Below are 288358 nucleotides of genomic sequence, written 5' to 3'. Positions count from 1 at the left end.
ATAAATCATTACAAGCCTTGGTTAGCTGCTGATATGGACTGTGGCCTTACGACTCACTCCAGGAGCTGAATAGATAATCTAAGCTAACCATTTAATGTGGTACTACAAAATTGCAAGGCCTTAGCAGTTTTAGCTGGGGGAGAAAAGAATAAATTATGACAATTGCTTCAGCCGGTATTAAATCTGATGGCGACAGATAAGACATAAGACAATGACGAGAGAGAAATAAGGCTAGAGTATACAAAAATCTGTAGGATCAAAGATAATAGCTTTTCCATGGTCCAGGTGGATATTAAAAATTCTCCATCACAATTTTGAGGGCTGTTATTAACACTAATGCAAGCTTCGGTAATTTATGAAATTACCATTAGTTGAATCCAGGCAGAATGACTGCTAGCATAACAAATTGCAATTCAACAACACAAGTGTATGAAGCACTTTATTGCAGGAGGATGCAAAAACAGCCTGAGATCAATCAACACCTCAAATTAGCATTATCACTAAATTTATATCAAGATTAACAAGATTACCCAGTTCTAATTTTCAGCCCAAATATCTAATTTTGGTACAGTCACAATGGGTTGAATGGTTATGTCATTGAAGGTAGCCATTCTAAACTAAAGTGGCAAACTGCTGAAAATTACATGGAAGTCTGCAAGTCAGGAACTTTATTCTGCTGCAGCACTCGTATACAAACATATAACTTCTAAATAAAAAACAATGCAACTTGTATTTAAACATGATCATTTGATGGAATAATGACATAATTGCATTTGCTTTCTATCCATTCTCCCTCACCTTCGCTCTTGATGGCATTAACTCCATTCTACAAAATGCTCACCATTTCACCTATTAGTCCCTCTTCACAGGTGACAAATTAAGCCTTTTGTCAAGAGTTTCAGCAGTAGTTCGCATATAAAAAAATACAATTCTGTGGAGTCACCTCTGGTCATCAAGTAACATAGTACTTCCTTTAAAAGGGATGCAGAGTTCACAGAAGGAGCAGGTTTGATTGAAAATGTTCTCTCACAGTTTATCTTCTAGATTTCACATGCTTTCATACGTATCAAAGGTATATACAACTTACCCGGTTTTACAATATTTTCATAATCGGTTTCTCCTTTAACTCTATGTTCAACATTCCGATAATGATCGTTCTGTAGCTGTAACAAAATCAGAGCTTTTTTTTAAAAAGAAAGACTTATTGAATTTGGTGCTGTGTTTTCAAATATGTAGCACCAATGGAAAAAATATTCACTTCTTTCTGTTGGGTATGGATTTTTCAAATAAGTCAGAGAGAGGACCAGATTCAGTTTCCCTATTTCTCTCTCCACTGATGTTGGAAAAACTCAGCAGGTCTGACAACAATTTCTGTTTTTATTTCAGATTTCCAGCATCTACAGTATTTTACTTTTATTTTAATTGTGGCTAGCTGTTTTTTGCAAGATGGAGGAAATTTACATTACAGTCCAAAAGTAGTAAAGGAAACGATTAGGTTTTAAATTAATGATCTGAAGCAATGTCAGAGATGGAGGAAGAAGTAGACAGTATGTAATTAGAAGCATATTTCAGGGTAAAACAAGACTCAGGATTGCAAATGGTCTGGTTCAACCTCAAAGTGACCAGTGATAGCAATGCAGCAAGTAGTTGGTAACATGATTTGTAGTAGGGAGCAAAGGTGACAGCTTCCCTCTTATAATTTGAGTTGGTGAAAGTTTCTGCTTTTACAACTCTATCACATATTCATTCATGTTCCTGGCAAGATAAGTATTTATGATCCAGCCTAATTTCTCTTAAGATAGCCGTGGTGAACTAATGCCTTAAGCCACTTTTTTTTTGTGGTGAAGATGCTACATCAGAGTCATTGTCTTTGTTGCACTTGGTGCCTTCAGCCATTTCTTGAAACCATGAGAAGTAAATTAAATTGATTTGATCAAAAAGACACAACCACCAAAATCTCCAGTCTCTCAATTTAAAGAGGGCCTTATTGCAGATGAAGAGGCACTGCAACTGCAGCCCTCAAAATTGATTACAAAATCCTTCACCCTCCCTATTCTAAACATCAAATATTCAAAACAGCCTACAAAATACAATATATTGACAACATAACAGAAAACAGGTTAGCAAGTTGATGTCTAACCCTCTAAATATTTCTAAAGGAGAGCTCCTGTGCTGCTGAATGCTTATCCAGGAAACAGACCCTTCAGTCCAACTCATCTATTGCTGACCAGACATCCTAAACTAATCTAGTCACATTTACCAGCATTTGGCCCATATTCCTTGAAACCCTTCCTGTTCATAAACTCATCCAGATGCCTTTTAAATGTTGTAAGGTTTTAACACTTCCTCTGGCACCTGAAACTTATGCCCTCGGGTTTTGGACTCGCCTACCGCAGGGAAAAGACCTCAACTACTCACCCTATCCATGCCTCTCATGATTTTATAAACCTCTATAAAAGCTACTCCTCAGCCTCTGACAGCTCAGGGAAAATAGCTCCAGGGAAAGTAGCCTCTCCCTACAGCTCAAACCATCCAACCCGAGCAGCATCCTTGTAAATCTTTTCTGAATCCTTTTAGGTTTCACAACATCCTTCCTATAGCAGGGAGACCAGATCGGCACGCAGTATTCCAAAAGTGGCCGAACAAACCCTTATGCTCTATGCACTGACCAATAAAGACAAACATACCAAACGTCTTTATCACTATCCTGTCTACTTGTGACTCCACTTTCAAGGAGCTATGAACCTGTATTTCAAGGTCTCTTTGTTCAACAACATTCCCCAGGATCTTACCATTAAGTGTAAAAGTCCTGCCCTTATTTGCCTTTCCAAATTGCAGCACCTCACACTTATCCAAATTAAATTCAATCTGCCACTCCTTGGCCCATATGATCAAGGTCCCATTGTCCCCAACACCTCCAATTTTGGTTTCATCTGCAAACTTACAAGCCATATCTCTAATGTTCACATCCAAATCATTTATATAAATGACAAAAGGTAGTGGACCCAGTACCAATCCTGTGGAGCACTGCTGGTCACAGGCCTCCAGTCTGAAAAGCAACCCTCCACCAACAACCCTCTGTCTTCTACCTACAAGCCGGTTCTGTGTCCAAATGACTAGCTAATCCCAACACACTCTGGAGTTATTCTGCTACTTGCCTTGACTCCACATTTTCTGGATGCAGTCATGGTCAGCCATGCAGGACTTTATCAAAGGCTTTTGGAAATTCAGTACAGGGTGACCCCGTATCCACGGGTCCAGTTTCCACGGTTGTAGTTACTAGCAATTTACTGCGGCCAGAACATATTGGAGGGAACATTCCAGAACTAGGCACCAGGAGGCTACTGGGAAGGTACGTTTCCCATTCAAATGAATGGGTTTGCACATATCCACAGTTTTGGACTTCCATGGTAGGTCTTGGAACGTATCCCCCGCAGGTATGGGGCGACTAGTGTACACAACTATCGACCATATATTGTTACACATGTATATCTTTTCTGCTACAAAGAAACCAACAATGGTTAAATCTATACTTTGATTTTGGAATGCGACTTACTATTCTTATATGTATTTTCAGTTTCTACAGTTTTTAATGACCGATCTTGAGTCAAATTCCATTTTGTTTTGGATTATTTAGGTACATAATTTGCTGGGATTGTTCTAGCTTAGGAATTGCTTTAATATAATATTTAATTTTTATTATTTAGCTGTATATTTACCTCACCACTTGGAACATCAGTTTCATCTTGATCTCCAACAGGAATTTCTTGAGATGGTTCCTTTTTCAATGCAAACCATTCTCTAGACAGAACAAGAAGATCCACTTGAATTTCTATGGCCAAGCAAATTATCAAACAGTGTGTGTAAAACTCATATTTCACTTTTTTTTTGAAAAACAAATGTTGTCATTTTGTTACAAATGATCAACAAACCATGCATGTTACAAAATAAAACAAGTGGTAGCCTTCCTAATCTACTTCCCAGCTCATGTTTTTATGTTACTAAACAGTGATTAAAAGAGAACATTGGAAAAATGTGTGATAGGGCCTGTATGAATTTTCATACATTCTGTAAATGGGATTCTTGCTTTCTTTAATTTATATAACAAGCAAAAGAATTCATCTAAGCTGTTTATTCTAACGTTTGTGGAAATCTCCCCCCGATCCATACTTTCCTCCTTGTGCATACTGGCCAAAGCAACAGTCACAAGAAAATAACAGCAATATGGCACAAGTTCAAAGGTCTTGGTGCTAAGTTCTTTGCCTAGCATCCATCCTGTATATTTTACAGAAAATGTCAATGACCAGTGATCAAAACATGAGTTCTGACCAATTATTTCCTTCCTACCCGAGGACATGCTAAGGTTGTCTATATTCATGGATTGACAATTGCTAATTCAGTAGTAAACTTGGGACCTTCTATTCAATCAGCATGTAAGTTCACAACCAACAATGAAATTAACTTTTTTTTAATATTCATTAGTGGGACCTGGACATCACTGGGTGGCCAGCATAGATAGCTCATCCCTATTTGCCCTTGAGAAGGTGGTGGTGAGCTGCCTTCTTGAATCACTGCAGTCCACATGCTGAGTTGATCCACAATGCCAGTAGGGAGGGAATTCCAGGAGTTTGACCTAATGACTGTGAAGGACTGGCAGTATATTTCCAAGTCAGGGTGGTGGGTGGCTTGGAGGGAAACTTGCAGGTGGTGGTGTCCTTCCAGATGGAATTGAATTGAACTGAATTGAATTTATCGTCACGTGTACCAAAGCACAGTGAAAACTTTGTCTTGCGAGCAAGACAGGCAGATCAGAGAGTTAAGTAGCAGAAATAGTAAATAATAGGTAAACAGCAACAAAAACAAAAACACAGGTACAGGAGAATGCTAAGCGTTTGAGTGTCCATTCGATATTCCAACAGTAGGGTAGAAACTGTTGCAAAACTAGCTGGTGCATGTATTTAGGCTTCTGTACTTTCTCCCCAATGGTAGAGGTTGTAGAAAAACATTTGCCAGGGTGGGATGGATCTTTAAGAATGCTGGCGGCCTTTCCTTGACAGCGGGCCTTGTAGATGGATTCTATAGATGGGAAGTTGGCATTTGTGATTGTCCAAGATTGTCTCCAATCTTGAATGATACAATTGCTATACCAAATACTGATACATCAAGCCAGAATGCTCTCGATGGCGCACCTATAAAGGTTGGCAAGGGTATTCACCGTCATGCCAAATTTCCTCAGCTACCTGAGGAACAGGAGACGTTGTTGGGCTTTTGTAACTAGTGCATCCACATGAAGAGTCCAAGAAAGCTTGCTGAGGATGACCACTCCTAGGAGCTTGACACTTTCCACCCATTCCACCTCTGTGCTGTTAATGTGAAGAGGGGCATAAGTACCATCCCACCAAAAGTCCACAAGTTCCTTGGTTTTGTTGGTATTGAGAGCTACTTTGTTCTCAGTGCACCATTTTTCCAGGGCTTCTACCTCCCATCTGTAGTCTGTTTCATCGCCATTTGAAATTCGACCGACTATGGTGTCATCAGCGAACTTCTAAATGGCATTAGTCTGATACTTGGCCATGCAGTCATGGGTATACAGTGAGTATAGTAGGGAGCTGAGTACGTACCCCAGTGGGGCTCCAGTGTTGAGTGTTAGTGACAATGAGGAGGCTGGAGTTGATTAATGCCAATGATCAGTCTTTCAAAGCACTTCATGATCACCAAAGTTAAGGCCACTGGGTGGTAGTCATTGAGACATGCTGCATGAGCCTTCTTAGGCACAGGGACAATGTTGGCCCTCTTGAAACAGGCAGGGACAGTGGTCTGCTGAGGGAGAGGATGAAGATCTCTGCCAGTTGATCTGCGCATGCTGGTAGTGTGGATGAGCAGAGGGATCTTGGTGTCCATGTACACAGATCTCTGAAAGTTGCCACCCAGGTAAATAGTGCTGTGAGGAAGGCATATGGTGTACTGGGCTTTATTGGCAGAGGAATTGAGTTCCGGAGTCCTGAGGTCATGTTGCAGTTGTATAAGACTCTGGTGAGGCCTCATCTGGAGTATTGTGTGCAGTTTTGGTCGCCATACTATAGGAAGGATGTGGAAGCTTTAGAACGAGTGCAGAGGAGGTTTACCAGGATGTTGCCTGGAATGGTAGGAAAATCTTATGAGGAAAGGCTGAGGCACTTGGGGCTGTTCTCATTGGAGAAGAGAAGGTTTAGGGGCGATCTGATAGAAGTGTATAAGATGATTAGGGGTTTAGATAGGGTAGATACTAAGAACCTTTTACCGCTAATGGAGTCAGGTGTTACTAGGGGACATAGCTTTAAATTAAGGGGTGGTAGGTATAGGACAGATGTTAGGGGTAGATTCTTCACACAGCGGGTTGAGAGTTCATGGAATGCCCTGCCCGTATCAGTGGTGAACTCTCCTTCTTTATGGTCATTTAAGCGGGCATTGGATAGGCATTTGGAAGTTATTGGGCTAGTATAGGTTAGGTAGGATTCGGTCGGCGCAACATCGAGGGCCGAAGGGCCTGTACTGCGCTGTATCCTTCTATGTTCTATGCTCTAAGTGCACAGCCTGGTACTCCGTCCGGTCCCATTGCTTTCCTTGGATTCACACGAAGGAAAACTGATCTGACCTCTGATGCAGTGACTGTTGGGATAGGTTCATCAGGGCTTGTCAGAATAGGTGTTACCTCTTCGCCAAAATTCTGCTCAAAGCGAACATAGAAGACATTGAGACAAGCTGTGAGGAATATGTCATCGTCTGTTATCTTGCATTGTCTCTTTTTAGAACCTGTGATGTCATTCAGTCCTTGCCATAGTTGCTAGGCGTCTGTCTAAGCCTCTAGTTTGGATCGGTATTGATCCTTGGCTGTCTTAATAGCCCTGCAAAGGTCATACTTGGATTCCTTATATTTGAGTAGATCTTCTGATCTGAAAGCCTCATACCTGGTTTTTAGCTGGTTCTGTATGTCCTGTTTCATCCAGGATTTCCTGTTGGGGAACACTCGGATCGACTTCCTCGATATGCAGCCCTCCACACACTTGCTAATAAATCTGTGACAGTGGTGGCATACTCGTCCAAGATACCTGCGAATTGTTTGAACATAGCCCAATTAGCCGATTCCAGACAGTACCAGAGTTGATCCTTTACCTCCTCTGACCAGCACTGGACCTGTATTTGCGAGGGGGTCTGCCGCTTGAGTTTTTGCTTGTAAGCTGGGAAAAGAAGCACAGCATTGTGGTTGGTGTTCCTGAAATGAAAGCAGGGGATGGAGCAGTAAGGCATCCTTCACAGTGGTGTCGCAGTGGTCTAAAATGTTCGGGCCCCTGGTGGGGCAGGTAATGTTCTGGTGGTACTTGGGCGACACCTTCCTCAGATTGAAGTTGCCAGTCACAATAAACAGGGCCTTGGGGTGTTCCGTCTCCAGGGTATTAGTGGTGGAGTACAGCACATCCAGAGCTTCCTCAGTTTTGCTTGTGGAGGTACATACTCAGAAGTTAGTATAGCAGCAGTAAATTCTCAAGGTAGATAGAAGGGGCAGCATTTGATGGTGAGGAGTTCAAGGTTTGGGGAGCAATGACTGCCCAGGGTTGCAAAGTCCACACATCACAAGTTGTTGATTAAAAAGCAAACCCCTCCACCCTTTGTCTTACTTGAGGATGATGTGCGGTCCATACGATGGATAGAATAACCATCAGCCTGAAGTGCGCAGTCGGAAATGGATGGGTTGAGCCAGGCCTTTGTGAAGCAGAACACACAGTAGTCCCGCTTTCATACCGGAAGCTGAGCCGTGATCTGAGTTCGTCCATCTTATTCTCCAGAGATTGTACATTTGCTAGGAGTAAGCTAGGAAGGGGGTTCTTGAAACCACGCAGTCTCAGTCTTACTAGCAGGCCGGCACACTTACCCTGCTTCCTCATAGGTTTCTTACATTTGAATGGTCCAGTGGTTGGGTGGAGTTGATTTTGACTGCTTCCAGTTAAGTGATCCACTCTAGGACCCTGTGGGGCAGGTAGGTTGCAGTTTGGTGTATTTTTGCAGAGGGTCTGCTTAGGAGCCAGTGTAGCAGGTAGCTTACTGAGTTTTGTTTTAAACCAGAGGGAGTATGCTTAGGACCCAGTAGAGAAAGTAAGTTCTCGCAGATCGTAGGTTGTAGTCATAGGTTTGGAAGTTGTGTCTAAGGATCTTTGGTGAATTTCTGCAGTGCATCTTGTGGATAGTACGCCCTATTGCTACTGAGTGCCGGTGGTGGAGGGATTGAATGTCTGTATATGTGGTGCCAATCAAATGGGTTGTTTGCACTGGATGGTGTCAAGCTTCTTGAGTATTGTTGGAGCTGCACCCATTCAGGCAAATGGGGAGTATTCCATCACACTCCTGACTTCTGGGTGTTAAATCCTACAGTATCTCCAATTTTTAGAAAAAATTTGTCAAAGAGAGCAGATTTACAAATTGGGGAAGGTAGACAAGAATTAAAACAGAAACTTTCTGCTACAAGTAGTAGTGCCCTAACACACTTTTCTCCTGTGGTGTGTGACCCATAATATTTTTAGTTTTCCCAGTTAAAAATCACACAATACCAGGTTATAGTCCAACAGGTTTAATTGGAAGCACGCTAGCCGTCACTCCGAAAGCTAGTGTGCTTCCAATTAAACCTGTTGGACTATAACCTGGTGTTGTGTGATTTTTAACTTTGTACACCCCAGTCCACCACCGGCATCTCCAAATCATTCAGTTTATCCTGTAGCAACATCTCTACATCAATCACTATTTATATATTATATTTTGTTAATGTTTTGTCCAGTTTGAATACCCTCGAATTGTGTTTTCTTCAGTCAAAGTCATACATACAGCACAGATACAGATCCTTCGGTCCAACTCGTTCATGCCAACCAGGTTTCCTAAACTGAACTTGTCCCACTTGCCTGCATTTGGCCCAAATCCCTCTATTGTCTAGATCCACCTCAAATATGTTAAAAAAAACTCCAACAGAATGTAATAAGTGAATTTGCCCAAGTATCCCTCAATATCAAAGCAGTCAAATCGCTACAAAAACAAGCTGGAACCAATGCAAAACAGTCCCAACTTTATTAGGAAACAAATTCAATAGCTTTTACTACAAAACGATACAATCTCTTATCCTATTCAGTCCCTTAAGCTCACAATGCTTCCTGAGGCTCTTGCAGGTTTACGCAGCTGCTCTCGCTGCGGGACTGCAAAGCTGCTTTCTCTCCGGATGGTCAGGAGATCTCCTCACCAAGTCCAAGAGATTCCTAAAGAGAGATCAGTCTGCAGATGAACCCTGCTTTTATACCTTTTTGGATGGTTTTCTGAAACTTTCTGTAGCTCTGGCCAATCACAGAAACATACTTAATTGTTTTAAACATGGTCAACCATTTGAATGACTTGCAACTGTTGGTTTCTTTGTGGAGCAGGACCTGGTGCCTTTCTTTCTGGGCATTCCTTTGTTTGGTAGACAAGTTGTTGGAACAGGTCTATCCAGAATAACTGTTGCCTTTTACGTTATGCTAATACCATTAGCACCTGGGTACGGTGTTTACACTGTGTCTGATGTCCAGGTTTTGTGACTTCGGTTTTACTTGGCCAATATGCCAGGCACCAATCGCTATCTGGCCAAGTTAGCAATCTGTGGTTTAGCAGTAGGCTGCTACACCTCTAAACCCTTCCTATCCATATACTGTGCAAATGTCTTTTAAACCTTACAACTGTACTTATCTCTATCACTTCCTCTTGCCCAATGGACAAATGATTTTCCAGTAGGGTATTTGATTGATATTAGTCAAAGTGAGGTCTTAACTGAATTGTAGAATAAAGCACTTTAGCACTGAATATTTTTGATGGCTTAAAAGATTTCATCAGGACTTCAATGATTTACCATGGTACCAAAATGACTAACATATAGTAGGTTTAACATTGTTTTGACCTTGGGACATGTCCTCCTGAGATCTGGCAAATTCTCTGGTTCAGCCTGAGGCTGCCAGAATAGAGAGGTTAAAAATCACACAACACCAGGTTATAGGACTATAACCTGGTGTTGTGTGATTTTTAACTTTGTACACCCCAGTCCGACACAGGCATCTCCAAATCAAGAATAAGGAGGTACATGCTTCAGGAGGAAAAAAAAACACATAGGAAGATACTTCAGGAGAAACATCTTTAATCATCCAATAGCAGCTATTTGGGCACAATATATTGAAGATTTTATTTTTCAGAGAGATGAAAAGTCATTCATGGACCTAGACTTTTAGGTCCTCCTAGGGAGGGAATGGAAGCAGACAGGTGATGAAAATAATGGCATCAGTCAACATAAATTTCTTGTTTCTGTTCCCACTACTGGCAAGCTTCATCATGGTGGGTTATGAACATGAACCAAGAGCCCACCAATGAGTTCATAATTCCAACTAGAATTGTTGAAAAGCTCATAGTTGGACAGGTTGAGATTCTGGTGGATGCCCCTGACAGCGCAAAAAGAATTGGCAGGTATTGTTAATGGGAGCATTTCTCCTGGATTTCTGGCCCAGTTGTGCTGAACAGCAAAATGCTCTGCAGAAAAGCTAGAGCTCTAAGCATCAAGGATCAGACAAAAGGCAGATAAACAGAGGATATGCCTCAGCATGGACTGTAATGTCAAAGATGGAGCTTTCTGGGGAACAAGTGCCACAGAGACTAAGTTTCCAGACTGGTGATTGCAAGAGATTTGAGTCCTCATTGTGGAGAACCTCATATCTCGTAGTACTGGTTATTGATCAGCGTCAAAAGTTGAAAGCTGCGGTGAACCTTATTTACTGCTGCTTCCCAGGATCAGCTGAAAATGTTGGTGTCATTTCATAAACAATTACACATCATCTCATCTTGCTATTTTACATAACTAAGACACTATATCCAATTTAAGACAGATGGGATTTCATAGACAATGGGATTTGTTTCTGTTGCTGTAAGATACAAAGTATTCACAGTTGTACCCATGTAGCTATTAAGGCATCAAAACAGCATCTAATGAGATTAATCAACACAAAGATTTCCATGCCCCTGATGTTTAATAGATCTGCAATTAAAGTGGGGGCTTCGAGCATGCCCACCTGCCTTCCTGACATCTGTCAAGGCTTTTCTACACTATCAGCCTGTGGGCTTCTGAAGATGCACATTATGAAGAAAGTTGACAACGTATTGCCATGATTTGGCAACTTGAATTCTAATGTAGAGGTAACAGGTTTTGGTTTTCAATGCTGTGAAGTTCTGAATTATTTTTAAAGAAAGGGTCAGAACATCATTTGGAACAATGAACTTGTTGTAATTGCACTTCAACAAGCTAAAGAGAGCTTTTCCAAGAACACGTAGAACTTAAACTGAATAACTCAACAAGCTACCTGGTGAGAAGACTGCTACTTATTAATGATGGACAATTTGTGATCCAGAGAGACAACAAAAGGGGTCACCAACAAAGTTGAACTCAGAAGAAAAGATCCATCCTGGCAGAAGGACACTTCAGTTGTGGATGTCTCCAGATCATCACAACTGGAAAGAAACTGGAAGCTGTTTTAGCAGTCTCAAAGTGGTGAGTCCATCTGTGTATCTCATTCAGAAACATGAAAAATTAAAAAAACAGGGTTACTGTGCAGAGATCTGCCACAAGGGAATGATCGTGATCTCATTAGTTCAGTAAGAAATTATAAAGTAAAGATAGCAGCAAAATTTCGCTGGGTTTGAGTGTTCATCAGACCTCAATAATGAAATGTCACAACAGCTAATGTTAACTGACTGGATCTGTAGTCTCTTGGCTTCTCCCTCCGTTCTGTAATAAATAATGGAAAGATATTTATAGTTTTCCAATTCAAAAGATACAACTCCCAAAACTAGATAGCTTTGGAAGATTATGATGAATGGATTTAAATTTCACCATCTTTTTCTTTTAATACCCTAAGGTGGAATCTGTCAGGTCCTAGATATTTGATTTAATTGCCATTATTTTCTTCATGCTTTGGACTGTAAATACTAATATTAAATCCACTCAGCTTGCAAAAGGTTCTGCTGTATCAGTATATTTTGTATTTTTCATCTTCTTGTTATCCATTATTGCCTCATTTGCATTTTAACAGGCTCAGATTCCCTTCACAATTCTTACCTGCATAAGGGGAAAATAATTCATCTGAAGTGCTTGCATAGGTACCACTTTTAGATTAGACTTACAGTGTGGAAACAGGCCCTTCGGCCCAACAAGTCCACACCGACCCGCCGAAGCGAAACCCACCCATACCCCTACATTTACCCCTTACCTAACACTACGGGCAATTTAGCATGGCCAATTCACCTGACCCGCACATCTTTGGACTGTGGGAGGAAACCGGAGCACCCGGAGGAAACCCACGCAGACACGGGGAGAACGTGCAAACTCCACACAGTCAGTCACCTGAGTCGGGAATTGAACCCGGGTCTCAGGTGCTGTGAGGCAGCAGTGCTAACCACTGTGCCACCGTGCCGCCCACTTGTACTGACTCAGTTCTTAAGTCTGAAGCTGTACTGAGTTGGTGGACCTCAACTAAGATAGTAATATGCATAAATGTTCTAAATATAGTCTTATTGCTATTTAGTAAATCCTGTAACATGGTTGGAATCTGGGTTGAGATCTATTAGGTTTAATTTTGCTATTTTAAAATTCCTGATATCTAACATGATACATGAAAAGTGACTGTCAGAGAGCAAAAGGTGTCCTTATAACTGAATAAATGTCTTCTGAAGAAAACAGAAAGTAATTAGTACAGAGAATACATAAAAGAAAAAGGCTAAATTCAGTCAAAGGTGCTTATATTTTGAAGAACTAGCCAAACACCATTTTAAAAACATTTTTGGTAGTAAGTTCTTACCTATAATTTGAAGTTTTCTGATATTGAGACATTGGTTGTTGATCACCCAACTGAAATAGGAAAAAAAGAAACAAAAAAATTGTTCTGGCAACCAACTAAAACAAATGCAAAGAGCTAACATTTATCAGTTTTTCTTTAAAATTAATACTGCAGCTTTATCCGTACTTTAATGTGACTCATACCCAAGAATTAGAGATGTTCAATTTGAATTCCACTTGGAGATGACTTCTGTCCTCACTTTAGCAATGGTGAAAACATGGACAGAAAAGCTGAATTCCAGTGGTGACGTGATACTGATTGCCACTGACATTAAAGCAGCATGGTATAAAAGAACTTTAGTAAAAGTGAATCACACCCAGCACAAAGGAAGCTGGATATCGCTTTGGAGACCAATCACGGATTCCAATGGCCATTAATACATGATTTCATCTGGACAATGAAGCATCTTTATCAATGACCTTTCCTCTCAAGTAAGAAGTGCAGTGTTCAATGCCATTTACAACTATATGATTACTTAAGCATTCCCTACCAACATGCAACCAGATCTGGCCAAATTCAGACTTGTATACCATATTGCAAATAACACTAGCATCACTTATTATGAGGCAATGGCCATCTAATCATCCGCCTATGATATGGAAAAGCATTAACATTGTTGAAATCCCTACTATCATTAACATGGGAATTATCATTGAATGGAATTTTAACTGGACTAAAACCAAAAATACTGTGGTTACAAGATCAGTTTTGATGCTGTTAATTCTGTGTCAAGTACTTCATCTCATTTCCCATGCCTGAACACCATCAACAAGGCACAGATTAGCAACATGATAGAATACTCCCCAGTAGCTTGGATGATTACAGCTCCAAAACCAGTTGGAAAGCATATCACCACTAGCAACAAAACAGCCAATTTAACTGCCATTAGATCAGTCACCTCAAACATTGGTATGGGTGGCACAGCAGTTAGCACTGCTGTCTCATAGCGCCTGAGACCCGGGTTCAATTCCTGACTCAGGCGGCTGACTGTGTGGAGTTTGAATGTTCTCCCCGTGTCTGCGTGGGTTTCCTCCGGGTGCTCCAGTTTCCTCCCACAGTCCAAAGATGTGCGGGTCAGGTGAATTGGCCATGCTGAATTGCCCGTAGTGTTAGGTAAGGGGTAAATGTAGGGTATGGGTGGGTTGCGCTTCGGCGGGTCGGTGTGGACTTGTTGGGCCGAAGGGCCTGTTTCCACACTAAGTAATCTAATCTAATCTAATCCATTAGAATACTTCAAATTCACATTCAGTGATTACCAATGGAACTGTGTTTGCACTGTGCCCATAACACTGCAACTACCTGACTTGGCTACTTCAAATCTACTTTATTTCTCAAATCCACAACCTCACCGCCAAGATGAACAAGGGTAGCAGACAAATAGACACACCAGCAGGAAGGTTACATGTGAGTTACATAGCATCTTGCATCAGAAGTGATCTATGGTTGCATCTAAATTTCATAGACTATAACAGTTCAGCAAGACAGCTCATTGTCAATTCTCAAGGTCAATTAAGAATGGAAAGTAAGTGTTGATCTTGCCAGTAATACCCATAGTACACAATACTGTACATACTCATTATAGATCGATCTCATGAATAAGTAGATCTCTTGTTTTGGCCAAAAAATCTGGTATTTTTCACATACCTTGCGTATAAGTCGACCATAGTTTTTCAGTGGTCTCTTTTGTTGTTTATTACTTTATATAGAGATCTGACTTTTGTTCGTCCATTTTTTGACTCATGCCAAGCATGAATTTCATCTCCTCAAGAACAATACCTCATGTATAAGTCGATACCTTAATTTCAGCTTTAAAAAAGTCTTCAAAACTTGACCTATACACAAGTATACCCAGTAACAACATTGCTTTAAGCCAGCATGCAGCATAGTTGAAATTGATGAAGTTCTGATAAAAAATAACTGAGCGTACATTTGGTGATCGTGAAGTATGGGCCTTCCAGTATGCACTCCACATCTATGAACTGAAATGGAATACAATCCTAAAGGAATGTGTATATCAAGCAAAGAGAATTTCCATATATGCACATTGATCAGGAGAATTTTAAAGATGGTTATACTTTTCAGTCATTACAGTGATCAGGCTAATCTAAAAGGAAAGTTATTTAGAGAATATGGACATGATCCTAGCTAATATCAAATATACAAGTAATTATTCAAGCATACCATAGCAGGAACAAATGGAGAATACGACAGTCCTTGTAGTTCAACAGACAATGAAGGGAGATTGTCCAAAGTCATTCCTTCCAGCACTTTCTGCATTGTACTCTGATAGTTTACTTTAAGCTCCTGTAAAGCAGATGATATAGCTATGCCATACTCAGTGCCAACTTCCAAACATGACAACCTATTCAAGAGAAAGAAATATTAATACTCAACAGGACAGTTGGACACAAATGGATCAAACAAAAAAAATGTAAATATAACAATGTCATGTTTTAATATTATTTAAGATTATTTTGGACAAGACTATTCACCAAATTGTCTCTGATGAAGGATCTCATCAATAAGTAATGACAGAGAACATCTGAGCAATTAGTGGTACACCCTGCTGAAGACCAACATTTTCGAATGAAAATTTTGCACTTAACTTCTGATTTAATACTACAGCCAAAACAATGTGTGTTTAACTATTAGGCTTGAAAAATAGGGTTCCAAAAGGGTTCCAAGAAACAATATATCAAAACATTTCAAAAGCCCATGCAATTATAATAATGCCAACATGATTTAATATGAATGATAAACTGTTGATGATATAATTAAAGGAATAATATGACAGATGTGATACCAGGTGAACATACTGAAAATGTGGAGTCTGAACGGTAGCTTACAGAATTGGAGGAGAATTCCTCTGCATGCATAAAAGAACAAGAGAAATGGAAGTAAAACATTTAGTCCCTTGTGCGTGCTAGTCAATAAAATTACATCTTGTCATAATCTATGATTGTTATGGCATGTCTGCTTAATCTGTTGGGTTACTTTGTGGAGAGTGAAGATTGCAGAAACTATAATGTTGCTACACACAGTGAATTCCAAATAAGGTCTTCATCCAGGAAATTGGCAGTTAGGAAACTTACATTTCAATAATAGGTGCTAGAATTATAATAGGTACTAAAATTATAACAGGCATAATTTGAGGAAAAAGTATGTTTATTTTTCAAACAATATTGAGGCAATCTGGCACAACATTTGTATTTTCAATTTTTGGAAAACAGTTCCACAAGACCAGATCTTTGTCAAAAATTGTATTTTTACTTCAGACATTTTTACACACCTAACTGTAATTTTACATGGGACAGGTGATGCCTATGGTGACTCACTCATCTTTATCCCAACAAGCCAATTATTCATCCATGCAAGGACCGCTTCCTGCCTTGCTTCATTTCAAGGCTGGTGAGAGGAGTTGAATGATGGGGCAAGACTGGAATCCACACTGCTCAGGTCTTAAACAAGAAGGGCTACATGAGAGAAGTGGGAGAACTGCCTTTAAGGCCAACACAAAGCTCAGATCCCATAAATGTTTCCTTCCCCCAGCCATTACAGCAAGTTTATCATGATCATCCTCTCCTTCTAATATCCCAATCCTCACCTCTAATCCACATAGTCAGATCCTCTGCATGCATCTGTTCCTGGACTCTGAGGATTGCTGATGTCCAGTCCTTCTTTTCATTGCTGCTACTGGCACTGAAAGGACTGCACAGCTCCCAACTATCAGATTATGAGGGACAAAAATCCAGTTTTTGGCAAATTGGCACCCCTCAATACGGGTGAGCTTTAATCAGCAGAGGGACTATAATGATTGGCATAGGCATGGCATGAAACCCCAATATTAGTGTCACGATCCACTCGGGAAGGTGCACTGCTTCTCAACGTACAGTACACCCACAGTCACTACAAAATCTTATGAGCTAATCAAAGTTTGCAAAGATTTGTGTCTGTTGGAATCAAGTCAACAGAAAACACTGACAAGGTTCCTGCACTTAAGAACCAAATATTCTTTCAAAATAAGTAGCTACGAATTATTAACACAGATCTCTACGAGTTAAAACTCTAACCCAGTTTTAAAACCCCTACATACATACACTGATAGACTGATAGATAAAACACTGGTGTTTGTGGTTTAGGCAAAATAAAACTGGAACCACCATTCAATTGCATTAGTCCATTGGGTTCACTGAGTTGACCTTTTTACTTTTCAATTTTCTTTCTCCAGATTGTTTTGACTATTCTGCAGAAAACACATGGTGATTGGTATCCAAAGTCTTTTTGTTATTTGGTAAAGGCATAGTTCACAGCACCTGATGAGAAAAAAGATTAATTCCTTCAGGCTGTTTAATGAGCGAGGGAGCAGACAGTGAGTGAGTGAGTGAGAGAGAAATTGCACAAGAGAGAGGTAGAGCAACATAGAGATCACACATGCAATCTTCTCCACTGCCAAGGAGCCATCCTCAACTGTCTCAATTAGAGTCATAGAGATATACAGTTTGGAAATAGACCTGCTGGTCCAGTCCGACAATGCTGACCTGGACCAAAGGGTCTGTTCCCATGCTGTACATCTCTATGATACTATAACTCTAAATGAGACCAGTTGAGGATGGTTCCTCAGCAGTGGAGCAGCTTGCATGTGTGATCTCTATTTCTCTCTACCTCTCTCGTGCGATCTCTCTCTCTCTCTCTCTCAATCACTGTTGGCTCCCTCGCTCGTTAACCAGCCTGAAGGGATTACCAATCTTGTTGCCAGCCAAGTCTCTGTACATATTTTCTGCTGTGTACAATCTAAAAACAGGTTCTCTCAATGCCTGAACAAAGCAGAAATCTAAACATCACATACAAGTTTCAGTAACTTGTTTATAAAACTGTAACATTTTTAAAATGGTCCTTTGTCGCCCCCATCCTCTGTAAGCAACAATCAAAACTTCAGAAAACAACATTATACAACTTTTACATCTGAAAATCCCAGACCCTACATGCTTCAAAAGGATTACTGTTCATTCTTCTAAACCTTAAGGCAACTAGGCTGAATCTACTAAATCAATGAATTAGGTAAATCTTTATTGCGCTCCTTATAGTTCAAGAGTATCCTTCCTTTAGGAAGGAGATCAAAACTGTATGCAATCCTCTAGGTGTCCTCTCATTAATGTTATGTACAATGATGGTAAAATGTCTTCACCATTATATGCCAACAACTTTATAATAAAGGTTAACTTGTGATTTGTTTTGTTAATTGATTTCTAATTGTACCTTTATGATAATGTTGTGGTACAAGGATATCTGAACCCTCCAAGTACCACCATTTCTCAATGTCACCATTTAAAATATTTTCCACTTTTCTATTTTTCCTGCCTGAGTAGATTGCTTCAAATCTTCCTATGTAGCATTCTATTTCCAACAGGCATGTTTACTCATTTAGCCTGCATAAATCCCTTTGCATTTTCTCTCTCTATCTTCCTCTCAGCTTACATCTTCACTTAACTTTGCAATATTAGTAAACTGGTATATTCTTTTCTCATGCTTGTATATCCTCTTCAACACAGAAAACAAAGGAAATGCACAATACTCCAACTGTGGTGTCAGCAATGCTCTATAAAATTGTAGCAAAATATTCCCACTTCTACATTCCACTCCCCTTGCAACAAACATCACTTCATTTGTCTACTTAATCATTTGCGCTATCTGCTTATTAACTTTTGATTCATGTCCAAGGACACCCAGATCCTTCTGCATGTCAAAGATATGCAATCTGTTTAAATAATATGCTGCTTTCTATTCTTCCTGCCAAAGTGGACAAGGTCATACTTTAGGTTATATTTGAACTGACACACTTTGTCCATTTGTATAACCTATTGTTAACTCTGTTGATTTATGTCCTCTTCTCAACATATTTTTCTACCGAACATCTGGTCTACCACTAATTTTTGCAGCAATGTACACATTTTCTTTCAATTTAATAGTATTCTTAACTTCCTTAGTTGACCACAAATATTGACCATCTCAATATACCAAATATCTCATTAAATGTCTGCTCTTGCATCTTACCTTTTAAGATATTTTCCCAAAATACTGTAGCCAACTGTTTTCACAATTTTGTAATTTTCTTTATTCGAAGACCTGATTTCAAACTTAGGTTCTTCACCCTAAAACTGAATGTGATGGTAGGATCACTCTTTGCCCGTAGGAACTTTTGCTTGTACAGTCTTTATTGCATGACTCACCAAGACACTGGTACCAGCAAAATTCAATTTTTAAAATGATTACTCATGGGGTGTGGATAACGTTGGCTAGATTAACATTTTATTACTACTTCCTAATTGCCCAGACAGCAGTTAAGGGTCAACCACATTACTGAGACTGTGTCTCAACTGAGTCATGAGTGGGCAAGATAAGGATAGTAGACTCTCTTAAAGGACACCTTAAAGGGAAATCAGGAGGGCAAAATGGAGACATGAGATAGCTTTGGTAAATAAGGTTGAGGAGAATCCAGAGATTCTATAACTACATTAGGGGCAAAAAGAGCAAATGGGAGAGAATAGGGACTCTTAAAGATTAACAAGGCCATTTAAGTGTGGAACTACAGCAGATGGGTGAGATACTAAATGAAAATTTCAGTTCAGTATTTATTGTGAAATACATGGAAGCTGGGGAAACTGAAAATAGCAATGTCTTGACAATAGGTCATACAACGCATATAGGTCATACGTTCCTAGAAACTGATCAAGTGGAGCCCAGAACTTTGTGGGAAGCTAGGGAAGAGACTGCAGGGCCTCTTTCAGAGGTAATTGTATCATCGACAACCACAAGTGAGGTTCCAGAACATTGGAGCATTGTTTAAGAAAGTTTGCAAGGAATCATTGGAGAGTCTGACATCAATGGTGGGTAAGTTGTTGAAGGGGATTCTGAGAGTTAGGATTTGCATGTATTTGGAAAGACAAGGACCAATTAAGGATAGCCAGCATAGCTTTGTGAGTGGGAAATTATGTCTCATGAATTTCATTGAGTTTTTTTTTTAAAAGAGATCACCAAGAAGATAGATTAAGGCAGAGCAACATATGTTGTCTATATGGATTTTAACAAGGCCTTCAACAGGTTCCACGTGGTAGAGTATTTAGTAAGATTAGATCACACAGGATCCAGGAAGAGCTATCCAATTGGATACAAAATTGTCTTGAAGAGACAGATGCTAGCAGTAGAGAATTGCTATTTGGACTGGAGGCCTGTGACTGGCAGTATGCAGTAAGGATTGATGTTGTGTCCACTGTTGTTCATCATTTATATTAACGATATGGATGAGAATATAGGATGTTTCGTTAGTAAATTTGCAGATGACACCAAAATTGGTAATATAGTGTAGAGTGAATAAGGTTATCCCAAAAAACACAATAATATCTTGATCAGGTCAGCCAATGGGTCAAGAAGTGGCAGAATAAGTTTAATTTAGATAAGAGGGCAGCACGGTGGCACAGTGGTTAGCACTTCTGCCTCACAGCGCCTGAGACCCGGGTTCAATTCCTGACTCAGGCGACTGACTGTGTGGAGTTTGCACGTTCTCCCCGTGTCTGCGTGGGTTTCCTCCGGGTGCTCCGGTTTCCTCCCACAGTCCAAAGATGTGCGGGTCAGGTGAATTGGCCATGCTAAATTGCCCGTAGTGTTAGGTAAGGGGTAAATGTTGGGGTATGGGTGGGTTGCGCTTCGGAGGGTTGGTGTGGACTCGTTGGGCCGAAGGGCCTGTTTCCACACTGTAAGTAATCTAAAGTGTGAAGTGTTGCATTTTGGTAAGGCAAACCAGAGCAGGACATACACAACTAATGGTAGGGCCCTGGGTAGTGTTGCTGAAGGACGTATGGATGCAGGTTCATAGTTCCTTGAAAGCGATGTTGCAGGTAGACAGGGTGATGGAAAAGGTGTTAGGCACACTTGCCTTCATTGATCAGAGTACTGAATATAGGGTTGGGACATCATGTTGCAGCTGTACAAGACATCGGTGAGGCCGCTTTTCGAATAGTGTATACAATTCTGGTCGCCCTGCTATATGAAGGGAGTTGTTCGACTAGAAAGGATACAGAGAAAAAAATTACAAGGAAAATACTGGAACTGGAGGGTTTGTGTTATAAGGAGGGGTTGGATAAGCTGGCACCAATTTTCCCCAAAGTATCACAGGTTGAGGGATGATTTTATAGAGGTTTATGTTGAAGAGTTAAATCTTTGTTAATTGATGCTATAAAAAGTGAGAACCAGTTCAGTCTTGTTTTATACTTAGCAGTGATTGTCATTAAAAAATTTTTCTTGTTATTCTTCCACGTTTTTGTTTAAACTTTGTCCAGAGTGGTGGTGACATCAGTGGAGGGCCATAGCAGAACCGGCTAGAGGCCTGAGTGGAATGGAGATGGCCAGCATTCCCTGAGCAGAGTGGGGACGTCTAGCACACTGGTGGCCCAAGCCGAATGGAGATGGCCAGCGGACTGGATGCCTGAGCAGAGTAGGGATGACCAGCGGAATGGAGCAGGGATGATTGTTGGACTGGGGACCAGAGCGAGCAGTCAGCAGCTTGCAAGTCCAGTCAGACCATGTGTGGAAGCACCCTGCACTGATCTGGGCCCTTTATGAAAGGACTGTAATGATAACTTTTTTAAAATTTAAGTTATTTTTTTCTTAACTTATACTATGAATAACCAAGGTAATGTAACCTTGCTTTTGGGGCAGCACGGTGGCTCAGTGGTTAGCATTGCTGCCTCACAGTCACAGGGACCCATGTTTGATTCCAGTTTCGGGTGACCGTCTGTGTGGAGTTTGCACATTCTCCCCGTGTCTGCGTGGGTTTCCTCCAGGTGCTCCGGTTTCTTCCCACAGTCCAAAGATGTGCAGGTTAGGTGAATTTGCCACCCTAAATTGCCCATAGCATTAGGTGCATTAGTCAGAATGAAATGGGTCTGGACGGGTTACTCTTCGGAGGGTCGGTGTCAATTTTTGGGGCCAAAGGGAATTGGCCCCAAATCTTTAATCTTTCTTTATCTCTCTATTTTATATCTAAGATTTGAACCTAGGTACTTTGTTTCGAAGGTACTGCCATGTGGGGCGATACTGTAAACTTTTCACTGTATTCCACTACACACAATAATAAACCTAACTCTGATTCTAAAATCATGAGGAGCACGGACAGGATGAACAACCAAGATCTTTTTTCAAGGGGAGGGAAGTTTAAAACTGGAGGGCATGGGTTGAAGATGAGAGGGGAAAGATTTAAAACGGTCCGGAAGGGCAGCTTTTTTTAAGCAGAGGGCGTTGCATGTATGGAATGAGCTGTTACGTGGCAGAAGTGGGTACAATTACAACACTAAAAAGACTTTCAGATAAGTACATGAATAGGAAAGGTTTAGAGGGATATGGGCCAAATAGAGGCAAAAGGGACTAGTTCAGTCAAAGGTACCTGGTTGGCATGTATGAATTGGACCAAAGGATCGGATGTTGTGCTGTACAACTCTTATCACAGTAAACCACGAGGATTTTATGACAATCAACAGTGGTTATATGGTTGCCAGTAGATTAGATATTTATTCCAGACTTTTACTGAATTCTGGTTTCATCATCACCACAATGGGAATTGCACAAAAACTAGGAGTAGGAGTTGACCAATTGCCCCTTTGAGCACATTCCACCATTCAATAAGATCATGATTGATCTTACAGTGACCTCAACTCCACTTACCTGTCCTCTCACTATAACCCTTAATCCCTTTACTGGTCCAAAAATAATCTTAGCTTTAAAAACTTATTGAAGAAGTCTCAACTACTTCACAGGACAGGAAATTCCATAGATTCACAACCCTCTGGGTGAAGAAGTTCCTTCTCAATTCAATCCTAAATCTGCTTCCCCTAATTTTGAGGCTATGCCCTCTGATCCTAGTTTGACCTGCCAGTGGAAATATCCTCTCTACTTCTATTCTATCTATTCCCTCCATAATTTTATATATTTCTATAAGATTCCCCTTCAATCTTCTAAATTCCAATGAATATAATCCCAATCTATACAGACTCTCTCTCATAAGCCAACCCCCTCAACTCTGCAATTAACCTAGTGAACCTCCTCTGCATCCCTTCTAGTGCCAGCACATCCTATCTCCAGTAAGGAGACCACAACTGCATGCAGTACTCAAGTCGTGGCCTCACCAACACCCTATACAACTGCAGCGTAACCTCTCTGTTTTTAAACTGAACGTCTTCAGCAATGGAGAACAAAATTTAATTTGCCTTCAATTCAACTACCTGTTGCACCTACAGACCAAACTTCTGTGATTCATGCCAGGTTCCTCTACACAGCAGCATGCTGCAATTTTTTACCATTCAACTAATAGTCCTTTCTACGGTTATTCCTACCAAAATGGATGACTTTACATTTATTAACATTGTACTCCCTCTGCCAGACCTTTGCCCACTCACTTAAACTATCGATGACTCTTTGCAAAGTTTCATAGTCCTCTGCACACTTTGCTATTCCACTCATCTCAGTGTCATGTGCAAACTATGACACACTACACATGGTCTCCCTCTCCAAATCATCCATGTTAATTGTGGATAATTGCACTCCCAGCACTGATCCCTGAGGCACGTCACTAGTTACTGATTGCAAACCAGAAAACCACTCTTTTATCCCCACTCTTTGCTTCCTGTGAGTTAACCAATCTTCTATCCATGCTAATACATTGCCTTTAACTGCTTGCTTCTTTATCTGATGCAGCAGCCTTTTGTGCGGTACTTTGTCGAACACCTTTTGAAAATCTAGACACACTACATCCACTGGGTCCCTACTGTCCAACGTACTTGAAATGTCTTCACAGAATCCCAGTAGATTAGTTAAGCATGACCCACCCTTCATGAACCCATGCTGCAGGACAATTTCTAACTAGATGACTTCCTATTTCTTCCTTGATAATTGACTCAAGCATTTTCTCTATTACAGAAGTTAAGCTAACCAGTCTATAATTCTCCATCTTTTGTCTACATTTTTTAAAGCATGGAATCATATTTGCTGTTTTCCAATCTGCTGGAACTGCCCCAAAGTCCAGTGAATTTTGGAAATTTACCACAGGTACATTTGCTATTTCTCCCAAAATTTCTTTTAGTACCCTGGGATGCATTCCATCCATTTGAACCCATTTCTTCAGAATATTAGGCTGGGACTCTGGATTACTGGTCCAGTGATATTACACCATGCTACTGCTGCCTCCAGTGAAGTGATCACAATAACAGAATTCCCAAAACACGTGCGTGTGGTTCTCAAATTGAAAGTTACTTCACCTACATCAATCTTGGAGCCACATATCTGTCTGTTCTCAGGCACCTTATGCAAATGTTCTATCATTTAGGTATTCATATCGAAATTACCACCTTTATTATTATCTTGCTTTTTAATTCAGGTTTTCACCACCTGCTCATATCCCCACAGAAAAAAACATCTTTCTTAGCCCTTTTGTTATCAGCAGCAACATGGACAATGACAACTGGTCCTTCATTAACTCCTCACCGCCCAAACAAACCCTCAACACCAGATACCAAACAAACAGTCAACAAAGCCTTTGTAATTTCTGGTCATGGCCATAGAGAACACTATCTATCTTCCTGACTAGACTATATTATACTGCTACCGTACTCTTTTTCACTTCCTCCTTGAATGGCTTCCCATACCAAGGCACCAAAGACAATTTATCCATCTAACTTGTAGGCTGTTCCTCATCTACTCAGGTAGCAAAAATCAAAGACTTCTTCCAGCACTGCACTTAGGATCTACTTACTTGCCTAAGTCATAGCCACATCCTCCAGTTCTTGAAAATTAACTTGATCTATATCACAATCTAGCCTAAGGGAGAATACGCATCCTAATTCAAAATCTCCGGGTAACTCCTTCCTCCCTGATGCTCTACAATTTTTGTATGTCAGACCCCACTTCAACAAGAGAGTTGAAGCTCTTCCTAATGGAGAAATATTTAATCTGCTCCTTAACTTAATGCCTTTAAGAGAGCTTTGTTTTCTCGTTTTGACTATTTCCTCAATTTTACACATTTCTTTAGATGACACAGTTCAAAGTTATATAATCAAATTTGAATAAAGCTGGGTAAAGGATGAAAAAGCAGAAAAGGTAAATAAAATTTAAGCAACATATTAAAGATCATACTCAGGGACTTCAAGAATTTCTGCTTGAAAAATAAAATGTGTCAAGGATGCCAAGTCGCTTTCCACAGATGAAGAGATGATCATACTCAAAAACAAATGGGTCACGAGGTGGCGTGGTGAAGAGCTGCTGGTGTGCATGCAAAGATGCCCCAATAGAAGATGTTGCTCTTGGGAGGTAAAGGTTCTTTTGACTGTTCTCTTAAATCAAATAATTCTGAGTATACCATCATCTTAATCTTTCACCTAAAGTTCCCATGGTGCCTTTGGAACACCTTGCATATTGATGCAGCTAGTTTCCAGCATAATTACAGAAACTGAAATTTGTAATGGAAAAAAGTGTGAAATAACAAAGTAGTCAGCAATAAATTTTTGAATGGATAATGTTATTTCAAGAGTTCAATGTTCAGTCCTGTGAACCTACATGAACAGTTAGTTTTTTTTAAACTGGTATGAACATGATGGGCTTTTCCATGCTGTAGGTTTCTGACTTTATGCAGAACTCATCATATGCTGCACTCAGAAGTTTAAACTTTTTAGTTTTCTTTCGTGGACACTTTGAAGCAACAATTCAAATTAAATTGGTTTGCTTCTACCCATTTCCCATACTACAAATTTAGAAGATGTATTCAGACCTGTTAAGATCAAGGAAATAGTAGGAGTGAGATTTATGATCAAAAAGCTGCAAATCTATGGCAAGTCATTAACTTTGGAAATCATTAGATAGCACTTTTCAAATAAACTGCCTGAGACTGCACCAATGCAATACATACTTAAAATAGAGCATAGACAATTTCACATAATCAGCATAGTACACTTACCCCAGGTCTATAAAGCCTCTTTCCTCGACAGCCATGTTGTAAACTCTCCAACAATGCTGTTGACACATCCAATATTGCATTTTCAAAAGCTGTAACTCTGCCTTTATAGCTCTCTGCTTCATACTGCTGCAACAATCTGATGAATGATTTCCATCTTCAGTGACAGACAGGTAAAGAGAATTCTGCTGTTGCAGTTCTGTACTTTAAATAAATTGTAAAAGAAAATGTTTAGGAGCAAATGTGAAATGTGCTCCTAGAGACACCAATGGCTTTATAGTCAATTGATATACTTTTCATGTGTACAGTATTTACTGTCATTGCATAAACCTAGAGGGCAGAATTTTCCTTATGAAGTCTACTGAGGACTCTTGTAAATATAAACTTGAAATTACAGATGCATGCGCAAGGAGAACAAAAAGCTTGTGTGGCAGGTAAAATTCAGTTCTCAATTCGGCTACTGCTACTATACAGGGTCATTGGCCCAGCTATCATATTTAATGGGGTAGCTGGACAGCCATTCATTTATTGCATGCCAAGAGGTTCAGTCAGCCCATGCTGGTTGTGCCACTACCTCCACCCAGAGATGTCACAAACTAGCAAGAGGCTCCATCGTTCAGTGATGCCTTGCTGCATGTTCTCCTATAGGTTGCCCATGAAAAATCCTCTGCCCCGAGTTCCAGTAATGGTAAAAATAGGCTCTTGCATTTGATTTGATTTATTTATTGTCACATGTACTTTGTTCCAAAATACAGTGAAGAGAGTGAATAGTTGCCATTTCTGGCCCCATTTCAAAGCACAGAAAAATAAACCAAAACATAGAAAATAAAGGCAGAAAAGTGAAGAAATAAAGTATTTTGTTCAACTTTACAATCCTTCTAGTTAAGTGTTTTATCATAGGCCATGGGCCTTTGCTGCACCATTGAACAAAGGTCGTCACTCTTTTAAACCACCTTGCCTCCACAGACACACTCACCTCTATGAGTACTCTATGGACCTTGCCAATAGAACATAGAAGGATACAGCGCAGTACAGGCCCTTCGGCCCTCGATGTTGCGCCGACCGAGTCCTACCTAACCTATACTAGCCCAATAACTTCCAAATGCCTATCCAATGCCCGCTTAAATGAACATAAAGAAGGAGAGTTCACCACTGATACGGGCAGGGCATTCCATGAACTCACAACCCGCTGTGTGAAGAATCTACCCCTAACATCTGTCCTATACCTACCACCCCTTAATTTAAAGCTATGTCCCCTAGTAACACCTGACTCCATTAGCGGTAAAAGGTTCTTAGTATCTACCCTATCTAAACCCCTAATCATCTTATACACTTCTATCAGATCTCCCCTAAACCTTCTCTTCTCCAATGAGAACAGCCCCAAGTGCCTCAGCCTTTCCTCATAAGATTTTCCTACCATTCCAGGCAACATCCTGGTAAACCTCCTCTGCACTCGTTCTAAAGCTTCCACATCCTTCCTATAGTATGGCGACCAAAACTGCACACAATACTCCAGATGAGGCCGCACCAGAGTCTTATACAACTGCAACATGACCTCAGGACTCCGGAACTCAATTCCTCTGCCAATAAAGCCCAGTACACCATATGCCTTCCTCACAGCACTATTTACCTGGGTGGCAACTTTCAGAGATCTGTGTACATAGACACCAAGATCCCTCTGCTCATCCACACTACCAAGTAGCCTACCATTAGCCCAGTAATCCATCATCTTGTTATTCCTACCAAAGTGAACGACTTCGCACTTAGCTACATTGAATTCCATTTGCCACATTTCCGCCCAGCTCTGCAACTTATCTATATCCCGCTGTAACCTACCACTTCCTTCCTCACTATCCACAACTCCACCGACTTTTGTGTCATCCGCAAACTTGCTTACCCAGCTTTCAAGTCCTTCCTCTAGATCATTAATAAAGATAACAAAAAGCAATGGTCCCAAAACAGATCCTTGTGGTACACCGCTAGTAACTGCGCTCCAAGATGAACATAATCCATCAACTACTACCCTCTGTCTCCTTCCAGCCAGCCAATTCCTAATCCAAACTTCTAATGTATCCTCAATGCCATACCTCCGAAGTTTTAGCATTAGCCTACCATGGGGAACCTTATCGAACGCCTTACTAAAATCCATATACACAACATCTACTGCTTTACCCTCATCCACTTCCATAGTCACCTTCTCAAAGAACTCAATAAGGTTTGTGAGGCACGACCTGCCCTTCACAAAACCATGCTGGCTATCCCTGATCATGTTATTCCTACCCAGATGTTCATAAATCTTATCCCTTACCATTCTCTCTAAGACTTTGCCCACCACTGAAGTCAGACTCACTGGCCTATAGTTACTAGGGCTATCCCTACTCCCTTTCTTGAACAATGGGACCACATTCGCTATCCTCCAGTCCTCTGGTACTATTCCCGTTGACAATGACGACATAAAAATCCAGGCCAATGGCTCTGCTATCTCCTCCCTAGCTTCCCATAGGATCCTGGGGTAAATGCCATCAGGCCCAGGAGACTTATCTATATTCATCCTTTCCAATATTCCCAAAACCTCTTCCCTGCATATTTCCAGGGCATCCATTCTAATTATTTGTGATTCCATATTCACATCAGCAACAGTGTCCTGTTCCTGAGTGAATACTGATGAAAAGTACTGATTTAATGTCTCTCCAATCTCCTCCGCCTCCACACACAACTTCCCACTACTATCCTTGACTGGACCGATACCTACCCTAGTCATCCTTTTATTCTTGACATACCTATAGAAAGCCTTTGGGTTTTCCCTAATCCTACCAGCTAAAGACTTTTCATGTCCCCTTCTCGCTTTTCTTAGCTCCCTCTTTAGCTCCTTCCTGGCTACCTTATAACTCTCAATCTCAATGCAGACACTACCGATACTGCTGGGTACTGCACCGGCCCAAACTCAACTCTGCTGCCGCCTCTGGCCTACTTTGGGCTCATCTTGCCAATGTAACTGTTGCTGATTCTACTGGGTCTTGTACTGGGCCTAAATTCACCACTGCTGCCACCACCACAAATATGCATTAGTATCACCTCTAATATCAGATCTAGGTACCTGAAGTTAATAACCAAGGGGCCCTTGGGTAAAAGGATGAATGATTTCCTGAGCTCCAGAAGGGTAGTTGACAGCATATAGTCACTCAAAAGTGGCTATATGGCTTAAGAAAGGGACCTTAAAGAGCAGTGAGACAAGAGAAAAGGTTGAGGCTGGTATAGTATTTAAAGGCAGCAAGTTAAATAGACAAAACAGGCAAAAGCATGGCAGAGAATGAGGGAAGACTGATGAATTAAACAGCATTTATTTCAATGCATAAAGTTTTAAAGGTAAGGCAGATGAACTTAGGGCATGGATGGGAACATGGTTCTACGATCAAGTGAATGCCTTGAGAAGTAAAGGGGTGCAGTAGGGAAGTGGTGGAGGATAGGCACACGAATAGGAAAATTTTAGAGGGATCGAATCCCAAGGTAGGCAAATGGGACTACTTCAGGTAAGGAAATCTAGTTGGCGTGGACGAGTGGGCTGAAGGATTTGTTTCTGTGCTGTACGACTCTATAACGGTCTTAGGGGAAATCACAAAATCTTACTGTGCCTCTGCATATACATACTGGAATAGTAGATTGTGTGCAAGTCTGAGCATCAGATGGACCATAGCACTGAATGTGCAGTAGCCACTTCATGCCATCAATGTTGCATAAGTTGCAGAATAATGCCATTCTAATTACTTAATAAAGGGGTCTCAGGAACTGGTATTAGCATGCATGCTCAGGAAATGCTCATGTACCCAATGTACTGAACTGAACTGAATTACTGTTATTTTCATGTGTCCTCACATGAAAACAGTGAAAAGATTACAAGTCGCCATTTATCATACCATCTTAAATGCGAAGGTACCTAGTTACAGAATCTTAGTACACTCAGAATGTCACAGAATCGGAGGCTATCAGTCTCTTTGTCAGTGTGCAAGAAAATAGCATCCATAATGGAAGGGAGCTGATGCAGGCCAATGAATATTTGGACCTTCACTGAGGAGGTACTGCAGGGCTCATGGCGAGGACAATGATCAAGCCGATGCACAGGGAGAGACTGGTTTGCACAAAACGCCAATGAGGACTTTGCTGTCGTCAAACTTGCCAAGAGACTGAAACATTGTTTAGGTAAGGGTTTGCACATAACCATCGGCTGATTCTATTCATCATTCCAGGTAATCTTAATCTTGTCTGCTCTAAGGAGAATACACTCAATTTCTCTCTTCCCAATCATACCTCATATATGAAATTCTTCAATCTGGTATCATTTTAGTAAACCTTCATTGAACTCTTTGCTCCTGTACTCTCCTTAAAGTTGTACCATTGAATCTGCATTGTTCCACTGGGTTTTTTCTATCAAAATGCAATACCTCACATTTCTCTGCATTGAAATCAGCTGCCTGGTGTCTGCCTAATTGTCCAATTTGTCAATGTCCCTCTGAAGTCACTCAGCATTATCCTCACAATTCACTTTTCGCCGGAGCTCAACATCATCTGCAAATAGAGATTGTGCCCTCAACACCCATCTCTAAATTGTTTTTATAAATCGGAAAAAGTGACGGTCCCAACATCAATCCCTGGAGAACGTCATTTTCAACTTGTCTCCAGTCTGAGAAATGTCCATCTACTTCTTCCCTCTTTTTCCCATCTTTTAGCCAACTTCTAATCCTTGCTTCTGGATAAGCGGGGCTGGAAGAGCACAGCAGTTCAGGCAATCCATGCTGCCAAGAACTCATCAATCCAAAATATTCGATTCTACTGCTCCTCGGATGCTGCCTGAACTGCTGTGCTCTTCCAGCACCACTAATCCTAGAATATAGAACATTACAGTGCAAAACAGGCCATTCAGCTCTTGATTTTGTGCCGATCTGTGGAACCAATCTGAAACTTATCTATCCTACACTATTCCATTTTCATCCATATGTTTATCCAATCACCATTAAAATGCCCTTAAAGTTGGCAAGTCTACGACTGTTGCATGCAGTACATTCCATGCTCCTGAGTAAATAAATTACCTCTGACATCTGTCCTATGTCTGTCACCCCTCAATTTAATGCTATGTCCCCTCGTACTGGCCATCTCCATCAGCGGAAAAAGGCTCTCACTGTCCACCCGATTTAACCTTCTGATTATCTTATATGTCTCAATTAAGTCACCTCTCAACCTTCTTCTCTAATGAAAACAGCCTCAAGTTCCTCAGCCTTTCTTCTTCAGACCTTCCCTCCACACCAGGTTAAAACTACCTCTGCACCCTTCTCAAAGCTTCCACGCCCTTCCTATAATGCAGTGACCAGAACTGTATGTAATACTCCAAGTGCGGCTGCATCAGAGTAAGGCTCTATAATGACCAGGGCTGTCTCTACTCCCCTTATTAAACAAGGGGACAACATTTGCTATCCTCCAGTCTTCTGTCACTATTCCTGTAGAGAAGATAACATAAAATCAAAGCCAAAGGCTCTGCAATCTCCTCCCTGGCTTCCCAGAGAATCCTACAATAAGTCCCATCTGGCCCAGGGGACTTACCTATTTTCACATTTTCCAGAATTGTTAACACCTCCTCCTCGTGAACCTCAATCCCATCTAGTCTAGTAGCCTGTATCTCAGTAATCTCTCCAACAACATTGCCTTTTTCCTGTGTGAATACTGATGAAAAATATTCATTTAGTGCTTCCCCTATCTCCTTGGACTCCATGCACAACTTCCCATTACTAACCTTGATTGGCACTAATTTTTATTGTCATTCTTTTATTCCTGATATACCTATAGAAGGCTTTAGGGCTTTCCTTGATCCTACCTGCCAACGACTATTCATGACCCCTCCTGGCTCTTCTTAGCTCTGTCTTCATGTCTTTCCTGGTTGACTTGTAACTCTCAAACACCCTAACTGAGCCTTCACATCTCATCGTAACATAATTTGGAGATGCCGGTATTAGACTGGGGTGTACAAAGTTAAAAATCACACAACACTAGGTTATAGTCCAACAGGTTTAATTGGAAGCACACTAGCTTTCGGAGCGCCGTCTAACATAAGCCTTCTTTTTCCTCATGACAAGAAATTTAACTTCTTTAGTAAACTATGGCTCCCTCACTTAACCATTCCCTCCCTACCTGACAGCTACATACTTATCAAGGACACAGTGTAGCTGTTCCTTGGATAAGCTCCATATTTCAATTGTGCCCCTCCCCTGCAGTTTCCTTCCCCATCCTATGAATCCTAAATCCGGCCTAATCACATCATAATTGCCTTTCCCCCAGCAATAACTCTTGCACTGCAGTATGTACCTATCCCTTTCCATCGCTAAAGTAAACATAATTGAACTGTGGTCACTATCAGCAAACTGCTTACCCACCTCCAAATCTAACATCCGGCCAGGTTCATTATCCAGTACCAAATCATCTCGTTGGCATATCTGCATATTATGTCAGGAAACCACCCTGCACACATTGGACAAATATTGACAAGTATTTCCCAATATTTGGAAAATTAAAGTCCCCCATAACAAATACCCTGTTATTCTCACTCCTATCCAAAATTATCTTTGCTCGCCTTACTTCTAAATCTCTGGAACTATTTGGAAGCCTATAGAAAAGACCCACATCGGGTGACCTCTCCTCTCCTGTTTCTCACCTCAGCCCATACGAACTCAGTAGATGAGTCCTCAGAAACGTCCTTTCTGCCACTGTAATATTGTCCTTGACTAACAATGCTATACCTCCCCCTTTTTTATCATCTGATCTGTTCTTACTGATACATGTATATCCCGGAACCTGCAACAACCATTCCTGTCCCTATTCTATCCATGGCTCTGAAATGGTCACAACATCGAAGTCCCAGGTACTAACCCATGCTGCAAGTTCACCCACCTTACTCTGGATGCCTCTGGCATTGAAGTAGACACATTTCCTGCTTGCTGGTGAACTCTTGCGACCTTAACCTCATTTCTGACCTCTCTACTCTCAACCTCCTGAACACTGGAACTACAATTTAGGTTCCCATCCCCCTGCTCAATTATTTTAAACCCTCCTGAAGAACATTTAGTAAATATCCACCCCCAGGATATTGGTACCCCTCTGTTTCAGGTGTAGACCATCCTGTTTGTTGAGGTCCCACCTACCCCAGAATGAGTGCCAATTATCCAGGTATCCGAAACCCTCCCTCTTGCACCATCCCTGTAAACCATGTGTTCAACCCCTCTCTCTCCCTATTCCTCGTCTCGCTAGCACGTGGGACGGGCAACAAACCAGAGATAATATTCCGTTTGTTCTACCATTAAGCTTCCACCCTAGACCTGAAGGTCTGCGTTAAATCCCCATCCTTTTTCCTACCTATATCATTAGTATCTATGTGGACCATGATTTGGGGCAGCTCCCCCTCCACTCAAGGATGCCGAAAACATGATCCGAGACATCATGATCCCTGGCACCTGGGAGGCAACATACCTATATGAATCTTTCGCGTTCTCGCAGAACCTCTTCATTTGTTCCCCCTAATTATGGAGTCCCAATGACTAATGCTCTATTCATCGCCCCCCCTCCCCTTCCAAGCAACAAAGACAGACTCTGTGCCAGAGACCTGTACCCCATGGCTTACTCCTGATAAGTCATCCCAACATTATCCAAAACGGTATTCTTCTTATTGAGGAGAGCGGCCACAGGGAATTCCTGCACTGTCTGCCTGTTCCCTTTCCGTCTCTTGACAGTAATCCATCTGCCTCTTTCTTGCACCTGAGGTATGACTACTTGTTCTTCGACCAACAAAGACAAGTATGCTATACGCCGCCTTCACCACTCTAGTGGCCCTGCAAGCAAATTTCAGGGAGCTATTGACTTGAACCCCAAGACCTTGAGGTGATAAGAGTGCACCCATGTTGCAGTAAGATAGTACTTGTGCTTGTCTGATTAGGCCCATAACTATTATTCCATCCAGGATCTTGAGAGCAAGGGACGACAGAGTTGTGCTGGTATGTAGTGTGCAATAGGAACAAAGGCTAGGCCTTTGCAAACTGATTTGAGCATGCCAGGGATCATACTTTGAGCAGAGCCAATGTAAAACAGTGTGCTTTCTTTGAGGGAGTAAAAACTAATGTAAATGAACTCAATGATGTTCGTTCCAAATAGAAAATGGTGGCCATTCCAGCCAGCAATATTTTAAAATTTTATAAAATTCAAATATAATTAGATCAGCCTGGAAACTATAGAGTTGCCAAAGTTTTGTCTGACTCTTTTCACTATTGCTTTGAGTTCTTCCTATCCACATACAATAGCCTGCAATTTCAAATCTCCCACCACTCCAATCAGCACCACTGCCTGTTTTCACTGAAGGGGACATCTCAGTCTTTCATCAATTCCTTTGCGAGGACTTTTTACATCCCTCCAGCCTTTTGAATTAAGTTTGTGGAAAACATAACCTGCCACGATGATACAGGACACTTTATGGGAAATATTCAAATGCTCTGCATCAGCAGTCCAAACACCTGAATTTAATGTTCAGCAAGCCCATTGTGTGTTCAGTGGTAGCCTTACAGAGGCATATATGGCTTTCCTTACTGATATTGTCAGCCAAGTCTTCTGGAAATCTCACAGCCTCGGGAACAACACAGTATAAAGATGTCTATGTACCCTGATTTCTCCACCATTATTGTTCATGATTCTGCTGTTAATATTTTGTACAATCTTCAAACCCAGCATTACTTTTAAGATAATTATGCACTTCTAGCCCCCTGCCCAATATGAGACTATCTTTTAACTTCCTCAATTAGCAATGGATGCTAAGACGATAAGACATGGGAACAGAATGAGATCATTCAGCCTACTGAGTAGTAAGTGAGATATTGCTGATCAGGAAGTCCCCAACTCCACTTTCCTGTCTTTATTCCCTTGCTGAATAAAAATCTGCCATTGTAGCCTTAATATTCTAAAAGGACACAGCTTCAATAGTTCTGTGCAGTGAATATTTCCACATATTTAATGTACTCTAGAAGAAGAAATTTCTCTTCTCAGTCTTAAATGAATGATCCCTTACTTAGAGATTTGCTTTTTACTCCTAAATTCTCTTGAGATTCAAGGAAAACAGCCTATCAATATTTCCTCTGTGAAGCCCCCTATGTGTCAAATATTTCAATAAGGTTGCCAGATTCTTCTAGACTCCAAGGTGTAGAGGTCAAACTACTCATTTCCTAAGAAAATCTCTCCATATTGGGGTCAACCTACTGAGTCGTCTCTGGACTGCCAGTATATCTTTCCTTAGATAAAGGAACCAAAATATTTCCAGTATGCTAGATGTAGTCTGATTAGTGCCTTGTCTAGTTTTAACAAAACCACTTTTCGCTTTGAAATAAAGCCCATCATTCCATAAACCTTCCACATTCCCTAGAAAATTTGTAGTTTTGTGATTCATGCACAAGAACCTCCAAATCCCTCTGTATTGCAGCTAGTTTAGTCTCAGAGGACAAATGGGTGCTTTCTCATGAGAGAGACAACTGGTGATCATTTAACAGGAGGGTCATTGGGGAGGGGAGCAGGTTAAGGTAATCTTTATGGTAACCTCAGCCAGTGCAGGAATTGAAAGAAACCAAACTGTTGGCATTACTCTATCATAATCCTGCTGTTCAACTGTCTGCAGGTCTTTCAGCATTTAAACAAAAGTGAGTAGCTCGATTCTTCCTGGCAAATTGCATAAGCTCACATTTTTCCACATTATAATCTATTGCCAGGTTTCTGCCCACTCACCAAACTTGTCAAGACTTTCTATTCAACAGCCTCCTTTCTCCATTTTCTTTTCACTTCTTGAGGCACAAGGTCTTCAGTACACTAACTACAAAGTCATTTAGTTACTGATTAAAGACCACAGCTTAAAGCAATTGGTGGGAGACCCTGACTTTCTTCAGGCTTCAGATATTTTTACTGCAGAGGGTGGGGGGCCATACCACATGCCCTTCTAGCAGTCTGAAGACTTCTCATTCTATCATTCTTAAAGCTGTTCAGCTGCCTAGGAACCAAACAGTTGTCATGAGGCTGATGATCTTTAGAATCCACATCTGGTCACAACTGCACAGCCTACTTTCCCATTGGCTTGATAACTTGCTGCTCCAACAAAATGCCCTGAAAACACTTTGAACTCATCTTCTTGGCTACCTTTGCCAATTTTACACATCGAGTTTGTCTGTAGGTTACAATCACTCATGATTTTTGCAGCAGTTTTCTTACAGCACCCATTACTTCTTCCTATATTTGCCACCCTGTAGTGCGGTTACTGTCAGATAGCATATTACCTACTATCAAAAAGGAGTCCTTACTTTCACTATTTCTTACTTTTACCTGAACTGATTATACATTTTGATCTTCAGAACTAAGCCCCTGAATGTTCCAGCCTCTCTCATCTTGTAGCCATGTTACACTACAACTATCAAATCATACATATTTGAGTTTTCAAGTCATCCGTTTTGTTACGAATGCTAGAGATTCAGAAGCAGAGATTTAAGCTCTGTCTTTTTACTATTTTCACAACCTCTAACCTTATTTGTTGGCACACTAAGGTTTCAATGTTCTGCCTCTGTCACACTCTGACTGTTGTGTCCCGTATTGCTATCTTGCTTTCTTGTCTCTCTTGAACTGTTCAAATTTTCCTTCACTTGATTCCACATCTACATTATTTAGTTTAAAACCATCTCAACCACCCAATTTGTACAACTCTTCAAGACACTGGTACCAGCATGGTGCAGGTGAAAACTATCCCAAAAGTGCAGGTGACACTTCTCACAATATTGGTGTCAGTGCCCCATGAATTGAAATCAATTTCTCCTACATCAATAATTAGGCCACACATTTGACTCTTTAACCTTATTTACCCTTCATAAATCTGCATGTTACATTTGCCTTTAAAATAAGAAAAAGTTAGGGTCCAGGCTACCTTCTTAAAACGTCAGTATCCACACTATTTTTTTTGGAATTAAAAGGAGACATCACATGAAACTAGAATAATACTAAGGTTTGATTAAGAGGATATTTGCAAAGATTTGTAATTAAATGGGATTAAATCTCAAAACGGTAGCTGCTCAATTTGCGCTAAATGGTTCAAATAATTCACCAACAAAGAAATTTTGCAAAATCCAAGGCGCTGATGCCACTGAATACTGGGCTGGTAGGGATGAAGTATTATCGGGGTGAGCTTGATTAGTGAATGAGCTCTTCCTAATTTTTGAAAATGTTGTCCCTGTTGTTGAGTAGATGGAGGGAGAATACAAGCAAAGAATAAGGCCACTGTCTAGTCTTCTCACTTGAAATGATTTTTCTCCCCCACTCAAGCTAACAATGTTGCTAACATCTGTTTCTTTGTATTCAGCATACCACTAGACACTCCCAAGTTATATAAACAATCAAATTCTTTTCTATACACACAGCAAAGTACTTAAGTCTAAAATTACAAGCCTAGAAATACATTTCTATTTATGCCATCATGCACAAACCAACAGCTTAATGCCATATCTTGTGGAAAACTCAATTAAAAAAAAACAATCTTTTCTAAATTCATTTTTGGGCATAGGATGCTGTCTGGCCAGTATTTTATTGCTAGGCCCTAGTTGCCCTTGAGAATGTGGGACTGAGCTGCCTCCTCGAGGACTTTCCAAGTCAGGATGGCAAGCAGCTTGAAGCGATGGAGCTCCCCTGTATAGTGTTTACTTTGCATTTCCCTGCCCTCGTCTTTCTTGACACGACTGGCTGCAGAATTGGAAGGTGCTGATAAGGATCTTTCGTTGATATATGCAGAGTATTTTATAGATAAAACACACTGCAGCTACTGAGTATTGGTGGTAGAGGGAATGGATGTTTGTGAATGTGGTACCAATCAAGTGAACTGCTTTGTCCTAGGTGTCAAGCTTCTTGTTGTTAGGGCTACACTCATTAGGCAAGTGGAGAGTATTTCATCACACTCCTGACTTGTACTTTGCAGATATGTACCACCAGACTTCAGGGAGTCAGGTGGTGAGTTACTTGCTGCAGTGGAGTTAGATTGCTGCACTTCATGCAATCTAGACTACTGCATTCGCTGCTGATAATGTGGTCTCCTCTACATTGTTTCCTCAATGATCTGGAGGTTCTGATGTTGGACTGGGATGGATAAAGTTAAAATCACACAACACCAGGTTATAGTCCAAAAGGTTTATTTGGAAGCACTAGCTTTCGTGGTACTGCCTCTTCATCAGGTGTTTGTGTGATTTTTAACTTTGAGGAAAGAAAGCATAGACTGGGTGACCACTTCACAGAACACCTACATTCGGTCGGCAAAAAAAAGACTCTAGCTTCCAGATGCCTACCATTTTAACAAAGCACCCTGTTCCTTGGCCAATGTCTATCTCAGGAGAAAGCGAGGACTGCAGGTGCTAGGGATCAGAGTTGAGCGTGGTGCTGGAAAAGCACAGCAAGTCAGACAGCATCCGAGGAGCAGGAGAATCAATGTTTCCTGATGAAGGGCTTATGCCCGAAACGCCCATTCACGATTTGCCTCTAAAAGTGTCCATTAATAGCTATTCACACAGCCCACTATTTGCCACTAACAGTCTCCATTAATAGTCATCCACTTTTTTGTCTGCCTAATTGTTCTTCACTCTCTTTAGGCTCTATCCCACTTATGATTTACCCACACTCTACCTTCTGCATATAAATTGACATTTTCCGAGCTACCATCAATTCTGAGTAAGGGTCACTTGACCCAAAACGTTAACTAATGTCTCTCCACTAATGCTGCCAGACCTGCTAAATTTTTCCGTCAACTTTTACTTTTGTTTCAAGTTAGATTGTTATTGGAGAAAATCACTGCCTGGCATTTTTGTGGCATGAATGTTACTTGCCTACTTTAGCCCAGGTCTTGTTGCATTTGAACATGGACTGCTTCAGTATCTTCTGATCTTATGACAAAGGAAAGGTCAATTTATCAAATACTTCTCAGTTATATTTTTTATAGCCACAGCTGAAGGTATTTCACCTCATTAACTTTTGATTTCATTTATTTATTGTCACGTATGTTTGTTACATAATACAGTAAAAAGTATTGTATAGTGTTGCATTTAAAATATGAATTCATTTATAGACTTCTAATTACAGTTAGCAATACCTTTTACACTTTTTCTTCAGCTCTTCAAGTTCATCAAGAACTTTCCTCAATTTGGTTTTGCACTGGCTGGGACCCAATTCCTGCATGTAGCAAAAAAGCATAGTAAATCACTTTTTTTTAGGTACAGTGAGAATTCCTCATAGCAACTGGCAGGTATTGCTTAACACAGATAAATCTATACAGGGACCTTAAGAAAGGGCATTAAGCAATGGAAGCATAAACTGAATGATGAAATACTAACATTCACACAAGGGACAAATTGTCTTTGACAAAACTGTGAAGAATTCTGAAATCAGAAGTCTCATCCCTGAATCTAACATCCACCGTTTTTTGCCAGGATAGGTTGTACTTTACACACTCATGGTTCACAAAGGCTGCTGCACATATAAAACTGCATTTGCCTTCAAACAGATACAACTTTCATTTGCGAAACACCCAAAACACAACTTCTGAGCTTTGGACACTTGAGCCAAAGGTCAAAATTTGCAGGAGTTATTTGGAGAGATGTGTAACTCTTTTGGAGAGATCCAGGTGTCCCTTTCAGATAGGCAGCAGGCCTCCTGGGAGAAGCTTGATGTTGTTTAAAATTATTAAAAGTGGACATGAATGCGTACTAGAGAATGGGGTTTTGCCAACACTGGCTGATTGGGTAGTTTGCATACTGCTTGCTGTGAACTCTGAAGGGATCATTTGATATGCTCCGCTTGTTTTTGGAGTGAATGGTCTACAGGGTAGTCACTACCTTGCAGATTCTTTTTCCGCATCAAGCTTACATATTAGAAAATGTCTTGGGTCTTAATTATAAAATTGTTGACTAGGTCAATCTTATAACATGCAGAACAGTAGGAATCCTAATGTATACCAAGAAAGGTGGGCACACAGCAGATATAGAGGATTCTTGGCTGATTTGGGTACTAAGATGCCAAACAAAGGATCTCATTTAACTGCTTCATTTCAAAGGTGTATTTGAATGCAGGATGAATTCATTGAGGCATACAAAGAAATATACATGAAGTTGTGGGTTAAATTCTAGCAAATCTATCATCCACATCTTGGAAAATGCAAAGGGTAGGAGTTAAGGTGCTATTCCGTTGAAGACAAGTGGAATCCAACAAAGATGTTTTTAACAGCTGAACATACAGGGAATTCCATGGCAGCATTATCCATGGCACATATGGTGTCAATATAACGAAAATCAATTTGCATAACGATAGCAGGTTTAATTGCTATGGCATTGTGCTGCAGACAAAATGTCAATAGCTTCCTGGAAAGGGACATTGATGAATAGGTTAAGCAATGTCAAGTATGGACAAAGGGATGCTACTGCCATCAATTAGCAAACATGGCATGGTCTTCCCAAATGTGAAGGGATCTTTCACTGTCTATATGGAAAATTAGATGGATGCCCTTGTCTTATCAAAACATCTATGTTAACAAGTGCAGGCCACCCAAAAGGGTGGATGGAGACTTGATTTAATGTCTCATCCAGAAGTCAGTGCCAGCAGTGCAAGTTCTCCAAAATACTTCACCAAAAGGTTCCCAATTTTGGATAAGACATTAAAACAGACTCAAATACTAAACTCTTTTTGCAATCAATAACCTTGTTATTGATTTTAGTCATTTGAAGTTGATTACTACTGGTTCTTCAATTCTGTTTATGGACAAAATAAATTAAGCTTAAATTTGAAAGCTGCAAATTCAGATCAGATGGTAGTGCATAATACTCTTTGTAAAAACATGATGCAAAGTACATGGCTTCACATCAATATTACAGCTACAGCATTATAAGATCAGACCTTAAATAAGTTCAACCTAATTTTAGACTGAAACAGGAAGCAGCATGCATAAGGTTTAGCTCCATTTGAATCAAGCTTGAATGCCAGCTTCACATAAAATTGAGAGATTAGTTAACACCAACAGTAAATTTGATGTATAACTGGATCCGAGGAAACACAAGATGTCACAACACTGATGACAGTGTTCCTTACTGGTTGTAGAGTGCTTTGAAATTGACTAAGGTTGCTAAAGATATTGTAAAAACGTAAACTTGTTGATTCTTTCTTACATGCTTTTCTTGGTGAAAATTCTGAAATGGGATATATGTTTCAATTTCAAGAGCAGCATCTTAACCTGTGCAGTGCAAACCAAAAGCAAATATCCAATTGATAAAAATAAGAATCGTACCTTTGCAGCTGAATTAAAATCTGTTGTCTGTAAGACTGTATTGATGGATTTCTCCTCTGTGGGTATCTTAGCTGTCTGTGTGCTTTGTTGTTTCACAGTAGATTCAACAACAGTCCACTTTGAATTACATACAATATTTCCATACTTTCTACTTTGTCCCAGCGTTGGTCTATTTTTGCTCATCAAAGTTATGTCCGTGTTGTCAGCTCGGTCAATAACAGGGATGACAACTGTAGTGTCTTTATCCATGGTGTAATCAGTCCTGAAATCAGTGCAGGCATCAATATATTGATCTATCTTCATAATTAAACCTTTTGAGCCCTTGTTGAAACAGTTGTCACATTTCACCTGGCTTTGAGCACAAGTTCCTTCAAGCAAAGTACAGCCTCCAGGAGCAGTCAAGTCTGATGTCTGTGTGACACAGCTGATAAATTTATTGCCTTCAGTTATCTCTACATCATTCACTTGGCTCACACCACAGTAACGGTCTTCCACTGCTACATTTGCAATAATGCTATCCCCAGCAGCTGACACGAACGAATCATCATAAAACTTCTGTTCATCTAAATCTGCTGACATTTCAGAACTAACTGCAATTGGTTCACAGGATACTCTCCACCCTGGATGATCTGGACTTTCACATGCACACTCTGTATTGTTGTTCTGCTTACCTTGTAATGTGTCTTCAGCTTTTGAAATAATAGCAGTAGAAGCTACAGTTCCAATCATGTTAAATGGCACCAATGGTACCAGACTTTCTTTTTCAATGTCCACTGATGTGCTGCGGGTAGGTTGGTCATTGGCAAATTCTTCATTTTGATAAGGGAAGCATTCTTCTCTGAGATTAACACTCTCCAACAGTACATTAGTCGCAAGGACATGGTTATGTGAACCAACTTGTTCTAACAAGCTCCCATTAGGAAGTATGTTGTTGCCATCATTGAATACGCTCTCATTTTCTGAGATCCCAGCAGATTTACATTCTACAAGGTCGGCTTCAGCTGACCTCTCTGCACATTCACAAATAGCTATTTCTTTATTCTCATGTATGAATGATCTCTGTGTTGAAGTGACTGCAGAAATAAAAGAGGTCTCATCTATTTCTTCAACTGAAGGAGATAAACGTGCAAATTGATCAGATTCTACAGGATTCTGAGCATCTGGACAGACTGCTAGGGTCTGTTTTTCAGGAAAACTCTCTCCACAACTCAAATAATCAGTGAAGTCAGCAAAACTATGGCTTTCTGTGCTGCTCATGGTGCAATAATTAGGAAATGGCTCATCATTTAATCTCCCCAAATCCTTATGTTCGGGAATGTATTGATGCAACATTTCTCTTTTACCCTCCTGAAAATAATCACTGGCAGGTTGCTCCAAGGTCATTTCATTCAGTTTCCTGTACATTTCAAATTCTGTGTCCAAAGATAGGGTAGATTCATTTCCATATTCTTTCATCAATACTAATTTCTGGTTGTGTTTGTCTTGCTCAATAGCCAACACTAAATCAGTTTCCTTCAACAGATCCTCAACAACTGAACTTCTATTAGGGGAGTTAGTTTCATATACTGGTTCCAAAGTCTCAGAAAATTGAGATTTTGCCTCTGCAATTTCTTTAGCATGTTGAGTCGTTAATCCCCTATCAAAGGTGTAAGGTTTCATTCCAGAGTCAAACAGTGGATTAATAGATTTATCACAGATGCCTTCATTTGTTTTCGGCGTTCCAGGATTAGGACTAACAGCTCTGAAGCATAGGAATGCTTTCTCAGCAGTGGAAAAAGATGCAAGGATTCTCTGGTTGTGTGCAAGTAGCATATTTTTATCTATAAAATTTGTAATAATGAATAAATAAAATGAAAATACTCTATAAAATGCTCTCTCTGTAGTCTAATGGAAAATTGAACAGCAGTCAATACTTGGAAAACAACATATTCGCTGCATTATTCCTCTTTTTAAATCAACCAGAACTATGGTAAGAGTTGAAGCACTGCAGTGGGCCTTAGTATGCTGAAATTGGATAGCTTAAAAAAGTTGCCAAGACACAGTCTCAAAAGTATGACTAATGACTGTAAAATTAAAGCATGTGGAAATCGGGAATAGTGTATTGGATAGCAGGCAAAAAACCAAGAGTAGGTGGACGCAGAGTGGACTCAATAGCTGCGGAAAAGTTGCATTGGGCCAGTCCGCGACCCAGCAGCATTGGTGGCAGCTGCATTGGTGATTGACAATGAAATACTCAAATCAAAATTTCTGAGTGTTAGCCAGTGATTGATGAAGCATCACAGGGATCATTACTTGGACTCCAGTTATTCACATCATATGTTAATTTTAAGAAGGGATCTACATGTAACATTGCCATGTTTGCAGACAATACAAAGTTGGGTGAGAGGGTAAACTGATGAGAATGCAGAGATGCAACGGGATGTTCAATATGTGAAGAGAACATGGTTATGATAATAAATGTAGGTCTCTTACAATCAGAAACAGAGGAAGTTAATAGATTAAAAAAAGTGTTGCAATCAGTATATTCCAAACTTCAGGCTTACATGCTGAGGGATACATTAAGGTATGGGGCGGCTGCTGCAAAGATATAGTGGGGAAAAGTAGCTATCTTTAAGCCGTAATGGATTAGAATTCAATACCACAAGCTGTGCGCCTCACAAAAAAGATGCACAACACAAATCACTTGTTGAGAAGGCATTAAGCCACTATAATAAAAAAAATGTTGTATACAGAACTTAATATTGGTTTCAAATTACAAGCTACAGAAACTACAATGTTTTGCCCTCTGGCTGCATGCACAATTTGGAATGCATTGCTAAATATGAAGACTGTTACAATTTTGCACAGTGAATTTGTTTCAAAAATTCTGTAAGACTAAAAACTGAAATAATTCAAGGAGGGTGGCACATGTAATCCCACTACTTAAAAAAAAGAGAAAACCAGAAATTTTAAGCTGGTTAACCCATGATCACATCCTTCATAATAGATTTTATAACAGAACACAAAACAATACCAATGGTATTTCACAAAGTCAACATGGATTTATGAAAGGACAATAATGTTCGGCAAAGCTTCTGGATTTTTTTGATAATCTAATATTCATACCTTCCAAATACAGAGTCTGTTCTCCATCTTTCACTGGTTCATTGCAGTTCCTACATTTTTGCGTACTTAAGGTATTGCAGTAATTGCACTTTTTACAAGGCCAAATGCAGTAAAATGTGGGCATTCTGGATGAAAAAATAAACCCAATTAACTCACAGCAGCTAACATTTTTGCTCATTCTCATTGTTTATAAAAAAATTTTATGCACTAGCCAAGCACTTAAAAAGTACATATTTGACTTATCAAAGTGCCTTATCACATCTTAGATACACTGAAGCTACTGCTGAATGAATTGCTCAGAAGTACAGGTTTCTCTGGAGATAAAGAACTTACAGATTTCTTTGGTCCCTTTTCAAGTATGTCCTCGGTTAAATAGACCTAATAATTTTAAGTTGGGGGTTGGGAGAATATCTCTGGAACAAAAATTGTTCAATGCTTGGCTTTTTGTAATTTTAAGCAACTATCTTATACTTTACAGAGACTCATGCACCAATCACAACTCAGTTTCATAGAAGTCATCTGTACTGTATTGCAGACTGCAACATGGAAAAACTGGAGTGAAATTCAATGCTCCTTTCAGAGAATACAACTAGGGTTTATACATTCAATAGTCATTAATAAATTCAATATCAAATTCAAGACAAACTTTTTTATCCGGAGTATAACTTACAAATATACAAATTAGGAGCGGAAGGAGGCCATCTGACTTCTTGAGTCTGCTCTACTATATAATATCATGATTTATCAGGTCATTCTACATTCTCACCCATCCCTTTAACCTCTTACTTCTTTGTTTATCAAGAATCAGTTTCACCTTAGCACAAAAATATTCTAAACTCTGCTTCCACTCCTTTTCAGCAAAAGGATTCCAAAGACTCATGAAGAAACAAAATTCTGCTCGTCTTAAATGGGGAATTCTTTATTTGTTGAATAATTCTACATTCTTCCATAAAATGGAACATTCTTTCTATATATACCATGCCAAGACTCCTCAGGATTTTATATTTGATTAGAATTCAAATTCATTTAGGATGGTCAGAATGTGGAACTTACCACTACAAGCAGTTGTTGAGGCAAATGGCACAGGTATGTTTTAACAGGAAACGAGATAAACATGCAGGAGAAAGGAATAAGAGATATTCTAGGAATAAGGTGAAGCAGGAGACAGGAATCATCTGTGGAACATGACCATGGTCATGGACCAGCGGGGATTTGTTTTTGGATTGCGTATTTTATGTAATTAATATTCAAAGCATTTCAGGTCAAGCAGGTAGTAAAGATGGTCTTGGTTTGGTACAACTTATTGAATGCAGAACAGAAAAAGGAGTATCAGATCAAAAAAATCCTGAAAGCATGGAGCTGCCTTTGCTATCAGCTCACCAAACGCCAGATAGTATCAGATTGGAGTTCAAGCTTTGCAAGCTGGACCAGCGCATAACAAACTGGCAGATCGCCCATTTATTGACACAAACACGAGACTGAAACATCAATGCAACATATAGCAACCTGTCTACCATTTAACTGCTCATAATCTTGTCAAGCTCCCTAGCTTTGTGCCAGCATTAAACAGCAAAGCAGTACGGCAAAACAATTGAGCTATTAAGCTCTGACTGAGGGTTGAAGCACCAAATGGCTGTGAGCACCCAGATAGGTGTTAAGAAAGCAATGATGCAACCTGGTCCAATCTGTGACCTGGGTGTGTCTCTGTGTGAGTATCTAGCAGTAGCATGACAATATTAGCTGCTGGTGCACTCAAAAGTGAAACTTTAAAGTGCAAGAGTGTCTTGCAAATGGACTGGAGAAGTTCTGAGAGGTAATATCCATGGATAAGCTTACAGATGGTGTGTTGAGGGCGATGGCTTTGTGCTTATAGGAGTTCCGCTATTTTGAAATCAAATCAATATGTAAATTTAAATAGTGGTATTTAGTATATTAGTATTTACTTTTTATGTCTTGTTTTAATTTTAGTGAAGGTTTGATCATCACAGAGATATCTGAATATTCTAATTCTGTTTGTGAGACCCATATATCAATACCAATATTGAATTGAATTTATTGTCACGTGTACAGAGGCACAGTGAAAAGTGTTGTCTTGCGAGCAATACAGGCAGATCACATAACTAAGTAGCATAGATAAGTAAACATAGCAGTACTGTTATTAAGTGACTGCATCACCTAATAGATAACCTTGTGAAAATGATAAAAGAGTCCCTGATAATCAAAGCAGCAGCTCTCCAGAAATCTGAGGATTCATCATTTTGGCCATCAAGCTCACTGCCACCTTCTCAAGGGTAACTGGGATGGTCAATAAATTGTACATTCACCTATATCTCGTTAACAAATGGGAGATCTGACAGTTTGTTATGCAGTGATCCAGCTTGCAAACTTTGAACTCCAGTATGACGCATATATAGCGAAATCACTGCATATGCTTCAAGCACACAGCCATGTCACAAAGTTTTAGAGGAACAGTCCTCACTAGTGCATCAGGGGCCCCGGTTCAACAAGGAGAAAGTGAGGTCTGCAGATGCTGGAGATCAGAGCTGAAAGTGAGTTGGTGGAAAAGCGCAGCAGGTCAGGCAGCATCCAAGGAACAGGAAATTCGACGTTTCGGGCATAAGCCTTTCCTGATGAAGGGCTTATGCCCGAAACGTCGAATTTCCTGTTCCATGGATGCTGCCTGACCTGCTGCGCTTTTCCAGCAACACACTTTCAGCCCCGGTTCAACAAGGTGGGGGAAGCCTCCGATGTTAGTTCAGGCATTCAATCTGTCACAAACAGGGATCCATATCTGTACAATCTGGGGAGTGGGTGATGGACAGCCTTGTGGGTGCAGTGCAGTCAGTCTGTAGTGTCATGGAAACAAAGCACAACACACAGAGCTGTATCATCTTTGAAGGGGGATGTCTGCAACTTATAGCTATGTGGGGCCCTTCAAAAGGTAGAGATTCAGACACTGAAGGTGAAACACATTTGTGACCATCACACAATAGCCAACTGTGTACAATCAATCAAATCAGTTTCTTGATCCAATCCCTCCTGACCATTTTGTACAGCTAATGAAGTCAATTCCAAAAACCAAAACAACTGCAGATGCTGGAAGTTTGAAACAAACAGAGATTGCTGGAAAATCTCAGCAGATCTGATAGCATCTATGGAGAGAAACCAGTAAATTGTTCTACTACTTCATCAGCACGAATTGGCTATAGTATGATTGACGAATTGTGAAGTTGTTTGGATATTTTAATGGTGACTGGATAGACATGTGGATGAAAATAGAATAGCGTAGGATAGATATGTTTCAGAATGGTTCCACAGGTTGGCGCAACATCAAGGGCCAAATGGTCTGTTTTGTGCTGAAATGTTCTATGTTCAAACTTTCGACTGAACAGGCATAGTAATTTTCTATTAGCGATCTTCTACAGTTTTCCGTAGTACAATTTTATACATCGCAGGGTTGCAGAGGAACACAACTATCGCATTACAGCAGAATGACCTGTAGCTGCAGTCCATAATGTCTGTGTTGCAATGGCGCTCTTGGAAAGATGGAGCTTATTTGCAAAGATCACAGACATCTGCATTTCACCCATTGCCTGCTTTTGACACAGCAGCTACTAATTTCATATATTAGTACATGAGATTTCCTACAGTGTGGAAACAGGCCCTACGGCCCAACCAGTCCACACTGACCCTCCGAAAAGTAACCCACCCAGACCCATTTCCTTCTTACTAATGCACCTAACACTTTGGGCAACTTAGTATGGCCAATTCATCTGACCTGCACATCTTTGGATTGTGGGAGGAAATCAGAACCCTCGGAGAAAACCCAGGCAGACATGGGGAGAACGTGCAAATCTACATAGACAGTTGTCCAAGGCTGGAATCAAACCTGGGACCCTGGTGCTGTGAGGTAGCAGTGCTAACCACTGAGCCACCATGCCGCCCCAAAGATGTGCAGGTTCAGATGAATTGGCGATGCTAAATTGCCCATAGTGTTAGGTGCATTAGTGAGAGGGAAAAGGGTCTGGATCGGTTACTCTGCAGAGTGTTGGTGTGGACTTGTTGGGCTGAAAGACCTGTTTCCACACTGGAGGGAAACTAATCTAATCTACATGGAACATCGTCTAGGGATAAGGATGGATGGCATCAGTACCTTCAAAGTTTCATTGCAGCACAAGGACACCCACAAACAGATGTCAGATATATTTACAAATTATGAAAACTAATTTGCAATGATGTGTCACTTATGCTACAAATATATGTCCTCCATGACACTTGACAAATGGCACTTTTTCAAAATATGCTAAGATTCAGTTCATGGTAAAAATTCCTATAAATATTTTTTTGAAGAAATTAACAATATTACTTACATAAAAGCAATACTGCAGATACTAGAAATTCAAAATACAGAAATAAATACTGGAAAAACTTAGCAGGTCTGACAGCATCTGTAAAGAGAAAAACAGAATTGTAACCTTTCAGTTTTTCTTTCAAGACCTGTTGAGTTTCTCTAGCACTTTCTGTTTTCCTTTGATAGTCAGTATTGGTCCAATAGAAAGTGAGTAGAGACAACTGAATGGAAAATAAGGAGATGGTAGATTAATTCAACAGGATTTTTGCAAAGATCTTCATTTTTGAAGATGCAAACATCATCCCAGAATAACTGAAATGTTAGGGAAAAACTTCAAAATTAGAATCTCACTCTCTCAGCAGAGCAGGTAAGGGCTGTTTGGCAGTGGCTGCTTGAAGGCTCGGTGACGTTTGTTTAACGGTTTAAATTTGAAAGTTTTTTTTTAGAAAAAGCGCGGAGTGGACCCGGAAGCTGGTGTAGCGCAAGCTTACCTGGGTAAGTTTTTTTTTCCCCCCCATAAAGGCGCACAGGAGAAGATGAACTTAGGATCGTTCGGGAGGCAGAGGTGGTCATAGATCGGAGCTTTAGGGAAGTAGTAACTTCAAAGATTGCAGACAGATGGGTGACAGTGAGGGGGACTGGGAGGAAGCAGCCAGTGCAGCCGTCCCCCTCAATAACAAGTATACCGTTTTGGATACTTGTGGGGTGGACGACTTACCAGGGGTAAGCAATGGGGTTCAGGCCTCTGGCACGGAGCCTATCCCCGTTGCTCAGAAGGGAAGGGAGGAGAAGAACAGAGCAATAGTTATTGGAGACTCGATAGTTCGGGGCACAGATAGGCGGTTTTGTGGGGGCGAGAGAGACTCACGTTTGGTATGTTGCCTCCCAGGTGCAAGGGTACGTGATGTCTCTGATCGTGTTTTCCGGGTCCTTAAGGGGGAGGGGGAGCAGCCCGAAGTCGTAGTCCACATTGGCACCAACGACATAGGTAGGAAGAGGGATGAGGATGTTAGGCAGGCTTTCAGGGAGCTAGATTGGAAGCTCAGAGTTAGAACAAACAGAGTTATCATCTCTGGTTTGTTACCTGTGCCACGCGATAGAGAGTCGAGGAATAGGGAGAGAGAGCAGTTAAATGCGTGGCTACAGGGATGGTGCAGGAGAGAGGGATTCCAGTTTCTGGATAACTGGGGTTCTTTCTGGGGAAGGTGGGACCTCTATAAACAGGATGGTCTATACCTGAACCTTGGGGGGAGGTTTGCTAGTGTTCTTTCAGGGGTTTAAACAAACTCTGCAGGGGCATGGGAACTTAAACTGTAGCTTTAGGGTGCAGGACCTGGAGTGTAGGGAGGTTAGGAACCAGGCATCAATCTCGAAGGAGGGTGCCTGTAAACAGGAAGGTGGCTTGAAGTGTGTATACTTCAATGCGAGAAGTATACGAAATAAGGTAGGTGAACTTGCAGCGTGGGTTGGTACCTGGAAGTTCGATGTTGTGACTATTACGGAGACATGGGTAGAACAGGGACAGGATTGGTTGTTGCAGGTTCCAGGGTTTAAATGTTTTAGTAGGGTCAGAGGTGGGGGTAAAAGAGGGGGAGGTGTGGCATTGCTTGTCAAAGATAGTATTACAGCAGTGGAAAGGACGATTGATGAAGACTCGCCATCTGAGGTAGTTTGGGCTGAGCTTAGAAATAGGAAAGGTGAGGTCACCCTGTTAGGAGTTTTCTACAGGACTCCTAATAGCCTTAGAGACGTAGAAGAAAGGATTGCGAGGATGACTCAGGAGAAGAGTGAAAGTAATAGGGTGGTTGTTTGGGGGACTTTAACTTTCCAGATATTGACTGGGCAAGCCATAGCTCGAGTATGTTAGATGGGTCGGTGTTTGTCCAATGTGTGCAGGAGGGTTTCCTGACACAATATGTAGACAGGCCAACAACAGGTGAGGCCATACTGGATTTGGTTCTGGGTAACGAACCAGGCCAGGTGTTAGAATTGGAGGTAGGTGAGCACTTTGGGGACAGTGACCACAATTCGGTGACTTTTACTTCAGTGATGGAGAGGGATAAGTGTGCACTACAGGGCAAGAGTTGTAGCTGGGGCAGGGAAATTATGATGCAGTGAGGCATGACTTAGGATGTGTGGCTTGGAAAAGTAGGCTTCAAGGGAAGGGTGCAATCGATATGTGGAGCTTGTTCAAGGAGCAACTATTGAGTGTCCTTGATAAGTATGTACCTGTCAGGCAGGGAGGAAAGGGTCGTGTGCTGGAGCCGTGGTTTAATAAGGAATTGGAATCCCTTGTTAAAGGGAAGAGGGCGGCCTATGTAAAGATGAGGCGTGAAGATTCAATTGGGGCGATTGAGAGTTATAAGGTAGCCAGGAAGGATCTAAAGAGAGAGCTAAGAGCAGCAAGGAGGGGACATGAAAAGTCCTTGGTTGGTAGGATTAGGGAAAACCCAAAGGCTTTCTATAGGTATGTCAGGAATAAAAGAATGACTAGGGTTGGAATAGGTCCAGTCAAGGATAGTAGAGGGAAGTTGCGTGTGGAGGCTGAAGAAATTGGGGAGACACTGAATGAATACTTTTCGTCAGTATTCACTCAGGAACAGGACATTGTTGCCGATGTGAATATTGAGTCACAATTAATTAGAATGGATGGTTTTGAGATATGTAGGGAAGAGGTGTTGGAAATTCTGGAAAGGGTGAATATAGATAAGTCCCCTGGGCCTGATGGCATTTATCCTAGGATTCTCTGGGAAGCAAGGGAGGAGATTGCAGAGCCATTGGCCTTGATTTTTATATCCTCGTTGTCTACAGGAATAGTGCCAGAAGACTGGAGGATAGCAAATGTGGTTCCCTTGTTCAATAAGGGGAGTAGGGATAACCCTAGCAACTATAGGCCGGTGAGTCTTACCTCTGTTGTGGGCAAAGTCTTAGAGAGAATTGTAAGGGATAGGATTTATGAACATCTGGATAGGAATAATGTGATCAAGGATAGTCAGCATGGTTTTGTGAAGGGCAGGTCGTGCCTCACAAACCTTATTGAATTCTTTGAGAAGGTGACTAAGGAGGTGGACGAGGGTAAAGCGGTAGATGTGGTGTATATGGATTTTAGTAAGGCGTTTGATAAGGTTCCCCATGGTAGGCTACTGCAAAAAAAAACGGAGGTACAGCATTGAGGGTGAGTTGGAGGTTTGGATTAGGAATTAGCTGGCTGGAAGAAGACAGAGGGTAGTAGTTGATGGTAAAGGTTCATCTTGGAGTGCAGTTACCAGCGGTGTTCCACAAGGATCTGTTTTGGGACCATTGCTGTTTGTCATTTTTATAAATGACCTGGAGGAGGGGCTAGAAGGTTGGGTGAGCAAGTTTGCGGATGATACGAAAGTCGGTGGAGTTGTTGACAGTGAGGAAGGATGTGGCAGGTTACAGCGGGATATAGATAAGTTGCAGAGCTGGGCAGAAAGGTGGCAAATGGAGTTCAATGTAGCTAAGTGTGAAGTCATTCACTTTGGTAAGAGTAACAAGAAGATGGAGTACTGGGCTAGTGGTCGGATACTTGGTAGTGTGGATGAGCAGAGGGATCTTGGTGTCCATGTACACAGATCTCTGAAAGTTGCCACCCAGGTAAATAGTGCTGTGAAGGAGGCATATGGCGTACTGGCTTTTATTGGTAGAGAAATTGAGTTCCAGAGTCCTGAGGTTATGTTGCAGTTGTATAAGACTCTGGTGCGGCCGCATCTGGAGTATTGTGTGCAGTTTTGGTCGCCATACTATAGGAAGGATGTGGAGGCACTGGAACGGGTGCAGAGGAGGTTTACCAGGACGTTGCCTGGTATGGTAGGAAGATCATATGAGGAAAGGCTGAGGCACTTGGGGCTGTTTTCATTGGAGAAAAGGAGGTTTAGGTGTGACTTGATAGAGGTGTACAAGATGATAAGGGGTTTAGATAGGGTTGACATGAGAACCTTTTTCCACGTATGGAGTCAGCTATTACGAGGGGGCATAGCTTTAAATTAAGGGGTGGTAGGTATAGGACTGATGTTAGGGGTAGATTCTTTACTCAGCGAGTCGTGAGTTCATGGAATGCCCTGCCAGTAACAGTGGTGGATTCTCCCTCTTTATGGGCATTTAAACAGGCATTGGATAGGCATATGGAGGAAAGTGGGCTAGTGTAGGTTAGGTGGGCTTGGATCGGCGCAACATCGAGGGCCGAAGGGCCTGTACTGCGCTGTATTTTTCTATGTTCTAAGTAGTTAAGTCCTTGAGACCTGATGAACTTTACCTTAGGATCTTCAAAGAAATGCTTATTGAGATTTTCTGATGCATTTATTTTAATGTTACAAAATTTTCTTGATTTGGGGGACATTCCATTACATTGGAAAATAGTAAATATAACTAGTGAGATAGAAAGCAGGAAACCACAGGCCCATTTGCTCAACATCACCTAATAAGCTATTGTTAAAAATGTTATAGCAAGGTATTTGGAAACGTTCAAGGTCAAATCATTGTGATCCTGTGAAACAAAATCAGGTTTAACCCAATTATTGGAGCTCTCAGAGTGAATAACAAAAGCTACGAATAAAGGGTTGGTGGATGTATTGTACTTGGACTTACAGAAAGTATATTCAATAAGGTGCCCCATCAAAGATTCAGCAGAAAATAAAAGTTCATGGTGTAGTGGGTAAAATATTAGTTATCCAATCTTCTGTCCATGCTAACAGGAAACAGAGGCAAAATGAGATATTTTCTGACCAATTGAGCACTGTGCAAAAGACTTGACTGATGGTGATTGAATACACAACAACAGAAATTGCTGGGAAAGTTCAGAAGGTCTGGCAGCATCTGTGGAGAGAAATCAGAGTTAATATTTCAGGTTCAGTGACCCTTCCTCAGAACTGATTTCTCTCCACAGATGCTGCCAGACCTGCTGAGCTTTTCTAGCAATTTCTGTTTATGCTTCTGATTTCCAGCATTTACAGTTTTCATTTTTATTTAAATATACAACATATTGTTCTGCTGTGCCGCCACTCTTTGGTGCCATCTCACCTCTATTGATGTCACCACAATGAGTCTGCACTAGGTCAACTTCAGCAATGCAACCACCACTGAAGTTGATGGGTCCCGCACCAGGCACAGGTTTGCCTCCCTCCGCCACTGCGGGAACACACACTCACTTCCCTCTGCCCTAACAGTGAACACCAACACACCTCCCTCTGCCACTGCCACAGGGAACACAACCTTGCCTCCAACGCACTATGAGCTCTCCCAACATAGTAAGATTAAAAGGGTAATGAAAAACGAGAAAGAAGAAAAAGTAGGTGGAGCAGATGAGCCCCAGACTCCTGAGCTCAGAAACCCGAATGCTGCGCTGTTTACTCTGCTGCCATCTTGACCAGAAGTTAAGTCAATTAAAGGCAGTGTAAATGTGAATAGTGGGTCCAGAAGCTCGGTTCAGACACGTGATTCAAAAAAATGACGTACTGAAGAAAGAGCTTCCGACAGTACAGGAGGAAGATTTCAGAACGGGACCCATTAGACACAAAAGCAAGGAGCACTAAAGCTACATTACAAGATGAAATAATAGTCACAGAACAAGAACCATGATGATGAAGCTTTGGTGGCAGTCAGAAAACAAGAGAATCAAACATAATGGAATTGATGACTGCAGAGTTTTGAGTTTATTCTGTGAAAACAGAAAAGGTTCTTAGTCATAAAGTGCTTGCGAATTAGACAAATAAGGCTAGAAGCTAGAGGTTTTGAAGACCGAGTGGGTGATACAGATCTTAGTGTAGAAAAGTAATTGTGTTCTTTCTTAAAACCACTTTTGGCCACACATTCATCAACTGATATAAAGGTCTTCCCTCTTCCAAATCATTAACATCTGCTACCTGAAAGAACAAGGGTAGCAAATACATAGGAATGCCAACACCTACAAGTTCCCATCCAGCCATACTCTGTCCAGGCTTAAAACAAGATCACCATTCTTTACTGTGTCAAAATCCTGGTTCAGGAGGCCTGATAAATTGCTACAGTACATCTTTGGATGACATATACTACTACCACTGTGCGTCTGTGGTGAAGGGATCTAATGATGAAGGTGGTGGATGAGGTGCCAATCAAGTCAGTTGCTTTCTCCTGCATGGTTTCAAGCTTCTTGTGTGTGTACCTATTCAGGCAAGTGGCAGGTACTTGCACTTGAGGACAGGCACTGGAGAGTCTGGAGGTGAGGTACACACTACAGAATTCCTACTCTCTGGCCTGCTCTGTCACCATCAGTCACCTCACTGGTCCAATTTGGTTTCTGGTCAATGATAGCCTCCAGGATCAGAGTAGGGCATTCAGCTAGTGTAATGACATTAAACGTCCAAGGGAGATGGTTAAATTCGCTCTTGTTGGAGATGGTATTGCCTGATACTTACAGGAACACAGATGTCACTTGCCACTTAGTAGCCCAAGCCTGGCTGTCTTCTGAGTCTTGCTGTATATAGACATGGACTGCTTTCATATTTAAAGGGATGTAAATTGCACTGAACATCAGAAACATGACCTCTACTTTGTCTCCATAGATGCTGTTGAGTTTTTCCCAGTAATTTCAGTTGTTACTCCAAGCATGGTTCCAGATTGGAATCATACCTAGCACAAAGGAAGAATTTTTTCCATGGATCCCACTTGGTTCAGTTTTGCCTGGGATCTTTGTGCCATACTTGATCAAATGCTACAATGATGTCAAGGGGATCACTCTCACCTCTTAACTCCAGAGTGGACCTATTGGGAGACTTCAATTATCAAAGTGCTGATCGGGATGATATCATAAGAAAATTCTGAAATGCAATCCCGAGAACCTGCTTGATTAATACCTTCTCATTCCAACTAGGAAGTAGGCATTACTGGATCTATAACTGCAGAATGAAGCCAGGCATCTGTCCAGGTAAAAATGATAATTGTAATTGTAATGATAAGTGTTTGGATTTGTACTACAAAAAAGCATAGAATAAACAGAAAGTCTGAACAGAAAGAAGGCTAATTTCTATGGAATGAGAATGGATCAAGCCAGGATAGATTGGAAGCAAAAATCAAAGATGAATTGGGAAAGCAGTAACAGAACAATTGACTATCTTTAAGGAGAAGATGCTTCAGAATGAAGATAAGCAAAGGCGAGAAGAAAGGGAACCAAAGGCTAGGTTTCTTGGGTAACAAGGGAGGTAGAGAATTTGACAAGACAAAAAGGTGAGGATGCATGATAAGAACCGAAAGGAGGTTGATTAGGAACCACACTAAGGTTTATCCCACTGAGGCAAGGAACAGATGGTAGGGTGAAGGAACCTTGGATGACAAGGGATGCACAACATCAAATCAAGAGAGGGAAGCTCACTTAAGGTTGAACAAGGAGAAAGGAAGGACTGCAGATACTGGAGATCAGAGTTGAGACTGTGGTGCTGGAAAAGCACAACAGGTCAAGCAGCATCAGGGGAGCAGAAGAATCAACATTTTGGGCATAAGACATGTCTCCAATTCCTAATGTTGATTCTCCTGCTCCTCGGATGCTGCCTGACCTGCTGTGCTTTTCCAGGACTGCACTCTCAACTCTTAAGGTTGAGTAAGCAAGGATCAGACAATGCTCTACAGGATTACAAGGTAGCCAGGAAGAAACTGAAAAATGGACTTAGGAGAGCAAAAAAGGGGCATGAACAAGCCATGGCAAGTAGGATTAAGAAAAATCCCTAGGCATTCTACACACATGAGGAAGAAGATGATGGCCATGGTGAGGGAACTTGTGCCTGGAGTTAGAGGAGGTGGGGAGGTCCCCAGTAAATGCTTTGCTTCAGCATTCACTAGTGAGGGACCTTGTCATTTGTGAAAAAGGCTGATATACTTGAAAAGGTTGATGTTAAGAAGGAGGATGCACTGAAAAGTTTGAAAAACATGAGGATACATAAGTCCCTGGTCCTGACAGGATATACCCAAAGTTATCACAGGAAGCTAGGGGAGAGATTGCAGCTCCTTTGGTAATGATCTTTGTATCCTCACTGTCTACTGAAATAGTACCAGATAATTGGAGGGTGGCAAATGTTATTCCCTTGTTCAAGAAAGGGAATAGAGACAACCCTGGGAATTACAGACCAGCAAAGGGAGGGGGGGAGGGAGAGGGAGAGATAGAGAGAGAGATCGCTCAAAGCTGCTACCCACATTGATAGGGTTGTTAAGAAGGCATATGGTGGGTTGGCTTTCATTAGCAGAGGGATTGAGTTTAAGAGCTACGAGGCTATGCTGCAGCTCTATAAAGCCCTGTTTAGAAGAGACTTGGAATATTGTGTTCAGTTTTGGTCGTTTCATTATAGCGAGGATGTGAAGCTTTTGAGAGAGTGCAGAGGAGATTTACCAGGATGTTGCCCGGACTGGAAGGCATGTCTTATGAAGAAAACACGAGAGAGCTAAGGCTTTTCTCACTGAAGTGAGCAAAGATGAGAGGTGACTCGATAGAGATGTTCAAGATGTTGAGAAACGTAGATAGAATGGATTGCCAGAGACTTTTTCTGAGGGCAGAAATGGCTATCACAAGAGGGCATCAATTTAAGGGGATTGGTGAAAGGTTTAGAGGAGATGTCAGAGGTCTTCAGAGAGAGTGATAGATGCGTGGAATGCACTGCCAGTCAGATACATTAGGGACATTTAAGCGATTCTTGGATAGGCACATGGAAGATAATAAAATGAAGGGCATGTGGGTTAGTTTGATTTTAGAGTAGGATAAAAGGTCAACACAAAATTGAGGGCCGAAGGGCCTGTACTGTGTTGTATTGTTCTAACTGTGATGTGTTGTCTGAGCGGAGATGTCACTTTTTAAAAAATAAAACCTTAAACTTATCTTGAGAATGTGATTTAAAAGTAATTCTGGGATTTACATATTAATGAACCGAAACCTGTAACCCATTCTAAAAGATGAAAGACTTAACAACAATCGAGGTGTGTTAAATATATCATTTTACTTTCATGACACTGTAATCTTTTGCTATATATTGTGTCTTATGCTTCTCCTGCTTCACAACCACCTGAAGGAGGAATGGTGCTCCGAAGGTAGTGCTTCCAAATAAACCTGTTGGACTGGTGCTGTGTGATCTTTAACTTTGTAGTGTGGCTCACCTCTTTGACAAAAATGCGATCATTCTGTTTTCACATCCCATCTTTTCTGAACATCTTGTAACCAGGTCAGTTGAACTCTTCCTTAATCCATATCTCTGTTACTGTCACATCATAAATTTCAATGACAACATGTACTTGTGCAGGTCTTATTAGTTATGTGCCATGCATTTGCATACATGGAGCATAACTCAGATTTTGAATTCCATTTACTCTGACTTCATCGGAGAAGAATAGAATATTTATAGTGTGGAAACAGACTATTTGGCCCGAAAAGTCCACACCAACCCTCCGAACAGTAACCCCACCCATTCCCCAATCCTATTACCACTAACTAATGCAACTAATCTACACATCCCTGAACACTATGGGTAAATGAGTATGGCCAATTCACCCAACCCGCACTTTGGACACGGGAAGAATGCGCAAACTCCATACAGGCAGCCACCCAAGGACGGAATTGAACTGGGTCCCCAGTGCTGTGAAACAGCAGTGCCAACCACCGAGCCACTGTACTGCCCTTTTGTGATTTTAATTGAGGAGTATGTATTGACCAGGTCATTCTAACTCTCCTGAAACACTGGTGGGATCTATTCCATTGACTGAAGAGGATAAAACAGGGCCTGGATTAAACCTGTTAACTTAGTATTCATAATTCTAGAGCCATTTGTCTCCCCAGCATTTTATGCATGATAGTGATTCTTCATGTTTTCACCTGGTTCCTACATGCCTGCTGAGTTATCTTAAAGCTTCCCCAAAAGCATGAGAAAAATGCCTGTAAGGAACTCAGTTCCAGCACTGTTCAAGTGCAACCCATTCATTTTGAGCACGAGCCAACATCACCTTCATTCCAAAGCACTAGAAACATAAAATGTGCCTTCCTGCATTATCTTTCCAGCCATGCATTCACCCCACCTACTTCTGTACTGACTGGGAGTCGTCATAATATTACTATTTTTGAAGTCATATCTATTAATTTTCCATTTATCCCTCAAAATTCTCATGGCATGGCTGCATCCCTCCTTTTGATGTTTGATTGAAACATTAGGATGATATGTTATCTCCCTGAGTCATGCTGACAGCTGTAGAAGTGCCGTTCTGGTCCCCTAATTAAAGAATGACCTCATCACTTCTGCCCTGCCAATTATCTTTTGCCCATTCTTTGGCCACACTTGGTGCAACTGACTTGGTTTTTGCTACAATGCTTCATGGAACCAACAACCTCACCGGTATCCAGAACTGGAAACAAATTATTGAGCAAGACTTCCAGGATTCCTGCACCTCATGCCTATTTCTCTCTGGCTGCCTGGTAGTTCATTCCCATTTGCCTCTTTGTTCCTAACTTGTGGTGTGACCATTTCACTAAACATGGTGTCTGCCCAGTTCTCTGCCGCTAGATATACTTCAGTGACTCTAGCTGCCATTCAAGCTTCAAAATATGTCGCTCCAGCTTGTGTAGCTACTGATTTTCTCTAAACATGGATTCATCTGGATCACATGAAGAAGTGTCTTTGATTCTCCAAATACTATAGGATGGGCATTCTTTTGATCAAACATCCCTGCTAAATGTTACACTTTCTTTTTCATAATTTAACTACACTAATAACCAGTTTAGTGAAATGCAAAAAGTAGAAATTCCTTACCCCTACCACAAATCAGTTCCTTCCAATCTGCCCATAAACCTGCACTTTCCCTGTGCTAGTTTAGAAACAATCTCTAATAGCAGCTGTTCACACTGTTCCTGTGATGTCATATTGCTTTGTTTCTTTGCTACTGTATCATGGTCTGGAGGTTCCACCCTGCTCGCTCTCTGCTCCAAAAACAGATAACTGCATTTTCCTCTCAAGTAGGATCAGACACCCCAGTCCCTGAACTGCTTCAGAAGCTGTTCAAATGGATGGGGTGCAATTTGCAAGGTCAGTGGTCCTGGAAAGGCTTGCTATGCTTTGAATGAATAAGTGATTAGTCTGAAAGAAGCTTGGATGGAGATAGCAGAAGGTGCGAAGTAGAATGCATGGTGGCATATCAGGAGGGGGACTGAGCACACCTAAAAATGAGGTATCAAGCTGGTGAAGTTATCAAACAGGACCACTTGCCTGCCAAACAGCATAAGTGACAGAAAGTGACACAGCTACACGTGCCCACAACAAACAGATCAGGTCTTAGCTCTGCAGTCTTGCATATTCAGCTGTGAATGGTAATGGACAATTAAACAACTCATTGGGAGGAGACAGTTCCACAAATATCCCCATCCTCAATAATGGGAGAGATTAGCATAGTAATGCAAAAGAGAAGGCTGAAGCACTCACAGCAAACTTCAGCTAGAAATGCCAAATGGATGATCAATCTTGGCCTCCTCCAGAAATGCCAGTCTTCAGCCAATCTGATTCATTCCACATGATGTAAAGAAATGGTTGGAGGTGTTGGATACTGCAAAGGCTTTGGGCCCTAACAACATTCTGACAAGAGTATTAAGGGCCTCTGAATTTGCTGTGCCACAAGCAATCCAACAATGCTCAGATATATTCTTTATTATATAAAGTGCAGGAGAAAGCCAACCTGATCAATTACCACCCCATCAGTCTACTCTCCATATCAATGAAGTGATGGAAAGCGTCAGAGCAGTGCCATCGAAGCAGCTCCTGCTCAGCAACAACCTGCTCACTGATGCCCAGTTTGTGCTCTGACAGGTCCACACAGCTCCTGACCTTATTACAACCTTGGCTCAAACATGGACAAAAGAGCGGAATTCCAGAGGTCAGGTAGGAGTGACTGCCCTTGACATTAAGGCTGCAATTGAACAGAGTGTGACATTGAAGAGCCCTAGCAAAACTGGAATCAATAGGAACTAGGGAAAACACTCTACTGATGGAGTAAAAATTAGTACATAAGAAGATGGCCATGGCCTGTTGGCAGTCAGTTCAAGAAATCTCTGCAGGATGTTGTTCAGGATTGTACCCAAAGCTCAACCATCTTCAGCTGGTTCATCAATAACCTTCGCTCCATCACAAAGTCAGAAATGGCAATGCTTGTTGATGACTACACAATGTTCAGCACCATTTGCAACTCCCCAGATATTAAAGCAGTCTGTGTTCAAATGCAACAACATCTGGACAACATCCAGACTTAGGCTGAAAACTGGCAAATTCTACAAGGCACAAATCATGGAATGGGTGATGGAATACTCTCCATTTGCCTGGATGCGTGCAGTTCCAACTATACAAAAAGCTTGACACAATCCAGGACAAGGCATCACATCCACAGCCTCCATTATGGATGCTCAGGAGCAGCAGAGTGTAATATCCACAAGATAGCTACTATATTAATTCAAAGAACCTGAGACATTACCTTCCAAATCTGTCACAACTTCCACCAAAAGGAGGAGGGCAGATACATGGGAACACCACCACCCGCAAATTCTCCTCTAAGTCAGACTATTCCTTCACTGTAACTAGGTCAAAACCTTAGAATTCCCTCCTTAACAGCATTGTGGGTGTACCTAAAATTCATGGACGGAGTGGTTAAAAAAGGTAGCTCAACACAACCTTCTCAAGGACATTGAGGGTCATGTAATAAATGCTGGACCAGCCAGCGACGGTCTGTTCCAACAAGTGAGTAAAAAAGGTTTCCCATGATTTTTCTCAGTTATGGAATAAAGGACAGTTTGAGCAACTATGGTCTAGTTTATGCAACATCAAGTGGTGGGCAAAGTTTTAGAAAAGTTTCTAAAATAGGCACATGGATTTTGAGTTAATTAAGGAAACAGCATGAATTTCTAAAAGTCAAATGATACTTGACCAACAGTTTCATTTTTTGATTAAGTAACAGGTTAACGAAGAGAATGCAATATGGATTTTAAGAAAGCATTTGACAAGTTGATGGACAATGATCTGGTTAACACATAGAAAGGTCAATGACAAGGTCTGATAAAAAGGACAGTGAATTGTGATGAATGGATAATTCTCATGCTGGAGGATGGGAGACACTGGTCCAAGAGTCAGGGCTAAGACCACTCATTTATTTGTTATATTTCAAATTACTTGGATAGTAGAATACAGAACTAAATTTTTTTTAAAAAGTTGTGATACAAAACTTGGAATGGCAAACAATTAGCAGGAAACTTAATCAAATGCAACAGGACACATACAGATCAGAATTTTTAAAAAAATCTTTTGTGGCTTGTTGGCATTGCAGCTGAACAAACATTCATTGTCCATCACGAATTGCACTTGACAAGGTGGTGGTGAGCAGTCTTCTTGAACCCCTACAGTCCATTTCATACTGCTAAGACCACAATGTTGTTCAGGACGGAATTCCAGGCCATTGACTCAGCGACACTGAAGTGATCTATTTCCAACTCAAAATAGCAAGTGGCTTCAAGGAAACTTGCCGCAGTGCTGTTCGCATCTATCTGCTAGCCAATTCCTTCTAGATGGAAGTGGTTGGTGATTTGGAAGGCGTTGACTGAATTTTCTCATCCAATTTCAGCAGGGAATCTTCTAGAAGTACACGTGACAATGCTGTCACTTAAAAATAACCACAAAATAGCCTTGTTCAAGACAGGTCATAAAGAGAGAGGTATTGAAATGTCTGGAAAGACCAGAATTTAACAATGGCAGGGAAGTGGCCAGTTCTCCTAATTCAGGTTTTTTCTCGTTTGTTTCAAAAGGCAGTCAGAAGCTCTGCAATGCAGAAAGGTTCTATCCTTCAGCAGATGATCCCTGCTGACTTTTCTCTCTGAAAGCTCCCTTTCCTGTAAGAACTTGTGTCTGAATTAACCTTTTGTCAAAGAATGCATTTATAGGATGTTACAGGAATTGGAACAGCTTCAGTTTAGTTGCTGTATAAAGTCAGTTGAGTTTGCAAACAGTTAACTTATTCTAAATTCTGTTTTCTTTTGCTTGTGTTCGACTGTAGTGTTTAAATAGTTTTACTTAAAGTGGAGTGGTTTGACGAGCTGCATTATTCCTGGGATATCCACTTCACATCTGCCTTTAAGAAAGAAAAAGTTAGGGTCTCGGCTACCTTCTTAAAATATTGTGAGGGGTCTGGCCTGGTCCATAACGTACATTTTGCTGCCACCGAGCATCAGTGGTGCAGGGAGTAAATACTTGTGGATGCAGTACGAATCAAATGGGCTGCTTTGTTCTGAATGGTGTCAAGATTCTTGGGTATTGCTAGAGCAGCATGCATCCAGGCAAGTGGAAAATATTTTATCATACTCTTGACTTGTTCCTTGTCTAGGAGAAAGTGAGGATTGCAGATGCTGGAGGTCAGAGCTGAAAATGTGTTGCTGGAAAAGCACAGCAGGTCAGGCAGCATCCAAGGAGCAGAAGAATCGACATTTCGGGCATGAGCCCTTCTTGTTCCTTGTCTACTAAGGTAAGGATGCATGGCATTAGGGGTAAAGCATTAGCATGGGTAGAAGATTGCTTGACTAACAGGAAGCAAAGAGGGGGGATACATGAATTCTGTTCTGGCCTGGCAATTAGTGACTAGTGGTGTGCCTCAGGGGTCAGTGATGGGACCGCAATTTATATTGATGATTTGGAGTTGGGGACCATATGTAGGGTGTCATTGGCAGAGCGAAGTGTGCAAAGGACTGTGAAACTTTGCAGAGGAACAGAGATACATTGGGTGATGAACAAAGGTCTGGCAGATGGAATACAATGTTAATAAATGTGAAGTCATACATGTTGGTATAGTAACAGTAAAAAGGATTATTACTTGAATGGTAAAAAAGTACCAGCATGCTGCTATAGAGAAGGACCTGGGTGTTCTTGCACATGAATCACAGAAGGTTGATCTGCAGGTACAACAAGTAATTAGAAAGGCAAATGAAATGCTGTCCTGCATTGCTAAAGGGATTGACTTTAAAAACAGAGAGATTTTGTTGCAGCTGTACAAGGTGCTGGTGAGGCCACACGTGGAGTATTGTGTGCAATTTTGATCTCCTCACTTGAGAAAGGATGTACTGGCACTGGAGGGGGTGCAAAGGAGGTTCAAGAAGTTGATTCCGGACTTGGGGTGTTGGCTTATAAGAAGAGACGGAGTAGACTGGGATTATATTCAGTGGAATTCAAAAGAACGGAGGGAGGGGAATCTTATAGAAAACGTATGAAGGGAATAGATAAGATTGAATTAGAGAACATGCTTCCACTGACAGGTGAAGATAGGGCAAGAGGGCATAGCCTCAAAATTAGGGGAAGCAGATTGAGGACTGAATTAAAGGAACTTCTTCATCCAGAGGATTGTTAAACAATAGAATTCCTTGCCCAGTGAAGTAGTTGACGCTACTTCAGTAAGCACTTTTAAAGCTAAGGTAAATTTTTTTTGAACAATAACAGGTTTAAGGAAACGGTGAGAGCACAGGTAAGTGGATCTGAGTCAGTGAAAAGATCAGTCATGTTCTTAGTGAATGGTGGAGCAGGCTTGAGGGGTCAGATGGCCCACTCCTGCTCCTAGTTCTTATGTACTATCTACAGGCTTTGGATAGTTAGGCGAGTTATTCACTGCAGAATTCTCAGCCTCTGTCCTTCTTTTGTAGCCGCAGTATTTATGTGGCTAATCCAGTTCACTTTCTGGTCAATGGCAATCCCCAAAATGTTGATAGACGTGAATTCAGCAACGATAATACCATTGGATGCTTTCACATAATGATTTGATTCTCCCTTGTTTGATGCTGTCATTGCTTGGTACTTACAACGTGAACATCACTTGCAACTTACTAGTCTAAATTGAGATACTGCCTGCACCTTGCTACAATTGGACATGGACTGTTTCAGTACTTGGAAGCAGAAATGGTGCTAAATCAGTGGACATTCCCACTTTTGACCATATAACGGAGGGAAGGTCATGGATGAAACAGCTGAAGATGATGAGTGAACCTTGGACATAAAATTTCAAAGAACTCCTGCAGAAATGCCCTGGAGCTGAGATGACTGACTTCCAACAACCACAATCATCACCTTTGCTCTGAGGGAAATAATGTCAATTCCTCTAAGTGTGACTCCAACTAGAGTGGTTTTCCCCCCGAATCCCATCGAGTGCAATTAAATTAGGGGTCCTTAATACTACAGTGGTTAAATGTAAAGCGAAGGACAGTCACTTTTACCTCAGCTCTGGAATTTGGCTCTTTTCCATGTTTTGAACAAGGCTGTCGTAGGGTCAGGAGTGAGTAGCCTTGACAGAACTCAAACTGAACATCAGCGAACAGGCATTTAATAAGCATATGCTGCTTGGTGGTATCATTGATGACACCTTCCATCATAGATAGCTAAATGGAAATCGAGATGCAATACAGAGAAGTGTGTGGTGATGTATTTTGGCAAAAGGAATTGACACCATATTGTCAATTTTCTGAAGGGTCCACAGGCAGGCATAGATACCTGGGGTCTATGCCCAGAAATTCGAGAGATTGAATAGTAAGATATACCGGGCTTTGGGCTTTAAAAGCTATAGATATTATGTACAAAAGCAGGCAAGTTATAATGAAAATGTAAAACGCTTTGATTAGGTCACAACAAGAGCACGACACCCAATTCTGAATATGATAACTTAGGAATTCCAGAAAATGAAACCCGATGGGACCAATACCCCATTCTAAGGACTACCAAATATCCATGAATCTGGAGCCCCCCTCAGACCCATAGTCTCACTACCCGGAACACCAACTTACAGACTGGCCAAAGAACTACGCGCAAGACTGAAATACCTAGTAGAAGAGTCACAGCACTCCATCCACTCCACCTGGGAATTCCTAAAAATAATCAAAAACACCAAAATAGAGGAGGACAAAGCAATGATCTCATTCTCATTTGGAATCCTAGTAGCACACAAACCCACCAGCACACTCAGACAAAAACTAACAAACTTAAAAGACCCAGTACAACCCAAGGACAAAACCAACGTAATCTACAAAATTCCGTGCAAGGACTGCCACAAACACTACGTAGGACAAACAGGAAGAAAAGTTAGCCACCCAGATACACGAACACCAGCTAGCCACAAAAAGACAGGACCCTCTCTCCCTTGTAGCCCTACACACGGATGAATAAAAACATTTTGACTGGAACAACACATCTATCCTGAGACAGGCTAAGCAAACACATGCCAGAGAATTCCTAGAGGCTTGGCACTCCAACCACAACGCCATAAACAAACGCATAGGTCTAGATGCCATCTATCAACCCCTCAGAAAACGAACAGGAAATGACATCACCACAAACCCCAGGAACCCCATCCAGGACAAACATATAAATGGAAAGCAGGAGACAACAGCTTCACTTCCCTTGGAGGTCGCTACTGATGATGTTACCTAGCCAAGTAATGAAACATCTGGATATCAAACCTACAGCTCAGTGAGCAAACCTATATCCCATAACTTAGGGAGTTCATCAGGATGCTTGAGAGGATGTGGCAGTGGAGATTTACCAGGAATGAGGGGGTTTTCTCTATAAGATTAGGTTGATGTCATTTCCCTCTGAGGAATGGTGCCGGTGTTGGACTAGGTGGACAAAGTTTAAAATCACAACACCAGGTGATTTTATAACATGTCCAGCGGGTTTATTTGGAAATACTAACTTTCAAAGCGCTACTCCTTCATCAGGTAGTTCTGGAGCGAGATCATTAGGCACAGAATTTATAGCAAAAGATCACAGTGTCATGCAACTGAAATGCAATGTTGAACATAACTAGATTGCTGTTAAGTCTTTCATATTTTCGAATAATTTGCAGGTTTATTCATTAATATGCAAATCCTAGAACTTCTTTCAAATCACACTCTCAAGATAATGGAAGTCTTATAAAAAGGTGACACCTCAGCTCAAAAAATGCATTAAAGGTGTGAAGTTAGAATCTGTCTGTATCCCAATCTTGAGCCAGATTGGTTCTATTCCCAAAGTAGGAATTTATAAAATGCTACATGGATTGACTGCCTGCAGATTGGATGCTTTCTGAACAGAAGGTATCTGCAATTACAATTCTGCAATTGCAAATTCACCCTATAGACATATGTGTGTGCATGTGAGGGAGGAAGGGAGAGCGAGTGAGACAGAGCGCGAGACAGCATGTGCACGCATGTGCATGTGGACAGAGTGAGAGTGTCTGTGTGAGAGTGTGTGTTTGCATGTGTGCATGAGTGTGACGGAGTATAAGCCTATGAGTGTGTGTGCACGTGGGTGAGTGTGTGGGGGGTGTATGTGTGCGCTTCTGAGAGACAGTCTGCGTGAGTGTGAGTGTATGTCAGAGTGTGTCCGTGCATGTGCGTGCGTGCTTGTGTGAGTGTGAGAGTAGTGGGGTTGCCTGTAGTGAGAGATGAACCCAAGGTCCCGGTTGAGGCCATCCTCACGGGCACCGAAATTGGCTGTCAGCCTCTGCTTGACCACTCTGCGTTGTTGCATATCCCAAAGTTCGCTTTGCAGGATGTTCACCTTAAGATCCAACCTGAACGCCCCTGACCGGGAAGAAACATCCCTGTCTGGTGCTTGTTGCGCGGTGTCCATTCATCCATTGTCATTGTGTCTGCTTGATCTCGCCAACGTACCATGCTTCAGGACATCCTTGCTTGCAGTGTATGAGATAGTCAATGTTGGTCAACTCACATGAGTACTTGCCGCTGACATGGTGGGCAATGCCCCCACGTGTAATGGAAGTATCCATGTTGACACGTACTGCAGTGGTTGCCATGACAAGGATGTATAGTGTGGTGATCAATGTTGCCCTGAAGGCTGGGTGGTTTGCTGTGAACAAAGGTCTGTTTAAGGTTTGGTGGTCGCTTAAAGGTGAGAAATGGAGGCATTGGGAAGATCTTGGTGAGGTGCTCAGTCCCATCGATAATGTGTTGCAGGCTGTGAAGAACACGGTGTTGTTTCTCCCCTCCAGGAATTACTGGACAACGAAGAGTACCCTATCGGCTGCATCCAGTGTCTGTCTTCAGAGGAGGTAATTACGGTTTCTCGTTGTGGCATGTCAGAACTGATGATTGAAGAGTTCAGCATCATACCCTGTTCTTACGAGGGCCCCGTTCAACACATTTAGGTATCCATCACATTCTTCCTCATCTGAACAGATCCTGTGTATGCATTGGGCTTGTCCTTAAGGGATGGCTGTTTGAAGATGTTTAGAGTGGAAGCCAGAAAAGTGCAGCCTCTGATCAAGACTTTTAATCAAGTCCTCCAGGGTTCCCTATGCACTCTCACGTACTTCACACAGAGGACTTCTGAAGATACACAACGCCAACACCTGGCTATCTCATTGTGTCAGGCAACAGAACCCTGTGTGAGAACCTCTCTGGCTATTTCGAGGGCATCTTGAAACCCATTGTACAAAGGACCCTCAGCTTCTGTTGCAAGACTACAGATTTTTTCCAGAAACTCAGTACCCACAGTAGTCAAACCGGGAATGTTCCTCATCATAATGGACGTTTTGGCACTCCACACCAGCACATCCACATGGTGCAACAGCCTCAGTATTCAATTCCAACAACTGCCAATCTCCAACTCATCTGCTTCATCCTTGACCACAATGCTTTTACCTTTGACAACCAGTTTTTCATCCACACACACAGAACAGCCATGGGGACCAAATCTGCAACCAAATATGCCAACACCTTCATGCACAAGTTCAAACAAGACTTCTTTGCTGCACCAGATCTCCAACCAGCACTATACAGCGGATATATTGATGACATTTTTTTCCTCTGGACCCATGGCAAGGAGTCACTGAAACAACTGCACGTGGTATCAATAAGTTTCATCCCACCATCTGGCTTACCATGGACTACTCTTTAGTACCGGTCTCATTCTCAGACACATGCATCTCCATCAAGGATGGGCACCTCAGTACCTCACTCTGCTGCAAACCCACAGATAACGTCACAATGCTGCATATCTCTAGTGTTCACCCTAATCATATTAAAATAGCCATCTCCTATGGACAAGCCCGACACATACACAGAATCTGTTCAGCTGAGGAGGAACGCAACAGACATCTGAAAGTGCTGAAGGACATCCTCATAAAAATAGGGTACGATGCTCAACTCATCCATCACCAGTTTGGATGTGCCACAGTGAGAAACCATAATGACTTGCTCAGGAGACAGACATGTGATCCGACTAATAGGGTAGCCATCGTTGTGCAGTATTTCCTGGGAGCGGAGAAAGTACGCCATGTTCTTCGCAGCCTGCAATACATTATTGATGAGGATAAGCATCTCCCTAAGATCTTCACTACACTCCACTTCATGCCTTTAAACAACCACCAAGCTGAGATGTCACTTTTTTAAAAAATATAAAACCTTTAGTTATCTTGAGAATGCAACTTGAAAGTAGTTCTGGGATTTAAATATTAATGAACCAAACCTGCAATCCATTCTAAAAGATGAAAGACCAACAGCAATCTAGGTTTGTTCAATATATCGTTTCAATTGCATGACACTAATCTTTTGCAATAAATTCTGTACCTGGTAAGCAGCGAAAAATCAGAATGGTGTGTGGCTTCCCTGGTGTCAGGATCAAGGATGTCTCAAAGAGGGTGCAGAATGTTCTCAAGGGGGAGAAAGGCCAGCAGGAGGTCATTGTACACATTGAAACCAACGACATAGAAAGGGAAAAGGTTGAGATTCTGAAGGGAGATTACAGTTAGGCAGAAACTTAAAAAGGAGGTCCTTGACAGTAGTAATATGGGCATTCAACCAGTGCTATGAGCTAGTGAGGGCAGAAATAGGAAGATAGAGCAGATAAACACATGGCTGAGGAGCTGGTGTATGGGAGAAAGATTCGGATTTTTGGATCATTGGAAGCTGTTTTGGGATAGAAGTGACCTGTACAAGAAGGACAGATTGCATCTAAATTGGAAGGGGACTAAAATACTGGCAGGGAGATTTGCTAGAGCTGCTCTGGAGGATTTGAACTAGTAAGGTGGGGGGGGGGAGAACTCAAGGAAATAGTGAGGAAAGATTTCAATCTGACACTGTACAGTTGAGAACAAAGACGAGTCAAATAGTCAGGGCAGGCAGGAAAAAAGCAGAGAACAAGGTCGGACTGATAAATTAAACTGCATTTATTTCAATGCAAGAGACGTAACAGGGAAGGCAGATGAACTCAGACATGGTTACGAACTTGGGACGAGGATATAATAGCAATGACAGAAATGTGGCTCAGGGATGGACAAGACTGGCAGCTTAACATTCCAGGATACAAATGTTACAGGAAAGATAGAAAGGGAGCCAAGAGAGGAGGGGGAGCGGCATTTCTGATCACGGATATCATTACAGCTGTACTGAGGGAGGATATTCCCGGAAATACATCCAGGGAAGTTATTTGGGTGGAACGGAGAAAGAAGAAAGGGATGATCACCTTATTGGGATTATATTATAGACTCCCTATTACTCAGAGGGAAATTGAGAAACAAATTTGTCAGGAGATCTCAGTTATCTCTAAGAATAATAGGGTGGTTATGGTAGGGGATTTTAACTTTCCAAACATAAACTGGGACTGCCATTGTGTTAAGGGCTTAGATGGAGAGGAATTTGTTAAATGTGTACAAGAAAATGTTCTGATTCAATATGTGGATGTACTTATTAGAGAATGTGCAAAACTCTATCTACTCTTGGGAAATAAGGTAGAGAAGGTAACTGAGGTGTCAGTAGGGGAGCACTTTGGGGCTAGCAGCCATAATTCAATTACTTTTAAAATAGTGATGGAAAAGGATAGACCAGATCTAAAAGTTTAAGTTCTAAATTGGAGGAAGGCCAGTTTTGACAGTATTAGGCAAGAACTTTCAAAAGCTGATTAGGCGCAGATGTTCGCAGTTAAAGGGATGGCTGGAAAATGGGAAGCCTTCAGAAATGAGATAATGAGAGTCCAGAGAAAGTACATTCCTGTTCGGGTGAAAGGAAGGGCTGGTACGTATAGGGAATGCTGAACGAGTAAAGAAATTGAGGGTTTGGTTAAGAAAAAGAAGGAAGCATATATCAGGTATAGACAGGATAGATCGTGTGAATCCTTAGAAGAACATAAAGGCTGTAGGAGTATACTTGAGAGAGAAATCAGGAGGGCAAAAAGGGGACATGAGATAGCTTTGGCAAATAGAATTAAGGAGAATCCAAAGGGTTTTTACAAATACATTTAGGACAAAAGAATAACTAGGGAGAGAATAAGGTCCTCAAATATCAGCAAGGTGGCCTTTGTGTGGAGCCACAGGAGATGGGCAGATACTCAACGGGTATTTTGCATCAGTATTTACTGTGGAAAAGGACATGGAAGATATAGACTGTAGGAAAATAGATGATGACATTTTGAAAAATGCCCATTTTATAGAGGAGCAAGTGTTGAATGTCTTGAAACACATAAAAATGGATAAATTCCCAGGACCTGATCATGTGTATTCTAGAACGCTGTGGGAAGCTAGAGAAGTGATTGCTGGGCCTCTTACTGAGATACTGGAGGACTGGAAGACTGGAGGTTGGCTAACATGGTGCCACTGTTTTAGAAAGGTGGTAAGGACAAGCCAGGGAACTATAGAACAGTGAGCCTGATGTCAGTGGTGGGCAAGTTGTTAGAGGGAATCCTGAGGGACAGGATGTACATGTATTCGGAAAGGCAAGGACTGATTAGGGATAGTCAAGATGACTTTATGCATGGGAAATCATGTCTCACAAACTTGACTGAGTTTTTTGAAGAAGTAACAAAGAGGATTGATGAGGACAGCGTGGTAACTGTGATCTATATTGATTTCAGCATGGCATTCGACAAGGTTCCCCATGGGAGTGTGATTAGCAAGCTTAGATCTCATGGAATACAGGGAGAACTAGCCATTTGGATACAGAACTGGCTCAAAAGTAGAAGACAGAGGGTGGTGGTGGTGGAAGGTTGTTTTTCAGACTGGAGGCCGGTGACCAGTGGAGTGCTGGGTCCTCTATTTTTTGTCATTTACATAAATGATTTGGATGTGACCATAAGAGGTACAGTTAGTAAGTTTGCAGATGACACCAAAATTGGAGGTATAGTGAATAGCAAAGAGGACTACCTCAGATCACAACAAGATCTTGACCAGATGGGCCAATAGGCTGAGAAGTGGCAGATGGAGTTTAAATCGGGTAAATGCGTGGTGCTGCATTTTGGGAAGGTAAATCTTAGCAGGACTTATATACCTAATTGTAAAGTCCTAAGGAGTGTTGCTGAGCAAAGAGACCTTCGAGTGCAGGATCATAGCTCCTTGAAAGTGGAGTCGCAGATAGATAGGATAATGAAGGCAGCGTTTGGTATGCTTTCCTTTATTGGACAGAATATTGAGTGTAGGGGTTGGGAGGTCATGTTGCGGCCGTACAGGACATTGGTTAGGCCCCTGTTGGAATATTGCGTGCAATTCTGGTCTCCCAGATGTTGTGAAACTTGAAAGGGTTCAGAAAAGATTCACAAGGATGTTGCCAGGGTTGAAGGATTTGACCTATGGGGAGAGGTTGAACAGGCTAGGGCTGTTCTCCCTGAAGCGTCATAGGCTGAGGGGTTACCTTATAAAGATTCACAGAATCATGAGAGGCTTGGATAGGACAAATACACAAAGTCTTTTCCCTGGGGTGTGGAAATCCAGAAGTAGACAGCATAGGTTTAGGGTGAGAGGGGAAAGATATAAAAGAGACCTAAGGGGCAACTTTTTCCACACAGAGAGTGGTACGTGTATGGAATGAGCTGCCAAAGGAAGTGGTGGAGGTTCATACAATTACAGCATTTAAAAGACATCTGGATCGGTAAATGAATGGGAAGGGCTTGGAGAGATATGGGCCAGGTGCTGGCAGATGGGACTAGATAGAGTCGGGATACCTGGTCAGCACGGACGAGTTGGACCAAAGGGTCTGTTTCCGTGCTGTACATCTCTATGACGCTATCTTGGTCCACAGCTACCTGATGAAGGAGCAGCGCTCCGAAAGCTAGTACTTTCAAATAAACCTGTTGGACTATAACCAGGTGTTGAGAGATTTTTAACTTTTCCCTCTGAGTAAAGGAGAGCAAGGGATATTCATAGAACAGAGAACATTACAGCGCAGTACAGGCCTTTCAGTAGTCGATGTTGCGCCAACCTGTGGAACCAATCTGAAGAATATCAATGTTAAACATATGGATGAGAATGGAATAGTGCACCAATAACCACTTAAATGCCCTTAAAGTTGGCGAGTCTACTGCTGTTGCAGGCAGGGCATTTCACACCCTTACTACTCTGAGTAAAGAAACTACCTCTGACATCTATATCTATCACCCCTCAACTTAAAGCTGTGTACCCTCGTGCTTGCCACCACCATCCTAAGAAAAAGGCTCTCACTGTCCACTCTATCTAATCCTCTGATTACCTTGTATATCTCCATTAAGTCACTCTCAACCTTCATCTCTAACGAAAACAGCCTCAAGTCCCTCAGCCTTTCCTCATAAGACCTTCCCTCCATACCAGGCAACATCTTAGTAAATCTCCTCTGTGCCCTTTCTAAAGTTTCCACATCCTCCCTAAAATGTGGTGACCAGAACTGTCTGCAGTACTACAAGTGCGGCCACACCAGAGTTTTGTACAGCTGCAGCATGACTTTGTGGCTCCAAAACTCAATCACTCGACCAATGAAAACTAACACACTGTTTTTACCATACGATGACTGCAGTTACTGGAAACCAGATTCTGGATTGGTGGTGCTGGAAGAGCACAGCAGTTCAGGCAGCATCCAAGGAGCAGAGAAATCGACATTTTGGGCAAAAGCCCTTCATCAGGAATAAAGGCAGTGAGCCTGAAGCGTGGAGAGATAAGCTCGAGGAGGGTGGGGGTGGGGAGAAAGTAGCATAGAGTACAATGGGTGAGTGGGGGACGGGATGAAGGTGATAGGGCAGGGAGGAGAGGGTGGAGTGGATAGGTGGAAAAGGAGATAGGCAGGTAGGACAATTCCGGACAAATCATGGGGACAGTGCTGAGCTGGAAGTTTGGAACTAGGGTGAGGTGGGGGAAGGGGAAATGAGGAAACTGTTGAAGTCCACATTGATGCCCTGGGGTTGAAGTGTTCCAAGGCAGAACTTGAGGCATTCTTCCTCCAGGCATCTGGTGGTGAGGGAGCGGCGGTGAAGGAGGCCAGGACCTCTATGTCCTCGGCAGAGTGGGAGGGAGGAGTTGAAATGTTGGGCCACAGGGCGGTGTGATTGATTGGTGCGGGTGTCCCGGAGATGTTCCCTAAAGCACTCTGCTAGGAGGTGTCCAGACTCCCCAATGTACAGGAGACCGCATCGGGAGCAACGGATACAATAAATGATATCGGTGGATGTGCAGGTAAAACTTTGATGGATGTGGAAGGATCCTTGGATGGAGGTGAGGAAGGAGGTGTGGGTGCAGGCTTTACAATTCCTGTGGTGGCAAGGGAAGGTGCCAGGATGGGAGAGTGGGTTGTAGGGGGGTGTGTGGAGCTGACCAGGTAGTCACAGAGGGAACGGTCTTTGCAAAAGGCGGAAAGGGGTGGGGAGGGAAATATATCCCTGGTGGTGGGGTCGTTTTGGAGGTGGCGGAAATGTCGGCGGATGATTTGGTTTATACGAAGGTTTGTAGGGTGGAAGGTGAGCACCAGGGGCATTCTGTCCTTGTTACGGTTGGAGGGGTGGGGTCTGAGAGTGGAGGTGTGGGGTGTGGACGAGATGCGTTGGAGGGCATCTTTAACCACATGGGAAGGGAAATTGCGGTCTCTAAAGAAGGAGGCCATCTGGTGTGTTCTGTGGTGGAACTGGCCCTCCTGGGAGCAGATACGGCGGAGGTGGAGGAATTGGGAATACGGGGATAGCATTTTTGCAAGAGGTAGGGTGGGAAGAGGTGTAATCCAGGTAGCTGTGGGAGTGGTGGGTTTGTAAAAAATGTCAGTGTCAAGTCTGTCGTCATTAATGGAGATGGAGAGGTCCAGGAAGGGAAGGGAGGTGTCAGAAATGGTACAGGTAAATTTAAGGTCAGGGTGGAATGTGTTGGTGAAGTTGATGAATTGCTCAACCTCCTCGCGGGAGCACAAGGTGGGGCCAATGCAGTGATCAATGTTGCGGAGGAAGAGGTGGGGAGTGGTGCTGGTGTAATTACGGAAGATTAACAGTTCTACGTAGCCAACAAACAGACAGGCATAACAGGGGCCCATACGTGTGCCCATGGCTACCCCTTTGGTCTGGAGGAAGTGGGAGGATTCAAAGGAGAAATTGTTGAGGGTGAGGACCAGTTCGGCCAAACAAATGAGAGTGTCGGTGGAAGGGTACTGTTGGGGACGTCTGGAGAGGAAAAAACAGAAGGCTTGGAGGCCCTGGTCATGGTGGATGGAGGCGTCGAGGGATTGGATATCCATGGTGAAGATGAGGTGTTGGGAGGTGGGGAAACGGAAGTCTTCGAGGAGGTGGAGGACGTGGGTGGTGTCTTGAACATATGTGGGGAGTTCCTGGACTGGGGAGATAGGACAGTGTCGAGATAGGTAGAGAGGAGTTCAGTGGGGCAGGAGAATACTGGGTCGGCCAGGGTAGTCAGGCTTGTGGATCTTGGGAAGAAGGTAGAACCGGGCAGTCTGGGGTTCCAGGGCTATGAGGTTGGAAGCTGTGGGTGGGAGATCTCCTGAGATGATGAGGTTCTGTATGGTCTGGGAGATGATGGTTTGGTGATGGGGGGGTGGGGTCATGGTTGAGGGGGCAGTAGGAAGAGGTGTCCTCGAGGTGGTGTTTGGCTTCAGCGGTGTATAGGTCAGTGCGCCAGACTACCGCTGCGCCCCCTTTTATCCGCTGGCTTCATGGTGAGGTTGGGATTGGAGCAGAGGGATTGGAGGGGCTGTGCGTTGTGAGGGTGAGAGGTTGGATTGGGGGAGGGGAGTAGACAGGTTGAGGCGGTTAATGTCCCAGCGGCAGTTGGAAATGAAGAGGTTGAGGGCAGGTAATAGGCCAGCGCGGGTTGTCCAGGTGGATGCAGTGTGTTGGAGGTGGGCGAAGGGGTCCTCGGAAGGTGGGCGGGAATCCTGATTGTGAAAGTAAGCTCGGAGGCGGAGGCGATGGAAGAATTGTTCGACCTCGCGGCGTGTATTAAATTCATTGATGCATGGACGGAGGGGGATGAAGGTGAGGTCTTTGCTGAGGACTGATCGTTCGTCCTCAGTGAGGGGGAGGTCTGGGGGCGGGGGGGGGGGGGGGGGGTGAAAACTCAGCAGGGCTGGGAACTGGGGTGGGGGTGGAACCTGTAACTGGAGTGGGTGTGGTGGTGGGGGGAAATGAGGGTGGAGTCATGAGCAGGCGTTTTGTCCCCCTCGGGGTTCTGGGGGGTGGGGATCGTGACAGTGGGGTCTGTGGGGGGGGGGGGGGTGTCAGTAGAATGCAGGTGAGTGGCGCTGGTGGGGGTGGAAGTGGTGGTGACCACGGCAGTAGGGGTGGTGGAAGTCACTGAGCGTGTGGCATCAGCGATGATGTGAGGGGCGGAAGTGATGTCACATATGATGCATGAGGAATTGTGAGGGGCGGAAGTGGTTGTGGGAGTTGATATGATGGGGGCGGAAGTGACATCATCGATCAGCGTGGGGGTGGCAACCACGTGGCTAATGGTGTCCGGGTAGTTTCCGAGGCCAGGGGATTCTTCTGGAATGTTTGAGGAGCGCTGGTTATGGAGGTGGGTAGATAAAAGTTTGTTGTACTTACAGTTTTTGATGTTTGAGATGGAATTGAAATACTGTTGTTGAGAATATGAATTCTCCTGAGGATGTAGTACAGAGTGAGTCCTTTGCAATTCTGAGAGAGTGTGGCCCTCAGCTGAGGCAAGGCTGACTGTAGAGAGGTTAGATGCCAGCGCATTGCTGCGAGTGTGGAGCGGAGGATCTTGAAGGAGAACTGTTGCTGGTGTTTTTGAATCTGTAGACTGTACTGTTGTCCTGTTTGGGTCTGAACTCTGCTGGTTTAAAGGTGTCCGGAGTCCGTGTGGGATGATTTGGTTATGGAGGCAGACACTGAGGAAGCAAATGTGGCTGTGGTAGCAAGTTTATTTCAGGACATGGTTGAAGAGCTTCAGAACAGCCCTCTCAATCTGGATAGCAACTTTCAGGGATCTATGGACATGGACATTGAGATCTCTCTGCTCATTTACATTTCAATGAACCTGAAGAATATTGCAAGAGGAAAAGGGGAATATCCTTGAATCTAAGATAGCAACTGATCAAGTGTGGCATCAAGGAACCCTAATAAAACTGAAGTCAGTGGGAATTGATGGAACGTTTGCCTCTTACCTCATGCAAAAGATGATAGTTGCGGTTGTTGAAGGTTAATCATCTCAGCTCCCAACATTACTGCATCTCTACTGACCTATTCCTAAAATAGTTTCCGAACAAGCCAGCTCTGTCTTTGTATCCTCATGAATGCAAAATGCCTGTTAGGCAAGTTTAATACGTTTAGTTATAGAGTCATTCAGTACAGAAATAGACGGTTCCGTCCAACCAGCCTATGCTGAACATAATCCCAAACGAAACTAGTCCCACATGTCTGCTCCTGGCCCATATCCCTCCCAACCTTACCTATTCATTTTCACATGTTTAACTTCCTTAATCTTTTTCTCAGAACTTAAATCAGCATTGCATCTCATACGAAAACATATGCGCAAAACACTATCTAACCTAGGAACACTGGCATTTTGAAAAGGATATGCCTTGACTATCCTACATGGGATGATTAATATGCACCATTTTTTTAAAAAAACTGTAAATAATGCATGTAAAGTCAAAAAACTGTAGATGTGAATATGAATTACAAATTGAAAATGATGGAAATCTAAGCAATATTTGTTCAGATAAATAATTAACATTCAAGGTCAGTGACCTCACTCATAATTCCTTGCTCGTTAAAAATTCTCCTAATGAGTTTTAAACATCTTCCTGGATATAACCAAAGCGAAACGCTGTCTAAAATATGGAATGACCCCATGGCTGGCAGTTATTCATATTTAATTTGCAACCTAGTCTGTACACAGTCTGTGCAACACTGGTTGCATAAGACTTGACCATAGGTTCAGATGAGATACTAAACTGGTACTTACTCATTTAGCTCTGAAGACATTTTGGGGTCCTGTAAATCTTCCATTGGTTCAGACTGCATTCTGTTGTTTGAAAGCTATATTTTCAAATCAAAAACATTTCAGAACTTTTAGGGTTTCAAAGATTTTCAGCTTACTAGTTTACACAGAACTTATCAACTTATATGTAAGACCATATCAATAAACATGACACTAACAATTAATGCAACATTGTCAACTTTGATGCCACAGGAAGACAGAACAGGAGAAAGAAGATTGAAGAAATTACATCTCCACATATGCAACAATATTTGACTATGGTCCATCTCATTGCCTTAAATTACAAAACAATTATACAGAGAAAATTAGATAACTTAAAACTAAAACAAAGAAACGATTTTCTGCATTTGAACCATGGCTTTGAAGTGGTAGGAAATCTGTCCTGGACCCAGAGTGCAGGATGTCACCTATTTTAAACTCCCATATTTTCCAATGAAATACTTTGGAAGCAGATACACAAAACATGGACAAATACATCCAGATTTGGTGGTGATAAACGAAGCACATTGTAGGTTTTTCCATCAATTTCCACTTTGTAACAAGAAATGCATACAATGGAAATTGCTGGATAAATTCAGCAGATCTGGCAGCATCTGTGAGAGAAAGCAGAGTTAATGCTTCTTGTCCAGTGATCTGTCTTCAGAATCGTTCTGAATAAAGGTTGGCGTGTTTATGATTAAGGTACCGAAGAGGCCAGCGGTCAAAAGAGGAAAGGGCTGCAGGAAAAGGAGAAGGCGAGGGATCCAGATGGCGAGAAAATGCCGTAGGCAAGGAATGAAACAGAAGTAATTGATGGTGAGGGGTGACTGGAAAGGGGCTGATGATGAGACAGGTAAAGGGTTGGGTCCAATGGTTCAGAGGCAAAAGAGCAACAGTGAGAGAACGAGCCAATAGCAAGGGAGTAATAAGGGAGAGGCTGATGGCAAGGAAGTGAGGGAGAAGAGCAGAGGGCCAACAGTGCAGGGTAAGGGGCCAATGTAACAACATTTGTTTAAAAGGGGAAGGAGATAAAAACAGGTAACTATAGGACAGTTAGACTAATGCCTGTTATAGGGAAAATGTTAGAGTTTATTGTAAATTATGTAATAGCAGTGCATTTCGAAATATATAGTATGATTAGAGTCAGCATGATGTAACAAGCTGGTTATAAGAGGAGAAACCAGTAGACAGGCATAGCTTCAGTGTCCTACAGCACGGAGACAGACCCAAACTGGCCAATGCCGACTAAAACATCCATCCACGCTAACCCCATTTCCCTGAACTTCTAAACCTTTCCTCTCCACGTATTTGTCCAAATGGCTTTTAAATGTTGTTAATGTACCTGCCTCAACTATTTCCGCTGGCAGCTCATTTCATATTTGAACCACCCTCTGTGCGTAAAAATGTTGTCCCTCAGGTCCCATTTTATTCTTTCCCTTTCAGCTGAAACTTCTAGTCCTCGATTCCCCAACTCTCAGAAAAAGACTGAATACTTTCACCCTATCCATGTCTCTCATGATCTTATGCACTTCTATAAAGATCCCCTCTCAGTCCACTATGCTTTAAAGAAAAAAGGTTCGAGCTTGTCCAACCTCTTCCTATTAACTCAGTCCTGGCAACGCTCTTGTAAATTTCTTCTGCATTCCTCCCAGTTTAATAATATCCTTAATATAGCAAGGTGGGCAAAACCAAACACAATATTTCAAGTGCAGCCTCAACAACGTCCTGCATAACCAGAATATAACTTCCCAACTTCGATACTCAAAGCCTTGACTGAAGGCAAAGCCATCTTCACTGTGCTGTCTACCAATGACTCCATTTTCTGAGAACCGTGAACTTGAACTCCAAGGTTCCTCTGTTCCACTACACTCTAAAATTTTCACCATGACACTCCTACCTTGATTTGATTTTCCAAAATGGAACACCTCTTTCTTGTTTATATTAAACTTCACTTGCCATTTCTCAGCCCACTTCCCCAGCTGATCAAGGTTCTGCTGCAATTTCTGAGAATCTTCCTCACTGTCGACAAAACCGCCTAATTTAGTGTCACCTGCAAACATGAAACATGCCTCGTACATTCTCATCCAAAGGAGAAAGTTAGGACTGCAGATCAGAGTTGAGAGTCTGGTGCTGGAAAAGCACAGCAGGCCAGGCAGCATCCGAGAAGCAGGAGAATCAATGTGAAGGGCTTATGCCCAAAACATTGATTCTCCTGCTCCTTGAATGCTGCCTGGCTGCTGTGCTTTGCCAGCATCATTCTCATCCAAATCACTGTTATGAATAACAAACTGCAATGGGCCCAGCACCAACCTGAGGTACATCACCAGTCACAGGCCTCCAGTCCAACAAGCATCGTTCCACTATTACCCTCTTCTTCCTACCATCAAACCAATTGCATATCCAATTTGCAGGTCTCCCTGAATTGCATGTGATCTAACATTCCAGAGCAGTTTACCATGTGGAACCTTCTCAAAGGCCATGTTGAAAGCCACATAGACTACATTTACCACCATACCCTCATCAACCTTCCTAGTCACTTCAAAGAACTCTGACAAATTTGTGAGGCATGATCTCCCATGCACAAAGCTAGGCTGACTACTCCTAATCAAGCCGTCTTTCCAAATGCATGTACACCATATCTCTCAATCTTCTCAATTAACTCCCTGACCACAGATGTTAAGTTTACTAGTCTATAGTTCCCAGGTTTTTCTTGGCAGCTTTTCTTGAATAAGAGCACAACATTCGCTACCCTCCAGTCTTCCGGGACCTCACCCATGGCTGATAGTGATGTACAAATACCAGCTAGGGACTCCACAAATTTTTTTCCTAGCCTGTTGCAGGGTTCTCGGGTATATCTGGTCAGGACCAGGAGATTTATCCACTTTCATACATTCTAATATGTCCAACATCTCCTCTACTGCAATATGGACTATCCCCAAGATATCACCACTAACTTCCCCAAGCTCCCAAGTCTTCATGTCTTTCTCCATAGTAAATACAGAGGAGAAATATTCATTGAGGACCTCGCCATTCTCCTGCAGTTCCACACATATATGTACACTACAGTCCTTGAGGGGTCCTATTCTACCTCTAGTTATTTTTCTTCCTTCAATATATTTAAAGAACCTCTTTAGTTTCACCCTAATCTTCTGAGCCAAGGCTAATATCCAATATTGGATATTGGATATTAGACATTAGTTTCATCCTCCTGGTTTCCTTCTTCAGTAAACTCTTGTATCGCCTACATACCTCCAGGGATTCCCTGGAACCCAACTGTCTGAGCCATGTCTTTTTTTCTGGTCAAAACCTCAACATCTTCCGTCATCCAGGGTTCCCTATTCCTGCTGACCTTGCTCTTTACCCTCGCAAAAACATTAGACCTCGAACTCTAGCTATCTCACTTTTAAAGGCCTCAGACTTGCTTGAGGTCCCTTTGCCTGCAAACAAACAACTCCAATCAAGCCCTGCAAGCTCCTGCCCAATTCCATCAAAATTTGCCTTGCCTCAACTTAGAATTTGAACCCGTGGACCAGTTTTGTTCCTCTCCATAACTATTTTAAAATTAACAGAACTATGGTCACTGGTTCCAAAATGCTCCCAGACTGTCACCTATCCTACCTTTTTTGCAGGCGTAGAGTTTTGCCCCTTTCTGAGTAGGACCCTCAAAATACTGTTTGAGGAAACTTTCCTGAACACACTTAACAAATTGCACTCCATCTGAACCGCTCTCAGGTATTACACCTCTTGTCCTGCAATAGGGGATTTTCTCTTCAATTGAGAACCCACGGCAGTACAAGTCCAACTTTTGTGCAACCTAGGTGAATCGACACCTGGTACTGGGTAAGAGTATCATCTGTTTACCAGGTACCAAGCACACATGGTCACAGATTTTAATAAAAGTCCCCTTACCTTAACTGCTTATCCCATTCTCAGTTGGGCAAGAAAACTCTAGCCCTCAGAATTATCCAGCATGCTGTGTGTCAACTATTTCTTTCTACTTGAATCAAAAATACATTAAGGACAAATAGGGCCCCTCAAAGATCACCAAGGCAGCCCATGTTTTGAACCGCAAGAGATGGGGAAAATACTAAACGGGTATTATGCATTAGTATTTACTGTGGAGAAGGACATGGGAGATACAGGATGTGGGAAAATTGATGGAGACATCTTGAAAAATGTTCATATTAGGGAGGTGGTGCTGCTGGATGTCTTAAAATGCATAAAGTAGGATGAATCCCCAGGACCTGAGCAGGAGTACCCTAGCATTCTGTGGAAAGCTAGGGAAGTAATTGTTGGGTCCCTTGCAGATATATTTTTATCAATGGCAGTCACAGGTGAGTTGTCAGAAGACTCAAGGTTTGCTAACATGGTGCCACTATTTAAAAAGGTGGTAAGGAAAAGCCAGGGAACTACAGACCAGTAAGCCTGACCTTGGTGATGGGTAAGTTGTTGGAGGGAAGCCTGAAGGACAGGATTTACATGTATTTCAAAAGGCGAGGAGGAATTAGGGATACTCAACACAGCTTTGGGAAATTATCTTAACTTGGCTGAATTCTTTGAAGAAGTATAGGAGCGAGATTAATATGGTAATTGTTATGGGGAACTTTAACTTTCCAAATATTGACTGTAAATACTATAGTTCAAATACTTTAGATGGTCAGTTTTTGTCCAATGTGTGCAGGATGGTTTCCTGACACAATATGGAGACAGGCCAACAAGGTACAAGGCCACATTGGATTTGGTACTGGGTAATGAAGTACTAGGATGTTGCCTGGTACGGAAGGAAGGTCTTATGAGGAAAGGCTGAAGGACAAGAGGCTGTTTTAATTAGAGAGAAGGTTAAGAAGTGACTTAATTGAGATATAAAAGACAATCAGAGGGTTAGATAGGTTGGACAGTGAGAGCCTTTTTCTTTGGATGGACAAAAGGGACATAGCTTTAAATTGAGGGGTGATAGATATAGGACATATGTCAGAGGTAGTTTCTTTACTCAGAGTAATGGGGGGGGGGGGGGGAACTCACTGCCTGCAACCTTAGTAGACGCGCTAAATTTAGGGGCATTTAAATGGTCACTGGATAATCATATGGATGAAAATGGAATAGTGTAGGATTTTTACGCTTCAGATTGGTTCCACAGGTTGGCTCAACATCGAGGGCCGAAGGGCTATGCTCTAAGTAACAAAGAGGACTGATGCGGGCAGAGTGATAGATGTGATCTATATGGACTGACTGGATAGCAAAATTAGATCGCATGGAATACAGGGAGAACTAGCCATTTGGGTACAGAACTGGCTTGAAGGTAGAAGACAGTGGTTGGTGGTGGAGGATTGCTTTTCAGACTGGAGGCCTGTGACCAGCTGTATGCCACAACAATTGGTGCTGGGTCCACTGCTTTTCATCATTTATATAAATGATTTGGTCATGAAAGTATAATTTGCAGATGACACCAAAACAGGAGGTGTAGTGGACAACGAAGAAGGTTACCTCAGACCACACAGGATCTTGATTGGATAGACCAATTGGCCGAGGAGTGGCAGATGGAGTTTCATATACATAAATGTGAGGTGCTGCATTTTGGAAAGCAAATCAGGACAGGACTTATACACCTAATAGTAAGGTCCTAGGGAGTGTTGCTGAACAAAACAACCAGGAAAAATAATAGATAACTATTATTATGACACCTATTCAAAAAGTAAGGGGAGCAAAAAAAAATAACAATAGGCCAATCACCCTAACATCTATCGTTGGGAGAGTTTTGCAATCAATTATGAAGAAAGTAATTGCAGAACATTTGGAAAAATAATCTAATCAAGCTGAGTCACATTACCAAAGGGACGTGGATGCTTTGGAGAGGGTGAAGAGGAAGTTGCCTAATGTGGAGGGCACTAGATTAGGATTATTTTCATGAGAAAGATGGAGTGGTGTGTGTGTGTGTGCGTGCGGGGGGGTTCCTGATTGAAGTCAACAAAATCATGAGGGGCCATAGACAGGGTAGATAGCAAGAAGCTTTTTCCCCAGTGTGGGGGACTCAATTACTAGGGGTCACGAGCATAAGGCGAGAAGGGAAAAGTTTAAGGGAGATATGCGTGGAAAGTTCTTTACATAGAGGGTGGTGGGTGCCTGCAACATGTTGCCAGTAGGGGTGATAGACACAGGCACAATAGTGTCATTTAAGATCTATCTGGACAGACAGATACATGAATGGGCAGGGAGCAGAAGGATACAGCCCTTTACAAAATAGGTGCCAGGTTTAGATAAAGGATCTGTCCAAGAGCAGGCTTGGATGGCCGAAGTGCCTGTTCCTAACCTGAAATTTTCTTTGTTAAAAGTGGGAAATTGTGTCTGACTAATTAATTAGAACTTTGTTGAGGAAGGCTCAACCAGTGTGGATAGGGGGAAACCAGTAAATATATTTGGACTTCCAGAAAACATTCTACAAGTTAGACTTGGATCAAGTCTACAGGTTTCTTAAGGGGAAGGAAGAGCAGCCAGAAGTCATGGTACACATCAGTACCAATGACATAGCTAGAAAAAGGGAATATAGAGAGTTAGTTTGGAAGCTGAAAGACAAGATGAGCAGAGGAGGAATCTCAGGATTGCTATCAGTACCACAGGCTAGTGAGGCTAAGAACTGACGGTGAGCACAAGTGAGAATGTGGCTGCAGGGCTGGTGTAGGATGGAGGGTTTCAGATATGTGGATCATTGGGATACCTTCTGGGGAAGGTGGGACCTGTACAAGAAGGACAGGTTGAACTGAACTGGAGGGTACCAATATCCTTGGTGGGAGGTTTCTCGAGCTCTTTGGGAGGGTTTAAACTAGTTTGGCAGGGGGTGGGAACCGGAGCTACATATCTGAGGATGGAGTAGCAAGTGAATAGCCAGATACAGTGTGCAGAGAGTCTGTGAGGAGGGACAGACAGTTGATAGGGCAAAGGTGCAGTCAGTATGATGAGTTGAAGTGTGTCTTTTTTAGCATAAGTAGTATTAGGAATAAGGGCAATGAACTTAAGAGTGTGGATCAGTACTTGAAACGATGATGCTGTGGCCATTACGGAAACTTGGATAGGGCAGGAATGGTTGTTGGATGTTCCAGGGGTTAGATGTTTCAAAAGGAATGGGGAGGGCAGAGGGAGGCAAAAGAGATAAGGGGTGACACTGCTAATCAGCTGCAGAAAGGGAGGTCATCAAGGAGGGTTTGCCTATAGAGTCAGTACGGGTGGAAGTCAGAAACTGGAAGGGAGCAGTCACTTTATTGGGAGTTTTCTATAGATCCCCAATAGCAACAGAGACCAAGGAGCAGATTGAGATGTAGACTTTGGAAAGTTACAGAAGTAACAGGGTTGTTGTCATGGGTACCTTTAACTTCCCCAATATTGATTGGAACGTCCTTAGTTCAAACAGTTTGGATGAAGCAGTTTTTGTCAGGTGTGTCCAGGAAGGATTCCTGACTCAATATGTAGATAGGCTGACTTGAGGGGAGGCCAATATTGGATTTGGTACTTGGCAATGAACCAGGCCAGGTGTCAGATCTCTCAATGGGAGAGCATTTTGGTGTTAGTGATCACAATTTCCTGACATCTACTATAATTACGGACTGGGGTGGGAACAGACGGTATGGGAAAGTAATTGGGGGAGGGAGAATTACAATGCTATTACGCAGGAACTGGGGTACCTAAACTGGGAACACGTTTTAGGGGAATGCATCATAGAAATGTGGAGGTTGTTTAGGGAGCACTTGCTGGGAGTGCTGAATAGGTTTCTTCTACTGAGGCAAGGAAGGGATGGAAGGGTGAAGTAACCTTGGGTGACAAAGGATGTGGAACATCTAATCAAGAGGAAGAAGGAAACTTACTGGAAGTTGAGGTGATAAGGATCCGACAGGTCTCTAGAGGGTTACAAGGTAGCCAGGAAGGAACTGAAAAATGGACTTAGGAAAGCTAGAAAGAAGCATGAGAAAAGCTTTCGTAGGTAGGATTAAGGAAAACCTTAAGGCATTCTACACTTATGTGAGGAACAAGAGGATGGCCAGAGTGAGGGTAGGGGCAATCAGAGATAGTGGAGGGAATTTATGCCCGGAGTTGGCGGAGGTAGGGGAAGTCCTTAATGAATATTTTGCTTCAGCATTCACTACTGAGAGAGACCTTGGCGTTTGTGAGGACAGCATGAAACAGACTGATATGCTCGAACAGGTTGATGTTAAGGAGTACAAAGTTAAAAATCACACATCACCAGGTTATAGTCCAACAGATTTAATTGGAAGCACACTAGCTCCAAAAGCTAGTGTGCTTCCAATTAAACCTGTTGGACTATAACCTGGTGCTGTGTGATTTTTAACTTTGTACACCCCCAGTCCAACACCAGCATCTCCAAATCATGATGTTAAGGAGGAGGATGTGCTGAATATTTTGAAAAATGTAAGTTCCCTAGACCAGCCGGGTTTTAGATTAGATTACTTACAGTGTGGAAACAGGCCCTTCGGCCCAACAAGTCCACACTGACCCGCCGAAGCGACAACCCACCCATACCCCTACATATACCCCTTACCTAACACTATGGGCAATTTAGCATGGCCAATTCACCTGACCCGCACATCTTTGGACTGTGGGAGGAAACCGGAGCACCCGGAGGAAACCCACGCAGACACAGGGAGAACGTGCAAACTCCACAGTCAGTCGCCTTAGCCGGGAATTGAACCCAGGTCCCTGGCGCTGTGAGGCAGCAGTGCTAACCACTGTGCCACCGTGCCGCCCTATACCCAAGATTACTACGAAAAGCAAGGGATGAAATTGCTGCGCCTTTGGCTATGATCTTTGCATCCTCAATGTCCACTGAAGTACTGCCAGATGATTGGAGGATGGCAAATGCTATTCCCTTGTTCAAGAAAGGTAGCAGGGATAATCCTGGGCATTACAGACCAGTCAGTCTTATGTCTGTGGTAGGCAAATTATCGACGAGGATTCTGAGAGACAAGACTCATGATTACTTGGAAAACTATAGTTTGGTTAGATAGTCAGCATGGCTTTGTGAGGGGTATGTTATGCCTCACAAGCCTAACTGAATTTTTAAAATATGTGACAAAACACATTGATGAAGGTTGAGCAGTAGATGGTGTGTACATGGATTTTAGGAAGGTGTTTGATAAGGTTCCCCATGGTAGGGTCATTCAGAAAATAAGGAGGAATGAGATAGAGAGAAATTTGGCTATCTGGATACAGAATTAGCTGGCCTTTGGAAAACAGAGGCTGGTAACAGGTGAAAAGTATTCAGCATGGAGCTCAGTGACCAGTGGTATTCCACAGGGATCTGTTCAGGAACCTCTGTTTTTCGTGATTTTTATAAATGACCTGGAAGAGGAAGTGAAAGGATGGGTTAGTATGTTTGCTGGTAAAATGAAGAGCTGTAGATAGCGTGGAGGGCTGTTGCAAAAGAACACTTACAAGATGCAGAACTGGGCTGATAAGTGACAGATGGTGTTCAATCTGGTAAAAGTGTGAAGTGATTCATTTTGGAAAGTAGGATTTGAATGCAGAATACAGAGTTAAAGGCAGGATTCTTAGCAGTATGGAGGAATAGAGGGATCTTGAGGTCCATGTCTGTAGAACCCTCAAAGTTCCCACCCAAGTTGATAGAGTTGTTAAGGCGGCATAAAATAAGGAGGTTTCATAAGAAGGGAGTTGGGTTTAAGAGCCGCGAGGTTATGCTGCAGCTCTACAGAGCCCTTGTTGGACCACACTTGGAATGTTGTGTACAGTTCTGGTTGCCTCATTATAGGAAGGACGTGGAAGCTTTGGAGAAGGTACTGAAGGGATTTACCAGGATGTTGCTTGGACTGGAGGGGATGCCTTACGAAGGAGTTAGGGCTTTTTTACTGGAGCAAAGAAGGATGAGATGTGACTTGATGGAGGTGTACAAGGTGGAAAGGCATAGATAGATTGGATAGTCAAAGACTTTTACTCAGGGAGGAAATGCTATCATGAGGGAGCATAATTTTAAGATGATTAGAGGAAGATTTAAGGGAGATGTCAGAGGTAGATTCTTTACACAGAGTGGTGGGTTTGTGGAATGTACTGCCAGCAGTGGTAATAGAGTCAAATACGTAATGGACATTTAAATGACTCTTGGATAGGCACAGGGATGATAGTAAAATCAAGAATATGTAGGTTAGTTTGATCTTCGAGTAGGATAAAAGGTCAGCACAACATCGAGGGCCGAAGAGCCTATGTTGTCACAAAAGATTAAATCATTAGAGTCCACCATGTGGGAAGTAGTATATTGGTATAGATAAAGAATTGGCTCGGGAGCAGGAAACCGAGCATGAGGATGAGGTTTATTTTTCAGAGTGGGAACCAATGACCAGCAGGATTCCACAGGAATCAGTGCTGGTACAATATATATCAATAACTTGGAGAAAGGAAGGAAATTTACTGTAGCCAAATTTTCAGATGACACTAAAATAGATGCAAAGAGAGGTTGTGAGAGGGGTACAAAAGTTTACAGGGAAATAATGATCAGTTAAGCAAATGAGGAAAAAGTTGGTATGTGGAGTATAATGTGGGAAAAAGCAAAGCTGTTCAGTTTGGAACGAAGAACAAAAATGTTATTTAAATGGAGAAAAACTGAAGAAAGTGTAGCACAAAAGGACTTGGGGATACTTGTGCATGAAAGACAAAGCTAGCACATCGCTGCAATTAGTAATCAGGAAGGCAAATGGAATGCTGACCTTTTTCAAGGAGGTTGAAGGGTAAGAGTTGGGAAATTTTACTGCAACTGTTCAAGATGCTGGTATGACCAAATCTAGAGTACTGTAAGCACTTTTGGTCCCCTTAAGGCAAGATATTGTTTCATTGGAGGTAGTTCAGAGAGGATGACTAGAACAATCCTAGAATGGAGGGATCATCTTATGAAGAAAGGCTAAACCAATTGTGACTCCACTCACTGGATTTTAGAAGATTGAGAGGTCACCTCATAGAAGCTTATAGGATTTTTAAAGGGGCTTGACAGAATAAATGCTGAGGGAATCTTCCTCCTGATGGGAGAGTTTAAGACCAGATATCATGGTCTCAGAATAGAGTGCCAATTTAAAACTGAGATTAGGAGTGCAGGGGTGGCCTGTACCTGCACATACCAAAACGGCCCATGCCTACTTACATGAAATTGCCTAAAAATAAGCAAAACTATGCTTGCTTACACAGATTGGAGAAAACTGATACAGTAATTAGGAAAGGCAAATTTAGCAAAGGTGGCTCTTTCTTTTCCTCTTAAAAATGTAACATTTATTTTCTTGCAGGAACAGCAGTGACGGATGATATAGTTACATGCAAGAGTTTATCCCACCCTCTTTAGAATCTGTGGGACATCAATAGTAATTAAGTTTGAAGTGGACTGGATCGATACTTCCTTTATAAATTTTGAGAGTATATATGATTGTTATCGTACTGGGTGAAGTAATCTATGGATAAAGTACTGGAGGAGAGCAGAGAGGAAACAATTACACAGATAGTGCTGCAAAAGCAATGTTAGAACAGGAAGTGATGAAAGCAGCAGTGAAACAGCAAGAAGCCAAAGATGATTAATGGAACTTTTTAAATTTACAAGCAGCACTAGCTCAGAGGATAGAACAGAATGGATTAAAAATGGAGCAGCATTAGGAACAGATGATACTTGGAGAAAGGTAAGGTGGTAGCTCCCACACTGCGCCAACAGACCTGATGCAATGTTTACCATGGATTAGCATATGTAGGCAGGGATAAAATGATACACCTAATATCTAATTGCTGGTGGTGCAAAAGAATGGGAAGAGACATAGCTAAATTTTGCCACACGTGGACTGCATGTCCACAGACAGAATCAGGACAGGGAATTAAAATTAAAGTGAGCTGTCAACCCCGTCCATGAGGGCCATGGGAACACATTCAAATGGACTTTATAGGTCCACTCCCACATAGTCATAGTAAGAAATTCTGTCTGGTAATAGTCGACCAGTCTACCAAATGGGTATAAGTTTTCCCTGCAAAGGACTCGGAGCAAAAATACTGGCAGCTGAAATAATACCCAGATGGGGGTGCCCCTAATAACTAGACTCAGACTAAGGGACCCACTTCACAGGCATGTATCTGAAGAAGCACGTAAACTCTTGGGAATAACACAACAGTATCATATCCCCCCACCATCCACAGAGCTCAGATATGGTAGAGGGAATGAACAGAACACCAAAAACTGCTCTCACCAAGACAATGATCGAAGAATAGTTTAGATAGACCCTTTCCCTACCAGGCATTCTGATGGCCCAGCTGGCAACACCCATGAGGCCCAGTGGACTAACACACTTTGATCTCATGACAGGATAGGCAATAACACTCCCCCAGGATCTAATCACAGGATGGAGGGTGGCGAACTATTAAAAAAGGATAGGTCTGGAGTTCCATGAAACCCTTCTGTAAGCATTTACACATACTTCACAGACAGGAACAAGACCAACAAGCTTGACAAGGATCAGGAGTCTGAGGGACACCCAGGACAAACAGGAATGCCAGCCCCAGGATCAAAGGTCCTGGTGAAAATAATCCCAAGCAAGGGTGCCTTGTCCCCTTGATGGGATGGACCTCGTGAGTTAATATTATCAGCAGGATCAGGATCCTTGACCCCAGGATGGCAAGCAGAATAGATTAAGGTGACATGAAATATATGTAGCACAATTGCACAGTGAAGACTGTACTTAAGAATATTACTGAAATTAGCATGAGTATTTAAAATCCTAATCCTCTGTGGGGTCCTCTTAATGTTGATCCCATCGGAGGCTGATAGGTAAGTGGAGACGAGAGATTTGAATGTGATCATGTCTTTGTCTTCTTGCATGCACATCCGACATGCACAATGTCTCTCATTGCTGGGCCTGCACACACATCCCCATACAGTCTAGGGGAGGGATGCCCCTGTGATGCATCCTATTTGAGGTCCCAGAATTTGTTAAATATAGCTTAAGGCATGGAGATAGTGAAGGGCAGCCTATCAAGGGGAGGAGGTACCTAGTAAATGCTGACCGAGATACAGCACAATGGAAATCAGCAGGGTACAACGTGACCACCTTTGCAGGGTGTTACCAGCCTAACGACAAGACCTCACAACAGCTTCCCTTTGTCACACTGACTAACACTTCAGGAATAGGGAAGCCCATCAGAATGATTTTGCTTAGAAAGAACAGGTTCTAAAGGGCTAGAACTGGGAATTATTAACTGTGTTCACACGTACAATGTCACTCTCCCCTTGTCATCAATTTGGCAATGGCACCCGGTTGACCTTCAGGAAACTCGTGTAAGGGAACGTTACTAAAACGCTGATACCCAGAGTTTATTGCCCATACAATGACACCTACTTTGTGTGTGGACACAGAGTCTATACCTGGCTGCCACCATCCTGGACAGGGTCATGTTATCTGGGCTATGTGGTACCATTCATGCATCACGCATCAGCCCTCCTGAAGGAGGCACCTAGTCAGCACAAACTTGCAATTTTAGAAAAAGAAAGGTTCTTTGTCACAATGATATCTGGGCATGGTACAGCCAAGCTATCAATATCTGGGATCTCTGGAGATGTTTATTGTCCACGGAATAGTAAGTATTGTTATCATATGTCTGTGTTATGTAGTTTATGGTTTCATTAAGTATTTCATCACCACAACAAGGAAGATGACCGCTGAAAAACTACGGACCAAGAAGGTGGCCTTACTACCCACCACCAAACCAACAGATTATTCGTGGAACGATGAATAGAAATAACTAGCTCACTGAATGACAAGAGGAGGATCACGGATGCGAGGACACCGAAGTAAGACTACTCTTGTATTTTGATTTGGACTCTTTAACTCTGGTTTCAATTCATGGACTCTGATTTAGACCATTTTAGATTTCGATTTAATCTGGCTAGCGTCATAGCAGAATTTGTAGGGTTACCTATACTTGTGTACTGAAGAACCTCGATTACCCGAACGTGATGGGCGGACACTATTTCATTCAGAGAATCGATTGTTTTGTAAATCGATTAAATACCTTTCCTCTGGGGCTTGGAGTTTTAAAATCTGCTCCTCATTCAGGAGACTTCAACAGCAAGGCCCTCCCCCCGACGCTGCCCAACCCCGTGCAACAGCTCCCTCCGACCCCCCCAACACCGTCCAGAGTTAGTACAGAGGAACCTCAACTATTCCAAATTTCAGATTATCTGAAGATGATTTCAAGGTCCCGCAAAACATATCAAAGACGCAAGTATATTTAAACTGATAAACGCTTTTGCGATTGTAGGAGCTGTTTGGGACCTCATTTAATGCCGTCTTCACCACTCTTTGCCAAATGCTAACTACTGCTGCAGTTTTAAAAAGTTTTGTGTTATCATTGCTTTATTTTGTTCATCATATGAAATTTGTGTCCTGTTGCACTCAAGACATTAAAATTATAGATTTAAACACATTCTCTGGTAGATCAGCACGACTTCCCTTGTTAAAGGTAAAATCCATTATCCGAATAAAATAGTGCTCGCCATCTCATTCAGATAATCAAGGTTCCTCTGTATCTGGAATACGCTGCCACAGAGTGTGGTGGAGGCAAGTTTAATTGAGGCATTCAAAAGGGGAGTGGGTTACTATCTCAAAAGGATGAATGGTCAGTTATGAAAAGGTGGTTGAGTGGCATTAAATGAATTGCTCTTCCAAATAGCATGCAAAGAAATGAAAGGTTAAATGGCATTTTTTTGTATTGTAACCATTCTAAAAAGTACACAAATCTGTGTGGGAACATGCATGTTCAAAGAGTGGCCGAAACTGACCCATGTTCAAAGCTAGTAGCACCATGTTCCTGTGGTTTCTTCTCCTTTCAATATCAGTTGTTTGCATTCTAACAGAATAGATGCCTTACAATATATTACTATGCAAGTATGATGAAGCCAGAAGTCAGACTTTCAATACATGCAGCATTTCTACACTGTGACTCCAACGATCAAGCACATTGCAGTGCTTGCAAGATACTTCTCCGCTATAATATAGCAGTACAGAGGTCAATCCCAAGGAGATTTATATTGAGCTTGAGGCAGTACCTGATGAATCACTGAGCATGAATGAGAAGAAATAAGTGAAGGAAAAGAAAGAATCCAACAAGAGACAATGATACTTTTTTTGAAGTCTCAAACCTGTTCAGAGCCTGAATATATCCTTCTTTAACTAGAGTCCACTGAATTAAGTCTAAAGGATTTGGTTACAAAATAGGCTTTATAAAATGATAATGTTCATATACAGAGCAATTTTAAGACCATCAGAAGCATCCCACAAGATCTAGCAATAACTCAAAGGTTCACTGTCTCATCTATATGGTTCGTAAAGTTCATTGGCCTCAAAAAATTTGATGACAGAATTGATGTTTTTGTCATAATCCGTAAGATTCCAACACATTGGGACTACTTTACTCCAACGTTCATACTCCTAATGGAGGCGCTTTGGACTTAGCAGGAGACACCTGCCCAGCATCAAGATGGAGGAGAATCAGATAGAAAGTGATGACAAAGGAATCAACCAAACCATTTCATTCAGTTCTATTTCATGCAGGTAGAGACATTGCTACAAGAGACATGAAGCATTCAAGTCAATGCCATTTTCAATCCAATTAATCATTTTCTCAACTTAGTGTATGTGCAGAACTATCAAATTACAGGGGTAGAAATGGCAGGGAATTACATAGGGGTCCTCTTATGATCCAGTACAACTAAGTATTATGCAATTTCAGTCCAAGCAAGTCCCTCAAAATAAGTGGTCCTCTCACCACTTGGCAGGGAAAATAAACCCATAACTACATGCTCTCTGTTCTTTCCTCACATACTTTTGGTTGTTACTACAAAAACTTATAATGATGATTATTCATGACATGCATACAGCAGATGGTCCAATTGTGTGATGCCATGTGAATGTTTGGGATGAGGGAGCTGCCCCTATTCTCTCACGTGGCTTTTGCATGACATTGCACATCAATAGCCTCTTGCATTTTGGAACACATGCAATACTTGAGAAACACTATTCATAACCAAATAAAAAAGGGTGAGGATCCGTCAATAACTGGATGCATTGTAGTAATTAAGATATGCTAATCTACAGACCTCATACAGAAATGCAGATTATACAATTCAATTTATTTCTTACCCTAGATCTACCATTGATGGTATATACACTGAATTGACAGATTTTTAAAAAAGAACAAATTTAGTAGTTCATGAGGCAGACAACCATGGATGTAGGTTTGCTCGCTGAGCTGGAAGGTTCATTTTCAGATGTTTCGTCACCATACTAGGTAACATCTTCAGTGAGCTTCCAGTTGAAGCAGATAACCACATTTACAATGTCCTTGAATGTTCAGTTAACTGAACATCTCTTCTACAAGAGTCTGTTGTAATCACAGTGCAGGCTGCCATCCTGTTTCACCAGCTACAAAATCAGGACCACTGACAGGTTATCCAGAGATATTTTCTCACCAGCACCTTCAGAGAGGTTAATACATGCCTCCGGAGCAGGTGTAACTCGAACCTGGACCTCCTGGCTCAGACACCTACCAATGCACAAGAACCCGTGAGTATCCTGACCCTTGGCCCCTCAGAAACCTCCCGCTCCATTAAGCATCTCTGAAACATCAAAGCTGAGAACTATGCAGAAGGAAACAATGATCCTGGAGATGATGGCTTAATATCTATTCAAGCCAGTTTGTTCACCCTTCCTAAACCCAACCAATATATTTATTTAATCAGAAATCATAAGATAATCGGATGGGGGGGGGGGGGGGGGGGGGAATTGAGAGACACAAAGAACACATGCTTCACATCAACACAGCATTATTAAACCCAAACTGTGTACATCACCGCATAAGGGTCTAGGGGATCCAAATCCTCGACAGAAAATCACAACAGTTCCTGTTAAAATTGAAACCCGTTCTGCACGGTGGCTCGGTGGATGGCACTGCTGCCTGACAGCGCCAGAAACCTGGGCTCAAGTCCAGCCTTGGGTGAGTGTGTGTCGTGTTTGCACACTCTTCCCGTGTCTGCATGGGCTCCCTCCCACCATATAAAAGATGTGCAGGTTAGGTGAACTGGCTATGCTAAATCGCCCAGTGCTCAGGGATAAGTATAGAGTAGGTTTGGGTGGGATACGCTTCGGAGGGTCAGCGTGGACTTGTTAGGCCGAAAGGCCTGATTAACAATTTTCGAGAAGCTTGTGCCAGAAATAGTCCCTGTTAAACTCCCGGGGCAAAACTTCTAGTTTTCGCTTGTCTTTTTGCTTTATCTAGAAAGACTGCTCTCAACTCACCGTCCAACGGCTATTTCTCCAAACACCACTTCGCCGTCACGGCCACCCGACCGTTAACCGCCAAACCACGCGCCAGCAACACCTGCAACTTTCACACCCCATTGGCTCAGCGACAAGGCGAGCCGTACGTCCATTGGTCCAGAGTGCCGTCACTCCAAATACGTGGCCTGATGTTCCCGCCATCTCTACGCAGAGTGAGCCACATGTTTCCCCTCCCCTGCCCGAGGGACGGGGCTCGAGACAGTAGTGAGTCGTGCGCATGAGCAATGAAGGCTCGGCACCAAGATTTGGGTGGTTGCACATCGTATAGTAGGACATGGTAAGATTTATAACATGTAGAGGGCAATGGCCCGGAACACAATAAAAAAAAAGTAAAGAACATAACGGTAACATGCTAAACCCAAATCCATTTGCAAAACATACAGAACATAATGGCATATGTACAGCATGTTGAAGGAAATGGACATGTGCATAACTTAAAGAGGTAAGAGAGTGTGTGGACCATGAAGAAGGAAGTTGGAAAATAAACAACAGAGAAATAACCTGAAGTACAACGCACAGAAATGGGCTGCTGTAAAACATACAAAGAGAAGATATCAGTGTGGCATATCTAGATGAACAAAAAGTGAAAAAAGTATCAGAGGGAAAAGAGAACATGGACAGTATGTTGAAGGAAACTGGAAGATTGGAAAAGGTGGTAAAGAAACCGTTTTATTATGAAGATGCTAACAGGCTGGATTGATTTAACCTGGATTTTGAATTCATTAAAGTGAGTCACAGAGTGACAGGAACAAAATAAGGAATGACAGTATGATCCATATCCAAGCCTGCCATTCCATGGATGCAGCTAAGCAGGAATACAGCATCAGTGGACACAGTAAACCTTCCTCTCCAGTAATGCTTGAGTTAACAGAGTGAATCTGGTAGACAAAAGAGATGTAACCCAATAAATTTGAACCCAGGTTTGAAAAATGGCTGGACAACATTGTTAAAGGTAAATGATCTGCAGAGAAACCAAAGTGTACTAAAATTATATCAATGATACAATTAGCAACATCAATCTATCAGTGGAAAACGGTATAATCGTTAAATCTCTCTAAAACATTTTATTAGCTTAAGAATGTAGTGTCACCTTAAATACATTGGTGTCTTGTTGTAACCACTGATTAGCACATCAGATTAGCAGATCTCCCAATAGTTTCAATCCCCAAACAGAACACTCTAAACACATCCTCTTAAAGCTGAGACTGCAACAGGGGTTCAAGAAAAGAAAAAGAGACCAGTTTGCTGCCTGAGCTGGACTCTGTCCTGGAGAACAAAAAAAGGCTCATGTACAACATGTGAAAAATAATTAAAAGCTATAGTATGTACAGTTTTCTTTATATAATTCCCTGGACTGGCTTCCGGATTTCCTGATTTAACATCTTATTGTTGCAGTTTTCCATTACGAAGAAACAATTTTCACTTGTTGAAGCACTTCCCGTTGATTAATGCGTACAAAATAATTTAGTTCCTGGAGCATAAATACATTCTAATAATGTTCTGAGGCAGGAAGTGCTTGCATTTTTTTAAAAACACAGCAGAAAACCTTTACAAAATGCTGCTGGCCCTTCAAGCGTGAGGAGAGAGAGAGAGAGAACTCCAAACTCTTTTGGAAAAGAACAGAAATCCATCACTTTATATCTGAAAGATCAACCTCACTTCCCTCCATAACCCTCCTATCATTTGCTGGTGATTTTCAGCAAAACCCCATAACTTCTCCATATCCTGTTTTGAAAATCATTGAGTACTGGATAAACTTAATTACCGCTAATGTCACAGCATCAATGGAAGTTGTCTTCTTTCACACAATATTCCCTTATTTCTCTATCACACCAAAAATTTGACTTCGCTCACGACATTACAAATGGCGTCATCAAAAACTGGAATACAGCTGTCTCCTCCTCTCCCCACTATTTTGTGCTTATCTAGTTAAAAAGTAAGAACCATTAACCATTTTGTTTTGTTTCACAAGACAAATCCAAGTAATCATGTGGCAGAATTGAAAAAGAAACATAATCAATAAAAGTCAGCATCATTTGAACTCATTGACTCTCAATTAGTGCACTTTTTTATTCATTGATGGGATGTGGGTTATTGCCCAACCCTAATTGCCCACAGGGCAGTTAGGAATCAGCCACATATCTTTGGGCACCTGGTACGGAGAAGGGAGGGCAGATCTGAAGACCTCCTTGTGGGTTTGCTCCTGGCCATAAACAGGTCCAGGCAGCGGGCTGTGGAGGGGGGTCGTTAGGGCTGACTGCCTGCCCCTCTTCCACAGTTACATTAGAGCCCGGGTGTCTCTGGAGAAGGAGCACGCGGTGGCCACCAACACCCGAGAGTTATTCAGGGAGAGGAGTGCATTATTTCTCCCTCCAACTCTATTTTGATTTAATCCCTGCCCTTCTCTTCACTATTTAATCACACAGCATTGCCCTTTGATTAGATTAGATTCATTACAGTGTGGAAACAGGCCCTTTGGCCCAACAAGTCCACACCTACCCACCGAAGCGCACCCACCCAAACCCATTCCCCTACATTTACCCCTGCACCTAACACTACGGGCAATTTTCCATGGCCAATTCACCTAACCTGCACATTTTTGGACTGTGGGAGGAAACCGGAGCACCCGGAGGAAACCCATGCAGACACGGGGAGAATGTGTAAACTCCACACATTCAGTTGCCTGAGGCGGGAATTGAACCCAGGTCTCTGGCGCTGTGAAGCAGCAGTACTAACCACTGTGCCACCCACAATGTGAAGGGCATTGCTTGTCACTGGTCACTCGGGTGTTTCCTCTCTTCCTGGTAGTGGAAACCAAATAAAGATTCGTGCACCTTGTGGCTTTCACTGTGTCTCACACCTGCACACACAAATGTGTGCTGGGGAAAAAATAAGCACTACCACAGTTAGGCGGTAGTGTGGGGGAAAAAAAAACAAAAAAAAATCAGCCACATATCTGTATGTCTGGAGTTACATGTAGGCTGAACCAGGTAAGGATGGCAGATTTCCTTCTCTAAAGGACACTACTGAACCAGATAGTTTTTCCTGACAATTGGCAATGGTTTCATGGTTATCGTTAGATTCTTATTTTCAAGTTATTATTGAATTCAAATTCCACTATCTGCTGTGGCAAGATTTGAACCCAGGTCCCAGGAACATTACCTGAATGTCTGGATTAATACTTTAGCAATAATAGCAGAAGGCTATTGCCTACCCCTATATTTCATTTAAAGTGAGCTTTAATACTGTTGTGGTATATTCAGAATTCAGATGGTCGATTTAGCCCAGCAACCCTCTCCATCCTCACTCCCACATTCTGGCATGCATTCCCAAGATCTGATTTGATTATTCTTTGAGACAGTGCGATTTACTCTACATCTTCTTCCCCTTATCTGTGTTTTGTGGTGACCTTGAGACAGAAATAATTGGCAACGTAAAGCTAAAATATTAATATAAAAATAAACACTGTGGGTTTTGAGAATACACTGTGGTTAGCACAACTCCTGAGTGTGTTTGCTCCTCGTTGACCTTTTATCGCTCCTGACTAATAAATATTTAGTGACAACAGCAACAGCGATGAACAAAGATATTCAATGCAATCCTCATACGTCCATTTTGTCTTGGATTATTTCTTTGGATTCTGGTAAGGCTGGCATTTATTTCCTCTTTCCAGTTGCACTAAGAAGGAAGTGGTATCTGAGAGGATTGCTAAGCCATCTCAAGAGATAGAGAAGCATCAAACCACATTGTTGTTGGACTGGAGTTATATATAAACTGCTCAACAAATTTCCTTGTCTAAACTGACTCAATCAGTTGGATTTCTACAACAATCCCACAGCTTCATGATCGCTTGTTCTAGGATCAGGTTTTTATTTCCAGATATTTTAAATGGAATCCAAATTCTCAAACTGCCATGGTGGATAGTGATCTCCTGTTCCTGAATTTCTTCATTTCGTTAACATAACCATCACACAAATCATACATTTGAAACCAAATCCCTTGTTAAAGCAAAGCTATTGTTTGCTAATGGAATCATACATTGTAGAAATGAGATAGTACGTAGGACGTTTGGCCTATCGTGCCTGTGCTGGAAGTGTTGAACTGAAAGCCTTCTAAAGAAAACAGCATAAGTGGTGAGTCAGAAACATGTGCAATTTTTTTCCTTTTTTTCCCTTCTCAGCAGTGTGTATGTGGTAACAGTGAAGCGTCTCATTGATAACTTTAAAAAAAAAGCAAGTTCCCATAATAGGCAGCCAGACCCAAGACTTGGAAGTGGGCCCTCTACTGCTGTGATAACAGGGCACTCCGGTTGGCTTTCATCTTCTCCAGCCTTTTTGTTAGATGACTGTTACTCATTTCCAGCTCCTCAATTTTATCCTGTGCCGAACGGACCTGTGAGGGGGGCAATATTGTCACAGATTCACATGTGAGCAGCTTCCAAGTTGTTCACAGCTCCAAAAATTTAGCTTTTTACTCTAACTTGCATGAATCTAAACTAAAAAAGTCTAGTATGGCACAAAGACCGATCATAAAATTACCCTATCCACTTCTTCCCGGAACCATAATAGGATTTCTCTTGTCCTTACCTTCTGCCTCATCAGTGTCCACATTCAACATATCAAGCACCAACATTTATGTTACTTCAAGTGTGTCGCTACCAGCAAATATGTCTTTCCTTCCCTCTTCACTATTCTAAGGAGCTGTTTCCTCATGACACTCTGGTTTTCTCATCAATCACCCCAAAACCTCCCATTCTGAGGCACCTTCTAATGCAAGTGCAGGTGCAACACCTGTTTTTTCACACTTGCTCCTCTCTATTATCCAGGGTCATAAACTCTTCTTACACGTTACATGTGATTTAACTCTACTTTTTAAAATTTGGTGTACCATATTTATTGCTCACAATGGGAGCCTTTGCAATAGGGAAACTGATGGCAGACTGAGAATAGCATTGATGAACATTTCTGTTCAATCTGCAAATGTAATCCTGCATTTACAATCATTTGTAATTTTAGTTCTTTGTTCCACCTTGACCTTGCTCTCCTACACTGTTAATGAAGCTCAAGATATAGCACCTCATTCTTAATGAAGCACTTGATAGCCTTTCGGACTGAGCATTGAATATAACAATTTCTGATTGTAACCTCCACTTTCACTTTTTTGTTATAGCTATTGGCAGCAATACTTCTACTTCCATTTACACCACAAGTTCTACTCTGATTTCTTTATCTATTCCCCATCACCAATACCTTTGCAGTGCCATTACTTTTATCATTTAATGTCTTCTGCCCATCAAGCCTTTCATTTTCTGCTTTCATTCTTCCCATTTGCTTGTTTAAAACCTACTATATTTCAAACTTGACTTATAATGGCATTAGCATCAGTGAATCCTCCACCACAATCAAAATCCTGGGGGTTACCATTGAAACCAAACTGGATGGTCACATTAAAAACTATCGTTACAAGAGCAAGTTACAGACTAGGAATTCTCCAGGGTATAACTCACTTCATCTCCCCAAACCCTATCTACCACCTGCAAAACACAAGCCAGCAATGTAATTGAATACTCCCCAAATCCCACTTGATTGGCACCCCAGCCACCGCCTTCACCATCTACAAAATTCACTGCAACATCATCAGTGTAGCATCACCAAAGCTCCTTCAACAACACCTCCAAAAAAGTTACCTCTTCCATCTATAAGGACGCGGCAGCAGCTAGTTAGACAAGTCAGCAATCTTTATTCTCCTAGTCACACACCATCCTGACTTAAAATGGTATTGCAATTCCTTCACTGTTGCTAGTTCAAAATTCTGGTGTGCTCTTCCATTTACATTCTATGGGCTGCAGTGGTTCAAGAGGCATCTGTCCACCACCTATTAAAGAGCAGGTACAAATGAGGAGAAAATGCTGGCCTACCCAGCAACACCCACAACTCACAAAAGAACTAAAGGAAACATCTGTCAGTTCAAATTGAAGGTTGGGGAACTGAAGCATTATCTCTATACCTCTCTCCACAGATGCTGCCTGAAGTGCTGTTAACTTTCTGCACTTCTTTTGTTTTAATTTCATAAAGTCACACAGTTTGTTGCGGTACAGAACAGACGGTCAACATCTTTTAACATCCCCAGATCTAATTCCACTGTTTTGTTCGCTTCCCATACCTTTCCATATTTATTTTGGATTTTAGCAGATAACCGCATGTTTGAATAGAAATTATGGGCTGTGCTTCTTCACAGTTTGTGGAGACATTTCTGTATTTTCACCTAGCTCTGCTAAAGTAAAATTATCCAAAGCTCTTGTTTATTTTTTGTGATTTTTCTTAATACATAATCTTTCATTTCTATTTCATCCCAGAGTGGAAACCACCTCTGGCTGTTTACCTTAAAGTAACCTTTAAATACTTTGCAAATCTTTACAGGTCATCCTTTAAGCTTCTCAACTCTGACAAAGGAAAAAGTCCTAATTTTTCACATGTGCCTCCATCAATCTAAACTCCTTTTTCTTGTTAAATATCCAGTGTATCTATTTCACATTGCCTTTAGAAATATCACACATAAAGGAGTTCTCAAAATTCCCAATGATACCCTGAGGCCTTGTAGGAACTGAACAATATCTCCTTGCTTCCTGTAAGTATAAAGTAAGTTTGCTCTCTTTTGTTGGGAGTACAGCAGGTGTTGGCAGCTGCTGGTTCCTCACTCAAGAATTCATTGAACTCTGGAGAGGGCAGACAGAGGGTCTATCTTGTCTTCGCCCAACACTCATGCACACATGACTTTTCAGGAGGAGGTGGTAAATAGCAGTTGGGCTGTTTGCAGACTCCCTAACCTTTTATATCTCATGCCAACTGTACCATCAACTCCATGTTCTTGCATCCCCAAGAGCCAACTTACATCCTGCAAGTCTAACCAGAACATTTCTTGTCTGTGTGACAGTGTCATCTGGTGAGGCACTGGAGAATTTGTGATAAGTTACAAAGTTCCAGATTTCACAGGCAGTCAACTTAATAAACAAAAAAAAATCAACAAATTAGTTGATTTATTTTAAAGTTCAGAGTGAACTACAGACAGCAGAAGAACTTTGTAGTCATTTATATTTTGTAGTTAAGCTCACTTAAGCCTCAGTCAACCACTTCACCTTACCTCTCTTTGGAGCTTGCGCTTCTCAGCTTTAAGTTCGTCTTCCACTTTTTCTGCATTTTCTGCTGCTGTCTTGTAACGTAATACCTGGCTTTCTAGTCGCATAATCTGAAACATTGCCCACCCACCCCCAAGAAATGACAACACGTTAAAAATATTTCCAAAGAAAGGGTGGAAAACTCTAAGTTAAAATAGCACAAAGTGGATATACTCATTGTCATAGAGCACGGAAACAGACTGTTCAGTCCAACGAGTCCATGCTGACCATAATTCCAAATTAAACTAGTCTTACCTGCTTGCTCCAGCCCCATATATCTTCAAACCCTTCCTGTTCACGGACCTATCCAAATGTATTTTGAATGTTGTAATTGTACCCACATCTACCACTTCCTCAGGATGTTCATTCCACACACAAACCATCTTCTGTGTAAAATAATTTGCCCTCATATCTTTTTTAAACCTCTCTCCTTAAAAATTTGCCCCTAGTCTTGAAATCCCTCATCCTAGGGAAAAGGCAACTACAATTAACTCTATCTGTATCTGTCGTTATTGACAATCACATTGCATAGTGACAACTGTCTCTCAGAGTGCTATGCAACAAGGTACTTGGCAGGGGTTAGGCCATTATTGCCTGGCCGAGGAATGAGGTAAATTGGTGAGCTAATTCATTTTAGGTGCTGAGAAGTGTGGGCGAATAGCAGCACCCTGCAAGGCTGTTCCAGAAACAATGCCATAGGACGTTTAAACATCTACCTGAATCATAGGCAAATGTAGTATCTCCTATGTAAGAAAGGAAGCTGCTATGTGGCATTTCAACAACACAGTATCATTGGGATTTTACATTTAGGTCCTCAGATGAGGCCTGAACCACAATCCTATCTTACACAAATTATGAAATAAGTCATCCTTCCACAATTGTTTCATAAACCAGGACTCAGCCCATCTCAGAAATAATTGCACACCATTCAGTTTAAGAGTTAAGATTAAAGTATTGTTCCATCATATAGAAACCTTGGATTTAGGAGCAGTACAAGAATATTTGGCCTGTCAAACCTATTTTTTCATTAAATAGGATCACTGGTGATGTGGTTGCAGTTTTAAATGCACTTTCCTATCTGCCCATATAATCATAGAGATGTACAGCACGGAAACAGACGCTTCGTCCGTGCCGATTGCCAGCACTTGGCTCATATCCTCTGAACCATTCCTATTCATGTACCCATCCAGATGCTTTTTAAATTGGAAGGGGACTAATATATTGGCAGGAAAATTTGCTAAAACTGCTTGGGAGGATTTAAACTAGTAAGGACGGGGGACGGGGGAGCGGCGGTGGGACCCAGGGAGATAGTGAGGAAAGAGATCGATCTGAGACGGGCATTTATTTCAATGCAAGGGGCCTAACAGGGAAGGCAGATGAACTCAGGGCATGGTTAGGAACATGTGACTGGGATATCATTGCAATTACAGAAACATGGCTCAGGGATGGGCAGGACTGGCAGCTGAATGTTCCGGGATACAAATGCTACAGGAAGGATAGAAAGGGAGGCAAAAGAGGAGGGGGAGTGGCATTTTTGATAAGGGATAGCATTACAGCTGTGCTAAGGGAGGATATTCCTGGAAATACATCCAGGGAAGTTATTTGGGTGGAACTGAGAAATAAGAGAAGGATGATCACCTTATTGGGATTGAATTATAGACCCCCCAATAGTCAGACGGAAATTGAGAAACAAACTTGCAAGGAGATCTCAGCTATCTGTAAGAATAATAGGGTGGTTATGGTAAGGGATTTTAACTTTCCAAACATCAACTGAGACTGCCATAGTGTTAAAGGTTTAGATGGAGAGGAATTTCTTAAGTGTGTACAAGACAATTTTCTGATTCAGTATCTGGATGTACCTACTAGAGAAGGTGCAAAACTTGACCTACTCTTGGGAAATAAGGCAGGGCAGGTGACTGAGGTGTCAGTGGGGAGACACTTTGGGGCCAGCGACCATAATTCAATTCGTTTTAAAATACTGATGGAAAAGGATAGACCAGATCTAAAAGTTGAAATTCTAAATTGGAGAAAGGCCAATTTGACAGTATTAGGCAAGAACTTTTGAAAGCTGATTGGATGCAGATGTTCACAGGTAAAGGGATGGCTGGAAAATGGGAAGCCTTCAGAAATGAGATAGCAAGAATCCAGAGAAAGTATATTCCTGTCAGGGTGAAAGGGAAGGCTGGTAGGTATAGGGAATGCTGGATGACTAAAGAAATTGAGGGTTTGGTTAAGAAAAAGGAAGCATATGTAAGGTATAGACAGGATAGATCGAGTGAATCCTTAGAAGAGTATAAAGAAAGTAGGAGTATACTTAAGAGGGAAATCAGGAGGGCAAAAAGGGGACATGAGATAGCTTTGGCAAATAGAATTAAGGAGAATCCAAAGGGGTTTTGCAAATAATATTAAGGACAAAAGGGTAACCAGGGGGAGAAGAGGGCCCCCCCAAAGATCAGCAAGGTGGCCTTTGTGTGGAGCCACAGAAAATGGGTGATACTAAATGAATATTTTGCATCAGTATTTACTGTGGAAAAGGATATGGAAGGTATAGACTGTAGGGAAATAGATGGTGACATCTTGCAAAATGTCCATATTACAGAGGAGAAAGTGCTGGATGTCTTGAAATGGTTAAAGATGGATGATTTCCCAGGACCTGATCAGGTATACCTGAGAACTCTGTGGGAAGCTAGAGAAGTGATTGCTGGGCCTCCTGCTGAGATATTTGTATCATCGATAGTCACAGGTGCGGTGTCAGAAGACTGGAGGTTGGCAAACGTGGTGCCACTGTTTAAGAAGGGTGGTAAGGACAAGCCAGGGAACTATAGACCAGTGAGCCTGACCTCGGTGGTGCACAAGTTGTTGGAGGAACTCGTGAGGGACAGGATGTACATGTGTTTGGAAAGGCAAGGACTGATCAGGGATAGTCAACATGGCGTTGTGCGTGGGAAATCATGTCTCACAAACTTGATTGAGTTTTTTGATGAAGTAACAAAGAAGATTGATGAGGGCAGAGCAGTAGATGTGATCTATATGGACTTCAGTAAGATGTTCAACAAGTTTCCCCATGGGAGACTGATTAGCAAGGTTAGATCTCATGGAATACAGGGAGAACTAGCCATTTGGATACAGAACTGGCTCAAAGGTAGAAGAGAGAATGGTGGTGGAGGGTTGTTTTTCAGACTGGAGGCCTGTGACCAGTGGAGTGCCACAAGGATCGGTGCTGGGCCCTCTACTTTTTGTCATTTACATAAATGATTTGGATGTGCGCATAAGAGGTACAGTAAGTTGCAGATGACACCAAAATTGGAGGTGTAATGGACAGCGAAGAAAGTTACCTCAGATTACAACAGGATCTGGACCAGCTGGGCCAATGGGCTGAGAAATGGCAGATGGAGTTTAATTCAGATAAATGCGAGGTGCTGTATTTTAGGAAAGCAAATCTTAGCAGAACTTTTACACGTTTCCCCGTGTCTGCGTGGGTGCTCCGGTTTCCTCCCACAGTCCAAAGATGTGCGGGTCAGGTGAATTGGCTAAGCTAAATTGCCCGTAGTGTTAGGTAAGGGTTAAATGTAGGGGTATGGGTGGGTTGCGCTTCGGCGGGTCGGTGTGGACTTGTTGGGCCGAAGGGCCTGTTTCCACACTGTAAGTCTAATCTAATCTAATCTAATCTTAATGGGAGTGTTGCTGAACAAAGAGATCTTGGAGTGCAGGTTCATAGCTCCTTGAAAGTGGAGTCGCAGGTAGATAGGATAGTGAAGAAGGCGTTTGGTATGCTTTCCTTTATTGGTCAGAGTATTGAGTACAGGAATTGGGAGGTCATATTGCGGCTGTACAGGATATTGGTTAGGCCACTGTTGGAATATTGCATGCAATTCTGGTCTCCTTCCTATTGGAAAGATGTTGTGAACTTGAAAGGGTTCAGAAAAGATTTACAAGAATGTTGCCAGGACTGGAGGATCTGAGCTACAGGGAGAGGCTGAACAGGCTGGGGCTGTTTTCCCTGGAGTGTTGGAGGCTGAGGGGTGACCTTATAGAAATTTACAAAATTATGAGGGGCATGGATAGGATTAATAGGCAAAGTTTTTTCTTGGCGTCGGGGAGTCCAGAACTAGAGGGCATAGGTTTAGGGGTGAGAGGGGAAAGATATAAAAAAAAGACCTGAGGGGTAACTTTTTCACACAGAGGGTGGTATGTGTATGGAATGAGCTGCCAGAGGATATGGTGGAGGCAGGTACAATTGCAACATTTAAGAGGCATTTGGATGGGTATATGAATAGGAAGGGTTTGGGGGGATATGGGCTGGGTGATGGCAGGTGGGACTAGATTGGGTTGGGATATCTAGTCGGCATGGACGGGTTGGACTGAAGGGTCTGTTTCAATGCTGTGCATCTCTATGACTCTATGCCTCCTTCACTTCACCTGGCAGCTCATTCCATACACATAACAGTCTCTGCGTGAAAATGTCACCCCTTAGTTCCTTTGCAAATTTTTTTCCCCTCTTACCCTAAACCTATGCCTTCTAGTTATGCACTCCCCCAACCAAGGGAAAAAACCTTGTCTATTTATTCTATCAATGCTCCTCATGATTATATAAATCTGTTTGAATCCTTGACAATTAGAAGTCTATCTAACCCAGCCTTATATAATATCAATGACACAACCTCCGCTATTTTCTAAACACAACTCCAAAATTTAACTAAAAGATCACAAAGCACATTGGCTCAGAAGGGCCAATTCAGAAGGGGATTAAATATGTGGGTAGAGAGAGTCCCAGATGAAAGAGAGTGTGCACATAGGTACAGGAGGACACTAAATAAGCAGACAGATTTTATGATTCACTGTGAATTTGAGCTGTAAAAAAGAATGAAATAGATGGTGGGTTGGTAACTAGAGAAGTGTGTGCAAGAGTAAATGAGTAGATAGAGATCTTATTTAGCAAAATTTACATTTGCTTTGGAAGGAGTAGGACAAACAGGCTGAGTAACTTTTTCTCCATTCCGAACTTTCTAAAGCACTCTGTTGTATTATTAGCTACTTACATTTTGTTCCAGCGCAGTTATTTCCTGTTCAGTTTTAGTGAGTTTAAACTTGTATTCACTGATTTGTCTGTTAGCATCTCCTTTAAAGAAAAACACATAAGAGTTACAATAATCCAAGGCTGGAGTCAACCTTTAGGTGGCAGAGTCCTGAAGGGACTAAAAACAAAGTGCTGGAGAAACTGAGCAGATCGGCAGCAACTGTGGAGAGAGGAAAAGTTAATGTTTTGAGTCCAGAAATAAGTTCAGAACTTATTTCAGATCACCAGCGTCCAAAGTATTTTTATTTTATTTTAAAGGAGGCAGAAACCTTCTAGTCCTCATCCTCATCAATCTTCCTGCTGCAGAAGCAGCTGGCCATCAAAGAGCTGATAGAAAGTGACCATTGCACAATCCTTGTCAAGACTGCCACCTTTACATTGAGCCATCTCCAACATGTGCAGAGGCATTACAATTACATTAAATGGAACAGGCTGAGAACAGATCAAGCAATTCAAAATTGGGCATGTGAGGTTTGTGGGTCAGCAGTGACACCAGACTTACCTTCAGCCACAATCTTCACAGGCTGGTAAATCTTTTCCATTAACATTACCAAAAAGACAGGGAATATATTCTGGTTCAGTCAAAAGGCCAGGAGGATATGCCTGGAGAAGTATCAGGCATACCTAAAAATGAGGTGTCAAGCTGGTAAAGCCACAACACAAAATAATTTGCTTGCCAGATTTTGGTAGCAGCTTGTGACAGTCCTGCCATATCTAGCTATGAATACTACTGGACAATCGACATTCCCCCAGCTGAAGCATAAAGATAGATGGTTGGGTACATTAGATGTCAATCATCCCTGTCCTAGGACATTGTTACAGAGGGAGGCAATAGCCTAGTGGTATCATTACTAAACTATTAATTCAAAAACTCATGATCCACAGCAAGAGTTTAAATCCTGGTATGGCAAATGGAGGAACTTAAATTCAACAAGTATCTGGAATTAAAAATCTAATTATAATTATGAACCCATCTGTTTTACTAATGTTCTCCAGGGAAGGATATCTGACATTCCTCACCTGTTTTGGCCTACATATGACACCAGAACCACAGCAGTGTAAGTTGACTCTCAACTGCCCTCTGAAATGGCCACTCAGGTGTAACGATCACTGCAAAGTCTCAGCAAATTAATTAAACTAGATGGACTACCTGGCATCGACTTGGGCACTGGAAATGACAGCAGCCAAAATTCGGAAAAGCTGTCTCACAGACGAGTCAAGCAATATTGTCATACTCATAAAATCTGAGACTGGTACAGTTGAGAAGAGAAGCGAGTCAAACAGGGTAGGCAGGGACAAGGTAGGACTAATAAATTAAACTACATTTATTTCAATGTAAGAGGCCTAACTGGGAAGGCAAATGATCACAGGGCATGGTTAGGAACATGGGACTGGGATATCATTGCAATTACAAAAACGTGGCTCAGGGATGGGCAGGACTGGCAGCTTAATGTTCCAGGATACAAATGCTACAGGAAGGATAGAAAGGGAGGCAAGAGAGGAGGGGGAGTGGCATTTTTGATAAGGGATAGCATACAGCTGTGCTAAGGGAGGATATCCCCAGAAATACATCCAGGGAAGTTATGTGGGCAGAACTGAGAAATAAGAAAAGGATGATAACCTAATTGGGATTGTATTAGAGACCCTCTAATAGTCAGAGGGAAATTGAGAAACAAACTTGTAAGGAGATCTAAGCTTTCTGTAAGAATAATAGGATGGTTATGGTAGGGGATTTTAACTTTCCAAACATAGACTGGGACTGACATAGTGTTAAGGGTTTAGATGGAGAGGAATTTGTTAAGTGTGTGCAAGACAACTTTGTGATTCAGTATGTGGATGTACCTACTAGAGAAGGTGCAAAACTTGACCTTCTCTTGGGAAATAAGGCAGGGCAGGTGACTGAGGTGTCAGTGGGGGAGCACTTTGGGGCCAACGGCCATAATTCTATAAAATTTAAAATAATGATGGAAAAGGATAGACCAGATCTAAAAGTTGAAGTTCTAAATTGAAAAAAGGCCAATTGAGACAGTATTAGGCAAGAACTTTCAAAAGCTGATTGGGGGCAGATGTTTGCAGGTAAAGGGATGGCTGGAAAATGGGAAGCCTTCAGAAATGAGAATCCAGAGAAAGTATACTCCTGTCAGGGTGAAAGGGAAGGCTGGTACTTATAGGGAATGCTGAATGAGTAAAGAGAATCAGGGAGAATCCAAAGGGTTTTAACAAATACATTAAGAACAAAAGGGTAACTAGGGAGAGAATAAGGCCCCTCAAAGATCAGCAAGGCGGCCTTTGTGTGGAGCCGCAGAAAATGGGGGAGATACTAAATGAGTATTTTGCATCAGTATTTACTGTGGAAAAGGAAATGGAAGATATAGACTGTAGGGAAATAGATGGTGACATCTTGCAAAATGTCCATATTACAGAGGGGAAAGTGCTGGATGTCTTGAAAGAGTAAAGGTGGATAAATCCCCAGGACCTGATCAGGTGCACCCAAGAACTCTGTGGGAAGCTAGAGAAGTGATTGCTGGGCCTCTTGCTGAGATATTTGTATCATCGATAGTCACAGGTGAAGTGCTGGAAGACTGGAGGTTGGCTAACATGGTGCCACTGTTTCAGAAGGGTGGTAAGGACAAACCAGGGAACTATAGACCAGTGAGGCTAACGTTGGTGGTGGGCAAGTTGTTGGAGGGAATCCTGAGGGACTGGATGTACATGTATTTGGAAAAGCAAGGACTGATTAGGGATAGTCAACATGTCTTTGTGCATGGGAAATCATGTCTCACAAACTTGATTGAGTTTTTTGAGGAAATAACAAAGAGGATTGATGAGGGCAGAGCGGTAGGTATGATCCATATGGACTTTAATAAGGCATTCGACAAGGTTTCCCATGGGAGACTGATTAGCAAGGTTGGATCTCATGGAATACAGGGAGAACTAGTCATTTGGATACAGAACTGGCTCAAAGGTAGAAGACAGAGGGTGGTGGTGGAGGGTTGTTTTTCAGACTGGAACCTGTGACCAGTGGAGTGCCACAAGGATCGGTGCTGGGTCCTCTACTTTTTGTCATTTACATAAATGATGTGGATGTGAGCATAAGGAGGTACAGTTAGTAAGTTTGCAGATGACACCAAAATTGGAGGTGTAGTGGACAGCAAAGAGGACTACCTCAGATCACAACAGGATCTTGACCAGATGGGCCAATAGGCTGAGAAGTGGCAGATGGAGTTTAAATCGGATAAATGTGAGGTGCTGCATTTTGGGAAAGCAAATCCTAGCAGGACTTATACACTTAATGGTAAGATCCTAGGGAGTGTTGCTGAACAAAGAGACCTTGGAGTGCAGGTTCATAGCTCCTTGAAAGTGGAGTCGCAGGTATATAGGATAGTGAAGAAGGCATTTGGTATGCTTTCCTTTATTGGTCATAATATTGAGTACAGGAATTGGGAGGTCATGTTGTGGGTTTACAGGTCATTGTTTAGTCCACTGTTGGAATATTGTGTGCATTTCTGGTCTCCTTCCTATCAGAAAGATGTTGTGAAACTTGAAATGGTTGAGAAAAGCTTTACAAGCATGTTGCCAAGGTTGGAGGATTTGAGCTAATAGTATAGGGTGAACAGGCTGGGGCTGTTTTCCCTGGAGCGTCCGAGGCTGAGGGGTGACCTTATAGAGGTTTACAAAATGATGAGGGCATGGATAGGTTAAATAAGCAAAGTCTTTTCCCTGGGGTGGGGGAGTCCAGAACGAGAGGGCATAGGTTTAGGGTGAGAGGGGAAAGATATAAAAGAGACCTTTTCACACAGAGGGTGGTACATATATGGGATGAGCTGCCAGCGGAAGTGGTGGAGGCTGGTACAATTGCAACATTTAAGAGGCATTTGGATGGGTATATGAATAGGAAGGGTTTGGAGGGATATGGGCCGGGTGCTGGCTGGTGGGACTAGATTGGGTTGGGATATCTTGTCGGCATGGACGGGTGGGACCGAAGGGTCTGTTTCCATGCTGTAATCTCTATGACACTATGATTTACAGACAATATCCCAGACATCACCACCTTGGAAGACAGACCCAGCAGAGATGAAGGCACAGTGCTATACAATTGGGAGAGAGTTACCTTGGTAGTTAACATTGACTCCAGATCCCACTCTATCAGGTTAAACAAGGGCAAGAAAACTTCCTGCTGATTAACATGTACCATCCTCCCTCAACCAATGAATGAGTACATTGAACAATTATCCATGTTGAACAACACTTGGAATAAACCCTAAGCGTGGCATGGGTGCAAAATGCCCTCTGGCTGGGCAATTTCACTATTCACCACCAAGAGTGGCTCAAACTGATCATGTCCTAAATATCATAGCTGTTAGACAGTATCTTTAGCAGATGGTGAGGGAACCAACAAGAGGGAAAAACATACTTGACCTCATCCTTACCAATTTTCTGACTGCAGATGCATCTGCTCATGACAGCATCAGTAAGAGTGAATACTGCATAGTTCTATGGAAATGAGGTTCTGCCTTCACGATGAGAATATCCTCCATTGTATTATGTGCCGTTATCACCACACTAAATGGGACAGACTTTGAACAGACCTAGCAACTCAAGACTGGACATCCAGGAAATGTTATCGGCGATGAACAGCAGCAGAATCCTAGTCCAGCACAATCTTCAGCATTATGGCCCGGGCAAATACCCCTACTCAGTCAATACCATCAAGCAAGGTCATCAACCCTGGTTCAACGGGGAGTGCAGGAGAGCTGCTTGAAGCAGCAACAGTCTTACCTAAAATGAGGTGTCACCAGATACGAATGTTTGTGTGCCAAGTGATAGAAAGAGCTAAGCTATCCTACTACAAAGATCAGACCTAAGCTTTGTAGTCCTATCACATTCACTCATGAATAATGATGAATGACAGTGGAGAATTAAACAACTCACTGGAGGAGGTAGCTTCACAAATATCCCCATCCTGACTGATGGGAGAGCCCAACACATCTGTGCAGAAGATAAGGTTGATTCATTTCCAATAACTTTTAGCCAAAAATGCCAAGTGGATGATCTATCTAAGGTGCTCAGCATCACAAATGCTTGTTTTCAGTCATAGAGATGTATCAAAAAATGATTGGAGGCACTGTACACCACAAAGACAACATTCTGGTGATAGTATTGAAGACCTGTGCTCCAGAATTTGCCGCACTTGTAGCCAAGTTGTCCCAGTATAGCTACAACACAGCAATCAACACATCAATATGGAAAATTGCCTAGCTATGTCCTTTGCACAAAAAGCAGGAGAAGCTCAGCCTGGCAATTTAATTTGTCAGGAAACTGATGGAAGATGTCATCAACAGTGCTATCAAGCAGCACCTGCTAAGCTACAAACTGCTCACTGGTGCCCAGTTTGTAATAGAGTCATAGAGATGTACAGCACAGACACAGACCCTTCAGACCAACTCATCCATGCTGACCAGATATCCTAAATTAATCCAATCCCATCTGCCAGTAGTTGACCCATATCCCTCTAACCCTTTCCTATTCATGTACAGATCTAGATGCCTTTTAAATGTTGTAATTGCATCAGCCTCCACCACTTCCCCTGGTAGTTCATTCCATACACGCACCACCCTTTGCATGAAAACATTGCCCGTAGATCTCTTTTAAATCTTCCCCCTCTCACCCTAAACCTATGCCCTCTAGTTCTGGACTCCCCCACCCCACCCTTGTCTATTTACCCCATCCATGCCCCTCATGATTTTATAAACCTCTATAACATCATCCCTCAGCCTCCAATGCTCCAGGAAAGACAGCCCCACCCTATTCAGCCTCTCCCTACAGCTTAAACACTCTAACCCTGGCAACATACTTTAAATCTTCTCTGAACCCTTTTAAGTTTTACAACATTCTTCCTATAGGAGGAAGACCAGAATTACACACAATATTCCTCAAGTGTTTGTGTTCTGCCAGAGTCTTTCAACTCCTGACCTTGGTTCAAACATGGACAAAAGTACTGAATTTCAGAGGTGAGGTAAGACTGACACCCATTGACATCAAAGCCACATTTGATTGAGTGTGGCATCAAGGAGCCCTAGCATGCCTGGGATCAGTGAGAAGCAGGATATAAACTATACGCTGATTGAAATCACACCATGCACGTCTGAAGATGGTTGTGGTTATTGGTGGTCAGTCATCTCAGGATAGTATTGTGGACCAACCCATCTTCAGCTGCTTCATCAATGACTTTCCCTTCATCCAAGATCAGAATGTGTATATGTATGTATTCAGCACCATTTTTGGCTCCTCAGATACTGAAATAGTCCTTGTTCAAATGCAACAAAGACCTGAACAATATCCAGGATTGGGCTGACAAGTGGAAAGTAATATACATGCCAAAAAAATGTCAGGCAATGATGATAACCAATGAGATATGATCTAACCACTGCCCCTTAACTTCAATAGTGTTACCATCACTGAATCCCATACCATCTACATCTTCTGGCTTACCATTGACCGGAAACTCACTGAACTCACTATATGAATATAGTGGTTACAAGCCCAGATCAGAGGCTAGGAATGCCATAGCAAATAACTCACTCCCCAAACCTGTTAACCATCTACAAGACACATGTCAGGAGTGTGATAGAGTACTCCTCACTTTTCTGGATGGATGGAGCTTCAACAACACTTAAGCTTGACTCCATCCAGGACAAAGCAGCCCACTTAATTTGCACCACATCTACAAGCAACCACTTTTCCCACCGCCAACAGTCAGTACCAGCAGTATATATCATCTATAAGATGAACTGTAAAAATGCAGTAAGGCTTCTTAGATAGCACTTTCCAAGCCCATGACCATTACCATCAACCAGGACAGCAGATATATAGGAACACTACCACTTGCAAGTTCCCCTCCAAGCCACTCACCAACCTAAGTTGGAAGCATATTACTATTCCTTCAATGTCACTGGGTCAGAACCTGGAATTCCCTCCCTAACAACATTGTAGGTCTATCTATAGGACATGGACTGCAACAGTTTGAGAATGCACGGTGGCTCAGTGGTTAGCACTGCTGCCTCACAGCACCAGGGTCCTAGGTTCGATTCTAACCTTAGGTGACTATCTGTGTGGAGTTTGCACATTCTCTCTGTGTCTGCGTGGGTTTCCTCTGGGTGCTCCAGTTTCCTCCCATAGTCCAAAGATGTGCAGGTCAGGTGGATTGGCCATGCTAAATTGCCCATAGTGGTAGGTGCATTAGTCAGAGGGAAATGGGTCTGGGTGGGTTATTCTTTGGAGGGTCGGTGTGACACTGTAGGGAATGTAATCTAATTAAAATGTAGCTCACCACCACCTTCTGGAAGTCAATAGGGATGAGCAGTGAAAAGCTCAGGTCCCATGAGAGAATTTTTTAAAAATTCCTTAGGCCCATCCATCATCTTCAGTTCCATCAATGACCTTCAGTTCATAATAAGATCAAATATGGGCATATTTGCTGCTGATTATGCAATGTTCAGTTCTGATTGTCACTACTGAGACATCCCAGATGCACCAACATCTGGATGATATCCATGCTTGGGCTGTTAAATGGCAAGTAACCTATATCACAGAAGGCCCAGGCAATGATCATGTCTCACAACAATGTTATTGTTGCTATCACTGGATTCCCCACATTCTAAGAGTTAACTTGACTGGAAACTGAACTGCACCAGCCATTTAGAGCACATTAGAGGCTAGGAATTCAGTGGTGAGTAAGTCACGTTTTGACTCTCCATTGTCTGGCCACTATTTATGCAGAATAAATCAGGATTGTGATGGCCTGGGTGAGTGCAGCTCCAAAAATAGTCAAGAAGCTTGACATCAGCCAGAGCACAACAGCCCACTTGGCATCTCATCCACCAGCTTCAACAATCACTCTGTCCATCGCCAATGTATAGTGGCAGCTATAAAATGCACTATAGTAACTCAAATAGCCTCCTTCAACACGTCCTTCCAAATCGGTAATCTCTACAAAACTAGGACATGGGCAGCAAATGCTTAGGACCACCACCACCAACCTCAAAGTCACACACTATTCTTAGTTGGAACTAATTACTGTACCTTCATCGTTGCTGGGTCAGAATCCTAGAACTCTTTTCCTAACAGCACTGTGATGAACCTACACCTCAAAGACTCCAACCTTTCAATAACATGATTCATTGCCACCTTTTCAAAAGTAATTAGGTTGGCAACTAAATTCTGTAATTTTAGAAGATCTAATATAGGAGAGAAATATACAGTAAATGACAGAACCCTCAGTAGCATCAACATAGAGGGATCAGGTCCACAATTCCGTGAAAGTGGCCACAAGTTGATAAGGTGCTCAATATGCCATATGGCATGATTGCCTTCATCAGTCGGGGCATAGAGTATAAAAATTGGTAAGTCATGTTACCACTGTATACAACTTTAGTTAGGCGACAAAAACAGAAATTGCTTTAAAAGCTCAGCAGGCTTGGCAGCACCTGTGGAGGGAAATCAACGTTAACGTTTTGGGTCCAATGAACCTTCCTCAAAAGGTGGGCGGCACAGTGGCACAGTGGTTAGCACTGCTGCCTCACAGCGCCTGAGACCCGGGTTCAATTCCCGACTCAGGCGACTGACTGTGTGGAGTTTGCACGTTCTCCCCGTGTCTGCGTGGGTTTCCTCCGGGTGCTCCGGTTTCCTCCCACAGTCCAAAGATGTGCGGGTCAGGTGAATTGGCCATGCTAAATTGCCCATAGTGTTAGGTAAGGGGTAAATGTAGGGGTATGGGTGGGTTGCGCTTCGGCGGGTCAGTGTGGACTTGTTGGGCCGAAGGGCCTGTTTCCACACTGTAAGTAATCTAATCTAATCAAAACTGACGGTAGTTAACCAATTTTTTCCTAGCCTCAATCTGGAATGCACTGTCTGGGAAAGTCGTGGAGGCTAGAAACCTTACAACCTTCAAAATATATTTGGATACATACTTCAAACATCATTACATTCATGGATATAAGACAAGTACAGGAACAAAAGGGCACTTTTAGTAGTTATGACAACGCAGACTTGACAGGCAAAGGGCCCTTAGCTGAATTGAGCAGACACGGGTCTTAAATGCCAGGAATCTGGTGTCACTCTTACGATTAGCCATAGCAAGGAGAAGCCAACAGAGTTCACTGGACTGGAACGGTTGTGCAGTCATGGGAGGAATTATTGATAAAATGAACACTACATACATAGACATACATATACATGATAGGAAATTGAAGCTTACTTTGCATTTCAATCACTTGTACATCTGTCCCATTTTCCAAAATGGTGTCACTGGACTCTGCCTTTTCCACTGTTCCATTCTTGGTTCTCTCATCCAGTTGTGCTTTTAATTTTTTAATCTGATGTGGAAAAGACTGATTCAGTACGGGAGGAAATGAAAACTGCACATGCTGGATCTGAACACAGAGAAACACAAAACAGCTATCTGCATCAGAGCTCTGGCTGCTTCTCTCCCAATCTTAGCAGTCATTTTCTCCTCCCTAAAATGTGACATTTTGCTGCCTTCTTCATTGTTTGGTTGACTAGCAATACTTTCATCTTCACAAGCAGGACACTCACAGCTGCATTCATCCTGTCATCTCAGACTCTATTTGAAACAAGCTCTAGGGATGCATTTGATCCATCATACTACCCAGTATATGGGAATGGAAGAAACATCCAGCACTGCAAGAAAACCTTCCTTTACTCCTCCTCTAGCTCAGCCAACTTCCCCTTCTACATCATTCCTCCTTTTCCGATCTCCTCCATCTTTTCTTAACTGCCGATCCTTCCTCCATCAAAAAGCCACCCTTCTCCCTCTGTTCTCCCTCTCCTTTCTATTTACTAACCTCCCTCTACATCTTGCACCCCTCACTCTACCAACTTGGCCCCTCTCCCCTAATCAACTTGCCCTCACTCTTCCCAACCTGTACCTATGCCCTCTATCCTTTAAAGTCTCAGCAGCCTGCAAATTCTCTCCTTTCTCCCCACTTGCTTCCCAACGCATTCCTCCCCAAGATGTCTCTGCTCCCCCTCCAACCTGCCTCACTTGCTGCCACTTTTCTGCATTCTCTGCTCCCAACAAACACACACAACCAACAAACAAACAAACTAACACACACACACACAAAATCCTTACCTGCTCTAATAAGGCTTCTTTTTCATCTATTAACATTTTTGTCCTAAAATCTGGAGAAGGAGAAAACAAAGCATTTTGTGAAAAAGTCTAAAGTGAAATTTATTCAAGTTTAACAGTAAACACAAGACTAAAGAGAATGAAGAAATGCTAAAGTTAGTGTAGAAAGTTGAATGAGTTATTCACATACCACAAGGCACGGCAAGGGTCAGCCTAGGTTTAGTTCAACGTCAGTGTGATTGCTGGAACCTCGGACTGCGTGCAAACAGTCTAATCTTCCATTTTGTTTAGCATGCAAATTCTCTACGGTCAAACAGAACTGGAACACAAAATCTCATTATCCTTTTAACTTGGGGTTACATCAAACATTATAACACACCAGAGAGAGCGAAAACAAGCAAAACAGACAGGATGTGAGAAAGGTGCAGAAATGGACTGAGTGATCGTGAAGGAAACACAAATTGAGAGAAAGAGAAAACAAATAGAAAGATGGAGACCAAGTTAGAAAGTGAGAGATAACGGAGAGAAAGAATGAGAGCCACAAGGCAAGATTGAGACAGAGACACAGAAACAATGAAAGAAAGATGAGAAATAGTAACAGAGTAAAAGACAAAGTAAACAAAAGTTACAGAGAAAAGGAGAGGAAATCATGTAGTGGACTCATGTCGGTCTCAAGCACTGACACAGTCCAGGGAGCATCATTGCCCACCAAACCCAGGCATATTTGATGTTCAGTGATGTCACTGTGCCTGGTTACAAACCTTTGAGCTGTGACTGGCTGGTATCAGATTGTGAGATGAGGGTATTCCCTTGGTGTGTTATAACTCGATTAGTGAACTGTTTGCAGCTTGCAAAGTTTTTTTTTAATAAGAGAAATGTACACAATTATATTTAAAAGCAACATTACTAGTACAGTTAGTGAATGAGCACACAGCATATGAAATGGCAAGCATGAAGTAATTGGGAGGCATTTGTTACACCAGAAAGGAGTTACTGAAAATTGCCACAAAAATAATTTTGCCTTCCACAGTTCACACCTCTAAATGTTTTGTTGTGGCCAGATTCGCTGACAGTATATTAACATAATGCTTCTCTGAGGAATGGTGCCATACACAATGATGGGACAGGAATCTGTACTTTCTCATTCCCACATCACGCCTAGTAAGCCCCCCTCCCTTCAAGTGATCTTCCTTCGGCCCTCCTCTATTTGATGTCCTTTAGCAAGCTGAAAACACAGCCTCGGTTTCCGAATGTACATGGACAGCACCAAGTTCTACATCAACACGCTTGTCTTGACCCCGCTCTATCTCTGAATTTCCTGATTGCTTGTCCGGTGTCCTTTGTGTAACTGAAGTTGTCGTATTAGATCCCTGCTGCAAACTCTACTTCTCCACTGGCAACTGTGAGGCTGAATCAGCCTGTTTGCAATCCCAGTCACGTTTTTGTGTGTTCACAAGTCTACTCATTTCCAACTCTCTAATATCACCTCTCTCTAACCCTGCTTCAGCTCTGTTGTTCCTTCATTTATGCTTTTGTTACCTGTACATTTGACTATTCTAACCTACTTCTTGTCCTCCTCCATTATGTATATTCTGTAAATGTGAGCTCATCCAAAACTCTGCTATATTTCTTGTTATTTCCATTAAGTCTGGGTTTTTTTCACCACCCACCCTTGTGCTTACTGACCTAGCTTGACGCTCAGTTTAGCAACACCTCTATAATTAAACACTTTCAATCTTGCGTTCAAAACTGTCCATTCCTCATCCCTTCCTATCCCTGCAATCTCCATTAGCCTTACAATTCATCAAAATATGAATTACAATTCACCAGGGTATGTCTAATTCCCTTTACCTGAATATCCCCACTTACATGTTAATAATTATTGATGGGCATGTCTTCAGCCTCCTAAGTTCTAAATCTCTCTGCCCCATTACCTTTTGCTCCTTTAAGATAACTATTTGGACCCACCTCTTTGACATTTTGCTTTGCAGTGGTTCTGTTTGCATCTTCGATTGTCTTACCATATCAAAGGTGCTAATTAAATTCAATGTGTTGTTGTTGACTGTTCGAACTCAGTAACTGGATGGGGTTCTGTGTCCCTGGTATCTCATACACCAGTGTTGAGGAATATTCAAATTCAGAGAGCTTTGTTCTACTGTGAATCCACAATGAACACGACCAAGGGAGTACTTAAAAGAGTAAATGAAATCAGAAAAGTGTTGAAAATTTAAAGCGAGCTGACTGTGGCAAGGACTCCTTTCTGATGAAGCTGGTAGACAAATAGAAACATTTAGCTATGTTCAGGAACTGAATGTGCAGGCACTGAAGTGTCAAATCCATCTACAGTGTGAGGCATTGAACAAGTGGGAATAAATTCACTACTTGCTCTAACCATGATCTTCCTGAGTGTAGGCTTAACCCTCCAGTGAGGTCAGTGAAAGCATTGTTAAAAGATGACCTGCATGCAGATTTTTGCAGATGGTATCTGTGATCTCAGGCATTATATTGAGCATATTGTCAAACTGCACAGTATTCAACATGCCAGGACATAGTAGCTTCCCTTCAATTTTCCTCTGATATCTCAATTACCTGCGAAATGCCAATTTTCTAACTGCCACCTGGAGAAGGATTGGCAATTAAACATATACATCATGTTCCTCCTACACCTTTTCCCATCCTCGGCTGCAGTTCCATGGTTGTTGGTTGCTTTCCAATACAAATTCTCACATGCCCATTTATTGTGTGAGAGTCAGTGAAGAGATTGAACTGTGGACTATGTGATAGACATATCGCAGCCAACCACAAACCTTTCCTCAACCAGTATGAATGCAAATACACACTTTTCAGCATTTGTTGCTCATCAGGGCAGGAAGCTCAAGCAAGAAACAGTGCCCTTAGCAATAATAGTGACACAAGAGCAGAGTTTGAGACTGAGCTAAGCTTACAGGAACAGCACTTGTTAGTCAGAGTGCTTCTCAGAATAAGGAAGGGCTCGAGACACTGAGGAGAATGAAGACTAAATTCTCTCAGTTCAGGGGTATTACACATGATGGAAAATAGCAGATTGCTGCCATCTGCTGGAATGGGGTAAGAGGTGACAATGACTTTGGCCAAAGATTTTTAAGTGGGAGTTTGTTGGAAGTCCTAATTTTAACATGGGGACATGAAGGACAATACTCACAAGAGACAATTAACTTTTAATCCCAGGCCACGTTAGAGGTGCTAATTAAACACAAATTGTTGTTGTTGACGGTTATATGCCTACACAGTAACAGGTAGAGTTCTGTGGACTCCCAACATAACTGGATTGGTTTCTGTGTCTGTAAATTCTCCCATAGTAAGGGGTTAAAGTTCTGTGTCCCTGGTATCTCATGCATCAATGTTGAGGAATATTTGAATTAAGAGGATGCCCAAGGTTGCCAGGAGTGGCATTCTCCACTGCTGGGGAGCAGTTGTAAGGAGAAAAGGTGCATTTACACCCACAGAGACACATACATACATATACACTTTTAGATTAGATTACTTACAGTGTGGAAACAGGCCCTTTGGCCCAACAAGTCCACACCGACCCGCCAAAGCGCAACCCACCCATACCCCTACATTTACCCCTTACCTAACACTACGGACAATTTAACATGGCCAATTCACCTGACCCGCACATCTTTGGACTGTAGGAGGAAACTGGAGGAACCCCACGCAGGCACGGGGAGAACGTGCAAACTCCACACAGTCAGTCGCCTGAGGCGGGAATTGAACCGGGTCTCTGGCGCTGTGAGGCAGCAGTGCTAACCACTGTGCCGCCCACTCGAACAGATACATTCACAAATGAGTACACATACACCTTCGCACACTTGCATGGCACAAATGCACCTACTGTCAGAAACTCACATCTCCAACATACTAAGATCTACTCTCATAACCTCACACATAACACCAGTGTGCACACATGTCCACATATACAACTGCTGACAGTCAAAGCTGCGTCACCTATGTTGACATCAATGTGCATTCAACTTTTCTCCCACATATACAAAGATACTCACCTGCACACACATACATTCATACACACTTGTACACATATGCATATACATCAACATAAACAATCATACTTTGCCACAAACTGTCATACATGTACCTTTGTCTCTTTGAACACACCTGCACCCATGCATACATTTGCAACTAACTTCTCACAGCTGCACATACCTGCACACAGATGCAGGTACACATACCTCTGTGCACATGTACCTAGACATATGTACATGCTGTGTACATGTACCTATACAAACTATCAAATGCACATATCAGAAAGCCTCGACAGATATGAATCAGTGATCAAACACCTAGGCTGACTTTTTTTTCCAGCCACAAAGCCATTGAAGCTTCCTGTATGACCCCAACTCCTGTTCTGGCTGAGACTCGCTAACTGATGGCAGACGAGCTTCCTAAGCTAGATGGTTCAGCAGCCCTTTGGCCAGTTACTAGCTCAGCCACTGGTAGAACTGCATTATATTGTATTTTGAATATGAAAAACTAGACCCATATAAACGAGAGTGAGAGCCTTTCCAAACCCACTAAACGTAAAATAACTGTTTTACAGATAACGTCACAAATTGATTGTGTTGTAATTTAATGTAAAGCACGGGTACAGAATGACTCCAAGCTTGAAATAATTTGATTAAAATCAAAACATGACCCTTTTATTCAGATTGTAACTCAGTGATGCATTAGCATGTCATGTTTACAGTGCAGTTGTTTTCAAAGATAGTTTGAGGCACTCAATCCATTTGAAAGCTGTAACATGATGTTAAACACAGTCACCCACGGTATGGTTTGTCAACTGTCTCAAATTTCTAAACACAAGGCACATCGCCAAGAATTGAATGATTTCACTTACAACCTGAACCACCTGAAATCACAGGTCTTTCATCATGATTTAGAGCACCTTGAAGAACCACATAACCCTGTCCCTGTCGCACCTCACATAAACTTATACTGAGCTGATATTCTAAATGCAATGGCCATACATGAACATACCATAGAATAGCAATTACAGCATGAAAATACAGTCAGCAGTGGCATAAACATACATCATATTTAGTCTGCAGTCAGCTATATCATAATATGCAATAAGTGCAGCAAATGGTAAAATACTGTTCAGTCAAAAACAGACATGCAATGTATCATTATATATATCTGTGCCAGGTTAGGAGATGAATCGTGCAGCGCAGAGTTTGCAAAGGGACAGGGTACATAATTTACAGTCTGCGCAGGACAGGCCATTTAGAGCACACAAGATACACATTAGCCTTGCTCCTCTGCTGTCCTGAAAGTATATACTGTATTCTCATGGGGGAACAGATTACATTGCTATGAGCAAGTGTTCTCATACCTGAGTACAATGCACTGTTTGAGCTTGGTCAATGTTAGTAGATTATTCAACAAGGACTGCATACAGCTAGAGTTCAATCTCACTGTCACCTATTATCCCTAATGTAGAGGAGCTGGTGTTGGACAGGGTGGGCAAAGTTAAAAATCACACAACACCAGGTTATAGTCCAACAACTACCTGATGAAGGAGCAGCTCTCTGAAAGCTAGTGCTTCGAAATACACCTGTTGGACTATAACCTGGTGTTGTGTGATTTTTAATCTATTATCCCTCACAACTACACTGTGCAGCTAAGCCCTACCTGATTTCTCTTTTCTCGAACAGAGGAGTCACTGGAAAGGAACCAGGAGCAGAAACACCAATTACTTTTTCCCTTTCTCTAACACACAGTCTACTAGACGGGGATCAAAGAAAGAACACTGGCTGATTTCCCCTCTCACAAACACAGGGGTCAGGAATGGGCATGCATGCTAATTTTCTCTCTAAGTGATAATGGGCTCACTGGACAGGAGCTGGGAGTAGGAACACAAACTAATTTTCTCTCAATCTGAACACAAGACTTATTGGACAAGGATCAAGAAAACCTTAGCTGGTTTTTCTATTTTTCTAACCTTGGGCAAACTAGACTGTGATTAAGAATATGGATGGGATATGGTCAATGGTTCTGTCTTAAAATGGTTCTGGTGCTGTGAGGCAGCAGTGCCAACCACTGAGCCAATGTCCCTGATGACTATCTGAGGCTGAACCAGGCTGTAGCAATCTTGGTGTTATACTTAAGCCAGAAATGAACTTCTGACAACATAGCTGCACTATTGCTTATTTCCAGCACTGTAATGTTGCTTGATTTTTTTCCTCTTCTCTACTTAAAATTACTTCTCTTCTCTGCCAAAATTCTTAATTCATGCCTATGTTACCTATGCGATTCTTCTAATGCACTCACAACTGGTCTCCCATATTCTGCCTTTATAAATAGACAACATCCAAAATTCTGCTGTCCATGTTCTTATTCAGCTCAAGTCCCATTCCTGTATCTCCTGTGCTTGCTTATCAATTTGCACTGGCTGCCAGTCAAGCAACACCTCAATATTAGGGTTCCCATTCTTATTTCAGGTCACTACATGCTCTCATCCTCCCTACCTCTGTAACTTTCTCCGACCCCTCAAATGCCATGTGTTGTGGAATTAACAACCTAAACATCTCCACCTCCCTTGCCTCTTCTTAAATGCACCTTAAAACCTAAGTTTTTGGCCAGCTAACCTTATAGCAGTTTTCGTGGCCTGTATTTCACTTCATTACAAACCCATGGATCAGCTTAGGAAGTTTTCGAATGTTACAGGAGCTATATAAACACATTTTGTTGTTGGATCTGGTGAATTTTCTATCCCTGTACAATCCAGGAGTCTCTGAGGTAGGTTGAGGATTAGCATTCCTAGTTGAATACAAACCTATGTCCCCTGCTGACGTTCCTTGCCTAACCCAGGGAGTTGGGCAATGGAAGCACCCTTACTATTACTCTATTATGCATTATTACTCTCTGCACAGGACAAGAAGTGATCTCAGGGCCCTCCAATCTTCAATTCCACACTGGCCAATTTTATCCATCAAGAAATTAGGAGACACACTGTGCATCGATTGTGCAATGGAGTTAATGCGCAAAGCATCTCCTGAAACAATATGTGAAGTATTCAGTGCATCAAAGAATGTGGTTCATTAAACTTAAGGCACAGAAAATGGTAAGTGTTGGAATAAACTACCATGGCTTCAAGCTTCTATCTAATGCTCTGTCAAACAGCAATCACATGGCATTATGTGGATCAACTTAAAATCAGCTGCCAATGACAAGCTACGAGAGACACGGAAAGGAGAATTTGAATGCTTTTTAATTGTGCTCTTCCTGAAAAACTAAAGAACAGACATAATCTGCAGTTGGGGGGCAGACGACTGAAGATAGGATTTGGTAAAGTAGGACCAAGTGTAGCTCAAATTCTAGTGCAAATATCAGCTTATGACCAAATCCAAATCTTATCAATGACAAACAGATAACTTTATATTAAAATAGCAGTTCTGACACAGTGCAGTGTACAGTTTGAATTCTATAGTGCTATTTACTGATTGTAATTTGGTCTCATGATAGCAAACAGTCATCTTTGGTTTTGCTTTTTCTCTTACTATCCTTTCCTGTTTCAGCCATTTCTGGGTTTTGTTCCATTTCTTTGTCGTCCCACGTGCTCATGTCAGACTTAATACTCTGCCTGTTGTCCTGTGGTGACTCCCCACTATGTTTGGATTGTTGGTCGTTGCTGATTGTACTCTCGTTTCTCTGCTCACCTTGCTCTCCCTCCTGCTTGTATTGTATTGGCATTCTAGCCCCAGTGTTGTCTACAATGGGGTTTATTTGCTCATTGGGCTCTGTACTCATATTGGGCTTAGGTCCTGTCTCACTTCCAGAATCCACTTCTCCCCTTTCCATTTCAACTTCAAGCACCTCCTTCCGATCCTGAGTTTCATCTCCTAATATCTCATTCATTGCTTCATTACACTCAAACCCATCTCTTTTCTCATCATCTTGCTCCTTCTCCACACCAGTTTGAGAGACTGGTGCATTATCAGCCCCATCTTTGGTTGACTTACAGCCTGGTGTCTTGTGTTGTGGTTTCATGTCACTCACAGACATATCCCTTTCCTCATTTACCATGTCTTCTCTCTTTCTGTCTTGCATTTCTGTCCTGTCCTCTTTGGCAGCATCCCCCTCAAATTCTTGGGAACCTTTGACCTCACTCTCTTCTTCAATTAGACTTTCGACCTTTCCTTCCTCTTCATCACATACCATGTGTTCATTTGCACTGGAGCTTTGGGTCTCACCTTGGTCTATAACATTATCCAAAACCATTGCATTTTTTAGAGAATCTTGTTTCACATTCCCTTGTGCTACTTCCTCTGACTTTTCATTCAGTTCGAGCCTTTCTCTTTCATTGTTTTCTACAAGATCACTTACAAACCCTTCTGACAGCTGAGTATCTCCCTCAAATTTTTTATCGCTACTGTACTCTTTCACTTGCCTCACCTCTTCCCCATTACTCACTGACAGACTCTCCTTAGCTGTTATCTCTTCAGTTATTGTAGCCTCTTCTTTTATTGGTGTTCCTTGGTCGCCTTTGCTGTCCATTACTTCATAAACACCTTCAGTATTAGTTTCTGATTTGCCTTTGTTAGTTTCTTCTTCGTTTTGTGTTTGCTTCCCTTGGTCAATCTCTTGGACTACAGCACTTGCCTGCCCACTTAAATTACACTCAGTTTGTTGAAATCCCATCTTTTCCTCCATTTCATCCCTCTCTTTTTTTGTTGTTCTCAAATTAGGAAACACTCCTTCTGACTCTTCACCTAGGCTGACCTCCTTCCCCATTTCTTGCACAGTTCCCTTAACGTTTGTGCAAAGTAGTTTCTCACCTTTCAGTTCACATTGGACCTCATCCTCGTCTTCTGTGACACTGACCACCCCCACCACTTCTATGACATCTTTGGCCTTCTCCACTTCTTTGGGCAATATGACCTCATCCATCATCCCCTCACTGGGATGTCTGGTCTTCTCCTCTCTGGGATCTTTGACCCCATCCTCCAGCTCTTCTAGGGGACCTTTGAACTCGTCCTTTCTGGTTGCTTGGACATTATCCTTCTCTGCTTTGGTACAAATGATCTCAACCTCCTTACATTCTTGGTGACTTTTCAACATCTCCTCTCTGAAGCCTTTGGCTTTATCCTCCACTTCAGAGTGTTGGTCCACACTATCCTCCTCTCTGAGCCCTTTGGCATTATCTTCCTCTCTGGTGTCTTTGACCTTGCCATTCTCTTCTTGGGGACCTTGAACCCTAACCTCATCCTCCTCAACAGGACCTCTGGCTTCATTGTCCTCCATTTCCTGGGGATCTTTGACCTCTCCTCCTTCTTCAGTTAGACCTTTGACCTCACCCTCTTCTTCAATCGGAACTTTGACCTCACCCTCTTCTTCACCAGATTCCCTAGCACTGGAGCTTTCACTTTCACCTCTCTTTTCCCTGAACTCACTATTAACTATCCCAGGAACTGGCACCACCTCTTCACAATCTTCAATCTCATTTAGACCTGCACTGTCATCAGTTTCATCCTCTTTCTCTCCTTGACTCCTGATCTCATTGCACTTGATGCCTTTGATCTCATCCTCATAATTCCTCGGACTTTCCACCTCCCTGTCTTTCCCCTGTTCAATCTCCTCTTCTTTATCTCCTTCATGACCTTTGCCCTCATCAGGACTAAGACCTTTGATTTCCCTTTCATCATCCTGGTTTTTGATGATCATATCCCCATTCTTTCTCTGACTCCTGGCTTCACCAGTGTCTTGGATATTTTCCTCATCTTCTTCATGCCACTTGACCTCATCCCCTTGGTAACTCTTGTCATCACCAATAGCCTGATTCTCAACCTCAACTGCTGCTTTATTTACCTCTCCAATCAGTGTCATTTCCTGAAGACAACTGGGTTCCAAATTACCTTCTACCTTTCCTTGGAGCACTACCTGAGTGGTTCTGTCAACTTCCTCTACACCTGGACCTGACTTGACTTCATCAATGATTGGTTCCTCCTCTAATCCCAGGTCCTTCACTTCTGCCTGTAATTCACCTTCTGCCTTGCCTATCACAGTTGGTTCACCTTTCCATTCTTCATTATGGCTAAAAGGCTGTTTTACTTCATCATCTACTATTGGACTTCTTGCCCCGATCAGATGGCAAGTGACCTTTTCACCTAACTCCACCTCCTGTTGGTCTGTCTGTGTTAGTGTATAATTTCCAATCTCAGTTTTTTCTGCAATTTCCTCCACTTCTTTCTCTAGCTGAACAAAGGTTGTGCCCACTAACTCCTCCCTTCCTTCTCCATTTTTAACTTCGTCCTGTACTGAGCTAACCATGAGATCCATGTCCCCTCCACTGGACTTAGACTTTTCATTCTGACCAATTGCAATATCCAGCACACACCCTGTTTCTTCACTCGCTGTGCCCAACTCATTGTTAAGATTTCCTGTGCAGATTTCACTCCCGTTTGTTGCAGGATGGAACCCAATGTCCCTCATGACCACCCGCTCCTCTCCCATCTCTTTGCTCATTGTGTCATCCAATTCCTTCTCTCCGACATGAACAACTTCAGCAGACTGCTCCTGCATCCCAGTCAAGTTATCCTCTCTCCTCTGAATTGATCCTACTCCCTCTTGGGTGACCTCTTTTTCCTCATTCCTCGACTCTTCCTGTAAATCACACCCACACATGTCCTGCTGCAAAGTTTCTATCGCATTTTCCAGCACTTGTTGCACGACCTTTTGAGTTTCCTCCACAATGGTTTGATCATCAGCTTCTGTATCGGCACTGTCATTACACAGGACATCTATGTCATTTCTAAATTCTGGATAATTTTCCTTCCTCATCTCTTCATGAGATCTCGGGTCTCCAACTTCAGTCTGGCTTCTCTCATCATGATCAAGCTTCTGTTTGACATTTTCCTGCATATGTTTCTCATTCACTCCAAGGTCACTCTCACTCTCACTCTCCTCCATGCTACCATAGCATTGGATTCCTCCTCCAGATCCCAGGGCATGCCATATTTCCTCAGATACCTCTTTACCTCCAAGACTTTGTGTGTCACATGCACTTTGTTTTCCATCATCAAGATTAGCTGCAGCACGTTCTATCTGGTCGGCATCTCCATTATCTCTTACAGTCATTGCTGGTGCCTCACCCTCAGTCAGTTCGTCATACTCCTCATTTACGTCCTTTTCTTGAACATTATTCATTAACATCTCCCGATTCCCAGTCTCCTCCATCTGTTCATCAATTCCAGTATTCTGCAAGACTCCTCTTTGCCCAACAGTCTCCAAAATCTCATTCCTCATTTGCAGTACGTGGCCTTCTCCTATAAGGACCATTGGAAGAGTTGAAGACATTGTGTCCCCAAATGAACCATTCAAAATTATGAATTTCCTTGACAATATTCCAATTTGCCAAACATTTATAATATCCCAATTTTTTTCAGTTGTCATTTTTATAATACGTGGTACAAAAAAATAATTCCCCTGTAGTCTTCAAAAGGGACTTCAGTGCTCTGTTTGAAATTGAATATTGTCAGAGAAATTAATTTACTCCAATTTTTAAAAAAATGATCACATTGTAAACAGACCAAAACCAGCCAAATTACCTTTAATTCAGGAAAGGAGAGACAGAACCAGTAAATCACTTTCAAAGTCTACAGAGGCCTTAACCCACTTTGATACCTCTTCGCAAAAAGAAGATATTGAGCCATCTCCACATACAAAGCTCGGTTGAATCACACTGAGCGATAACATCCACCCCCCCCCCCCCCCCACCTTCCCTCTTGCCACTACCATCCACCCTCACCTCGATTTCAGTGAAAACTTGCCACAAGGTGAACTTCCCTCCCCCTCCCCCACCCCACAAAATGAACGGAGAGAGTTGACTTTGAATGTTACATCCTTCTTAGAACACCTTGTCAAAGCTCCTTCAAAATGATGCCTTGGCAAAATTTATTAGTTTTGAATGGTAGGTTTATATTTACACCCCAGAACAGCAGTCTGCAATACTGTGATTGCAAGCCACCAGCCAGCCGAGGTTAGAAGGCCCTGTGTCCCCGTACACATACAAGATAGCTATGCTAATCCTACTCTCTACTCACCGACACCTGCTTCTCTGTACCTTTTCTGCACCCATCACAGGCACACCCATTTCTGACAATGTGTTTGCAGTTCCAGAGTCCCTATTCTGGATGTTTAAAGCCACAGCTGAACAACCATGACTCTAGGTATTATCAGGGTCCCATGAAGATTAGGTGGAGGCAGATGTATATCCCTTGTGCCATTTGAGTAAATATTTAGTCATAGAGGTCTACATCAAAGGCCCATTGGACCATCCAGTCTGCGCCAGTCAAAAATAGCCACCTAACTATCTTAATCCCATTTTCCAACACTTGCCCCATAACCTTGTATACCTTGGTAGTGCAACTATACATTTGCCATTTATCAGCTCATCTGACCTACCTGCATGTCTATATCCTCCTTGATCTAAGGATATCCTCCTCATTGCAGAGCAACCTCGATTATCCAGCATTCAATTAACCGAATGAAATACCCCCTGCCCATGTCCTTCGGATAATCAAGGTTCCTCTGTATTTACTACCACACCAATTTTCTTACCAAGAACTTTCTGATTAACTATCCTACATTCAATTTAAATCGTTTATACATCAAACAAACAGTAGGGTCCCAATTGTGATCCATGCTGAACCACACTGGACACAGACTTCCAGTCAGAACAGCATCCATGGACAGTCACCCTCTGCTTCCTGTCACTTAGCCAAATCAGGTTCTAAATTGCCAAATTTTCTTGGATCCCATAGGCTCTTACCTAACTGTCAGCCTTCCAGCGGGACCTTGTCAATGTTCTTGTTGAAGTCCAAGCAGATTACATCAAATACACTGCCTCATCTACAGCATCTGCAGTCCTCACTATCTCATCTACACATCTGGTTACATCTTAGAAAAATTCAACCCAGTTGGTCAGGTATGACCTGCCTTAACAAAGGCCCAGTTGCCGGCTAAGTAACAAACAATGTGGATCAGGCTGATAACTGGAAGATTCAATTGACAGCATATAAATGTAACAAGCTGGCCGTTTATTATGACTATTATTAATTGACCTTGACAGCTTTGATGGAGACAATGTAGAAGGCATTGTACTCTGTATCAAACCATGTGCTGTACCTGTCCTGAGTGCATTTGATGGTTACAGTGTAGGTGGAGCTTTAATCTGTATCTGACTCTTCCCTGTACTTGCCTTGGGAATGCTTGAGGGAGACAAGATAAATGGAGCTTTACTCTGTATCCAACCACTTGCAGTCTGTCCTGGAAGTATTTAATGGGGACAGTTTCGAGGGCACGTTACTCTGTATTTGAACCTGTGCTAAACTTGTCTGAGGACAGTTTGATACAGACAGTATAGGGGAAGTTTTACACTGCTGTATCTGTCTTGAGCAGTTCAATGGAACAACATAGAGGGATTTTACTCTGTTATTTAATGACTTGCTGTTGGGGGGGGGGGGTTGATGGAAGAGAGTAGAAAGAGCTTTACTCTGTATCCTGTAGTATAACTGCACTGGAATTGTTTGATGGGGCTTTTAGGGACAGTTTTACCCTGTATCGAATGCCATGCTATACCTATCCTGGGACAGTTTGGTACAGACTACGTATGAGGAGCTCTACTCTTTATCTAACCCTGCACAGTACCTGCATTACTCTATCAGTTCTGCAGTTCAAAGAACATCACAGAATTATTTCCCCAGGCCAGCTGTATCACCGAATCATTTCGGCCATTGTACATATTGTGGTCCTTCTTTCTACTAGATCCCCAACATATAGGCCCACCTGTGGGATTAGTAGATCCTAAAAGAAAGGGTTAAAGTGCACATTTGCAAAACCTTGTTAACCCAAGATGTGTCATAATCTTGTTTCACACCAACGTTCTGCTGGACTCTCACCAAATCCCTCCCCTATCTCTTCCTTTTGCTTTTCTTATTCCTTTGCCCGGAGTTCATTTGCTTGCTGAGATGACAGATGAACTGGGTACGCTCTACTTACCTAGTGGTCCATCACTTGAGCTTTGTAGCTGGGTTCCAGCCTGTGGACCTGTTTCAGCAGCTTCCATGTATGTATTGCCATCCTTTCTCACAGGTTCAGCTTCACCATTTGTCAGCAACCCGTAAGCCTGGTGTAGAGAATGAACCATGGTTATAAGGTAACAAGAACAAGCCCCAATCCTTCCAGGTTCCCAATGCAAACAAGGTAATAAGCAATATTGAGCTTACCTGCTCATCCAGCACCCATATCATGGCCTCCACCAAGTGACTGTGAGGTGTGGAATAGGCCCCAGATGTCATTCCTGGACTATGTGAAGCAAGTGAACTAAGCTAGGAGAACAAGCGAAGTCTAATAACTGACTTCAGTTCTGCTGTGTTCGAGAGGAGTGACATGAAAATTTGTCATGGCTGATAATCCAGTGAATGTTGCCTTAGGTAGACTCTTAACTGCCCTCTGAAATGGCATACTAAGCCACTCAACTCAAGGGCAAGAAATGCTGGCCTTGTCCACCATGGAAGAATAAATAAAAACAAAGCCACATACATTGCTCAAGGAAAACCTATACCCAAAACATTAAAACTTTGTTGGCATCATTGTGTGAAGAATTAGAACAGCTTTAAATGGAGCAGCTGTTAGGAAAGTGGAGGTGGATCCATTGAAAGAGAGGGTAGTTCCTTGGTGAAGGGGCAGCCCTCAGGGATGTACCATTACCAGGAATTAGCATTTTGCCTCACATGGGAACTTATTCCTCTAGGTAATAACTTTGCTAAGCTTTACTTGTAGAAATAAATCTCCCAACCCAAAATGAATGAGTGGGTATGCAGCCCTTCCCACCCCAAAATATTGCTCCGTTTCCCACCTTGTCAAGCTTTTGGATTGTATATATTTTCATAGATGTTGATTTCCTCCATCACCTCACCATCCACTCCATGTTTAAAATGCTGTTGGGCTGCTCAAACACACAAGAGGCATCACTGCTGAGCATGCCTGTATCCTCATCTCCTGGTACTGCAAAGTGGTTGGCAATCAGAAACTAGTTTTCCTCCCTCTCCCTGCCACTGAGGCCAATAGTATCGCAACCCTGACTGCTGATTTACAAATTAAGTCAAGTAAAGTAGATGCACTCTTGCACCTTCAAAAATCTTCCATCATCTGCACCTCATCCCAGTGCATGAAGCCAATCCCAAATTCCTGTTAACACTTCACCGCTCAGTTCTGTGGGCGGATACCTTAAGCCCTGACCTAGGACAGATCCCTAATGCTGAGTCCATACCTTCAGTCTTTCCTTGAGCATGGCAACCTCCTCCCTGAGCTCATCCCGATCAATCCTGATGGCATCAGAGTATTCCTTTTGTCTTTCTAACGCCTAAAGGTTCAGTGATAGGAAGCCGATGAGACAAAAGAAGAAAGGAACAATACGAGTAGAAAATTCAAAGAGGAAACAGAACTTATGCATATAGAATCCTAACAGGAGTAACACAGGTAAGGTTCAGATGTTGGTTAAATAAAAAATTAAATTTGACTGATAACAGCATACAGGGTCCCATTGTTATCCCTTCTCGAGCTTTCACCACCTCCAAGTGACTCAGTTTGACCAATTCTTGCCTCAGTACTTCCGGGTTTGACTAGTAGAGAGGGAAAGAGGGTCTGCTTTTCTCCAGGGGGAGTTAAGTGTGTGTCGTCGAGAATATCTTCCTCCAATTATGCAACCAACGTGGTCCAGTGAAAGGAAGATCGAATTTGATAAATTTTTAAGAGTTCTTTGAAAGTGTAATGAGTGTACCCAACAAGTAGTGTGTTTGGATTTCCAAAAGACATTTGATAAGGTGCCACAGAAAAGGTTACCAAAGAAGCTAAGTGCTTATAATGCTGGGATTTATCATCTTGGATAGAGAATTGGTGAATTGACAAGGAACAGAGAATCAGGGTAACTGGGTATTTCCAGGATGGCAAACTAACGGAGTGCTACAGAGATCACTGCAGGGTCTTCAACTATTTACAATTTATATTAATGATTTGGCTCAAGGGAGAGAATGTACTGTGGCCAAATCCAACATCCATAGTGTTAACAGCTGAGTGAACTGTGGATAACTGTGATCCCACACCCTGAGAAATGTTGAAGATCGGGGTCCCCTGAAAACTGAACATTCCTCATATTTACTGAATAGCATGAGATTTTATTTAATAACTACAGCAGGAGTTAACTCTCAAAATTCCAGCATGGGAAAACAAATGGGAAGAATTATGAGTAACATGGAGGGCATAATGTAAGTGGAAGTAGACAACAATTTATCTGCTGCCAAATGTATCTTCTAATTAATGCAATGTGTTTGAAAATAAACAGGTTTAGTTCTTTAGAGAGGATGAAAACCACCCTTCAAAATGGAGGTAAGCAAGATGACAATGATACTTGTCCCATGGCCATTGATCAAGAGAGTTCAGACAATTGATTGACATAGTGTTAGCTACCTACCCCTAGAAATATGTTATAATGATGGGTCCTTGGGGCAGAGGGATGTTCTCATCAGTGAGTTCTCAGCAGGCAATCCTCAAATAAGCTGTTTTCAGGTAGATGATGTACCAGAAGAAGAGAAGGAAGACCCAGGAAAGAGTTCCCTAACACTTTGACTAGATCGCAGAATGCTGCTCCCAAAATCTCAACGAGGGCACACATTCTGTGCCAACAGCTTGTGTGTCCTCTGGCATCAGTGAACTATTTCCAATTGACATGGTTGTATATCGTTTTACCGAATTAAATAATGTGGATGGAGACCGGTGCTTGGAGGCAGCATGGCCTTGTGTTCTGAAGCCTGACAGGCTCAGACTCGTGTTGGAAAAGGACGCAAAGCACTTTAACTTGAGTAGATTAGATTAGATTAGATTACTTACAATGTGGAAACAGGCCCTTCGGCCCAACAAGTCCACACCGACCTGTCGAAGCGCAACCCACCCATACTCCTACACCTAAAACTACGGGCAATTTAGCATGGCCAATTCACCTGACCTGCACATCTTTGGACTGTGGGAGGAAACCGGAGCACCCAGAGGAAATCCGCGCAGACACAGGGAGAATGTGCAAACTCCACACAGTCAGTCGTCTGAGTTGGGAATTGAACCCGGGTCTCTGGCGCTGTGAGGCAGCAGTGCTAACCACTGTGCCACCGTGCCGTCCTGTCTACTTTATAGACACTTCTTATTCTCATTCTGGAGTTTCAACTCTATTTCTAAGCTCATCTGTTTTATTACTATTTCAATTCTGTGACAACACTAAAAATATCTGTATCTAGGTACCATGTACCTTAGATGGCACCGAGCGATGATTACAAACTTTTCACTGGACTCATTCAAGTGCACATGATAATAAAGGCTATTCATTCATTCTTATATCAACTGTTGCTTCCTAAACTCAATAAACTATCAGAAAATTGGTTCAAGGCATCAGTTGCCTAAAGGAGGTAGCTGAGATTGCAATTCCCCTAAAATTAACACTGTTAACAACTGAGTGAACAATGGGTGTCTGATCCCACATGCTGAGCATTAAGAACTGAGTGTACAGTGGGCAACTGTAAATTCAAACTCAGAATGCTCAGGCTTTCCTACCCCAATTTTCTTGTCCTTCCATTCCAGCGTCTCCTGGAGGTCAGAGATCTCTTGAGTGGAGGAAATCAGCTTCTGGTTCAACCCTTTGATCTCCTAATATCAGTCCCGATCCAAGGAAGATGAAGGGTGGCAAAGGGGATAAAGCAAGAGAGGGAGAAAGAGAACAAGTGAAAGGAAACTGGAAAGAGCAAAGATTAGTAAAAGTAGCATTAAAAAAAGGTAGACAAGAGAGGCCTTTTGTATGCATTTACATTGAAAAATTGTCTCAGATCAGTTAAAACATCCTTAGCCAATGCGCATAATTCAGCATAATCTTTGTATGGCAGGAATATAATGATGAAGTCCACCTTCTAAACGTTGCTATAGTACACTGACCTGACCTTAGGGTGGGTGAATAGATGTGGAATAACAATTGATTCCAGTACCCTTGGGGCAGGTATTGGCCAAGACTCAGTGGCCCAAACAGGCTGTCGATGCTCATGTGGCAAGAATGGCTTTTCAGGTAAACATCAGTGCAGTTGTTTAATCTGGAGAGGATAAGACTGGGGACACTAACATGGTGAGTATGGTGGTAGCCTGGGAAAAGTCAGACTGAGGTGGTGCAAATCAAGCCCTTCAAGTCACTGAGTCAGCATTTCATCTAGCTGGTGCACTGAGGGCTTATTAGCCATGCATATCTCCAAGCCTTCATCTTTCAACCTGATGCCATTAGACGATCTCGGCCTGTCCTTGCACAATTCACAACCTTTCTAACAAACACTGAGTAACCACTAATAACATCCCTTCCAATAACCTTGAGCAAGCAGTTTACAAAGGAAGATTGATTGACCTAAAAGATTGGTTTTGGAAATGCATTGGCTCTTTTCCACATCACAGGCCTCAAAGAGATGATATCCTTTAGCCCTGACAACACCCAACATCTTATTGCCGAATGGGCGTGCATGGTTAATTACATGACATGAACAATAGCATACACTTACCGTTAACATCTCTTCCCTCTCTTTAAGAGTCTCCTTCATTGTCTCAAATTGATGCTGCAGGATGCTGTAGGCATGTTTCTGTCTGTCCAATTCCTAGCAACAGAGAGTCAGAGATTTAAATTCCAACTCCGAGGTAGTCAAACGATGCGCTATCTACAATATGGGTTGTATCTTTGTCCAGGGCCTTCTAGATGGTGGTGGTAGTGGGGTTGTAAGGTCCCATGCAGCGCATCTTGTAGATAGCAAACACTGCTGTGACTGAGCGTGTTTGTTGGAGTGATTGCATGTTTGTGGATGTTGGGCCAATCAAGCATCCTGGATGGTGTCAAGCTTCTTGAGTGTTAATTGAGCTGCATTCATCCAGGCAAGTGGACAGTATTCCATTGATTCCTGACTTGTGGCTTGTGGACAAACTCTGGAGAGTCAGGAGAGGAATTACTCACTAGGGAGGCAAAGTGAGGAAGGCTAATATTTCTAGCCTCTGACCTGCTCTTGTAGCCACTCTATTTATGTGACTAGCCCAGTTCCATTTGTGTTCAATGGTGACTCAATTGATGTTATTCTTTGTTGTGGTTCTGCTCGCCGAGCTGGAAGTTTTTGCTGCAAACGTTTCGTTCCCTGGCTAGGGAACATCATCAGTGCTGTTGGAGCCTCGTGTGAAGCGCTGCTTTGATGTTTCTTCCGGTATTTATATTGGTTTGTTCTTGCCGCTTCCGGGTGTCAGTTTCAGCTGCAGTGATTTGTATGTGGGGTCCAGGTCGATGTGTCTGTTGATGGATGTTCTTGCCGCTTCCGGGTGTCAGTTTCAGCTGTAGTGGTTTGAACTTCCAGCTCGACGAGCAGAACCACAACAACAGATACCCGAACTACAAATCTTCAATCAGATTTTGATGTTATTCTGTGATGGTAACACCATTGAATTCAAGGGGCAGTGGTTACACTGCCTCATTATGGAGATGGTCAGTGCCTGGCCTTGTGTTATTTGCCATTTTTCAGCTCAAGCCTGAATATTGTCCAGCTGTTGCTGCATTTGAACATGGATTCAGTCACTGAGGAGTTGCAGATGGTGCTGAACATTCTTCAGCCATCAGCAAACATCCTCAATTTTGAATATATGATGGAGGGCAAGTCATTGATGAAGCAGCTGAAGATGGTTGGGCCTAGGACACTATCCTGAGGAACTCCAGCAACGGAAAGATTAGATTAGATTAGATTCCCTACAGAGTGGAAACAGGCCCTTCAGCCCAACAAGTCCACACCGACCCTCCGAAGAGTAACCCACCCAGACCCATTTCCCACTGACTAATGCAGCTAACACTATGGGCAATTTAGCATGGCCAATTCACCTGACCTGCGCATCCTTGGACTGTGGGAGGAAACTGGATACCCGGAGGAAACCCACGCAGACACAGGGAGAATGTGCAAACTCCACACAGTCACCGAAGGCTGGAATTGAACTGGCAGCAGTGCTAACCACCCAGCCACAGTTGTGAAACTTGAAAGGGTTCAGAAAAGATTTACAAGAGTGTTGCCAGGGTTGGAGGATTTGAGTTACAGGGAGAGGCTGAATAGGCTGGGGCTGTTTTCCCTGCAGCGTCGGAAGCTGAGGGGTGACCTCATAGAGGTTTATAAAATCATGAGGGGCATGAATATGATAAATAGACAAAGTCTCTTCCCTGGGGTGGGGGAGTCCAGAACTAGAGGGCACAGGTTTAGAGTGAGAGGGGAAAATATAAAAGAGGCCTAAGGGGCAAATTTTGCACACAGAGGATGGTGCGTGTATGGAATGAGCTGCCAGAAGAAGTGATGGAGGCTAGTACAATTGCAACATCTAAAAGGCATCTGGAAGGGTATATGAACAAGAAGGGTTTGGAGGGATATGGGCTGGGTGCTGGCAAGTGGGACTAGATTGGGTATGGATATCTGGTTGGCATGGACAAGTTGGACCAAAGGGTCTGTTTCCATGCTGTACATCTCTATGACTATATCATGGAACAGAGGTGACTTACCTCCAATAAACACAGCCATCTTTCTTCGGAGTGTGCTACAATGTGAACTTTGCAGCACCCCCATGCACAACACTGGTAATGGTAAGTATCGAACCAGCAGAAAAAACAGGACCATGAAGTCTAACGAGCATCACCTGCTCTCAGTCAACTCTGGAGTTGTTCCGTTTAACTCTTAAAAGTGTTTAAATTGAGATCATTTCTCATTCTTGTCAATCTGTCTAATCTTTCCTCAGGACAATTCGCCCAAGGGCAACTCAGGATGGACAATAAATGCCGGCCAGTCAGCGACACCCACACCCCACAAATGGATAAAACAAAATGCCACCACCTCGGGAATTAGTCTGCTGTTCAGTTAGTTCAAACTGCAGATTGCCATCAGTTAAGTGTTAAACACTCTGAGGCAGTTCAAAGTAGGTACTACTTTGCCAAGGCAGCTACTAATTACACTAACCCAGGGAACCCAGAGAGTGGTTAAAAACTAAAACCCTGTAGGTGAAACTGTGAAATTTCTTCATCCAGCGTGTGCCCAGGAAACCATCATTACTGACACTGTTAGAACCGAGCAAAATATTTGTTTATAAAGGAAATTAAACTAAGAAAATAAAGAAACTGACATCTCCTTAGTGAAACAATCTGATTAACTGTAGTGTCTAGTGAGTAGTATCTAGCCACTTAAATCTGGAGATTTCTTTCTTCTCCAACATCTGCTTTAAAACTTCCTATATCCATCCTAAGCTGAAAATGTGTTGCTGGAAAAGCACAACAGGTCAGGCAGCATCAGGAGAATCGCCATTTCGGGCATGAGCCCTTCTTCAGGAATGAGTGTGCCAAGTAGGCTAAGATAAAAGGTAGGGAGGAGGGACTTGGGGGAGGGGCGTTGGAAATGCGATAGGTGGAAAGAGGTCAAGGTGAGGGTGATAGGCCGGAGTGGGGGTGGGGGCGGAGAGGTCAGGAAGAAGATTGCAGGTTAGGAAGGTGGTGCTGAGTTCGAGGGTTGGGACTGAGACAAGGTGGGGGGAGGGGAAATGAGGAAACTGGAGAAATCTGAGTTCATCCCTTGTGGTTGGAGGGTTTCTAGGTGGAAGATGAGGTGCTCTTCCTCCAGCTGTCATGTTGTTATGGTCTGGCGATGGAAGAGTCCAAGGACCTGCATGTCCTTGGTGGAGTGGGAGGGGGATTGAAGTGTTGAGCCACGGCGTGGTTGGGTTGGTTGATCCGGGTGTCCCAGAGGTGTTCTCTGAAACGTTCTGCAAGTAGGCGGCCTGTCTCCCCAATATAGATGAGGCCACACCGGGTGCAGCGGATGCAATAAATGATGTGTGTGGAGGTGCAGATGAATTTGTGGCAGATATGGAAGGATCCCTTGGGGCCTTGGAGAGTTGTGAGGGGGGAGGTGTGGGCGCAAGTTTTGCATTTCTTGCGGTTGTAGGGGAAGATGCCAGGAGTGGGGTTGGGTTGGTGGGGGGTGTGGACCTGCCGAGGGAGTCACGGAGGGAGTGGTATTTTCGGAAAGCTGATAGGGGAGGGGAGGGAAATATATCCCTGGTGGTGGGGTCCGTTTGGAGGTGGTGGAAATGACGACGGATGATGGGTGGGGTGGTAGGTGCCAACACTTCAACTCCCCCTCCCACTCCACCAAGGACATGCAGGTCCTTGGACTCCTCCATCGCCAGACCATAGTCTCCAACCACAAGGGATGAACTCAGATTTCTCCAGTTTCCTCATTTCCCCTCCCCCCCACCTTGTCTCAGTCCCAACCCTCGAACTCAGCACCACCTTCCTAACCTGCAATCTTCTTCCTGACCTCTCCACCCCCAACCCCACTCTGGCCTATCACCCTCACCTTAACCTCCTTCCACCTATCGCATTTCCAATGCTCCTCCCCCAAGTCCCTCCTCTCTACCTTTTATCTTAGCCTGCTTGGCACACTCTCCTCATTCCTGAAGAAGGGCTCATTCCCGAAATGTCGATTCTCCTGCTCCTTGGATGCTGCCTGACCTGCTGCGCTTTTCCAGCAACACATTTTCAGCTCTGATCTCCAGCATCTGCAGTCCTCACTTTCTCCTATATCCATCCTAAGCCTTTTTTCACTTGCAACTTTTGTAGAATGTACATTGTCCACGTAATGTTCCTTTGGTCCCTGTTACATATCTCGCCCTAATCTTAGACAAAGGGATCTCCATGTCAACAGCATCAAGAAGCACCTGTTTCAGTGGTTAATGTGCTCTTCATCATTCCTAATACTTTCCTCCTCCTCCATTCCACATGGCACCATACCCCCATCTGTCTCTGCCTCAAGCCAAGGGGTGACATTTCCAATTTTCTCCCACAAGGAGTATCACAAATTCTCCTGTATTGCAAAATCAATCACCGTGATTTTCATACAAAGCACCACTAAAAATGATTAACATCTTATTATTGGGATCACCCAAGCTGAGAACTTAAATATACAGAGTTTTCAAATGTTATTAAATTTTATGCACTGTAAAATGTTCTCAACCTTTGGAATTTTCATGACCAGGCTAAGTTCCAACACAGTCAAACTGGCATCTAGTCTGGTCTATATGCCTAATTAGTGCAACAACACTTATCACCTGTTCCATCTTGTCCTCAGTAGCAGCCTCACATTCCTGTCCAGATCTGGAAAAGCTGAGAGTTGACTCAGTCTGCTTAATTTCCAATCTCAAAAATTTGACTCCAGAAGTTTGACTGCCAATTTTAAATTCCTTTCTAATTTGATTGAAAGAGGATTCGAGAGCTTCTTCAAGGAAGGCATCCTTGTAAGAAAGCCTTTTCTTCAAAGTTATTGGTGCCCTCTCCCATCTTGGGTCCATCTTGAGTTGTGAACTCAAGGTTAGCAGAATCACTTTCTGAAAAATACCATAACTGTAAACGCACTTGTGTAATTTCAAGAGCTTTCCCTCTTCTCCTGGTACTACCTTTGGGAGCTTTATGAATACATTCAGCACAAGCAGGTTACCCTGAGGAACATCACTATGATAGCCATTGAGTTGCACTTTCAAGAAAGGATTGGTTAAACAGCTAAGAAGGTTCTGAAAATTATCTTCCCATCAGTATGAGAGTCTATCCTAATCTCCCTATACCTGAAACATGCCTCGAAGCCTCCATCTACCAATCTTATAAGTCCTACTTGATAAGACATTTTCTGCATAAACCTGTGTGGCAAAGCAGGTTGACTCCTATTCTCAATTTCTGAATGTACTCTTGAATTCTTTCAGTTTCTGAAACTGTCTTTGTTTAGTTGTTTTCTTAAAATCACTCAATCTTCTGTTCTATTTGTAGGCACGAAAATCTCCTAATCATGAGCAATTCTACATTTACCTGTTGTCCAAGAAGGCTCTCCATTACCCATGCTACTCAGTCACTTTGTCCGGCTGCAGTCTCTATAATTGAGTTTTCTCTGGACTACCATTAGGATATCTGTTAGTACTCTCCAAGTATTTGGACCTTTGGCCAGCTTAATATGTTTTCATAGACTTGTCTGCATGTCCCACTATCATGGCCAGCCTCAGACATTTGACTGCTAGTTGGCAAATGGCATATGAACTTACTTTGGGCAACTGGTGCTCACTTAGAGTCATAGAGATGTATAGCACAGAAATAAACCCTTCAGTCCAACTCGTCCATGCTGACCAGATATCCTAGCCTAATCTAGTCCCATTTGACAGCACTTGGCCCATATCCCTCTAAACCCTTCCTATTCATATATCCATCCAGATGTCTTTTAAATGTGGTAATTGTACCAGCCTCCACCAACTCCTCTGGTAGCTCAATCCATACATCCACCACCCTCTACGTGAAAAAGTTGTCCCTTAGATCACTTTTAAATCTTTCCCCTCTCACCCTAAACCTTTGCCCTCTAGTTCTGGACTGCCCTCCTCCAGGTATAATACCTTGTCTATTTACCTTATCCATGCCTTCATGATTTTATAAATAAGGTCACCCTTAGGCCTCTGATGCTCCAGGGAAAACAGTCCCAGCCTATTCGGCCTCTCCCTGTAGCTCAAATCCTCCAACCCTGACAACATCTTTGTAAATCTTTCCAGAACCCTTTCAAGTTTCACAACATCCTTCCAATTGGAAGGACACCAGAATTGCACACAATAAGTGGCCTAACCAATGTCCTGTAGAGCCGCAAGATAACCTCCCAACTCCTGTACTCAATGCTTTGATCAATAAAGGAAAGCATACCAAATGCCTTCTTCACTATCCCATCTACCTGAAACTCCACTTTCAAGGTCTCTTTGTTCAGCAACACTCCCCAGGACCTTATCATTAAGTCTATAAGTCCTGCTCTGATTGAGATTACTTCTCATATTCTTCACAATTAATACATGCATCAGGCTGTATTTCTTGAGTCGTACGTACCACCTCTCTGTCCAAATTATAGAATTCATGAAAATGCAAAGTATATGGTGTTTTATCACCAAAATCATCTCCCAAGTTCTCAAGAGTTCAGGAATTCATAAGTCATATCCATTATTTATGAAGAATTCACCTTTATAGTCTGATTCCCATGTTGTATGATGAAAGTTTTCACATCATGTCCATTAACTTTTCCAAATCCTTTATATTTCCTGTGTTCTCTCTAACAGAGAGACAGTGATATAATGGTAGAATAATTACCTTGAATGTAAGGCCCTGTCTATTCACTGTGGGAGTTTAGTCTGCTGCCACTGGTTCAGAGTACCCCTGAAATCCAACACTGGCCCAACTCACCTTAGTCTTCTCCTCATGCATCCTGTGTGTCTCTGCTAACTGTTCCTCCAGCTCCAGCAAACTTTCCCTTAGCGTGTCTACCTGGTACATGAAGTTGGTTTTCTCATTGTCCAGCTGTGCATTTGATACCATTGCCTTTTTGTACTTCTCTTCTACTTCGGCCAGCGAGTCCTAGATCAGAAGAAAAGCAATCACAAGAACACAAACACTGACATTGCAGGTCCAAAATTGAATGGACTAACACAACAGGTAGGAAGAGGCTGAATCCGTCTGCAGGCAAGATAGAGTCTACCCCAAACAAAATTCCCAGCCTTTAGTCCCAGGAAATGTTCACTTGACCATTTGGGATTTGAACTGGGCAGAGTTTGACCAATGGACCAGGCCTCCATGCTGATGCGTGATCCACTTCACCTGCAGCAAGGACATTTGTGCATCAATGCTCTCCCCTTCCACATCCCTTCAGTTGATAGTTTCCAATGCCTCACAGTCCCTCAGTTCATAATTTTACCTCTGATTCCTGGTTGGTAGATTCCGCACAGAAGAGTCCAACAGTCCCCCCCAACCTCTGCTCCCTTGACTGGTGGATTCCCCACCCAACTCCTCAGTTCATATTTTCTACCTGGTGCCCCAGTTCCAATCCAGCTCAGCCATCCCAATTGTCAGATTGTCCAACCTCACAGTATTACTATGGACACTGTGTAATATATAATTTTAATATCACTTACTGTAAGTTTGAATTGTTGAGTCAGTAATATGTGGGATTTCTGTGAATCTGAAGTTAATTCATTTGTATTATTTTTATAGCCACCATGATTTATTTTAAAACAGTTTCTTGAGGCCTAGCTTTTTGTGCACAACATTTCATTTACCTGAGACTATTTTGTGAGCCTCCTCAAGGTAAATAATGGAGCCCAAAGTATTTGGGGATTTGTAGCATTTGATTTTTATAAGCTTAAGGTAAACACCCATAGCTCAGAGGGAGAGATTTTGCTTTCACTTTTACTTTGAGATTTGAGTAGTCCTGTGAAGTCCTAGGATGAAGACAGATTAAATGATTTAAACGTACAGAGGTGTTAGACCATAATGAGATAAGTTCTAGGCTTTTCACCCCTCACGCCTGCTATTCCATTCATGGCTAATCTGACATTCCTTATGTCCACTTTCCTGCCCTTTCCCCATACCTCTTGATTCCTCTACTGATCAAGAATCTATCTATCTCAGCCTTAAATGTACACAATGAATCTACCCCACAGCTTTCTGTGGCAAGGAGTTCCAAAGACTCATAATTCAGAAATGAAATCCTCCATATCTCAGTCTCAAATTGGCATCCCTTTATTCTGACACTATACTCTCTGGTCCTAGACTCATGGGAGCATGAGGAGAAACATCATCTCAACATCTACTCTGTAAAACCCCTTCAAACAATTCTATATGGGATCACTTTTCATACTTCTAATTACCAGCAAGTAGAGTTCCAACTCGATCAATCTTTGCTCATAAGACAGTCTGTCGATACAAGGAATCATCTTAGTGAACCTTCTCTGAACTGCCTCCGGTGAAATAATATCTTTCCTGCTCACATAACTCCACTTGTGGTCTCACCAGCAATTTGTATACTTGCAGCAATGTTTTCTTATTCGTATACTTCAACCCCCTTGAAATAAGGGCCAACATTCCGTTCACATTCCTGATTACGTGATGGACCTACATCCCAGCTTTCTGCGTTTCTTGGACAAGAACCCCCAAGTTCCTTTGTATGCAGCCTTCTGCAGTTTTTCACCATTTAAATAATACTCTTTTAGTTTGTTCTCCCTTCCAAAATGAACAACTTCACATTTTCCCAAATTGTACTCCTTCACTAACATTTTGTCGACTTACATAATCTGTCAAGTCTATCTGTAAACTGTTTATATACCTCTTGCAAATAATATTTCCATCTGTTTATGTGCTGTCTACAAATTTGACTACAGTACATTTACTGCTTTCCTCCAAGTTATTAACATACATCGTAAACAGTTGCAGTCCCAGCACTGATCCCTGTGGAATCTCACTGGTTACATGTCAGCAATGTGAAAAAGAATCCTTTATTCCCATCCTGCCCATCTGCCAATTCTCTATCCATGCTAATATACTGCCTTCCCCAGGCTTTTATGGTTTAATCTTTTGTGAGGTAATTCGGTGAATGCCTCCTAGAAGTCCAAATGCAACACATCTACTTGTTCAGTCTATCGACTCAGGTTGAGATTTCTTCAAAAACCTCTATTAAATTACTCGGACACAATTTCTCTTTCATGAAGCCATGCCACCTCTGCTTGATTAGATTATGAGTTTCCAAATGTGCTATTACTTTCATAATAATTGATTCCAACGTTAGAGACAGGAACATTGGTGTGAGATATGTACTCCAGCTTTAACATGTTTTTGAATATACGTTATAAGTAGATAATTTAGTTTTTTGAATTTTACTGTTATTGCATGCTTATGTTTCTGCGAGTGGCCATTTTAATAAAACTAAAATAAATCAAAGTATGATCTATCAAGCCAGATTTCAAACTGGGATCTGACTTGCTCAGAAATACCACCATTTGGAATAGTATGCAGGGCGAACTAAGGGGTAGTTAGGGTATTACACAGATGGTGCAAGTAGAAATAATTTCAGTACAGACCATGGAAGAAGAAATTCCAATCTGGAAGTAGATCCTTCGCCAAAAATTCTGCTTGGCATCGGCAGGAAGAAGAGAATAGTGTTGCAATTCCGACCTTTTTTATTCATTCAGGGAATGTGGGTGTCGCTGGTTGGGCCAGCATTTAATACCCATCCCCCATTGCCCTTGAGATGGTGGTAGTGATCTACCAGCTTGAACTGCTGCAGTCCATTGGCAAGGATGCATCCTCAAAGTCAGTAAAAAGGTCATCCCAGGAATTTGATCCAGCAAAGAAATGCCAAAGATATATTTCCAAGTCAGAATCTCATCTTCTAGATTGGTTAGTTATTGAGAGCTTGGAAAGTACTATTTAAGAAGCCTTGGTAAACTCTGTCATGTATTCAGTAGATAGTACACATTGCTACTGATCTGTACCAGTGATGGAGAAAATAAATCTTTGTGTATGTGGTGCCAGCCAAGTGGTCTATTTTGCCCTGGATGGTGTCAAGTTTCTTGAATATTGCTAGAGCTGCATTCATCCAGGTAACTTGAAATATTCCATTTTTCGGTTCTCTTGCCCCTTGAACTCTGCACAACCTGCTGTGCTTTTCCAGCACCACACTCTCGACTCTGATCTCCAGCATCTGCAGTCCTCACTTTCTGCAAGTATTCCATATAATCCTGACTCGTTGATGGTGGACAGCTTTGGGGAGTCAGATAGTGAGTTTGTTGTCACCAATCACTTGCTAACAAGTGTGGTTATCCACCTAGGAAATTCCATACTCCTGGTCATGGGTTCTGTGGGTGTGCGTTTGGCTGATGAGACCAAATCTAGAGCTGCTTCTCTGACCACACATTTGGCAGGTGTTTCCAGGGCGTGGAATTGGTCCTTAGTCTCAAGATCATTGGCATTCCTCTCTCTGGTTCCTTTCCTCTTGCCAACAGGTGTTCTCACAATTGTGTCCCTTCATACAGGCATTTCCTCCTTCTGGTCGAGGGTGTCCCATGTAGTGACATCTATGTTGCATTTCTTGAGTGAAGTCTTTAGGGAGCCTTTGAAAGTTTGTCCTCCTCTCATTCGAGTTCCCTCCTTGAGGTGGGCGAAGAAGATTTGCTTTGGTAATCAGAACTCAGGCATCCTAAGCAGAGTTAGTTTAAGATGCTGGCCTCGATCTTGGTGCCGTTAACTGCTTCAAGGATGCTGATGTTAGTATGTTTGTTTTCCCAGCTGGTGTGGAGAATCTATCTTAAACAATGTAAATGGTACTCCTCCCGGGTCTTGAAGTGATACCTGTATGTAGTCTAAGTTTCATAGCCACATAAAAGAGTCAGAAGGATGACTGCTTTGTACAGAAGGATCTTGGTATCACAGCATGGATGTCACAGTCATCGAAGACTCTCATCCTTAGGTATTCAAAGGCGGCGCTCACAAGTGGTGACTTATTTTCTTCAGGATTCCAAGCCTCTAACCTGTTCTTACAGCCACTCTATTTTTATGGCTTGTACAGTTCAAATGCTCTTCAATGATAATCCCCAGGATGTTGATAACAGATGATTCAGTGATCATGACACCTTCCATCACTTTACTGATGATCAGGAGTAGACTGATGGGGCAGTAATTAGCCAGTTTTGATTTCTTATGCTTTTCTGTGTGTCGGACCTACCTGGACCTGTGTTGTAGTGGCAGACTTTGAGACTGTAATACACCTACAACATTGGTCATTGTTTTCAGTGAGAAAGCTACACATTGCACATGTTCTGGGTTCCACTCAGCTCTGCACATTTTCACTCATCAGAAACAAGTACAACTTTGGAAGGAAGGGACTGGAATTGACTGGGAGGGGAAAAATGGAATAATATCAGTCATGGAGTCACAGAGACGATGTAGGGGACAAGATTACAGGACAGTTGTGGAGCCTGTCACAGTCAAACCAGGACGCCTGATGTCTTGCTAACAAGGCAATCAAAATACAAGATGACTTCAAGAGGCTAGTCAACCAGGATTCATTGTGAAATAACCAGGATGATTGGAGAATGTGAATGTGTGGGAGAGGGTGGGAATGTTGAAATAATGGGAAAAATACAAGCAGAGGAACTGAAAGCAAGAGAGAAAAGAGAAAAACAAAGAATTATAAAACATGTTTCCAGGTGAAGGCAGGTGAGAACACTGGAAGTACTAGTTTAAGTTTAGCTCTGCCAGAGTAACTAAAACCTTGAATAGGTTCAGTGCAATCCATGCTGTTAATAACAGACGTGTCGGGGGAAATATGGGCCCCTGCTGGTTAATACCAAGGTGATGCACAGGCAGCTCAGGCAAGGTCACTAGGGGGAGAAATTCACACTCATTCCCAAACTGGATACCTTCAACTCCTTCAGCCCTTCCATGTATTTTCCTTCTACATCCTGTATCTGATCCTTTAGCTCAAAGATTTCCTGGGAGAGAATCAAACAGCAATGTGAAATGAAAGAAAGAGGGAGGAAGGGAATGATATACACCAAGACAGAGAAACAGAGACAGAAATAAAGAAACAGGGAGATAAATGACAGAAAAGAAAAAAGCAAGAAAGGTGAAGAAAAATATTTAGTCAGAAAGAGAGACTGAGCCATTAAAAAGAGGGGAAAGATGATAAGATAGAAATGTGAGACAGAGCTAGTGACAGAGGCAGACCCACAGTCAATGATAATCATGTGATGTGACCATCACTGGTCAGGCCAGCAGTGGTTTTCCATCCCTAGTTGCTCTTGAACTGAGTTGCATACTAAGCTATTTCAGAGGGCAGTTAAGAATAAATCACACTGCTGTGGGTTTGGAGTTTTATGTAGACCAAACTAGGTAAGGACAGCAGATTTCGACAGAAGAGTATACGCTCAGTTTTTGCAACCATTGATGAGTGGGTCATCAGTCGACCTTTTTTTGAAAATTCCTGATCGTTTCTTTGAATTCGAATTACAGCACCTGCCATCGTGATTTCTGAACCAAGATTCCTGGGACATTACCTGGGTTTCTGGATTTTAATCCAGCAACAATACCAGTCTGCCATTATCTCCCCCACAGAGTAACAGACAGAAACATACCAATACAGTTGTGATTTGGAGGTGCTGGTATTGGACTGGGGTGTACAAATTTAAAAATCACACATCACCAGGTTATAGTCCAACAGGTTTATTTGGAAGCACTACCTTTTGGAACACTGCTCCTTCATCAGGTGGTTGTGGAGTATAAGATTGTAAAACACAGAAAAGTCTCTCATCTTTTAGAATGACCATGTTGGTTTCAGTTCTTTCATATGTAAGAGACTTAACAGACCATCCAGGTCTTTTTCAATATATAATTTCAGTTACATCATTAAACTTTTGCTATAAATTCTGTGTCTTACAATCTTACACTCCACAACCACCTGATGAAGGACCTGCACTCTGAAAGCTAGTGCTTCCAATTAAACCTGTTGGACTATAACCTGGTGTTGTGTGATTTTTAACCTTATACCAACACAGCATAGCACAACGACAGACCCAAATGGAGCAGGGCAGAGTGGACTGAAGGCATGGGGACGGTTGTTAGACTGGAGATTAATGTGGGCGGTCAGCAGCTTGCCAGCCCAGTCAGATCTTGTGTGAAAGCCCCCTAATCAGATCGACTGCAATGTAATGTTTATCTATAATCTATTTATCTGACTGGAATGATTTTCCTTTAAAATTTGTTTCTTCATTTTTTAACTTATACTGTGAATTACTGTAAGGTAATGTAACTTCTTTTTCTTTATTTCTCTTCTTGTATCTAAGATCTGTACTGAGGCACTTTGGTATCTAAGAAGGTGTTGTGAGGGGTGACATTGTAAACTTTTCACTGAACTTCTGTACTTGAGTAAACATGACAATAAACCTAATTCTAAAAAGTGTGACGGGACTGGAGCCAGAACGTGAGGAGGACTGTGACTGATTCAGAGCTTAAGGGGAACCAGAACTGAGGCATAGTGTGAGGGGTCTGGACTTTGCCAGAATATGAGGACTAGAACCAAGCCAAAGCAGGAAGAGTTAAACAAATATAGAATGTAAGCTGGAGATAGGAAAAGAATACATGAAGAGATGAATTGAGGAAGAGATGGAAGGAGGCAAAAATCTGAAAACCCAATGGGAGTGAGACAAAAAAAAAATGTTGGAGTCACAGAGTGAGGCAAAAAGAGAAGAGAGGTGGTTAGAATCAGACTGATACAAAACACAGAAAAATCAAGAGAGGGAAAGACAACAAGGCTTCATGGGTAAGAAGACAGAATTGGGGGCTAAGGAGGAGCAGACAATCAAACTAAATCTGTGGAAAATGAAGACAGTGGGAACAGAGAGACGAACAAGCAAACACAGACATGGCTACATAAAGTAAGAGACAGAAATAGAGAAACACTGAAAGAGACAGCCCTGTGAGGAAATCAGAATGGTGCAAGATAAATTCTACCCACACATATCTCTTGCCCAAGCTCCATGAGCAATGTGAGTAGACAAAAACTCAACTTTACTAGCCTGGTATGTGAAATGTCCACATTAGGATCACAATCTTTGAAATTTCATCGCCTCATACCTTGATCTCTCGAATTGATCCTTCAGTATCCATTGAGGTGGTGGTCTCTCCACTGCCTCTCCTTGATGAAGTGCCTCCCAAGGAGGCAAGGGTAGCAGCAGAGAGGCTTGAAGCTGCCCGGGAACTCTGAAACAGAAAATATGCTAATTAGCCACAAAGTGATCATGGCTTAAGGTGGTAACCTTATGAGGAATGGTTGGACACTGAGTCCATGTCCATTAGAGTTTTGAAAAATCTGAGGCAATCTAATTGAAACATACAAGATTCTGAGGGGACTTTGCTAAGTTTGATATTGAATGGATGTGTCCCAGTATATGTAAGACAAAGGTGAAAATGAGGAGAAATCTTTTCTGCACGTGGACCATGAACTTGGGGAACTCTCTTCCCCAGAGAATGTTGTGGATGAAAATCACCGAATATTTCTTTAAAGCAAAGGTAGATAGAATCTTGACTAACAAGAGAGTCAAAAGGTTATCAGGGTAGGCGGGAAGATTGGATGATCTGATTTAGCCCTCAACCTGTGTTTAGCAATGCTGCATCACAGCGTCAGGGACCTGGGTTCGATTCCAGCCTGTATACATGTTCACCCCATGTCAGTGTGGGATTCTGTTGGGTGCTCTGATTTCTCCCACCATCCAAGGATATGCAGCTTAGGTGGATTGGCCTAGCAAACCTGTCCATTGTGATTAGGGATGTGCAGGGTAGGTGGCTTAGCCATGGTAAATGAGGCATTATTGGGAAAGGATAGAGGAGCGGATCTGGGCAGGATGTTCCCAGGGTCTTTCCTCGGCTTGTTAACATTCACTGCCAACCCACCCAGATCTTGTGGCTCCTGAACTTTGGTTTTCAGCAACTATCGACAACATGCACAGGAACAATTGGAGAGGCCCAACCAGAATCAATCTACTAGGATAGCAAATCAATGTTGAATATAATATCTAGGAGCGATGTACGTTAAAGATGGAAGCTGGAGGTAAATGGTCATTCATAACCCGTGATCATCACTCACTGTCTCTATCCCTGTACTTAACCAGCCATTCTAACTGCAATGGTAGAGAAACTATAGGAAGCATAGAACATAGAACAGTACAACACAGTACAGGCCCTTTGGCCCTCGATGTTGTGCCGACCTTTTATCCTACACTAAGATCAAACTAACCTGCATACCCTTCATTTTACTATCATCCATGTGCCTTTCCAAGAATCTTTTAAATGTCCCTAATGTACTTGACTCTACTACCACTGCTGACAGTGCATTCTATGTACCCACAAACTCTTTGTGTTAAGAACTTACCTCTGACATCTCCCGTAAACCTTCCTCCAATCACCTTAAAATTACACCCACTTGTCATAGCCATCTCCAACCTGGGAAAAAGTCTCTGGCTATCCACTCTATCTATGCCTCTTATCATCTTGTACACCTCTATCAAGTCACCTCACATCCTTCTTTGCTCCAATGAGAAAAGTCCTAGCTCCCTCAACCTTTCTTCATAAGACATGCCCTCCATCCAGGCAGCATCCTGGTAAATCTCCACTGCACCCTCTCAGACGTTTCCACATTCTTCCTATAACGTGACGACCTGAACCGAACACAATATTCCAAGTATGGTATAACCAGGGCTTTATACTGCAGCAGCGTAACTTCATGGCTCTTAAACTCAATCCACCTGCTACTGAAAGCCAACACACCATACGCCTTCTTAACAACTCTATCAACTTGGGTGACAACTTTGAGGGATCTAGGGATGTGAACCCCAAGATCCCTCTATTCTTCCATACTGCCAAGAATCCTGCCTTTAATCCTGTATTCTGCATTCAAATTCAACCTTCCAAAGTGAATCACTTCACACTTTTCCAGGTTGAACTCCATCTGCCACTTCTCAGCCCAGTTCTGTATACTGTCAATGTCCCGTTGCAACCTACAACAGCCTTCCACACTATCCACAACTCCACCAACCCTTGTGTCATCAGCAAACTTACTAACCCACCCTTCCGCTTCTTCATCCAAGTCATTTATAAAAATCACAAAGAGAAGAGGTCCCAGAATAGATACCTGAGGAACACTGCTGGTCACCGAACTCCAGGCTAAATATTTTCCAGCTGCTACCACTCTCTGTCTTCTATGGGCCAGCCATTTCTCTATCCAGACAGCCAAATTTCCCTGTAACCCATACCTCCTTACTTTCTGAATGAGCCTACCATGGGGAACCTTAATCAAATGCCTTGGTAAAATCCACATATACCACATCAATTGCTCCATCTTCATCGATGTGTTTGTCACATCCTCAAAGAGTTCAATTAGGGTTGAGAGGCATGATCTACCCCTTGCAAAGCCACGCTGTCAACTATGCTTTTCCAAATAATCATAAATCCTGTCTCTCAGAATCCTCTCCAATAATGTGCCCACTAGTGACATAAGACCGACTAGTCTGTAATTCCCAGGATTGTCCCTATTCCCTTTCTTGAACAAGGGAATAACATTTGTCACCCTCCAATCATCTGGTACTATTCCAGTCAACAGTGAGGACACAAAGATCATTGCCAAAGGCACAGCAATCTTTTCCCTTGCTTCCCGTGGTAATCTTTGTATTTCCCATCTGGCCCAGGGTACTTATCTGTCCTCACATATTTCAAAATTTCTAGCAACTCCTCCTTCTTAACATCAATCTGTTTGAGCATATCAGCCTGTTTCACATTGTCCTCACAAACAACAAGGTCCCTCTTACCAGTGAATACTGAAGCAAAGTGTCATTAGGGACCTCCTCTACCTCCACCGACTCCAGACACAAGTTCCCTCCACTAACCCTGATTGGCCCTAGCCTCACTCTGGCCATCCCCTAGTTCCTCACGTAAGTGTAGAATGCCTTGGGATTTGCCTTAATCCTACCTGCCAAGGCATTTTCATGCCCCCGTCTAGCTCTACTCAGTCCTTCTTCAGTTCATTTCTGGCTCCCTTGTAACCCTCTAGAGTCTTGTCTGATCCTTGTTTCCTCAATCTTAAGTAATCTTCCTTCTTCCATCTTGACTAGATCTTCCACATCTCTTGTCACCCAAGGTTCCTTCACCCTACACTCCTTCCTTGCCTCAGTGGGACAAACCTATCCAGCACTCACAGCAAGTGCTCCCCAAACAACCCCCACATTTCTGGCATGCATTTCCCTGAGAATATCAGTTCCTAATTTATGCTCCACAGTTCCTGCCTAATAGCATTGTAATTCCCCCATCCCCAATTAAATACTTTCCCATACCATCTGCTCCTATCCCTCTCCTTGATTATAGTATAGGTTAGGGAGTTGTCATCACTATCACCAAAATGCTCTCTTACCAAGAGATCTGATACCCGATCTGCTTCATTGCCAAGCACCAAATCCAATATGGCCTCCCCTCCAGTCAGCCTATCTACATTCTGAGGAGAAAGTGAGGACTGCAGATGCTGGAGATCAGAGCTTAAAAATGTGTTGTTGGAAAAGCGCAGCAGGTCAGGCAGCATCAAAGGAACAGGAGAATCGACGTTTCGGGCATAAGTCCTTCTACATTCGGAGTCATGAATACGGAGTTAGGAATCCTTCCCAGACACTCCTGACAAAATCTGCTCTAAGGAAGTTCCAATCAATATTAGTGAAGTTGAAGTTAGCCATGACAACAAATGTGTTACTTCTGAAGCTTTCCAAAATCTGCCTCCGAATCTGCTCCTCCGTGTCTCTGTTGCTCGTGGGGCAGTCCAAAGAAAACTCCCAATAAAGTGACTGCTCATTTCCTGTTTCTGACTTTCACCCATACTCACTTAATAGACAACTCTGAGGGATAGAAATAATCTGCATTTGGAGAGGCAGTGATTAATGAAGAATAGTCAACATGGTTTTGTGAAGTGGAGGAGAGGTCTCACCACTTTGATTGAAGAGGTGACCAGTTGTATAGATGATACCAGTGCTTTTGATGTAATCTACTTGGTCTTTAGCAAGACTTTTGATAATAACCCACATGAGGGATTGATGGCAAAATGTAAGACATATACAATCCAAGGAAATTTGGCAAATTGGATCCACAATTAGCTGTGTGGCAGAAGCTGAGAGTGATGGTTGAGGAGAAAGTGAGGACTGCAGATGCTGGAGATCAGAGCTGAAAATGTGTTGCTGGAAAAGCGCAGCAGGTCAGGCAGCATTCAAGGAGCAGGAGAATTGATGTTTCAGGCATGAGCCCTTCTTCAGGTGATGGTTGAGGGGTGTTTCTCTGAATGGAAGCTGATGTCCATTGGAGTCCCACAGGGGTCAGTGCTGGGGCCTTTACTGTTGTGATGGCATAAATGATTTAAACTTGAATGTTGAAGGGTTGATAAGTATGTTTGCAGATGATACAAAAATTTGTGGGTTGGTAAATAATGAGGAGGATAGCCTTCATTTGCAAAAGGAGATGGATGGGTTAGTGGCTGATCAGTGGCAAATGAAAATGTTTGGTGATGGACTTGGGCAGGACAAACAAGGCAAAGAAATACATGATGAATGGTAGGACCCTGGGAAGCACCAAGGATCAAAGGGACATTGGTGTGCAGGGAAACAGTTCTTAAATGTATCAGGACAGGTGGATAAAGTGGCTGTGCAATGGAATACTTGCCTTTATTTGTTGAGGCATACATTTTGACAATAGGTAGGTTATGCTTGAACTATATAAAATGTTAGTTAGGCTACAGCTTTTTCTGAAATCCACATGATAGAAGGGATGTGATAGTATGAGAGAGACTGCAAAGGAGATTTACAAGGCTATTGCCTGAGCTCGAGTATTTCAGTTATGAAGAGAGATTGGACAGACTGACCTTCTCCTTAGAGCAGAGAAGATTGAGAGGGAACATGACCGAGATGTATACAAGTATGAGGGACAGATAGGATAGACAGGAATAAACCTTTCCCCTTGAAGGAAGGATCATTGACCAGGGCACAAAGATTTACAATAAAGGACAGGAGATTCGGAGATGTGAGGAGATGCTTTTTCACCCAGAAGTGGTGGGAATCTGGAACTCACTGCTCAAATGGATGGTGGAGGCAGAAACCCTCATCACATTTCAGACGTGTTTAGATGTGTACTTGCAATGCCAAGGCATACAAGGCTCTGGGAGAAAATGAGGACTGCAGATCAGAGTCTAAAAGTGTGGCGCTGGAAAAGCACAGCAGGTCAGACAGCATCCGAGGAGCAGGAGAGTCGACATTTTGGGCATAAGCCATTCATCAGGAAGGCTTGACCAAGTGCTCGAAAATGGTTTAGAATAGTTGGATGTTTGTTTTTGAACAATATGGATGCGATGGGCTGAGTGCGCTTAAGAGTTCAGACTTAGCACCCGAGGAAAAGCATAACAGATAGCTTGTCATCCAGCTGTCCGGAGTATTCCAGTGTTATCAAGCAGCCTACCAATCCCAACACCTGGAATTGCGAGTGATCAGTGTGGAGTCTCTGATTGTAAGTGAACGCTTCTGATGTCTAGGAGAATGCAGGCACATAAGAGTAATCTTTACTTTGTTAGTTATTTATGGGAGATTCTTACCTTCTCTGTAAAATCCTTCTCCAGCCTTTCTTCCACCTATAAAGGAAACAGAGAAAGAGAAAGTAGTATTCCTTCCTCATATGCCAAGTCTCCATGGATAACCCAACAAGGATCAGTGCACCTGGAATTGTATCCAGCCAGAGTCAGTAGTTAGTGGTTGACATCAACCAGTTAGAATTAGTTGCCATGGAAAATAAACCAGTGTCGATCACTATCCAACAGAACAGACCTCAGTACTGTGAGACTGTCAGAAGCACAAAACACTGCAAATATAACTCTGAATTCACACAGAATGTGGTCACTGACACTAAGGAACATAATGCTTTCAAAACAAATAAATAAGCTGCACCAAATTCAACATAATTCATGCTCCTCTCATATATATGTGACAGACCTGTATTCAACAATACTGTATTTTTGTGGTATACAGCGAGACACCTGCCCCCATCAGTACTGTACCCCATTGTTATACAGTGGCTTTCTGTCTCCACCAATACTGTATATAACTAACAGATCCGTACCCAGCAGTTTTGAATCCTATTGTTATACAATGACAGACCCTACTAATCTGTCCTGTACCCCAGTATTATACCCCTCCCCACCTGTACTGTACCCCTTGTTCCCAACATACTGGAGCAGTATTATACATTGACAGACATGTTTCCACCAGTACACTATCTCAGTGTTATCTCAGGAGAGACCTGATCCCACCAGCACTGCGCCCGTTTTATACAGTACCAAACCCATCCAGTATACCTGTGATGTGCAGTGACAAACCGGTAAATCTCTCCCGGTGAGATTATACAGTTATATATTACTGACCTATACCCATCAATATGCCATCCAAGTTTGATTGCACAGCCCTGAACCCACCAGTACTGTACACGTGTTATACAGTGTTAAACCTATATTTAACAGTATTATATCTCAATATTATTGATAGACAGACCCATGCCATCAGTACTTGGACAGTGTTGGACAGTGTACGACCTGTCCCCACCAATACTGTACCCATGTTATATGGTGACAGTCTCATTTCCACCAATACTGTACCAGTGTTGTACAGTGTTAAACCTATTTTTATCAGTGTTATACCTCAATATTATATAGACCCATACCATCAGTACTGTACCCCACTATTAGACAGTGTACCTGTCACTACCAACACTGTACCCATGTTATATAGTGGCAGTCTCATTTCCATCAGTACTGTACTGTAGGGATAAAGAAGAATGAGAGGGAGAGGAAGAGGCGGATGGAAAAGGGGTGAGGAAGGTCTCATGGGAAAATGAAAGGGGAGTAAGAGGAAGGAGAGGGAAAAAGTGACAAGCAGGAGAGTGAAAAATCTGAAATGTTTATTTTGCAAACATGTACAGAACAAGTTATGAATTCCTCACCACTGGACTGGCACGAGCTGAGCTCGCACGAGATGATGTGCGGGAGCCAGAGCCAAGAAAGCAGTTATGTTCTGAAAGCTTGATGAGCAAAGAAAGGAAGAGAGATAGAGAAAGTGTACATTAGACTGGCAGTGTTTAGAAACAGCTTATTACAGTTCAGTAAAAGGTAATAATATGCCATTGAGTATACAGCATGCAACATCGTTCAGTCATTGTTGCTTTAATGAAGGGAGCTTCATAAGGCAGTGTCTTGGAGCCATCACTTCCTCAACCCCCTTCACCATAAACCTGCTGCTCTCTCAGGCCCCAGTTTGGGGTTGGCCTAACCTCAGCAGGACAATCAGGTGAGCTGTGTGTTAGAACACTTGGGTTTAGTGGTCCTGGATACCCAAACACAAACAAACCTGTTCCCAACCAGAGCCCAAAGTAAGGTTCCAGCCTCTTCAATAACCATTTACAAAAGCTTTATTGGCAGAGAGGGTTTGGGAGAGAAATCAATAACTGAGGGCCCAAGCAGCTGAAAACACAGTGATGGAGTGATTAAAATCTAGGGTCTACGAGAATTGCCTGAGCACACAGCTGTCAGACGACTGGATGACTGGACAAGGTTACAGAGATAGGGAGGGATGGGACACAGGCAGAATTTGAAACAAAGCTCCTGCTGTATTGATGACTGTCCAGTATTGGTTTATTTTGAAATGCTTTGCACTCAAACTGGTGAGGGGTAGGGATCAGGTTCACGAGAGCGCAGGACATCTGCCAATGAAGCAAACTCCCAAGTTGGAACTGGGTTTCTGCCAGCTCTCTGCTGTGCAGATTAACCAGCCTGGCTTTAGGAATATACTGACATCATGTTAGGAACTGAGCTTGCAAGAGACAGTGATTGTGAGAAGGGACTGGCAGAGTGTGAGACAGAGACTGGGCCTTACTGCATGAGAGCTGGAGCTACTGTACCGGCGGCTGCAACTCCCATCGTAGGCAGATACCTGGAAGAATGAAATGAGAGAGAAGAGAGATAAAGCCAAGCACCAGCACACGGGGCTAACCTGGCACATCAAAGACATTGTTGAATAATGGATAGTATTGCAACCAGGCAGAACCTCATCAGAGAGAAAGACTCAAGACAGAGGCAGGGATATAGTGTATACAGATCAGTTCACAATGTCCATGGCAGTCAGCAAATGCAAGGAGATGAGTCATCAACCGTTTGGACCAAGAAAAGATAATACTTTTTATTCAATTATGGGATGTGGGCATCGCTGGCTAGCTAATATTCATTGCCCATCCACAGTTGTCTTTGACAAAGTTGTGGTGACCTGCCTTCTGAACAGCTGCAGTCCCTGTGCTGTAGGTTGACCCACAATGCCCCTAGTGAAGGAATTCCGGGAGTTTGATCCAGGAACACTGAAGGAACAGTGATATATTTCCAAATCAGGATGGTGAATGGCCTGGAGGGGAACTTGCAGATGGTGGTGTTCCCATGTATCTGCTGTCCTTGTCCTTTTAAATGGACATAATGGTGTCTAAGGAGCCTTGGTGAATTTCTACAGTGCATCTTGTAGATCGTTCGCACTGCCGCTACTGTCAGTGGTGGGAGGAAGTGGATGCTTGTGGAAGTTATTGCCAATCACAATATTTTCTAAATGATGAGAAGCTAGGAACTGTAAAAAAACTAAAAATACTCAGAAGGACTGATAAAACACATGTTCAGAATAAAAAGGTGAATGTTAACAATTCCATGGATTGTATCGATTAGATTCAATCCAGAGTGCTATGTTTAGTTCTATACCTCAGAAAGATCATGCAGTGCCGATTCATAGCATTACCATGTTGTTGAAAGGGTTAAGCAACTGACTATATCATTGACTTAACTCCTTTGTATATGACTACAAAAAAATGAGCCAAGAGCTGATTAAGGTATTTAAAATATTGAAATGATATGATCGGATAAATCTGTAATATCTATTTCCTCCACAGGGGAAGTTTTAAAATTAGGGCAATAATTTTAAGAATTCAAGCAAGGATATTTACAAGGACAATTAGAAAGCACTTCTTAACAGAAAGTCTAGTGAAAATCAGGGGCTGCCCTCAAAAGTTGTGATCCTGGAGAACAATTGGCGCTTTCAAAATGGAGATAGCTCAATTTCAATAGGGTATATCTCTGAAGGGCAAAGGACCAAGGTTGAGAAAAATGAGGATATAAATCAGCTGCAATCATAACTGACTGATGGAATAGGGCTTGAAGGGCCAAGTGACTTCAACATACTTTTACATAAATAAACCCATTTTTTAATTGTAACAAGAGTCTGCGATCAGCTCTGGGAGGGTCTGACATCAGCCTTTCATAAGCCTTTGCAATCTGTCTTTTTACACCAAGCTCCCCACCCTTTCTCCATGCCCTTTTTTTCCCCTTGAGGCAGTACCAAGATGTGGTTTAAACACCTTAATCCATCCAGCAGCTGTCTGAGTCAGTTTGTCAGTGTCAGTCAAACTGTCATTGTATTATTGTCATGTATCATGCAAATGCAAATGCAGTTCCCTTTCTTTCTGGATATAGAAATGCAGGTAATTTGAAACCTGGCATTTGGCTTGTAAGGCATATGGTAAGCAAAAGTAATTTTGTACCTATGCTTCCCAAAATTCTCCACCATGGGTAGGTTTCTGCGTCCACTGTGACTGACTAATGTAAAGGGACTGTTTTGATTGCTCAGTTATTCCATTCTCAGTGTCTCATATGACTCTTCTTCCCAGGCACTTTCTTGAGATAGAGTGCGTGACTTGCTTCCACTCTAATTCTGGGAGTTCTGATTTGGTTATTAACGCCAGTGCACATTCTACAGACTGCCAGATGTGGGCAGGTTGTGTTTGGAGGGTCAGGCAGAAGAATTATCCGGAAGTTTGGGCATATCTCTAACATGTTGATCTCACTTCTGTATATTCCCAATGATGGCTCTCGGTATATTCAGTGACTACCTAAATGAACTTTCTCCATTTTAGGTGGGCATAGGCCAGGTTCACTCATGTGTCAGCAAGAATGTTTGGCCATTTCAGGGATACTTTGAGGACAGTCCTGAAGCATTTTCTCTGTCCTCATGGGGATTTCCTGCTGTGAGCGAAGCAGTTTGGTGTTAGGCATACTGAGGATCTGGGTCTGAATGATTAATGCCTCTGAGCACACTGCCTAGGGAGAGGACATTGTTAATGGACCACTTTTCATGCTACCAGATTTGGAGTATTTTGCAAAGGCACCAATGCTGGTACTTATCCAGTGTTTAATGTGCCTAGCGTAGATTATCCAAGTGACTGAAATATATAGGAGCACAGGGATCAGTGTTGCATAGGAAACAATGCCCTTAACCTAGATGTCAAAGCTGAGGCTCTCAAATATGCTTTCCATCAGTCTCTTAAAGGCTGATATGGCAATTGGGAGCTGATGATAAATTTAATCTAGGTGTCTTCATTGAGACGAGGCTTCCAAAATATTGGAAATGGTTCAGAATTTCCAAGATCTAACTTTGGGTCTTAATTGTCTGGAGAACGGGGGTGTTGCGGGGTGGTTGTTCTGGGGGAGCTGGCTGGAAATTAACTTACTTTTCCTTATGTTTAAAGAAAGGCTAATTTTCTCACATGCTTTAGTGATAGAGTCAATAATGGCCATGAGGGCAGTCTCTGAATGAGTACTTGTGCAAGTATCATTGGCATACTGAAGCTCAGTGAATGGATTTGGTTTTGGATTGATGATGGTGTAGGTTGAATAGTCTCCTGTCTGTTCTGCTAATGATTTCCATGCCTGTAGGTTATTGTTGTAGGTGATCTGTAGTACTTATGCAAGAAAGAAAAGGAGTTTTGCAATGAATCTTCATGGAGATAGTGATGGTTCCATTCATGAACATCACAGTTTGCATGTCATCATGAGTAAGATGAGAATGGTCATAAATTTCTGAAGGTACACAAATTTGGAAGGGTACTCCATAACCCTTCATAGTTGACAATCAGTAAGGACATCAATCTGTAGAAGGGTGTGATTGACAAGGAAGCTGAAAGAAAAGCAAATGGCACTGGAGTCCTCCTCTTCATGAAATGGTTAGGACACACCTTATTGTGACCAACACTCTAGTCTGCCAGCATGACAACTACTTAGAAGGACAAGGGCAACAAATAGGTGGGAACACCAGCTCCTGCAAGTTTCCCTTCAAGCCACTCACAATTCTGACTTTGAAATATATCGCTATTCCTTCACTAGGTCAGAATCCTGAATCTCCTTCCTTAACGGCTTGGAGGTGTACTTACACCAAATGGACTTTATCTGCTGGTTACCGCCATCTTCTCGAGGATAATTAGAGATGAGAGAAAACAGCCACATCTTCTAAATGAATTAATCAAAATGTTAAGAGGACTTAAGGAGATATAGATAGGTGGACTATGATGTGGAAATTGGACAGAAATATGAGAAAATGCCAAATTGTCGGTTTGGTGGGTAAAATAAAAAAGTATTATTTAAATGATTGGAGATTACAGAGCAGCAAAAGGCAGAAGAATCTGGGTGCTCTGGTGCATGATGGGTGAAGGTTCATTGTGCAGGTGCAGTAAACGATTGAGAAAACTAATAGAAAGTTATCGTTTATTGTGAAGGGAATTGAATACAAAGTCAGCAGGTGATGTGTCAGTTCTACAGGGCTACAACTAGAGTACATGCACTGTATTGATTTCCTTATTTAAGGAAGGATGTAAATGCATTGGAAGCAGTTCAGAAGAGATTTGTTGGTTGACCTAGAATGGGAGGATTTTCTTTTGATGAAAATTTGGTCAGGCTGTAATTTGCAGACAACACCAAGACAGTCTTCTAAGATTACAAAGGGATTCTTGATCAAATGGGTCAATGGGCTGAAAATGGCATGTGTGTTCAATTTAGATATATGTGACGTATTGCAGTTTGGTATAACGAACAGGGGCAGAATTTGATACAAATAATGATAGGGCCCTGGGTAGTGTTGGAGAACAGAGGAACCTAGGGGTTCAGCTAAATAATTCTTTGAAGTTTATGTTGCATATAGACAGGGTGGTTAAAAAAGGAATTTAGCCCGCTTGCCTTCATTGCTCAGTTCTTTGAATTCAGTAGTTGGGAAGTCATGTTGAGATTGTACAGAACAGTGATGAGTCCTCTTCTAGAGTACTGTGTCCAGTTCTAGTCACCCTGTTATAGGAAGGATATTATTAAGCGAGAGAGTTCAGAAGAGATTTACCAGGATGTGGCTGGGTATGGAAGGCTCAAGTTCTAAAGTAAGGCTGGGACATCTTTCACTGGAGCATAGGAGGTGTAGATGTTCATAAAATCATAATGATAGGTGTCTTTTCCCTAGGATGGAGATTTCAAGACTTAGGGAGCATTTTTTTTTAAAGTGAGAAGAGAGAGATTCAAAAAGACACAAGTCAAATATTTTTACACAGAGGTGGTTTCCATGTGGAACGTACTCCTGAGGAAATGGTGTATGCAGGCACAGTTACAAGACACTTGGATAAGTCTTGATTAGGAAAGTTTTGGAGGGATAAGGGGCCAGGAGAAGGCAGGTGGGACTCGTTTAATTTGGCATGTTTGGCATGGACTAGTTGGACCATGGGGTCAGTTTCTGTGCTGACTCTATGACAAAGACATAACTTGATTGAAACACATGAGACCCTGAATCACCTTGACAGGATGGATGCGGAGAGAATGTTTCCTCTCATGTGAGATTCTAGAACTATGGAGTCACGAGGATTTAGGAGTTGCCATTTAAGATGAGGATGAGGACAGTTCTTTTTCCAGAGGTTTGAGTCTTTGGAACGCTCCTCTTCAAAAGGCAGGGAGGCAGTAGACAGTGGAGATGGATAAGTAAGGAGGCGAAAGGTTTATCAGTGTTAGGTGGAAATATGGAATAATCAGATCAGTCACAATTTTATTAAGTGCCACAGCAATGTCAAGGGGCCAAGTGGCCTACTGATAATTTGTGCATTAATATGCATTGCCATAGGCATGTATATCTGGGCTCCATTCAGGGAAGGAAACAAAGACCAAATGAAAACTTAGAGAGAAACAGTCATAACAATATACACATAATGATAAACACTAGGACACATAGATACACAGAGATAGGCATGAATCCTGACAAAAACTCGCACGACAAAATAAAGAAATGGCAGCAGAGAAACAGACCCGAGTTCCATTCTGTGATGCCGTATGGGACTTGGAGCTGGGTCCAGTGCTGTACAGAGGGAGGTCAGAGTAGCAGCTTCCCTGAGAAAAGAGAAACACACCTGGACTTTAGCAAATGGAGTAAAAGGAGCACAGTGAGGGAGAAGGACAAAATAAATAATGTGCAAGATTGGGTAGGTGGGAGATGAGTACAGGAAAGCTTTGAGGGAGGAGAGAATGGGGTGTGCTTGAGAGAGGGGAGGCAAATACGAGGGAAAGAGAATGAAAGGGATAGAGACTGCAGGTGGGGTACAGGGACTGGGCTCTTCGAGGGGGGAGACAGGAATATGAGCTGCCAAGGTAGGGAGCTGTGAGGGTCAGGGGAACGCAGGGGCTGAGAGGGGCTCAAGGAGAGTGTGAGCAATGGGGACTTTGAGAGCAATGAGGAGTGTAGGAGGGAGGGGCTTGCTGGAGAACCTGAGGAGGTAATAGGGAATGGCCGGGGTGCAGGAAGGTAATCGTGAAAAGGTAGGAGGCGGCCAGGAGAAGGCAATGACAGTGAAAGTGCTAATGGAACTGATGTAACACAGCAACGCAAGTTGTTTTCATGTAAATCAGAAGAGGATTTGTGTGAAGAACCCAACTGTTCCCCACACAATGAACCTGGCGGGAGAATGAAAACACACAATTCGCTGTCGACTTCCCGCGCCATTGCTTTGCTGATCTCAAACTGTCGCCACTGCACTGGGAGCTCAGTGTGATCCCAGCAAGTGGGAGAAATATAACAAAACACACCACACAGTTCAAGCTGCAGCACTCTGTGACCATAGGACCAACAGAATACTGTACTGAATCACGCGTAAATAGGCCATACTAACCCTACTGGACTGTTTACTAGGCCCAGATCCGCATGACAACTCATCAAAGCCATTTGCCTGTCAGGAGAGAAGAGGAGTCCATAAGGATCAATTGAGGCACAGGGCAGAATGTTGCATTGACTTGGCCTTGTTTAGCCTTATCTTGTCTTGCCAAAAGTGAGGACTGCAAATGCTGGAGATTAGAGTCGAGAGTGTGGTACTGGAAAAGCACAGTGGGTCAGGCAGCATCCGAGGAGCAGGAAAATTCGACGTTTCGGGCAAAAGCCCTTCATCAGCAATGAGGCTGGGAACCTCAGGGGCAGCGACATGAATGAGGGCGGTGGGGTGAGGCTGGGGGAGTTAGTGGAGAATACGATAGGTGGATAGACGTGTGGGTAATGGTGATAGGTCGTAGGGGAGGGTCGAGCGGATAGATGGGAAGGAAGATGGACAGGTGGGACAGGTCATGAGGGCGGGAGCAACAGATACAGTAAATGTGTGCAAGTGCAGGTGAAACTTTGATGAGATAATGTGGGGAAATGAGGAAACTGGTGAAATCCACATTGATGCCATGGGGTTGGAGGGTCCAGAGGCGGAAGATGAGGCATTCTTCCTCCTGGCATCAGGTGTTAAGGGAGTGACGGTGGAGGAGATCCAGGACCTGCATGTCCTCGGCGGAGTGGGAAGGTGAATTGAAGTGTTCAGCCACGGGGCGATGGGGTTGGTTGTTGCGGGTGTCCCGTAGATGTTCTCTGAAGCACTCTGCTAAGTAGGTGTCCTGGCTCCCCAATGTAGAGGTGACCACATCGGGAGCAACAGACACAGTAAATGACATGTGCAAGTGCAGGTGAAACTTGGATGGATGTGGAAGGTTCCTTTGGAGCCTTGGAGGAAGGTGACGGGGTAGGTGTGTTCTCTGCTAGCTCTTTGGCAGCACTCTCCAATTAGGTCACATTCTACCATTTATTACCTGCATCCCCACAAATTTTGCCTTTACCATTACCAGAAGTGTTAAAATTCAAGAGGGGTCTGGACAGAATATATAGAGAGGAACTGTTCCCTTTGGTGGAGGGGTGAAGAACTAGAGGACACCAATTTATAGTGATTTGCTGAAGAACTGGAAACAACATGAAAATAAACCTTTTTCTTGGCTGAATCTGGAATGCACTGCCTGACAATGCATTGGAAGAAGGTTCAATCATAGTTTTCAAAAGAGAATTGGATTAAAGACTAAAAATCTGTAGGGCTATGGTATTAGAGCAGGAAAATGGAAGTAGCTTCATCGCTCCTACAGAGAGCCAGCACATTGATTCTACCGTTCTTTGCCGATTACTTTCAGTCTGTCTCTCTGATCACTGGGTCAAAATCCAAGTACTCCCACCCTAACAGCTCTGAGAGTACACTTCAATGCCTCAAGAAGCCAACTCATGATTATCTTAGTGGAAATCAGACTTTGGCCTAACCAGTGCTAATCACAACCCAACACAGAATGTAAAAAGAATCTTTGTCCAGCAAAAATAGTTTCTTTACTCCACCAAAACTCTTCATAATCTTGAATGCCTTGATTTTGAATTTTAGTTTAAGCCTTCCCTACTCTCGGGGCAGCCACAGGTACTCTGGACTCTGCCTGTACTGAAATAAGGTTCCCTACAACCTCTATCTTTACTAAAAAGTGCAAGAATTAGACATGATCTGCCATGTGGAGTCTGACTCGTAACCCGCATGTTTGTTCTCTCTGCCTCTACATATAAAGCCAAGGATCCTGACTACTTGCCCTTGCCACCTCGAAAGACTTATCTCTGGCCTGAGAGGCGAAAGGCCCCCACTGAACTCACCACCACACCTCTTTAAATGTAGACTCTCCCAATACGATAATAAATAATGTCACTACATGGACCAAATTTAGATTGTTCAGGTCACTTGGGTCCAGCTAGGCTCAGACTGAGAACTGTTCCCATGGCACAATGCACTGTTGCAGCCACTCTTTATTTTTAAACGAGACTTACTTATTATTAGCTCTGCTCAAAATAGATCTTTTCATCAAGTGAGGAATTCACAGGCTAAATTCCCATTGGTATCTTGATATCTGTGGGGATCTCAGAACTTTTCAGGCAGAGGGTAAATGTAGTTTTAGACTGTGCCCCACGGAGACAAAATCCAGCACAAAAGGACGAGATTAAAGTCTCCTTTGTGAGTAATGAGTGATGGGAGGTTGTGTCATCTCAAACCATTCCTCAGATGTGACTCTACACCAGGAAGGCAGTGACTCAGTACTGCCACAACTGAAACATCGAGAAACAAATACAGCATCACAGCATTAAGATACGGATGGAGATTTCTGAACTAGGGATTTGGACACAGGGAGCTTAACTCTGATGTAACCCTATGCTGAACCAATCCTGAAAATGTTTGGTTGGAAGGGTGTAGAAACTGTTTTACTTTGTATCTAATCCCATGCTGAACCTGCGTTGGGAGTGTTTGCGGAGGGGTTTTAATGTATTGGGTTCACAGGCATAAATCTCTGCTCATGTGTGAAGCAGAGAGCTAGGAACATTCCTAACACTACACATCTGAGTCGAGAGGAAGTGTTTCAGATAATCCAGCTTGCCACCTGTATAATAAAGAGGTGGGGCAGGCAGCAGAAATAGGATGCAGAAACAGTGCAGAGACAGGGCTAGGGGATGTTGGGTGAGGAAATAGGCTGTTTGAAAGTCTGTCCTTGGTGTTCAAGAAATTATATGGTAAAGAATAAGACGGTTCTCTCGTCCTCATCCCTCACACTCCCTTGACCTCCACACAGTCTCCATGGCCCTCATTTATTCCCTGTCAACCTTTGCCCATGATTCCACTTTCCATGGCTCCTCAGAACCTCCAGGCCACCCTATACTTCCCAGCCATCCACCTATGGCCCTTTGTAGTCCCTATGCCAATTCATGCAGCTCCCACACAGCACTCAAGCTTTTCGCCCACTATGTTCACTCATCCAGAAATCACATGGAGGTGAAATACAATAAAGGTCCAAGTTTCTATTGATGAACTTAATATGTTAAAAATCATCGTCCTGTATCAAAACTTCGAGTCACTTGAATCTGTCAATCAACCAAAGGATTTTTTTTATATAGAATCCCTACCATGTAGAAACAGGACCTTCGGACCAACAAGTCCACACTGACCCTCCGAAGGGTAATCCATCCAGACCCATTCCCCTACCCTATTATCCTATCCACTTTGCCCCTAACCAATGGGCAATTTAACATGGCCAATTCACCTAAATTTGCACACCTTTGGACTGTGGGAGGAAACCGGAGCACCTGGAGGAAACCCACGCAGACATAGGGCGATTGTGCAAACACCACATAGACAGTCGCCCGAGACTGGAATCAAACCCGGGTCCCTGGTGCTGTGAGCCACTGTGCCGAATTGATAGGCACCCCTTTATGATAATGATCAGTTATGCAGCACAAACCCTATAAGGATAATCATATGAACAGGATTAGGTCATTTAGCCCCACCACTCAATGAGATCATGCTTGATCTGTGGCCTAACTCTGTATACCTGCCTTGGTTCATATCCCTTAATATCTTTGCTTAATAAAAATGTAACAATTTTAAATCTGAAATAAACAGCTGATCCAGCATCCACTGCTGTTTGTGGAAGAGAGTTCCAAACTTCTACCATCCTTTGTGTGTACAAATACTTCCCAACATCTCTCCTGCATGGTTTGACCCTAGTTCTCACACTGTGCCACCTAATTCTATAATCCCCAACCAGTGGAAATACTCCTGTGGCTTAAGTCAACAGAGTTACAGTGTGAGCATTGATTGGGTCTTTTTCCAAGCAGACTTTTCAAAAAAATATTAAATGCCTAGGCTGCTACAGTTCCAATTAGCTGATCCATGCTTTATGCAGAATCAAATCTACTTTTAACAATCCCAAAGGGCACTTAACCTCTCCCAAAAGGTGTGCATATACCTGACAAAAAGTGTACCTCACAAAAACTCCAAAGAGTTCCAGTAAATTTAGATCTCTTCCTGACAACTGATTCTCTATGTCCTGTGCCATACCACCCACACCCTCTACATTTGCTGTGACCCATGCCATAACCCCGAAATCCACAAGTGGCCACTGTCCCAGATACCTGACCTTAAGCAACTGATGGACAGTGCAGGTGGGACAACCCCAGTGGAAGGATTCGTAGCCATTCTTGCATATATAAAACCAAGACAGACACTGGATTTTGCACTTTGCATTCATTCTAAAGCAACCTCTCTCCCCGCATCCCTGGCTTAATTCACAATAGGGACTTATCGTAAGAGGAGGGATTGGGAGCACTACTCCCGGCATGTTTAACTATGATGCTCTGATCAATGATGATGATTCAGACTCAGGGTAAGAGGGGATTGAGGCACCTTCCCCCTATGTCCCCATCACACCCTCAAGATTGGGACAGGTGACGAAAACACAAGAACACGGGGTTACACCCCAACTCCCAGCGCCAAGGTGCTGCTTGCTACATACGGCCTTCTGTTTCTTCTTCTTCTTTCGACTCTTCTCAGCAACCTGTTTCACACAGAGCAACAACAAAGTGAGGGAAAGTTCCAGAACACTGAGTGGAGAGGAATGGGTGTTATATCAGCATGCAAGGAGAGAAGGAGCACATCATACGGTAACTGCAAAACACACACACACACACACACACACTTGAAGAGACTGGCCACTGTCGTGGCACTGACTCATTAATCCAGGGAGGGGAGGATGAATTACATAGGACTCAGGATTGGTGATACTGGGGACACTGGTAAAAATCTCAAGCAACAGAAACATTGCTTAAAGTTCGCAAACAGAGTACACTTTGAGTATAGGAATGTGATCCAAAGAACAGATATTCAATTCACAAGGCATCAATTTAAGATTTCAATTATTAAATTTCATTAATATATTTGGACATTAAAAAAAATGCTTTTTTCAGGAAACATGGCTGTGAAGCTTTTAGATTATCCTTCCAAACCTAACTGGTGATTTAAGATGATTCTAAGAAAGAAATCTGTAGAAGTAAAGTCATCATAGTCTGACCAGACCATTGGCCTGCTCTCTCATTAGTGAGAAACGACTGGTAGTGGTTTAGCCTGAGGATCACTATACCTCAGGTGAGGGGAGAGATTAAGGAGAGAATTTCATGGTAACCTGGTATGGATGAGACTACAGTCATGTGGTTGGTTTTTCACTCACTATTGAAATAAGCTGAGTAAGTCATTCACTTGTATCAAATTGCCTGCAGCAGCAGCTGGTGGCCCACCAAGATCTTCTCAGTGCAAGAAAGGATTGGCAATAAATAATCACCTTGTCAGTGTACAACAATTAGGACTACTTTGTCTCTCGTCCCTAAACCAGGAGCTGTGAGCAATAGCAATTCCAAATGTACCCACCCACAAATATGGGGGCTGGGTAATTGACATGGAGAGACATGGAGACTTACTCTGGTATCTTAAACATGAATCAGTAAGTCAAGGACAACCCATCCCCATGTCATAACCCAAATTCCCTCATATTCCCATTTGAGGATTCACCTCAATGATTTACAGGCACTGTCCTTTACCTTCCAACTTCTCCACCTGCAGCTAAAAGACAGTGCCTCTTTCACAGGTGCAGACAACAACTACCTATGGCAACTAAGAGGACATTTTTCATTTGCCTGGGTTGATGGAGAATGTTGGGAGGATAGTGAACTTTGGTTTGGATCTTGCCCAATGCTCTTTTACATACACACACATTCAATTTTAACAAACACCAACAGTCCTTAGACACCACCAGTTAAAGAAAGCAGCTCACTACCACCTTTTCAAGAGTAGCTAGGGACAGCCAATAAGTGCTGGTATCTACATGCTTTAAGTGAATTTAAAAAACACATGCACAACTTCATTTACACATCTACACATGCAAATGTATACTTTCTAGGATAGCAATAGTCAGGGACTAGAAGGGTTGATTTGCCCTCTTCCCACTCAGGGACCTGAGACTGCTGTGATCTTTGCACCCTGCAAAGTATTGGACAATACTTGCAGTCTATGGAGGGAAGTCATTGCCCTTAGGCTAGGAGCTGCAGTGTATCAGCTCAATCATAATTGATTTGCCCTGATTTTAATCTCTGGAACTTCCTGCATCTCATGCAAAGCCTCTGGCTTTTTGTTCTTTGTTTTCAAACATATAGTTAGCAGACAAACAGAAGTCTAGCACTAATAGAGAGGGTGTGGCATTTGCCAGCTCAAAACAAGGCACAGTTTGAAAGGAGATGATTGCAGAGGAGCCCAGGCAAAAGGGAAACAGGCTCTCCAATCTCCATCAATTAGCAGATCAATTAGACCCCAGCCTCAGTAACTTAGTCTCATAAAGTTGTGGTTATATTAGAAGACTAGCCATCCTTGTTGTTGGCTAATTCTGCAAAGTAAGTTAATTTAATTTAAACTGAATTCAATGTCCACTTGAATTCTGTTATAAAATCTGGAAGAAAATAACGGATCAGAAAAATGGTTCTAAAACTCCAACTTGTCCCTTAACAAGGTGGTTAACTGCCCTCAGATAGGACAAGCAGACCGTGACAAAGACTGAGAAGACCCATCCCACCTTCTCAAGGCAACCATGATGGGCAGTACAAGTCAGCAACGCCCACATTTTGAGTAAATGGAACAAACCAAGTAGCAGCACAACGATTAGTCCAGTTAGTGAGAGTCACTAGCTGAGCAGGCAGTCAGTGTGTTCATGATCTTACCACTGCACAGGCACCAATGCTCTCGTAACCTGTCTGTCGGGTGAAAGAAGAAAATCAGCTTGTCAGCACACAGGAGAGGATTATAATTGGGATGGGTCTGGTGTCACACTGGTTGCTTTGAATGTCAATAGACATGTTTGAAGAGTGCTTGAAGAGCAGAGAAATTTGAGAGCACCACACTTTAAAAATGTCATGTATAGATATGTGTGCTGTTAAAAAAATTAATTACCTACTAGATTTGGTCATAAGAGTTATAAAATATTTTTAAAAAGCATAAGATAATTATGATCCTTTAAAAGATCTTGATTACAGAGTGCTGTGTTCAGTATTAGGCTTCACACTGAGGTTTAAGAGAGGGGAACTTACAGATTCACTAAAAATCTCCCCGATTTGTGGAAAAGCATTAATCTGGGTGCTCTGCATCAAAACATGACAGATTAATGGGGAAATATGCTGAAAATGCTTACAGTTATACAAACATGGAGTAGGTAGTTAGAAAGAGGCCTTTTTCAATGGCAGATGTCAGACGACACAGATGCCAAGATTAAATGCAGGAGATTTGGTACAGGGATAGGAGAAACCCCTTCATAAAGTGACCACTGAGGATGCAGAATTCACACCCTGGGTTCCTGGTTGAGGAAGAAACTGTCAACATTTAGGATTAGATTAGATCGAAGGAAGGAGGAAAATAAGTTCAAACGATATTGAGGCAGGATGTATTTTTGTAATTGCAACCATTTACTTGCACAACAAACACAAACTGATTGGATTAGATGATCAGTTTCCATGTTGCAACTTATTTACACTTAAAATCAATTTATGATCAGGCAAATTTAAATCAATCAGCAAAACCTTGTTTCTAATAATAAGTACACTATGTATATTGTCATGTCCCTGGTGGGAGTAGTGTGCTGTAAACCGAGCCCCACTATTCCATGAATCATCATAGATCTGAAATATGAATAACTGACTCTCTGTATAGTTAATGTCTGACTGTAACTGTGATGTAAGATCAAAGAAACTCGTACCAAGTATCATCAATGAACAATAAAACATTTATTAGAACAAACTTATCCTTCAACAATTGCTAATATGCACATTTAAACCACACCCCTTTTGAATCCAAGCACACAATCATTCACACACAGGATGGGCAAGAATATTACATGTTGAAAATACAGGCAAAAAATGTCGATGGATCAGAACTGAAAAGCTGTTCTGAAGAAGGGTCACCTAACACCTAACACTCTAAATGTTAACTGTATTTTCTTTCTACCATTGTTGTCAGACCTGCAGAGTTTCTCCAGCAATTTCTGTTTTTGTTTCAGATTTCCGGCATTTGCAGTTCTTGTTTTACACAGGGTGAGTTGCGAATGGGTTCCATTAGCAGGACAATGGAAAGCAGTTGTTTATAAGTACAAGAATATTCATATATTAAGTCTTTAAATTTTAAAACTATGTATGAGATTATGTTCCCAACTACAATCACTTGTAAGTCAGATGTTCATAAATCAGACCACCAGTATTAGAGCGTGATCTCGCTTGCTGGTAGATATTTGAATGATTGAGTGCCGATCATTATCCATCTTCATTGAACCCAATCTACAAGCTGCTGTTTGGCAGTTTTTGTTTGCAAAGACACCTGTTGCCAGCAGGTATAACAAAAGTATCAAAATCCAGCTTCCAGGCGTATCTGCTCTTATGTAATCATTGAATGACTACATACTTCAACTTTTCCCTCACATTGTAAAGAAAACTGATAATCCAAGCTTTTATTTTCCAGTTTATCTTTCCAAATAAAATATCAATATCTGAACTGAAAGAGACTTTGCAAGGTCCAACAGTATAAACTGGATTACAGTACTGGTAGGTACAGGTCTTACTAAAAATATTGGAGTATGGATTTGGTAGGACAGGTCTGTCACTGAATATCGTAGGTACATTACAGGTGGGGACATGTCATTCATTGGAGAACACAAGTACAGTACTGGAGGGTGTGTGCCCATCACTATATACATGGTACAGTACAAGTGGGGACAGGTCATTCCATGTATGACACTGGGGTACAGTACTGGTGGTATGGGTCTGTCACTGTATATTAGGGTAGAATACTCTGGGGTCAGGTCTGTCACTGCACAACACTTCACCGGGATACAAGTTTGTTACTCTAACACTAATATATTTTTAGATATATTACTGATGGTAACAGGTCCGTCACTGTATAGCACTACAGTCACTGTATAACACGCAGGGATACCATTATGGTGGAGACAAGTCTGTTACTAATCATGGGAACAATCGGAGATAATTAACTTATAGGAACAGGTGTAAACCATTTAATCTAACTCTGCTACCTCATTCATGGAGATCATGGCTGACCTGTAACTTAACTCCGTATAATCACCTTTGTCCCAAATGTCTGAAAACCTCAGTAAACAAAAAGTTAACAATCTTAGTTTTAAGACGAGCATTTATTCCAATATCGAGTGCCATTTCAGAAGAGAGTTCCAGTGTAGATGTGTACCTTATTCTAAACTGCCCGACCAGCTGAAAGGTTTTTGTACTTTTCCTACTGTGCACCTTATGAGCAAAGGCTAATTGGGATGGGACCTGTCTCACTCAATTTAGAAGAATGAGAGGTGATCTCATTGAAACATACAGAGTTCTTAAAGGTCTCGACAGGTAAATCTGAAAGGATGTCTCCCCTCATGGGAGAGTCCAGGACCAACGGCACAGTTTTGGAATAAAGAGATGCCAATTTAAGATAGAGATGAGGAGGATTTCTTTTCTCCCAGAGGGGTGGAATCTTTGGAACTCTTTCCCACGGACAGCTGTGGGGGCAGAGTCCTTGTGCATACTTAAAGCTGAGATCGAACAGTTTAGGAACCAAGGGTTATGGAGAAAAGTCAGGAAAATGGATATGAGCAATGTTGGATCAGCCATGATTCTATTGAATGGTAAAGCATGTTCGAGAGGCTGAATGGCCTACTCCTGTTTCTATTCCTTGTAGTCATGTGGTCTTATGGTTTATTGCAGTATGCACAATTTTCCAATCTAAAGTAATGATCTAAAAATGCTCTTATAAACTTGTTAGGCAAGATATCCATTCCTAGGGATACAGCACTTTTCAGCAAAAAGAATTCTTACATTTCTGTTGACTCCCTCAAATTAATTCCATAATTTTTTTTTGTCTCTGAATCAATCTGTGATCCCTTTCGATTCCCAAGTTACTGACCTCTTGCGGTACCATAAAAACTGATGACAAGTAATTATTCAGCAAGGTAACAATTCTTAACGTGGACCTTTCTTTTTAACGGCCAATCTTTCCACTACGATTATTAATGTGTTGGATTTTGCAGCAGATCTTCATAGACATCATTTAAAATTAGATTAGATTAGATTTTTTTACAAGGCTCTTTGGCCCAACCAGTCCACACCGACCCTCCGAAGAGTAAGCCATCTAGACATATTTCCCTCTGACTAATGCACCTAACACTACGGGCAATTTAGCATGGCCAATTCACCTGACCTGCACATCTTTGGACTGTGGGAGGAAATGGAGTACCTGGAGGAAACCCACACAGACATGGGGAGAATGTGCAAACTCCACACAGACAGTCGCCCTCAGCTGGAATCAAACCTGGGTCCCTGGTGCTGTGAGGCAGCAGTGCTAACCACTGAGCCACCATGCTGCCCTCAACTGAAGTATATTAACATTCACACAGACAATGGAATAGTTATTCCAAGTATGAAGGTTTGATTGAGTCTGAAGTTCAATGAGACTCCATTTACTCAAGTGTCAGGTTTGGCTTGGGCTCTAGATCCACACTTCATTTACAATGCTTTTTGCTATGAACCAAACTCACATAGATATTCTTGGTGTAATCTGAGCAGAACCCAAGAGTTGTGACACAATACCATTCACTAGCACTCCACACCATGGGCATGATAGTTGCAGCCTTCTAAGTAGCTTGAACATCCACACGAGAAAGTGAGCACAAACTTAAATTGGGCAGGGGGAGTATACAGACAATCCAAATTTTGGTTCCCAAATCAGATGGCACAACCAACCACAGAGACATCAAATCAAATTATGTATCTGTCCACAGTCATCACAAATCAAACTGCTTTATCTGTCTACACTGCCCTCAAAAGAAACTGTTTGTGCCAACATTACCCAAATCAAACCGGATAAACAACCACTAAGTTCCCAACAGAAACAATGCAAATGTCCACATGGTCTCCAAATCAAACTGTAAATGATCACACAGACCCCAAATCAAACTGTAGATGATCATACAGACCCCAAATTAAATGGTATCCAAACAAGAAACTCAAATAACATTGTGCGTGTGACCACACAGAATCCAAATCAAACAGTGACTGCTTAAATACAGTCAATAGCTTTCAGTTGGGGGAGCTTTTCTGGGCCCCTTGTGCTTAACACCTAAGAAAATCAGGAAAGCCAAAACATTCCATGGCCCTGCACTGGGCCCAGACATTCTAATTAAATGTTGCTTAAATGCTAAAATAGCACAATGACTATTTGCTCAGCACTTGACATCATAACAGTTGTGAAATTAGAATCTACCATTTGCAGTGAATCTGGTTAAAGAGAGGCATGTGGGAATGACCTGAGAACATCCCATTCCATCCCCTGTGCCAGAGAAAGCCCGCATATTCACATAGGCTGACAGAAATCCACATTTCCAGACTGGAACTTGCCAGGGAACCAAACCGCAAACCAAGGTCTCCAAAAGTCATTGTCATAGGAATAAAATGGTACTAACCCGGGTACTACCACGACTCCCCACTGAGGTCCAGTCATCTTCATCAGATACCTGCACAAGAAACAAGAGTTTGAACAAATAAATAATATCTTCTGAGCATCTGGAAATCGAAGGAACAGAGCAAGTGAATGAGGGGAGATTGACACACACCACACAGTGAGTGAGATAGAGAGAATGACAAAGAGAGTGTGTGTGTGAGAGAGATAGAGAGAATAGTAGGAGGAGAGACAGAGAGAGACACATACACGATTAGCCAGAGAGACAGTGAGAGAAAAAGGGACATGAAGACACGGAGAAGAAAGCAACACAGAAAAAGAAAGAGTGGAAGGAGCAAAGAGGGACAGAGAAAAGAGGGAGATACAGAAACAAAAATAAAAAAGGAACAAACTATCAGAGCAAACTAGAGCAGAATATAAAAACTGACAGTGAGGACTTCTTTAAATGTATTAGAAGGAAGAAAGAGGTCAAAATGAATTGAGGGAGACAGTTATGAGTAATAAGTAATTGGCAGTAAAGCTAAACAGATCTTTTGCATCAGTCTTTATGGTGGAAGACATTTTGAACATCCTATTAACTCTAAAGAATATGAGGAAGGATTAAATACCATCACCACATTATTAGAGAAGTAGTAATAAACAAACTAATGGGGCTAAAGGCAGATAACTCCCTTGGTCCAGATGGTTTGCATCCTGGGATCTTAAAAGAAGTAGCTACAGAGATATTGGATGCATTGGTTGTAATATGCCAGAACTCCTTAGACTCCAGAGAACTGCCAGTGTGACACCACTATTCAAGATGGAAGGGAAGCAAAAAGCAGGTAACTATTGGCCGATTAGCCTAACATTTATTGTTGAAAGGATGTTGGAATTAATTATCAAGTAATAGCAGCACATTTGGAAAATCGGCATTTCACCCAGCAGAGTCAGCATGGCTTCACGAAAGGGAAATTTATTAGAGATTTTCAAAAAAATTCTGAACCAGAGAGGATAGAGGGGAACTAGTAGATGTGTTGGACTTCAGAGAAGGCATTTGACGAGCTGCATTAGTTGAAAGGTGTTGGAGATAGTATATTGGCATGGACAGTGAATTAGCTAATGAGCAAGATAGGGGATTCTTTTTCAGGTTGCTGATCTGTAGTCATTGGGGTTCCGCAAGAATCAGTACAAGGTCTGCAATTGTTTACATTACATATGAATGATTTGGAGGAAGGAAACAAATGTACTGCAGCCAAGTTTTCAATGACATAAAAATAGTTGTAAAGGCCAGTTACGAGAGAAATACCAATGGTTTACAGCGAGACATTGATAGGTTAGGTAGGTGGGCAAAAAAAGTTGGCAAATGGAGTATAATGTGGAGCTGTTCATTTGGAAGGGAGGACAAAACAACAAAATATTTAAATGGAGAAAATCTGCAGAAACCTGCAACACAAAGGGACTTGGAGGTACCCGTGCAAGAAACATGGAAAGCTAGCACGCAGGCACAGCAATAATCAAGAAGGCTAATAGAATATTGTCCTTTATTTCAAGGAGGTAGGAGTATAAGAGTAAGGAAGTCTTACTGCAACTGTACAAGATGCTGGTGACCCATATATTTTGGAGTAATGTGAGCAGTTTTGGTCCACTTATTTAAGGAAAGATATCATCTCATTAGAGACAATTCAGAAATGCTTCATTGGGATGATCCCTGATATGAAGGTATTATGACCAAAGGTTGAACAGATTGGAAATCTACTTATTGGCATTTGGAAGAATGAGAGGATTCTTAAGGGGCTTGATAGGGTAAATTCTGAGATCTTTTTTCCTCATGGAAGAGTCTACAGTCAGGGGGCATTGTCTCAGAATAATGTGGTACCAATTTAAGTCCAAGATCAGGAGGAATTTCATATCTCAGTGGGTTGAGTGTCTTTGGAACTCCTTGCCACAGAGAGCTATGGGGGCAGATTTATTGTGTTTATTTAGGATTGAGACACAGATTTTTGAGTAGGGTTATAGAGAAAATGCAGCAAGTGGACTTGAGGACTGTTGGATCAGCCATGACCCTATTGAATGACAGAGCAGGCTCAAGGAGTTGAACAGCCTTCCCCTGTTCCTGTTTCTTATGGTCTTAGGGGAAGTGATAGCCTAGTGGCATTATTGCTAGACTATTAATCCAGAGATCCAGGTAATGTTCAAATTGGAATTTGAATTCAATTTTTTAAAAGTCTGCAATTCAAAATCTAATGATGACCATGAAACCACCGTCAACTGTCAGAAAAACCCATCTCGGTGACTAACGTCTGTGTGTGGAGTTTGCACATTCTCTGTGGGTTTCTTCTTGGTTCATCCCACAGCCCAAAGATGTGCAAGTTGGGTGGAGTAGCCACGCTAAATTTCCCACACTGTCCAGGGATGTGCAGGTTAAGTGGCTGAGCCATAGGGAATGCAGGGTTACAGAGATAAGGTAGGGGTGAGGGCCTGGGTGGGATGCTCTTTGAAGGGTTAGTGTGGAATCAATGAACCGAATGGCCTGCTTCCACACTGTAGGGATTCGATGAAACTGCTGTCTTTACCTGGTCTGGTGTACAAGTGACTCCTGACCCACATAAAAGTGGTTGACTCTCAACTGCCTTTTGGGTAGATGGACAATAAATGCTGGTGTAGCTATCGATCCCTGAATGAGTAACACTAAAAAAAGGAGGGAGGATCCTTGACAGAGGCACTGATGCGGGACCTGGAAGAGAAGCCACAGTAGGTAATTTTCAGAAGAGGCATATATGGTTAAGATTCAAACAGGGTGAGAGCAATCTTAGGAAATAATAATGTGGTCAAACTGTCAAAGGCTTCTAATAGGTTCCAAAAGACAATGAGGAACAGGCATCGCAGGAAGTTGACAAGAAATTGAGAAAGAGCAAGAGAAGGAAAGAAATATTAGAACTAAAACTTATAAAAGCAGAGAGATAGTGTGAAAAGCAGAGAAAGAGAGGAGGAGAGAGAGACAGAATGAGACGAGGGAAGAGAGTTACAGACAGAGAGAAGGAAAGAAAGTGGAGATCACAAAGAGAGAGAGAAAGAGAGAGAGAAAGAGAGAGAGAGAGAGATACAAACCGAAGTGTGTCTTCTGAACCTGCGAGAGTATTTTTCACTGTCTTCCTGTACAGCCAGGAGAAGAAAAATGCAGGAGTTTGTGAACAGTTCGATCAAGGGTACAGCAACAATTAGTCAGGAATATCTCACAAACTGAAAGGATGATAGCTCATAAAGGATGCATGCAACTGAAAATGTGAAAGATCAAGGGTGTGGAGAGATGTGGGCTGGAGGATTCATCACTCCCTGTAGAAGGAAGTCAGAGATGGAACCCGAAACCACACCATTTTCTATACAGTGCCTTTTTATGACCAAGGTAGATGAGAGACTGATGGCACTGGGGACGGAGTGGGTGGAAGGGGCGGGGGGTGGCTAGAGAGAGAGAGAAAAGGGGTGGAGTGGGGGCATGGACATAGGGGCAACTGGAAATAGTCTAGAGGCCTTTGCAACATGAGGCAACCCAGAGGCCTGACAGCAGGAAAGGACACTTTTGTTACTTAACACCTTGCCAGCAAGGGAATACCGTTAACATACAAAAACCATGGTAACTCACACCTGGGTTACAGCACAGACACAATGGACACAATGGTACAGTGATGCCCTTTGTGGTTTTCTATTTTAAATCATGTAACATATACCACAGAGAAGAAGGTTATTCTTGAGACCAATATCATGAGGTTTATTTGCAGCATTAACTATTTATAAGGCTACGAATATCATAGGTTTACACAGCTTGTCTGCATTCTGCTCTTACTAATGTTATTGTCAATATACATACAGAGAGAGATGGGACATCATACTTTGTGAGGCCACATGACTGTCTTATTGGTACAGTCTTGTCTGGTCTGAAATCTATGCCATAATATATCATGAACACAGAAGTATCTGGAGATGCAAAGAGTTTGCAGAGGTATATGAAGGTATAGTTCTTACTTTGAGGAACAGGGGATGTCCAGAATATATACAGAGATACATGTAGGGAGCAATCGTGTTTGGGTAGGAAACAGTAATGACTGCAGATGCTGGAAACCAAGCTTCATATCCATTGACTCTGAAGAGCACAGATCAGACACCATCTGAAGAGCAGGGAAATCAATGTTTTGTGCTGAACCCTTCGTCAGGACTGGGGAGGGGAGGGGAGTCCAGAAGTAAATAGAGGTAGGAGGGTTGGACTAGGGAAAGGGTAGGTGAGATGGTGATAGTAAGTGGATGCAGGTAGGAGGTTAGAATGATTGGTCAGTCGGAAGGATGGAGTGGATAGGTGAGTAGGAAGATGGACAGGATAGAACAGGTCAGGGATGTGCAGAAGAGGATCAGGCTAGATGCTGGAGAAGCTGGGGGAAGGAGGGATTTTGAAGCTGGTGAATTTGAATTCGAGGCTATTGGGCTGTAAGCTTCCCAGGCAAAATAATACATAGAAGGGGTTATTCCTCCAGTTTCCATTCGGCCTCACTTGGACAGTGGAGGTGGCTAAGGATGGACATGTCACCAGGCGAGTAGGAAGGGAAATTAAATGGATAGCAACTGGAAAGTCGAGTTGGTTAGCACAGGCAGAGTGCAGATTCTCTGCAAACCGGTCCCCAAGTCTGCATTTGATCTCCCTGATACGGAGGAGACCACATCAGGAGCAACGGATGCAATAGAGGAGGTTAGATGATGTGCAGGTGAATCTCTGTTGGATCTGGATGGATTGTTTGGGACCTTGGACGGAGGCGAGGTGTGAGGGGCAGGTGTTGCACCTGCAAAAGGTCCCCTCTCACCTCCATCCAAGGCCCTAAACAATCCTTCTAGATCCTGCACATCATCAACCTCCTCTACTGTATCCGTTGCTCCGGATGTGGTCTCCTCTGTATCGGGGAGACCAAACACAGACTCACACACCAGTTCATGGAGCATCTCCACTCTGCATGCACTAACCCACTTGACCTTCCAGTTGTCTTCCAATTTAATTCCCTCTCTGACTCACCCAGTGGCCTCCTCCACTGTCATAGAGAAGTACAACTTGTCCATGCCGACCAGACAATCTAACCTAATCTAGTCCCGTTTGCCAGCACTTGGCCCATATCCCCGTGAACCTTTCCTATTCATATACCCATCCAGATGCCTTTTAAATGCTGCAATTATACCAACCTCCACCACTTCCTCATTCCATACACGCACCACCCTCTTTGTGAAAAAGTTGCCCTTTATGTCCTTTTTATATCTTTTCCTCTCAACCTAAATCTATGCCCTCCAGTTCTGGACTCCCCCACCTCAGGGAAAAGACTTTGTTTATTTATCCTAACTATGCCCTTCATGATTTTATAAACCTCTATAAGGGCACTAAACAGCCCTAGCCTATTCAACCTCTCCCTATAACTCAAATCCTCCAACCCTCGCAACATCCTTGCAAATCTTTTCTGAACCCTTTCAAGTTTCACATCTTTCCGATAGGGAGACCAGAATTGCTCACAATATTCCAAAAGTGCCCTAACTAATGTTCTGTACAGCCACAACATGACTTCCCAATGCCTGTACTCAATATTCTGATCAGTAAAGTAGGACTGTCATACAATCCTACAGCATGGAGACACGTCGCTCAGCCCAAACCGGTCTATGCCGACCAAATATCCAACCATGCTAGCCCCATGTCCTTCTAAACTTTTCCTACTTATATTTTGACCAAATGCCTTTTAAATGTCGTTAATGCATCCACCTCAACCACATCTGGTGGCAGTTCATTCCATTTGCATACCATCCTCTGTGTAAATAAGTTGCCCCTCAGGTTCCCTTTTACTCTTTCCCCTCTAACCCTAAACTGATGGTGTCTCGTCCTCGATTCCCCAACCCTGGGAAAAAGACTAAGTGCATTCACCCTATCCGTGCCTCTCATGATCTTATACACTTCCATAAGATCCCCCCTCAGTCTCCTATGCTGTAAACAAAAAAAGTCCTAGCTTGTCTAACTTCTCCCTATAATTGAGGCCATTGAGTCCCGACAACATCCTTGTAAATTTCTTTTGCAGTCTTTCCAGTTCAATAACATCCTTCCTAGAGCAAGTTGATCAAAACTGAACACAATACTCCAAGTGCAGCCTCACCAAGGTCCTGTACAACTACAACAGAACTTCCCAACTTCTATGCTCAACACCCTGACCGATCAAGGCCAGTGTGCCAAAACCCTCTTTCACTGCCCTGTCTCCGGGTGTCTCCAATTTCAGAAAACTGTGCACCTGAACTCCAAGGTCTCTCCATTCCACTACACTCCTTAAGACCCTACCATTCACCATGAAACCCCTACCTTGATTTAACTTGCCAAAAAGCAAGACATCATATTTATCTATACTGAATTCCACTTGCCATTTCTTGGTCCACTTCCCCAGCTGATCAAGATCCTGTTGCAATTTCTGAGAACTTTCCTCACTGTCCACATCACCATTTATTTTAGCGTTATCTGCAAACGTACTAACCATACCTTGTACATTCCCATCCAAATCATTGATATAGATAACAAATAGCAATGGTTCCAGCAACACCCCTGAGGTACACCACTAGTCACAGGTCTCCAGTCCGAGAAGCATCCTTCCACTATTACTCTCTACTTCCTACCATCAATCCAATTGTGGATCCAATTTGCCAGCTCCCCCTGGATTATTTCATACAATCTAACCTTCCAGCAGCCTACCATGTGGAACATATCAGTGGCCTTACTGAAATCTACATAGACTATGTCCCATTGCCCTGCCCTCATAAACTTTCCTGGTCACTTCAAAGAACTCTCTTCAAATTTGTGAAGCATGATCTCCCATGCACAAAGCCATGCTGACTGCTCCTAATCAAACCCTGTCTTTCTACATGCACGTATATCTTACTCTCAGAATCTTTGCAAGTAACCTACCACAGATGTTAAGTTTACTGGTCTATAGTTCCCTGGTTTTTCTTTGCAGCCTTTCTCCAAAAAGGACACAACATTCACGAGCTCCAGTCTTACAGCACCTCAACAGTGGCTAACGATGATGCAAAAATATTAGCCAGGGCTCTCGTAATTTCTTCTCTAGCCTATTGCAGTGTTCTTGGATACATCTGGTCAGGACCAGGAGATTTATCCACCTTCACACATTATAATACATCCAGCACTTCCTCTACTGTGATATGGACTGACTCCAAGATATCACCACTAACTTCCCCAAGTCATCATGTCTTTCTCCACAGTAAACACAGAAGAAAAATATTCACTGTGGACCTCATCCATTTCCTACAGTTCCAAACATACATGTCCACTATAGTCCTTGAGTGGACTCATTTTCTCTCATTATTCTTTTTCCTTTAATATAATTAAAGACCTCATTGGATTCACCCTAATCTTGTGTACAAAGTTTAAAAAAATCACACAACACCAGGTTATACTCCAATAGGTTTAATTGGAAGCACTAGCTGCCTTCCTGATGAAGAAGCGGCGCTCCAAAAGCTAGTGCTTCCAATTAAATCTATTGGAGTATAACTTGGTATTGTGTGATTTTTAACTCAGTATCTCTTATCAGAGTGAGGCCAAATGGAAACAGGAGGAACAACACTTTATATTTTGCTGGGTGCCCCAACCCTCCTCCTTGCCTCCTTGACCTGTTCTAACCTGTCCATCTTCCTGCTCACCTATCCGCTCCACCCTTACCAATCATAATAACCCCCTACCTGCATCCACCTATCACCCAACCATTCTTGCCCAAGCCCCACCCCCTTCCTCCATCTACTGATGAACCCCTCCCCCTCCCCAGTCCTGATGAAGGGTTTCAGTCTTAAACGTTGACTTTCCTGCTTCTCGGATGCTGTCTGACCTGCTGTGCTCTTCCAGTTTCACATCTATTGACTTGTGTATAGTGTAGGTACAGTGAATAAATAGAGGTTCATGGAGTTAGTGTAGTACGTATATTAGTTAAAATGACTGTACACAGTTACACAGGGGTGTCATGTGTTCGATACAGTGCATAGACTGAAGCATGTGGCAGTACAGAGGTAACAATACATATAGAGGTGCAGCACACACACAAACACATGGAAGTATAGTGCAGACACAGAAATACATGGAAGTATAGTATCTGCCCAGAGGTACTGTGCATATGTACAGGTACATGGAAGTAGTGTATATGCAGAGGTTATCAGTACAGAATATATACAGATGCATACAGGATGTACGATGTGTACACAATAGTATACAGAGTTTTATGGAGGTACAGTGCGTGCACAGAGACACATGGAAGTCTGTACATAAAGGTATACTGTGCACATAGAGATATAGTGCATACACATTGGTATAGTGCTTGTACAGAGGTACATAGAAGTACAGTGTTTATTCAATTATAGTGTGTACACAGAGGTAGTGTATCTAGATGTAGACCAAAGGTACACCAAGGTTTAGAGTGAACAGAGGTACATGGAAGTGCAATGTGCACAGACTATGTTAATAGAGGTACAGTGTGTGCATAGGGATACAACAGAGCTACAGTGCATACTGAAGTACACCAGCACAGTGTGCATACACAGAAGCACATAAGGGTACATGGAGCTATAACGTGTACATCGAGGTTTACAGAGATACACTATGCGCACTCAGGTACAGGGGCATACATACAAGTATAGTGTACACTCAGGTGTAATGAGGTACATGAACGTACAGCTCACAACTGAATCCTGAATTGTTTTGTGTTTTGAAGACTCTGGTCAGTCTCCCATCAGTCAGACCCTGTTTTCTGGTAGACCCTCCTGGACTTATTCCTGAATTTCAGTGAAGAGGAAATATTCAATCCAATGAGGAAATGGAAGAATGATACTACCTCCTGGATAGTGAGGGTATTTCAACCACCCAGACTTCAAGTCTCACCAAAGTTCAAAGGAAATCAGATAATAAGACCTAGTCCACTTTACTGATAATTGATGCATTTTCAGATAGTAGCTCAATCTGCATGGTATCTGTCATGATTATGTCCAACAGAATCATGAGAGATACTTTGGGTATATTCACTGTTACCAATCCTTCTGAATGGTATTTGTTTAAGTTATTGATACCAAATGCAGAGGATTCCCACTGAGTCTTAGGCAGAAATGGGGTTCAATCTTGATAAACAGGTGTTTTACAAAGTACTTTATAACTAATTACATTAAGAGCTACATGAGAGTCTTTTGTAAGAACACAAGCTACACTTTCAAGTAAGTACACAATATTGTTACCTTGCAAATTTGAACAAGGTTATAGCTCCTCCCAGGAACAGGAGCCTGACGTATCCTGATGGGTGGAGTTCATCACATGATGCCAGCTAACCCTTTCAGTCACTGTCTTATACAACAATAACCTCAAAAGATTACTTCTGAATAGTAGGGGTGGGAAAGTGAGGATTCTACAAATTGTGCAGACATTACCATCCACTGCTCGATGTCTCCAAATTTTGAATCCAGCCCATAATATTTCTAAGAACAGAAAAAGCAGAGTTTAGGAAAGGGGAGAGAGCGGAGAAGACAAGATCAATTATGAACATGGAGGTGAACTAATTATGTTAAAGATCGTGCAGCAATTCAGAATCACAAGCAACAGCAAGCAGCCGCATTCAACTCGTATTAATGAGCCCACGTGAGAGACAGCAAATGCAGGCTTGAATGGACTGGGCTAAATTTCCCTGTGGGTTTGGGACCTTTAGGAAAGGACTAAACAGGAGTCCTCAAGAGCACAATATCTGAGAGGGCAGCCTCCAGATTTTTTTAACAGGCTGGCAAAGCTGAAGGCCCATTCAGAGGACCAGCAACTCTGCAGCCTTAGGAGTAGCACCCCCTTAACACAGCTCCCACCCTAGAGGGAGGTCAGCGAATGTATGGGATCATCATGGTTGTGCCCCACTAGTCAACACTGAAAGGCTTGGTTGAAAACCCCCAAGCTTGGCAGGTTTATGCACTAATGGAGCTATCGAGTGAGCAGCAAGTACCTGACTTGTCCCTTTGATAACAGAAACACGAGGGAGCTATACTGACATGGGGTCCATCTAACTTCCCACTTCCCTTCCCTTAGACCCAACTCCACAGGCGAAAGGAAATTCAATACAGAGGCAGGGACATTGGCCCACAGAGACAGCCCCATGCAGACAGACCCTGACAGGAACATGCGCAACACAAAGACAGGAGGCCCACCCAGAGACAGACATGACAGAGATGCTCTCCCACAGTGATATCCCCATAGAGACTGAAAGAGGCATGCATCAAGAACCACTCACAGCGCACTCACAGACCTATTCACTCGGAGATATTTCCAAAGACCAACCCAAACAGAGTCAGGTCCACAAAGCGACAGAGACAAAACACCCCAGAGACAGACACATATCTTAGAATTATACAAAGTTTCAGACTGAAACTGCCAAAGAGACATCTCAGAAGTTTGATCCCTGACCCACGTTCAAACATAGACACTTCTATTATTGCCAGCAAAAGCTAGAATATGCAAATTATCAATAAACGAGAGGCAGGATGGTCAGCAGTGAAATCAGAAAACATATTTTCACACAAGATGTTGCAGATGTCTGGAACACACAATTTCTCCAATGGCCGAGACTGCTAGGAGTGAACAGAGTTTGAAGATGATCAATAAATTTTTGCTCACTAAGAGAATGAGACAATTGGATCGAAGTCAGGCAAATGGTGTTAAGGTACATTGGCAAAATAGGCTGAATGGACTGAATGGCTTTCTCCTGTTCCACTGTTAGTGTACAGACTTAACTGAAACAGTTTTGGCCTGTTGACAAGTTGCAGACCAATGAGGCAGCTGGGCAGAGAGAAGATACCAGGCTGCCAAGATTCTTGCTACTTAGGGTAGTCAGAGACCCCTGTGGACAACAGTCTAACACACTGGCACAAACTGATCTGTGTTGGAAACCAGATCACAGCATTAGTCTGGAGAAGACAAAATCTGGTCTGGAAAAAATAACAAGGAGAACAAAAGAAAACCCGGGTTTGAGTAAACAGTTGGGTAGCTATGGATTTTCAACTTCGCTGCTGACTGGCCATGCCTCCAAACCAACACCATCATAGAGGAAGGTGCAAGTGACATCAGTGCATGCACTAAGGAGTGGTAAGATTAAACCATGACACAAACACAGCAGTGAGGAAGGCTCACCTTTTGAACCTGGTAAATCTGCCGAGTGGAGGAAATTTGAAGGAAAATAGCAAAAGACAGAAGTTAAATAGATTGAATACGCAGAGAGAGTTGCAGAGTTTCAGTCAGAAAGAACAACTGGTCCCACATGAAGATTGAGATGTTTTATTTTGTATATCCTTCCTAACCACAGGATAAATTGGACCTAGTTTTTGTATTTCGGGACTCTGGCTTGTGACCCACAGGGCCAAGTCCCAGATAGAGACCACGATGACATACAATCAAAAGCCAAACTCCAAACTGAGTGCAAGATCCAAGAGACCCTTTTTGGTCCTGCTCACTCAGATCAAGAGAGTGGAGCTCAGACCTTCCTCTCTTTTGATCACACTCAGTATCTAATTAACTGACAGCCAAAACAACTGGAATGAAACTTTGATCACCACGGCAACAGTCCAGCAGTTTGAAGTGGTGATTCTTGGGCAACTGAGAATAGAGGACAACCAGATATGCAACATCCATTAACTACAAAGTCAATACAGCCGGTTCAGTGGATGTGATCAATGGAACATACATTGCTTCAGAGTACAGATGGTTCAAAGCTCCTTCAATTCTCTACAACGCTCAGAAATCACACAAAGGAAGGCAGTAATACAGAAGCCATCTGCAACCTGGAAAGTTCACAAAACTTTTCCAGAATTCAGTGCAGCCAGCAAGAACAACACTGTTGAGAATGACATATATGGCAGCGATAGCACACAAGGATGCATTACAGCCGGGCATCAACTGGAATTGCAGCTTGGTAACTGAAGGGAGCACAACTGGCTGTCTATAGTTGTAATCAGTTATAGTTGGGTGTCTGTGGGCATTATATCAGGGGTTCTATGGCAATTAGATTTGCTCATTTACCACTGTTAAAATGGGCTTCTGCTGGTGTAATGGGCAGGCCTCCACCTGGATTACTACCAGTCTTGTAAAATGTGCGTTTGTCATTGGACATAGCTGGCAATGCTGGTATTTACTATCTGCCCCTTGATGTTGTGCTGTAGTTACTGGTTCACTTTCTGAATGTTTTACAGTCTGTATGGTGAAGCTCCTGCTACGATGTTGCTCAGCACTTGGCCTTAAAAAGTTATGAATGTGGCCTCAAACTAATTTACATCCTCTTGAGTAATTGAAATTAAAATATGATCTGATCAAAGTGTTTAAAATATTCAAATGAAAAGGATTTCATCAGGTTAATACAGGGAAACTAAATCCAGGACATGACAGCCTTCACTGTAAATAGGACAGTGTGAAATCAGGAGGGAGGTCATCAACACAAAAGAAAGGTGCAATTTGGAACACTTACAAAACGGGTTGTCATGTTAAGGAAATTGGTGCTTTCAAGGATGAAAGTTTTAGTCTTTTGTTAGGTAAGGGCATGAAAGGATATTGAACGAAGGGGCGAGGGAATTGAAGACGTTGCAAAATTAACAATAATCCAATTTGATTAAGTCAACAGATTATTAGGCATAGAAGCAAAAGTAGGCCGTTCATCCCTTGGGAGTGCTTCACCATTCAATAAGGTAATGACTGATTGGAGACTGATCTATTCCCCAAAACACCTGATGATCTTTTTGATTAAATATCTGTCCATCTCAACCTTGAATATACTTAAAAACCCAACCTCACCAGCCCTCTGTGGTAAGGAATTCTGCACAGTACCCCCAGAGGAGAAATTCTGTCCTCAATGGGTGTTGGTCAGTGCATTGAATGTAAGAGTTAGGATATTATATGGCAGCTGTACAGGATTGTGGTGAGACCACTTTTGGAATGCTCCATCCAATTCTGGTCTCCCTGCTAATAGGGAAGATGTTGTTAAGGATCCAAAAAAGATTTACAGGAATGTTGCTGGGAATGAAATGTCTGAGCTATGAGGAGAGATTGAATAGGCTGGGTTTTTCCCCTGCAGTGTCAGAGGCTGAGGAGTGACCTATTAAAGGTTTATAAAATCATGAGGGGCATAGATTAAATAACCAAGGTCTTTTCTCCCCCCAAGTAAGGCAGTCCAGAACTCGAGGACATAGGTTTAGGGTGAGAGGGGAAAGATTTTAAAAGGACCTGTGGGGTAACCTTTTCATGCAGAGGGTGGTGTGTGTGTGGAACGAGCTACCAGAGGAGGTGGTGGATGCAGGTGCAATTACAACATTTGAAAGGCATTAAAAATACATGAATAGGAAGGTTATGAGGGATATGGGCCAAATGCTGGCAAATGGGACTAGATCAGTTTAGGATATCTGGTTGGTGTAGATAAGGTGGGACTAAATGATCTGTTTCTGTGCTGTATGATTCTATGACTGTTTACTCTCAGATTTTGACTTCTGGTCCTAGACTCCCATAACAGAAAACAATCCCTACCAGTCCCCTAAGAATCTTGTATGTTTCAATAACGTTCCCTCTCATTCCTCTAAACTCCAGCTGCTCAACCATTCCTTTAGGATGGACCCTCTATACCATGAATTGACCTCCTTCGACTGCCTCTAAAGCCATTATATCTTTCCTTAGAAAAGACCAAAATTGTTCACTGCATTCCAGGTATGATTAATTAGAGCCTTTAATTTTAGCAAGATGTCCCTAATTTTATACTCCATTGCCTACAAAATATGGGTCAACAGTCCATTTGCCTTCCTTATTACCTACTGATATTGGGATTTTGGGATTCTTGCATGAGGACCCCCAAACCCCTCTGCACTACAGTTTTCCATTGTTTCTGTTCATTTAATAATATTCAACTGGTAAACATCACAATTTCCTATACCATGTTGTGTCAAGTCTGCAAGCACACTCTCAATGTGGAACTGTGTCATCCTCACGACTTACCTCATCACCTACCTTTATGTCTATCCGTTAATGGGTGACAGTACATTCACTTCTATTAATAAAGTAGCTTTATGTGCAGCATCTTATCGAATGCCATTTGGAAATTCAGACACATCACATCTATTGGTTTTCCTGCTTGTTACCTCCTCAAAAAGTTCTAATAAATTTGTTTGGCGTGCTTTCCCCTTTGTGAAGCCTTATTCTTGATTTGTTTATATAAATGGGCTTGAGGGTCTGACCAGGTTACTTCTATTTCAAATAATTGGAGATGGGGAGTTCTTGGGTGATAATGTAAGAATTTAAAAGGTATGTTAAATTCCCCAGACTTTTTCCCAGGTTGGTGGGACTGTCCTTTGGAGAGAGATTGGGAAAACTCAAGTATTCTCAAGCTTCAAAGAATGAGAGGTGATCTCACTTAAACCTACAAAAGATGTCGAGTTAGACAGGATAGATACAGTTGAGGAATGGCAGATAGAGTTTAAATAAATGTGAGGTGCTGCATTTTGGGAAAACAAATCTTAGCAGGACTTGTACACTTAATTGTAAGGTCCTAGGGAATGTTGCTGAACAAAGAGACCTTGGAGTTCAGGTTGATAGCTCCTTCAAAGGAGAGTCACAGGTAGATAGGATAGTGAAGAAGGCATTCGGTATGCTTTCCTTTATTGGTCAGAGTATCGAGTACAGGAGTTGGGAGGTCATGTTGCAGCTGTAAGAACACTGGTTAGGCCACTTTTGGAATATTGCATGCAATTCTGGTCTCCTTCCTATTGGAAGGATGTTGTGAAACTTGAAAGGGTTCAGAAAAGATTTACAAGGGTTTTGCCAGGGTTGGAGGATTTGAGCTATAGGGAGAGGTTGAATAGGCTAGGGCTGTTTTCCCTGGAGTGTCGGAGGGTGAGGGGTGACTTAATAGAGGTTTATAAAATCATGAGGGGCATGGATAGGGTAAATAGACAAGGTCTTTTCCCTGGGTGGGTTAGTCCAGAGCTAGAGGGCATAGGTTTAGGGTGAGAAGGGAAGAGTTCTAAGGGGCAATCTTTTCACACAGAGGGTGGTATGGGTATGGAACGAGCTGCCAGAGGAAGTGGTGGAGGCTGGTACAATTGTAACATTTAAAAGGCATCTGGATGGGTATATGAATAGTAAGGGTTGGAGGGATATGGGCCGGGTGCTGGCAGGTGAGACTAGATTGGGTTGGGATATCTGGTCGGCATGGATGAGTTGGACCGAAGGGTTTGTTTCCGTGCTGTACATCTTTATGACTCTATTTAGAACTGAGGTAAAGACAGGATTGTAAATCTTTTTTTTGGTGGATGGGGTGGGGTAGTGCAATGGGACTTCTGCCTTTTCAGTATGTTTAAGGCAGAGATCGACAAATTTCTGATTATCAGCAGCATAGAGAGTTATGGGGATAGTTTAGTAAAAGTGTTTGATAAGCTATATTCATATTAAATGGCAGAACAGGCTGACCACTTATTCCTATATTGCTATATCCAGGACGGAATAGTTGATGGTTGGGAAGAAGCCTGCAGGTGATGCTTTTACAGAGTATGTCAGTCACTCCTTCCTGAAGCATTGTTAGATGATGTGGTGAATCAATCCAGAGAGTTCAGCCTTCTAAATCTAAAATGAGAAGTCCTCAGCCTTTCTCTCATGACTCAGCTCTGGCCAGTACAATCTCAGCAATTGTCAGACAATTACATAGCAGCACTGGAGGAAAAGTACCAAATATTGCCACCATGTGCCCAATTCCCCAACTCACCTCTTTCTGCTGTCTTTCTAGCTCTTTCATTCGGATCTCTCGTGCTTCAGCCCGTGCAGCCCGTTTCGCCGCCAATCTGGCCTCAGCCTGTCAAGGACAAAGAAAAATCATAAGAAAATCATGACAGGCCTGTCCCTATAAGTACTGTACCCAGTGTTTTATAGTGACAAACCTATAGCCATCAGTACTGTACCATATTATTAAACAGCAATAGACCTGCTCCTAACAACACTGCATCCCAGTGTTATTTAGTGACAAGTCTGTCCTGACCAGTACAGCTACGTTTCTTACATTACAACAGATTTTGCTTGAGTTGAGGCTGTGAAAGGTGCTAAATAAAAGCTAGTTCATTCCTGGTTAACTTACTATTCCTGTTAGACACTCTGCATCTCTACTTCTCAACAACCAGGAAGCCTTTTACAAAGAAACACCACTCCATTGGAAAACCCTGGAAAAACCGGTGGGGCATGCCACTATGAACAACTTTTGGAAATATTAGATATATTGGACAATAACTTGTAGAGGTTATGGCGATCAGGACTGCAGGCTAGACAGCCAAAGAGAACGTCATCACTTTGCAAGAAAGGACACTTCATCTTGTACCATTCAATAGACCAAAAAAAAATGTTAGCCTTGGATAAAGGAACCCAGTGAAGTTCTATTCACTGGTCCATACCCTTGTGTTATATGGTGATACATATATTCCAACAAGTACTGTATTTGTGTTATATAGTGAGAGGCCTGTTCCACTAGAAATGTAACCCCGTATTATACAGTGACAGACCTGTCTCCAACAGTAACGTACCCAGATTATACAAAGATAGACCTATCCCCATCAGTACTGCACCTGTGTTTTATAATAACAGACCTGTCCCCAACAATACTGTATCCCAGTGTTATACAGTAACAGATTGGTCTGCACCAGTAGAGATCCCCAATGTTATAGTGACTGATCTGTTTCCACCAGCCATGCTTCTTACAACAGATTTTGCATGTATTGAAGTTGTGAAAGGTACTATATAAATGATAGTTTGTTCCTGTCCAACTTTTCATTCCTGTTGTGCACACTGCATCGCTACTTCTTAACAGATGTTTGCACATTCCCCCCGTGTCTGTGTGGGTTTCCTCCAGGTGCTCTGGTTTCCTCCCACAGTCCAAAGATGTGAAGGCTTGGTGGATAGGCCATGCGAAATTGCTCTGTGTCCAGGGATCTCCGGGTTAGGTGGATTAGCCACGGGATATATGGGGTTACAAGGACAGGGTAGATCTGAGTGGGATGCTTTTTGCAGGGTCTGTGTGGACTTGATGGGCCAAATGGCCTACGTCCATGCTGTAGAAATCACAGAATCCCACTGTGTTGACTCTTGGAGAATAAAACAAGATTCTAGGGCTGGGCCATAGCCATTTGCAACAATAACTAATTGGAAGCATTGTCAGTTTTGATATCAGCTGTCGACTTAGTCGTCAATAACATCTCATCACCGTATAAATGCAATTGCTGTTTACGATGACCAAGTGACTTTGAGTCGTACAGCATGGAAACAGACCCTTTGGTCCAACTCGTCTGGTCGACTAGACATCCTATTCTGACTTAGCATATTGCCCCCATCACTCTAAACCCTTCCTATTCATATACCCATCCAGATGCCTTTTAAATGTCGCAATTGTACCTCACCCCACCGCTTCCTCTGGCAGCTTGTACCATATGCGCATCACCCTCTGTGTGAAAAGGCTATCCCCTTGGCAACTTCTTAAATATTTCCCCTCTCACCTTAAACCTATTCTCTCTAGTTTTAGACTCCCCCATCCTAGAAAAAGACATTGGTTATTCACCATATCCATGCCTCTCATGATTTTATATAACTCTATCAGGTCATTCACAGAGTAACTGAAGAATACTACTCATATTTTGGTTGTTGTGTCCTCTCTTATTCCCCATCTCAAATCCATCTCAATTGAATGCTGAAGTCTACAAAGCTCTCCAGACTACTGATACAAGACAAATGAGATCCAGGTTGAAATATAGCTCAACAAATTAAATTAAGGACAAAGTTAAAATACAATGAGCAGGTCTATCACTGAAACACAATGCTGCAGATTTGGGTGCTGAAGTTCAGAATAAAATTACGATGAAATCCACTCGTGTCAACATTTCATTTCTTGTCCAAGGCATGGGAAAATACAAAAAAAAACCCTTACTTTCCATTTACTCGGAGCTGCTTTGACCTTGTCCTGCAGTGTGGCCCAGATAAGTCACTTTTGCTTTGGTAAATTCATTTTTAAGCCCTATTTACAATCAGATTGGCTTTCTGTAGTCAGCTCTGTCAAGTGATGTAGATGTTCTTCCCAGATTTGGCTAAAAACAACCAAATTTTCACTACAAATCACACAATAACAGTCCTTCAAATGATTTTATTGGTTATTGTTCACAGCTGTGGAAGTAAGAGGCCGATTCTTGCTTTTCTACTCTCTGTCTCTACTTCCAATGCCAAGTGTTTTATGCCTTTTTAACAGCTGTCTCAGCATGTCCACCCTCACAAAGGCATTTGGGGATGAGCAACCAGTGCTGACCTTGCCAGTGATACCCGCATCCTGTGAAAAAATTTCCAAAAATTCCAACATTACCTTGAACATTTTGTAGCCCAGCTCTCTCTATTCCTGAAGCCCTGTCAAATTGTGACATTTAACATATGTCACTCCTTCTCATTCCTTCTTGGTAATTACTTCACACTACTGAGTTCAATTTAATCTGCCACATGTCCACCTATTTCACCTGTCTTGCTTTGCCTTGCTGGTGTGTGTTCACCATGATTCCAAGTTTCATAGCATCTGCACATCAAAGGATTCTGCCCATACACGCCAGGATAATGTTTATTATGGGATTAATAGTCCTAACACCAACGAAATGGAAGAACACCACTGATTTCTCCTCACCAACCATAGCAATAGCAAGTCACCACTATGCTCTGCTTTCAATCCATTTTCCACACTACCACTGTCATTCCATGGACTTCAGTATTGTTCACAAGTTAATAATGTGAAACTTCGTTAAAATTTCTTTTGAAAACACTTACATTCACATTGACTGCGATCAAATTAGTCAATGACAAAACAAATCCGTGCTTTCATTTCTCAATCCATGATTCTTCAAACACAAATTAATTTTGCCTTGGGATTATTGCGTGTAAACAATGCCCTTTTACTGATGTTGGGCTGTTTGGCATATTGTTGTCTATCCCTGTTTATGAGCAAACTGCATGCATCTCCTGCCTGACTGGCTCACTTTCGTATTTCAAGTGCTGCCAGCTTTTTAAGTAAATTAATTTATTTTTATCTAAACAAATATTCCTACCTCCTCCTTTACTGTCAAACCAGTTTGTTGCATACAACACAGGGGCTGAGAAAGTGTGCCATGGGAACAAATCATATGGGCAACTGTTCCTTGGCTCAATCATATTAAGTAGATTTCCTTCGCTGAAGGATATTAATAAACAAGATATGTTTTTACAATCCATTAGTTTCATGGTCAACATTACTGAGACTAAACCAATTTAAATTCAACCCAACTGATCATGTGATTTGAACTTATATCATCGGTGCCTGTTTCAGACATACAAGGCACCATAATCCTAGAGGACCATAAGGCTGCACTCTCATTACAGTGAGAGAGAGAGAGAGAGAGAGAGAGAGAGAGAGAGTGTGAGAGTGTGTATGTGTATGTGCGAGAGAGGAAGTGTGTGCGTGCGAGAGAGAGAAAGAGAGAAAATGAGTGTGAGTGAGTTGACTAGTGGTGAGTTTAACTTGAACATCTTCACTCCTCAGGTGAGGGGCAAGGTCAAGAAGACAGGACTCATATTGACTTCAGCCAGTATGGAAATTGAACTCTGCCAATTGAGAACATAGCCATTACACTACCTTACCCAACCAGTCACCTTCTTGTCCACTGTCTAAATCCTTTTGAACCTCTTTGTATGCCCTCACACAGCTAAGTTTCTCATGGAGTGCTGTATTATCAACAAACTTGCACTTGAGCCTTTCATCTAAATTGTTAATGTAGTCCACAAATGTCTAAAGGCTCAGCACCCATCCTTGCAACACTCGACTAGTAACAGTTTGGCCATCTGAAAGTGATCCATTTATTCCTGCACTGTAATCAGATCTTTTGCCAATCATTTATCATGCCTCCAACTCTAGGAGCCCCTGTCATGTGCAAGAAATATTTTATGGCAACTTTAATCAGGTGCCTTTTGAAAATCCATTTACCCATCGACGGACTCCCATTTACTTACCTTATTGGTTACACCTTCAAGAGCTGTAATAGATTTGACAAACATGATTTCCTTTTCAAAAACCATGTTGACTGTACGCCTAGTTATAATATGATTTTCCAAATACTCTGTAACCGTTTTCTTCATAATGGTTTCCAGATTTACAATCACTGATCCCCAGAGGATCCCTTATCATATTATTCCTAATTAGCCTTGTTTCATTACTCTAGGCAGCATCTAAAATAGCCTGATCCCTGGTGTGTTCCACAACAATGTAGGAAATGGTATCAAATGTATTGCATGAACTTTGTTTCTGAACTATGTTACCCAATTTCATCTGTGAAATCGATCTGAATATTCAAGTCATCTATGATTACTGTATTATTCTTGTTCCAGAATTTGCTTATTTCTTGAGTAATACCTTGTCCAATATGAGCCTTCTACTCATTGATAAACCCTTCAATGTTTTCTGCCTCATTAACTCCATCCATGCTGATAGCTTTGCTAGTCCTCTCCACCTCTGCCCTTTGCTACTGTTTATTATCTTACATTCAAAACCACCAGCTTAAACAATCATTTTGCATTGAATTAGAGAGTATATATGGTTGCCAAATTTGATGCTGACACAAAGATAGGTGAGGAGATAAGTTGTGGAGAGTACAAAAAGATACAGCTAAAGTGAGTGAATGAAGATATGGCAAATGGAGTATAATGTGGGAAAATATGCATTTGTCCATTTTGGCAGGAAGAGTTAAAATAAGCTTATTATCTAAATAGTGAGTGATTGCACAGATCTGAGATGGAGAGAGACGAGGTGTGCTCATGTGTGAATTGCAAAAGGCCGGTATGCAGGTGCAACAAGTAATCAAGAAAACTAATAGAATGTCATCACTTACCATACGGGAACTGAATACAAAAAAAAGTTACACTTCAGTTATACACATAGGGCAATATTGCGATCACTGGAGCCCTATGTGCAGTATTGATCGCCTTATTTAAGGGAGGATATAAATGAATCAGACAATTTACAAAACTAATACCTGGATTGGAGAGATGGGTGGTATCTTAGAAGGAAAGGTTTAACAGGCTAGGCCTATATCTGTTGGAGGTTAAAAGAGTAAGAATTGACTTTGTTGAAACATACAAAATCCTCAGGAGTCTTGACACGATAAATTTGGAGTGGATGTGGAGAGGAAAATGTTAAGAGACCATGGTAAAATGGGCAAAATAGCACAGCATTTAGGAATACATAATCTGATCAAGCAGAGTGAGCATGGCTTCTTGAAGAGGAAATCATGCCTGGCAGATTTACTGGAATTCTTTGAGGAAGTAACAAGCAGAGGAGATAAAGAGGATTTTCTTTTTGAAAAAAGTGTTCAATAAGCTGCTACACTTATGGCAACTTAAAAAGAGCCCATGTGTTGGAGATAGATTCAAAGGGATAAAGGGTTGGTCATTTGATAGACGAGAGAGAGAATTATGATAAAGGGAGCCTTTTCAGAATGGCAACATGTAACTAGTGGAGTACCCCAAATATCAGTACTGGGTCACATTTATTTACAATATTTATTAATGACTTGGCTGACTGAAATAAATGTACTACTGCCAAGTATATGGATAACACAAAAATTGGTTGGAAGGCAAAAAGTGAGGTAGCACAAAGAATTTACAGAGCAATAAAGACAGGTTCAGTGAGTGGGCAACAACTTGGCAGATGGAATATAATTTGAGGATATGCACTTTGGCTGGAAGATTAGAGGAGCTGAGATTTATTTAAAATGGACATAGACTACAGGAAGCCACAGCACAAAGGGATTTGGAGAGCATCTTACATGAATCATGAAAAACACCCATCCCTTTCATTCAAGCTCAGCAAATAACAAGGCAAGTTCAGTAGGGAAATCTTGCTAAGAGTTTACAAAGCACTATTCTGACTATGTCTGAAATACTGTGAATAATTGATAACTCTTATCAATGAAAAGATGTACTAGCATTGGATGCAGTCCACAGAGGCCCAATAAGTTGATCTCAGATATGGAGAGGTTTCTAATGAGGAGAGACTGAGTAAAATTGGCCTGTAGTCATTGGAGTTTAGGAGAAAGAGACAAGACCATATTGAAAGTTATAAAATTATTCAGGGCCTTGACACAGAACGTGTTGCGTTAATTTAGGACCAGAGGATGTAATCTCACAATAAGAAGTCACACCTTTAAGAAAGAGATGAGGAGGAATTTATTCTCTCGGAGGGTAGTGAATCTGTGGAATTCTTTTACCATCTTGGTCTGTAGACACTGGCAGAGAAAGATAGATTTTTAATCAATAAGGTAATCTAAGGTTATGGCGAAAAGGCCGGAATGTGGGGTTGATAATCAGATCTCCTACAATCTCATTGAATTGCAAACAGACTCAATCGGTAGGATGTTCGTCTTGTGAGAGAACCAGAGGTTACTGTTTAATAATCAGTGGCAACCCATTTAAAACAGAGAGGAGGCTAAATGTTTTTTTTCCCTTGAAGTGTTGTCAGTTTTGGAGCTTTCTTCGTGAAAAAGTGATCAATGCAGAGTCCCTGAACATTTCACGACAGAGATAAATAGATTCTTGTTGAGCAAGCGATGAAAGGTTATCAGTGGTAGGTGGGATCAGATCAAACATAACTGAATAGCAGAGCAGACTCAAGAGGCTGAAATGGCATGCTCCTGTGCCTGTCATAGGTTCCTATGGATGTAGCACGTGGTAAGTCACTGGTCAAGAAAAGGCCTGTGCCAGGTCAGGGAGAAAGGATAGCTAAGGTTCCAGCTGCCAGGAGGGCAAGGTTAAAGACAAATTCCACTGTGGAGAATGCAGATGAAGACTTCACTGTGGCAAACTGTAATGAAAATGCTGTCAAGGAGATGGGCAGGTCACCTTCAGTTGGTAGCCGGGAAATATGTTGGGCTCCATCCTGGAACAGGAGCTTCCTCCAGAGCTTGGAGCCCATCCTTTCCGCTAAGGAAGTTGTGTGAAGCTCCATGGCAACAATGCCAGGACAATCCATGATGAAGCATCCACTAGTCCCTGCCTCACTCCAGGATCAGGGCCCAGGCACAAAAGTGTAATTAAATTACTTACAGTGTGGAAACAGGCCCTTCGGCCCAACAAGTCCACACCAACCCTCTGAAGAGCAACCTACCCAGACCCGTTCCTCAACATTTACCCCTTCACCTAACACTATGGGCAACTTAGCATGGCCAATTCACCTAACTTGCACATTTTTGGACTGTGGGAGGAAACCGGAGCGATGGAAGGAAACCCACACAGACACGGGGAGAATGTGCAAACTCCACACAGACAGTTGCCTAAGGTGGGAATTGAACCCAGGTCTCTGGCACTGTGAGGCAGCAGTGCTAGCCACCGTGCCACCGTGCCGCCCATCACAGGCAAACTGTAAATTCATTGGTTGATAATGTTGTGATAGTGTTGAGGAAGTGGGGAGGCTGCAGAAGGACTTGCACAGGATAGGAGAATGGTAGATAGAATATAATGTAGAAAAATGAGAGGTTATGCACTTTCATAGGAAGAATAGAGGTGTAGACTATCTTATAATAGTACTTCAGATTTCTGAAACCTAAGAGATTTAGAGTACAATTTTAGGATTCCCTAAAAGTTAACATGCAGGTTGAGGCAGTTAAGAAGGTAAACGCAGTGTTTGCATTCATTTAAAGAGGGCAAGAATACAGGGGCAGAGATGTAATGCTAAGGCTCACAAACACTTCATAAGACTCTGATTAGAATTCATTTGGAATACTGTCAGCAGTTTTGGGCTCCATATCTAAGGAAAGCTATGCATTGGATAGGGTACAGAGGAGGTTTAGAAGTATGATCCCAGGGATGAAAGATTTGTCACATGTGGAGTGGTCTATACTCAAGAGAGTTTAGAAGAGAGTTTAGGGTTGATCTTATTGCAACTTATGGTTACTGAGATTTCTGGATAAAGCGAATGCAGAGAAGATGTTTCCACTTGTTGGAGAGACTAGAATCAGAGGGCACAGCCTCAGTGAAGAGACTTTAGAACTGAGATAAGGGGAAGTTTTTCATCCGAAGTGTGGTGAATCCGGGCACACATTGCTGCAGAGGGCTGCGGAGGCCAAGTCATTGAGTGTCTTTAAGACTGGGCCAGATAGATCCTTGATTAGCAAGTGGATCAAAGGTTACAGGGAGAAGGCAGAAGAATGGGATTGAGAAACATATCAGCCATGATCGAATGGTGGAGTAGAGGCAATGGGCTGAATGGCCTCATTGTAATGAATCAGTGCACGATGAGAGTAGTAGTCTTGATGGTTGCTGCACATTCCCTCTTAACATGTAAAGACAGGTGTATGCACCCTGCACCATCAGTAATTCTAGTCCGCCTTAGGATGGCTCAGCGGTTAGAACTGCTGCCTTGCAGCGCCAGGGACCTGGGCTCGATTCCACCCTCAGGTGGTTGTCTGTGTGGTGTTTGCACATTCTCCCTGGGTCAGTGTGGATTTCTGCCAGGTGCTCTGATTTCCCCCCACAGTCCAAAGTTAAGTAGATTGGCCATGCTAAATTACCCTGTAGTGTTCAGGGGTGTGTAGGTTAAGTTTCATTAGCCATTGGAAATGCAGGATTATGGGATAAGATATGGGAATGGGTGGGATACTCTTCAGAGGGACTTGGGCTGAATGGCCTGTTTCCACACTGTTGGGGATTCTGTTTTAGTCAGACTTTTCATCTTGCTATCCCCCTCCTCAGGGAGTGGAGGATGGAGACCCCCATCATTTCCTCAAGTGTAGCATCTGTGTGGCCTCCTTGCTGAAACTAACATGAGCAAATCCCACTGAACTCACCTGCTGTTACTGGCATAGAATCTTAGGCTAGTGGTGACGTTCACAGCCTGTCAATGTCAACCTCGTGACATTTTGCAGTTCAGGTCAAAATGAGAGAGGAGCTACAACTTCCTCACCATTCACCAAGTCTAAACAACAGCCTCTTCTATAAGGTATCACTAACTTACCCTCCAATTCTTTTGGAGGATGTATGAAGGCAATTCCTTTGCAGTGCATGGGCCCTCTGAATGTTTTTGTGGTGCATGGTAAAGGACCTAAGTTGTGCTCAGCCTGCAAGGGGAATTTTCAGGTCTGCTACTTAAGAGGATGGGGTGGGTGGGGGTTGCAGGAAGCACTGGTGGTGGTTGGAGGTGACTGCTTTTGACATCAAAGTGTCCAGATAACTGCATCCCTTTTCCAAAGCAAATGCAGCTATATTCCAGGTCACTGACTGAGCGGACGTTTCTCCAGTCGCAGACGTATACTAGTTAATGTGGATTTCCCACAAGCTGACAAGTGACAAGTAACATTGCGCCACACAAATACCAGGCAATGACCATCACCAATAAGAGAGACAGTCTAACCACCATGCCTTGACATTCAATGGTGTCACCATTACTGAATCCCCCATCATCAACACCTTGGGGTTGTCACCAGAAATTCAACTGGTGATAAGACAATGTCTATAACAGCAGGTCGTGGGCTAGGATTCCTGCATTTATTAATACACCACCTGAAACCCCCAAAACCTGTCCACCAACTACAAGGCACAAATCAGGTGTGTGATGGAACAGTCCCTCTTCATCTGGATGAGTGCAGCTCCAACAACACTTAAGAAGCTTGACACCACACAGGATGAAGCAGGCCACTGGATTGACACTACATCCACAAGGATCCACTCCTTCTACCACTGGCATTCAGTTGCAGCAGTGTGTACTATCTACATGATGCACTGCAGATTTTCACCAAAGATCTTCAGACAACACCTTCCAAACCCATGACCACTTCCATTTAGAAGGACAAGGACAGCAGATATATGTGAACACCACCACCAAGTTCCCCTCCAAGCTATTCACTATCTTGACTTGGAAGTACATCACCGTTCCTTCACTGTCACTGGGTCAAAATCCTGGAATTCCCTCCCTAATGGCATTGTAGGTCAACCCACAACAAGAGGACTGCAGCAGTTCAAGAAGGCAGCTCATCACTACCTTCTCATGGGCGACTTGGGACAGGCAATAAATGCTGACCAGCCAAGTAATGCCCACATCCCACAAATGAATTTTTAAAAAGCTGCGGTTACTGACATTCTATCTTCCCCACAATCCTCTTCTCACCACATTTTATATGTTTTATTAATTTCAAGCTCTAATCCACCCTTTTTTTTAGTTTTGTTCATTTTAAATTTTTAGTTTTATCTAGATCACAACATTTACTTAATAATGGATTGTACAGTGTCTATTGTCCATCAGTAAACATTCAAACTTGTACAGTGGTATGTATAATACTGTGGCACTCTATGCCACATGTCAGTTCCTGATTTGATAGGAATCTTGTAAAATGATTTGATTATACAGTTTTCCTGTTTCCTGGTGCTTTTAGTTGTATTAGCTGGAACCCTCGGCTATCATCTGTTTCTTGTTGATCTGCTGATTTTGAAATTTCCCATATATTCTATTCATTTGGAAAGGTCACAGAATGGAAAAAGGTCACAATCAAATCTTTTCTCATCTCTTCATGTTGCCCTTTTTCTGCAGATGCTACTTTGTTGTATGGTTCTAGTCTGGTTCGCTCCCAGAAGGTGGCTGAAGTGTGAATGGAGACTGCAAATGGTGCACAGGTCAAATATAGGATGATCTGGTATATTGCGACACTTACGTTCCTCTGCAATCTCGCGCTATAGAAAATCACACTGTAGATGATCGCTATACCCGTTCAGTCGAAACTTCACATTATCTAAACAACGGCCACAATTTGACAATCGCATTATAGCCAATTCATGTTGAAGAAAAGTGTATTATACCAGAATGATCTGTATTATCATCATATTCTGGGTCAGTGGTGCTGGAAGAGCACAGCAGTTCAGGCAGCATCCAAGGAACAGCGAAATCGACGTTTCGGGCAAAAGCCCTTCATCAGGAATAAAGGCAGTGAGCCTGAAGCGTGGAGAGATAATCTAGAGGAGGGTGGGGGTGGGGAGAAAGTAGCATAGAGGACAATGGGTGAGTGGGGGAGGGGATGAAGGTGATAGGTCAGGGAGGAGAGGGTGGAGTGGATAGGTGGAAAAGGAGCTAGGCAGGTAGGACAAGTCCGGACAAGTCATGGGGACAGTGCTGAGCTGGAAGTTTGGAACTAGGCTGAGGTGGGGGAAGAGGAAATGAGGAAACTGTTGGAGAGTTTGTTTCACGAGCTTCAGGGCAGAGGAAATGACCTGGGAGTTGCAGTGGGAGAGGGACTCCCTGAGATTCTTGTAGAGAGAGGAGGAAAACTTCTTCAAGGCAGGCATCCTTGCAAGAGGATTCGCAGTAGGGTTAAAATCAACGAGGTAAAAACAATGACTGCAGATGCTGGAAACCAGATTCTGGATTAGTGGTGCTGGAACAGCACAGCAGTTTAGGCAGCATCCAAGGAGCGGCGAAATGTTGATTTAGCTGCTCCTTGGATGCTGCTTGAACTGCTGTGCTCTTCCAGCACCACTAATCCAGAATCTGATTTCCAGCATCTGCAGTCATTGTTTTTACCTCTGTATTATCATCATAGCTGAGATGATCTAACAAGGGTAAGTCAAGTTCAGGCGTGACACCTTTTGAAAGGCTCACTACCAAAATGAGCAGTGTCTTATTCAACTGGTACAACACAGAGGGAAGGAGGAGAGGGATGGAGGGAACAAGCAAAAGGGAGGAAGGAGGTGGAGAAGAGAATGGCTTGGTGGCTCAGTTGTTAGCATTGCTACCTCACAGCACCAGGGACCCAAGTTCGATTCCACCCTCGGGCGATTGTCTGTGTGAAGTCTGCACGTTCCTGTGCTTGCTTGCATTTCCTGCTACAGTCCAAAGTTGGACAGATTAGATAGTTTTGCCATGCTAATTTGCCCATAGTACCCAGGGATGTGCAAATTAGGTGGATTAGCCACAGGAAATGTGAGATTACAGGGATAAGGTAGGGAGGTGGGTCTGGGTGAGATGCTCTTCAGAGGGCCAAATGGCCTACTTCCATGCTGTAGGGATTCAGTGATTCTACGAGAGGAGACTTGTCGTACAGAAGTGAGAGAGGCAGGAACAGACGGATTGGAAGGAGAGAAGAGGAGAATGGAGGAATAGGGTGGAATGAAGGAAGAGGAAGGATGAACATGAGAGGAAGAACGGAAGGAGTAGGGAGTCAATGGAAAATGCACCAGATTTTACTGTCCTGCGGGCTAAAATTAGAAATTGATTTTTTGAAGCTGGGATGTTTTGCCTTCATATAGCTCACCCAGTAATGCCTCACATACTTCTCTACGCAGACTAAAGAGACTGCAACCTTGAAACAGGTGAATCCTATACGGGGACAAAGTGTCAGCGTATAAACGTCTCAACCCTCAGCTCAATTCTCACACTGACTGTCCTTGAACTAACTCCTGGCAGCAACAGCCCCTGTGTGCACTTAAGGCTTTGATGTTCTCTACAAGTTACACTGGCTTAACAATACCATCGCGAGGCAATTTAACTGCACAAACTCAACCGTTCAATCCAGCAGAAAAATCAAACACGGTCATAAAAACAGTTGCAAGCTGGTACAGAGCACTCAAGATATTACCTGTTTTTTGAGTAACTGGGCAAATTGAAAGGAACCAGAAATGAGAGATTTTTAGACAGACAATCTCTCAGTCCCGTCATCACACAGCTCAGTGAAACTGAAAGTAAACTCCACATCTACACCTCAATCTAACAGGGCCCTGCCCACACCCATCCGTGTGTCACAGGTAATTGGCTTTTACCATGTCCATCACTGAACCTGCCTTTAGATTGTCAGCTTTAAAAGGTAAAAGAGGCACAAACTTAATAGTGCTACAGTGATGACATCCAGTAATCCAAAGGACCAAGCTAATGTTCTGGGGAAATGGGTTCAATTCTAATTGCAGGAGTTGATTGAATTTAAATTCAGTTTCTTCATTTTTGGAATCAAAACCTCTTCTCACCTATGCGTACCATGAAACCATTGTCAATTGTTGAAAAACCTATCTGGTTCATTAATAAGGAAGAAAATCTGACATCCTCACTTAGTCTGGACTGCATGTGATTCCAGATCCACATCAATGTAGTTAACTCTCAACGACCTGTGAAGCCACCCATTTGTTAAAACCACTACAAAGTCAAACACAAAAGATTTAAACGATATGCACCTTCTGGCACCAACAGAGGGAATGGAAGCAACATTGCAGGTTTGACTGAGCTACTTTTGGCAAAGACCTCTTTAATAACATCCCTGTTTGGGAATACCACCAAGTTCAATGTCCCTTCCAAGCTACTCACTGTCCTGATTCTGAAATATATTGTTGTTCTTTCAATAGCACTGTAGATCTACCTGCGCCACATGGCCTGCAGTAATTCAAGAGTCAGTTCACTACCACCTTCCCCAGGGAAATTGTGGATAGACAATAAATACTGTCTCAACCAGCAAAGCCCACATTCATGAATATAAAAAATGTATTTTTGTAATTCACTTGTCCTGAACCCACACACTTCCGTTGAAATACAGTCAGAAAATACACAGACCCAAGGACCAGATATAAAAGTAATCCATCTCCAATGGTGCCAGGTGTTCCTTTAAATAAACTGTCGTCTCATTATGTGCATTGGGATGTTTACTTGGTTAAATGAGCGATAGAAATACATGGTGTTGTTTTGCGTGTAACAAACACCAGTGCTGTAATGCCACAACGATACACTGTGCACCAAGACAGCATCTGTTCTGATGCAGCAGCATTGTCCTTAAGGAACCCTTCAGGAATGTTTGTGAAACAGACAACTCACAACCCTTGCATTATAAAACACACTCAGTCTCACAACCATTAAAATCAGGAGCAGGATTTGTGTGACAGAAATGTTGGGCAGGAGGTAACCAGGACTGTCCTCTGCAAACACTCCTCAGGCTGAGGTGGAGCTTGTGATATTGTATTCAGATCATTCATCACACCATGCTGGATAGAGGCAACTGCTTCCCCTACAAACCACACCCACTCTCAGGGACCTTTTAAAATTAACATCTGCTTTCTGGGGAATCTCTGCAAGTGACACCAATTCCTGGGGACCCCTACAGATTACAGCTGATCCAAGGAACCCTGTAAATTCGACATTTTCCCAGACACCCCACTGCAAAGGCAGCTACAACCTGAAAATACCACCCATTCCTCAGACCCTTTGAAGCACCACACACTTTTAGGTAACACCCACAAAAACCTTCACCGCATACTCCCAGAGAATATCTATAAATACCACACACTGCGATGGATACCCGGCAAAGACAAGACATTCCCAGGGTTCTCAGGGACACTTGGAAAATCACTACATCTAGGTTAGAAGGATGAAGTCCTTCTTACCTGTAATCTGGACTGATACAAGCAGTCTATCATTGAGGGAGCTCTGTACTGTCAGAGGTTTAGGATAATGATCAAGACTGAAGTGTACAGGAGGACATGAGTTCAGCATTTGCAGAAGTCACAAAACTTAGCAGTATTGTAACTGGGAGAAGGACAGTGATAAACTTCAAAAGGGCAGACAAGCTGGTTGAATAAGCAGACTGATGGCAGATGGTGTTTAACACAGAGAAGTGTGAAGTGATTAAGTCTGATCAAAAGAATGAGGAGTGACAACATAAAATAAGGGGTACTAATGGAAAGAGATTGCAGGAGGAGAAAGGTTTGCAGTTGTGTATTTGCACATATAATTGAGAGTGACTGGACAGGCTGAGAAATCATTTCAAAAGGCATCAGATTCTAGACTATGTGAAACCTGAATAAAACACTGGTTCAACCTTAAGTGGAGAATTACATCCAGTTCTGGATAGTATACTTTAGAAAAGATGTGAATGCATTACAGAGAGCAGAGAAAAGGTTTAAACAATGATTCCAGTGATGAGAGACTTCAGTTACAGTTATGCATTGGAAGAACTGGAGCTATTCTTCTGAGAAAGAAGTTTGAGAGGAGATCTGATTGAGCTGTTCTGAAGAATCTAGATGGCTAAATAGGGAGAAATTCATCAATTGGGGGAAGGACAACCAGAGAACCCTGCGAGTGTGCTAAGAACCAACAACAACTGGAGGGAAAAGGTTCTTATCCAGCGAGTGGTTAGGATCTGGAATGTACTGCCTAGGAAAGTTACGTGGCTGATTCAACTTTGGCTTTTCAAATGGAACTGGGTAGCTATCTGAAGAGAAAAGAATCGCAAGACCAAGGGTCCAGGTGGGGCTGGCAGAGATCTTGGAGAGTTAGAACAGACAAGTTGGACCCAAAGGCCACCTATGTTGTGATCATTCAACTATTCTATAAGAATTGAAAGCAAGGTCCCAGGTGTCCATTCAGGTGTTCATCAAAGATCCCATGTCTCTAAAACATGAAGCATGTTTGATGACTTGGCTGCACTTAGACTTATTTTAAGATCACTGATTCTCTGTTTATTCATTCTGCCATCATTTTAAACCGCTCTATCAGTTCGTCCTTTAGTATCCTATATCCTGCAGTAATTGAGCAACAAAAAAAAAGGAATGGACATTTCCAAGCCTTTCTTTGAAACTCTCAGCTATTACCAATTGGTTTTAAAGAATTTAAGTCCAGCAGTTAGGGTGAGGTCTTCCACAGCCGCATAGCCCCATCAATCATACTCCACGTGACGGGCTGATAAACAGCAATCCGAAGGGCTGGCCTTACCTCAACTTATTCCCAAGTTCAAAAAGTCATTCAAGTATTTATAAATGCAAATCTAACCAGAGAAGAGAAACATTATCAATTCAAATTAGTGTGACCCTATACCCAACTGCAAGAACAAATTATAATAAGATAACACTGTCACCTCCACTGACAAGTTGCTTGGCTCCATGATTGGAAGTGGTATTACATTTCACACTGTCTCTTGCTGAGTGTATGAAATGCAATTACTGTCGGGGTCAGTGGGGTGGGTGGGTGGTGCTGAGCTTGGCTAGACTTTCAGCATCAATGACAGTCACTCCAGGCCCATGCCCCTGCTCTATTCCATGCTAAGATCTGGGGAGCAGCTATTGGACACCATTTCCCATGAGCCCACACCCTGTCCAGCATTCCAGTCATTCCCACAGCTATGGGCAAGCCTTCATCTCCTGGATACACAGAGTCTTCTGGGCAAGGCCATGGCAGGACAGGGCTTGGGGAGCTAGAGCTGAGGCTGGGCTTTATTCTGCAATGATGATATATATCTAGTCACAGGCCCTTTATGTACAAGCATACCTGGGTAAGCAAGATGGAGAGAGACAGACAGGAAATTTGAGAACAGCATAATGATGAAATGTTTCGAGACCATGGGCACCACAGGGGCTTGAATGCATCGTCACCCTCAACAACGTTATTTTGGTCTAGTTAAGTTTTTGGTCTCCTTTAGGAGTTTCTGGTGAACATTAGTTTGTGTTTGTTACAGTATCCCATCAGGGATTGTTTTAACAGAGTAGAAAAAGACAGAGACTGAGAGCTGAATTTTCAACTCCCATAAGCCAAGAGTATCAAAGGATAATATGGGATGCAGTCAGGCTCAGCAGGGGCATGAATAGGAGACGGTTACAGCAAGAGGCCCTGGTGAGGAAACCAAGAGGCACTGGGGAGTAAGGCACAAGTGAGAAAGGAGTGAGTGAGAAGTTAGAACACAGAGAAAGGGAGGGAGAAGCAAGAACAGTGAGAGAGAGACGAGAATTGAAAGAAAAGTTGAAAGAAAGAGAAAGGGAAATAAGACACGAGGGAGAAGAGAGAATGTTAAGTGGAGAGAGATGGGGAGCGAGGTTAAGAGAAGACAGGAAAAGTGAGGGAGAGGGAGTGGAAGGAGATGGATAGTCAACTAGAGGACAGAAAGGAAAGAGTGATTGGTGAAAGGAAGAGTGAAAGTGTGTAAAAAAGAAGGGGAAGTGAGAGACAGAGAAGAATAAAGAGGGGAGATGAGAATGCAGGAGTGTGTGTGTGAGTGAGAGAGAGAGAGAGAGAGTGAGAGTGAGAGTGAGAGTGTGTGTGTGTGTGCGCGCGGGGCGGGGGGGGGGGGGGGGGGGAAGAGAGAGAAAGACAGAGAGCAAGTTAAAGAAATTGTCAGATCACAAGAATAAGAGACAGCAATAGAAGAATATTATCCCAAGTATGTGCAGATAAAAATTTACTTCTGAAATATTTGAGTAAATTTCCATATACAGAGCAGATGTTATGAGATTAATCTGCAGCCAGAATATCTGCATCTTGGTACATTTCCTGAAATTTGGGCTCCTTATCTCTGTGTTTAGTTTAAGAGTTACACGCCAATGGACAGCAGAGAGAACACAAGGGGGTGCAAAACTATAATTATCCAAAGAAATCCAGTGTGCCCCCCACATGATTTGCAGCCTGGTCAGAAGGAATTTCTTTCCAAATACGTCACCAGAACAACAGCAATTGGCTTTAGCTGAACTCCTACAGCTCTTCTCCAAAGGCAGGAAATAAAAACGGTGGCATCTGTCCAAGTATTAACAGCGAGTGACATTTCCGATTTAACTGTGGCCAATAACATGGAGCAGATCCCAGAAGAAAACGCAAGTCAGAGCTTGCTCCTGGTCAAGGAACAGATTTCCAATCGTGAGCAAGAGGAGGGAGTGTGTCAGGGAAAGTCACAGCATGAGAGAGGCACCGACAAAGAGATGGAGTGTAAGAGGGACAGTGTGAGGAAAATGTGCAAGAGAATAAAATCAGGGATAGAAAAATAAAGAGAAACAGCAACAGGTAAAGAGAGAAAGCGAATTTAACGGCGAAAAATAAGAACAGGGAGTGTCACAGAGAAAGACAGACAGGAAATTATAAAGAGGAAGAGGGATGTTGGGTGAGAACTACTGACTACTCAGAGGTGAGAGTGGGGGTGTTGAGAGCCAGAGCAAAGGAGTAAAGAGAAAGGGAGGAAATAAAGGCAAACTGAATGCAATACTTGACAGTGATCCAGTCAATGTTATCTTTTTACACTATCATATATCAGAAAGGTCTGTTTTATATCCCATCTTCCTTTGTGCAAATGACAGTCTCTTTAATTGAAAGACTCACCTGCTCACAAAATTAGAACACAGACCATGGGAAGAGGTTTGGAAATCCAGGGGCAGCTGGACTAGGTGACAGGGTTCCCACCTTCAACTGGTTAAATCTTCACATCCCCCAATCTTCAGCGTTGCAGTACTCAATGATCCAATACTTTCCCACAGAAATGTGCTGTGGGCTTGATTTTAAACCCCAAACTATCTGAGGGAGTTTCTGCTAAAGTCTGAATGGAGAGGACTAAGATCACAAAGAGCCCAAACAAAATAAGATAGGAAGGATAAAAACCGCAGCTTAACCGTGAGCAATTGCACTGAGTATATTTATACCCAGCAAAATAGTGCAACAGTTACACAGGAAGTCTTTGATTGGGACACTGTACAAGGAGGTTCACTCTATATTTAACTCCGTGCGGTACCTGTCCTGGGGAATTTTTCATCGGGTTAGTGTACAGGGAGCTTTAATAAGTAAATTGTTAGAGTTGCAGCCAACAAGTACCTGGGTTTTGATGGATTTCATCCAAAGATCTTACAATAAGTCACTAGTGAGACAGTTAATGCATTGGTTTTAATTTTTCAAACTCTCAATTTGGAGAGTCTCATTAAACTGGAAGATAGCAACTGTAAAACAATAAGACATAGGAACAAAAGTTGGCAACTTGGCCTATGGGTCTGCTCCCCCATTTAATCAAGGCAGGCATGTTTCTCTACCCCATTTTCCTGTCTCCTCCCCATAACCTTTGGTTCCCTTACTAATCAAGGTCCTATCTATGTCGGTCTTAAATACACTCAATGACTTGTCCTCCACAGCCTTCTGCGGCAATCTGTTCCACACATTAACTGTCCTCTGGCTGAAGAAATTCCCCTCGTCTCAATTCTAAATGGTTGTCCCTTCACTCTGTGGTTGTGCCCTCGGGTCCTAGACTCTCCTGCTAGTGGAAAAGTCTTCTCCACATCCACTCTACCCAAGCCTCTCAATATTGTGTAAGTTTCAATCAGATTCACCAACCCCCCCCCCCCCCCCCCCCCCATCCTTCTCAACACTGCACAGACCCCCTAGGATGTTTCCTGGGATGGAAAAATTGAGCTACAGGGAGAGACGACATGGGCTCGGATTGTTTGCTTTAGAGCAGAGAAGACAGGGGTGGGAGAGGTGGAGACATGATTGAGGTATGGTCAAGGTGAGTAGAGAGCAGCTGTTCTCCTTGGCTGAGGAGTCAATCATGAGAAGGGCATAGTTTTAGGGTAAGGGGCAGGAGAATCAGAGGTGATTTGGGGAAAAATAAACTTTTTTCACTCAGTGGGTGGTGGGAATCTGGAATGCACTGCCTGGGAAGGTAGTGGAGGCTGGAAACCTTAACAACCTTTAAAGATATTTGGGTAAGTGCTTCAAATATCATAATATTCAAGGATATGGGACAAATGCAGGAATTTGGGACGAGGGCACTTTTAGTGGTAGTTATGTCAGTACAGAGTCGATGGGCCTAAGGCACTTTACTGCCCTGTATGAATCTGTGAATTGAGCAGACCCAGAGTCCTCAACTTCATAAGACAAGGCCTTCATTGCTGAGATCACTCTTATGACCCTCCTCTGAACCTTCTCCAATGCCAGCACATCCTTTCTTAGATACGGGGCATAAAATTCAATATTCCAAAGTGATCTGACCAAAGCCTTATCCAGCCTGCACTTACATTCTAGCTCTCTCAACTGCCAAGTGAACCCCTTATGTTAACCTTACAAGTCCTAGATCAGGATCCTCTTGTGGAAAAGGATATGGAAGGTATAGATTGTAGGGAAATAGATGGTGACATCTTGCAAAACGTCCAGATTACAGAGGAGGAAGTGCTGGATGTCTTGAAACAGTTAAAGGTGGATAAATCCTCAGGACCTGATAGAGTGTACCCGAGAACTCTGTGGGAAGCTAGAGAAGTGATTGCTGGGCCTCTTGCTGAGATATTTGTATCATCGATAGTCACAGGTAAGGTGCCAGAAGACTGGAGGTTGGCTAACATGGCGCCACTGTTTAAGAAAGGCGGTAAAGACAAGCCAGGGAACTATAGACCGGTGAGCCTGACCTTGGTGGTGGGCAAGTTATTGGAGGGAATCCTGAGGGACAGGATGTACATGTATTTGGAAAGGCAAGGACTGATTAGGATAGTAAACATGGCTTTGTGCGTGGGAAATCATGTCTCACAAACTTGATTGAGTTTTTTGATGAAGTAATAAAGAAGATTGATGAGGGCAGAGCAGTAGATGTGATCAATATGGACTTCAGTAAGGCATTCGACAAGATTCCCCATGGGAGACTGATTAGCAAGGTTAGACCTCATGGAATACAGGGAGAACTAGCCATTTGGATACAGAACTGGTTCAAAGGTTCAAAGACAGAGGGTGGTGGTGAAGGGTTGTTTTTCAGACTGGAGGCCTGTGACCAGTGGAGTGCCACAAGGATCCCACCCGGTGCTGGGTCCTCTACTTTTTGTCATTTACATAAATGATTTGGATGTGAACATAAGAGGTACACAGTTAGTAACTTTGCAGATGACACCAAAATTGGAGGTGTAGTGGACAGTGAAGAGGATTACCTCAGATTACAGCAGGATCTGGACCAGATGGGCCAATGGGCTGAGAAGTGGCAGATGGAGTTTAATTCAGATAAATGCGAGGTGCTGCATTTTGGGAAAGTAAATCTTAGCAGGACTTCTACCCTTAATGGTAAGGTCCTAGGGAGAGTTGTTGAACAAAGGGACCTTGGAGTGCAGGTTCATAGCTCCTTGAAAGTGGAGTCACAGGTAGATAGGATAGGGAAAAAGGCATTTGGTATGCTTTCCTTTATTGGTCAGAGTATTGAGTACAGGAGTTGGGAGGTATAGTTAGTAAGTAAGATGACACCAAAGGAGGTGTACTGGACAGCGAAGGAGGTTACCTCGGACTACAACAGGATATTGATCAGATGGGCCAATGGGCTGAAAAGTGGCAGATGGAGTTTAATTTAGATAAATGTGAGGTGCCGCATTTTGGGACAGCAAATCTTAGCAAGACTTATACACTTAGTGGTAAGGTCCGAGGGAATGTTGCTGAACAAAGAGACCTTGGAGTGCAGGTTCATAGCTCCTTGAAAGTGGAGTCGCAGGTAGATAGGATAGTGAAGAAGGCGTTTTCTTTATTGGTCATAGTATTGAGTACAGGAGTTGGGAGGTCATGTTGCGACTGTACAGGACATTGAATAGGCCATTTTTGGAATATTGTGTGCAATTCTAGTGGAAGGATGTCGTGAAACTTTTGAAAGGGTTCAGTAAGGATTTACAAGCATGTTGCCATGGAGGATTTGAGCTATATGAAGAGGTTGAATAGGCTGGGGATGTTTTCCCTGCTGCATCAGAGGCTGAGGGTGATTATGAAAGGCATGGATAGGGTAAATAGACAAGGTCTTTTCCCTGGGGTCGGGGAGTCCAGTATTAGACAGCATAGGTTTATGGTGAGAGGGGAAAGATATAAGAGAGACCTAAATGGCAACATTTTCACACAGATAGTGGCATGTGTATGGAATGGGCTGCCAGAGGAAGTGGTGGAGGCTAGTAACAATTGCAACATCTAACAGGCATCTAGATTGGTATATGAATAGAAGGTTGGGTGTATGAATAGGAAGGGTTTGGAGGGATATGGGCCAGGTGCTGGCAGATGGGACTCGATTAGGCTGGGATATCTGGTCGTCATGAACGAGTTGGACCGAAGGGTCTGTTCCATCGTGTACACCTCTATTACTCTATTTAGATGAATATTTGAATATACAAAGTGTACAAGGCTACAAGCCAAGTGCTGGAAAATGGGATTAGAATAAAGGCAAGTTTGATGATTAGCACATACATGATAAGCCAAAGGGCCTCAATCTGTCCTATCAAAATGCTAAGACTCTGTGACTCCAGTACGAAAGGAGCATCAGACTGGTGGAGGGTCAGTGCGGAGGGAGTGCTACACAGTCAAAAGGTCAGCTTCTGAATCAGATATTAAGCTGTGACCTACTCTGCCCTCTCAAGTTGGATCCAAAAGCTCCGATGACCCTTTCAAAGAAGACCTTCCTGGGCAATATTATCCTTCTGAGAACACGTTATATAGCTCTTTGGTTCACCACATTGTTGTTTGTGGGATCTTGCTGGGCATAAATTGACTATCATGCTTCCCACATTACAACAGTGACTACAGTTCAAATGTGGTTTATTAACAGTAATGCAGATTGAGATGTCATGTGTTGTTATGAGTAGTACTACATGTATGCAAGTCTGTCTGTCTTTCTTTTCAATGTTGGAGATGTAACCAGTCAACTCTGACTCTGAACATTCAATAATGACTCAGGTCAAAGATCAAATTCCAGTTCATGCTGTGTTCAGTAACAGGGTGTTACTGTGCAGGTCACAATGAGATAAAGATGGAGAATACTCCAGGTAGCAGCCATACTGCAGCTCCCTGCCCAACAAAGTCACCCAGACACTGGTACTGGTGAGTAACCACCACATTGTTCTACCCTCACCCTTTACAAAGACATAATGACAGGGGAAGTCTCTTCACTAAGACAAAGCCCTGAACACAGTCACTGCAGTCGACATTATCAAAGCCTAAACACTGCAGTCAGAGCCGAGGGCAATTGCCATATCAGATCCTGACCACCACTTCTGTTGTGTGGTCAGAGCCCACAGGAATTGCCGGTGCCACTTAACATGTTGACTCAATCACAAACCGATCATCCTTCTCTCAGTGTAAACATACAGAATGATTACAACCTTGATTACGTTGATTTCCAACTTTGACGCACACTGAACTCCAAATAGTATATTCTCACGGTCTCTTGGGTACTATCCACGCCTGTCAGTGTGCAGCCTGCTGCCCAGGCCTTAAATGCTGGAATTCTCTTCCTTTACTGCCCACACCTCTCCCTTCCTTAAAGGGGCTTCTTACCAATTTGACCAAGCCTTTGGTACCTGTCTAGAAGACTGTACTCAATACTTCAGTGCTGCCTATGGAAAGAGGGGTGCATGGTTGGGGTAGGGAGGTGGAGAGTAAGGGTGTCAGAGAGAGGGTGATGAAGAATTGATGTCTTCAGGGAGCGAAGAGTTCAGGATTTCAGGTGGGTGAAGGTTCAGGTCTTTTAGATGAGCAGGCAGCTGAAGGCAGATCAAGACAGGTTATGTTTGTTGATCAATCCCAGGGACAGGTTCTCTCCTGTCTGTGCTTTTCTAGTTGTTTTCTCTACTTTAGGAACTTGGATCATTTTCTGGAATCAACAATAAGTGGTTCAATTAACTGACTTCCTTTAACTACATAATGTACCAACTTCTTTCCCTCATCAGCTCACTAAGTCAGTGCCGGAAATGACACTTCCTTTAGTTCCGTAAAGAAAGAGCGGTTTGGCCTGAGGCTGTGAGACTGAGGGAAAACAAGGCCCATTTCTCAGCAGCTGCCTGAGGTGGTGGGATGAATCATGATTAAAACAACACAGCCCTCAACACTGCAGTGCCTCAGGCTGCTAAATATAGACAGATCAAGTAGTCCCTGCTGCTCTTTTACCTCAAAGCCTCCAAATGTTTTATTTTCTAACTGCTTGCTCAGAGAAAAAAAACTAACACCTCACATTTCCTATTGTAGGGAACCTAGGTTAACACCCTTAAATGTACATCTCCCTCTATGTCTCATCGTCAGTTTAACTCCAGTACTCTACATCCTTCTGCCTTTCCTTGTTTCAGTTATTCCTTTCCTTCCACCACAGTCCTCCCCTCTCACAGGCTTTCCCTCCCTCTGTCACTCTCTTCCTTCCTTTCAGTCTTTCTCTCTCTGTCTCTGTCTCTCCCCCTTTAATAGTTTCTAAGGGAACTGTTCAGAATGACTGTACTTTTTAGAGTGAATATCACAGGTTGTGAGGCAGTGAATGTGACCCACCACTGACACAACAAACAGTGTTGATGCAGCTAAAAGTACAGTCCAATACAGAGTAAAACTTCTCTTCACAGCTTTAAACACTTCACAGCCAGAGAGCACATCGGTTCAATACAGAGTCACATTAATGTCAAACTAGGGTCAGGTTATGTAGTGGAATGACATTCAAGTGATGCTACCCGGTGGCTATACTGAACTCATTTCCCTCACAACTGGAAGCTTTAATTCCATTGGTCTGGGCTGAACCTTGCCCTGTGGCTCACAAGCTAACATTCTCTTATTCAGACAAGTCGCTGATCCAAAAATAGGCATGAGATCTTAGCAATGCAATGCCTGAGTTAACCAGGGTGTGACTGTGTTATTGAGAAAGCTGAATACTCTCAGCACAGCTACAGGAGCACCTCAACTCAACTTAGTTTAGATGTAGAGTTAGAGTAGGACTTGGATAATAACTCCAGTAAAACGACACTTACAATAGCTACCCTGTGATCTGCCTCTAGTTAGTTCACTCTTAGTTATGATTTAAATTCACAGAGCAATGCCAGTTTCATGGAGCCCCAGGAGATGTGCATACTACACAGGAAAGACTTTATTACCAAAGAAAGAATGTAATGAAGATTCACCAGATACGTTCCCAGGATGGAGACACAACCCTTGAAGAAAACCCAAGTTTTGAAGAATGAGAGATCATCTCATCGAATTCTATAATATACTTGAATGGATAGACAGGGTAGATGCAAGTAAAATATTTCCCCTGGGCGGGGAGTCTAGAACTAGGAGGCAAAATTTAAAGTGAGAGAAATGTCATTTAGATGACAGAGATGAGATGTTTTCTTTTACTCAGAGGATGGGAAGGCTTTGAAATTCTCTATCCCAGAGAGCTGGGAAAGCTCAGTCTGACTATATTTAAAGTGGAGACTTATAGATGTTCAATTGACAATGGTATATAGGGTTATGGATATAGTATGGGTAAAAAGCATTGAAGTGTTCAATCAGCCATTTGTGTACGAAATAAAGAAATAGCCATGATGGACTGAATGGCCTCCTCCAATTCATACAACATGAAAGCTGCCTGCAGCCGAACTCATCCAGCTTCTTCACCCCACCCAAGATGGCTGAATAAGCTCCCTCCTCTCCTGCTTTGTTCCCAGGGCTCAGTTTGTATAGTCAGCCATCCTGTTAAGAGGCCCCCGAGTAAAAAGTGAGGTCTGCAGATGCTGGAGATCAGAGCTGAAAATGTGTTGCTGGTTAAAGCACAGCAGGTTAGGCAGCATCCAAGGAACAGGAAATTCGACGTTTCGGGCCAGAGCCCTTCATCAGGAAGGAGGAGAGTGTGCCAGGCAGGCTAAGATAAAAGGTAGGGAGGAGGGACTTGGGTGAGGGGCGATGGAGATGTGATAGGTGGAAGGAGGTCAAGGTGAGGATGATAGGCCGGAGTGGGGTGGGGGCGGAGAGGTCAGAAAGAAGATTGCAGGTTAGGAGGGCGGTGCTGAGTTCGAGGGAATCGACTGAGACAAGGTGGGGGGAGGGGAAATGAGGAAACATGAGGAAACTGGAGAAATCTGAGTTCATCCCTTGTGGTTGGAGGGTTCCCAGGCGGAAGATGAGGCGCTCTTCCTCCAACCGTCGTGTTGTTATGTTCTGGCGATGGAGGAGTCCAAGGACCTGCATGTCCTCGGTGGAGTGGGAGGGAGAGTTAAAGTGTTGAGCCACGGGGTGGTTGGGTTGGTTGGTCCGGGTGTCCCAGAGGTGTTCCCTGAAGCGTTCCGCAAGTAGGCGGCCTGTCTCCCCAATATAGAGGAGGCCACATCGGGTGCAGCGGATGCAATAGATGATGTGTGTGGAGGTGCAGGTGAATTTGTGGCGGATATGGAAGGATCCCTTGGGGCCTTGGAGAGAAGTAAGGGAGGAGGTGTGGGCGCAAGTTTTGCATTTCCTGCGGTTAAGAGGCCCCCAACTTGCAATGAATTTTGGAGGTGCAAATTCAAATTCTTGTAAAAGTATTTTGAAGATCAGGAATTGGAGTCGCTGATTTGGCAGAATCAGCAATCCAGCACAAATCCCATCTGAGATTTTTTAAATGATTTTCACACAAAAATATTAAAATATCATTTTCCATGAACTAACACAATAAGGGAACATTTTAGAACATAAGTCTGATTGCCTCAAAACACTCTTCAATATATCAAGAAAAGTTTGATGAACAGGTTAATCAAAAACTAAGCATTTTAAATCAGTGCTAATCAATTGCTTGTGAAATAGCCAGATTTTAAATGATAAAAAATGAGTTTTAAAAGGATGTAAAAGTATGTCCCTGATTGGTTTGGATCCTTACAAGTTACTTAGTCAATATTTAAATGGATTTTGCTCAAAACCATGTTGAAACTGCCTAAGCATATTTTGATTTGTTATGTGCCTCTCAAAATTTTTTTTCCACTCGGAGTATCTTCAAAAGCCTGGAACATTATGTAATCCTGAAGCTGATCCTTTCTCTGTGGAGGTATGACCTGTTCAGAGGGCAGTGCAAGCTATCAATGAATCTAACTCGTCAAATGACAAAACCTCATTGAGTGGAATTTGTGCTAAAACTTCAGCAAGTATATGTGCCACTTACAGTATTATTAAGGGAATAGTCACAAACAAAATCTGCCCAAATTAGCATGAACTCCAAAGCCAGAAATCAAACCTTGGCTCACTTGCCCCGACCCTGAACTCTGCCATGTCCTAATCTATCACACAGTGCAGTATTTAATTCATAATTCCCCCCAATAATAAGTCAAAAATTGAGACCCTAACTGTGTAAAGGAGACCATGGCTCCTACTTAGTTCTTCACACCTTCACTTACCATTACCATCTTGAGGCAAAAGTGAGGACTGTAGATGCTGGAAACCAGAGTTTAGAATAGAGTGGTGCTGGAAAAGCACAGCAGGTCAGGCAGCATCCGAGGAGCAGGAAATCAATGGTTTGGGCAAAAGCCCTTCATCAGGCTCCATTCCTGATTAAGGGCTTTTGCCCGAAACATCGATTTTCCTGCTCCTCAGATGCTGCCTGATCTGCTGTGCTTATCCAGCACCACTCTAATCTAAACACTTACCATCTTGAGCAACATCCCCCCCATTGCACTGGCTGCACTGACCTAGAGCTCTATTGATATGATTCATCTTTTTCTATCCTCACTTCTTCACCTCTCATCGCAAGCACCTTTCCTGCAAACACTCCATCTGCTTCAAGCTTCACTCTGCATAACCTATCCCATATATCATTCTCCTTGATCACCCACTGCAATTTACAATTTCCATCTGTTTGTTGGACATTACCCATCCATTTTTCTTTAACCTCTTATATAACATTGAAGAGTTCAACTCACAATGAATACGCATTCCTTTAAGCAATGTTTTAAGAAGTACCCAGTGATTCAACTGAATTTAAAGATTAGATTATTGGATTGGGAGTATTGGAATTTAAATGTGGGAGTGAATAACTAAGAAATTGATTTTGAAAAGAGAAAACAGGATATAAAGGAGGAAACTAGTCAGAGACATAGAAACAGATCATCAAAAATGCTGTTTGTAACTAAAAAGACCTCAGCAAAAGTAAAGATGGGTCCCTTAATTGCAGTATCAGGAAGGATTATAGCAAGGAATAAGAAATTGTCAAAAAAAATGACAATTGTTTTGTCTTCAGGACATAGTCAGGACATAAACAAACATTCTGGAAATAGTGCTGAATTGAAAGTTTTGTGATATTAAGATATTTAATGGAGATAAAACTAGTAACAAAAGAGCACTGGAGAAATTAATGAGATTATAAACTGAAGAATGCCTAGAATCGGATGACCTACATTCTCGAGTTTTAAAAGAGGTGGCTACATAAATTGTTCACGCATTGGTTTGGATCCTACAGAATTTATTTAAATTTGAATTATCCCCTTGTTGGAAGGTACAACATATAGTCGAAAAGGGAAGGAGGGAGGGAGAAAACAATGAAACATCAGGTGAATTAACTTGACATAGTCAATGGGCAAATGGTACAATTTCTGATTATGAACATGATTAAGAGGCCATTTAGTAAACCATAATATGATTAGGCAGGTTCAACATGGTTTTATGAAAGGAAAATTATGTTTGGCAAACATAAGAGTGGTTTGAGGTTACAACCAGAAGACATTATTACACAGAATTAGGACTCCTGGGATTGGAGACAATTTATTAACATAGATTGAGAGGTAGTCAATGGACAGAAGACTGTAGGAGCAGGAATAATTGTGAGAAATATGCTGGGTGCGGTAAGAATCAGCAGATAGGTCTGATTTATTCCCTAACTATATTCAGGATTTAGTCAAGGGAACCGAACATCATGTAACCAGTGTCTGGTAAGACAAAATTGGTTGAGATTGTAAGGATACTGCAAAGTGGGTATAAAACATTGGGTAACTAAGCAAGAATATGGCAAATGTAATATCATATGGCGAACTGTGGGTTATCCACAATGGTTGGAAAAATGGATAAACAGAATACTTTGCAAATGGAGAGTGTGGGAGATGTGTGGTATTCAGGAGAGTCTGGGTTCCTTGTTCATGAGCCACAGCAAGTTAATGTGCAGCAGGGAGCAGGCAATCGGGAAAGTGAATGATGTATTAGCTTTTATGACAAAGAGATTTGAATACAAGATTAAAAAGATCATGCTCAATTATCTGGGGACTGGGTGAAGCCACACCTAGCACAGTGTGTTACTTTTGGTGGTCTTCCCCAAGGATATGTATTCATCTCTCATTCGGAAGTTTCACCAGACTAATTTCTGGGATGGTGGAACTGTCCCATGAAGAGAGATTGAGGAGACTGAATTTATATTCCTCAAAGGTATTTAGGAATTCGAGGTGACTTCACTGAAACATGTAACATTCTCAAGGGTTTTAACAGGTTAGATGCTGAGGAAATGGTTCCCACAGCTGAGGAACACAGGGCCCCCGTCCCTGGGTAAAGGATCGGCCATTTAGTACTGAGATGAGAAAAAATATTTTCACTCAAAAATTTGCGAATCTTTAAACTTCTTCAAGGCAGAGAGTTCTGGATGCTCAATGTTTTGTGCATGCAAGACAAAATATTTTTGAGGACTGAGGAAATTAAGGAATATGGGAATAATCAGTAAGAAACACAGTTAGCAGAGAAGCCATGATCTGACTGAATAGTGGAACAGGCTTGAAGGTTTGAATGATCTACTCCAGTACCTATCTCTTATGCTCACATGTTCAAATATATAATAAAAATGTTCAAAGAAAATGAAAAGTAAACAGCGTTTTTCTCTCTGACTGCTCACAGCAGTGCCCAGGAAACCAATTTTTAATTCCCAGAGACTCCAGGACATTTATAGAGAATTGACAACCCTGGCTGCCCAGTCAGAGGGCTTGGTACATGTTGTTGACAGTGCACCTCCCCCCCTCACTTACAAACTGACACACACCCTGTTCGCACTCACTAGTGTGAAGGCCAACTGAGATATAAAAATAGGCCTATTGCATTTTCTAAACTGACATGAGAGACAGAGAGAGAGAGACAGATAGTTTCCATCGAGAGAAAGAGACAGGCAGTCAGAGATAGAGAGACAGCTAACCAGAGGGATACAGATCCCACAATGGGCAATGCAACACATACTCCCACACTTTACTGCTTTCACCATAAGCACTCACAGTGTTACTGTGTTTACACAGGGCTCTGTGAACACAATTAACAGCTCCACATGCGCAGCATGAGTGTTGCTGGGGCCAGTGAGGAGTAGGTAACATTCTGATTGCTGACCTGCCTCACAAGAGGGCAATCTAACTTTTCCCACCATGCCACCGATTCTAAAGCATTGGCCTTCACCCATGCAGTTGCATCATGAGTCACTGCAGTAGTTTGCAGCAAAGTTAAGCGAGGAACCTCACATCAAAGAATCCAAAAGGCATTTTGTAAACCCTTGAACTAGTTCCTTGGCAGTGTCTTCCTCAAGTTAAGTGAACAGCAACAGTTAATTGTTGCTGGAAGAATAAGATATACATGATACACAAAACAAGGATGAATAATAGGCATGGTACACCTGGTTTGGGGAATCATATATAAATGACACTCAAGAGCTAATGACACTCAATTAAGATTTACCTGGCACACAGGGAATGTTAAAAAATGCCAGACCTCAGGCTGAGTCTGGTGAGGAAGCAGAGATTTCATGCCATGCAACACAGTCAGTGCAGTGCTCCAATCTGTCAATATCAACCCTACCCCTGGCCAAACGTCTACTCAAATTGATTAATTCCTGGAATCCTGGAACAGATTGTTGCAGGTCGCACTGTAAACCTGTTTCTTTCACCAGCAAGGTCCCAGCACTAAGCTGCCACACACCATCTGTGGAATAAATTCCCATTTAACTCCCTTTGCACACAACATCCACCTCCACCAACAATCCCCCACCCACCCCAACCCCTGCCACCAAAATGTGCTGAAGTCATTTGAGCCAATTGATACTTGGGTACACTCCAACAGAAACTGCAAAGTGGACCAGCTATTCGACAATAGAATGGTTCAGTCAAATTCATTCAATTCTTATCCAATGCAACCCTCTTTGTTTCCCCACACACAAACATAAACATGCACAATACACAGGTAAACATAAACATACTGGTGTAAACATATGCATAAACACATGCGCATTCTCTCTTCACCAATGTCATGGAGTCATAAAGCTATACAGCACGGAAACAGACCCTTCGGTCCAACTCATCCATGCCAACCAGATTTCCTATTTGCCAGTGTTTGCGCCATATCCCTCTAAACCCTTCCTACTCATAAACCCATCCAGAATTGTAGTTGTACCAGCCTCCATCACTTTCTCTGGCGGCTCATTCCTCAGGACACTTGTAAATCTTTTCCCTCTCACCTTAAACTTATGCCCTCTGGCTATGGATTCCCCTACCCTAGGGAAATGACCTTGGCAATCCATGCCCCATATAATTTTAAAAACCTGAATAAGGTCACCCCTGAGCCTCCGACACTCCAGGAAAATATAGCCCCAGCCTATTCAGCCGCTCCATTTAACTGCAACCTTGGCAACATCTTTGTAAATCTTTTCTGAACTCTTTCAAGTTTCACAACATCCTTCCTACAGCAGAGAGACCAGAATTAAACACAATATTCCAACAGCAGCCTAACCAATATCCTGCACAGCTGCAACATGATCTGCCAACTCCGATACTCAATGTACTGACCAATAAAGGCAAGCATTCCAAATGCCTTCTTCACTATCATATCCTATCCACCTGCGACTCCACTTTCAAGAAACGATGACCCTGCACTCCAGGGTCTCTTTGTTCAGCAGTACTCCAAGACCTTACCATTTATAAGTCCTGCTCTGATTTGTCTTTCCAAAATGCAGCATCTCACATTTACTTGAATTAGATTCCATCTGCCAAGTGAGAGAAATGATCAAGAATAGAAACCTTATGGCCAACACGAGCAAAACACTACTGCCATCACTCCAGCCTATAATCAGTTCAGGTGACAGTGGGTTAGATTGTGCTGGACAGCTTTCTCCATAGCTCCTTCTAAAGCTAATGTGGCTATCTGTAATTACCTGTGAAGCCTCTCTTCAACATCTTCATATCATTCCTGAAATACGGTGCCCAGAATTAAACCCAGTTCTGCAGCTGATCCCGAACTAGGGTTTCGTAAAGGTTTAATATAATGCCTCCATTTATAGAAGAAACCATCTTGAATGCACTTGAAAAGCCTTAATCAGAAACATCAATCTTCCATGATTTTTGTACATGAATCCCAGATCACTCAGACCCTACTTGTTAACAATTATACCATTCAATTTCAATTGCATTTTCTCAGTCCTCCTGCCGAAAGATAACACTTCATAATTCTCAGCATGAAATTTCATCAGACATATATATACTAATTTATCCAATCTGTGTCATCTGAGAAGTTTGCAATGGTGCCCTGAGTACTCAAATGATGATCATTATTTTTCATCAAAAAGAGCAGTGGTCTCAATCCTGACCCCTGGAGAATATGTCTGAATACATCCTTCCAGTTGGAAGAACAGCCATTCACCAATGCACTCTGCTCTCTTCACCTTACACAATCTCATAGCAAGGTGGAGAACAAAGGGCTATTGACATAGTCAAAAAGGGTGACGTGGAAAAGTCCAGAAGATCAGGCAGCATCTGAGGTGCAGGAGAGTCGACGTTTCAGGCATAAGGCTTTCATCAGGAATGTGTAAGGGGAAGGGGGAATGAGAGATAATTACAGAGATGGGGGTGTGGTGGAGTGGTGGGAAGGTGGAATCCCTACACAGTGTGGAAAAAGGTAGTTCGGCCACACCAAGTTCACACCAAAGAGAATCACACCTAGACCCATTCCCCTACCCTATTAGTCTACATTTCCTCTGACTAATGCACATAACCTATACCTCCCTGAGCACTAAGGGCAATTTAGCATGGCCAATTCACCTAACCTGCACATCTTTGGACTGTAGGAGGAAACTGGAGCACCCGGAGGAAATCCATGCAGACACGGGGAGAATGTGTAAACTCCACACAGACAGTCAGCTGAGGCTGGAATCGAACCAGGGACCCTGGTGCTGTGAGGCAGCAGTGCTAACCACTGAACCACCATGTTGCCCATGGGAAGGTGACAGTGGACGCAGGTGGGGGGGTAATTGTGATAGTTCAGTGGGGAGGGTGGAGCAGATAGTTGGGAAGGAAGATGGACAGGTGGGACAGGTCAAGGAGGATGGTGCTCAGTTGAAGGATGGTGGGGGAGGGGGGGGGGATGTGGGAGGACGAGGAGATTTGGAAACTAGTGAAGTCAATGTTGATGCAGTGGGGTTGAGGGGATCCAAGGCGGAAGATGAAGCATTCTTCCTCCAGTTGGTGGGTGGCTTTGCTTTGGCAGTGGAGGAAGTCCAGGACTTGCATGCCTTTGGGAGAGTGGGAGGGGGAGTTGAAGTGGTCAGCCACAGGGCGGTGGGTTGTTTGATAAGTGTGTCCTAGAGATGTTCTCTCTAGTGCTCCATGAGTTGGCGTCCTGTCTCCCCCATGTAGAGGAGACCACACTGAGAGCAATGGGTACAGTAGCTGAGGTGTGTGGATGTGCAGGAAAATCTCTGCCGGATGCGAAAAGGCCCTTTGGGGCCATGGATGGAGTTGAGGGGAGGGAGGTATGGACATAGGTTTTGCACCTCCTGGGGTGGCTAGGGAAGGTGATGGGTGTGGAAGGTAGATTGGCACGGTGCGTGGATCTAACAAGTGAGTTGCTGAGGGAAAGGTCTCTGTGGAATGTAGATTGGGGTGGGAAAGGAAATATATCCTTGGTGGTGGGATCTCACTGAATATATTTCCTTCTCCACCCCTGCGTCCTGCAGAGACCATTCCCTCCCCCACTTCCTTGTTAGGTCCATGCCCCCAGCAACCCACCCTCCAAACCCAGTGCCTTCCCTTGCCACCGCAAGTGTAATGAAACCTACACTCACATTGAAGTCCTCATCTCCATCAAAGGTGCCAAAGGATCTTTTCACATCGATAGAGATTTTCCTGCACATCCACTCACCTCATGTACCGTGTCTAAAGCTCATGGTATGGTCTCCTCTACATTGGAGAGACAGGACAGCAACCCACTGAGTGCTTCAGGGAACATCTCTGGGACACACACACCAAACAACTCCATAATCCAGTGGCCGACCACTTCAACTCCCCCAAGGACATACAGATCCTGGGCCTCCTCCACCGCAAAACCAAAGCCACCTGCCAACTGGACTAACTATGCCTCATCTTCCACCCTGGGACTCTTCAACCCCATGGCATCAACATCGACTTCACTAGTTTCCAAATCTCCCCTCCCTCACCTCATCCCAGATCCAACTCAGCACTGCCCTCTTGACCTGTCCCACATGTCCACCTTCCTTCCCACCTATCCGCTCTACCCTCCACCAACCTATCACAATTACCTCCCACCTACCTTTCCCACAGTCTCACCCCACCGCCCTATTTATCTCTCATTCCCCTTCCTCCCTCCATGTTCCTGATGAAGGGCTTATTTCCAAAATGTCGACTTGCCTGTGCCTCGGACGCTGTCTGACCTGCTGTGCTTTTACAGCGCCACCCTTTTCGACTTTCTCTTTTGTTTGCATACACTTGTTAACAGAATTGAAGCCTATTATATGGTACTTTAGGGGTCTTCTGAAATTTAACATAAATACACAAACTATCCTCATGACTGCTGCCATTTCATACATATCAGAAAAAGAAATTACAGCAATTATTCAAGATAGAGCAACATATTACGAAGGAACAGAGAGAAAGGAAGAAGAGTTGGGGATGGGTGGGAGGTGGCACATGCACAGAAAGGTACAAGTGTGTGTGATAGGGAGGAAGAGGGATGGAGAGAGTGAGGAGAGATAGTAGGCAAGGAAGAGGGATTGGGAGAGCATTCTGAGGTAAAAGAGAGGATGAAATTGGGAAGAGAGTGAGAAAGAGGCAGATGCGGGAGAGAAAACAGAGAGAATGATTCAGGTTGAGAGAGACAGAGCCAATTACAGATGCAGAAAGGAAGAGAACAAATATAGACGCGGGAAGAGAGAAAAATAGACAAGGAGACATTCTGACAAGAGGAGTGATGCAGGTAGGGAGAAAGACAGAGTGTGCAAGTAAGGCAATGAGAGTAAGAGATAAAGTCAGGTAGTGTGGAGAGAAAGCATGAGAATGAGACAGACAGCGAAAGAGAGAGAGGCAGACAGACACACCAAGTGAGAGAATGGGGCAGGAAGGAAGCAGATGGAATGAAACTGAGTGAGAGAGGCAGGGGAAGAGATAAAAAGGTAGACAGGGAAAGATGCAAGGGTAGCATGGTGAGGGAGAGACAGACACAGAGAGAGAGAGACAGAGAGAAAAAGAAAGAAAGAAACAAAGGAGAGATTCAAACTATGTGATCAGAGTTATCTAATTATATTCCAGCCTTACCTCTCTGGCAATTAGATTTAGGGCGTCATCTTCTGCAGACAGCCGTTCCCGGTTGGCAATCCTTTTCCTACCAGGTCCTTGAGTCCCCATTTCCTGATTATGTTAGAAATAAAACATTAAATTCGCATGCAAAATAAGCTAACATTACAGAGTTACAATTTACTAGCTGGATTTGAACCCGCCTTCTTGGCCTAACCCAGTGTGGAAGTCACCCTGCTCTGGGTTGGGCGTGTCTTCAGGCAGAGAAGTGGACATAAATCTTTGGTATTCACGATCTTTAGATTTTTCCCTTTGGTACTTAGTGTGACAACACTCCAGACGCCCCCTCTCTGCTAATCCAAATCTCCCTCAATGAATTTGACTTTTTCGTCCGGATATCCCTGCCCTACATCTATCCAGCTATTTCTCTGGATCCTTTTCTCCTTGATCGTAGTCCCTCTCTGCATACTTGAGGCATGTTGCCTCCTAATCTGACACATTGTTTTCATCCCTCATTTGATTCTCTTTATTTCTACATTTGATAACTTTCTCCTTTTGGTTGGCATGTTATCACACTCTCTCTTGCTTTGGTACACTGCTGGTTTATCAGTCTCTCTCATACTCCACTTCTCTCCACTTCTCTCTATGGTACACAGATCTTCCCTTTATTTGGTACACTGTCACTCTTTCTTTCTTTCTTTCTCTCTCTCTATCTGTCTCATTTCTATACTGTCATCCTCTCTCTGTCTCTTTGGCACACTCACTGTCTTCCTCTCTGGTACACTGTTTCTCTCTCACCTGTCTCTGTTGCTTTGGCACACTCTTTCTCCCATGGGTAGATTTGAGGAACCACATGAGCAAATAGACCCTGATGAGAATAATGAACAGGCCTCCTTGCAGTAGTCAAGATATTGGGAAGAAAATAAATCAGGAGATAGAAAAGGCGTATAAAAAAGGCATTATTACAATAATCATAGGGAACTTCAGTATGCGGGTGGACTGGGAAAATTGGGTTGGTAGCCGATCTCAATAAAAGGAACTTCTAGAAAATTTACAAGATGGGTTTTAGGAGTAGCTTGTAGTCAAGCCCACTAGGGAACAGGCAATTGTGGATTTGGTAGTGCATAATGAGATAGACTTGATTAGGGAGCAGGAACCCCGAGGGAACAGTGATCCATAATATGATAGAATTCACCCCGCAGTTTGAGAGGGAGAAGCTGGAATCAGATGCAACAGTATTACAACTGACTGAACATAACTAAAAAGACATGAGGGAGGAGCTGGCCAGAGTTGATTGTGAGGGGAGCCCAACAGAGAAGACAGTGGAGCAGAAATGGCAGGAGTTTCTGGGTATAATTCGGGAGGCAGTGCAGAAATTCATCTTATGGAGGAAGGAACATACTTAGAGGAGGATGAGGCAACCATCTTGGACAAGGAAAATCAGGGACAGCACAAAAGAAAAGGCATCCAATGTAGTGAAGATTAGTCAGAAGCAAAGGTAGTAGGATTGGCAAGCCTTTAAAAACCAGCAGAGAATGAGTAAAGAAGCAATGGTTTGGGGGGGCGGTGGGGGCTATAAATTTTGAAAGCAAGCTAGCTATTAATATAAAAGAAGACAACAGGAGTTTTCTTTAGATATCTAAAAAGGTAAGAGAGAGACAACAGTAGACATTGGGCCGCAGGAAAATGAGGCTGGAGAAGTAGCAATGAGATGCCATGAAATGGTGAGAAATTGAATAGGTACTTTGCATTGTAAAACACCAGTAACACAGTGCTCAAGCAAAGTATATTCTGGTCACAAACAAGGATACCCAGGGTAGGTACAGCCAGCCTTAGATAACCAAGAAAATAAAGGAAGGCATCCAATTAAAAGCTCAGGCTTACAAAGTAGCCAAGAGTAGTGAAAAACAGGGAGATTGGGAAACTTTGAAAAGCAACAAAGAACTATGAAGCAAGCAATAAAGAAAGGAAAGATAGATCAGAATATAAAAACAGGTATGAAAAGTTTTTATAAATATATAAAACAGAAGAAAGGTGGCTGGTGGATGAGAAAGGGGAATTGATATTGGGTAATGCTGAAACGGCCAAGGCCTTGAATAACTATTTTGTGTCATTCTTCACAGTGGAAGATGTTTCTAATATTCTAATGTTGGAATACAGTGGGAGGTGATGACCTCAGTTCATTTGTTATCACTAATGGGGTAGTGTTGAGCAAACTTGAGGGGCTAAAGGAAGGTAAGCCCCCTGGTCATGATGGAATGCATCCCAGGATGCTGAAAGAAATGGCGGATGTTATAGTAAATGCGCTAGTGGTAATTTGCCAAAATTCACTGGACTCTAGGCAGGTCCTGGCAGACTGGACACAGCGAATGTCACACCGCTGTTTAAAAAAGGGTGAAGGTAAAAGGCAGGTAACTACAGTGCAGTTAGCTTAACATCTGTAGTTGGGAAAATGGTAGAAGCTATAATTAAAGGATAAACTGTGAGACATCTGGATGGAAAGGGTTCCATCAGGCAGTTCCAGCTTGGATTCCGAAAGGGAAGGTCATATTTGAGTTTGTGAGGATGAAGCAAGTGTAGTAGATGGAGGGGAAGAGGTGGATGTTGTATACTTGGATTTCCAGAAGGCATTCGATAAGGTGCCGCATAAAAGACTCATTCATAAGATAAGAATGCATGGAATTGTGGGGGGTGTACTAGCGTGGATAGAGAACTCATTAACCAATAGAAAGCAGAGAATTGGGATAAATGGGTGTTTTTCTGGTTGGAGATCCACAGTGAGCAGGGTACCACAGGGGTTGGTATTGGGCCTGCAACTGTTCATGATTTGGAAGAGGAGACAGAGTGTCATGTATCCAGGTTTGCTGATGACACTAAATTGAGTGGAAGGGCAAACTGCAGAGGATGTGAAGGGTCTGCGGAGAGATTTAGATCGGTTGAGCGAGTGGGCAAGGATCTAGCAGATGGAATACAATGTTAGTAAATATGAGGTGATCCATTTTGGAAGTAAAAATAGTAGGTTAGACTATTACTTAAATAATGAAAGATCACAGCATGCTGTTGTGCAGAGGAACTAAGGAGTGCCCATACATGAATCACTAAAAGTTGATTTGTAGGTACAACAGATATTCAGGTAGGCAAATAGAATATTGGCTTTTATTGCTAGAGTGACTGAATTTAAGAGCAGGGAGGTTCTGCTGCGATTGTACAAGATGTTGGTGAGGCTGCACCTGGAGTTTTGTGTACAGTTCTGATCTCCTTATTTGAGGAAGGATATACTGGCTTTGGAGGCGGTGCAGAGGAGGTTCACTAGGTTGATTCTGGAGATTTTGGGAGGGGGGGGAGGGAGGTTAACTTATGAGGAAACGTTGAGCTGCCTGTACTCACTAGAATTTGGAAGAATGAGAGGGAATTTTATAGAAACATATAAAATTATGAAAGGGATGGATGAGATAGAGGCAGGCAGGTTGTTTCTACTGGTGGGGAGAATAGGACGAGGGGACATGGCCTCAAGATTAGGCAGGGTAGATTTAGGGCAGAGATGAGAAAGAACTGCTTTTCCCAGAAAGTAGTGAATCATGGAATTCTCTGTCCAAGGAAGCAGTAGAGGCAGCTTCATTAAATATATTCAAGACACTGTTAGGAGGAATTTTTGCATAGTAGGGGAACTAAGAGTTATGGGAGAATGCAGGTAGGAGGATGGATGGATCAGCCATGATCTTAATGAATGGCGGAACAGCCTCAACATGACAAATGGCATACTCCTGCTTCTATTACTATGAAACTATGAATGAAACTATATACCAGAACTTCAAGAGAATCAGGAGGCAGAGGTGAGTGTAGTGGCCATTACAAAGGAGAAGGTGCATGGAATCTGAAAGGTGTGAAGGTTGAGAAATCATCCAGACCAGATGGACTTGTCAGCACAGTGGTCAGCACTCCTGCCTCACAACGCTAGGAAGCTGAGTTCAGTTCCAGCCCTGCGTGATTATATTGAGTTTGCACATTCTTCATGTGTCTGTATGGTTTTCCACTGAGTGCTCCAGTTTCCTCCCAAAGTCCAAACTTTTGCAGGTAAGGTGGATTGAGCATGTTAAATTGGCCCATAGTATCCAGGAATGTGCAGGCTAGGTGGATTTGCCATGGGAAATGTGGGGTTATGGGATTGGGTAGGATAATCTCGGAGGGTCAGTGCAATTTTGATGGTCTGGATGGCCTTTTACTGTATTGTAGGGATTCAATTAATGCACCCTAGAATGTTGAGGAGATTGAAGAAGTGGTGATCTTTTAGGAATCACTCGAATCAGGGAGGGTGCCAAATGACTGGAAACTGGCTCCAGTAATACTCCTGTTTAAGAAGGGAGAGAGGCAGAAGGCAGGAAAATATAGGCTGGTTAGCCTGACCTTGGTCATTGGTAAGATTTTAGAGTCCATTATTAACGATGAGATTGCAGAGCACTTGGAAGTTCATGACAAAACAGGGCTTCACCAAGCAGAGGTCACTCCTGACAAATCTGCTAGTATTATTTGGGGCAATAGCAAGTTGGACAAAGGAGATATTTGAATTTCCAGAAGGCCTTTGACATGGTGCTGGACAGGAAACTGCTAAATAAGACAAGAACCTATTTGGTATTAGGAACAAGATACTGGCATGGATAGAGGATTGGCTGATTGGTAGAGAGTGGAGCTAAAGGTGTCTTTTTCAGGTTGGTTCCACAGGGGTCTGTGTTGGGACCACAACAATTCATGTTATACATGAACAATGTGAATAAAGGAACTGAGGGCATTGTTGCTACGTTTGCAGATAATGCTGAGATAGGTGGAGGGATTGGCAATGTTGAGGTAGTGAGAGGTTGCAGAAGGACTTGGACAGACTAGGAGACTTGGGCAAAGAAGTGGCAGATGGCATACAATGTGGGAAAGGGAGGTCATGCATTTTAGTAGTGAGAATAGAGGCGTAGATTATTCTAAATGGAAATGCATTGAATATCTGAAGCACAAAGGGATTTGGAGTCATAGTTTAGGATTTTTAAAGGTTAACATGCATGTTCAGTTCACAAGTAGGAAGGCAAATGCAATGTTGGCATTTATTTCAAGAGGGCCAGGATGCAAGAGCATAAACAAAAACAGAAATTGCTGGAAAAACTCAGCACATCTGGTATATATGGTGAGAAAACAGAGCTAAAGTTTCAGGTCCAATGACCTTTCAACAAACAAAGACCTTGAGGGTACAAGGTTCATGGTTCTTTTAAAGTGGAGTCACAGGTAGACAGGGTAGTGAAGGTGACATTTGATATACTTGCCTTTATTGGTCAGTCCATTGAGTGTAAGAGTTGGGATGTTATGTTATGGCAGTACACGTCATCTGTTAGGCCATTTTTGGAATATTGTGTTCAATTCTGGCTACAGGAAAGCTGTTGTTAAAAGTGGAAGGGTTTGAAAAGATTTATAAGGACGTTGCTGGGGTTGGCCGGTTTGAGCTACAGGGAGAGTCTTCGGTCATAGAGTCCTTTAGCACAGCGACAGACTCATTGGCCTCAACTGGTCTATGACAACCAAAACTGTCCACCTACATTAACCCCATTTCCCTGCACTTGGCCCATATCCTTCTAAATCTTTCCTATCCATGTATTTATCCAAATGCCTTTTAAATGTTGTTAATGCACCCACCTCAACTACTTCCACCAGTAGCTCATTCCATATGCATACCACCCTCTATGTAAAGAATGTTGCCTCTCAAGTTTCATTTTATTCTTTCCCCTCTAACCTTAAACTGATGCCCTCTAATCCACAATTCCCCAACTCTGGGAAAAAGACTGAGTGCATTCACTCCATCTATGCCTCTCATGATCTTATACACTTCCATAAGATTCCCCTTCAGTCTTCTACTCTCCAAAGAAAAAAGTCCTAGCTTGTCCAACTTGTCCCTATAACTGAAACTGTTGAGTCCTGGTAACATCCTTGTAAATTTCTTCTGCACTCTTTCCAGTTTAATAACATCTTTCCTATAACAGAATGACCAAAACTGAACCCAATACGCCAAATGCAGCCTCAATAACGTCCTGTAGAACTACAACATAACTTCCCAACTTCTATACTCAGTGCCCTGACTGATGAAGGCCGGTGTGCCATAAGCCTTATTCATTGCCTTGTCTACCTGTGACTCCACTTTCAGAGAACTGTGAACCTGAACTCCAAGATCCCTTTGTTCCACCACACTCCTTAATGCCCTTCCATTCACCGTGAAACTCCTAACTTAATTTGACTTTACAAAATGCAAGACCTCACACTTATCTATATTATACTCCATTTGCCATTTCTCGGCCCACTTCTCCAGCTGATCAAGGCCCTGCTGCAATTTCTGATAACCTTCCTCACTGTCCATATACCGCCTATTTTAGTGTCATCTGCAAACTTATGCATGTCTTGAACATTCTTATCCAAATCATTGATATAGATAACAAACAGCTATGGGCTCAGCACCGATTCCTGAGGCACTCTACTAGTCACAGGCCTCCAGTCTGACAAGCATCCTTCCAATATTACCCTCAGCTTCCTATCATCAAGCCAATTATGTATCCAATTTGCCAGATCCCCCTGGATTCCATGTGATCTTGCCTTCCAGAGCAGCTTACCATGTGGAACCCTATCAAAGGCCTTACTGAAATCCATATAGACATCTCCACCCTGCCCTCATCAACCTTCCTGGTTACTTCATCAAAGAACTCTCACAAATTCATGATCTTCCATGCACATAGCCATGCCGACTGCTCTTAATCAAACAGTGTCTTTCCAAATGCATGCATTTCTTAACTCTCAGAAACTTCTCAAGTGATTTACCAACCACAGATGTTATGCACACTGGTCTATGGTTCCCAGGTTTATCTTTGCAGTCCTTCTTGAATAAGGGCACAACATTAACTACCACCCAGTCTTCTGGGACCTCACCCATAGCTAACGATGATGAAAAGGTCAGCCAAGGCCTACGCAATTTCTTCTCTAGCCTCATGCAGTGTTCTTGCATAGATCTGGTCAGCACCAGGAGGTTCATCCACCTTCATACATTCTAACATGTCCAACACCTCCTCTACTGTAATATAGATTGTCCCCAAAACATGATCACTAACTTCCCCAAGTCTTCATGTCTTTCTCCACAGCAAACACAGAGGAAGTTTTTGAGGATCTCGCCCGTCTCCTGCAGTTCTACACACACATGCCCACTTTGGTCCTTGAGGGGTCGTATTTCCGTCTCTAGTTATTCTTTTCCTGAATAGATTGGGGCTATTTTCTCTGGAGTGTCAGAGGTGGAGGGGTGACCTTATAGAGGCTTATAAAATCATGAGGGGCATGAATAGAGTGAATAGTCAAATCTTTTTTTCAGGTTACGGGAGTCCAATGCTAGAAGTCATAGCTTTAAGGTGAGGGGGAAAGGTTTAGAATGGACCTAAGGGCACCTTTTTCACACAGGGGGTGGTGTGAGTATGGAATGAACTACCAGAGGAAGTGGTGGGAGCTGATATAATTACAATATTTAAAAGGCATCTGGATGGGTACGAGTAGCATGGACAAGTTAGTCCAAAAGATTTGTTTTTGTGCTGTGCGGCTCTATGACTTTATGAGCAGAAATGTACTGCTGAGGCTTTATGAGGTGCTGAAGCAGACCACATTTGGAATATTGTGAACAGTTTTGAGCCCTGTGTCTAAGGAAGGATGTGCTGGCATTGGAGGAGGTTGACAAGAATGATGCCAGGGATGAAGGGCTTGTCATATGAGGAACAGTTCAGGACTCTGGGCCTGCACTTGGTGGAGTTTAGAAGGATGAAGGGGATGTCATTGAAACTTACAGAATATTGAGAAGCCTGGATTGAGTGGATGTGGCAAAGATGTTTTCACTAGGAGGGATGAGGACCTCAGGGCACAGTCTCAAAGTGAGGGGACGTCTCTTTAGAACTGGGATGAGGAGGAATTTCTTCAATCTGTGGAAGTCATTCCTGCAGAGGGCTGTGGAGGCCATTGAGTGTATTTAAGACACAAATTGTTCAATTCTTGACTGATAAGGAGATCAAAATATACAGGGAGAAGGCAGGAGAGTGCAATTAAGAAATATATCAGCTATGATGAAATGGAGGAGCAGACTAGATGGGCCGGATGGCCTAAAATTGCTGCCAAACCCTGTGATCTATTTGATCCTCTCTCTCCCTTTGATCTCTCTCCATATGTTCCTCTCTGTATATATGACAAACTATATATCCATATGATCCCCACCTCTTGCTGTCAGTCTCTACTTGTTCCCCTTTCTCTTTGAACCCCTCATACTACTTCTCTATTTGATTCTATCTCCCTCTCTATTTCATTCATACTCTCTTCCTCTATTTGGCCCTCTCTTTGACTCTCTTTCTGACCCCCCCCCCTCCACCATTTGATTGTCTGTTTCACTCTCTCCCCATTTGATTCTGTCTCACGATCCACACTCTCTTTGATCCTCTCTCTCCCCCTTTATTCAGTCCTCTCTCATGATTTGACTCAATCTTTCTCTCTTTGACCCACTCTTTCTGTTTGATCCATTTTTCTATATGATCAACTCTGTCTCTTTCTATGGTCCACTTCTCTCTGTGATCCTCTCCCTCCCTATTTGGTCCACTCTCTGCATATTCAACTCCCTCTGTAAAAATACGATCAAATATCTCTCTAAGTAATCTGCTCTATGTTTGATCATCTTTATGAACCACTCTCCCTCTCTATATATAAATACAATATTCTCTGAGTCTACTTGATACTCTGTCTCTATTACTCTCTCTTTGTTTCAGTCTATTTCTCTATTTGATCACCTATACAAATATGATTCAGTCTACATATACATTTGATTTTCCCTCTCTATTTGGTCCATTGTCTCTATATATTTGAATGATCAACACACTCTCTTTTTGATCCTATTTTATACATTCTTTCTGTCTCTGTGATTGTCTCTACTAGATGCAGTGTCTCTATTTCATCCTCTAAATCTCTCTACTTGGTACACCATCTCTCTTTCTCCCTCAAGATGCATCACCCCTGCCTTTACTTGAAGCATAATTTCCATCTCTCCATTTATTTGATCTTCTCTGTCTCCATTTGATCCTCTGCATTTCTCTATTGAATCCTATTATTTCTGTGTTTGATCATCTTTATTTATAAGTCTCTCTATTTGATCACTGCTATTTGTAATATTGCATTTGTTACAGTGTCTCTATGTATTACTGTCTCTTCCTATTAGTGTCGATTTGATCCTCTATCTACTTCCATCTCCCGATGTTACATTGTATCACTATTTGGTCCTTTCAATTTGTTACAGTGTGTATTTCTATTTGATCCTCTCTACCCCCATTTGTTACACTCTCTCTCTCTCTGTTGTTACATTATCTCTTTCTGATCTACCGTGTCTCTCTATTTTGGTCCCCTCTCCCGCTCTCCCTAATTCAATGTGCCTGATCTGACAGCTGTCTTCTTACCAGCGGCTGATGATTGCTCTGCTCCCCACGACTCTGTCCTCTCCCTCCTGCTACTGCTGCTGCTACCGCCGCAGCCGATCCCCGGGCCTGACTCTGACTCTGACTCTGGCTCCGGCTCTGACTCTGGCTCCGGCTCCGGATGGAGTCCTCACCGCCGCCTGCAACATATTCCGGGGTCGGCCCAACTACTTAAAGGCGCCGTCCCCAGACCGCAATACATGTCGGCCAGCAGTGAAAATCCCTTTAATTCTGACAGTTACTCAGAACCCACATCCCTCCCCCAAAGTAAATGAACTCAATCCCCAAATTAACAAGAATGAACTGATCCATGTCTATTAAAATGCTCTAGCCCCTGCGTGTATGATATTAACACCGTTATATAAAATTATCCCAGCCCGTACTGAATTAAATTGTCGCCAATTAACTTACTCTTGCCCCAGTACATATGCTAACACATTATCCCAGCTCAAACATATAATTTTCCAACCCCAATATAAATTATGTATCAACTTATCACCCTTATATATGTTAACTTGGTCCCATGTATAGTAGATTATACTCGATTCATTTTTCATAATTATATTAGCCTCTTATATGTGAAAGGATTTCCACCCTATATAATAAATTATCTCACTTCATACATATTATCTCATCCCTATATCTTTAATGATCGAAATTCTAATATGTGCAATGTATATAAATTTTCCTGCTCCCATATATTATTATTACACCACCCTATCTATTGAATCGTCTTGATCTTATACATAAAGTTATCCCTCCCCATGCATATTAAGATATCCTAACATTTACATGGATGTATAAAGTTAAGTCAGTTCCTATATAAAACTATATCCACTCCTTAATAAACTTAATCAACCCTTTTCTGCATATAAAGAATTATCTTCATTTCTGTTCAAATATTAATTTTCTCAACCCTATATACATTAAATTACCCCAATTCTATATATATTAAGTCGTCATCCTCACCTATATTTTGACTTACATTATTCCTACATGTAATGAATCATTTCTGTCCTTATGTAAAATTACCCTAATCCTGGTATATTGAATTATCTACACTACTATAATTGAATAATTGTCAATATATGTTAGATTATGTTAGCTACTATAGATTTAATCATATCCCTATATAATTATCCTCATTGCTGTATATAATAATTTATCCTGCACATACATTAAATTATTCTAATTCCACATATATATAGACATAAATATATGTTCCTGTCCTATATATAAAATTATCCCCGACCCATATATTGAATTAGTCATATCCCTATTTATGTATCAAATTTAAACATTGCTAAATGAAGACAGAGTCAAAAATTTTCATCTTACAATCATCAGGAAGTGGGATTTGGGAAAGGGACACCAGTTTACCCAGCATAAGGAGAGGGTGCTGAATGTTTCGGCATGGAGATACAGCAAGGACAGTTAACTATTAACCCTAGTTCTCAGACTAGACAGCTAAACTCTGATTACTCAGAATTTTGCGATTAAAAAGTACAATAGAGATTGGCAGTCTTCATAGTCCTTTCCCAATGAAAAAGGTGTAAGTACAAATTTCGTTTGCCTCCATAAAGCAGGGTCCTGGGTGTTAATATGTCTTGCTTCTAGCAGAAACAAATGTATCATACTATGAGCCTAACTAATAATTTTAAATTAGGTTTTTGGGATAATTCTTAGCATGGTCCAGACTATTTAGTAAATGTTGTCCAATAGCAGAATCACATTGCCTGTTGGACATAGTGTTGTGAGGCTTGCAAGCATAGGTTGTTTCAACACAATCAGCATGCTATGCACTGGTCAACAATGCATGTTGTTTGATAAGGTCTGCCAGTGGCTGGGGCATAAAATCACCACCACCACTGAAACATATATATCACATTAATTATTTGTGTGGCAAGCACAATATCTTTTTGTCTTGATGGAAGCATCCTGGTGGAGGAGATAACTACTTGTAATTTTACGGCAAAGGAGCAGTGTGAGACAGCTTGATGAATCTATTGTTCACATTTTTGAGACACCTTTCCTGCCCAGGACAATCTGAGATGAACTGGACACCATTCAGAGCCTTTGGTTTTGGATAAAGGTATTGTTAATAATGACAACGTTTTATTCCATGAAGAATATTGATCTCTGCTTTGGGTTTAGAGCGAGTCAGATTTTTTTCCTGTATCCATCTTTTTTCATGTAATTTACCATTTTGCTGTGGTGTTTGATTAAAAGAATCTGCTGCAGTACTTTTATTTGCATTAAAGATAATTTCGTCATTTATTTTCCCTCCTAATTAATCACTTTATTATCTGAGTCAGCATTACGTTTTCTGGTTTGGGCTCTGGTCAGGATTCCTTTATGTACTTTGATCAAATTTGGCTCATATACAATGCAAACTATTCAGGACATTAGGCCCCAGTTGCTGTCATAGGCAAGAGGAAGAGATTAATTTTCTAATTTTTTCATGATCCTTCGCTCCTGGTTGTAACAAGCTTTAACTCTCCACTTTGAAATTTATGTGCTTTCCCAGAAAAAGAATCTGGTTTTGAAGTTCAATTAAACATGACCCACAGCAATTTTTTTTTCAGATTCAAACAAACACAAATATATTAATTGAAAATTTACAGCATAATTTAGAACTTACATTTGCATGAATATGTATCCAAGGCTAAACAAAAGAGAAAGGAAATTTAAAAAGTCACAAATTATAGGCTACTTAAAAATAAAAGATATTGATATTAAGGTGAGTTGATGGCATAGGGGTGTTCTCACTGGACTGTTAGTCCAGACACCCAGGTCATGTTTTGGGGACCTGGGTTCAAATTCAGCTATGGTGGAATTTGAATTCAGTTAAAAGAAATCTGGAATTAAGAGTCTAATGATAATTCATGAAACCGTTGCCAATTGTTGGAAAAACCCATTCAGTTCACTAATGTCCTTATGTGGTCTGGCCTAAATGTGATTCCAGATCCACAGCAAATTGATTGACGCTTAACTGCCCTCTGGGCAATTAGGAGTGGGTAACAAATGCTAGCCTAGCCAGCGACGCCCTCATTCTGAGCATAAGCAAAAAAAAAATTAATGTGAATTGGAGAGTCCAGTCGGTCAATATCCAGTGATGGTCCCTTCAGTTAGCTTTCAATGCCAGCCTCTTTCCCATGAGCCCAAAATTAGTTAAATTGATGATGCAGCAATTGTAAACTGGAAATTGATTCACTTGGCAAGCAAAATAGAGCTTTCTTTCCAGAATAGATTTTGGAAAGAGGTTGTGACCAGAGCCAGGCATTATCTTGGAACAAGCCTGGAAATTCTTAATCTGTATTCTGTGTTTGATAACAGCCATTTCAAATCAACAAGATTCAATATTTTTAATAGAAGAAATTTAACAAGACTTTTTTTTTGGAAAGGATAGTTTTTCATGCTTCTGTGCAAGACAATACGTTAAGATTTCCGACTCCTATTTGTCCTAAATTATATCTGCCTTTCTGTATATTAACTTAGCCCAGTCTCTAAACGTTTCCAGTTATCTATGCCCTAAGATGTATTCAGTTATCTTAGCCCCTATATTATAAATTATCTGTGCCTTAGATATTAAATTAACACTGTTTGTATATATAAAATCATCATAATTCAGGCCTCTGTTAATATTAAAACAGTTCAGGTCTTTTCAGGATGGAACATCTCAAGGTTTGTAGACTAGTATTGTATAAAGGAGGTGACCAAGATCCTTCACCAGATTACCATTCCTGGTTACAAAATGAAGCACAAATCAAGAGCTCAAGTTCAGTCCATGTGGAAATTGTAGGATGATATTGTCTGAATGCAAGTGCTCCTTAAGATTCACAGGTCTATTGATTGTAAATGATCCCAATGCCTCAGTTTACAGGTAGCTTGGTTGCCAACTCAGGCAAGTGCACCTTGCATTTTTGCATGTGTCCATTATTCAAGCAGCAGTCGTGACTCTTTATTCCAGAACCAATCCTCCTTTCGTCCAAATTTTGCTGTTAAGTTACACGTTGGTCAATGGTCATTGGGGCCAAATCCCAGGGTATGCCTCATTATAATGTCATGAGCTTACACACAACTACAAAACAGGACTACAAAGAAACAAGTCCACAAGCAATCTATGTATTCAAGCAATCAGTTGTTGTGGTTCTGTTCGCCGAGCTGGGAATTTGTGTTGCAAACGTTTCGTCCCCTGTCTAGGTGACATCCTCAGTGCTTGGGAGCCTCCTGTGAAGCGCTTCTGTGATGTTTCCTCCGGCATTTATAGTGGTTTGTCTCTGCCGCTTCCAGTTGTCAGTTCCAACTGTCCGCTGCAGTGGTCGGTATATTGGGTCCAGGTCGATGTGTTTGTTGACAGAATCTGTGGATGAGTGCCCTGCCTCTAGGAATTCCCTGGCTGTTCTCTGTTTGGCTTGTCCTATAATAGTAGTGTTGTCCCAGTCGAACTCATGTTGCTTGTCATCTGCATGTGTGGCTACTAAGGATAGCTGGTCATGTCGTTTCGTGGCTAGTTGGTGTTCATGGATATGGATTGTTAGCTGTCTTCCTGTGTGTCCTATGTAGTGTTTTGTGCAGTCCTTGCATGGGATTTTGTACACTACGTTGGAACTGACAACCGGAAGCAACAGAGACAAACCGCTATAAATGCCAGAGGAAACATCACAGAAGCGCTTCACAGGAGGTTCCCAAGCACTGAAGATGTCACTTAGAAAAGGGACGAAACGTCTGCAACACAAATTCCCAGCTCGGCAAACAGAACGACAACAACGAGCACCCGAGCTACAAATCTTCTCACAAACTTTGAATTCAAGCAATGTTTCCATTGACTAAACCAAGAGTTTTGTGTAGACCTCAGATTGGGTTTCTGATTTATTCTTGTTCATTGCGTACTCTACAGCTTTGCCATCATTAGGGTCCAAACTTTACCAGCAGCTGGGGGGCAGCAAATGCAGGAAGACAAGTGTGAAAGGTGGAGGAGTAGGAGGAAGAGAAAGGGAGGAAAGAAGAACATAAAACCAAAAGAACTTAAGAAGTAAGAGGAGTCTCTGAAGCTTGCTCCACCATTTGATAAGGTTATGGCCAATCCTCTGACTTGACTCTACTTTTCCACCCAATTCCCAAATCCGTTTATTTCTTGCGGGACCAATTTATTCCAGCTTGAGATATACTCAACGGTGACAGAGAATGCCAAAGATTCACAAACCTCTGCATGAAGAAGTTCCTCTCATATCAGCCCTCAGGGAGAAAGGGGAAACAGAGAATGTCGAGGAGGTTGAGTGTGAATAACCACTGCATTCCCTGTCAGTCTGTGCTTCAAGCAACCTTTCTCTGAAAACATCATTCCCAAGTTCCATTCCCCAATGATCCACTGTTCTGGCTAGTATCCATACAAGCATTCAAATATTTTCCCCTCACTCCAGATATTTGGGCCTAAAATAACTCCACAGAGCTGGTATCCTGTCACCAAGGCACCCTTTATTTACGTGTGGAAAAGACCTTGACACTAGTCCAGCTCCCTCAGAGTCAGCTTTTAGAATAGCAATTTTTATATGTCCATCAGTTTAACAGCCCCAATCAGGGTAGACCATAAGATATAGGAGCAGAAATTAGACCATTCAGCCCATCATGTGTGCTGCGCCATTCAATCATGGCTGATAGGTTTCTCATTCCCACTCTCCTACTTTCTCCCTGAAACCCTTGACCCCCTTGACAATCAAGAACCTATCTACCTCTGTCTTAAATACATTCAATGACCTGGCCTCCGCAGCCTTCTGTGGCAGTGAATTCCATAGATTCACCACTCTCTGACTGAATCACCTCACCTTTGTTCTAACGGTTCTTCCCTTTACTCGAAGGCTTTGCCCTTGTGTCCTAATCCCCCCTCCCGATGAAACATCTTCCCAACGTCCACTCTGTCCAGGCCATTCAGTATTCTGTAAGTTTCTGTTAGATCTCCCCTCACGCTTCTAAACTCTATTGAGTATGGATCCTGAGTCCTCAAGCATTCCTCATACGTTAAACTCTTCATTCCTAGGACCATTCTCATAAAGGTATTCTGAACACGCTCCAGGGCCAGTACATTCTTCCTGCGATATGGAGCCCAAAACCAAGCAAAATACTCCAAATGTGGTTTGACTAGAGCCTTATAGAGCCTCAGAAGTCCAGCCCTGATCTTATTTTCAAGTCCTCTCAAAATAAATGCCATCATTGCATTTGCTTTTCTAACTACTGATTCAACCTACAAGTTTACCTTGAGAGAATCCTGGACTAGAACTCCCATGTCTCTTTGCACTTCAGACTTCTGAATTTTCTTCCCATTAGAAAATAGTCCATACCTCTATGCTTCCTCCCAAAGTGCATGACCTGACACTTTCTCATGTTGTACTCCATCTGCCACTTCTTTGCCCATTCTCCTAACCTATCCAAATCCTTCTTCAGCCTTCCTGTCTCCTCAATGTTACCTGTCCCTCTAACTGTCTTTGTAACATCTGCAAACTTAGCCAGAATGCCCTCAGTTCCTTCATCTAGATCGTTATTGTATAAAATGAAATATTACGGTCCCAACACTGAGCCTTGCAGAACACCACTTGTCACCGGCTGCCATCCTGAGAAGGACCCTTTTATCCCCACTCTCTGCTCTCTGCCAGACAGCCAAGCTTCTATCCATGCTAGCACCTTGCCTCTAACACCAGGGCCCTTATCTTACTTGGTAGCCTCCTGCGTGCAACCTTGTCAAAGGCCTTCTTGAAGGCCAGATAGATAACATCTGTTGGCTCTCATTGGTCTAAGCTGCTCATTACTTCCTCAAAGAATTCTAGCAGATTTGTCAGGCATGACCTCCTCTTGATGAAAATATATTGACTTTGCCCTTTTTTAACCATACACTTAAAAGTATTCAGAAATTTCATGCTTCGCAATGGATTCCAGGATCTTACCCCAGACCGAGGTTAAGTTAATCAGTCATAATTTTCTACCTTTTGCCTTACTCCCTTTTTAAATAGGATATCACATTACTGATATTCCAGTTCTCTGGGAATCTAGCAATTCCTGAAGATCACCACTAATGCCTTCATTATCTCTTCAGCTATCTCCCTGAGAACTCCGAGGTGTAGTCTATCTGGTCCAAGCACAGCAGGTTAGGCAGCATCTCAGGAATAGAGAATTCGACGTTTCGAGCATAAGCCCTGATGAAGGGCTTATGCTCGAAACGTCGAATTCTCTATTCCTGAGATGCTGCCTAACCTGCTGTGCTTTGACCAGCAACACATTTGCAGCTGTGATCTCCAGCATCTGCAGACCTCATTTTTTACTCTATCTGGTCCAGGTGATTTATCCACCTTCAGACCATTCAGTTTCCCTAGCACCTTCTCCTTGGTGGTGGCCACCATACTCAGCTGTTCCCCTTCATTTCCTTGAATTTTTTTGATATTACTCATGTCTTCCATCATGAAGACTGATACAAAGTAATTATTCAGTTCCTCAGTCATTTCCTTGTTCCTCTCTTCAGCATAATTTCCCAGCAGTCCAATATCCAGTTTTGCCTCTCTTTTGCCCTTTATAAATCTAAAGAAACTCTTACAGTCATCCTTTATATTACTGGCTAGCTTACCCTCATATTTAATCTTCTCCCTCCTTTTTTTGTTGCCCTCTGTTGGTCTTTGTAAGCTTCCCAATCCTCTGCTTTCCCACTGTCCTTTGCTACATTATATGCTTTCTCTTTTGCTTTTATGCTATCACTGATTTCCCTAGACAGCCATGGTTGCCTCATCCTCCCTGTACCATGCTTCCTTTTCCTCAAGATGAAGTTCTGCTGTGTCTCCTTAATTACTCCCAGAAACTCCTGCCAATGCTGTTCCACTGTCTTTCCTGCTAGGCTCCTCTCTCAGTCAATTCTGAGCTCCTCTCTCATGCCTCTGGAGTTGCCTTTCTTCAGCTATAATACTATTAACTCAAATTCTATCTTCTCTCTCTCAAATTGCAGAGTAAGTTCAATCATATTGTGATCACTGTTTCCTAAGGTTCCTTTACCTGAAGCTCCCTTATCAAGTCTGCCCCACTGCACAACACTAAATCCAGTATTGCCTGTTCTCTAGTGGGCTCCACCACAAGCTGCTCCAAAAGCCATCTCATTGACATTCCACAAATTCCTTCAAAATATTTGGAGGCCTACATATAATTCAACTATGGTTTTTTTTAATCTTTGGAGTTCCTCGATTCTACCCACACAGATTCTACACCATCTGACCCTACTTCATTTCTTACTAATAAGGCAACTACACCCTCTCTGCCCACCTGCCTATCTTTTCGATAGGATGTATATCCCTAAATATTCAGCTCCCAATCCTGATCCCTTTGCAGCCACGTCTTCAAGATGTCCACTGCATCATACCTGCCAACTTTGATAGAGCCATAAGCTCATTTTACCTTATTCCTTTTCCCCGCGTGCATTCAGATCTAACACCTTCACTCCTGTATTAACCATCCCCCTTCTCGTTGTCGTTTGTTTGTCCAGTGTGCTTGAAGTTTGCTTGCTAACCCTTTCCAAACATTCTATCCTATTTGTATTTCTGCTGGAGATTTTAATAACCTCTCCTCAGTTCTGCACTCTTACCACCGCCTTTAATATGGATTTTCTAATTTCCCCGATAACTGAACACCCTCCCCACCCCTATTTTGTTTAAAGCCCTGTCTACAGCTCTAGTTATGCGATTCGCCGGGAGCCTGGACCCAGCATCCCATTGAAACAGGTCCCTTCTTCCCAGTACTGGTGCCATTGTCCCAAAAATTCAAATCCATTTCTCCCACACCAATCCTGAAGCCACGCATTTACCTGCTTAATTAGATGGTGGCTCGGGTAGTAATTCAGAGATTATAACCTTCTTGGTAATAATCATATTCTATGAAGTCCTTATTACAATTACTCCAGGGCCCTGTTTCAATTACTGTAAAAATAATAGCATCCAGATCTGGAGGTATGATGATCAAATTGGCCTTAATTTTATCTGACAGAGGTTTCTGAGCAAAGCTGTGTCAGAAAGATATGGGGCAAGTTCCTCTCATCAACTGCATTCAGACAATTGATTCTGATTTTTAGGTTCCTTGTCTCCAGGTTGCCCAAGGGCATGATACAAACCAGCAAGACTTATATCTTAAGGGACAGTCCATGAAGGGAAATTCTGAGATGTGCATAATGGATCCTGAATGTAGAAACGCAGACTTAATGAAGCATACACCAAATTACTGCAGTATGTCGTCTAGAGCAGCGTGCCATGTGGCAAGATAAAACCACTGCGTTTGTTCAGACAGCATGGGTAGAGAGTGTGAGTAATAACAGGAGTGTTATACCTAGGCTGGATCCAACGTGAAAAATATTTAATAACGTAACCAGTCCAGGCAAGGTAATTACATTTGTTAATTCACTCATATCCTGAGTTTCAAGCCTGTCCCCTTTTACTGTGCATTGCTAATTATTTTCTCTGACATCCTTCTTCACACTCACTGGACAGGTAACAACCTCCACTCTTCATTTTCAGTATTTCTCAGTGTATGAATGAGGAGGAGGAATGAGCTATTTGGCCCCTTCAATCTGCTCTTCCATTCAATAACTTCACGGCTAATTTGATTACTCCACGTTCACATGTCCCCAAATGACCTGTTAGCTTTTTGTTTATCAAGACTCTATTCATGAAAACCTTAAAAATGTTCAAACATCCATTTCTACCAACTTTTGAAGATGTGTTTTGAAAGCTTATAATCCTTTGCAAGACAAATATTTCCACATCTCCGTCTTAAATGTCCAGTCCCTTATTTTCCGCAAATAATATTTCCCTCTTTGCTGTTTGGGTAAGTGCATTATTCAAGGCTGTCCTAAGGGCTGTGATCCTTTGTAACTTAGTACTAGAGGGCCATCAACATACGCTGTCTCAGCTCCCTTCAAGCAAGCCTCCAGCAGGTGCTGTTGTTCTCCCTTTTGTCTTTTCTGAGTCCCAGAATCTGAGATGATCAAACCTCGCGCATAAGCCTTAATGGTCTCCCACATTGTAAACAGGTTACTGGCTGTACCTGAATTAATTTCCAAAAAGGTTTTGAGTTCTTGAGAGAAATATTTTATAAATTTGCTATCCTTCATTAAGAAAGAATCTATACGCTAATGTCAGGGGCCTGTCTCATCGTCCCTAGTCTTAACCTCCATACATACTGCGGCATGATCAGAGATTGCTATATTACCTATTTTGCAGGACAATATGGCATTCAAAAAGGTTGAGGGAGCAAAAAACATATCAATTCTAGTATGACACTTGTGTGGGTGAGCGTAGAAAGTAAAGTCTGTGCCCTGGGAGTGAAGGCACCTCCACACATCTACTGGCCCTAGCTCCTTATTCAGATCCACCAATTGCCTAGATCTAAGAGATAAACCTGTAGTACTATTGGGTATCCTATCTGTCTGAGTCCATAATACAATTAAATCTCCTCCTACAATTGTATGGTAGGCCTCAAAAGTCATCAACGTGGAGAACGTTTCCATTACAAATTTGAAGGGGTGTGCCTGGGGCCAATAAAGATTCAAAATCCCATACTCCTCTCCATATATTAGGGCTTTGATCAGTATATATCGTCCAGATTCATCTTTCATCTGGCTTAAGATTTCGAAAGGAAGATTCTTCCGCATGAGAATCACTATTCCCCTACTTTTTGAACTAAAAGAAGAGAAAAAGGCCTGGTCAAATCCACCCTGTTGTAATTTTAAGTGCTCTTTGTCAAGTAGATGTGTCTCCTGTAAGAGAGCTTTATCAATCCTTTCGTTTTTGAGGTTTGATAATATCTTCCTCCTTTTGATTGGTGAATTACTCCCCTTGACATTCCAGGTGTACCACCTAAGCGAATGGCTAGCCATGATCGTCCAGACAAGCCCGAGACCCCTCCAGGAGGAAGAACCCCATCCAAACCACCTTGAATAAAGACCATGGAAAATTAACAAAAGCAAAAATTCTTTAAGACATTGACACAAACACAATAAAAAAACTATTCCTAAGTAAAGAAAACAATACAAACACATTTGAAAGGAGACTATCCCCCCTGCTCCCAGGGGCGTAACTACCTGTCAATAGCCCCACCATAACCTCTCCTAACTAGTGCCTTGCCCTCAACTCAGGCATTATAAAATGGAGTAGACAAATTCAAGTGTTCTATGAAACCCCCACCCACTCCACACCAACACCTAGGTGCGTTTATCAAACAAAGTACAAAATATAAATATATAAAATTAGAAAGTTACAATCCCAGCAATTATTAGAAAACTAAGTAAGATGACAGAAGAAGGGAACCCCACTCTTAAAAAAAAGGTAGGGCAAAACAAAACTCTCCCCCCACACAAATCAAATAAGCCACACGGCCTGTGAAAAAAAATCACATAGTGAATAACAAATAAGCCCCCCTCCCCACCCTCTGGAAAAGGTAATGACAACAAAAGAATGGAGAAGGGAAAAAGGGTAAACCGGGGCGGGGGGGATCAAAATAAAAACATTATCCATATGGTTTAAGTCTCACAGTCTATTAAAGAGAATCCAATAAATCTTTAGCCTTCTCCGGTGATTCAAAGTTGTATACGGATCCTTCGTGGTTGACAGCAGCATTGCCAGGGAATGTAAGGAGTATTGGGTATTAGGTCTCTCTGACGCTCCTTCGCTTCATCGAATGCCCTCCTCTTGTGGACCGCAGCTGGAGAAAAATCCTGGAATAACATTATCCTGGAACCTTTGTGCATCATGGCCTGGGGATCCTTTCCCAGGATTCTGGAGGCTTCCAGGAGCACCTGCTTCTCTCTGGAACATTGGAGCAGGAGCAGAACCAGGTGGAGGTGCTGCTCTGGCCCGGGCCTGTGTACAACAACCCAGTGGGCCCACTCCACCCGCACCTGGCCTGGTCCCGACTCCAACTTCAATATTTGAGGGAGCTATTGCTCCAAAAACAGCTGCGAGCTGGCCTTCCTCTCCCTGTTCGGGAAGGTCCAGCAACCGAATTCTTTTTTCGACAGCCCCGATTGTCGAGGTTGTCGATGTGCTCCTCCACAGACGGACTCGCTGTTCGAGAGCCCAGATCCAACCCAGGCCGACTCAGCAGCAGCTTCCGAGGTCGCGGCCTTTTGCTCTGCTCCTCTGTCTCGGTCATGCTTCTGCAGCACGACTGAGAGCGACTCCCACCTGATCCTGGATTCTTCGATGAAGGCGCCGATCTTCTCCTGGAGTTTGTTGATCCCGGAGATCAGGCTCACCTCTGCAGGTAAGTCCCCCGAGGCGTCTGTGGACGTCTCCGCTGCTGCTTGAGGGGGTGTGGGAGGGGACGTCTCCGCTGCTGCTGGAAGGGGTGTGGGAGGGGACGTCTCCGCTGTTGCTGGAAGGGGTGTGGGAGGGGACGTCTCCGCTGCTGCTGGTGGGGGTGGGGGAGGGGATGTCTCCGCTGCTGCTGGTGGGGGTGGGGGAGGGGATGTCTCCATTGTTGCTGGAAGGGGTGTGGGAGGGGACGTCTCCGCTGTTGCTGGAAGGGGTGGGGGAGGGAACGTCTCCGCTGCTGCTGAAAGGGGTGTGGGAGGGGACGTCTCCGCTGCTGCTGGAAGGGGTGTGGGAGGGGACGTCTCCGCTGCTGCTGAAAGGGGTGTGGGAGGGGACGTCTCCGCTGCTGCTGGAAGGGGTGTGGGAGGGGACGTCTCCACTGTTGCTGGAAGGGGTGTGGGAGGGGACGTCTCCGCTGTTGCTGGAAGGGGTGCGGGAGGGGACGTCTCCGCTGTTGCTGGAAGGGGTGTGGGAGGGGACGTCTCCGCTGTTGCTGGAAGGGGTGTGGGAGGGGACGTCTCCGCTGCTGCTGGAAGGGGTAGGGGAGGGGACGTCTCCGCTGCTGCTGGAAGGGGTAGGGGAGGGGACATCTCCGCTGCTGCTGGTGGGGGTGGGGGAGGGGATGTCTCCGCTGCTGCTGGTGGGGGTGGGGGAGGGGACGTCTCCGCTGCTGCTGGTGGAGGTGGGGGAGGGGTCCCTGCCTATTGTGAACTGTGGGAATTTTTGCCCTTAGTCATTTTAAGAACAACACCAAACTGTTCAAGTTTGATGTAAAATGACTAAGTATGCTGGGCAAAAGCTATTTTAAATGATTTAAAGGGTGTGGTGAAGGCGGGTGCCCCACTTTGCCTGAGTCTTAGGCAGAGCACTACAGACTCAGACTTGCTGGGTCACCGCCATCTTGAATCTCCCATTTCCTTCTTTTTCAACAGAGACAACTTATTCTAAAATCTCCCGCAACAGAATACATCCTTTCTACCTCCACCCTATCAAGGCCCCTCAAGATCAAGAATCCTCACTTTCTATCCATGCCTTGTTTTCCACCCTCATCTTTATGCACTGTGACACAGACAGCCTTGCCAAATGTGTTTGATTCTTCGGGTGAATATCTGACCTTCATTCACTCACAACTCGGTTCTGTGCATCTGGTTTAAGAGGAGAAGGGAAAGATACTGGAGAAAGGAGTAAGACTGGACATAAGAAATGTGAGCTGACTGTTGCAGAGAAACGCATTCTGGAGATAAGTGGTGCATTTGCATCCATCTCAGCCACAAATGAAGAGATAGGAAGTTCTAAGAATTCTGGTGAAACAATTATAGCTAAATATCACACAACACCATGATATAGTCTAACAGGTTTATTTCGAGGCGTTAGCTTTCGAAGTGCTGTTTCTTCATCAAATGGTTGTGAAGCAGAATCATGTGATGCAGAATTTATAGCAACAGGATTGCAGTGTCATTGGAATGTAATATTAAACAAATTTAGCTTGAGCCTTTCATCTTTTAGAATGATCATGTTAGTTTCAGTTCCTTTATATGTAAATCCCAGAACGTTTTTCAAGTTGCATTCCCAAGATAGCTTTTAAGAATAGGTGCCATCTCAGCTCAGATAATGCATAGAAGGTGTGAAGTTAAAGTCTGTCTGTGTCTCAATGATAGGTCAGACTGATTCTGTTTCTAAAGTGGGATTTACACTCTGTTTAGCCTTTCAGCACTTGGTGTCTGTCTATGCTTCACCTGCAATTGCCGAGATTGCACATTGGAGCAGGTCTCTTAAAATGACCAAGTGGACCGCACTTGCAGTTCACATCTGACAAATAAGGTCTTATTTCAGTTGTGTGTCTCAGTAAATCCATTTTTGCTATTTCTCATTCCATTTCTTGCTGCACAGTTTCAGCTGATCTGCAACCATCGTCCTTCCATCGGCATAAGGAGGTGGACTAATGCTCACTCATTTAGCTTCTCAAACTAACCTGACTATAAACACTCAGCACCTGAGTTTGAATGAAAGATGTGACAACAGAACAGATTCAAGACTTTAATGAAACCTCTCTGAAAGGAACCTGTGCTCTGTATTGAGGGTCTGGAGTCTCCTTTGTGAGTCTTTTATTGTGCTTTTGCTGTGGTCTAAGGGGTTCCTCAGTCTGTATCACTTGGTGAGCTGGTTCCTCCACATCCTCCATGTTGGAAAAGGAAATACAATCAGCGATGGACTGACCCCCGGGGGTGCACACATAGTTACCAGCCCTCTTCAGTGTGGTATTGGTCATCCCCTTGATCCATCAATCAGCTGCACACTGAGAGACTCAATTGTGGATCCACTTGACCTCCAGCAAGTACCTGATGTGTGTAAGTTGAGAACACAATGACCTTTATAGTGTAAGGATTTAAGTCTGACTGTGTGATATGTTAATGAAACACAGTATACATCATCACAGGAAGTATGCAACATCATACGATCTTGCTTCTGTTACAGCCTTGTGGTGAGGTGAAACCACAGCAACATGTCCCTGAAATAAAGTTCATGTTTTTTCTTGTTTCAGAAAGCTATGTAAATAATCTAATACTGTACAAAATGAAAAATATTGCAGTGTTCAATGGCACTTGCATTGCATGTCCAGCAAGCCCAGAGGTCTCAGTTCATCCTGCAACATGCCACATTTTGCACTGATCCTGCCACTCCGACATTTGGAGCGAGTTCAGCCATAACAGGTTGATTCTCTCCTGAGAGTGACCTCTTCTGTGCACATGTGGATATTTGTGTGCGTCTCTACATCCTTCTGAGGTGTACTCACCTTCAGGCTAAACGGCTTGATGGTTGTGAGGTTCCTGACATGTCTGGAATTGTCTGCCTCTGAACAACGGCCCCCTTTTCCTTAATCAGGTTGCCAAGGCCTGGCGGATGAGGCTCTTGGTATGCACCCTCTATGCAAATGCCCCATCAGTCCCTGCCTCTGAGCCCTCTTCTCAGAGCAAGTACATGTGACATGTGACACTGACCACACATCTCCACTGTCTTGCTACTTTCTCCTCATCTGATCTCATCTGCCAGTGTCCTCTGTGCCCCACCGTTTCTGCAACACATTGGCTCTCCTGACAAATTTCTGGAAGAGCCAGCATTTAACCTCAAATTCATGTGCCATTTCGTTTAATCAGACAGAAGCTCCAATTCTGTGTGGTGTCTGTGTGCCGTCAGTAAGGTTTTGAAATGGGCTGTAAAATTGCAGTTAATTTGAGTCCTGTGGCCTTCGTATTTGAAAGACGCTTTTGCTGCTTTCTTCTGTAACACAGATGTGATATCAAGAAATTGGATCTCTGGCCAAGTCAATTCTGTTCCCATTTTGCCTCCCTGCTCTCATCCCCTAGGCTGGGCCTAAAGGGCAAAAGTGAGGACTGCAGATGCTGGAAACCAGAGTTTAGATCAGAGTGGTGCTGGAAAAGCACAGCAGGTCAGGCAGCATCCGAGAAGCAGGAAAATCGACATTTCGGGCAAAAGCCCTTCATCAGGATCTAAAGGTCCCTGGTTCAATCCCAGGTTTTCAGTAAATAAAGTAGCATTGCTAGAGAGCTCCCTCCTTTGTTTAAAAACAGCCGAAATATCTCTAAGTGGCGTGGTAAAATTCAGGCTTTGCTGAGAGTGATATCTTTCTTTAGTCTATCCATACACACACACACAGATTTCCGTGATGATCTGATTACTTCTGATGATGCCTTACTGTTGATTACACCTGGTGATTTGCAGTCATTAGTGAGCATAACCTTCTTGGTCTCATTGCAGTGTGAAAGAATATCGACAGAGATTGCAAGGAAAACAGTGAACTTCATTTGAAAAAGCATCTTGCATTAGCTTGATCCTGTCATGAGACTGCAAGAGAGAAAATACTATCATGACATCGCATCACCTCCTGTGACAATATATTTTTCAAACAATCTGTTGAAATACATTATTACACACCTTTGTAGCAGGTGCAGCTTGAATGAAAACCTCATTCTGGTATGACATTTCACCATACGGCACTGTTCCTCATTAATATACCATACAGTCAGACCTAACCCCTTACTCTACAGGGCAGAGGAGGCTGTGGAGAGTCCGCTTTGGAGGGGAAAGGAGAATGACTTCCAACTTCTGCTCGACAGAGACAGATGCTGAACCCTGGGCTGGGGTGGGATGGGCAAGTATTGCTGAGAAAGTGAATGTTCTTGGGACAACTGCAACTTGGCCACATAGTGACTGGTTTAGCACACGCACTCTGCACAATAGCCAAGAGACGAGGGTAGCTGAGCTACTGGAAACAATCATTATCACAACAGAAGTAGTGTTGGGCAAGGTAATGAAGTTACCCTCATTCCTGATGAAGGGCTTATGCCCGCAACCTCGATTCTCCTGGTCCTTGGATGCTGCCTGACCTGCTGTGCTTTTCCAGCATCACACTCGCGACTCTGATCTCCAGTATCTGCAGGCCTCACTTTCTCCAAGGTAATGGGGTTAAGGGTAGACAAGTCTCCTGGCCCTGATGAAATGCACCTTAGAGTACGAAAAGAAATGGAAGGAGAAATAGCAAATGCGCTTGTGGTAGTTTTCCAAAATTCACTGGACTCTGGGGCAGTTCCCAACAGATTGGAAAACAGCAAATGTGACACCACCTTTTAAATAAGGAGGTAAACAAATGATGGGGAGTTAATGTGTTGCTGGTTAAAGCACAGCAGGTTAGGCAGCATCCAAGGAATAGGAAATTCAACGTTTCGGGCATAAGCCCTCATTCCTGATGAAGGGCTTATGTCTGAAACGTCGACTTTCCTATTCCTTGGATGCTGCCTAACCTGCTGTGCTTTAACCAGCAACACATTTTCAACTGTGATCTCCAGCATCTGCAGACCTCATTTTTTACCCGATGGGGAGTTAATGACCAGTTAGTTTAACTTCTGTAGTGGGGAAAATGCTTGAGTCTGTTATCAAGGAAGAATTAGAAAGGCATCTAGATAGAAATTGTCCTGTTGGGCAGACACAGCATGGGTTCATGAAGGCCATGCTTAAATAATCTACTGGAATTCTGTGAAGACATTGCAAGCATGGTGGGCAACAGGGTCTCAATGAATGTGCTGTAGCTAGATTTCCAAAAGGCATTCAACAAGGGGCCACTACTGGCAACGTATTAGCATGGGTAGAGGATTGGTTAACTGTCAGGAAGCAAAGAGTGAGGATAAATGGTTGATTTTCTGGTTGGCAATCAGTGACCGGTAGTGTGCCACAGGGTTCAATGTTGGGACTGCAATTATTCACAACTTACATAGATGATTTGGAGTTGGGGACCATGTGTAGGGTGTCAAAGTTTGCGGATGACGCTAAGGTGAGTGGTAGAGCAAAGTATGTGGACAACTTGAAACTTTGCAAAGATCCATAAATAGTTTCAGTGAGTGGGCAAAGATCTGGCAGATGGAGTACGATGTTAATAAATGTGAAGTCATCCATTTTGGTAGGAATAACAGCAAAAAAGGACTATTACGTGAATGGTAAGAAGTTGCAGCATGCTGCTATGCAGAGGGACCTGGGTATCTTTGTGTATGAACCATAGAAGGTTGGCTGCAGGCACCACAGGTATTTAAGAAGGCAAAGAGAATGTTGTCCTTCATTGCCAAAGGGATTGAGTTAAAAGCAGGGGAGGTTATGATGCAGCTGCATATGGTGCTCGTGAGGTGACACCTGGGGTATTGTGTGCAGTTTTGGTCTCCTTACTTGAGGAAGGATGTACTGGCACTAGAGGGAGTACAGAGGAGGTGCACTAGGTCGATTCGGAGTTGAGGGGGTTGGCTTGTGAGGAGAGACTGAGTAGACTGGGATTATATTCATTGGAATTTAGAAGAATGAGTGGGGAATCTTATAGAAACATATAAAATTATGGGGGGAATAGATAGGATGGAAGTAGAGAGGATATTTCCACTGGTGAGTATAATTAGAACAAGAGGGCATAGCCTCAAAATTAGGGGAAGCAGATTTAGGACTGAATCGAGAAGGAACTTCTTCACCCAGAGAGTTGTGAATCTATGGAATCCCCTGTCCAGTGAAGTAGTTGAGGCTTCATTATTAAATGTTTTTAAAGCTATGATAGATAATTTTTTGAACAGTAAAGGTTATGGTGAGAGGGTGGGTATATGGAGCTGAGGGCCACAAAAAGATCAGCCATGATCTTAGTAAATGGCAGGGCAGGCTGTAGTGACCAGATAGCCTTCTCCTGCTCCTGGTTCTTATGTCACATGTAGGAGTCCAATTCAATTGCTAGTGCATTGAGTCAGAGGGAATTGCAAGAATGCCTGCGATGGAAAGGACATCCATCTCCATGGAGCTCCAAGTACAACTCTCAACATAAACTGCAACATCAGATAAATCCATCCCTGAAATTGTTCCTGGTAATCCCAGAAAATGTAAAGACAGAGATGGCCTATCCCTATTCCTATGTTTCATGGAATATGGATAATAGAATCCCTACAATGTGGAAACAAACCATTTGGCCCAACAAGTCCTCATCAAACCTCCGAAGAGTATCCACCCAGACCCATTCCCCTATCCTATTACTTTATATTTTCCTTGACTAATACACCTAACCTATACTATGGGCAATTTAGCATGGCCAATTCACCTAACCTGCACATCTTTGGACTATGGGAGGAAACCGGAATGTGGTATTGTATACAGTAATAAGGAGCTAATGAAGGAGTTAATGATCATGTTACATTGGTATCAACCACTCAAGGGCCATACGCAGTGTGTGAGTGTGTTTATGGCCAATTGTAATTGGACTTATTCCTATCATGCAATAAACCTTCTTGTGATGTGTGAACGTTGCCTCTACTGCAGATAGATACTTTAAAATGAAGTATTGTCTACCACAGATCACTTTATTTTCAAAAATACACTTTATTCATAAAATTTGTAAGCAGTATTATTTTGACTTGAATCTCACAGGATTTGCAAAAAGTATTCAGCTTATCCCTATACACATTCCACTCAATCTGGTTGAAATAAACTTGATATTTACAAAATGTCAGGTGTCCAGACTAAAGGTGTAAGCATTTCCAACTGGAAATTATAGAAAGTACAGTAAATGCAATTTTTTTTCTCTTTACACCATGTTCCAAAGAGCCTTCATGCATTTTCAATCCTCTTAATTCACAAAATACATTCTCTGTAAAGAGCACAGCCTGAGGTATTCTCATTTCCAGTCCCTTGGTGTACTATGGCTTAGATTGTGGACTTTCCTCATTGTAAGTGTGCAGTGGCTACTCCATTGCATCCTTCAGCACATATTCCTGAACTTCGGAATGTGCTAGTCTGCAACACTTGAAAGTGGAAGACCAGCAGGTTTCAGGCACTCCAGGAGCATCTTTCCCTGAGTTGATGTCCTCCAGGTACAGTTGTCTTTGTGTGCATCTCTGGATATAGCCCAAAGAGCTCAGAGTCCTGCATCACAGTGCTGCTCTAGATGAGCCTCAATACAATCTCTCTCCAGATCTTCTTTGTAAAGGCACATTATACAAGGAGGTGACCAACAATCTCTTTCCCATCATAGCCACAGGTGAGAACAATGTGCAGAGTCTATGTCTCTGGGTATTTAGGAAGGTTTTTCTCACCACCCATTAAGCTACACTTTGGTACTTGTTTGTAAGTTCTGGCAATGAATTATCCTGCAAGTGACATTGACAGTTTGTTCAGTGAACTTGTTCAGTGGTCTACCATCTCCTTTACCTGTGAGGCCTCAAAGACATTTTGTGCTGACAACTGTCTGATAGGCTGTGGTTAAAAATATTTCTCAATAAATTCTCTCTGGAGAAGAGGGAGCTAGTGGTGGAAACTCGGTATGGCATGATCCAGCTACTTGGAGCATTCTACTACAAAGTGGTCAGACCCATCCTTTGCTGTAATAGGGGCGAGTGGAATCCCAACATGTAGTGACATTTGGTGATTTTATCTTCAGTGTCTGCACAGCTTGATTCAGCCACACAGAGAGGTGGCCATCAGGATGAAGGGGATATTAGCTAAGATTTCTCCTTTTCTGTCTCAAGATTTGTGCATCACATCCCTACGAACAAGGTCAATTTCAACCTCAATAAAGTGGGAGAAATGCTCGGGTGAATGCCAAGACACAGGAATGAGGACTGAATGATGAATCTGTGCCATGAACAGCAACACTGAAAGCACCTTGTACTTGATAGGTTGGCCCTTACTTACAATGGAGAGAGACTGTCACTCCCACATGCTTTTTTATGTCTGCCCATGGCTACTTTCTATTTGTTCTTTCCAGTTTTTAGCGCGTGTCCCCAGACGTTCCAAATAAAATCCCGAACATTTTCAAGAAATCTGACCAAAGATTGACCAGTCAAGTTCCCAAAGAACACGGCCTCACTCTTGTCTTGATTTACCTGGTTCTGAAGGCCATTTCAAACTAGTTGTAATATCCTGAAGAAGAGTTTTGCCTGAAAAGTTGACTCTTGCTCCTCAGATGCTGCCTGACCTTGTTGTGCCTTTTCCAGTGCCACACTATATCAATGCTGACTCTCTAGCTTCTACAGTCCTCATTTTCTCCTAGTTGTAGAATCTACCTGGTCTGCACACTGACAGCAGATTGGAGCAGTAAATAGTGACATCATCTATGCCTTGATCAGCTCTTCCAAAGTTAGCAGTTTGTCCCGATTCTTCCACACGTTGTTGTTTAAGATCCTGTGATAAGCCCAGGATCAACTGGGAGACTGTGCTGTCTGTAGGCTTCACGTCATACAATCTGTTATAAAAGGACTTAATGATCCTCAATATAACGGAATGTGTTGGCTTTACTGAGTCATCTTTTTCCTCAGTGTGCTGATCACAAAGCTCTCTCCCTGTGCACCTTCTGGAAGAAGAAATGTAAGTATATCTCAATAAAATGCTCTTGGACCTGGACCTTAGAGGCCTCCAAGGCTTTTCATGTTTTGGAGATTCTCCTTGATATTGATCCCCATTGACTGCAGCTGGTGCAAATCCTGCAGGATTTTTAGAGGTCAGGACACTTCCTGCTGTCCCTCTCCGATCTATAGACATTTTTGAGGATGAAGAACCTCTTGATGTTTGCCTTGATTGCTTCCATTAGGATCCTAGAAACTCAAAGGGCTATTTTATGGTTCTCCAACCTTTGAAATGCTGTTTGGGTTCCTTAGTGGTTCCCTGGAGTCAGCAGACTCACATTTCTCTGCTATCCTTCTGGTCTTGATGGTGACAGTCAGCCAACAGAACCCAGTGGACCAAGAAGAATACTAGTTTGATACTGGTGGACCTGACTATGAATGCATAGGACATTAACAGGAAGATCATCCTGGTACAGATAGATACATCTGAACTCGGTTGAAAAATGTGGAGCTGGAAAAGCACAACAGGTCAGGCAGCATCCGAGGAGCAGGAGAATAGACATTTCAGGTGGAAGCCTTTCATCAGGAATGTTAGAAAGGTGAAGGGGGCTGAGAGATAAATAGGAGGCTAGGGGTGGGGATGGGGTGAGGTAGCTGGGAAGGTAGATGCAGGTGGGATGGTGATGGGGATAGGTTGGAGGGAAGGGTGGAGCGGATATATGGGTAGGAAGATGGAGAGGTGAGACAGTTTAGGAGGGCAGTGCTGAGTTGAAGGTTGCATCTGGAATGAGGTGGGGAAAGGGGAGATGAGGAAATTAGTGAAATCAACATTGATACCGTATGGTTGGAAGGTTCCAAAAAGAAAGATGAGGCATTCTTCCTCCAGGCTTTGGGTGGCTTTGATTTGGCAGTGAAGGAGGCCCTGGACTTGCATGTCCTTGCTGTGTTGAGAGGGGAAGTTGAAGTGGTTGTCCTCAGGGAGATGAAGTTTTGGTGTGTGTGGCCCAGAGATGTTTCTTGAGATGTTCCGTGAGTTGGTGTCCTGTCACCCCAATGTAGAGGAGACTACATCAAGAGCAATGGATACTGTAAATAAGGTGCTTGGATGTGCAGAAAAATATCTACCAGATGTGAAAGAATCCTTCGGAGCTTTGGATGGAGGTGTGGGGAGCGGCGACAAGGGAAGGTGTCAGGTACCTGATGAAGGGCTTATGTCCGAAATGTCAATTCTCCTGTGGCTCAGATGCTGCCTGACCAGCTGTGCTTTTCCATCTCCACACTTATCAACTCTGATCTCCAGCATCTGCAGTCCTCACTTTCTCTCATGTCTGACCTCGTATCTACTCTGTGCCTTAGGAGAATCTTCTTACTTACAACCTCAACTGACTACTCAGAGATCATGATAATACAGTAAATTTCTGATATTTGAGGTATATGAGTTTTACTGGTTTATCAAGAATGTCGATTCATAAGGTGCCAGTTAAAATAAAATTTGCTGGAGCGCAATATTGTTTAACATTACATCTGCCATCATTAGGCACCCACACACCATACACCCACACACCATACACCCACACACCATACACCCACACACCATACACCCAAAGGTGTCTGTAACTTAAGTGAAGTTCTCAACCTTGTTGACATACCTGGATGGGACTGCAAGGGTCACAAAGTCACACTGCCACTTTAATGAACAGATCCCTGACAAGGTACTCCAAGTTATTACAACTTCAGAAGGGATATCCTAAACTGTTAAGCTCAAAGGTGAAGAGGTGATGAGCTGCCTCTTTATTCACCCAGCTCCTTAGTTTGTTGCAATTTAGTTAATTTATAAAAGTTCCCCTCCCTTGTGGTTACCTTGCTCCCAGACTCAAATGAATTTATGTTGTAAATGGAGCCAATTCAACCAGGCTGTCTTGAATTATCAATACAATCAGTTTATAGGGTATTAAATGGAAAAGGAATAATAACATAACAAATTAAAAATGAAAAGTAACTCAAAAATAAGACAAAAACTAAAAGGTCTATGGATCAGTTTCTATAGACTGTTCATAAAGAGTAGATTGTGGAATGTTGCTTGTTGAACAGTTGAATTTGAGACTCTTGGTTTTGCAGGTTAGTTGAGATTCTTTTGACCTATTGTTCATTTACAGTGGCTGGCTGGTAATGCTCAGAGGGAGAAGGTCCTTCCAATGTTCTGTCTTCTTTTGCAGGCTAAGCGGCTTCCAGAAAACAGAGCAAGCGAGAATTCTTTACTTACAGTACAAGGTTGATGAGAGGATGATTCTTCAGTTATGCCCTAGACACACCAGCGCCCGAGCACAGATAAGTACTTACGAGCACCTCTGCTTATTGGCACATCATGTTCCACTAGCACATACAGACCAGCATGGAACAGACAATTAATCTCTGTTCTTGTTTTTTCTTGAAAGAATGACAAAGCCTTTCATCCGGACTGCTATCTTTTCTCCCTTCATGTTCATAGTTTGAGATAATTCCTGGGAGATTACAATTCAGTTTGTAATCTTTTACATCTATCCCTTAAAATCCTTTACATCTTGTTAGACATGACATTCCAGTCTCTCTCTCTAGACAACCACTTAATTGACAATGCAGTTATTGCGGCTATGTAATCCTTCTTTTAAAAAGAACACATTATTGGAGTTAAAGTTTGATACATCTGTAAGTGATTCAGGTTATTATCTGTGGCCGCCCAATCCCATTGAAACAGATGAAGAAACAATGGTTCCACTGTGAGAGTTTTGGCTGCGGCAGGTTCTTCCTCTCCTCGAAGACTTTGAAGAACTTCATACATGCCACGATATTTTTCAAAGTCATTTTGAAGTATCCAGTCTTACAATCCCTGCAATCAGTAGATGTCCGCATTTTGAAATCTGTATGTCTCCAACACAATCTTCTTGATAAAGAAAGTTCATTTCATTGTCATACCTCCTTTCCCATAAATAATAGACTTGTGATTGGTGTTACTCATTTTGGAGTATTGTTTACTTTAGCTGGCACCATTCAGATCATGGTATCTCACTATGAGATGAGTACTATCACTACTCACTAAATAGGCCCAAGAGAAAGCAAAGACAAAGTAGTGTTGGTAGCAGAAAACCTACCTCAACAACCGTTTCCAAATATCACATGTTGTAGAACAGGTGGCAAATACCACAAGGTACTAGAAGCAGTTATCTGGGAAACTCCTACGTATGGTTCCCACAACGACTCTGTAATATGTCGAAGGTACAAGTGTCAACGAATGACATTCGGACTGAGTGTAGGAACAATGGCGAAGGAGCACAGAGAAAGAAGGAGTTCCTGCACAAATCATTGAGTCTATCTTTACCGCCAATATGATAGCTTCTCCAATCACAGCTCAATCTGTACAGATCTTGCTGATCCTCCAAGGAAAGAAGCCATGATTGGAGGAGGGAGAGAGATTGGAAGAGCTGGAGCAGCAGGCTGGCAGAAACAGCAGAGACGGATCAAAGTGGTGGTGAAAAATGACTCTGGCTATGTCTGTGTGTGTGTGAGTGAGAGAGAGAAATATAGAGCAGGGATTCTTGTGGGAGGATACTAAGTAGAAAACGAAAGACCTATGATGCTGGAAATCAGAAACAGAAATTGCTGGAAAAGCTCAGCAGGTCTGGTAGCATCTGTGCTGAAAAACCACAGTTAATGTTTCAGATTAAGAAACTGATGATTGTTAGGAAAATGTTGGTTTATAGACAGAAGATAGAAGGCAGAAGTAGTTAAGGAGCTAACAATAGGTGGGGATAGAGTCTAAAGATAGAGGAGAACAGTTAAACAGACAAAGGAGTGGATAACACTAGGGCTAGGAGAGTGAATAATTATTAGTGGGAACTATAAGTAGCTAACAATGGCAGATTATGTGATAACATGCCCTGATATGTGGGGTTTGGGGTAAGGACATGGGTTACCTCAAATCCTAAAGTTGTTGAACTCGATACTGAGTCCAGAAGGCTGTTGGGTTCTGTCGTGGAAAACAAGGTGTTGTTCTTCCAGCTTGTGCTGAGCTTTGTTGGAGCATTACAGCAAGTCTGAGACAGAGATGTTGGCCAGAGAACAGGGTGGTGGCAGGCAACTGGAAACTCGGGGTCTTTTTTGTGGATGGAACATCGGTATTCTTCGAAGCAGTCACCCAGTCTACACTTTGTTTCCCCAATGTAGAGGGGGGGACCACATTTTGATTAGATTACACTGTGGAAACAGGCCCTTCGGCCCAACAAGTCCACACCGACCCACCGAAGCGCAACCCACCCATACCCCTACATTTACCCCTACCTAACACTACGGGCAATTTAGCATGGCCAATTCACCTGACCCGCACATCTTTGGACTGTGGGAGGAAACCGGAGCACCCGGAGGAAACCCACGCAGACACGGGGAGAACGTGCAAACTCCACACAGTCAGTCGCCTGAGTTGGGAAATGAACCAGGGTCTCAGGCGCTGTGAGGCAGCAGTGCTAACCACTGTGCCACCGTGCCGCCCACTAATTGAGCAGCAAATACAGTAGACCAGATTGTGTTAAGTGCAGGTAAAGTGCTGCTTCAACTGGAAGGTGTGCTGGGGCCCTTGGATACTGATAAGGGAGGAGGTACACAGACAGGTGGTACACCTTCTGCAGTTTTAGGTGAAAGTGCCGTGGGGCTGTGGGGAGGTGTGGGAGTGGCGGAAGAGTGGACCACCGTGCCCCTGAAGGAATGGGTCCTGCTGAAGGCTGACAAGGGAGGGGAAGGGAATAGGTGCCTTGTGATGGCATCTCACTGGAGAATATAATCCTTTCCAATGGTTCTTTTCCTTTTTTATTTCTGTCCAATAAATTGTTTTGGGAGTAAAGTGTAAAATTGAGAGATGTTAGGTGAAGGGATAAAATGATTATGGAGGAAGTCGCGTTTTGTTCTGATCTTTTTAGATTTTTCTTTAAGTGTGTTCGTGCAGCTGTCTGTATGCAAGCTTTAATTTGGTTTGAATGAATGCATTTTTAAAAAATATAATTTTCAGTTTGTGGGAAAGGTTGGGAGTGCACACTGCTGATATTAAGTCAAACTCAAGGCATGGAGGAGGATGATGGAATGGATGTGTTGGGTGGGTTGGTGTTGGGGTTGGGTTTGTGGTGAAAGAAGGAAGACTGTTTAATTTTGTAAGCTTCTTGGCTGCTTGCCCAGTATCGAGACTGTTATTCCTTTAATGGAGGCTTAGAATAAGTTTGCAAATTCCTTCTTTGACTTTGGAGGCTAACTTAACTCTCCAGATTTAAGGAATGCTGAAAAGCTACTTCAGAGAGCCCTTCATAAGGGAAAAAAACTTTTAACCATGCTCCAAGTAAAGCTCTCAAGTGCAGGTCATGACTACAGTATGTGAAGATTCCCACTGTTTTGCGTATTTCTGAACTGTTAACCGACTGTGAGGTGATCAGTTCCTGGAGCCTGTGTTCCAAGAAATGTTCATCACTCAAATTCTCTCCAATTCATTGAATTGTCCTCCAGCTCAGAAATCCCTAGTTCAAACAACTGTCAGAAAAATGAGCTCCTAAAACAAAGGAAAACTCTTAACATTTCCCACATGGCACAGGAATTGCAGCTCACAGCTCTTCCTCCATTCTAATTTGAGATTTGAGCTCCTCGGATACAGCATGAATATTTAGGTAATTGCTATTAACTAGGCCTTAACACTCTTGTTATTTTTCTATTCATACAGGAATCAAGATGTAAAACAAGGTACAAGGAGGACAGTGCTGGATTTGGAGTACAAGTGTGCAAATGCACAAAATATGTGCAAGTACAAACAACCACAAGATATAATAGCAATAACAAACAATAGGTAAGCGATTGTCCAGTAGTTTTATAGTGATTATTAATCCAGACAGCTCAACTAATTGCCCGGGAACCTGGCTAACAAGGACAGAACCCTCCTGGTGCTCACCTTCCACCCTACCAACCTTTGCATAAACCAAATTATCCACATTTCCGCCACCTCCAAATGGACCCCACCACCAGGGATATATTTCTCTCCCCCCCCCTTTCTGCCTTCCGCAAAGACCATTCCCTCTGTAACTACCTGGTCAGGTCCACGTCCCCCAACAACCCACCCTCCCATCCTGGCACCTTCATCTCCCACCGTGGGAATTGCAAAACCTGCGCCCACACCTCCTCCCTCACCTCCATCCAAGGCCCTAAAGAAGCCGGCCACATCCATCAAAGTTTTACCTGCACATCCACCACTATCATTTATTGTATCCGTTGCTCCCAGTTCTTGGGGATGTTGGGGGTGGGGGTGGGGGGAGGGTGTGGTGTGCTAAACTATTGGGATAATCTATCTCTGAACAATGCTGTGTCAAGTGATCTTGCAGAACACATAATTAAGGAAGTAGAGAGGTTGAAAACTATATAGAGAGGGAAAGGGATCAAAGTGGAAAGATGTAGTACTTATCAAAGAGTAGTGACAAGGTAAGACAGGAAAATAGTCACAGGAGAAATGAGGATGTGCAGGTGGTAGGAAGGGGCAAGGAGAAAAAGAACCCATGAATACATCAACAATCAAAGATAGATGTTACAAAATACTAAAAAGACAAAACTAAAGATTTTGCACGTGCGTGACTGTCATAACAAAGTAAATGAATTGATAGTGCACATTGCAGTAAATAAATATGATGTGATATCCTTTCAGGCGATATCACTTCAGAGTAACAGGAATTAGATCCTGAATATTGAGAGATGGAGAACATTCATGAGAAATAGAAAGTTAGGCAAAGGTGGAGGGGTAGCACTATTAATCAGGGGTGGCATTTGTGCAATAGATATCTTGTAACCTTGCTCAGGAGATCAAGGTGTAGAGGCAGTTTGTGCAGAGATAAAGAATGGCAGGGAAGAAAAGTCATTAGTGGGAATGGTTTACAGGTTTCCTAACCACAGTGTGTGACAAAGTATAAAAGATGAAATATTAGGCATTTATGATAAATGGACAAGAATAATTAAGGATTATTATATTTTACAATCTTTAAACATATTAATTGGAAGAATCAAATTGGCAGTAGTCTAGATAAGGAGTTTGTGGAATGTTTTTGATATAGTTTCTTAGTCCAGCACATTTTGGAAATGACTGAAGAGCAGGTTACATTAAACTTAGTATTGTGCAGTATGAAAAGACTGAATAATTTAATTCGCTTATTTGAGTGCAGATATCTCTACGTAGCAGAGACCACAATATCTTTAAATTTTACATTCAATTTGAAAGGTAGGAGCTAAAGTCTTAGATTAGTGTTTTCAACCTAAATAACTATGTGAGCATGAAAGTTGAGGTAGCTGAAGTGAACTGGCATTTGGATTGGGGATGCACCAGAAATGCAAATAGAGTATAATAGCTTAGAGTAGAGAGCTTTTTATTAGTCATTTCTACCATATACAACACATACAGCAAAAATGATACAGCATTCCTCCAGGATCGAGGGTGCTACATGGATAGCACAGACTACACACTCGTACGTGGCATAAAGTGCATAAGAAGTGCAAACCACACAAGTTACAGTGTAACAGAAGAATGATAAATAATAGACATTTTTCTAGCAGCAATTTGAAGTCGTGCAAAGAATTTCAGATGGGAGAGAGTCTGATCATACTGTGTTAAGGAGTCTGATGGCTTGGGGAAAGAAACTGTTGCAGAGTCTGTCCATGAGAGACCGAATGCTCTGATGTCTTCTACCAGATGACAGGAGGGAGAAGGGTTTGAGCGAGGGCTGTCTGGGGCCTTCCACTATGCTCTCAGCCTTTTGGATGCAGTGTGTGTAATGGAGGGAAGAGAAACCCCAATGATCTTCTCAGCTGCCCTCACTGTCCATTGTAGAGTCTTATGATCCGAGATGGTGTAATTCCTGAATCAGGCAGTGATGCAGCAGCTCAGGGTACACCCAATGAACCCTCTGTAGAATGTAGTGAGGATGGGCCGGGTGGGAGGTGGGCTTTCCTCAGCCTGCGTAGAAAGTAGAGACATTGCTGGGCTTTCTTGACTACGGAGCTGGTGTTGAGGGTCTAGGTGAGATTCCCCGCCAGGTGTACACCAAGAAGTTTGGTGCTGTTCACGATCGCCATGGAGGAGTTGATTTCCAGTGGAGAGTGATCATTCTGTGCTCTCCTGAAGTCAACAGCCATCTTTTCCATCTTGTCCACGTTCAGAAACAGGTTGTTGGCTCTGCATCAGTCTGTGAGCCGCACACCTCCTTTCTGTATGCTGACCCGTTGTCCTGTTTATGAGACCAAGTGCAGTCGTATCATCAGCGAACTTGATGGTGTGATTCGACGTGTGCACAGTTGTGAGTCAGTCGGGTGAACAACAGTGGGCTGATCAAACACCCCTGGGGTGCCCTCGTGCTCAGTGTGATGGTGTTGGAGATGCTGGTCCCAATCCTGAGGTCAATCCTGAGGTCTCCCAGTCAGGAAGTCCAGGAGCCAGTTACAAAGGGAGGTATTTAGGCCCAGCAGACTCAGCTTTCCAATCAGGTGCTGAGGAATGATAGTGTTAAATGCAGAACTGAAGTCTATGAACAGCAATCTAACATAGATGTCCTCCTTCTCCAGGTGGGTGAGGGCATAATCTGTTGAGCAGTCGGGTCACTATGCAAACTGCAGGGTGTCCAATGGGGGTTGGGGGGGGGGGGGGGATAGCAGGGTCTTAATATTGCCTCATCATGAGCCTCTCGAAGCACTTCATGATGATGGGTGTAGGGGCAATAGGGCAGTAGTCATTGAGACAGGACCCTGAAGACTTCTTCAGCATGGGGACGATGGTAATGGCCTTGAAGCTTTTTAGAACTATGGTGCAACTCAGGGAGATGTTAAAAATGTCTGTGAGAACATCTGCCAGTACATGAGAGCATCCTCTGAGCACTTTGCCAGGAATGTTATCTGGTCCAGCAGTCTTCCGTGTATTGACTCTGCATAGGATTTTCCTCAAATCGGCCACGGTAAGACACAGCACCTGGTCAGCGGGGTGGACTTCCTCACTGCCACATCATTCCATGCCTCAAACTGTGCATAAAAGTTGTTCAATTCATCTGGGAGGGATCCATCACTAGCACAAGTGGGCGATGCTGTTCCATGGTTGGTAATGGCCTGGATGCCCTTTCACATGTTGCACATATCGCCACTGTCCTGAAAATGGCTGTGTCGTTTTTGTGCGTGTGCATGCTTTGCCTCTTTGATGGCCCAGGTCAGGTTGGCCCATGCTGTTGTTAGGGCAGCCTTGTCATCTGCTCTGAAGGTTGAATCCCGCTTCCTCAGCAGCGCACACCACTTTGCGGTCATCCATGGTTTCTGGTTGGGGTGAGAAGTGATGGTCATCAATACACTTGCTAACGTAGCAAATCACTGACACCGTGTTCTCCTCTAAGTTGATGGAATGCCCATCAGTTGCTGCCTCCCTGAACACACGCTGGTCAGTGTGCGGAAAACATTCTTGAAGAGTAGAAATGGCTCCAGCTGGTCAGGTTTTACCTACTTCTGAACCAGTTTGACACGTCTGATGAGGGTCTGTATGCTGGGACATTTTGGGGACATTTCAGAATTCTCAGAATAAATATATTCCATAAAATTTCAAAAGGAAGGACCCATCGCAGTGATAAACTAAAGAAGTTAGGAAAAGCATCAAAGTTAAGGAAAAAGCAGATTGGGTTGGGATATCTGGTTGGCCTGGACGAGTTGGACCAAAGGGTTTGTTTCTGTGCTGTATATCTCTCTGACTCTATAACTCTATAACACAGCAAAGATGAGGGCAGGTTGGGTGATTGTTCTGAATGTAAAATAATGACAGTTAAGAACTGAAAGATTAATCAGGAGAAAGAAATCAGAGCATGCAAGGAAGCTAGCTACGAATGTGAACATGGATAGCAAGAGTTTCTGCAATACTTAAGAAGAAAGAGAATAAATAGAGTGAATGTCAGTCCTCTAGAGAGTGAGTGTGGAATTAATAGCAGATAATAAGGAAATGGAAGGTGAAAGGAACATGGATTTTGCTTTGGTTTTCAGATTAAAAGATTCAAAAAGCAATCAGTAATAGCTGCAAGTCAGGAAATGGAAGGGAGAGAGGAACTTTGCAAAAGTGCAATCATCAGGAAAGTGGTTCTAAGCCATTCGCTGGAACTGTGGTTAATAAGTCTCTGGGTCCAGATGGAGTTCATTCTAGGATAAGTTTGCAAATAAGATAGTACATGAAGTAGTAATCTTCCAAAACTGCCTTGATCAGGAAAGATTCCACGAGACTGGAAGGTCGCAAAAATAACCCCTCTGTTCACGAAAAGAAGAGATGAAGCAAACAGGAAATTATTAGCTTGTTAGGTTGATGCCTATTGTGGGGAAGATGTTAGAATTGGTCATTAAAGAGATTATAGCTGCACACTTAGAAAAAGTCAAGGTAACCAGGAAGAGTCAGCATGGTTTTGTCAAAGAGAAATCATGTTGAACCAAGTTAGCAGAGTTCTTTGAAGAGTAAGATGTGCTTTGAATATATGGGAGCTGGTGGACATTCCATATTTGGACTTGTAGAAGATGTTGGTAGTGCCACATCAAAGGTTATGGTAGAAAATAAGAGCTCTGGTGTAGGGAGTAACATATTGGCATGGTCAAAGGATTAGCTGGCCGGCAAGAAATTGACAGCATGCATGAATGGCTCTTTCTCTGATTGGTTGGATGTGAGTGGAGTTGAGTGGGGTCCTTGCTGGCCTCTCAATTATTTTACAACTTACATCAATGGCTTATGTGAGGGGAGAAAACAATCATGAGAGTTAAATTTGCAGACGATACCAAGTTAGATCAGAAAGTGTTATTGTGAAGAATGTATAAATTATTTTCAGACAGATACGGAAATGTTGAACGACTGGGCAAAAATCTGGCAAGTTGCCTAACAGATTAGAAAACGTTAAATTATTTAGTTTGACAGGAATGGTAAAAATATAGAGTATTACTTAAATAGAGAATTATTGGAGAATTCCGAGATGCAAAGAGAGTTAGGGGATCTGATGCATGTGTCTCAAAAAGTTGTGGGTCCAGCATGTCGTCAAGGAGGCCAATGAGAATACTTTATTAAAGGAGAATGATATGTGGCACCAGAAGTAATAAAGGAATGGACCACAGTGTTAGATAGAGAAGAGATCTTCAGAATGCTGGTGAGAAATAGAGAGATGTGTTTGATAGTCGCATCATGCTAGAAGTGGCAGCATTGGTAGAGGATGATCCATTGACTATGGGAATCCTATCATGGTTCTGTGAGAGAGTGGAAAATGTGATAGCCAACTGTGTGAAATAGAATGACTGCAGTCGAGGGTTCCTGTCAATCAAGAAGACAAGTCTGAAACATTGATGTGCAAGGTTGTGTTGTCAGAACAAATACAGTTGATGGCATGAATGTACTGAATCAGGCAATAGAACACTTCCAGATATTTACAGCTTCCTATTTCCCTTTCCTCCATTCCCTTGGATCCTTTCACTATCAAGAAGCTTAACTACAAACTCTTAGGAGCATTCCCTCAATTAACTTTGAATCCAATCATTGCCTCTTGACATTCAATAGTGTCATCATTACTGAATGGCCCACTATCAACATCCTTAAGGTTACCATTGTCCAAAAACTCAGGTACACTGACCACATAAACAGAATGGCTACAAGAGCAGGTCAGAGGCAAGGAATACTGCAGTGCATAACTCACCTCCTGACTCCCCCAAGCCTGTCCACCATCTACAAGGCACAAGTAAAGAGTGTGGTGAAATACACCGCACTTGCCTGGGCTGGGGAAGCTTCAATGACACTCAAGAAGCTTGACACCACCCAGGACAAAGCAGCCCGCTTGATTGGCACCACATCCACAAGAATCTCTGCACCACCAATACTCAGGAGCAGCAGTGTGTATTATCTACACGATGCACTGCAGAAATTCACCAAAGATACTTAGACAGCCCCTTCCAAACCTACAACCACTTCTATCTAGAAGGTCAAAGGCAGCACATATATGGGAACATACCACCACCTGCAAGCTCCCCTACAAGCCTTTCGCCACACTAACTTGGAGATAGCACCATTCCTTTACCGTTGCTGGGTCAAAATCTTGGCATTCACTTCCTAAGGGCATCGTAAATCCAGCCGTAGCATGTGGACTGGATTAGTTTGAGAAGACAGCTTACCACCATCTTCTCAAGGGCAACTAGAAACGGATAATAAATACTTGTCAGCCAGCAATGCCCACGTCCCACGACTGAATTTAAAAGATCAGATGTGAAGCATGCAGAAGTGAGAGAGGAGAAGAAATTGGAAATAAAGGACTTGAAACCAGTTCTCTGTGGGAACAGGAAACACCATTAACAAGGGAAGGAACTCAGCAGGACTTTGACAAAGATTATTTCACTTCAACACAACACCTGGTACTCCTTGAGTCTTGTTTTTGGAGAATCTAAGTGGAACTGAAGGAGAAGTTATTTAATCTGTAACGAGTTTAGCCAGGTGAAGGTGCATAGTTGTGGAAAGGGACTAGTTAGGCTCTTATTCATTGAAGAAGTGCTCAGAATGATCTGGGAGATGAAGGTGCAGACAGAATGGATATCCTTGGTGTAAGGCCTCATAACCTGAAAGCACAAAATTAATGTGATTTCCAAAAGAGGCAGGATGAGGAGAAAACATCTTCATTTGGTCAAGAATTTGATAGATCCAGATTCAATTCAAAAAGAGATCGGATTAATTCTTGAAGGTGAAAAACTTGTAGGAAAATAGGATAAAGCATAGCAGAGTGGGACTAACTGGCTGTTCGAAAATGTAGAAACAAACTTATTGTCCAAATGGCCTTTATTCTGTTCTGTAGATTCTGCATAGTGGGCTGATATATGGTTGAAAGACTGCTTCTTATAAAAGATGGGAGTTTAGTCTTGTCACTCTCAGCAGACAACAACATTTTGTTTCTCACATTTTGTTGCATGAGTTAGCCATAGGTGAACCTGAATGGTATTGGGGTATCCCTGGTCTCCTATGAGCCAGCCCTGAAATGAAAAGGTCTGCAATGTTAGACTGCTGCAATATGAAGGAAGGATTCATGGGAATCTGCTGCATATATCAGGGAGCTGACCTTGTGATTTAATGGCTGTGTATCAATGGACAGATATCCCCCATGGTTTATCAGAGTTGCCGTAGTGGTGCTCAGATTCTCACATTGTGAACTCATAGATGGCATCCTGTGCTTGTGAGAAGCAGACTGAGAGGAACATTTGACTGATGTATAGTTGGGCTATTATCATCACAGAGGAATGTTACATAACTTCCAGTCTTGACAAATAATCCATCCAGCTCTTGTGTTATGCATTCACTATGGCCCCAGTCATAGCCTAGAAGAAAGCGAAAGCATTAAGTATTTATTGTGGTTCTGTTCGCCGAGCTGGGAATTTGTGTTGCAGATGTTTCGTCCCCTGTCTAGGTGACATCCTCAGTGCTTGGGAGTCTCCTGTGAAGTGCTTCTGTGATCTTTCCTCCACCATTTGTAGTGGTTTGAATCTGCTGCTTCCAGCTGTCAGTTCTTGCTGTCCACTGCAGTGGTCGGTATATTGGGTCCAGGTCGATGTGCTTATTGATTGAATCTGTGGATGAGTGCCATGCCTCTAGGAATTCCCTTGCTGTTCTCTGTTTGGCTTGTCCTATAATAGTAGTGTTGTCCCAGTCAAACTCATGTTGCTTGTCATCTGTGTGTGTGGCTACTAAGGATAGCTGGTCATGTCGTTTCGTGGCTAGTTGGTGTTCATGGATATGGATCGTTAGCTGTCTTCCTGTTTGTCCTATGTAGTGTTTTGTACGGTCCTTGCATGGGATTTTGTCCACTATATTGGTTTTGTTCACGCTGGGTATTAGGTCCTTCGTCCTGGTGAGTTGTTGTCTGAGAGTGGCTGTTGGTTTGCGTGCTGTTATGAGTCCTAGTGGTCGCAGCAGTCTGGCTGTCAGTTCGGAAATGCTCTTGATGTGTGGTAGTGTGGCCAGTCCTTTGGGTTGTGACATGTCCTTGTTCCGTTGTCTTTCCCTTAGGCATCTGTTGACGAAATTGCGTGGGTATCTGTTTTTGGCGAATACATTGTATTGGTGTTCTTCTTCCTCTTTTTGCAGTTCTGGTGTACTGCAGTGTGTTGTGGCCCTTCGGAATAGTGTCTTGATGCAACTTCTTTTGTGTGTGTTGGGCTGGTTGCTTTTGTAGTTCAGGACTTGGTCTGTGTGTGTGGCTTTCCTGTATACCTTTGTGATGAATTCTCCAATAGGTGTTCTCTGTACCATCACATCTAGGAATGGGAGTTGGTTGTCCTTTTCTTCGTCTCTCGTGAATCGGATTCCTGTGAGTGTGGCGTTGATGATCCGGTGTGTGTTCTCTATTTCTGTGTTTTTAATGATTACAAAGGTGTCATCCATACATCTGACACAGAGTTTGGGTTGGATTTGCGGCAAGACTGTTTGTTATAATCTTTGCATTACCTGGTTATCTGTCTGTTTTTTTTGTAGGTTCCTCAGTGTGTTGTTTATCCTATTGGTGAGCTGTGGGGTGGGGTCAAACTCCCTCTTTTGGTAGGTGTTGGTATCTGCAAGTAGTTGTTGCGCTTTTTGGATGTCATCTGCTTTGTCCAGGATGACCGTTATTCTGCCTTTGTCTGCTGGTAGTATGATAATGTTCTTATCATTTCTTAGTGATTTTAGTGCTTCCTTCTCCTTGGTGTTGAGGTTATGCCTTTTCCTTGTTATCAGAGGTACGATACTTTGCCTCACTGTTTGACCTACAAAGAATGAAACCTGAAAGCAACAACACTCCCAGATTCTATGGACTCCCTAAAGTGCACAAACCAGACATCCCACTCAGACCCATCGTATCTCTACCAGGGACACCATCACACTAACTGACTAAAGAACTACAGCAGAAACTGAAATACCTGATCAGCGGATCCAGACACTCTATACAGTCAACACAGGAATTCTTGGACATCATCAGAAATATACACATAGACAAGGAAGAAATCATGGTCTCATTCGATGTATCGACAAAACCCTAGCCAGAGAAACAATGGCCAACCTGCTGGACATAACAGAACTGACAACAAGACGTTGAACCTATCAACAAAGACGGCATACTCAAACTATTGGATCTGTGCCTCACAACACACTTCACATTCAACAACCAAATATATGAACAAATCAACGGCACACCCATGGGCTCACCCATCTCTGGACTCATAGCAGAAGCAGTAATGCAAAGATTAGAACAAACAGTATTACCGCAAATACAACCCAAACTCTGGGTCAGATATGTGGATGACACCTTTGTAATCATTAAAAACACAGAAATAGAGAACACACACCGGATCATCAACGCCACACTCACAGGAATCCGATTCACGAGAGAGGAAGAAAAGGACAACCAACTCCCATTCCTAGACGTGATGGTACAGAGAACACCGAATGGAGAATTCACCACAAAGGTATACAGGAAAGCCACACACACAGACCAAGTCCTGAACTATGAAAGCAACCAGCCCAACACACACAAAAGAAGTTGCATCAAGACACTATTCAAAAGGGCCACAACACACTGCAGTGCACCAGAACTGCAAAAAGAGGAAGAAGAACACCTATACAATGTATTCGCCAAAAACAGATACCCACGCAATTTCGTCAACAGATGCCTAAGGGAAAGACAACGGAACAAGGACATGCTGCAACCCAAAGGACTAGCCACACCACCCTACATCAAGAGCTGATGGCCAGACTACTGCGACCACTAGGACTCATAACAGCACGTAAACCAACAGCCATTCACCGGAATGAAGGACCCGATACCCAGCATGAGCAAAACCAATGTAGTGTACAAAATCCCATGCAAGGACCGCACAAAACACTACATAGGACAAACAGGAAGACAGCTAACGATCCGCATCCATGAACACCAACTAGCCATGAAATGACACGACCAGCTATCCTTAGTAGCCACACACGCAGATGACAAGCAACATGAGTTTGACTGGGACAACACTACTATTATAGGACAAGCCAAACAGAGAACAGCCAGGGAATTCCTATAGGCTTGGCATTCATCCACAGATTCAATCAATAAGCACATCGACCTGCACCCAATATACCGACCACTGCAACGGACAGCTGGAACTGACAACCGGAAGCAGCAGATTCAAACCACTACAAATGGTGGAGGAAAGATCACAGAAGCACTTCACAGGAGGATCCCAAGCACTGAGGATGTCAACTAGACAGGGGACGAAACGTCTGCAACACAAATTCCCAGCTCGGCGAACAGAACCACAACAACGAGCACCCGAGCTACAAATCTTCTCACAAAGTTTGGTGATTCTGGCTTTTGTGGTTATTGATAAAACATGATCACCACTTTCAACACATGGTAAATCTTTGAGGAATTGTGGATGCTTACACTTTTTAGCTGCAATGTCAGCCTGAGCCTGTGAGGGCGCTGCTTCTCTGAGATTATCTATCTCTTAATCATATCATGGACATCAATGCCTCAGGTGACCTTGATCTCTTTCCTCTCTGCCTCTCTCCAGTGCATATCTCTGCCTCCTGTGAGCCTTTCTGCTACACACATACTGACCCTACTGCAATACCTTACTTACTGCAGACTGCATTGATTTTCTTCCTTTCATGTGAGCTGCTGGTCACCCTGACCATGTCAAATTGATAAATTCTTGAACTGTTTGGATTCCATGCATGAACTCTGACAACTGTTTGTTGTGAAAACTGGGTCACCAAATGCAAAAAGGAAGCATCAATTCCAATGGGGCGAAAGCAGGTTGAAATAACCACCTGCACTGTGGAGTAATCTTGCTGCTGTTACCCTGCACATGTTAAATATAGAACACAATTAAATTAAATTTCAAAGGATCTCATTAAAAGTCTCCAAAGCACATTAATTGATGTGGCAAATTAAAAAATCAGAATACAGGGAGCATGCTGACATCCAAGTGTTTAATATGGAAATAGGATTTTTGGAGATGGGTTGTATTATATGCAGACATTTTTAAATTGAATGCATCATTAATTCCAAACACTGGTTCTTGAAAATGGAATTAAAATTCCCCCCACCAGGGGGGATATTGATTGATAATCTCTGACTAAATTCATATCGACTCTCATCTGTGCTCATTTCCTCAGTTTCATTCACAAAGTATTTACCTGTGCACAAAGTTTGCGAGGTAAAGCCAGGCTCCCATTCCTGTGATGGTAGACCACAGCCCATGAGGCTGTACTTAAAAGAAAACAGAGTAGAGGTTTGGTCCAGTGTGTATAATCCCCTGAGAACATTGTCTCCCGGGACACGTGGCAGCCATCTTACCTTTGGTTTCAGTCAGTTGTCAGCAGAGGTTCTGCCATTGAAGATGTAACCTGTATACCTGGCATTACCTGATACTGAAGGTGCAGATTGTGTACTGGATTACCTGGGATTGGAGATACAACCTGTGTTCTGCATCACCTGTATTCTAAACATGCAGCCTGTGTGCTGCATACCTGCTGTTGAAGTTCAGCTTGTGTGCTACTTTACCTGAATATGCAGCCTGTGTGCTCATACCTGTGCAGCCTGTGCACCCGGCATTATGTGGGATTGAGTGTGACCATTTTTACTGTAAAACAAAGATGCTGGAAATCTGAAACAAAAACAGAAATTGCTGGAGAAACTCAGCAACTTTCGAAGCACCTGTGGAGAGAAATCAGAGTTAACGTTTCAGGTCCATTGACCCCTCTTCAGATACCATTGTTAGTTTGTTGGGACTGTGGACTTAATAATGGTAAAACCCACTTTAATACAAGGAAAGAGAAGACATTACAGTCTTAAAAAAGAGAGTTAGTGGAAGTTGTATCTACAATAAGAATAGCGGAAATTGCTAGAGAAATTCAGGAGATACATTGCATCTACAATGTTAACTTATTCAAGCAATGGAGGGGGATGCCACATATGTGGTGTGTGTGTTGGTGTGTGTGTATCTGTGTGTGTGTGTCAGCTTAATCTAGAGACAGACCTTTGATTGGTTTTCCAATTGAAGAGTTTTGTTGTAGTCTCAGGAGTACAGTAACAAACATTTGATTGGTTTCTGGGCAAGTGGGCAAGAGAAAAGAAACCTCTAGCCTGCAAAGACAAAACTTCTAAATCTCTCTCCATCTCTCCACACTCCCCCCACCCTCCACTGTGGAAAAGTAACAGAAAATCTCTTGATAGGTGTTCTTACTTAATATTTTCCTGTAAACAGTTCTCTGCAAATGCCTTTATTGAACGCAAAGAGGAAAAATCACTTTCAGAGATAGTGGAAGGGCAAATCCTGAACCGGTCAATGAAAGACTGAGAATCGGCATAACCACCACTTTGTATCCTCACTAAAGACTCGAAAGGAACTGAAAGATAACTTTCTTTCAATGATGGAACTGTGCATTTCTGACTGATTTCCTTCTCGCCTATAATACTTGTGTTTTACTTTTTTTTGTCTGTTTCTTGTGTATGGGAATTTTAAAAAGTAGTAGAGTTTAAGTTATGGCAATAAATGTTATTAGTTCATGTGGGCTTTTTTGCCATTGGTTAAAAGCAGTTTGGTTACAATAAATAGTGATTTCCTAATTAATAATAAAAACCTGGTGTGCATTTTCCTTTAATCTGAATTAGGCTGCTAAGTAAAATTGGACAAGTCGGGAATTTCATCAAATTTTCATATTTGAAACAACTTTGAGAATAGTGGCACTTGCTTTGCAGTTCACTTCGACAGTGAGTTGTGATACTGTGTACGCAGAATGCCAGGTGTTGAAAGTGCAGACTCTATCTTTCATTACCGGTTTTGATGGTTGCAGCCCATATACCTGGCACTGCCTGAAGATCAATTAATTATGACATGTTGGATTGAAAAGGAGATGAACATTATGTAACGCTGACCCCCTGTGCCTGTATACATCATGCTATCACATTCAAGAAATACAAGTAAGCAGACATCAAATCCAAAGGACTGTGAAGTGGTACATGATTTTTTCCAATTTTGTTAACTATTGTATGTCTGATTGTAAATTATCTCTTTGCAGGAACCTTTGATGCAAATGGTTTACATATTTTAGTAACTATCACTTTAAGAGTCTGGCCATGTGACATGATGGTGACATCATTGGTCACTTTGGAGGGAAACAGCTCAGTGTAAATTTGTTGCCTTGTGGAGTGAGCACTTGTAAAAAAAATGTTCCTGCCATTGTTCAACACTTAGGGCTTCTATCCTTCTGAAATGTAAGATATATGATCTTGAGTTGATCAGTCCTCATGAATTCTGTCTGCCACGTTTGGTTCTGCACCATTGAAAGACTACTCTCTTCAACTATATTGCAACTACTTCTCTGTTTCTGCTTTACCTAAGAGTGACATTTTTGTATGTATTCTGGCTATTGAGTTCTAGTAAACTGTTTTATTTATAGATTATTTGCAGAATACTGATCTTTGAGTGGCGGTTGTGTATAACAGGTGTCCTGTCTTCCCAACTCAGAGCCTCAATTGCAGGTAACATCTGATCTGTGTTTCCGAGTGGAGGTTCCATTAAGAGGACTTGAACAGTGGACTAAATTAAAAAGCAGAAGGTTGAAGTCAGTAATCTCAGGATTACTACTTGAGTTACAGGTAAACTAGCATAGGGTGAATAATATAATGGAGTGAAATGTGTGAATGGAATGGGCTTCAGTACCAGTACTGGGGCAGAAGGGAGCAGTTCTGGTAGCATTGCCCTCATGTGAATCGTGCTGAAACTAGTAACATGGCAAAATGAATACCTCGAGCTGCAGAGAGAGAGTTTTTATTTCTATTGCAAAAATATACTTTATTCATAGAAAAACTTTATGTACATACCCAGTTACCAAAGCAGTTTGGTCCTGCACAGTTTTTACGTGTGTGGAACAAACAAACATTGGAGTTTGACTTTCTCTCTGATTGCAACAAACCCGAAGCATTTCTTACTTATGCAAGACACTATTTACATGTATTTGAGCCATCAGGAGAGTCTGTTAACTGGGTTGTCGCGAAGGCTTTAAACTAATCCGAGGTGCTTGGGTTTGAGAGAGAGGAAATGTAGGTTTACAAAGCAAGAGGATAAAGCAGCATTCCAGAGCAGCTACCGGATAATGATACCCAGGAAGGGACAGCCTACACACACAAACAAAAACAGCAGTAAGTAGGGTCAAAATGGGGGAACAAAATGGTAAAAAGTCATCGGTTTTTTGCTTGAATGCAGGTAGTTTTCAGAACAAAGTCGATGAATTAGAAGCACAAATACAGTTTAATGCACAAATCAGATAGCCATTACGGAACCATGGTTACAAGGAGTTCAAAGTTGGGAACTAAATATTCAGGGGTGTGTGACTCCTCAAAAGGACCGGCAGACTGGAAAGTAGCATTGTTAAGAATAAGTACGAATGTAAGAAATGATCTTGTACCAGAAGATGCAGAATCCTAATGGGTGGAGATAAGAAATCAAGAAGGGCAAGAAGGCACTGGTAGGATTAATCTATTGGCCCTTAACAGTTATATGCTGGGACAGAAAATAAATTGGGAGTTAATGAGGGACTATAATAGAGGCAGTACATTAACCCATGTTTCCCTGGGTTGGAAAATCTGGAACCAGGAGTCATAATCTCAAAATATGGGATAGAACATGTGATATTCCTCTCAAACTACATCCAGAACCTCCAGTTATTGCTGCTCGATTCCCCTTTCTATCAACTCCGGATAGCACCTCCCTCATGCCTTTGTAGTTACCTTTATTCAATTGGAATACTGTTGCATGAAATTTGGGAAAGTCAACTTGGCAGAGGAAGCCAGGAGGGAGAACTCAGAATCTAATAGAGCAAAAAGTTGCAGATTCTAGATATCTGAAACCAACACAGAAATTGCTGGAGAAACTCAGCAGGTTTGTGGAGACAGAAACAGATTTAGCATTTCGAGTTCAGTATGACTCTTCCTCTGAAGATTACTACCAGTCCAAAGATATACATATCAGGTGAATTGGCCATGTTAAATTGCCCATAGTTCAGGGATGTGTAGGTCAGGTGCATTAGTCAGGGGTAAATATAGGGTAGGGGGAATGGGTCTGGGTGGGTACCTCTTTGGAGGATTGGTGTGGACTTGGGCCAAATGGCCTGTTTTCACACTGTAGGGATTCTTTGATTCAGTGCATCCACTATTTCTCTTTAAAGTCCTAGGATGTATCCCAGTAGCTTCAAAGAATTTATTGTTTTTTCATACCCTTTAGTTTCCCTTGTACTTTTTTCTCCGGTGATAGTTATTGTATGTATTTCCTTTCTTCATTTTGTGTATTGATTATTGAGTATTTTGCGAATGCTATTAGTTTCTTTGCCATTTCCTGGTTCCTCATTATTTAAATGATTGCATATTGGGAAATGTGGATGTTCAAAGGGACCTGGATGTTCTTGTTCACCAATGAAAGTAACTTGCAGTTGCACCAAGTAAGCAGGAAGGCAAAGGGCATGTTGATGGTCATTGCAAGAGGATTTAAATTCAGAAGTAGGAATGTCTTACTGAGTTATACAGAGTCCTGTTGAGACAACACTTGGAGTATTGTGTGCAGTTTTGGACTTCCTACTTAAGAAAGGAAATACTTGGCACAGAGTAAATACAGCAGAGGTTCATTTGGCTAATACTGGGGATGGCAGGACTGTCCTATGAGGAGAGAATGGTTCGATTGGGCCTAAATTCAGTACAATTTAGAGGAATGAAAGGAGATCTGATTGAAATGTATACAATTCAAATGGGGATAGGCAGATTAAATGCAAGGAGGATGTTTCCCTGGGTTGGAAAATCTGGAACCAGGAGTCACAATCTCAAAATATGGAGTAGAACATGGGATATTCTTCTCAAACTACATCCAGAACCTCCAGTTATTGCTGCTCGATTCCCCTTTCTATCAACTCTGGATAGCACCTCCCTCATGCCTTTGTAGATACCTTTATTCAGTTGGAATACTGTTGCATCTCATTCCAGCTTCTCCCTCTCAAACTGCAGGATGAATTCTATCATATTATGGTCGCTGCCCCCTTAGTGATTCCTTCACCTTATGCTCCCTAATTGAGTCTGTCTCATTACACACCACCAAATCCTGCATTGTCTGTTCCCTAATAGATTGTATCACAAGCTAATCCAAAATAATCATCTTGTGGACATGCCACAAATTCCCTTTCTTGAGACCTGCTACTGTGGAAGTTAATTTGGCAGTTATGTAGCTATCTTAGTGTTGTAATGCATGCACAGGATCATATTACAGAGCTCCAGTAACAGATAATGGTAGTGCACTGTGATAGGTTAGTTAAATCACTGATAGATGAGCTATTATTGAAGACGATGGTGTTGTAATGTGATAGGTTAAGTGTAATGTAGTGAGCCAATGAGGCAGAAGATGATTAGGTTAGGAAGACAAAGTAAGCCAGTAATGTGGGTATGCTAATATTATCAGATAAGTGCCGGAACCTAAGACTGTATAAACTACAGAGAAACAAAGGAGTCATTTTCTGGCTGTCACAGCTTTGATTTTGCAAGATTAAAGTTTAACTTCATGAAGGAATTTCTGCAATTCCTGTTCCTTCTTTTACAGAATACCGAGTAATTCTTCCACAGCACTACCAACCTAACTTTCCCAGTCCACTTGCACATTGATGTCCCACATGATTATTATAATAGTGCTTTTCCTCATGCCTTTTCTGATTAATTTTTTTCCTCATATCCTGACTAGGAGGCCTGTGCACAACTCCCAACAGAGTCTTTTTTTCCCTTTGCGGTTCCTTAACTCCATCCACACCGATTCTATGCCTTCCTACTCTGTGTATCATGATGTGGAGGTGCAGGTGTTGGACTGGAGTGGACAAAGTTAAAAATCGTACAACACTAGGTTATAGTCCAACAGGTTTATTTGAAAGTGCAAGCTTTCAGAGCACTGCTTTTTCATCAGGTATCCAATGGCGTAGGATCATAGAACACAGAATTTACAGCAAAGATCATAGTATCATATAACTGATGCAATATATTACCAGCATCATTCGTTGCATCAACATATCGCATCAATTGAATAACACTATGATTTTTTTGCTATAAAGTCTGTGTTCAATGATCTTATTCCACTACCTACCTGACGAAGGAGCAGCGCTCTGAAAGTGTGTACCTTCAAATAAACCTATTGGACTATAACCTGGTCTTGTGTGAATTTTGACTCTATATCACTTCTTGCTATTGATTTAATATCATTTCCTACTATCAAAGCAACCCAGCTGCCTCTGTCCATTGCCCTTTCAATAGAATGTGTTTCCTTGGATATTTAGTTTCCAGCTCTGATCGCCTTACAGCAACTAGGGGGAAGTGAGGACTGCAGGTGCTGGAGATCAGAGTCGACCAGTATACCATACAAGGTATATGCCCTTGTAGTGCAGATTGAAGTTGGCAGGTATAATTTTGTGGATACCACGGAGACTGGATGTAAGGGGATCAGAGTTAAAAGTGTGGAGCTGGAAAAGCACAGCCGGTCAGGCAGCATCCAAAGAACAGGGGAATCAATGTTTTGGGTGCTGAGCCCTGCCCCCCTCTAAATTTTTCCATAATTTCCATATTACTGAACTCCCCCACCGTGACCCCGAATTAGTTGTAAGCGCTATTCACAGCCCTTGTTATGGGATTCACCAGGACTCTTGCCCTAGCATGATTCAGGTGGAGACCATTCCATGGAAACAGCTCCCTCCTACTCCAGTACTGATGCTGATATCACATTAATTTAAACCTGTTTCTCCTAGACCTATCTTTGAGCCACATGTTTATTTCTTTAATCTTGTTGACCCTGTGAATGGCCTGCTGCTAGTTTCTATGAATGTTTTGACACATGGAGGAGCAGAGCTGATGGGCCAAATGGCAAACGCCTGCTCCTCTGTCTTATAGCCTTATTGTTTGTCCAGCACCATATCATTAACATATGCATTTTCACTATCCTACAGGTGGAATTGGGGCATATGTGCTCTGTTGATTCAGGAATGAGTTAAAAATCAAACATTATAGTGATAGTCCAACAGTTTTATTTGGAAGTACTCTTGGAGATGCTGTCTGCTTTGAACTGGCAGTTAACAGTATCGATGGTAACCATGATGAGGAGGTGCCAGGGCTGGACTAGTCTGTTGGACTGTAACCTTTGTTGTACGATTTCGAACTTTGTCCATCCTAGTCCAGCACCGGCACCCCCTCATCATACATTCAGGAATGAATATTGTTCAGAACAATGAGGATAAAATCCTTAGTGTCCTTTAAAATAGTTCACCATGATCTTTTACATCCACCTGAGGGAATAAACAGGGCTTTGGTTAACAGTTCTTCCAACAGCACAGCACTCTGAGTACTTCACCAGGGCTTTAGCAATGCGTTTGACAAGGTTCCACATGGTAGACTGATTGGCAGGGTTAGATCACATGGGATTCAGGAAGAGCTGGCCAACTGGATACAAAGTTGACTTGACAGTAGGAGACAAAGGCTAATGGTGTAAGGTTGTTTATACTGGAGGCCTGTGACCAGCAGTCTGCCACCAGGATCGGTGTCAGGGGTTCTGGTCACTCAAGGAGCCAGTTCTGAGCTAGCTGAGTCAGTGTCATGTCCTGTACACATATAAATAAAAGGTGACTTGGTGACAGGGTATATGCCTTCATGGAGTGATTTCACATTATCTCACAGAAACGTTCAGACTGGTGGGATCAAATGTGTCAGAGGGTCTTCTCTCTTTGAAGTCAACTCATGCACGTGCACCATCAGCTGTGAGTGACATGAATCTATACCAATACATCGCTGGTGTGACATTGCCCATATGTGCTGTATGCCTGTCAGTCTTCAAATTTCTTTCTATCTGCCGAAAACCCAGAATTAATTACTCTGCAGCCCTCTGCTGGCCATAGAATGTGATGCAGTTGGGATAATACCCAGTTATGAAAGGATGGCAGGACATTTAAAGCTGGCTTGTACCCCATTTGAGTTTAAATGTTTGAGAGGGGACAAAAATCTGATATTTTTAATAATAAAAATATTTGTTAGACAAGATGGAGAGCATTTCCTTTGATAAGTGACATTGTAGAATAAAAGGGACATGACTTTAAAAATGGAGTTAGGCCATTCATGAGGGAAATTAGGAAGATCTTTGACATCAGTTTCCCCAGAGCAATGTGTTGCAGTGCATTGGGAGTGTCAATTAGATATATCCAGACTGAGGTTGACAGTGAAAAATACAATCAGGACTGCACTGGGCCTTGGGAGGGCAAATTCAGTGGATGCTGGTGGAGGATTGGGTTTGATGCTAATGTACCTCCTGCAGGTACCAGTGTTTTGGCCTGATGATGCTAAATGGTCCACCCTTGGAATATGAGATCATTGAGATAGCGTGGGGGAATATGTATCTGGGATGGGTCGATCTCTGCTGCTTCGGGAAAAAGGGGCAGGAGATGACCGGTTTCTGTTCCATGGCATTTAAACAGCCAAGCAAATGTTCAGGGCATAGAATTTAAAATAATGGTTAAGTAAACTCAGAAGTAAGATCAGGGTTACATCCATCTCAGGGTAAAAGAGCTCACATATGTGGTTTGGAAAATTGATTCCATCTGAAGAACCATGTACTCAACAACACTGTCATTTACGTAGAACCTTCAATAGAGTTAAATGTTCCAAGATTCTTCATCAGAGAGTTATCAAGTAAAACATGACACAAAGCTATAATAGGAGTTATTAGTAAGAACAGCATTCTTTTGTTACAAAGGGCATTGATGAGACTACATCGTGAATTCTGTGTGCAGTCTTGAACTGTTTGTTTGAGGAAGGATGTAAATACATTGGCAGCAGTTCGGATAAGGCTGGAATGAGAGAAAGTGAGGACTGCAGAGACTGGAGAAATCAGTGTTGAAAAGTGTGGCGCTGGAAAAGCACAGCAGGTCAGACAGCAGCCAAGGAGCAGGAGAGTCGACGTTTCAGGCACTTCGACTCTCCTGCTCCGCAGCTGTTGCCTGACCTGTTGTGTTTTTCCAGCGCCACACTTTTTGACTCTGATATCTGGAATGAGGGGGTTGTTTCACGAGGAAAGGTTTGACAGATTGGGCTTTATCTCATTCAAGTTTTGGAAGAGTGGAGGGTAATGTGATTGAAGTATAGAAGATCTTGAACAGTCTTGACAAGAACAAATTGAAATAACTACACAGTGGCTGGTATCCTATCACCAAGTTACTTACAGGTGGAGTGTCATGGACACTGGTCCAGCTCCCTCAGAGATAGGTTTGAGAGTGCCAGAATGTCTGATACTCCTATTTTTATCTGTGAGCCAGATTAACAACCCTAATCAATAAACTCCTATTCTAAGAGGCCGACCTAGCTGATCTTAGAGTCATAGAGATGTCTAGACGGAATTAGACCATCAGGTCCATGCTGACCAGATATCCTGAATTAATCTAGTCCCATTTATCAGCACTTGGCCCCCATTACAATCACTACACACAGAAAGTATGCGTCCTATAGACTATAAGTCCAACCATTTCAAAATTAAGAGACAGACTTTTAGGATGGAAATGAGGTGAGATCTTCTCTTCCTCAGAGTTTTGGGGGTTTGGAACTTTGTCGAAGAAAGCGGCAGAATAAACCCAGGGTGATTGATTTGCTTCCTATTAAGGTTATCAGGGATAGGTGGAAATGTGGAATTCAAAACACAAACAGAGCAGCTATGATCTTATTGCATGGTGGAGCAGGATTGAGGAGCTGAATAGATTACTTCTGTCTCTAGTTCGATTGTTTGTACATTAGGACAATGCTGAAAAGCTTAGTGAAAGTGGAGTTTTCAGGGATGTCTTAAAAATAAGAGGTAGAGAGATGTAGAGGGTCAAAAAATGTGGTGCTGGAAAAACACAGCAGGCCAGGCAGCATCCGAGGAGCAGGAGAATCGACATTGCGGGCATAAGCCCTTCTTCAGGAATCAGATGTAGAGGGTCATAGAGGGACTTTCAGACCTTGGCCCTTTGGGAGTTGCACCATGGGCAACCCATAGTTGAGCAGCTAGAATCAGGATGGTCAAGAAATTAGAATGGAAGATTGCAGCTATCTGTCAGGTTGAGAGGCTAGAGAAGATTACAGAAATTGGGGGTCAGGGCCTTGGAAGAAAACAAGGATAAACATTTAAAATGGAGGCATTGCATAAGTTTAAGATAATGTGAACACAGGAGAATAGGAGTTTCATTAAATTTATCTTTAATAATTCAAGCCCGTTTATGCAATTTCAATTAACCTATCAAAACATTTTGGTTCAGACAAGATGTCAGCATGCGGAAGATATAGAATGTGGGGAAATAGATGGTGACATCTTGAAAAATGCCCATATTAACAGAGGAGAAGGTGCTGGATATCTTAAAATGCATAAAAGTCGATAAATCCCCAGGACCTGATCAGGTGTACCCCGGAACTCTGTGGGAAGCTAGGGAAGTGATTGCTGGTCCCCTTGCTGAGATATTGGTATCATCGATAGTCACAGGTGAGGTGCGAGAAAACTGGAGATTGGCTAGCATGGCACCACTATTTAAGAAATGTGGTAAGGAAAAGTCAGGGAACTATAGAACTGTGAGCCTGACATCGGTGGTGGGCAAGTTTTGGAGGGAATCCTGAGGGACAGGATGTACATGTATTTGGAAAGGCAAGGACTAATTAGGGATAATCAACATGGCTTTGTGCACAGGAGGTCATGTCTCATGAACTTGATTCAGTTTTTTGAATAAGTAATAAAGAGGACTGATGAAGGCAGAGCGTGGACATGATCTTGTGGACTTCAGTAAGGCATTCGACAAGGTTCCTCATGTGAGACTGATTAGTAAGGTTAGATCTCATGGAATACAGGGAGAATTAGCCATTTGATACAGAACTGATTGAAAGGTAGAAGACAGAGGGTGGTGGTGGAGGGTTGTTTTTTAGACTGGAGGCCTGCGATCAGTGGTGTACCACAACGATTGGTTCTGGGTTCACTGCTTTTCGTCATTTATATAAATGATTTGGACGTGAACAAAGGAGACAAAGTTAGTAAGTTTGCAGATGACACCAAAATTGGACGTGCAATGGACAGCGAAGAACGTTATCTCAGAATACAACGGGATCTTGATCAGATGGACCAATGGGCTGAGGAGTGGCAGATGGAGATTAGGTAAATGTGATGTGCTGCATTTTGGAAAGGCAAATTAGAGCAGGACTTATACATTTAATGGCAAGATCCTGTGGAGTGTTGCTGAACAAAGAGACCTTGGAGTATAGTTTATAGTTCCTTGACAGTGGAGTCTCAGGTAGATAGGATGCTTTCCTTTGTTGGACACAACATTGAGTATAATAGTTGGGAGGTCATGTTGCAGCTGTACAGGTCATTGGTTAGGCAACTTTTGGAATATTGCATGCAATTCTCGTCTCCTTCCTATCGGAAGAATGTTGTGAAACTTGAAAAGTTTCTGAAAAGATTTACAAGAATGTTGCCAGGGTTGGAGGATTTGAGCTACAGGGAGAGGCTGAATATCCCTCCAGGCTGGGGCTGTTTTCCCTGGAGTGTTGGAAGTTGAAGGGTAACTTCTTGAGGGTTGTAGAGTCATGAGGGGCATGGATAGGGTAAATATACGAAGTCTTTTACCTGTGGTGGGGGAGTCCAGAACTAGAGGGCATAGGTTTAGAGTGACAGGGAAAAAAATTTAAAAGGGACCTAAGGGGCAACCTTTTCACCCAGAGGGTGGTGCGTGTATGGAATGAGCTGCCAGAGGAAGTGGTGGAGGCTGGTACAATTACATAATTTAAAAGGCATCTGGATGGGTATATGAATAGGAAGAGTTTGGAGGGACATGGGCCAAGTTCTGGCAAATGGGACTAGATTTGATTACGAGATCCCGTCTGCATGGACGAGTTGGACCAAAGGGTCAAAACAGGACTATTAAAGAACAAAAACAAAGAAGTATAATAAAAAGAGATAAATATATTTATAACATAAGGTAGAATTTCACAGCTAAGATTGATTGGTTCAGCTGGTGAAATTTAATTCTCTTAATGTCCGTCATTGGTGGCAATTCTTTCAGAATTCTACCTCAGGAACATCAAGTTGATGACTAGCTAGCATAAAATGGGGCCTTTTTTATTTTCGCTTTTAACCCCTGAATTACCTCAAGCTGTCTTGAATCAAAGCTGTTGCAATTTAGGAATCATTCGATTTAATTATGGAATCTTTTTGATTAGAGTTTAACCATTTGTGTACATCATCACATCAGAGGAAACAATGAAAGTATTCAGTGACTGATTTTGTACACGTTCCCAATCTTTACGCACCTCTCAAAGACCATTTCTATCATTGTAAATTGTACCTGATTGCATGCTGTTCCCACAGACAGAACCTTACAGCAGTTAATTTGTAAGTTAGAGTTTGAAAGCATCTTGCAGAATTTTGACTATAATTTATCCTTGATGATAAAACCACTTGATTAGTAATGAATTCTTTAATCATACCTTAATTGAGGTGCACTATTTAACCAACTGTTTCTGGCTGATTACTAACTATATATTCACTCTTGGAGCTCCAGTGGTGCAGTGGTAGTGTTTCTACCACTGTTTCATGTCAACATCCCCTCCAACCCCTCTCCCCTCCACCTTGAGACATGTGTCATAATGCATCTGAACACATTCATGTAAAAAATATATAAATTCAATCTCAGTTTTTACATGTGAATAGGCCTAGACAGTAGGTTTTTCCAGTAAGTTGCATTTTTATCTTACAATCACTGTAGTAAGCTGGACAATTAGTACCATCCAAATTCCCTCCTCAACAAACAAAAAACAAATTTATTACACCCCTCATGAAGACATTTTTAACTCCGGATGCCTGAAAGCTAACAATGCAGTGGATAACTATGACTCTGAGCTCGTGCCACACACTGAATAGGAAAGGTAAAGCCTTCAGTTATGGTGGTGCACAACTTTTTGCTCGATTGTATAAAAGTGATATTGTTATTGATCAGTGTTTTTCGATTCAAGGATGACATCTATTCATTTGCTCATTCTGCATAGGGTCCTTATGTGACTGAACTGACCAATTCTCAACCTATGGATCTTTGGGAAATAGGTAAAATGTCCCCATAAGGCCAGGGTGTAATATTTCCTCCTTTTTCTCTCCTTCCCTGTTGTGGCTCTGCCTCACTGGGACTTGATGAACAAGTTGCTGGCATTCTGAACAAATGGGAGGAATATATTATCAATCATTAATATCAGTGCAGTTGGTTGTATGAGGACCTGAGAGGCTAGAACTATCAGTAAAATAGTTTTAGGTTATTAGGAATTTTAGGATGATCCCTTTGTTTACGAAGGGGTTTGACAGAGTTAACCGAAGACGTTTCTACCCGTTTATGCACTGTAAATTGTAATGTATTTCTACGTAAATTAATGATTAGGATTCCCTCAGACATACTGCAGAGGGTGCATTGCTACTTTGTACGTGAGCACTGTGCAGTGTCTGGAACTTGCAGCTGTTTCTAAAGTCTGTTTCCTGTTTAGTATTTCACACAATCTGTAAAATCTGTGGAACCATCAATCTGTTTTTATTGCTGTATTTTCGAGCTAGGAGATAAGCCTGAATGCTTTATTTCAGTTGGGAATGTTTTTACTGAAGCAACAACATGAATAGAGAATGGAATAATAAGAATGAAATT

The 288358-nt window shown here is 42.5% G+C and overlaps 1 protein-coding gene across 13 annotated transcripts; it reads right to left on the bottom strand.

The window, feature by feature from the left end:
- Window positions 1–96354: 96354 nt before the first annotated feature.
- lrrfip1b (leucine rich repeat (in FLII) interacting protein 1b) lies at window positions 96355–236539 on the bottom strand. 13 transcript variants are annotated; one of them, XM_060827665.1, is made up of 25 exons: window positions 236349–236538; window positions 226882–226974; window positions 191606–191692; window positions 187006–187023; window positions 185268–185315; window positions 178899–178943; window positions 175816–175866; window positions 171026–171058; window positions 168778–168819; window positions 164280–164336; window positions 163423–163503; window positions 157233–157310; window positions 155836–155871; window positions 150303–150428; window positions 143085–143255; window positions 136336–136428; window positions 135356–135448; window positions 133029–133121; window positions 131756–131882; window positions 128848–129021; window positions 117704–117753; window positions 116807–116924; window positions 107513–107592; window positions 102440–102544; window positions 96355–99691 (listed from the first exon to the last, which is right to left on the bottom strand). In XM_060827665.1, the coding sequence occupies exons 2-25, from the start codon at window positions 226969–226971 to the stop codon at window positions 99581–99583; spliced, it is 2007 nt and encodes a 668-aa protein (XP_060683648.1). In that variant the 5' UTR covers window positions 226972–226974; window positions 236349–236538; the 3' UTR covers window positions 96355–99580. The 13 variants fall into 13 exon arrangements, with proteins under 13 accessions (XP_060683648.1, XP_060683649.1, XP_060683637.1 ...); XM_060827666.1 differs by lacking the exon at window positions 128848–129021 and having other exon boundaries at window positions 236349–236537; XM_060827654.1 differs by lacking the exons at window positions 96355–99691; window positions 102440–102544; window positions 107513–107592; window positions 116807–116924; window positions 117704–117753 and having other exon boundaries at window positions 122362–129021; window positions 236349–236539.
- Between the last annotated feature and the right edge of the window lie 51819 nt (window positions 236540–288358).

This window comes from Hemiscyllium ocellatum, chromosome 7, assembly GCF_020745735.1.
Source record: "Hemiscyllium ocellatum isolate sHemOce1 chromosome 7, sHemOce1.pat.X.cur, whole genome shotgun sequence".
NCBI classification, from domain to species: Eukaryota; Metazoa; Chordata; class Chondrichthyes; order Orectolobiformes; family Hemiscylliidae; genus Hemiscyllium; species Hemiscyllium ocellatum.
Note: the sequence above shows the minus strand (reverse complement) of the source record. Positions and strands in the feature narration are given on the sequence as shown.

Excerpts from the sequence above, each read along its gene's own strand:
- lrrfip1b (XM_060827654.1), bottom strand. The coding sequence starts at position 226,971 with ATGGGGACTCAAGGACCTGGTAGGAAAAGGATTGCCAACCGGGAACGG. Across the intron at positions 175,867-178,898 it reads GGTTCAGAAGACACACTTCG|GTATCTGATGAAGATGACTG; the intron begins GTTTGTATCTCT and ends TTTCTTGTGCAG. Across the intron at positions 157,311-163,422 it reads CATCACAGAATGGAACTCGG|CTTTCAGAACATAACTGCTT; the intron begins GTCTGTTTCTCT and ends TTGCTCATCAAG.